The sequence below is a fragment of the Bufo gargarizans genome, chromosome 1 (genome assembly GCF_014858855.1).
Source record: "Bufo gargarizans isolate SCDJY-AF-19 chromosome 1, ASM1485885v1, whole genome shotgun sequence".
Taxonomy (NCBI): domain Eukaryota; kingdom Metazoa; phylum Chordata; class Amphibia; order Anura; family Bufonidae; genus Bufo; species Bufo gargarizans.
The window spans coordinates 408572369-408828065 of NC_058080.1; the positions used below are offsets into that span (position 1 = coordinate 408572369).

The 255697-nt window shown below is 42.8% G+C and overlaps 1 protein-coding gene across 1 annotated transcript; it reads left to right on the forward strand.

Moving 5' to 3' along the window:
- Positions 1–84187: 84187 nt before the first annotated feature.
- Positions 84188–239592, forward strand: LOC122927531 (glutamate receptor ionotropic, NMDA 3A-like). The gene is made up of 2 exons (XM_044279451.1): positions 84188–85258; positions 238978–239592. The coding sequence occupies exons 1-2, from the start codon at positions 84569–84571 to the stop codon at positions 239590–239592; spliced, it is 1305 nt and encodes a 434-aa protein (XP_044135386.1). The 5' UTR covers positions 84188–84568.
- The last annotated feature ends 16105 nt before the right edge of the window (positions 239593–255697 follow it).

A 255697-nucleotide genomic window follows, 5' to 3' on the forward strand; every position in this document is an offset into this window, starting at 1 on the left:
TGCAAAAATAAATAAATATGTAAATATATAAAAAAAAAATATATTCCTCCACCTCCTGTTCCATGATGCAAAATTTGAAGTGGGCAAAAATTACAATTCTGTCAGTGTTCTTTTGTTTTTTTTATCTTTTATGGACTCCACTGGGAGATATAAATAAGATAATTATATTCTGCAGGTTGATGCATTTTTTTATGCCAAATTTATATATATTTTTTTAATGTTTTACTACTTTTGCATCATAAAATTATTCGTATTTTGCATCACGATACACTAACTTCCATAACATTTTTAAGACAGCTGTGTGGAGTATTACTTTTTGTGGGATGCACTTTAGTTTTTATTGGTACCATATTGAGGTACATATGACCTTTTGATCACTTTTTATCTCATTTATTGGGAGATGAGGTAGACAAAAATAGTACTTCTGTTACAGTTTTTAATTTTTATTTTTTTATGGGGTTCACCATACGGTATATATGATATAACTTTATTCTGCGTGTTGATATAATCGCTTCTTTATTAAATATATATATATACTTTTTTTGCATTGCTATATTGAAGACCCATAATTTTTATTTATTTTTATGTTGACTTCGCTGTGTGAGGGCTTGTTTTTTTGTGGTATGAGCTGTAGTTTTTATAGGTACTATTTTGGGGTACATTTGACTTTATCTCTTTTATGCCATTTTATAGGAGGTGCAAAAGAAATAAAATATATTTTGTTGTACATCTGACTTTTTTATCTCTTTTACACCATTTTATGGGAGGTGATATGACAAAAACAGATATTCTATTGCTCTATTATTGTTTTATTTTTTATAGTGTTCAATGTATAGAATAAGTAATGCGATTGCTTTATAGTTCAGGTTGTTATGGATAAAATATTAATTGAGTAGGTAAGGGAAACAGTTTTTTTTTTAAATTATTTTCTTTTTTTTTACTTTTTTTTTAAAATCCTACTACTAGGGGTCATACAATGGTTTACTAGCTGATATCATACACTGCAATAGATATCTAATGCAGTGTATTGTACATGTCAGTTAAACACTGACATTTGGCCTATCAGACCATGCCTCTCACTGCTGCTCTCTCCCTTTCACAGCTAAGGGGTTGTGCACTTTCTGTTGCAGTTCTCTCCCTATCACAGCATATGGGGTGTATCCTTTCTTCTTTAACTCTATCCCTGTAATTTTCAGAGAAGATCTGGCTCGTGATGTCTGAAAAATGGAACTGAGCATGTGTGTCCTCCTCGGCAAGGGAGAATACATAAAGAACAAACAGCTATTGGTGCTATACAGATACATTTTATTGAAAAACTCAGTGGTTATAATACATTTTTAAGTATATGCAAATACACAGCGTTTTCTTTAAGCAAGTTCAAAATTGTTTCACTCCATGTGACTTTTGGCAGGCAAATGAGGATGCATTGCAGACATACTGTATAACCTGGTAACTTTTCTTGTGAGACATAAAGTCTTCATAAGATTTATTTCCTTTATTTGATGAATATTTTATGTACGGTAACTGACTTAGGAGCATTGTTGCTTTTCATATTTTAATTTCAAACACAGATAACATCTACATGTGAGTTTATTTTTCCTGTGTCTACGTGTGCGTCCTCTGGATGCTGGTTTTCTACCATTATTTTTAAAACATTACAGATTGACAAGTCAATATTTCAGACAAGAGAACTCACATAATCTAGGAGGAGATACATAGGAAGATACATGAGGCATAAGTATATTATATTGTACAATGATCCAGAAATATTTTATATTGCATAGGGAGGTTCAGATAAGGCTGCATGAGCCAAGGTCAGTTAATACAAATATTAAGTGTATTGAAGTGTAAGACATATCAGAGGCATGTTTGGATGAGGGGTACGGGTTCTAGGCAGTGTTGAGCGAAGCGCGCTTTGGATCCATGATTCAAAGTCGCTTCAATCAAAACTTTGTTTGAATGCTGTACAGAGCCCATTTTTAAACAGCAATCCAAAGTAGGCTTCTGTACCAACTGATATCTCGGTACCGAAGCTGACTTCAGGTTGCTGTTTTAAAATGGTTTTAATGTTGTATAATCGAAGCCCAAAGCTCTTCACCGAAGTCTTGTGAGACTTTGGACTTAACCAAATTCACGTCGGTGCAGCCTATACATTTGAATGCTGTATGGAGGGGGAATATTGTGGGCCTCCCTAAAGAGATATGTTTTAGGGCATCAATCTGATTGTCTGAGGTAGTGCAATCCAGAGAACTTGTGAAGCACGAGTAAAGTCTTGTAGACTGGAGTAGGAAATTCTGATTATGGAGGATGTCTGAGATCATTGATGGAGAAAATAACACGGGAAGCATGGTAGATAGAGATGAGCAAGGGGATATAGGGTGGTGCAGCACTGTGGAGAGCTTTGTGGGTGAGAGTGAACAGTTAAAATTGTATTGTATAATGAATGGGCAACCAGTGCAGTAACTGGCACAGGGTGAAGCATTGGTGCAGTGGTTTAATGACAGATGATTCTGGCTGCAGCATTCAGTATGGACTGGAGAGGGGAGAATTTAGTGAAGGGGGGATCAATCAGTGCAATAATATAGATGATAATAAATCAGGGTAAAAATGAGAGTTTTGGCTGTCTCCAAAATGACAGATTCTAGAGATGTTATAAAGGTGCAGATGGCTGGAGCGTGCAAGGCACTGAATATGAGGGGGGGGGGGTGAAGGTCATACACAACCCCAAGACAGAGAGCATACTGCCTGGGAATTATGGTCATGCCACCCACCGAGATAGAAGTATAACATTTAGGAGGTAAGTTAGTATGTGGAGGAAAAAACTAAAATTCAGTTTTAGAAATATTTAGTTTCAAAAATACATAGTACAAAGAAAACAGAAGATAACCCTTAGGAACTACAATGGCATGAGGAAGGGGAGAAGAAGTCGAGCTGGCAAATGAAACAGCCAGAGAGGTTTAAAAAATAAAATAAAAAAAAAGAGAGAGTGATGTCCTTGATGCCAATACTGTGGAGCATACTGTATTGGCGTTGTATTGAACATGCTAATGTTAAGTAAAAGTTCACAATACAAACAACATACATTAGTAAATAGATGTTTAAGACCTGATGAGACTGAAAATCCACAACACATTGGCTGCAAAATCCTATTTGAAAGTTTTTCTGCCTGAGATGCTAGAGATAGTCTAAGCGATGCATTTAATAATGTATGCAGTGTGTATTGAGAAATCTGGTGACACCTCCTGTGTTCATTTATTGTGTACCTATTATACTTTTGACCACCTGGTTACAAGGCAATACACAGCTATGTAGAAGAGATGTCAAACCACTAGCTATTTGTTGGTTGTTTTCTCTTCTTTTCTTTCATGTTGCTACTATAAAGATGAGATTTTAAACTGTATCATGAACAAATTACTTGTTTTGACCCCAGGTTGGAAGTTGTTATACCTATGCTGTCAATTTTTAGAGATAAGAACCATAACAATACAACATCTTTCCCTCTGCATGATTTGGATATTTGTAGTACACAGGCAGAATGTGATCCATACTCGTATGTCTAGTATCTACTGCAGTGAGGGGCATGACCAGCTATTGTTATGAGCATTAGCCGCCACAGTACATTAGGGACTTTGAAATAGCTTCTGAAATATTGCACTCCATAAGAAAACAGTTCAGCCATTGCCAGAAGGAATGTAACTATCACTATACACTTATTCTCTCAATACGACACATTATAAAATTTGACATCCATCCTTTTGACAGATGTATTTGGTGGCCTTATGCATCATTTACCTTGTTTACAAACCAACTGATATTGTAATATATGATAGATGTTTGTATGTATCTAACCGTTAAATTGATACAAAAGAACATTATATGTATATTGTGTAATATCACTGCATCATGGAGGAATTAGAGAGATTCCTACTGATAGCAATAATGTGGTTTCAACAATGTAATTCTGTCTTAAAGGGGTTGTCCCATCAAGACAACTTTACCCCCTACCTCTGCATAGGGGATAAGTTTCTGACCGGCGGGGGTGCTGCCAGTCTCGAGATCAAGGGCCTGTGCTTCCCAGTTTGAATGGAGTGGTGGCACTTCTGGAAATAACACTATCTCCGCCACTACCATTGCTGTGGCAGCGTCCGGATTGATCATAACAGAGGGAGGGTGCTCCCTCCTTCCCCCCTCCCATCGGGCTGCTGCTCTGCTGTGGCAGTGTCCTGATGGTTACCATGGCAACTGGACACTTGACACAGGCTTGCCATGGTATGTAAGCCTGACAGGGTCCTGCCAGAGGCAGAAACCTGATCAGGCTTACTGTGAATGAAAATACACTGCAGTTCACTAAACAGTGTATTTCAGTGTATTGTAGAGCCACCAGACCCACTGGATCTTCAAGAACCAAGTGGGTCTGAGTCACAAAAGTGTAAAACAAAAGTGTAAAAAAAATTGAAAAAAGTAAAAATAAAATCTAACATTTTCCCATATACGCACATTTATAATTGGGTAAAAAATAAATAAAATAGACCCTACCTAAGATAATTGGCCAAAAAATAAAAAAGCTATGGCTCTCAGACTATGGAGACACTAAAATAATATTTTTTTGTTTAAAAAATGCTATTATTGAGTAATACTTAAATAAATAAAAAAGCATCCATATTAGGTATTGACGCATCCGTAACAACCTGCTCTATAAAAATATCACATGACCTAACCCTTCAGATAAACACCGTAAAAATAAAAATAAAAACTGTGCCAAAAAAAGAATTTTTTTGTCACCTACCATCACAAAAAGTGCAACACCAAGCGAATAAAAAGGCCCCTCAAAATAGTACTAATAAAACCGTCACCTTATCCCTCAAAAAATGAGACCCTATGTTATAAGGGAAAATAATACAGTAAATTGACTTTTATCAATTTACTAACATCATCTCCTAGCAACCATGCGTGAAAATCTCATTGCATTGCTTGCGGATGCTATGCGATTTTCACACATCCCCATTCATTTCTATGCGGCCTGTGTTGCGTGAAAAACGCAGACTATAGAACATGCTGCAATTTTCATGCAACGCACAAGTGATGCGTGATAATCACAGCTCAGATGAACAGCCCCATTGAAGTGAATGGGTCCGGATTCAGTGTGGGTGCAATGCGTTCACCACACGCATTGCACCCGCATGGAATTCTCGCCCGTGTGAAAGGCCTAAAACATAATTTTTTTGTTTCAAAAATGCTATTGTGTAAATCTTAAATAAATAAGAAAAGTATACATATTAGGTATTTCCTCGTCCGTAACAACCTGCTCTATAAAAATATCACATGAAATAACCACTCAGATGAACGCCGTACAAAAAAAAAATTTGCCAAAATTACACATTTTTTGGTCACCTTGCACCAAAAAGTGTAATAATGAATGATCAAAAAAATCATATGTACCCAAAAAATGGTACCAATAAAAACGTAATCTCTTCCTGCAAAAAACGAGCTCCTGCACAAGACGATCAGCAGAAAAAAAAAAATGGCATTTAGAATATGCTTTATTATATAAAACTGAAATAAACAAACAAAGAAAGTAGACATATTTGATATCATCGCATCCGTAACAACCTGTTCTATAAAAATAGCACATGATCTAGCCTGTCAGATGAACATTGTAAAAAACTAAAAATACAAACAGTGCCAAAACATCCATTCTTTGGTTACCTTGCCTCACAAAAAACATAATATAGAGTGATTCAAAATCATATGTACCTCAAAATAGTACCAATAAAACTGTCACCTTTTCCCGTAGTTTCATAATCGGGGTCACTTTTTGATTGCGTCTACTGTAAGGGTGCATCTGGGGGGCTTCAAATGGGACATGGCATCCTAAAACCAGTTCAGCAAAATCCGCCTTCCAAAAACCATACGCCGCTCCTTTCCTTCTGCGCGCTGCCGTGTGCCCGTACAGCAGTTTACAACCACATGTGGGGTGTTTTTGTAAATCGCAGAATCATGGTAGTAAATATTGAGTTTTGCTTGGCTGTTAACCCTCGATGTGTTAAAGAAAAAAATTGATTAAAATGGAAAATCTGCCCAAAAAGTTAAATTTCATCTCCATTTTTACTTTAATTCTAGTGGAATACCTAAAGGGTTAACAAAGTTTGTAAAATCAGTTTAGAGTAACTTAAGGGGTGTCGTTTCCAAAATGGGATCATTTAACCGCTTGCCGCACACCTAACGCCGAAAGGCGTCATTGCTGCGGCGCTCTAAGGCTACACTAACGCCGATTGGTGTCATCTCGCGTGAGCCGAGATTTCCTGTGAACGCGCGCACACAGGCGCGCGCGTTTACAGGATCGGAAGGTAAGCGAGTGGATCTGCAGCCTGCCAGCGGCGATCGTTCGCTGGCAGGCTGTAGATGTTGTTTTGATAACAGCGTCTAATATACCTGCTACCTGGTCCTCTGGTGGTCCCTTTTGCTTGGATCGACCACCAGAGGACACAGGCAGCTCAGTAATAAGTAGCACCAAACACCACTACACTACACCCCCCCGTCACTTATTAACCCCTTATTAACCCCTGATCACCCCATATAGACTCCCTGATCACCCCCCTGTCATTGATCACCCCCCTGTAAGGCTCCATTCAGACGGCCATATGTTTTTTACGTATCCACAGATACATGGATCGGATCCGCAAAACACATACGGACGTCTAAATGGAGCCTTACAGGGGGGTGATCACCCCATATAGACTCCCTGATCACCCCCCTGTCATTGATCACCCCCCTGTAAGGCTCCATTCAGACATCCATATGTTTTTTACGGATCCACGGATACATGGATCGGATCCGCAAAACACATACGGACGTCTGAATGGAGCCTTACAGGGGGGTGATCACCCCATATAGACTCCCTGATAACCCCCCTGTCATTGATCACCCCCGTGTGTCACTACCAGAGCTTTGAGATATTCTCACAGCTCTGTTTCTCCACCCCTGTGATGATGTCACTACTAGAGCTTGGAGGAATTCCCTCTGCCCTGTTTCTCCGCCCCTGTGATGAGGTCTTTACTTTCGGTTTCCTTCCTCCCAGCTGTCTCTCCTGTGTTTGATTTCGCTGCCTTTAAATCACCCCTCCTCCTTTGTAGAGGTGCGGATTATACTTTTCATTTGAGCTGTATCTCTCGCTTGAGTAGCTTCACTTGTGTGATATCTTTTCACTGGATCTGTGTTCTGCTGAAGCAAGTACTTCAGATATTGTCTGCTGACTTTGGATCTGTTTTCACTGCAGCCACAGCTCCTTCAGTTAAGTGTTCAGACATTGTGTGTTTCTGTTTCTTTGCTGACTGGATCCGAGGCGACCCCGGTTCCGTCCATATACTGAGCAGGGCACCGGTGGCCGTGCCCCTTCCACTATTGTAGGGGTTTCAGTGGTCATCAGCCTGAGGTACGCGGGCATGTCTCGATCCACCATATGGATCTGGACATGTGCATAGCAGCTTAGGGAGAGCTTTTAGGGTCTGACAGGGGTCACCCTTTATCCTCCCTAGTTTGGGTCCGGTCAGTAGCTATTTACTGTGTGTTGCTCACTTACAGCCATGACATTGTGTCATTGATCACCCCCCTGTAAGGCTCCATTCAGACGGCCATATGTTTTTTACGTATCCACGGATACATGGATCGGATCCGCAAAACACATACGGACGTCTAAATGGAGCCTTACAGGGGGGTGATCAATGACAGGGGGGTGATCACCCCATTTAGACTCCCTGATCACCCCCCTGTAAGGCTCCATTCAGACGTCCGTATGTGTTTTGCGGATCCGATCCATGTATCCGTGGATCCGTAAAAAACATATGGACGTCTGAATGGAGCCTTTCAGGGGGGGTGATCAATGACAGGGGGGTGATCACCCCATATACACTCCCTGATCACCCCCCTGTCATTGATCACCCCCCTGTAAGGATCCATTCAGACATTTTTTTGGCCCAAGTTAGCGGGAATTTTTTTTTTTATTTATTTTTTTTTCTTACAAAGTCTCATATTCCACTAACTTGTGTCAAAAAATAAAATCTCACATGAACTCCCCATACCCCTCACGGAATCCAAATGTGTAAAATTTTTTAGACATTTATATTCCAGACTTCTTCTTACGCTTTAGGGCCCCTAAAATGCCAGGGCAGTATAAATACCCCACATGTGACCCCATTTCGGAAAGAAGACACCCCAAGATATTCGCTGAGGGGCATATTGAGTCCATGAAAGATTGAAATTTTTGTCCCAAGTTAGCGGAAAGGGAGACTTTGTGAGAAAAAAAAATAAAAATCTATTTCCGCTAACTTGTGCCCAAAAAAAAAAATTCTATGAACTCGCCATGCCCCTCATTGAATACCTTGGGGTGTCTTCTTTCCAAAATGGGGTCACATGTTGGGTATTTATACTGCCCTGGAATTTTAAGGGCCCTAAAGCGTGAGAAGAAGTCTGGGATCCAAATGTCTAAAAATGCCCTCCTAAAAGGAATTTGGGCCCCTTTGCGCATCTAGGCTGCAAAAAAGTGTCACACATCTGGTATCACCGTACTCAGGAGAAGTTGGGCAATGTGTTTTGGGGTGTCATTTTACATATATCCATGCTGGGTGAGATAAATATCTTGGTCAAATGCCAACTTTGTATAAAAAAATGGGAAAAGTTGTCTTTTGCCGAGATATTTATCTCACCCAGCATGGGTATATGTAAAATGACACCCCAAAACACATTGCCCAACTTCTCCTGAGTACGGCGATACTAGATGTGTGACACTTTTTTGCAGCCTAGGTGGGCAAAGGGGCCCACATTCCAAAGAGCACCTTTAGGATTTCACAGGTCATTTTTTACACATTTTTATTTCAAACTACTTCCCACACATTAGGGCCCCTAAATTGTCAGGGCAGTATAAATACCCCACAAGTGACCCCATTTTGGAAAGAAGACACCCCAAGATATTTCGTGATGGGCATAGTGAGTTCATGGAAGTTTTTATTTTTTGTCACAAGTTAGTGGAATATGAGACTTTGTAAGGGAAAAAAAAAAATCATCATTTTCCGCTAACTTGTGACAAAAAATAAAAAGTTCTATGAACTCACTATTCCCATCAGCGAATACCTTGGGGTGTCTACTTTCCGAAATGGGGTCATTTGTGGGTTTTTTCTACTGTCTGGGCATTGTAGAACCTCAGGAATCATGACAGGTGTTCAGAAAGTCAGAGCTGCTTCAAAAAGCGGAAATTCAAATTTTTGTACCATAGTTTGTAAACGCTATAGCTTTTACCCAAACCATTAGTTTTTTTTACCCAAACTTTTTTTTTTATCAAAGACATGTAGAACAGTAAATTTAGAGTGAAATTTATATATGGATGTCGTTTTTTTGAAAAATTTTACAACTGAAAGTGAAAAATTCCATTTTTTTGCAAAAATTTCGTAAAATTTTGATTAATAACAAAAAAAGTAAAAATGTCAGCAGCAATGCAATACCACCAAATGAAAGCTCTATTAGTGAGAAGAAAAGGAGGTAAAATTCATTTGGGTGGTAAGTTGCATGACCGAGCAATAAACCGCTAAAGTTGTGGAGTGCCGATTTGTAAAAAGGGGCCTGGTCACTAGGGGGGTATAAACCTGTGGTCCTTAAGTGCTTAAGGGTGGTTTCTACTATGTAAAGCCCCAAAAATTGACTTCAGACCTGAACTGTTCTTTAAACATTTTTTTTTTTAATTTTTTTTTAGGAATTGCTTCTAAAATTCTAAACCTTCTAACGTCCCAAAAAAAAAAAAAATGACATTTACAAAATCATGCCAACATAAAGTGGACATATGGGGAATGTTAAAGGGAGTCTGTCACCTACATAACTTTAAACTGATGATATAGCTCTGTGTGAGGCAGATCCATAACACTGATGGTACCCATGTTTAGCTTTTCAGAGCCTCCAAAGTACCTAAAATAAAGTTTTAAAAATATGCAAATTACCTATCGCAAGTGCCCAGGGGCGGAGAGTGTGCTTCAAGTGCCCAGTGCTCCCCGCCTTACTTGCTCCTGACTCCTCTTCTCTGTATCGTCCGGCCAGCCCTGTATCCTTGCTGGGTCATTTTCGTCTCCATTCATAATCCAGAGCCTGTGAGCTTTACCGCCGGTGTACGTAACTGGCGCATGCGCACGGCATATCAGTATGCCTCTGCCCATAGTGGGCAATGTACTGCGCATGCCTGGACCTGGCGGTGAAGCTAACAGGCACTAGATTATGAAGGGAGATAAAAATGACGCCGCAAGGATACAGGGCTGGCTGGACGATACAGAGGGGAGGAGTCAGGAGCAAGTACGGCGGGGAGCACTGGGCACTTGCATCACACTCCCCGCCCCTGGGCACTTGCGATAGGCAATTTGCATATTTTTAAAACTTAATTTTAGGTACTTTGGAGGCTCTGAAAAACTAAACATGGGTACCATCAGTGTTATGGATCTGCCTCACACAGAGCTATATCATCAGTTTAAAACTTGTTATGTAGGTGAGACTCCCTTTAAGTAATAAATATTTTGAGGTATCACTTTCTGTTTTAAAAGCAGAGAAATAGAAATTTAGAAAATTGCTAATTTTTCACAATTTTTGGTAAAAAATGTTTTTTCATAAATAATGGTGAAATATATTGACTCAAATTTATGACTGTCATGAAGTACAATGTGTCACGAGAAAACAATCTTAGAATGGCTTGGATAAGGGTACTTTCACACAAGCGTTTTTCTTTTCCAGTATAGAGTTCCGTCACAAGGGCTCTATACCGGAAAAGAACTGATCAGGCATATCACCATGCATTCTGAATGGAGAGCATTCCGTTCAGGATGCATCAGGATGTATTCAGTTCAGTCGTTTTAACTGATCAGGCAAAAGATAAAACCGTAGCATGTTACGGTTTTATCTCCGGCGAAAAAAACTGAAGACATGCCTGAATGCCGGATCCGGCATTTTTTCCCATAGGAATGTATTAGTGCCAGATCTGGCATTCAAAATACCGGAATGCCGGATCCGTCCTTCCGGCCTGCGCATGCGCAGACTGGTAAAAATGTGAAAAAAGATACAAGACGGATCCGTCTATCCGCATGACAAGCGGAGAGACGGATCCGTCCTTGCAATGCATTTGTGAGATGGATCCGCATCTGGATCCGTCTCACAAATGCTTTTAGTCAGTGGCAGAACGGCAGATCCGCGGGCAGTTCCGACGACTGAACTGCCCGCCGGATCACACTGCCGCAAGTGTGAAAGTAGCCTAAGTAAAAGAGTTCCAAATTTATTATCACATAAAGTGATACATGTCAGATTTTCAAAAATAAGCCTAGTCATGAAGGTGCAAAATGGCCTGGTCTTTAAAGGGAGTCTGTCATCAAAGTTTCACTTTTTTAACCCTTCCCATAGCTTTCTAGCTGCCTTACAGTTAATAAAAACTTTACCTTTATGAGCAATCCTGGACTTATAAAACCGTCAAAACACAACTTAGTAGCATATGCAAATGAGGGCTCGCAAGTGCCCAGGGGCTGCGTTACCCTCGTAGGTGCCCAGCTAGCTCAGCCTTATTGTCGCTTCCCCCCGTCCATTCTTTCCCTCTGCCCGCCCATCCTTTCCCTCTGACCGCCCATCTACTTACTTCTTGTTTCGCCGAAATCACGTGCCTGCGCACTCAGTCCCAATCCTTGTACGGCATCAAAGTAATTAATGCGCATGTTCTATCTTTTTGCGGAACGGAAGTACGGAACGAAACCCTACGGAAACACTCCGTAGTGCATCAGTAGGGTTTCGTTCCGTGCTTTTGTTATGCACCATTCCACAGCTCTGAATTTGCAGACCCACTGAAGTGAATGGGTCCGCATCCGTGATGTAAGGTGAACAGAAAAGTGTATGGTAAAGTCCTGGAAGGGGTGTATATCCCACCCAGCTTCCTCAACTGGTTGAGGTAGATAAAATCCAGAAGGTTAAAATGGTCTCAGCTGTCACAACCAGACAGCTGAGAAGCTCTGACAGAAGCCTTTCAGAACCTCCTCCTTGAGTTTTCCTTGTTGTGGTGTTCAGTTCCTCATCTCGTTAGCCTCTCTCAGCTGTCATGTAGTTGGACTGATTGCAGCCCTTTAAATTCCGCCCCATAATGCATTACTGGGCGGCTTATACTACTTCCTGGAGTGTGTGTGCATGCTGATCCTGTTTCCCAGTCTGCTACAAAGTTAAGTGCTGTACATTTATCTGTTATTTTCTGTTTGCTGGATCCCAGGTGACCCTGACTTCCTCCGTGTCTGGTGTAGGGAGCCGGTGGTCGTGTCCCTTCACTATTGCAGGGTGTTCAGGGGTTATATAGTCGAGGTACGTGGATATGCAACCATCCACCTTTGGGATCTTTGCATAGGCTGAGCAGCCAGGGAAAGTGCCAGGTTTTGTGCAGGGGTCTCCCTTTTGGTTCCTTAGCTTTGGATCCAGTGAGTCATATATGCATGTTGCATTGTCTTGTTTCCTGTACACCGTCCGTGACATCAGCAATCTGTAGGTTGCTGAGACAGTTTTGTTAAGTTTATGGGCTGGATTTTATTGGACTGGGAGAAGGTAGGCTTGGTAGAGGGACCTCCCCAGTCCACCCCATTCTAGGGCAGGTTTTCCCCTAGCCTGAGGGATTCCCAGCTGAAACCAGCTGGGATCGTTAAGGGGAAATAAAGCACAGTCCAGGCTGTTAGTCTGAGGAGAGTAATGCCTGGAGAAAGTATGGGAAACTGGCTGCCCTGCTGGTGAGCTAGGATCTTAACTGTATTATCCAGAGCCTAGACGGGCAGGTGTTTATTTTGGTTTGGTTTATGTTTTGTGGTGCTGGACCTTCACCTTACCCAGTGAATTATAACTGGGGTTGCCTGTATTGCCGGAGTGTTATAAATAAAGCAACATTTGGACTTTAACCCTTTGGTCTGCAAGATAATCTGTCATTGCCGCCCTGCCTGAGAGTGTAGCCCCTTACAATTGGTGAAGGGTGCGGGCAATAGCAGGTTGCTAAGGGCAACGGTGTGACAGTTGATGATTTAATGTCCTGGGTGAAAGCTGCTGCAGCAATACAAAGTTCGTCGGATACCATGGAGAAAATGATGAAGATGTTTTTGAAGGCCAGTATGGAGGATAGAAAGAGACACGAAGAAGTCTTATGTGTCCAACAACAAGCTAATGCGCAATAAAAACAGGCCATGGCACAGCAACAGAAGAGGCATGAAGAGGCCTTATATGCCCAACAGCAGGCTCAGGTGGAGGACCAGGCTCGGCAACATGAAACAAATCGTTTGCTGATGGAGCATATTGCTGCAATAAAAGAGGTTGCTGTAACTCCAGCCCCACAGAGACTTTGAATGTGAGGAGGGCGGTGCAGCGGGCCTTGCAAAAACTGACACTTGATATCGAGGCCCTAACTGACCATATTTGAGAGGGTGGCGGAAATAGAAAGGCTGCCAATAGCAGAGTGGGCAGAGGTCCTTGCACCTTTTTTATCCGGCGAACCACAAAAGGCCGACTATGACTTCAGGGAGCAGGATGTCCGGGACTATGTCAAATAAAAAATGAAGATCCTGGATCGTTTAGGTGTTACACCAGCAGTTCGTCTCCAGAGGGTCCACACGTGGAGCTACACCATAGAAAAGCCTGAAGAGGCTGGAACCTGAGTCTTCTACGCCGGACCAGATCGTGGAGAACATAGTGGTGGATCACTACTTCAGACCCCTCCCGCTGGAGCTGCAACGGTGGGTCGGACATAGAGACCTTACAACTGCAAATCAGCTCGGAAAACCTGGTGGAAAAGTTCCTGGCGACTGAGGACTACTTCCGTGATATCCCTACCCGACCCGTGTCATCTGTAAGTAAGGGAGTTCTGGCTGTTGGGGGTGTGTGGAAAGGTGCAAGAGGGAATAAGGCTCTAGAGGTTGGGTGTGGGTCTAAGGCTGAGTTCCCTGGGCAGTTCGGACCCAGAGAGGTCTTCTCACCAAGGAGACCTGGAGCGTCCCAGTGCTGGAGGTGCCGTGAGTGGGGACACATTGCTACCTATTGCCCTCTGACCTCAGAGCCCATGGATTGTGCTAGTAGCCGGAGACAGTCGCTGTATGCAGTGCCAGTGTGTGCGGCCTCACCAGGACTAGAGACTGAGCCAAACATGTGTACCCTGGTGGTAAATGACTGCTCCATCAGGGCTCTGTTGGACTCCGGGAGTCTGGTCACTTTAGTACATGCCAGCTTCGTGGCTGGGAATTATGTTGCGGACAAAAGAGTAAATGTGCTGTGCATCGATGGGGGTGCAAAATCATACCCGGTGGCTTGCGTTATGCTGGAGACTCCGGCTGGGACTGTATCCTATAAAGTCGGGGTCGTAAAAAGACTTATGCATGATATGATATTGGGCCGGGACTTCCCCTTCTTCTGTAAGTTGTGGGAGAAGAGAAACACTCCTGCAGAATCTGTGCCTTCTCCTTTAAATAATCATTGCTATGAGTTGCCCATTGAATCCAATAGGAAGAGGCCATTGAAAACAATGGTGCCAATAAGGTAAAAAATGAAGATGTCATGTTAACTGAAATGTCTGATGAAAATGTGGGGTTATGTGACGTACCTGATAATGGCACTTTTCCATTGCAGGTGTTAGCTGGCGAAGATGAAGCTTCCCCAACTGGGGAAAATGTGTTGGGTTTAGGGGTGTCTCGAGGTAACTTTGGTACAGAGCAATTGAGAGACCCCACTCTCATGAGTGCTCACGGTAATGTTACTGTGATAGATGGTGTACCACAGGTACCAGATGCTGACCAGAAATGTCCACATTTTGCCATGAATCAAAACCTGCTGCATCGAGTTAATAAATGCAACAATGAAATTCTGGAGCAGCTTCTTGTGCCAAAACCCTATAGACGTATGGGACTAGATCTCGCACATAACCGCGTAATTGGGGGTCATTTGGGTGTTAGCAAAACACAGGAGAGGGTACTACAAAGTTTTTTCTGGCCTGGAGTATACAAGGAAGTGCCCCACCTGACAGATAAGTGCCACAACCTCACATTTCCAGAGTCCCTTGGTGCCTCTTCCCATCATTGAGGTACCTTTTGAAAGAATTGCCATGGACTTAATGGGTCCCATTGTTAAGTCAGCTAGGGGACACCAGTATATCTTGGTTGTGTTGGACTATGCCACACGATACCCGGAAGCGGTACCCTTACGAAACATGGCGTGCAAAAATATTGTCCTGGAATTATTTTTCATGTTCTCCCGCACGGGGATACCTAAAGAAATTCTCACGAATCAGGGTACCCCCTTTATGTCGAAGGTCATGAAAGAGTTGTGCAAGTTGTTCAAAATCACCCAGATACGTACCTCGGTGTACCACCCACAAACAGATGGGTTGGTCGAGAGGTTTAACAAGACGCTGAAACAGATGTTAAAAAAAGTGGTAGAAAAGGATGGTCCGGACTGGGGTTGCCTCTTACCATACCTTATGTTCTCTATTAGGCTTCTACAGGGTTCTCACCATTTGAGCTACCATATGGCCATCACCCGAGGGGTTTACTCGATGTAGCTAAATAAATCTGGGAGGCTGAGGCTACTTTCTATAAGAGCGTCATCGAACATGTGGCTGACATGCAAGACAGGATAGCAACCATGATGCCCATTGTTAAAGAGCATCTGCAAAGAGCTCAGAAGGCTCAAATCCCAATCTATAACAGGTCTGCCAAGGTAATGGACTTTAATCTTGGGGACAGGGTCCTGATTCTAGTTCCCACGGTAGAAAGTACGTTTCTGGCAAAGTGGCAGGGTCCCTACGAGGTTGTGGAAAAAGTGGGCGAGGTGAACTATAAGGTGCACCAACCAGGAAAGAGAAGTCTCTACCAGATTTACCACGTAAATCTGATCAAGCCATGGAAAGATCAGGAGTCATTGGTGGACGCACAGACCATGATTAAGGAGGTAAAAATTCCTCAGGTAAAAATTAGTGAGGCACTGTCAGTACCCCAGAAACAAGAAGTAAAGGAGTTTCTACAGAAAAATAGAGGAAAGTTTTCTGACCTACCAGGCCGTACCCACCTGATAAAACATTCTGTGAGAACTGAGCCCCACAGTAAGGTGAATCTAAAGCCCTACAGAATACCAGAAGCACGCAGAAAAGCAGTATCCTCTGAGGTCAGGCACATGCTTGAGTTAGGGGTCATTGAGGAATCTACCAGTGAGTGGTCAAGCCCTATTGTCTAAATACCGAAGCCCAATGGGACTTGGAGATATTGTAATGATTTCCGGAATACCGTTACAGGGTGTCATTCAATCAAATACCTTGCAGATAAAAAAAATTATATTTAACATTTTTCTGTGATATAATCACATTTGCAAGCCCGTGTGTGTCAGGCCCACACAGACTGTATTGTGGCCACTGGCTAGTGGCTAGGCCTCCACTCATACCGCTACAGGGTGTCACTCAAATACCTTGCAGATAAAAAAAAATGTATTTAATATTTTTCAGAGACTGTACTGTGCCCACTGCCCACCACTTATATAGGGTGGCACAGTAACTTGCACGCATAGAACCACTTCACATAAAAAAAAAATGACAGGCAGAGGCAGGCCACCCCACAGGGACCGTCGTGGTCATGGTGCTGTGATTTCCACTGGCCCTGGAATAATGCCCAGTGTTCAGAGGCCACCTACCCTGAACCCCAAAAATTCGGAGAAAATTGTTGACTGGCTTACACAGGACACCCAATCTTCAACAGCTTCCGCTAAGAACCTTGACAGACCATCCTCCTCCAGCTCAGCTTTGGTCACCTGCTCTCAAGTTACCACTCTCCTGCCCGCCGCCACCTCCACCACTATCACCACAGCCACCACAGCCGCTTCACTTGATCCCTCAGAGGAGTTATTTACACATCAGTTGGATGAAATTAGTGATGCGCAACCATTATTGCCAGAGCATGTAGATAACAGGGATATGCCTCAGTCAGGCAGCATTACACACATGAACGTACAGTGTGATGATGATGATGATGTTGTACCCGCTGCTGCTTCCTTTGCTGAGGTGTCAGATACAAGTGAAGCAGTTGATGATGACGATGTGTCCATGTATGCCACGTGGGTGCCTGCTCGAAGAGAAGAAGAAGAGGGGGAAAGTTCAGAAGGGGAGACACAGAGAAGGAGGAGACGAGTTGGAAGCAGGGGGAGGTCGTCGCAAGGAGCTAGTGGCACAGTCAGACAGCATGTATCGGCACCCGGGGTCAGCCAGACAGTACGCCAATCAACGCATGCTGTTGCCACCCCCGGAATGCCGTCATTGCAAAGCTCAGCAATGTGTGTGGCATTTTTTTGGTGTGTCTGCCTCTGATAACAGCGATGCCATTTGCAACCTGTGCCAAAAGAAACCCACCTCAGTACAACTGCTTTGCGAAGGCACATGATCTCACATCACAAACGCCAATGGGATCAACACATGAGTACAAGCAGCACACAAACTCAAAGCCACCATCCTCCTCCTGGTCCAGCATCTTCAGCCACGTCAACCACTGCTGTCCTTCTTGCCCCCCCTCAACCACCCGCCACTCCGCCTCTCACCTTCAGCAGTTCCATCTCATCTGCCCACAGTCAGGTGTCTGTCAAGGACATGTTTGAGCGTAAGAAGCCAATGTCACCCCCTTGCCCGGCATCTGACAGCTGGCTTGACGGAACTCTTAGCCCACCAGCTTTTACCACACCAGCTGTTGGAGTCTGAGGCCTTCAAAAAATTTGTCGCTATTGGGACAAAAAGGCAATCCCAAAGGCAATCCCAAACCTCTACTCAGTGATTGAAAAGGAAGTCATGGCATCTCTGGCATACAGTGTTGGGGCAAGGGTCCATCTGACCACTGATACCTGGTCTGCAAAAGCACGGTCAGGGCAGGTATATCACCTACACTGCGCATTGGGTCAACCTGCTGACGGCTGCCAAGCATGGAATGCGTGGCTCTGCAGCGGAGTTGGTGACACCGCCACGACTTGCAGGCAGGCCTACCTCCTCTACTCCTCCTACTCCATCCTCTTCCATAACCTCCTCGGCTGAGTCTTCTTCTGCAGCGGCGTCTGGCTGCACATCAACTGAATTCCCCCAGCTCCCCAGGGGCTATTCCACATCCCGGATACGACAGTGTCACGCTGTCTTGGGGTTGACTTGCCTTAAAGCAGAGAGCCACACCGGACCAGCACTCCTGTCCGCCCTGAACGCACAGGTGGATCAGTGGCTGACCCCGCACCAACTGGAGATCAGCAAAGTGGTGTGAGACAATGGAAGCAATTTGTTGGCGGCATTGAATTTGGGAAAGTTGTCACATGTGCCGTGCATGGCACGTGTTGAATCTCATCGTACAACGCTTTGTGTATAAGCACCCAGGCTTACAGGACGTCCTCAAGCAGGCCAGGAAGGTGTGTGGCCATTTCAGGCGTTCCTACATGGCCATGGCGCACTTTTCAGACATTCAGCACCAAAACAATATGCCAGTGAGGCGCTTGATTTGCGACAGCCCGACACGTTGGAATTCAACACTCCTAATGTTCGACCGCCTGCTCCAACAAGAAAAAGCCGTCAACCAGTATTTGTATGACCGGGGTGCTAGGACAGCCTCTGCGGAGCTGGGAATTTTTTTGCCATGTTACTGGTAGCTCATGCGCAATGCCTGTAGGCTCATGCGCCCTTTTGAGGAGGTGACAAACCTAGTCAGTCGCACCGAAGGCACCATCAGCGACCTCATCCCATTTGTTTTCTTCCTGGAGCGTGCCCTGCGAAGAGTGTTGGATCAGGCTGTAGATGAGCGTGAAGAGGAAGAGTTGTGGTCACCATCACCACCAGAAACAGCCTTGTCATCATCGCTTGCCGGACCTGCGGCAACGCTGGAAGAGGAGTATGAGGAGTCAGAGAAGGAATGTGGCTTTGAGGAGGAGGAAGACCAACCACAGCAGGCATCCCAGGGTGCTTGTTGTTGTCACCTATCTGGGACCTGTGGTGTTGTACGTGGCTGGGGGGAAGAACAGACCGTCAGTGACATCAGTGAGGAAGAGGAACGGGAAATGAGTAGCTCGGCATCCAACCTTGTGCAAATGGGGTCTTTCATGCTGTCATGTCTGTTGAGGGACCCTTGTATAAAAAGGATGAAGGAGAACGACCTGTACTGGGTGGCCACGCTACTAGACCCCCGGTATAAGCAGAAAGTGGCGGAAATGTTAACAAATTACCGAAAGTCAGAAAGGATGCAGCAGTTCAAAACCAAATTGAAAAATATGCTTTACACAGCTTATAAGGGGAATGTCACAGTACAACGGGAATCTAACAGGGGAAGAGGTGAAAGTAATCCTCCTCCTACCACGACCACGGCGGCAAGGACAGGACGCTTTACAAATGTGTTGTTGATGGAGGACATGCAGAGCTTTTTCAGTCCTACACATCGCCAAAGCCCTTCGGGATCCAGCCTTAGAGAACGACTCGACCGACAGGTAGCAGACTACCTCGCCTTAACTGCAGATATCGACACTCTGAGGAGCGATGAACCCCTTGACTACTGGGTGTGCAGGCTTGACCTGTGGCCTGAACTATCCCAGTTTGCGATAGAACTTCTGGCCTGCCCCGCTTCAAGTGTCCTGTCAGAAAGGACCTTCAGTGCAGCAGGAGGCATTGTCACTGTCAAAAGAAGTCGCCTCGGTCAAAAAAGTGTTGATTACCTCACCTTCATTAAGATGAATGAGGCATGGATCCCGAAGGGACTGACAGTGGGGGATACGTTTGACTAACAAAAGGCCTGATGACATGCCTTGGCCTCAAAATGGTCCCCACGCTGCTGTATTTAATGTCTGCATACTGAATGACTTTCGTGAATTCTCCACCACCAACTAGGGTTCAAGCCGCAATGTTTTAGTCACCTTTCTGCCTGGAAAACATCAATCTTTCTGGCCGCTGCTAGTAGCAGCGGCTGCAACAATACCTAATTTTTCAGGCATGTGTACATGCCTAATTTTTCTGGCCTCTAGTGCTGCACTGTGGCTGCAAAAACAAAACAAAAAAAAGGCACATACATGTGTCAATTCCCCTTCGTGATCGGTACCTTGTTGTGGTGAAGGGGCTTGCATATCACAATGAAGCAAGCGATTATCACCTCTATGAGTGTGTTGGCAATGTTGCCACACCCCAGATAAGGCCGTTGCTTCATTATGATCAGACTAAAAGCGATCGGCTGGATAATTTTTCATAGAAAAAACATTATTTTTTTTTATTTATTTTTTGTTGTATGGGTTTTTAATACATAAAATAAAAAAATCATAATAAAGTCTCTTAATAGTTTATTAGAAATAATGCAGACAATTTTAAAAATCCCCATCAATTCCAATACAAAGCAAGTACAGAGCTCAGAACAAAATTATTTCATGATGTCGTTAATTCGACAATGATTAATCAATTTGACACACGTCCCCGGATAGGGGACGTAACAGGGATTAAACTGATAGGAATAGTACTAGTTAAGACACCACTCATATAGGGTGTCACAGCACATTGCTCCGTGCACACGCAGTGCCCCAACTTCGGAGTAAGAGGACCGACCAAGCTGCTTTTTCCATCTCCCGGTTCCTAAAATCAATTCAGTTTGGTGTATCAGAGTTTGGTCTGTCACTGTGAAGGCAGTCGAAGGTACCCGGCCTAATTTTCTTTTCACAAAAGGCAATCCCTGATATGGGACGTAACAGGGATTAAACTGATGAGAAGAGAACTACAGAAAATACCACTCATATCGGGTGTGACAGTAAATTGCACCGCGCAGACGCAGTGACTGTGGCGTGGATTCAAACAAAGGGAAGGGAGACAGCGTTTTTTTTAACCATCTCCCCGTTCGAAAAATCAATTTAATAAATGGAGCCCAGATTGTGGACGTCACGTAACAGGGATTAAACTGATGAGAATAGTACTACAGAAAATAACACTCATATCGGGTGTGACAGTAAATTGCACGGCGCAGACGCAGTGACCGTGGCATGGATTCAAACAAAGGGGAGGGAGCAAGCGATTTTTTTAACCATCTCCCCGTTCGAAAATCAATTCAATTCACCTTTCGGGGACCCTTGGTGTTGTACGTGGCTGGGTGGAGGAAGAAACATTCAATGACATCAATGGGACATGGCTAGCTTGGTATCCAACCTTGTGCAAATGGGAAGTTTGCGGTTGGGCAAATGGACTGTTTGCGGTGCATTAAAAGGGGAGTTTGGTCTGTCAATGTCTGTGAAGCGGGCGTAACCCTTACACTACTTGATCGATACAACATCATACCTGATCGTATACACACACTGGATGTTTTAAACCACGTTGTTCAAAAAAAATTAGGATTGTTAGGTGATTTATGCCAACTCTGCGTCAACTATGTAATTTTCCATGGGAGTTTTGCCATGGATCCCCCTCCTGCATGCCACAGTCCAGGTGTTAGTCCCATTGAAACAAATTTTCCATCACTACTGTGGCTAGAAAGAGTCCCTGTGGGTTTTAAAATTCGCCTGCCTATTGAAGTCAATAGCGGTTCGCCCGTTCGCGAATATTTGCAGAAATTCACGTTCGCCGTTTGCGAACGGAAAATTTTATGTTCGCGACATCTCTAATCATGACTGTGCTGCCGCTTACCTTGATGACGTGGTCATTTTATCATCTGATTGGAGAAGTCACCTCTGGAAAGTACAGGCCGTTATAGACTTCATTAGAGATGCTGGCCTAACCATAAACCCTGAGAAATATGCAGTGGGTCCAGAGAAAGCAAAATACCTGGGCTACATTATTAGTAAAGGGCTGGTTAAACCCCAGATCAATAAAGTAGAGGCGACACAAGACTGGCCTAGCCCCTTACAAAAAAAAACAAGTCAGGGCCTTCCTTGGAAAAACAGGGTACTACCGCCATTTCGTACCGAATTTTGCCTCAATGGCAGCATTGTTGACTGACTTAACGAAAGGCCCTAAGTCAGTAATGGTGAAGTGGACCCTAGACTCTGTCAACAGCCAATGCTCATTTTCCTAGATTTCGGGAAAGAGTTTCTGGTTCAGACTAATGCATCTGAGACAGGCTTGGGAGCGGTCCTGTCACAAGTGATAAATGGGGAGGAGCACCCAGTGATCTACCTAAGTAGGAAATTGACCCCGGCAGAGAAAAATTATGCCATAGTGGAACGAGAGTGTTTAGGTTGCTGAGACAGTTTTGTTAAGTTTATGGGCTGGATTTTATTGGATTGGGAGAAGGTAGGCTTGGTAGAGGGACCTCCCCAGTCCACCCCAATCCGGGGAAGGTTTTCCCCTAACCTGAGGGATCCCCAGCACATTCCAGGCTGTTAGTCTGAGGAGAGTAATGCCTGGAGAAAGTCTGGGAAACTGGCTGCCCTGCTGGGTAGAGAAGCCAAATTCTCTGTGTGACCTATGTTCAATAGGAGAGCTAGGATCTTCACTGTATTAGCCAGAGCCCAGACAGGCAGGTGTTTATTTTGGTTTGGTTTATGTTCTGTGGTGCTGGACCTTCACCTTACCCAGTGAATTATAACTGGGGTTGCCTGTATTGCCGGAGTCCAACGTTTGGACTTTAACCCTGTGGTCTGCAAGAGAATCTGTCATCGCCGCCCTCCCTGAGAGTGTAACCCCTTACAATATATATATATATATATATATATATACATATATATAGAAAAGGAAAAATGATGGCGGCACCGGAAAAAAACGCAAGGAGGGTGCTAGGTCCAGGGATGTAGCAGCTTACCCCGTCAAATAGAGATGAAAAACGGACAGCACTCCAGATAAAAGATAGTGGTGTTTATTCACCCATGTGGATGGCAACGTTTCAGCTCATACAAGAGTGGCTTGAAAAAGGCTCTTGTATGAGCTGAAACGTTGCCATCCACATGGGTGAATAAACACCACTATCTTTTATCTGGAGTGCTGTCCGTTTTTCATCATCTATATACATATATATATACAGTACAGACCAAAAGTTTGGACACACCTTCTCATTCCAAGAGTTTTCTTTATTTTCATGACTTTGAAAATTGTAGATTCACACTGAAGGCATCAAAACTATGAATTAACACATGTGGAATTATATACATAACAAAAAAGTCTGAAACAACTGAAAATATGTAATATTCTAGGTTCTTCAAAGTAGCCACCTTTTGCTTTGATTACTGCTTTGCACATGCTTGGCATTCTGTTGATGAGCTTCAAGAGGTAGTCACCTGAAATGGTCTTCCAACAGTCTTGAAGGAGTTCCCAGAGATGCTTAGCACTTGTTGGCCCTTTTGCCTTCACTCTGCGGTCCAGCTCACCCCAAACCATCTTGATTGGGTTCAGGTCCGGTGACTGTGGAGGCCAGGTCATCTGGCGCAGCACCCCATCACTCTCCTTCATGGTCAAATAGCCCTTACACAGCGTGGAGGTGTGTTTGGGGTCTTTGTACTGTTGAAAAATAAATGATGGTCCAACTAAACGCAAACCGGATGGAATAGCATGCCGCTGCAAGATGCTGTGGTAGCCATGCTGGTTCAGTATGCCTTCAATTTTGAATAAATACCCAACAGTGTCACCAGCAAAGCACCCCCACACCATCACACCTCCTCCTCCATGCTTCACGGTGGGAACCAGGCATGTAGAGTCCATCCGTTCACCTTTTCTGCGTCGCAAAAAGACACGGTGGTTGGAACCAAAGATCTCAAATTTGGACTCATCAGACCAAAGCACAGATTTCCACTGGTCTAATGTCCATTCCTTGTGTTCTTTAGCCCAAGCAAGTCTCTTCTGCTTGTTGCCTGTCCTTAGCAGTGGTTTCCTAGCAAATATTCTACCATGAAGGCCTGATTAACACAGTCTTGGTCTTCCTTTCCTGGGGCGGTCCGCATGTGAACCAGTTTCTTTGTAGCGCTTGGTTTTTGTGACTGCACTTGGGGACACTTTCAAAGTTTTCCCAATTTTTCGGACTGACTGACCTTCATTTTTTAAAGTAATGATGGCCACTAATTTTTCTTTACTTAGCTGCTTTTTTCTTGCCATAATACAAATTATAACAGTTTATTCAGTAGGACTATCAGCTGTGTATCCACCTGACTTCTCCACAACGCAACTGATGGTCCCAACCCCATTTATAAGGCAGAAAATCCCACTTATTAAACCTGACAGGGCACACCTGTGAAGTGAAAACCATTTCAGGTGACTACCTCTTGAAGCTCATCAAGAGAATGCCAAGAGTGTGCAAAGCAGTAATCAAAGCAAAAGGTGGCTACTTTGAAGAGCTAGAACAGTGATGGCGAACCTATGGCCCTCTCTGTGAGCTCCCGCACCTTGGAAAAAGTCTATGGCATACCAATATGCTTTAGACTTTTCCAGCCATTCATCAGCACAGGACGCACTGTGAACAGCACAGGCAGCACACTGAATGTAGTATATTAAGCTATTATAGCTAAATGATAAAGTACATGGAAGATATACTATATTGGTATTCAGGTTAAATTGCAGTGTTGGCACTTTGCGATAAATAAGTGGGTATTTGGTTGCAGTTTGGGCACTCGGTCTCTAAAAGGTTCACCATCACTGACCTAGAATATGACATATTTTCAGTTGTTTCACACTTTTTTATGTATGTATGTATATAATTCCACATGTTTTAATTCATAGTTTTGACGCCTTCAGTGTGAATCTACAATTTTCATAGTCATGAAAATAAAGAAAACTCTTTGAATGAGAAGGTGTGTCCAAACTTTTGGTCTGTACTGTATATATATATATATTTTTTTTTTTTTTATTCTAGCTCACTTTTTTCTGGTAATCATGTAGTGCATCCCTAAAATAGACTTCATAATTGTGCTGCCATCATCTAGCCTTAATTTTGAAACAGAACAAATGTTATACATTAATTTGATTTATGCTATAGTTTTAAAAGAAATATTATAATGATATTGTACCTTTATTGCCTAAGTATCTAGGACCTTTTGTTCTGGCCGGTTTTAGGCTACAACATGGCATTAAAGCTCTTTATTACATAAGGGTTTTTATTTCAATTAATGAAATGAAGAAATGATGTAGCTCATAAATTGTACAGGAAAATATTTACTTCCTTTTGGGAATCAAAACAAAATAATCGTAAATCTTATTTGCTATTTTAAGGAGAAGGCTGATAATGGCAATGAAACTGAAGTACAATACTCTGATTGCTAATTAAGCTTTCATTTTTATCATGTATAAATGACACATAATATTGATATGGAGCACAAAGCTCTTGTGGAATAATGAATGCATAAATCAAGACTTTACTGTTTGTGTTGTGTATTTATAGTATTGGTCTCATCTATTAAAACTAGAAAAAATACTTAGCTTTATCAACCAATTAGAATTCAAATCTAATATTTAAACTGCTCTGAAAAAAATAAGATGTGCTGTAATTGGTTGCTATGAGCAACATGAACAGTGTTTGTTTTTTTTTTTTGTTTTTTTAATATATGGCTATAGATAAAATATGAGAAAATGCTTAGAGAAGGCTCACCTCCTAGGCAAAAAATGGAGTGGGTGCACCTGCAGGAAGATTACACCCAATCTTCAAGGGGATTTAGTGAATAAAAAGTGTAGCAGGGCACACCTGCTGGGTAGAGAAGCCAAATTCTCTGTGTGACCTATGTTCAATAGGAGAGCTAGGATCTTCACTGTATTAGCCAGAGCCCAGACGGGCAGGTGTTTATTTGGGTTTGGTTTATGTTCTGTGGTGCTGGACCTTCACCTTACACAGGGAGAGCTATCTGTTGCATTGTCAACTCACAGTAAAAGAAACTGGAGTGATCGGCACCCTGACTGTATTGAATTCAATCTGTGAACTTCGGTATTATAAACCTGAATATACCAAGTGTACTAGACACTATCAGTAGTAAGGAACTTGACCATCAGGATATCCTTCCTATAGGATCACACATGTGTTTTTATATTTTTAGCGATACCCATTTTAAAGGAATATAAGTCTATATAGCATATTGTTTAATAATGTTATAGTTATTCTCTGTATTTTTTGTAATATACTTGGTACAAATAAAATATATTACTGTCTACTATACTCTCCTGTGTGACCCCAGGTATAGATAAAATATGTTTACAATTGCACACATTCCTGAAATAATTTAACACGCATGCACATTCACAGTGCTTGTTCTGAGCTCAAAATTTCCACAGAAGCAATTTGTCCAATCAGCAGAGCTCTTAGAATCAATTTGTCCAATCCGCAGCGCTTCTTCATTTGCATAAGCCCTACTGATTTGACAAAATAATTCTAACAGTCCTGCTGATTGGACAAATTGATTCTGTAGAATCTTTTAACTCACCTCTAGTTCCTGAACTTTAATCCAGAGTGCCATACAATGTAAAGGTTGAGTCCCTGGCTGTTAGTAGTAGCTATGCCACTTCCTCTATGGGAGCCAGCAATCATGTGATCGCTGGGAGTCTCATGGGCAGAGGAGAGCTGCAGGGTTTTAGCACACCATGATCAGCTCTGCCTTGTACAAACTTTACATGACCCAGCTACAGTGGAAAAGTGCAAAATAAAAAAAAGAAATGCCTGTGTCCCCCAGAGGTATTTTAATGACATCTTGAAAGACATATCATGTGCTAAAAATGTAAAATAAATAAGTAAAAAAAATAAAAATAAAAGGAACAAAAAACACCTACACAAAACAAAACCAGATTAGCAGATTTATGGTTCAAAAGTTGCAACAACAATCGGGCGCATTCCCTGTGATGCACAGCTATTTGATGTGTTCAGTGTGTTCAGTCCTTGGTGCTGAACAAAACTTTGAAGTTTTGAACCTTCTGTGTTGATAACTTTTGAACGACAAGAGATATTGAAAATCTGATTATGGCAATCAATTTGTGAGAACAGTTTGGTCTTCCATAATATGCTACATGACTCCCTTCCCATTGGAAAAATTTGCTCTTGATCCAAGAAGGTGGCTTTCAAGATGGCAGCCATGTTTCATACATAGCTTAAAAGATAGGTCACCTTGCCCATTACTTGATGGGGTATTCAGATATTTCATTTTCTTTTTTGTTTCTGAAATAAAAGAGTGTCCTGAGACTTTTGACTCATCCTGTTTTATAAAAATCAATGTCTGTCTGTTCTTCTGTCCCCTATAGCCATCCAGACACCTGAACAGATGGACACCAAATTTGGCACATAGGCACATCTAGTGTCCGGGAAGGTTTTCTGAAAGGTCTCAGCTCTCTAGCATGTACCATCCTTGAGATATAAAAAAAAAATGTATTAGCCAATAGGAGGTCACAGGTTCTTCACTCATATTGTAACTGACATACACACAGACACACAACTCTTATTAGCCAATATAAGTTTGCAGTTTTACACTTGGTTTCCAATAACATTTTCTTCATTGTTAAAAGTCATTGTTAAGGGGACAGGGTTTTGTGGAGGTCACTGTTAATGGGAAGGGTCACTGTGGAGGTCCCTGTTAAGGGGCCAGGGAACTTTGGAGGTGATTTTAAGGGGTTGGGGTGCTGCGGAGGTAAGTGTTAAGGGGCAGGGCACTGTTAAAGTCACTGTTAAGGGGGCAGAGTGCTGTGGGGGAGGTCACTGTTAGGTGGATGTGGTGCTGTGGAGGTTATTGTTGAGGGGCAGGCACTATGGAGGTTACTGTTAAGGGGCAGGTACTGTGAACATCACGGTTAAGAGGATGGGGTGCTGTTGAGGTGACTGTTAAGGGCAGGGCACTGTTGATGTCACTGTTGCTGGGGTGCTGTGGACATCACTGATAAATTGGGAGGTCACAATTAAGGGGGGGTGCTGTGTGGAGGTGACTCTTAAAGGGGGAGGTCACAGTTAAGGGGGAGGGGTGCTGAGCAGGTCACTGTTAACCACCTCCCGACCGCCTAACGCGCCGATGCGTCCGGGAGGTGGTTGATTTACTGCGCATCGCGGGCCGGCATTTCGTCGCCAAGTATTTCGTCAGCAACCTGCCGGCCAATGATCGTGGCTGGCAGGTTGCTGATTTTTAAAAAAAACAATCAGAAGCCAGATAACCCATCATATTAGTAAATATGATGGGGTTATATGGCTGCTGTGCTCCTCTGCTGGTTCTTTTGGTCGGGTGGTTCCAGCAGAGGAGCACACATCACTGTGAGTACCCACCAACACCACACTTAGCCCCCAGATCACCTCCCAGCACCCAATTAACCCTTTGATCACCCCTTCTTGCCCCTGTCAATCACTAGTGAAAAGGAAAAAAGTGATCAGTGCAAACTGTCACTTTTTTTTTTCACTGGTATTGACCGTTAGGTTTTAGGTATAGTTTAGGCCCCTTGGTTAGGTAGTTTAGGGATCAGTTAGCGCCCAGCCCACCGTACCGCAGTCCGTTATTCGCTGATTAGCATATCGCTAATCAGCATTTGTACTTTTATAGTATCTGGAAGTGATCAAAACTGATCACGGTCAGATCTATAATTGTATTAGTGTCACTTTAGTTCTCCCTCCACCCAAAACGCAGTGTTTGCCCGATCAGGCCTGATCGATCGCCCACACGTGCGTTCGCCCACACCCGCCCCACCGCAGTGACAAAAAAAATTTTTTTTTGATCGCTGCACATTCACTTTACACGCATTGCGGCGATAAAAAAATCAGTTTTGATATTTTTTATCAACCGCAGCGGCCTCCGGTACTTCGCTAGCCTCCCATTTGTAAGACAGGCTTGCTTTTTTATTCTTGGGTAGTCTCAGGGAATACCCCTAAATTTAGTTGCCCACATGTCAAACAGGGGGTATTCTTCTGAAGAGGCCTACAGGCTTCTGACCCAGTCGGATGAGGAATGGGAACCCTCATCTGATGAATCTAGCGGTGGCTCTCTGACCCAAAAGCAGTGGCTCTCTGACCCAAAGTTCGGACGAGGAGGCTGAGGTCCCTGATAGCACCAGGCGTACCCGGCCCCCGTGTCGCTAGACCGCAGGTTGTGCAGGATCCGCTTCAAGAGCAGCAGAGTGGGGCTGGTGCTGTCGGATTACGTGGTGAGGCATACACCAGCAGCCCAGCCCTTCCTGGACCTAGTACCAGCACTGCCGTAGAACATGGTGAAGTAGCGAGCACCAGAAGGGCAGTTGAAGCTGGTACGGTGGCACGTGCAGTAGTGACCCCGTCGCAGCCACCGCAAAGACGTGCCCGTAGAGCCCCTAGAATCCCTGAGGTGCTGGCAAACCCTGATTGGCAGTCCCCAACTTCAGCCGCACCTGTAGTTCCCCTTTCACCGCCCAGTCTGGAGTTCGGGTTGAGACAGCTCAGATCGTTTCGGCCCTGGGATTTTTTGAGCTGTTCTTGACTGCGGAGCTCTTAGACTTAGTTGTGGCAGAGACAAACCGGTATGCCACACAATTTATAACCGCTAACCCGGGAAGCTTTTATGCCCAGCCTTTCCGGTGGAAACCAGTCCAAGTTTCCGAAATTAAAACTTTTTTGGGCCTCCTCCTCAACATGGGTCTAACTAAAAAGCATGAATTGCGGTCATATTGGTCCACGAACCCAATTCATCACATGCCCATGTTCTCTGCTGCTATGTCCAGGACACGATTTGAGACCATCCTGCGTTTCCTGCACTTTAGTGATAACAGCACCTCCCGTCCCAGAGGCCACCCTGCTTTTGACCGGCTCCACAAAATTCGGCCCCTCATAGACCATTTCAACCTGAAATTTGCAGATATGTATACCCCAGAGAAAAACATCTGCGTAGACGAGTCCCTTATACATTTTACCGGGCGCCTTGGCTTCAAACAATACATCCCAAGCAAGCGCGCCCGGTATGGGGTCAAATTGTATAAGCTCTGTGAAAGGGCCACAGGCTATACGCACAAATTTCGTGTCTATGAGGGAAAAGATCAGACCCTGGAGCCGGTCGGTTGCCCTGACTACCTGGGGAGCAGTGGGAAGATAGTCTGGGACTTGGTGTCACCCTTATTCGGCAAGGGGTACCATCTTTATGTGGACAATTTTTACACAAGTGTGGCCCTCTTTAGGCATTTGTTTCTAGAATGGATTGGCGCCTGTGGTACCGCGCGAAATAGTCGCGCGGGCTTCCCCCAACGGCTCGTTAGCACCCGTCTTGCAAGGGGGCAGAGGGCCGCACTGTGCAACGAAGAACTGCTCGCGGTGAAATGGAGAGACAAGCGTGACGTTTACATGCTCTCCTCCATTCACGCAGACACGACAATACAAATTGAGCGAGCAACCCGTGTCATTGAAAAGCCCCTTTCAGTCCACGACTATAACCTTCACATGGGAGGGGTGGACTTCAATGACCAGATGTTGTCTCCGTATTTAGTTTCCCGCAGAACCAGACGCTGGTATAAGAAGGTGTCTGTATATTTAATTCAATTGGCTCTGTATAATAGTTTTGTTCTCTACAGTAAGGCTGGGAGAACTGGATCCTTCCTCAAATTTCAGGAAGAGATCATCGAGAACCTCCTGTATCCAGGAGGTTCCGTGGCCCCATCCACCAGTGTAGTTAGCCATCTACACGAGCGACATTTCCCCAATGTCGTTGCTGGTACCTCAACCCACCCGTCACCCCGAAAAAGATGTTGTGTCTGTAGCAGGAGTGGAATAAGGTGTGACACCTGCTATTTCTGTCCTGACTGTCCTGACCACCCTGCCCTATGCTTAGGGGAGTGTTTCCGGAAGTACCACACACAGGGCACACACATCATCTCACCAGGACAGGCACACAGGGCTATTAGGGCCCATTCACTCACACAGCTGCTGCAAACGTCTCCTTTCACCTGGGACAAAGTGCATAACGCACTTCGCCACATCTTTGGGCGATTTGCGCTTTGCACATTGACCCATGGGGAAGGAGAGGTTTGTTCAATAAAAGTAAAAAAACAAAAAAAAAAAAAAAACACCAGTAAGCAAACACGTTAATGTTTAGTTCAAAAAGTTAAAGTTTGCATGTTCTGTTCCAAAGTTAATAAAATTATTGCGTTGCGGCCTGGTTTTTTTCTTTTTTTTTTCTTTCTTTTTTACCTTCCAGGTGGACCAACCGATCGACTAGCTGCAGCACTGATGTGCATTCTGACAGAAGCATTGCGCTGCTGTCAGACTACACGCAAGTCGGTGTATGCAGCGCTGCAAGACGAGATTTTCTCCTCTGCAGTAACAGATACGTTTGCCGAGGCATACGAGCTGAGGAGGAGGCGGCGTTCCTATGCTTTGGCAAACACTTTGTATGTAAAAAAAAAAATCCCGGCAATTATTTATTCATCCACATCGATTGATGTGAATGGAGAAATCTGGTTTGCCAGGGCATACGAGCTAAGTGGGTATGGATGTTGGGCGGAGCTCCTATGTCCTGGCAGACGCCTTTCCCCTCCTTTTTTTTTTTGGCAGAGATTTTTTCATCCACATTGATCGATGCGAATGAAGAAATCTGTGCCGTTCATTTTTTTCTTTCAGCCCAGAGGCTGAACGGAAAAAAAAAATCTCATTACCTGTATGCTCAATATAAGGAGAATAGCAGAAACTCCTAATGCTGGCCATACATGTAATGATTGCGGAGACCCTCAAATGCCAGGGCAGTACAAACACCCCACAACTGACCCCATTTTGGAAAGAAGACACCCCAAGGTATTCACTGAGGGGCATATTGAGTCCATAAAAGATTTAAATTTTTGTCCTAAGTTAGCGGAAAGTGAGACTTTGTGAGAAAAAAAAAAAAAATCAATTTCCGCTAACTTATGCCAAAAAAATACATTTCTATGAACTCGCCATGCCCCTCATTGAATACCTTGGGGTGTCTTCTTTCCAAAGTGGGGTCACATGTGGGGTATTTATACTGCCCTGGCTTTTTAGGGGCCCTAAAGCGTGAGAAGAAGTCTGGGGTCCAAATGTCTAAAAATGCCCTCCTAAAAGGAATTTGGGCACTTTTGCAGCCTATATGCGCAAAAGTGTCACACATCTGGTATCGCCGTACTCAGGAGAAGCTGGGGAATGTGTTTTGGGGTGTCATTTTACATATACCCATGCTGGGTGAGATAAATATCTTGGTCAAATGCCAACTTTGTATAAAAAAAATGGAAAAGTTGTCTTTGCCAAGATATTTCTCTCACCCAGCATGGTTATATGTGAAATGACACCCCAAAACACATTGCCCAACTTCTCCTGAGTACGGCGATACCAGATGTGTGACACTTTTTTGCAGCCAAGGTGGGCAAAGGGGCACATATTCCAAAGTGCACCTTTCGGATTTCGCTGGTCATTTTTACACATTTTGATTGCAAAGTACTTCTCACACATTTGGGCCCCTAAATTGCCAGGGCAGTATAACTACGCCACAAGTGACCCCATTTTGGAAAGAAGACACCCCAAGGTATTCCGTGAGGGGCACGGCGAGTTCCTAGAATTTTTTATTTTTTGTCGCAAGTTAGTGGAATATGAGACATTGTAAGGAAAAATAAATAAATAAAAAATCATCATTTTCCGCTAACTTGTGACAAAAAAAAAAAAATTCTAGGAACTCGCCATGCCCTTCACGGAATACCTTTGGGTGTCTTCTTTCCAAAATGGGGTCACTTGTGGCGTAGTTATACTGCCCTGGCAATTTAGGGGCCCAAATGTGTGAGAAGTAGTTTGCAATCAAAATGTGTAAAAAATGGCCTGCGAAATCCGAAAGGTGCACTTTGGAATATGTGCCCCTTTGCCCACCTTGGCTGCAAAAAAGTGTCACACATCTGGTATCGCCGTACTCAGGAGAAGTTGGGGAATGTGTTTTGGGGTGTCATTTTACATATACCCATGCTGGGTGAGAAAAATATCTTGGTCAAATGCCAACTATGTATAAAAAAAATTGAAAAGTTGTCTTTTGCCAAGATATTTCTCTCACCCAGCATGGTTATATGTAAAATGACACCCCAAAACACATTGCCCAACTTCTCCTGAGTACGACGATACCAGATGTGTGACACTTTATTGCAGCCTAGGTGGGCAAAGGGACCCACATTCCAAAGTGCACCTTTCAGATTTCACCGGTCATTTTTTACAGATTTCGATTGCAAACTACTTCTCACACATATGGGCCCCTAAATTGCCAGGGCAGTATAACTACCCCACAAGTGACCCCATGTTGGAAAGAAGACACCCCAAGGTATTCCGTGAGGGGCATGCCGAGTTCCTAGAATTTTTTATTTTTTGTCGCAAGTTAGTGGAATATGAGACATTGTAAGGAAAAAAAAATAAAAAATAATCATCATTTTCCGCTAACTTGTGACAAAAAATAAAAAGTTCTATGAACTCACTATGCCCATCAGCGAATACCTTAGGGTGTCTACTTTCCGAAATGGGGTCATTTGTGGGTTTTTTCTACTATTTGGGCATTGTAGAACCTCAGGAATCATGACAGGTGCTCAGAAAGTCAGAGCTGTTTCAAAAAGCGGAAATTCACATTTTTGTACCATAGTGTGTAAACGCTATTACTTTTACCCAAACCTTTTTTTTTGGCCCAAACATTTTTTTTTTATCAAAGACATGTAGAACAATAAATTTGGCGAAAAATTTATATATGGATGTCGTTTTTTTTGCAAAATTTTACAGCTGAAAGTGAAAAATGTCATTTTTTTGCAAAAAAAATCGTTAAATTTTGATTAATAACAAAAAAAGTAAAAATGTCAGCAGCAATAAAATAACACCAAATGAAAGCTCTATTAGTGAGAAGAAAAGGAGGTAAAATTCATTTGGGTGGTAGGTTGCATGACCGAGCGATAAACGGTGAAAGTAGTGTAGTGCCGAAGTGGAAAAAGTGCTCTGGTCATGAAGGGGGTTTCAGCTAGCGGGGTTGAAGTGGTTAAAGAGGACCTGTCACCATTCCTGACATGCTTGTTTTGATAGCTTCCCCTGCCCCCCCCCCCCCCCTCGTTTAATAACAATTCTGGTAAATCTATTCTTGTGGCTCTTTGTTTGCTATTCCTTTATTATTTCAACTAGAAGTTATGAATGAATTGTTCGTAGTCTGCAGTACCGGTACAGAGGAGTGGTAACTAGTTGGGGGGTGAACCTGCACAGACTCACTATATCCAGTCAGTGCTGCCATTTTCAGACTGTGCAGGTACACAACGCCAATCTGTTTCCCAGTGATCCGATCAGAGACTGGAGGAGTGTTCTGCATTCAGCCCTGAAGTCCTAATGAAGCCTGCTGTTAGGGCAAAGGAGTATGCTAATACATCATATTTGTGAACTAAAGTCATAATATGGTAATGGTATGGTTAAATAAGGGCTTGTATTTCATCATTCATTGTCTCAGAAGCATGAAAGACAGCCGTGTAATAAGACGTATGTCCGTCAATCAAACATTGGCAAAGAAAAAGAGAAAATCCAGACATTTCTAACTAGCACTGCACAGTTTATTTTGCATGCAAAATAAGGTCAATCTAAAGATGACAGTTTGGGAAGAATATAAGCTAATCCTATCCATTACATAGTCAAAAATATTTTGCCATTTTCCTTGATTTGATTAACTTACCTAAAAATAAGTTACCATAGATTTATTAAAGTTAACACTATTTTTTATGAAACTGTTTTTGGCAACATGTTGTTTCTTTCAGTATAGGAAATCTTCAAGGGGATGTCCAAGATATGTCTCTAGATATTGATAGCCTATCCTTAGGATAGGTCATCAATATCAGATCAGAGGGCATCCGACACCCAGCACCACCATCTATCAGCTGTTCTTAGCAGCCTCCGGTGTTGGAAATGACACTGTGGATGGAGGCAGAAGCATACAGTTCTGTCCACTGTGTTACATTTCACATCATGTATTCTATCAAAGTCAAAGATCTTGTATGATACGTAAGATGACATTTCACTGAGACTGAGGTGATTCCCGCTTGCTCTGCTATTATGTACATAATAAAGAATTATCTTAAATCCTTCACGACAAGATAAAATCTAATAGTCTTATTGGTAATAAAAAATCTACAGACAGAGTCCCAGATAGCAAAAGTTTAAAAGCAATCAGAGTAGCAGACTAATACTTAGTATTTGCCCCATGTATCAAAACACAGGGACTGATTTGATACAAAGTATGAACAGTGTAGTAAACACTGCAGCTAAAGCATCCTTCCATATATCAATTGACCTTGCAGTTTTTTAGATGAATGAGGAAGGATTGCTGCTAATGTACTGAATAATGTTCCTAGCATTGGCCCTGCTTTGCTATCTTATAATGAGTAAATTGCCTAACTAAACTAAACTCATTCTATGCATTTTTCCAGCCAGACTATTTAGCAATGTCTATAAAGATATGGGTATTTTTCACAGTGATTGTTTATATAGCGCCATGCCGGAGTTAGTGATAGCCATGCATACCGCCACTAGAGTTAAAGGCTATGCACACCTTTGTGGGCAGGTTTTTGTTTAATTGTTGCATTATACTCATTTTGAACTAAAAATCTTTTTTTAAATTGGTCTTTATTAAATAAAATATTGGAACCATTTTCTCTGCACAGCTTTGCGATTCTCTAGTAGCCTGCTGTCTGTTTTCACTCTGTTCTGTCAGGCAGCTCAGCTGATGGCTCCTTATTTCTGACCTTATAAACACTTATTATACCTCAATTCTTATCTTACTCATAAGAATGCAAAAGTGTTTATTAACCTTTTAGTAATTTAAAGATAAGGGTTATTAGATGAGCGGCACAAAGTGAAAGTTAACACTTTGTGACAGTACAGCTGAATATTTTCAATAAACCCAAATAAAAAAATATTTTTAGCCCAAAATGAGTAAAATGCAATCATACAAAATATTTCCTCTGAAGATGTATATTGATTTCAAATAGGGAGAAATACAAAGTATCTTTGGGGTCATTTATCAAACTGGTGTAAAGTAGAACTGGATTAGTTGCCCACAGCAACCAATCTGATTTCACCTTTCATTTTTGACAGCTCTTTGGAAAATAAAAGGTGGAATCTGGTTGCTACGGGCAACTTCTGTTTTTGGGGACTCTATCCAGATATAGTTAATGTACTGTCACGACTGTGACTGATCCAGACAGGTCTCGGAGGAGAAGGTCGCAGCGACTTGCTACTCGCGATAGCTTGTGAGTTTGCTCTGTGGTTCAGGGTATGTCATCAGGGTTTTGCCTTGTGAACCTTTTTGTCCTGACTGGGAGTTTGTAGGCATCCTTCTCAGGTGAGTCCTGTCTGCCACTCCCAGCTACTATATTAGTTTCAGTTTCACTTGCAGTCATTGCCAGATATAGTCCTTACTTCCAGTGTTATTCTGACCTTTGAAGGAGATCGTTTGATGGTATTGCTGTGGAGCTCTTGTCTGGCGTGGACTGTCGTTATTGGGATCACCTTCTCTGCTCGTGACTGGATAAGTCTATTCTCTGTTATTGATTGTTTGTTTGTTGCTGTCTTCCCCTGTTGTTCTCCTAGACATGAGTGATGGTGACTAGTGCTCCCATCTGCCTTTCCCCAGTCTAGTCTTGCTAGGGTGACTGAGGGTTTAGGCATCCTGCTCGCCGCACGGGTTCACACCCCGTCTAGGGTATCAGGGCAGACAGGTGCCAGCCTGCAGTAACATAAGCCCGGGAAAAACTTTTTATAGCACAAACCTTAAACGTAACTTTGAGATTAGAAATTTCATCTCATGCAGAACTGTTGGGGTGATATATAAAATCACTTGTGTCTGCCACATGGAGTATATTGGGAAAACAAAGCGCGAGTTGCGTAGACGCATTGGTGAGCATCTCCTAGATATCGATAAGCGTCGCGATACCCCAGTGGCACGACACGTCTGTGAATTACACCAAGGCAATCCCAAGGTCATTAAGGCTATGGGCATAGAGACTGTCAGCCCCCCCCAAAAGAGGCGGCGATTGGGATAGGATCCTCCTACAGCGTGAGACAAGGTGGATATTTCTCTTAAAAACTGTCACACCTAACGGTCTCAATGAACAGTTGAATTACAGCTGTTTTTTGTAGACTGACAGCTTTTGAGGATCTATACCACCGTTACCACGCCTCTTTGACAATAGCCCTAATGTATTAGTGATTACCCATATATTCCTGCCGTTTTCCGTTATCTTAAAAACACCTGACACAGATACTTTCTAACACATATGTGTGGTCTGAATACCCATTTGATAATAACTAATGGCACCATAATGTTGCAACATCAGGTTATAGGTCATTTACTTATATTGACCAAGAGCCTACATGAGATAATATCTTATCTCCTGTGACCATCTTCTCTAATTTGTCGCTGTGTTTTTTCACTATCCGTCAGCTGTTCCGACCCCATATGGGAAGAATAGCCCCAAATATCTAAAAATCAGAGCCGATTGTGGCTTAATATGCCTAGCTGTACCTATAATTGTCCGATTGTAGGTACACCATATGCAGACTGTGAAGCATCAAATACCTGAGTCGCCTCCAACTTCTCTTGTTGTCGGCATTAGCTTCCGCGATCTCGCGACACCTGATGCGAGTTCGCGCATGCGCAGAAGTGCGTTTCGTATCAGGCACTTGTCCTGCGCACCAAGCCTCGTTTCAATTCTGTGTTGTGCGCATGCGCGACGCTTACGTGCGGGCGAGCGCTGCGCCACCTGACGTGTTTTACTGACGTCATCAGCAGCGGGAACTGGGCTATTTAAACTAGGAACGAACGCCAGGTTAGTTGGCGTCCCATATGCAGCTACACACATCGGTTTACTGCATTACTCCTAAACCCCTCCATCTATGGGGTAGCCCACATAGGAGCCGATTATCCTCGTGCACCTACTGACCACTTTGACTGACTGTGTCATCTCTGGTCATCAGGTTTTTTCCACTCTATCTGCGATTGACCTGTTTCACTATTATATCATCTCTCCTGATGAACTGCCTAATGTCCTGGCAGTGAAACATGCGTGTAGGGACTATGCTCATGCATAAATTAGGGACATATAGTTTATAGAATCAGGGAAAGGTTCCGGACAGGGTCGTCCTTTCAAGGACGAGTGCCCTGTGGTCAGGTTGCTATCACATTTCTAGTTTCTAGGGTATTGGCTAGACAGCCATAGGATTTCCTTAGGGACCCTACACACATGTGGTAAACTGTCAGCCGGTTGCTATCTCCCTATTGGTTCATCCGACCATCTATACAGGAAGAACGTTTACTGGATCATCGTGTGTTGAAGCAACTGACAACCTATCCTGGGTACCGGTAGGACACACTGGTTTACCCTCTAAGTGCCGCCGTGCACTTTAATTTAATTTATCAATATACTGAGATGACCATGGGCCATAGCCATTGAGGGCCCTGCACCGTGTTCATCTCACTATATTTAATTTTCTTTTTCGCACATTGTATCAAGGATTTTAGAAATTTAGACATTAAATGTTATGTTTTAAGATTATTCCTCCTGAGTGACAATTGTATTCTGGATAATCAAGAAGGCAGATACAGCTTGATCTGACCTCCTCAAGTACTTATGAATTTTGATCAGACAGGTGCCAGCTTAGGGTTAGTCAGGGGTGGCCGTTCTATCTCCCATCCATAGATAAGGGTCCCCCTTCCCCTCCGTCTGGTACGACACGACTGCTGCTGGGATAGCGGTCGTGACATGTACACAAATAAAAGTATTCAATTTTATCCCATTCTGTTAGTTTTGAGCTCACATGATCAATATAAGATTGCAAATGTCATTCTCATCTACTCCTATCCTTTTTTGCAAATCTGACCAGTGTCACTTTAAGTGCTGATAACTTTAACCGCCTCCGGACCGCCTAACGCAGATGTGCGGTCCGGAGGCGGCGGCCCTGCGCAGAGTCACGCATATATGCGTCATCTCGCGAGGGCCGGGATTTCCTGTGAACGCGCGCACACTGGCGCGCGCGCTCACAGGAACGGAAGGTAAGCGAGTGGATCTCCAGCCTGCCAGCGGCGATCGCTCGCTGGCAGGCTGGAGATCTGATTTTTTTTTAACCCCTAACAGGTATATTAGACGCTGTTTTGATAACCGCGTCTAATATACCTGCTACTTGGTCCTCTGGTGGTCCCTTTTGTTAGGATCGACCACCAGAGGACACAGGTAGGTCAATAAAGTCGCACCAAACACCACACTACACTACACCCCCCCCCGTCACTTATTAACCCCTGATCACCCATGATCACCCCATATAAACTCCCTGATCATCCCCCTGTCATTGATCACACCCCTGTCAGGCTCCGTTCAGATGTCCGTATGATTTTTACGGATCGACGGATACATGGATCAGATCCGCAAAACACATGCGGACGTCTGAATGGAGCCTTACAGGGGGGTGATCAATGACAGGCGGGTGATCACCCCATATAAACTCCCTGATCACCCCCCTGTCATTGATCACCCCCCTGTCAGGCTCCGTTCAGACGTCCGTATGATTTTTACAGATCGACGGATACATGGATCAGATCCGCAAAACACATGCGGACGTCTGAATGGAGCTTTACAGGGGGGGTGATCAATGACAGGGGGGTGATCACCCTGATCACCCCCTGTCATTGATCACCCCCCTGTAAGGCTCCATTCAGACGTCCGCATGTGTTTTGCGGATCCGATCCATGTATCCATGGATCCGTAAAAATCATACGGACGTCTGAATGGAGCCTTACAGGGGGGGTGATCAATGACAGGGGGGTGATCACCCTGATCACCCCCTGTCATTGATCACCCCCTGTCATTGATCACCCCCTGTAAGGCTCCATTCAGACGTCCGCATGTGTTTTGCGGATCCGATCCATGTATCCATAGATCCATAAAAATCATACGGATGTCTGAATGGAGCCTTACAGGGGGGGTGATCAATGACAGGGGGGTGATCACCCTGATCACCCCCTGTCATTGATCACCCCCCTGTAAGGCTCCATTCAGACGTCCGCATGTGTTTTGCGGATCCGATCCATGTATCCATGGATCCGTAAAAATCATACGGACGTCTGAATGGAGCCTCACAGGGGGGGTGATCAATGATAGGGGGGTGATCACCCTGATCACCCCCTGTCATTGATAACCCCCCTGTAAGGCTCCATTCAGACGTCTGCATGTGTTTTGCGGATCCGATCCATGTATCCATGGATCCGTAAAAATCATACGGATGTCTGAATGGAGCCTTACAGGGGGGGTGATCAATGACAGGGGGGTGATCACCCTGATCACCCCCTGTCATTGATCACCCCCCTGTAAGGCTCCATTCAGACGTCCGCATGTGTTTTGCGGATCCGATCCATGTATCCATGGATCCGTAAAAATCATACGGACGTCTGAATGGAGCCTTACAGGGGGGGTGATCAATGACAGGGGGGTGATCACCCTGATCACCCCCTGTCATTGATCACCCCCCTGTAAGGCTCCATTCAGACGTCCGCATGTGTTTTGCGGATCCGATCCATGTATCCATGGATCCGTAAAAATCATACGGACGTCTGAATGGAGCCTTACAGGGGGGGTGATCAATGACAGGGGGGTGATTACCCTGATCACCCCCTGTCATTGATCACCCCCCTGTAAGGCTCCATTCAGACGTCCGCATGTGTTTTGCGGATCCGATCCATGGATCCGTAAAAATTATACGGACGTCTGAATGGAGCCTTACCAGGGGGGTGATCAATGACAGGGGGGTGATCAGGGAGTCTATATGGGTGATCACCCCCCTGTCATTGATCACCCCCCTGTTATTGATCACCCCCGTGTCATTGATCACCCCGCTGTAAGGCTCCATTCAGACATTTTTTTGGCCCAAGTTAGCGGAAATATATATATTTTTTTGTTTGTTTTTTCTTACAAAGTCTCATATTCCACTAACTTGTGTCAAAAAATAAAATCTCACATGAACTCACCATACCCCTCATGGAATCCAAATGCGTAAACATTTTTAGACATTTATATTCCAGACTTCTTCTCACGCTTTAGGGCCCCTAAAAAGCCAGGGCAGTATAAATACCCCACATGTGACCCCATTTCGGAAAGAAGACACCCCAAGGTATTCTGTGAGGGGCATATTGAGTCCATGAAAGATTGAAATTTTTGTCCTAAGATAGTGGAAAATGAGACTTTGTGAGAAAAAAACAAAAAAAAACAATTTCCGCTAACTTATGCAAAAAAAAAAAAATTCTATGAACTCGACATGCCCCTCATTGAATACCTTGGGGTGTCTTCTTTCCGAAATGGGGTCACATGTGGGGTATTTATACTGCCCTGGCTTTTTAGGGGCCCTAAAGCGTGAGAAGAAGTCTGGGATCCAAATGTCTAAAAATGCCCTCCTAAAAGGAATTTGGGCCGCTTTGCGCATCTAGGCTGCAAAAAAGTGTCACACATCTGGTATCGCCGTACTCAGGAGAAGTTGGGCAATGTGTTTTTGGGTGTCATTTTACATATACCCATGCTGGGTGAGATAAATATCTTGGTCAAATGCCAACTTTGTATAAAAAAATTGAAAAAGTTATCTTTTGCCAAGATATTTCTCTCACCCAGCATGGTTATATGTAAAATGACACCACAAAACACATTACCCAACTTCTCCTGAGTACGGCGATACCAGATGTGTGACACTTTTTTGCAGCCAAGGTGGGCAAAGGGGCACATATTCCAAAGAGCACCTTTTGGATTTCACAGGCCATTTTTTACAGATTTTGATTGCAAGGTACTTCTCACACATTTGGGCCCCTAAATTGCCAGGGCAGTATAACTACGCCACAAGTGACCCCATTTTGGAAAGAAGACACCCCAAGGTATTCCGTGAGGGGCATGGCGAGTTCCTAGAATTTTTTATTTTTTGTCACAAGTTAGCGGAAAATGATGATTTATCTATTTTTTTTTCTTTTTTCCTTACAAAGTCTCATATTCCACTAACTTGCGACAAAAAATAAAAAATTCTAGGAACTCGCCATGCCCCTCACGGAATACCTTGGGGTGACTTCTTTCCAAAATGGGGTCACTTGTGGCGTAGTTATACTGCCCTGGCAATTTAGGGGCCCAAATGTGTGAGAAGAACTTTGCAATCAAAATGTGTAAAAAATGGCCTGCGAAATCCGAATGGTGCACTTTGGAATATGTGCCCCTTTGCCCACCTTGGCTGCAAAAAAGTGTCACATATCTGGTATCGCCGTACTCAGGAGAAGTTGGGGAATGTGTTTTAGGGTGTCATTTTACATATACCCATGCTGGGTGAGAAAAATATCTTGGTCAAATGCCAACTTTGTATAAAAAAAATGGGAAAAGTTGTCTTTTGCCAAGATATTTTTCTCACCCAGCATGGGTATATGTAAAATGACACCCCAAAACACATTCCCCAACTTCTCCTGAGTACGGCGATACCAGATGTGTGACACTTTTTTGCAGCCAAGGTGGGCAAAGGGGCACATATTCCAAAGTGCACCATTCGGATTTCGCAGGCCATTTTTTACACATTTTGATTGCAAAGTTCTTCTCACACATTTGGGCCCCTAAATTGCCAGGGCAGTATAACTACGCCACAAGTGACCCCATTTTGGAAAGAAGACACCCCAAGGTATTCCGTGAGGGGCATGGCGAGTTCCTAGAATTTTTTTATTTTTTATCGCAAGTTAGTGGAATATGAGACTTTGTAAGAAAAAAAAAAATTCAAATAAAATCATCATTTTCCGCTAACTTGTGACAAAAAATAAAAAGTTCTATGAACTCACTATGCCCATCAGCGAATACCTTAGGGTGTCTACTTTCCGAAATGGGGTCATTTGTGGGGTTTTTCTACTGTCTGGGCATTGTAGAACCTCAGGAAACATGACAGGTGCTCAGAAAGTCAGAGCTGCTTCAAAAAGCGGAAATTCACATTTTTGTACCATAGTTTGTAAACGCTATAACTTTTACCCAAACCATTTTTTTTTTTTGCCCAAACATTTTTTTTTTTTATCAAAGACATGTAGAACAATAAATTTAGCGAAAAATTTCTATATGGATGTTGTTTTTTTTCCAAAATTTTACAGCTGAAAGTGAAAAATGTCATTTTTTTGCAAAAAAATCGTTAAATTTCGATTAATAACAAAAAAAGTAAAAATGTCAGCAGCAATAAAATACCACCAAATGAAAGCTCTATTAGTGAGAAGAAAAGGAGGTAAAATTCATTTGGGTGGTAAGTTGCATGACCGAGCGATAAACGGTGAAAGTAGTGTAGTGCAGAAGTGTAAAAAGTGGCCTGGTCATTAAGGGGGTTTTAGCTAGCGGGGCTGAAGTGGTTAAAATGCTTTGAATTATCCAGCCCATTCTGATATAGTTTTTTTTTGTCACATATTGTACTTCATGACACTGGTAAAATTAAGTAAAAAAAAATATTTTTTTGCATAAAAAAATACCTAAGTTACAAAAAAAATTGAAAACATTTGCAAATTTCCAAGTTTCAATTTCTCTACTTCTGTAATACATAGTAATACCCCCCAAAATTGTGATGACTTTACATTCCCCATATGTCTACTTCATGTTTGAATTATTTTGGGAATGATATTTTATTTTTGGGGGATGTTACAAGGCTTAGAAGTTTAGAAGCAAATCTTAAAACTTTTCAGAAATTTTAAAAAAAACAATTTTTAGGGACCACTACAGGTCTGAAGTCACTTTGCGAGGCTTACATAATACAAACCACCCAAAAATTACCCCATCTAAGAAACTACACCCCTCAAGGTATTCAAAACTGATTTTACATACGTTGTTAACCCTTTAGGTGTTGCACAAGAGTTATTGGCAAATGGGGATGAAATTTGAGAATTTCATCTTTTTGTCTAATTTTCCATTTTAACCATTTTTTTCCACTAAGAAAGCAAGGGTTAACAGCCAAACAAGACTGTATCTTTATTGCCCTGACTCTGCCGTTTACAGAAACACCCCATATGTGGCCGTAAACTACTGTACGGCCACACAGCGGGGCGTAGAGTGAAAGGTGTGCCGTTTGGTATTTCGAAGGCAGATTTTGCAGGACTGGTTTATTTACACCATGTCCCATTTGAAGCCCCCCTGATGCACCCCTAGAGTAGAAACTCCAAAAAAGTGACCCCATCTAAGAAACTACACCCCTCAAGGTATTCAAAACTGATTTTACATACGTCGTTAACCCTTTAGGTTTTGCACAAGAGTTATTGGCAAATGGGGATGAAATTTGATTCTTTTTTGCCTAATTTTCCATTTTAACCCATTTTTTCCACTAACAAAGCAAGGGTTAACAGCCAAACAAAATTAGAACAAAGGATGGTAGGGCACACCAATACTCAGTACCACACAGATAATTATATAAATGTTTTATTAGTGACATACACTGCTAAGTAAACTTACATAAAATATAAAATGTAACTCTCCTAAAATATTTAAAGTAAAATACATATGTTTACTAAAAGACATTCATTACCTAAAATACCATTGAGTACATTCAAATCCAATAAAATTAAATAAATTAAATAATTATTGGATAGTTGTATGGTAAAAATAGTGTCCTTCCAGATGGATACTTGTCACTTAATCAATGCCCCAGAGGTGAAATTGGGGCTATACCTGTTTCTAGAGTCCTTTTGTTTGAGGGCTTTTTCAATAGTCACTGCAACTGTAGCGACTCAGTGGTCGTTATACATCGATACACTCTTGCTGTTCAATAGTACAAAAAAGAGCCGAAACAGTTATACTCACAATCGTGGCGTAGTATTGTCGGCTTTAGTCAGTCACAGGTGGCGTCCCACGTGTGATAGATGCTACTTGTACAAATTGCAGCAAAGTAAGAGTGATGCGGTTTTGGGATCCTTGATGTTATTCATATAGCCGTGCTGTGCTTGGAGATCAGTCGGTGATGTATAGCTTCTAGCTTTAAATGCTTCACGAAGGTGGACTTTGCCACGAGGCCGACTCTCCAGACAGACAGATATGCGGCTTGCCTTGACTTTTTTCAAGTTAAGAAATCAGCGATCCTTTTTTTCTTTAGCGCTTTAAGGTCCTCCGGTGTAGTGCTTTATTCCATGGGGAAGTTACCAAACATGTTTCGGAGTTAACAACGACTCCTTCATCAGTGGCTGAACTGCCCATGGGAATGACTGGCTTTTAAATACCTTGATCAGGTGTCGATTAAATTAATTAGTTCTGGATCGGAAGTGACGTACACTTGTCTTCTCAAATCAATGGTGCAGATAAATCGCTTATATATATATTATAAAATTAGATTAAATATATAGCTACGTATATCACATTCATGCTATCAATTACATTAATGTATATTCAGGTAATTCACTTGTATATACATACGTGCATATGCGCACGCATGTGTAAGTCACCGCAACATTTTCCTAAAGTCTATTACTTCACATAGACAGTACTTTACACCATCTTTTCCACCAAAAGAGGTAGTGTAGTAAGTGAATGAATAGATAATGTGAAAATGTATATAATATTTGTGCTATTAAGTGGAACGATTTTATATATGTTGCGGTTTCAGTGCGTTTTTATGTTTCCTTTGACATTGTATCCACATCAGTCCCACATCGATAATTACATTTGGTGCTTCAATGCAGAATCAACATACAAAATGAATTCAGGAAATACATAAAAATATATGAATATATAAGAAATTATATTAAGATATAAAAATATATATATAAAAATATAAAAATATATATATATAAAATATATAAAATGCATATATTATCAGTAGATATCACTAAAATTAGATGGAACAGATAGGTAATTCCCGTTAATTCTATTCCATATTCTATGTTTGCAAGCAGGGGAACTTCATAAATTTCAATGTTTGTAGATGATAATACAAACATTGAAACATATTATCATCTACAAACATTGAAATTTATGAAGTTCCCCTGCTTGCAAACATAGAATATGGAATAGAATTAACGGGAATTACCTATCTGTTCCATCTAATTTTAGTGATATCTACTGATAATATATGCATTTTATATATTTTATATATATATATTTTTATATTTTTATATATATATTTTTATATCTTAATATAACTTCTTATATATTCATATATTTTTATGTGTTTCCTGAATTCATTTTGTATGTTGATTCTGCATTGAAGCACCAAATGTAATTATCGATGTGGGACTGATGTGGATACAATGTCAAAGGAAACATAAAAACGCACTGAAACCGCAACATATATAAAATCGTTCCACTTAATAGCACAAATATTATATACATTTTCACATTATCTATTCATTCACTTACTACACTACCTCTTTTGGTGGAAAAGATGGTGTAAAGTACTGTCTATGTGAAGTAATAGACTTTAGGAAAATGTTGCGGTGACTTACACATGCGTGCGCATATGCACGTATGTATATACAAGTGAATTACCTGAATATACATTAATGTAATTGATAGCATGAATGTGATATACGTAGCTATATATTTAATCTAATTTTATAATATATATATAAGCGATTTATCTGCACCATTGATTTGAGAAGACAAGTGTACGTCACTTCCGATCCAGAACTAATTAATTTAATCGACACCTGATCAAGGTATTTAAAAGCCAGTCATTCCCATGGGCAGTTCAGCCACTGATGAAGGAGTCGTTGTTAACTCCGAAACATGTTTGGTAACTTCCCCATGGAATAAAGCACTACACCGGAGGACCTTAAAGCGCTAAAGAAAAAAAGGATCGCTGATTTCTTAACTTGAAAAAAGTCAAGGCAAGCCGCATATCTGTCTGTCTGGAGAGTCGGCCTCGTGGCAAAGTCCACCTTCGTGAAGCATTTAAAGCTAGAAGCTATACATCACCGACTGATCTCCAAGCACAGCACGGCTATATGAATAACATCAAGGATCCCAAAACCGCATCACTCTTACTTTGCTGCAATTTGTACAAGTAGCATCTACCACACGTGGGACGCCACCTGTGACTGACTAAAGCCGACAATACTACGCCACGATTGTGAGTATAACTGTTCCGGCTCTTTTTTGTACTATTGAACAGCAAGAGTGTATCGATGTATAACGACCACTGAGTCGCTACAGTTGCAGTGACTATTGAAAAAGCCCTCAAACAAAAGGACTCTAGAAACAGGTATAGCCCCAATTTCACCTCTGGGGCATTGATTAAGTGACAAGTATCCATCTGGAAGGACACTATTTTTACCATACAACTATCCAATAATTATTTAATTTATTTAATTTTATTGGATTTGAATGTACTCAATGGTATTTTAGGTAATGAATGTCTTTTAGTAAACATATGTATTTTACTTTAAATATTTTAGGAGAGTTACATTTTATATTTTATGTAAGTTTACTTAGCAGTGTATGTCACTAATAAAACATTTATATAATTATCTGTGTGGTACTGAGTATTGGTGTGCCCTACCATCCTTTGTTCTAATTTTATTACTGTTTTTGAGGATTGGGTGAATCTTTTTTGGTAGGTGCACCCATCTCCATTCTTGAACTTGTAGGTGAGCCCTCTCTAATTACTTGTATACTAACAGCCAAACAAGACTGTATCTTTATTGCCCTGACTCTGCCATTTACAGAAGCACCCAATATGTGTCTGTAAACTACTGTACAGCCACACAGCGGGGCGTAGAGGGAAAGGTGCGCTGTTTGGTTTTTGGAGGGCAGATTTTTATGGACCGGTTTATTTACACCGTGTCCTGTTTCAACCCCCCCTGATGCACCCCTGGAGTAGAAACTCCCTAAAAGTGACCCCATTTTGGAAACAGCGGGATAAGGTGGCATTTTTTTTGGGACTATGTTTAGGGTACATATGATTTTTGGTTGCTCTATATTACATTTTTGTGAGGCAAGATTACCAAAAATTGAAATTCTGAAATTTCATCTCCATTTGCCATTAACTGTTGAGGAACACCTAAAGGGTTAATAAAGTTTGCATAATCAGTTTTGAATACCTTGAGGGGTGTAGTTTCTTAGATGGGGTCACTTTGGGGGAGTTTTTACTCTAGGGGGCATCAGCGGGGCTTCAAAAGGGACATGGTGTCAATAAAAAAGGCCATCAAAATCGGCCTTCCAGAAACCATGTCGGTCCTTTCCTTTCGCAGCCTCCCTTTTACTGATGCAGCAGTTTACGACCACAAATGTGGCATTTCTGTAAACTGCAGTATCAGGGTAATAAATATAAACTTGTGTTTGGTTGTTAACCCTTATTTTGTTACCGGAAAAAATGGATTGAAATGGAAAAGTGCCAAAAATAGCGGTTTTGGCACCTTTTTTTATATTTTTTTGACCGTGTTATCTGGGGGGTTAGGTCATGGTATATTTTTATAGAGGAGATTCTTACAGACGTGTCGATACCTAATGAGTCTACTTTTTTTTTTTACAATTATTTAGGTTTTTGACTATATTTTCCTTTTTGATCCAATTTTTTTTTTGTATCTCTAAAGTCTAAGTGTAATTTTTATTTTTTTATCCGATTATCTTATGTGGGGGCTCATTTTTTGCGGGATGAGCGGACAGTTTTATTGGCACCATTTTGGGGGCTATATGACTTTTTGATCACTTGCTATTAAACTTTTTGTTATGTAAGGTGACTCAAGTCTGAGAACCAGTTTTTTTTATCCAATGTCAGTACTAAATTGGGATATAAATTTAGTACTCCATGGAAGTGTGATACTCCCTGAAGCAACCGTCAATGCAGAGGCCTGGATGATCGGGGCACGTGTCGCACTGAGTAGTGGTGTCCGTCCGTATCCCCCTCCTGTGACACACTCTGCACTTTTTTGGGGGTTTGGCCCTTCTTTCCAGTATGGGGGACCACACCTGGAAAGTGTTGGCCAGGGACGATCCGGGCGCCTACAGTTCCCGAGGTACTCTGGCCTGCTCTTTCCCGGTCTGAAAAGATCAGGGCCTTGAGGTCTGCCTCATAGAACTGGAGGAATGTCTCTGTGTTGCCAGCGCCCTGGGACAGCACAAAAGAGTTGTACATGGCAACCTGTACCAAGTAGACCACAACTTTTTTGTACCATGCCCGGGTTTTGCGCATGGCGTTATATGGCTTGAGGACTTGATCAGAGAGATCAACTCCTCCCATATACCGATTGTAGTCAACGATACAATCGGTCTTGAGGACAGTTGCCGCGGTACCTCGCACAGGGACAGGGGTGATGATGTTACCATGAATTGTGGACAGCATAAGGACATCCCTCTTGTCCTTATACCTGACCAGCAACAGGTTTCCAGTGGTAAGGGCACGGGTCTCACCCCTGGGGATAGGTACCTGGAGGGGCTGGGTAGGGAGGCCGCGTTGATTTTTCCGCACGGTCCCACAAGCGGACGTGGATCTGGTGGCAAGGGACTGGAACAAGGGTATATTGGTATAAAAGTTATCCACGTACAGGTGGTAACCCTTATCCCAGCAGTGGGTACATAAGGTCCCACACAAGTTTCCCAGAGTGGGGGGACATTCTGGGGGTTGAATCTGGGAATCTCGCCCCTCGTATACACGAAATTTGTAAGTGTACCCTGAGGTACTCTCACAAATTTTGTATAGCTTCACGCCATACCTCGCCCGCTTGGAGGGCACATACTGGCGGAAAATTAGTCTCCCCTTGAACGCAATGAGAGACTCATCAACCTCGACCTCCCTTCCAGTTACATAGGCCTCCATGAATTTTGCCCCAAAGTGATCGATGACCGGCCGAATCTTATACAGACGGTCATGGGCAGGATCACCTCGGGAGGGGACATGCTGCATTTCCGGATGGCCTCAAACCGGGAGCGTGTCATGGCCGTACTGTAAAGTGGGGTCTGGTATAGAACGTCCCCGCTCCAGTACAGCCTGACACTGGGTTTCTTGACCAGGCCCATATGCAGCACAAGGCCCCAAAATGTCCTCATTTTGGCTGCACTGACCGGCGTCTAGCCACCGGGCCTGGCCAAAAAGGAGCCCGGGTGTTGAGCGATGAACTGTTGGACGTACAGGTTTACCAGTGGGTCACTGAAAAAATGACAAAAAAAGTCATATTCAGTGTAGCCCACTGTGGAAATCTGGATTCCTGATTGGCCTACAAAATCAGGAATCGCGGGCTCGTATCGCTCTGGGCTACACCAGACTAGTTCACCGGCAGGGTGCTCCGGTGGATTTAACTGGTGGGCCGGAAAACCAGTACAAGCCCCAGAGCTGTTTGTACTAGGCTGGGCCACAGGGTCCCTAACATGGCGGTCCCCTTGCTCCGCCTGGCAGCGTCTCCGCCGCCTTGGGGGCTCATCATCATCGCTAGATGATGAGGAGGACGCAGATGAAAACAGGAATGTGGGGTCATCCTCGTCCTCACTGGGACTCTCGGAGTCAGAGGCAAGCTGGGCGTATGCCTCCTCGGCCGAGAACGTCCGGCGGGCCATAGGGCAGCACCTCTGGGGGGTCTAGGGTCACACAGCTGTGCTGTGGACTCCAGACACCCTAACTTAGGGTGATGCAATCAAAGTTTACCAAACTAACTTACCCTTTATTTTCCCTGCCTAACCCAAACTTTTCCTATGCTTTCCCTATGTACCTGATGGGGGTGCTGGGGCACAGATTTTTCGTGCCGTCCCGCCCCCACCAACCAATCAGAGGCGATCCTGAGAGGTGATGTCACCATCACCTCTCAGGATCGCTGGATGGTGATTGGTGGGGTGAAATCACACCACCATCACCATCCTGTTCCGGGTTATCGGGTCTTCAGAGACCCGAATAACCCGGAAACGCAGAAAACCGCAGTTCTGAATTGACCTGCGGTTTTCTGCGATCGCATACATGGGGGGATCACAGGACCCCCCGGCGCATTTGCCCCAGGTGCCTGCTCAATGATTTGAGCAGGCACAGGGGTTCTGATCACCGCCCGCCGCGTGGCGGTGATTGAAAATACACAGGGGGGCGTACAGGTACGCCCTGTGTCCTTAAGTACCAGGACATAAGGGCGTGCCTGTACGCCCTATGTCCGGAAGAGGTTAACCACAAGGAATATGTACATTGTCACACAAAAGATTTGAAGAAAAGCTGTCACCCATTTTATGCTGCCATAACTGCCAACTCTGAACAGCTCCAGCACATAGGGTTCTCCGGGATTGGTTTAAAACGGCCACCAGCAACCTGTCCTAAAATGTGAATAGGACTGGTTGCCTCCACTTACAGAGCTGGTGAGGAGACGTCACTACACACTATGCTCTGGCACTAGTATATACTTCATATTGGTGAGTGTTCCTGCCAGGCTGCTCAGCCATGATGCTTTATTGTAAGCAGGATCACATCATTACCATCTATTGTAGAGCAGTGTAGTGTTTAGTGAGGCCCCGTCCCCTCACCCCCTGCTCACATTCTAGGACAGATTGTTGGTGGCCAATTTAAATAATTCCCAAAAAACGCCTTTAGTATTTCTGAGAACCCAGCTCTTCCTGTCCCCCACTCTCTGTTTTTCCTAACTGAAATCAACATCAGGTGGGTGAGGAGAGCCAGGAGCTCATGAATAGCAGGACTCATCAGCATGCACTGGAAATGTTTAGTACATCATTTTAGCAAAACAGCTGTGGCCAGTGAAGAAAGTGACCAAACATTTTACTAAGAGAGTCTGGCACTAGCATATGCTGCCTTAGTGAACGTAAAATTAGTAATATTTTCTTTTAAGTTTGTAAAACTATTAATCTCAAGTACTCACAATGTAGTTGTTCACTGTTGATTGCATAGTGTACTTTATGTATCTTTTTCTCAAGACCTATTATATTTGTGTGAATTTATTTGTGGCGAATCGCATTAAAAAAACAAGTAAAAACAGCTATTTCCTGGCTTCAGAGAGCCTGTATAGTGGTGTAGAACACTGTGCCTTGCAGTAGCAGTCAGCTGTGGTAGAGAAACAATATTGTGAGTCAGTATGACAGGCATTGCTCTTAGAATCACTGTACACTTCACTTATTTGGGCAGTTACGGGGCCAAACTGACCAAATAACTGAAGTGTAAACTCAGCCTTACAGTTCGATGCATCAAGAATAAGCACACTCCTTTTACACCATCGTTAGCTGATTCCGCATAGATGCCTACAGAACCTGTTCTGTTAAACGCTTATACAAGTAGAGCGCCTCTGACAGAGTGAAGAGGGTGTCAAAAGTAAGTTTGTGTTGATGTCACTGATTATTTTGCCCTTCCTCTGATCCATCAGAACAATTACCCCCCAAAAAACGGATCCTGTCTGTTGAGCATCCGCCTTCAGCATTTGGTCAGTAATCCATCAGTATTGCTAAAGCAAAAAAAAACAGGAGTGGATCCAAAACAGATATCACACGTAAATGGAATATTTGCATGTCTTCTGTGTTTTGTACCCAATCATAAGCCAATTCTGATGGGACTATGTTATACTGGCCTTACAGCTGCTATACAGACAGGATCCATTGTGTGTCTCATTTTTCCTTCCTTCTGACAGATCAGAAGAATGGTCAAATAAATTATGATGTCAAGCAGGCCAAAAAGGCAAAATAGTGGCCCAGTCAAGAAGTGTTGAGGGTGGTAACAGCATGAGAAGTCCACAAAGTGGCCCAATGACATAGCGGTGAGGTGGAAGCAGCATGAGGAGACCACAGAGTGTCCCTGTGACATAGTGTTAAGGTGGAAGCAGCATGAGGAGACCACAGAGTAGTGATGTGGCAGCAGCATGAGGCTGAGGACACGGTGGAGGAGAGGAGGCAGAGGAAGACATTGTCGCAGGACCAACGGCGTGAGAACGTGGAGGCGGAAGTGGCTTCACCTGGCCAAGTTGCTGGTGTGGCTAGGAAGGAACCACATTTACCCAGTGGGCCATAAAGGACATATATTGTCCTTGACCGTAGTTACAGCTCCACTTTGGCAGACACAGACAGGCTCAAGGACTGGCCCACCTTCTGTTCTATATATGTGTGCAGGGCTGCTACTGCCTTTTTGGCAAAGAAATGACGGCTTGGGACTCTACACCTCGGCTTGGCACAAGCCATCAGTTCTCTGAAAGGTGCAGAGTCCACCACTTGGAAAGGGAGGGACTGCAGCACCAGCAATTTGGCCAGGAGTACATTCAGCTTCTGCACTGTTGAATGTGTGAACACATACTTTTTTCTGTTGGCAATTGCTTTAGTGAACGATTGCTGATGGAATCACTGACATGGAGTAGGAGGAGCATCAGGACCAGTGGATGATGGGAAGGACAGACAGCTACCTTCGGCTGAGGTGGTGGAGCCTTGACTGCCTAAAATCAGGTGCGTGCCACTGGGTGATGCAGCGGTTGCCTCTGTAGGCTGGATAGCCACATCGGAGCCACGGTTCTCCCAGGCCACTGCACCTTCTGCCCACAAATTCGGCAAATGGCCATGTTCACCTCCTTCGGCTGCCTAACAAAAAATTGCCACACCACCGAGTATGGCATTTTTCCCCCAACACTCCGTATTGACTGCCTCCATGAACCCCTGCACCGCTACTTCCCGGGCAGCTAGTCTCCCGCGAAGGGGGCGGTCTACCCTGGGCATGTTTGGCTCCCGACCTCTCACTGCTGCTACCCTGCTGACTCCTGCTCATGCTACCCTCTTGCTGGCTCAGTTGCTGCCTCACACGCAAGCTACCACCCTTTTCTCCTGATGGTGATGAAGCCCCTTCTTCACCCAGCTCCCAAGTGCGATCAGCTTGATCATCATTCACTACTGCCTGCACTTCACCGAGGTCCCCCTCAACATCCGATTAGTGATGAGCGGCAGGTGCCATATTCAATTTCGACGAAATTCGCGAATATTCGATAGAATATTCGTTTTATATTCGTCGAAATCGAATATTCGTTATTATTCTAGTTATTGCGAATAATATGCGATTTAAATAATCGCACATGCGATTTTTAACTTAAAGGCTACTCTCCTATTGAAATAGCAATGCGATTAATTCAAGTTATATTAATCGCATTTGCGATTTCAACGTAATTCTCAAATCCGACAGTACATTCTAGTATATGGAGACGTTCCCATGGTGATGGGGACGCTCCATGAGCATGGAATATAGCAGTGCTAACTAAGTTGGCACTGCTAAGTTGAAATCGCCATGCGATTATTTCGTGTTATATTAATCGCATTTGCGATTATCATTTTTTTTTTTTTTTTTTTTTTTACTATGGTTGGCTTCAATGGTAGAATTAGCGAATATGACGAATATATTCGTTATATTCCACAAAACGAATATACGAATGTATTCGTCATATTCCACAAAACGAAGATAACGAAGTATTCTGCATCTTCGTTTTATCTACCTATTCATCAACTTCGCTAATTCTAGCAATCATATAGGAAAGTTTACTATAGAGACAGCTAAGTATAATTCGCTATGCGATTATATTACTTTGCTTTTTTTTATAAATAGATTATAATAATTATCAGGTATTATAATTATTCTATTTATATAAAAAAAGCAGTCATATAATCGCATAGCGAATTAAACTTATCTGTCTCTATAGTAAACTTTCCTATATGATTGCTAGAATTAGCGAAGTTGATGAATAGGTAGATAAAACGAAGATGCAGAATACTTCGTTATCTTCGTTTTGTGGAATATAACGAATATATTCGTATATTCGTTTTGTGGAATATAACGAATATATTCGTCATATTCGCTAATTCTACCATTGAAGCCAACCATAGTAAAAAAAATAAAAAATAAATAGATAATCGCAAATGCGATTACTATAACACGAAATAATCGCATGGCGATTTCAACTTAGTGCCAACTTAGTTAGCACTGCTATATTCCATGATCATGGAGCGTCCCCATCACCATGGGAACGTCTCCATATACTAGAATGTACTGTCGGATTTGAGAATTACGTTGAAATCGCAAATGCGATTAATATAACTTGAAATAATCGCATTTGCGATTTCAACGTAATTCTCAAATCCGACAGTACATTCTAGTATATGGAGACGTTCCCATGGAGATGGGGACGCTCCATGAGCATGGAATATAGCATTACTAAATAAGTTGAAATCGCCATGCGATTATTTCGTGTTATATTAATCGCATTTGCGATTATCTATTTTTTTTACTATGGTTGGCTTCAATGGTAGAATTAGCGAATATGACGAATATATTCGTTATATTCCACAAAACGAATATACGAATATATTCGTTATATTCCACAAAACGAAGATAACAAAGTATTCTGCATCTTCGTTTTATCTACCTATTCATCAACTTCGCTAATTCTAGCAATCATATAGGACAGCTTACTATAGAGACAGATAAGTTTAATTCGCTATGCGATTATATGACTGCTTTTTTTATATAAATAGAATAATTATAATACCTGATAATTATTATAATCTATTTATAAAAAAAAGCAACGTAATATAATCGCATAGCGAATTATACTTAGCTGTCTCTATAGTAAACTTTCCTATATGATTGCTAGAATTAGCGAAGTTGATGAATAGGTAGATAAAACGAAGATGCAGAATACTTTGTTATCTTCGTTTTGTGGAATATGACGAATACATTCGTATATTCGTTTTGTGGAATATAACGAATATATTCGTCATATTCGCTAATTCTACCATTGAAGCCAACCATAGTAAAAATAAATTAAAAAAAATAAATAGATAATCGCAAATGCGATTAATATAACACGAAATAATCGCATGGCGATTTCAACTTAGTAATGCTATATTCCATGCTCATGGGAACGTCTCCATATACTAGAATGTACTGTCGGATTTGAGAATTACGTTGAAATCGCAAATGCGATTATTTCAAGTTATATTAATCGCATTTGCGATTTCAACGTAATTCTCAAATCAGACAGTACATTCTAGTATATGGAGACGTTCCCATGGAGATGGGGATGCTCCATGAGCACGGAAGGCGGCAGAAGCGGCAACGGGCACTGACTGGAGCAGCCAGGAAGCCAGGAATCCAAAGGACAGGTAAGAACAACTTTAGGGAAGTGGGAAAGGAAAAAATATAACAATTAAAAAATAAATAAATAAATAAATATTCGAAATATCGAATTTATAGCACTATATTCGAAATATTCGCGAATTAGCGAAGTGCCGATATTCGTGAAAAAAATTCGCTATTCGAATATTCGCGCTCAACACTACATCCGATGTCCCCCTCAACATCTGCTCCCACGCGACTCTCATCATCACTACTTGCTCGCCTACCGGAGGAAGTGGCAGATCTCTTCTCTAGATCTTGGCTGGGCAGTAGCTGCTGACTGTCCTCTACTAGCTTGTCCTCGCTGAAAAGTGGAGCAGAGCCTATGGCATATAATACTTCTCTAGCATAGGGGACAGAAAATAGTAGAATGGTTAACATGATGTATGTATAATACCTATAAATACACCCTGCAAGACAGCACTTGCACCCCAATAACAAACAAGGTTTGCTGGAATTACAGAGGTATTATCTAGTGCAAACTTAATAGCAGCAGTATAATAGCAATTTGGATCAACAATAAGTGCAGCAAGGTGTAATTGAATCGCTCCTATTACCCAGGCTGTACACCCTGATCTCCTTTTATAGCATGGATGATGCCTCCCTATGCTTTCCCTACACCTTTAATAATCTTTCCCTGTACTTGTAAATCGTTTTTTTTCACCACAATAAAGTATTTTCTATCACTGTCCCAAGCACCTGCTGATGTCTCTCTCTGCACTAAGTACACTGGAAAATGGCAGAATCCAAAAAAGCTGATGGTCTTTTTAGGGCTGTGACCTCACAGGGGCTGGCTGCTGATTGGCTGCATGCATGGCATTGTGGGTGATCCCTCGTTTCCAGAGTTCTTTGCTCCATGTCCTAACATGTGCAGCAGCCATTTTAGGAAAAAATGTGATTCGTTACTATGAAGCGCGAGGAAATGCGGATTCGGTGCCTAATAGAATTTTTCAAGAAATTCGGATCGAATTCCACTTTGTTAACTTCGATTTGCTCATTTGTAATGAGTAGTAATAAGTGAAATTTTTCCTGAAGACGTTTCGCTAGTCATCCAACTGGCTTTCTCTATTAGAATCAAATTGAGATAGCCAGCAACTAGTTAAACATCTTCAGGAAAAAATACAAGTCCATTCACTTTCATTTATAACTACCAATATATTTGTTATATTTTTTCATATTTCTGAATATTGGCCCCCTTTCATAAAGTTCATTGGGTTTGATAAGGAGAGAAAGGGACCTGAAAAGAAGACGAGACTATAAAAAGTCTGTGGAAGGAGTAGGGAGCCAATCTCAGAGACAGAAAAGGCAAAGGGGTTGATCATGAGTATTTAGAATGAGGGAGTGTTTATCATAAGGATTTAGAAGGAAATAAAAGGGTTTTCCCATCTCATAAAGATATGCCATCACTTTCTGATTTGAGGAGGTGGCAAACTCTAGAAGTGGATCTCTACCAATCCTGAAAATAAAGGTCTTTCTTTAGGCTGAGTCCCCTTTTAGGCATAGTGGTGCACCAGGTCCTCTCAAAGAGGTTTGCTTTATGTTTAGTTTTAGTATTCAATTAGATGACACTTCTGTAATATACTGTAGGCTTGTTTGAGCAAACAACCTACTTTCTAGTGAAATGCATGCTGAAACTTGTAGCATGTTATTACATTTATTCTGAGTGGCGCGATGTAGTAAAATGTAAACTCACCTGGGGCTAGGTTTCATACTTGATGCGTGCATTAAATAAATGAATAATCTACTCTTTGTACACCCAAGGCAATTTTCTTTGTTCTACCAGAACCAAGAAGAAATGGTTTATTGTGCAGAAATCCAGGTCATGAACGAAGTGATCTCAAATAAATGCATTCATATTATTGATCTTGAGAATGATTTCGAACCTGTTCGTTACAGCAGATTTCAACTTTTCCATAAGGTAAATTATTCCCCGAGGTGATATATCCAAGATTTGCTTTTCATCCAGCAAACAATTACAAACTGCTAAATGTTATGAGTAAATGTTTTTGTGTTTTTTTTGCAAGGAAATTTTTACTTTGATTGTATAGAGACAAAAATGCAATTTGTTTTGACTAAACTGGAATACAAATGTGTTAACTGTACCTGCACTTCAAGGGGTACACTAGTTATATCAGGCTTTCCCCTCTCCACAGGACAGAGGATAACTATTAGATCAGTGGGGACTTCCCTGCTAGGACCCTCACTGATCAAGAGAATGGTGGCTCCATGCACCACAGGGCCATGAAAAAGGAATGGAGTTACGGGTAGAGCATGCAAACTGCCTCCTCTTTAACTGTATGAGACTGTGAGAAACTGTAGATTGGTGAACTATTTCCTACAATGACATAGAGAATGAATGCAGAAGCACAATACATGCTCAACCAAATGGGTATGGGGTCCTTATCTATTACTGTGTTCAGTGGGGGTCCTAGCTGTCAGGCCCTAACAATCTGATAATTATGCCTAACCTGTAGATAGGGGCTAACTTAATATAACTGGAATACCCCTTTAAAGGGAACCTGTCACGTTAAACACGGTAATGGGCTGCTGGCACCATGTTATAGAGCAGGAGGAGCTGAGCAGATTTATATAGAGTTTTATGAGAAAAGATTCAGTATAACTTGTATTTCATTCATTAAAATTCCTTCTCATTTGGACTTTGAAGTCAAGGAGACGGTCCTATCAGTGATTGACAGCCTTCCCTCTATGACTGTGTATACAGAGATAGCTGTCAGTCACTGACTAAAGACAAGGAGGAGGTCCTATCAGTGACTGACAGCCTTCCCTCTGTGACTGTGTATACAGAGATAGCTGTCAGTCACTGACTGAAGACAAGGAGACGGTCCTATCAGTGATTGACAGCCTTCCCTCTATGACTGTGTATACAGAGATAGCTGTCAGTCACTGACTGAAGACAAGGAGACGGTCCTATCAGTGACTGACAGCCTTCCCTCTATTACTGTGTATACAGAGATAGCTGTCAGTCACTGACTGAAGACAAGGAGACGGTCCTATCAGTGACTGACAGCCTTCCCTCTATGACTGTGTATGCAGAGATAGCTGTCAGTCACTGACTGAAGACAAGGAGACGGTCCTATCAGTGACTGACAGCCTTCCCTCTATGACTGTGTATGCAGAGATAGCTGTCAGTCACTGACTGAAGACAAGGAGACGGTCCTATCAGTGATTGACAGCCTTCCCTCTATGTCATGGAACCATGAACCAGACGTACAACAGAGATGAGTGGAAATAAGAAGGCTTTATTGGAAATCAAGCCGTAGCAAAAGTCCAAACGGGCTAAACCGAAGCAGGGTCTTGCGTAGACAGAGGTCAGGAACCAGGAGGGTGGTCAGACGAAGCCAGGATCAGGAACCAACGGGGTAGTCAGACGAAGCCAGGATCAGGAACCAACGGGGTAGTCAGACGAAGCCAGGATCAGGAACCAACGGGGTAGTCAGACGAGGCCAGGATCAGGAACCAGAAGCAGCAGCAGTCTTAGAAGCATGTGAACACAGGAGGACCAAGCAAGGAACTGAAGCCAGAGACCTTCTATATATATGAGCTAGGCATCCAGCTCCTCCCAGTGGGAAGGAGGAGCCGCAGGGTGGGAGGCTACAAGAAACCCAGAAACCAAGATGGCCGCCAGCACATGTCAAACGAAGGAGAACAGTGAGAAGGTAAGACCATGACAGTACCTCCCCCTCAAGGGCCCCTCCTCCGCGGAGTAAGGAACGGTTTCAGAGGGAAGCGTGCGTGGAAGGCTCGGAGCAACGCAGGAGCATGGACATCTGCGGAGGGAACCCAGGAACGCTCCTCTGGACCATAACCACGCCAATGGACCAAAAACTGCAACCGACCGCGGACCAGGCGTGAGTCCAGGATATTGCTCACCTCATATTCCTCACGATTGCCCACTTGGACCGGACGGGGCCGAGGAACCGAGGAAGTGAAACGATTACACACCAATGGCTTCAACAGGGAGACATGAAACACGTTGGAGATCCGCATGCCAGGAGGAAGCGCAAGGGCATAGGCTACCGGGTTTACCCTGTGAAGCACTCGGAAGGGACCAACAAAGCGAGGCGCCAGCTTGGGAGTGGGCACTCGAAGGTTGAGGTTGCGGGTGGACAACCATACACGGTCTCCGACCTGGTAGGAAGGAGCGGGCGCTCGTCTGCGATTAGCCTGGAGTCTCTGGCGTTGCGCAGAGACCTCAAGGGACCTCTGGATCTGTACCCAAGAAGTACGTAGGACGGAAAGGTGATCCTCCACAGCCGGAGTATCCTGGGGAGAGAATACCTCCGGTAACACGGCAGGTTGGAACCCATAATTGGCCATGAAGGGAGACGTCCCAGAGGAAGAGTTCACCGCCGTGTTCCTGGCAAACTCAGCCCAAGGCAGGAGGTCAACCCAATTGTCTTGGTGATCGGAGACATAGCAACGAAGGAATTGCTCCAAGGCCTGATTGGATCGTTCTGCGGCCCCATTGGACTGAGGGTGGTAGGCCGAGGAGAAAGAGAGATGAATCCCCAACTGGGAGCAAAAGGCGCGCCAGAACCTGGACACAAACTGACTCCCCCGATCCGACACAATCTCCTTGGGCAAACCGTGCAACCGGAAGACCTCCCTGGCAAAAATCGAGGCCAACTCTTGTGCAGAGGGTAACTTCTTGAGAGGAACACAGTGGCACATTTTGGAAAACCGATCCACAATCATGAGAATGACCGTATGGCCTCGGGATGCAGGGAGGTCCACAATGAAATCCATCCCCAGGTGTGACCATGGACGCTCCCCGGTGGCTATGGGTTGCAAAAGGCCCAACGGAAGGTGCCGAGGGGACTTACTCTGGGCACAAACGGAGCATGCCGCTACATATGCGGCGATGTCGGAACGTAGAGAAGGCCACCAGAACAGACGTGAAACCGCCCAGGACAGCTGATTCTTTCCAGGGTGCCCCGCGGCCTTGGAGTTATGGTAGGTTCGCAACAACCGAGTGCGCAACTCCTCAGGCACAAAACATCTGCCGTTGGGTCTCCCAGAGGGAGCACCAGATTGAGCCGCCAAAATCTGCTCACCCAGAGGAGAGGTCAGGCTGGTGCGAATAGCGGCCAGGATCTGATTCGGGGGTATGACCGTAGTCGGAATCGACTCCTCCCCGGACAGCTCGGAGTACTGCCGTGATAAGGCATCCGCTCTGATGTTCTTGGAGCCGGGTAGGTAGGAGACCACGTAATTAAAACGTGACAAGAACAGAGCCCATCTGGCCTGACGTGGTGTCAATCTCTTGGCCTCAGAGAGGTAGGTCAGATTCTTGTGGTCCGTCAGGATGAGAACCGGAACCACCGAGCCCTCGAGCAAGTGCCTCCATTCTTTAAGGGCCTGCACGATGGCCAATAACTCCCTGTCACCAATCTGATAGTTGCACTCCGCGGAAGACAGTTTCCGGGAGTAAAACCCACAAGGAAGCAGAGGACCCTCTGGTGTTCTACGCTGAGACAGGAGGGCGCCTACTCCCGTCTCAGACGCGTCCACCTCGAGGACAAAAGGCAACCCAGGGTTGGGATGCGACAGAATCGGAGCCGACACAAAGGCGGACTTTAGAGCCTCAAAAGCTCGGATGGCCTCGAGCGGCCAGACCTGAGGATTACTGCCCTTCCTGGTCAGATCCGTGAGAGGCTTGGCTAGCATGGAAAAGTCCCTGATGAACTTCCGATAATAATTGGCGAAGCCCAAAAAGCGCTGCAGGGCACGAAGCCCACTGGGCTGGGGCCACTGTAAGACAGCCGAAACCTTCTCAGGATCCATGGAGAACCCCTCAGCGGAAATGATGTAACCTAAGAAGGTTACCTGGGATCGGTGAAATTCGCATTTCTCAAGCTTACCGAACAGCTTGTTCTCTCGTAAGCGTTGCAACACTCGTCTGACATCCAGAATGTGGGCCTCCATGGATGCAGAATATACCAAGATGTCATCCAAATAGACCACCACACACTGCTGCAACAGGTCACGGAAAACATCGTTGATGAATTCCTGGAAGACTGCGGGCGCATTGCACAACCCAAAGGGCATAACCAAGGATTCATAATGACCGGTCCTGGTGTTAAACGCGGTCTTCCACTCATCGCCCGCCTTGATCCTTACCAGGTTATATGCCGCCCTCAGGTCGAGTTTGGTAAAGACCGTGGCCCCTTTGAGGCGATCGAACAGCTCGGAAATCAAGGGTATCGGGTAAGCGTTCTTGATCGTGATGCGATTGAGACCCCTGTAATCGATGCAAGGCCTCAACTCGCCGCCCTTCTTTTTCACAAAGAAAAATCCAGCCCCTGCCGGGGACGAGGATTTGCGAATGTGTCCGCGTGAAAGCGCCTCCCTCACGTACTCCTCCATGGCCTCATTCTCCGCTACCGACAGTGGATAGACTTTGCCACGAGGAGGAACGGCACCGGATTGTAACTCTATGGCACAATCGTATGGGCGGTGCGGAGGTAGGGCAACCGCGCGCACCTTATCGAATACATCCCGGTACTCTTCGTATTCAGGAGGCAACAGAGAGTCCGAGGAAGTACACAGCAACTTGACAGGCCCATGGATGCAACTAGCCCCACACTGCGGTGACCACGAGAGGATCTCGACCGATCTCCAATCGAAAGTCGGATTATGCTTCTGGAGCCAGGGGTACCCCAAGACCACCGAGTAGTGTGGAGACGAAATAACCTGGAGACAGACCGACTCTCTGTGAACGGCACCAATGGCTATCCCCACTGGAAGGGTCTCATGAGTCACGTGTGGCGGCAGAAGGGGTCTGCCGTCTATCGCCTCAAGAGCCAGTGGGGAACCTCGAGGCTGCAGAGGAATGGAATTGGCGGCAACGAACACTCTATCAATGAACAAACCACCAGCACCAGAGTCCACCAACGCCTGGGTCGTCACCGAGCCCCCGACCCAGGAGAGGACAACCGTGATCAGTGGTTTGTCAACACGGGAAACCGGGGACGAGGAGACTCCACCCAAGATCTGCCCCCGACAGGACCTCAGGTGCGAGCGTTCTCCCGGACGGTTCGGACATGCCAACCGAAAATGCCCACCGAGACCACAGTACATGCATCGGCCCTCGCGTCTCCGGAGTACCCTCTCCCCCTCAGACAGGCGAGCAAACCCCCGCTGCATGGGTTCACCCCCAGACAAGTCATCCCCAGGAGGCGTGGGAGGAGAGGGAGGCACGGGTGGGACAGCAAACGTAGGCGCCAATCTGTTAGGAGACCTCCGCAGGCTCTCCTTAAAGGAAGGTCTCTCCCTGAGTCTGGTGTCAATCAAAATCAGGAAAGAAATAAGAGACTCGAGCTCCACTGGTAGGTCCTTAGCTGCAACCTCATCCTTCAAGGCATCCGAGAGACCATGAGAGAAAGCAGCGACCAGAGCCTCATTATTCCAGCCCACCTCTGCTGCCAGGGTACGAAACTCAATGGCGTATTCAGCTACGGATCGTGAACCCTGTCTGATGGACATAAGGAGCTTCGCAGCAGAGGCAGCACGAGCCGGCACATCGAATACCTTCCGAAGAGAAGCAACAAAACCGGAAAACTCGGCAACCACCGGATTGTTGTTCTCCCATAAAGGGCTGGCCCAGGCCAAGGCCTTGTCCGAGAGCAGCGAGATCAAGAAGCCCACCTTTGATCTCTCAGTAGGAAAGGCATGTGGCAGCAACTCGAAATAAATGCCCACCTGGTTAAGGAAACCTCGGCACTGAGTTGGCTCTCCCCCAAAGCGCTGTGGAAGGGGGGCAGAACCGGTCATACCCCGAGACACCGCAGGCGCAGCAACAGGTGTCGGGGTAGACTCTGGCGCAACAACCGGAGCGGCAGTAGGAGCGGGCCCAGGAGCGACAACCGACCCATCGGCAACGGAAGCGAAATGAGCCGTGCGTTCAAGCAGGGTTTGCAACGCCACAGCGAACCGACCCAACAGGTGATCCTGCTGATCAAGTCTGGCAACCAGCGTAGGTAGCGAGGATGGCCCTGTACCGTCAGAATTCATGGCTTGGTCCTAATGTCATGGAACCATGAACCAGACGTACAACAGAGATGAGTGGAAATAAGAAGGCTTTATTGGAAATCAAGCCGTAGCAAAAGTCCAAACGGATGGCTAAACCGAAGCAGGGTCTTGCGTAGACAGAGGTCAGGAACCAGGAGGGTGGTCAGACGAAGCCAGGATCAGGAACCAACGGGGTAGTCAGACGAAGCCAGGATCAGGAACCAACGGGGTAGTCAGACGAAGCCAGGATCAGGAACCAACGGGGTAGTCAGACGAGGCCAGGATCAGGAACCAGAAGCAGCAGCAGTCTTAGAAGCATGTGAACACAGGAGGACCAAGCAAGGAACTGAAGCCAGAGACCTTCTATATATATGAGCTAGGCATCCAGCTCCTCCCAGTGGGAAGGAGGAGCCGCAGGGTGGGAGGCTACAAGAAACCCAGAAACCAAGATGGCCGCCAGCACATGTCAAACGAAGGAGAACAGTGAGAAGGTAAGACCATGACACTCTATGACTGTGTATACAGAGATAGCTGTCAGTCACTGACTGAAGACAAGGAGACAGTCCTATCAGTGACTGACAGCCTTCCCTCTATGACTGTGTATACAGAGATATCGGTCAGTCACTGACTGAAGTCAAGGAGACGGTCCTATCAGTAACTCACAGCCTTCCCTCTATGACTGTGTATACAGAGATAGCTGTCAGTCACTGACTGAAGACATGGAGACAGTCCTATCAGTGACTGACAACCTTCCCTCTATGACTGTGTATACAGAGATAGCTGTCAGTCACTGACTAAAGACAAGGAGGTGGTCCTATCAGTGACTGACAGCCTTCCCTCTATGACTGTGTATACAGAGATAGCTGTCAGTCACTGACTGAAGACAAGGAGACGGTCCTATCAGTGACTGACAGCCTTCCCTCTATGACTGTGTATACAGAGATAGCTGTCAGTCACTGACTGAAGACAAGGAGACGGTCCTATCAGTGACTGACAGCCTTCCCTCTATGACTGTGTATACAGAGATAGCTGTCAGTCACTGACTGAAGACAAGGAGACGGTCCTATCAGTGACTGACAGCCTTCCCTCTATGACTGTGTATACAGAGATAGCTGTCAGTCACTGACTGAAGACAAGCAGGCGGTCCTATCAGTGACTGACAGCCTTCCCTCTATGACTGTGTATACAGAGATAGCTGTCAGTCACTGACTGAAGACAAGCAGGCGGTCCTATCAGTGACTGACAGCCTTCCCTCTATGACTGTGTATACAGAGGTAGCTGTCAGTCACTGACTGAAGACAAGGAGACGGTCCTATCAGTGATGACAGCCTTCCCTCTATGACTGTGTATACAGAGATAGCTGTCAGTCACTGACTGAAGACAAGCAGACGGTCCTATCAGTAACTCACAGCCTTCCCTCTATGACTGTGTATACAGAGATAGCTGTCAGTCACTGACTGAAGACAAGGAGACGGTCCTATCAGTGACTGACAACCTTCCCTCTATGACTGTGTATACAGAGATAGCTGTCAGTCACTGACTAAAGACAAGGAGACGGTCCTATCAGTGACTGACAGCCTTCCCTCTATGACTGTGTATACAGAGATAGCTGTCAGTCACTGACTAAAGACAAGGAGGTGGTCCTATCAGTGACTGAAAGCCTTCCCTCTATGACTGTGTATACAGAGATAGCTGTCAGTCACTGACTGAAGACAAGGAGACAGTCCTATCAGTGACTGACAGACTTCCGTCTATGACTGCGTATACAGAGATAGCTGTCAATCACTGACTGAAGACAAGGAGACGGTCCTATCAGTGACTGACAGCCTTCCCTCTATGACTGTGTATACAGAGGTAGCTGTCAGTCACTGACTGAAGACAAGGAGACGGTCCTATCAGTGATGACAGCCTTCCCTCTATGACTGTGTATACAGAGATAGCTGTCAGTCACTGACTGAAGACAAGGAGACGGTCCTATCAGTGACTGACAGCCTTCCCTCTATGACTGTGTATACAGAGGTAGCTGTCAGTCACTGACTGAAGACAAGCAGACGGTCCTATCAGTAACTCACAGCCTTCCCTCTATGACTGTGTATACAGAGATAGCTGTCAGTCACTGACTGAAGACAAGGAGACGGTCCTATCAGTGACTGACAACCTTCCCTCTATGACTGTGTAAACAGAGATAGCTGTCAGTCACTGACTAAAGACAAGGAGACGGTCCTATCAGTGACTGACAGCCTTCCCTCTATGACTGTGTATACAGAGATAGCTGTCAGTCACTGACTAAAGACAAGGAGGTGGTCCTATCAGTGACTGAAAGCCTTCCCTCTATGACTGTGTATACAGAGATAGCTGTCAGTCACTGACTGAAGACAAGGAGACAGTCCTATCAGTGACTGACAGCCTTCCCTCTATGACTGCGTATACAGAGATAGCTCTCAATCACTGACTGAAGACAAGGAGACGGTCCTATCAGTGACTGACAGCCTTCCCTCTATGACTGTGTATACAGAGATAGCTGTCAGTCACTGACTAAAGACAAGGAGACGGTCCTATCAGTGACTGACAGCCTTCCCTCTATGACTGTGAATACAGAGATAGCTGTCAGTCACTGACTAAAGACAAGGAGGTGGTCCTATCAGTGACTGAAAGCCTTCCCTCTATGACTGTGTATACAGAGATAGCTGTCAGTCACTGACTGAAGACAAGGAGACAGTCCTATCAGTGACTGACAGCCTTCCCTTTATGACTGTGTATACAGAGATAGCTGTCAGTCACTGACTGAAGACAAGGAGGTGGTCCTATCAGTGACTGAAAGCCTTCCCTCTATGACTGTGTATACAGAGATAGCTGTCAGTCACTGACTGAAGACAAGGAGACGGTCCTATCAGTGACTGACAGCCTTCCCCCTATGACTGCGTATACAGAGATAGCTGTCAATCACTGATAGGGCCACCTCCTTGATTTCAAAGCTCAGAATAAACTGGAACATAAATGAATTTAGTACAAGTTATACTGAATCTTTTCCCATAACATTACACATCAATCTGCTCAGCTCCTGTAGCTTACATTACATTTTCATGGTGACAAGTTCCCTTTAAGAGCGAACCAGGTAATTGTAAAGACCTTGACCTGACACTATAGATATTTACCCCACTTTTAGGATCATTTACACATTGTGTTGTCCTGGCATATATTTTATGACACCATCGTTTTTTTTTTCTCCTGTTGGCCATGAAAATTGTGTTTCTTGAGAATTTGTTTTCTTCTGCTTGGATTTTGAAGGAGTAACTGTACTTTGATTCAATCCCCAATGGTGAGCTGTATTTTAACCTTAATGATGTAGTGATGTTTTTTGTTTGTTTTTTATTGTTGCATTGAACAAGGTATAACGTCCATTGGGTTTGACTTCTACATTTTACATTTTGTTAGTTTTTTATAGTTTTAGAACTTGTGTTGGATAAAAACATAATTTTGTTTTTGATTTTGTGTCACCATATCCTGAGAGCCAAAACTTTTTTCTTTTCCTGAAGGACATTTGAGGGCTTTTTTGTGGGACACAAAGAATTTTCTGATCTTTTTTTTATTCTACTGTAGTGGAGGCAAGGAGACCAAAAGAAAGCACTTCTAGTACAGTATTTTTAGCTTTTATTTTTATGTATTTGACATGTGGGATAAATAATGTATTAGTTTTATAATATGGATCATTATGGGTATGACAATTTTGAGTCCTTTTTAATAATTTTATTTTAATGTAATTGAAAATTTATTTGTATTTTTGCCCTTTCTTATTTTTTTTTAAATACTTTTAAATACTTTATAGAGTTTTTAAATGTTTTTAGTAAAATAGCTGAAAGGTCATTTAGCACCTAAACACCGTGCCCAGTGAAGGGTTGAAATTATTTTCTAATTTAGAAAACCTATTTTCATATACCGGATTAGGAAACACTAAGGGGGAGATTTATCAAAACGGGTGTAAAAGCAACAAATCAGTTTCCACTTTTCATTTTTTTAGAGCTCCTTTGGATCCTTTGATTGATTGCTATGGGCAACTAAGCTAGTTTTCCTTTTCACCAGCTTTGATAAATCTCCTCCTAAGTTAAAAGAATAGAGATCAGAATCCCCATCTTTTAACCAGAGCAGAGAGTGACTACTAAAATCATCTCTTGCTCTGAAGGACCTGCCCTGGTTTGTAGTATACAGATAATCAACGGAATAATGGTTTCATATCATATGTAATTTCTCCTGTGGCAGCACAGTAGGCAAACTGAACACTTACTGCATGATTCCCCACTGATTACAGCTGATTACTGGGACTGCCAGTAGCAGGATTGTATGTGATCAGTTTTGTTATAAAAAGACCTTTCTAACAAGTCTAAAGCAGACAACCCCATTACAAGTTCTAGTCTATAACATCACAGTAACTTTAAGTATCCAACTTGCAAGAAGAGAACAAGGCACCACAAAGACCTGTTTCACACTGGCATTAATAGTTCAGGCAGGGGAACAGACTGCCAGATCCGCAACTAGTAGTTACTAACTACCTTGTGCGGCGGTTTTTGTCCGCCCGCCTCTCAGCATGCTGGATCTTCACCACCCCCCATTATAGTGAATGGGGCCGGATGGACTTCTAGAAGCGCATGACTGCTCACAGTAGTTAGGGATCCTCTGCTGGAACAGCCTGCCGGAACCATTAACACCAGTGTGAAACAGGCCTAAATTTAGTATATGCTACTTTATTTGGAGCACAAAAGGCCAAAATAGCAAAGAAGAGAACAAGCCACCACTAAATGAAGCATAAGCTGCTTTATTTGGAACACATAAGGCCAGGATAGCAAAACCTTTCTAAAGCTGGAAACTTTGGAGATACACCTTGAGAAAAACCTGCAGGCTGAAACTTACAAATCAGACATTACTGTATCACTTTAACAGATTTAGCTTGGGGCTATTTTTAAGGGTGTAAGTAGCCCCCCTAGTCTTCACTTGTCAACCACTATACAGAGATCTGAACTCCACTGCAGAGGAACCACTAGGCCCCTACCTCTTGGAGTAGTGTCTGTTCACGTTACTCCTTACCCAAGGGTGTAAAAAGATACTGGTGTGGAGTGACAATGCATTAGGCAAAACAGTAGTAAGGGACAGACGAGGTTAAGACAGAGTTCATGCAATCAGATAAACAGTCTGAGGTCGGGGCAGGCAGCCCAGGATCAGAAGGAACATCAGGCAAAGTTCAGATCAGGCAGTGAAGAGTCAAATCTAGGAAACAGGCAGAAGCTAGAGCATGCCACCCCTTTAAAGAGGTAGGTCACAGGCAGTGAGAGGCATTGCCAGCAAGAAGCAGTCTGCAGCCTACATGGAATGAACAGCAGACTACACTGGCAGGGGGAGGTTGGCGGGTCTAAGCCAGGAGCAGGTGAGGTGTGCTAGTTTAAATAAATCTATCAGAACAATTGGAGCAATGAATAGGGAGATCTCTGGTTCTATGTAAGGTACAGAGCTGGTTCTAGCTTTGTTAGAAAGAGATTGTCATGTCATGACTATTGTCATGTATCCAAAGTCAACTTCGATTTGAATTTCAGGGAAAATTTGATTCTCCGAAGCCGAATTTTCATGACGTCATCAGACACCACACAAGATTTTGTGTGGGATCTTCAATCAAGATGGCTGTCGCGACCTCTTCGCGCTCAAATGGATAAGGTGAGTTTTTTTAGGTTTTTTTTACGCCTGAAAGCCCTTATTTTTTAGCTCAGATGGCGCAATCAACAATGAACACAGCATCTGAGAAGTTCAATGACAGGGAGTGGTGCAATTGCCATTCCCAATCATTGCACCCGCTATTTACAAAGAAATGAGCTTTGCGACAAAGTAATTCATCACAAAGTGATTTTCTTTGTGAAATTCGGCGAAGCAACCAAATTGAATTTCTGTAATCTTCGCTCATTACTATTACTGATACAAGAGCAGGTCCAAATACCATTTCCCAGTAGCATGCAGACAAGCCACAATGTCATTTCGGGTGGAATACACAGATAAAACATACTAATAAAAAGCCTCTTACACCTATTATTTGCATGGAGTGGCTGCTTAGCATTATAACTGCACACAAATAACACTCCCACAAGGTGTATGTAGAACACCATGCTGGATATCAGCCCATTGCTTCTACCCATACTGTTAGATTATGTGGACGGCCCATCAGGGGCATACACAGAAATCTTTGGGCCCCAATCCAATAAACAGAATTGGGCCCCCATGCCCTATCCACAGCCCCTCCCACTATCCATTCCTAGCCCGTCCCCTTGCTCCCTGAACTGTGATTGCTGCGTGTTATACAGTGTACTATCAGGGCCAGACTGGAACACAAACCCCTCCAGCCCACATATGATATTGCATAAAAATAATGGTGCGCAATGCACACTGCAGAGGTGAATTTAGCTTTACTTGATCATGGCCCTATGTAAACCATCTTAATAAATGACCCCCATAGCATAAACAGCACAATACTGATATATGAGGTATGAGGTATAATAGATGCAGTGTATACGGGTCATTAATATATACTGCAGTGTACTGATATGTGAAGTACAAGGTATAAAATATGAAGTGGGTACAGATATATATTTTATACAGCAGAGTACTGATATGTGAGGTACAAGGTATAATAGATGCAGTGGGTACAGATAGATGTGGACATTTATAGATTATGGTCACTGTGTGAGGTACATCAGGTATTGGGGGGTTCTAGCTGTCTGCAGTACTATATATGATTGAGATATGAGGTACTTCTCAGTTATATTGTGGCTCTTCTGAAGTATGAAAATCCATGAGACATGAGGTACTAATTCTGAGTAAAAAAATAAATAAAGGAAAGGGAAGCAGATGGAGAGAAAAAGGGAGGACCTTTTAGTCAGTCCATTCAAGACTCAATAGAAAGCATCTCTTGCAGATGTTCTCCATGCTATCAGGGGTTGAAGCACCTGTGGTGATAGTTCCTGGCAGCTGCACATTTCTAATCTGGGAACTACACCATTCTCTGTGAAGTTCCTTTACTAGATAGTGCAGGACATGTGATGATGGCATGACAGGTCCTTTAGCTTTCTGGGCTGATAAGCCTCCAAAGTGCCTGCACATACTTGATAAGGGACATTTTAAGCCCAAAAAGCTGCTGCTACACTTTTGCCCTTTAAAGTTTGGCTGTAATGATTAAATAAAGAATATTTACTTCACTGCAAATAGTGTGTTGTCTGAAACTTGAGAATACTGACCCCCAGGTGGAGACAGGTCTAAAAAGGGACGTGGACACAACGGAAGCCAGATCTTTTTGGATATGTGCTGTGGCCACCATTGAATAACTAGTAGTAATAGTAGTAGTTGTAGTAGTATGTAGAGGTGGTACATATGCAATAATAATAGTTGTAGTAGAATGTAGTAATAGTAGTGGTGGTACATATGTAGTAGTAATAGTAGTAGTTGTAGTAGTATGTAGTAATAGTAGTGGTGGTACACATGTAGTAATAGTAGTAGTTGTAGTAGTATGTAGTAATAGTAGTGGTGGTACATATGTAGTAGTAATAGTAGTTGTAGTAGTAGTAGTATGTAGTAATAGTAGTGGTGGTACACATGTAGTAGTAATAGTAGTAGTTGTAATAGTATGTAGTAATAGTAGTGGTGGTACATATGTAGTAGTAATAGTAGTAGTTGTAGTAGTATGTAGTAATAGTAGTGGTGGTACACATGTAGTAGTAATAGTAGTAGTTGTAGTAGTATGTAGTAATAGTAGTGGTGGTACACATGTAGTAGTAATAGTAGTAGTTGTAGTAGTATGTAGTAATAGTAGTGGTGGTACACATGTAGTAGTAATAGTAGTTGTAGTAGTATGTAGTAATAGTAGTGGTGGTACATGTGTAGTAGTAATAGTAGTAGTTGTAATAGTATGTAGTAATAGTAGTGGTGGTATATATGTAGTAGTAATAGTAGTTGTAGTAGTAGTATGTAGTAATAGTAGTGGTGGTACACATGTAGTAGTAATAGTAGTTGTAGTAGTAGTAGTAGTATGTAGTAATAGTAGTGGTGGTACACATGTAGTAGTAATAGTAGTTGTAGTAGTAGTAGTAGTAGTATGTAGTAATAGTAGTGGTGGTACATGTGTAGTAGTAATAGTAGTAGTTGTAATAGTATGTAGTAATAGTAGTGGTGGTATATATGTAGTAGTAATAGTAGTTGTAGTAGTAGTATGTAGTAATAGTAGTGGTGGTACACATGTAGTAGTAATAGTAGTAGTTGAAGCACTGGATATGAGATGTCAGTTAGGTTGTGTTTGCAGATCACTCCTGTTTCCCTGCGCTCAGGGGAAGCTATCACGTTAAATGCGCTCAGCGGCTATTTTCCAATTTACATATGTAAATAACAAAAATGATTGTATGAAATTTTAATGTGGGTGAATTCTGACTTACGTTGTATGAAAACGGCAGTAAAGCTATAACCATGTTTTTTTCCTTATAAAGACTGACAACATATTTTTGAATTGATAAACTGATTTGAAAGAAAGTTTTTCACATGAAAGGAAACACTAAATGTAAGGGTCCATTCACACGTCCGTTGTTTCTTTCCTGATCTGTTCCGTTTTTTGCGGAACAGATCAGGACCAGATCTGGACCCATTCATTTTCAATGGGTACTGGAAAAAATCGGACAACACAATGTGTGCTGTCCGTTTCCGTTGTTCCGTTCCGCATGTCCGATTAAATATAAAACTTGTCCTATTCTTTTCCGCAAAAATCGGATCCTGGTACAATACAAAGTCAATGGTTCCGCAAAAAAAACGGATGACATTCGTATGTCATTACGTATGTCATCCGTTTTATGCGGAATCCGTTCCTGGAAATTAAATCCTGCCCACAGAAATCACTTATTCACTTTTTTTTTTTTTTTTTCAATTTTTTTTCAAAGAAATCCAAACAACTTTATTTGCTTTGTGAAATTTATACATGTTTCCGTTATTTGTGGATCCGCAAAAAACGGATGACATACGGAAACATTTTCAGGAACAACGGATCCGCAAAAAATTGACCGAAATTCGGGATATAGAAAAATACTGACGTGTGAATGTAGCCTTAGGCCTCTTTCACACTTGCGTTGTCCGGATCCGGCGTGTACTCCACTTGCCGGAATTACACGCCGGATCCGGAAAAACGCAAGTGTACTGAAAGAATTTGAAGACGGATTCGTCTTCAAAATGCTTTCAGTGTTACTATGGCACCCAGGACTCTATTAAAGTCCTGGGTGCCATAGTAGGAGCGGGGGAGCGGTATACTTACCGTCCGTGCGGCTCCCGGGGCGCTCCAGAGTGACGTTAGAGCGCCCCATGCGCATGGATGACGTGCCATGTGATCACGTCATCCATGCGCGTGGGGCGCCCTGACGTCACTCTGGAGCGCCCCGGGAGCCGCACGGATGGTAATTATGCTGCTCCCCCGCTCCCCGCTACACTTTACCATGGCTGCCAGGACTTTAGCGTCCCGGCAGCCATGGTAACCATTCAGAAAAAGCTAAACATTGGATCCGGCAATGCGCCGAAACGACGTTTAGCTTAAGGCCGGATCCGGGTCAATGCCTTTCAATGGGCATTAATTCCGGATCCGGCCTTGCGGTAAGTCTTCAGGATTTTTGGCTGGAGCAAAAAGCGCAGCATGCTGCGGTATTTTCTCCGGCCAAAAAACGTTCCATTCCGGAACTGAAGACATCCTGATGCATCCTGAACGGATTTCTCTCCATTCAGAATGCATTAGGATTCACCATGGTAAAAGATCATGTGATGACCGGAGTGACGTCATCGAAGGTCCTTAAGCTCTATTTAATGGAGCAGCTCATCCCAGGTCCTGTTCATCAGCAGCGGAGACACAAGGAGATGCCGGCTTCGCGAACAAGTGGACTAAGGTGAGTTAAATTTTTTTTTTTTTTTTTTAACCCCTCTAGCGCTGGTTTACTATGCATTCTGTATTCAGAATGCTATTATTTTCCCTTATAACCATGTTATAAGGGAAAATAATAATGATCGGGTCTCCATCCCGATGGTCTCCTAGCAACCATGCGTGCAAATCGCATGGCATCCGTACTTGCTTGCGGATGCCATCCGATTTTCACACACCCCATTCACTTCTATGGGGCCTGCGTCACGTCAAAATCGGACATTATAGAGCATGCTGCGATTTGCACTGAACGTACAAGTGATGCGTTAAAAACAACGCTCATGTGCACAGCCCCATAGAAATGAATGGGTCAGGATTCAGTGCGGGTGCCATACGTTCGCCGCACGGATCGCACCCGCACGGAAAAGTCGCCCGTGTGAAAGGGGCCTTACACTGCAAAACAAAAATCTATAAAAATAGTTTAGGAGAGCTGCATCATCTGTCAGCGCCGTGTCCTCTAAATTCCCACCATCAGTTTGTGCTGTACTGTCTGCAAATTGTCCTCTGAAGTTTACTCTGGTATATATAAACTTTAACTCTTTCCCCACACCATATATGCACGGCACAATCATGAAATTATTCTCACATGTAGCAGTACACATGCCGAGGGCTGTGCCCGCCCTACCATCAGTAGGTGTTGCATCCCTTAGATGCTGCAATCAATGGTGACCATAGCAACTAAATGATTTTACATACTGAGGGGCTTCCGCTGTCACATCATCGACGCCCCAGTGACGCGACCACAGTGTGCAGATTGGTTGTCATGGCCACTGAGAACACAACAAACGCTCCCTAGGCCTGTGGTAACTAATAATGCAATGTGTTATTCAGGTGATGAAAGGACCAAAAGTGCAAATTTTGTTCTAATGAGAAAAAAAAAGTTAGAGATTATTAAAAAGACTTTAAGCAAATAAAAAAAATCATAATAAAAATTCTATAATGTAACTTATATAATAAAAATTCATAATAAAAATTTAATAATAAAAATTATATAATGGAAAATGAGTAAACCTAACAAACTTTTTTTGTTTTGTTTTTTTGGGGGGAGGGGGCATCCTCCTTTAAAAAAAAAAATTCAATTATCCTTACCTGCAGGCTTTCTGTAAACTCAGAAAGAGTAAAACAATAAATACTACACATGCTGAGGTACTACGAGAGGGAGAGGGAGGAGGGGCCGTCATGTTACAGCCCTGTAATCAGCAGGTTTGAGGAAAGATGAACATTTACAGAGAGAGGGTAAAAGTTACAAATCTCCATGTTACACACATCATTTCTGCCTACTTCACAGCAAATGCCCCCAGCAGCTTGTAGTGGAGGGTTGTACTTCTGCCTTTACAGCTCAATGAATAAACAGGAGCTTTGCTATGGTTCTCTTTCTTTGAGAAATTCATCTTTGGATATTATTTTCCCATGTTGCTTTGCCAATAAGGCTCGATGCCATGGAGCACTTCCAGTAAGTCTCCATACAGGACTGGTCTCCTTAACCCCTTCCCGACTGCCCCGTGTATATACGTCCTATCTGCACATGCCCTGTGCAGATAGCACGTATATACATGTGCAGGCAGCGCTGATCAGTGCTGGGATTAAAGCTGATGCTTCTGCAATCTAGCAGGAGCAGGTGGGGTCCTGGCTGACAGACACAGGTGGGATCGGTTTATTACCGCTTCTGCCTTCTCCTGTGCTGGCAGGAGAGCTCTGAATTGGATCATGGTGGAGGGAGCAGGAAGCGGCAGGGCCGATTCCTCTGTTAGTCCTGGCGGTCACGTGACCCCCGGGGGTAGCTGGAGCAGAGCAGCAGGGGCTAAGGAGACCCTGATCAGCTCTGCCTGTGTGTAATGCCCCCACAGGGGGCTGTTTTCCCCTGTAACTGGGGATCCTGCGGATGCCCCAGTTACATTGGAAACAGTGAAAAAAAAAGTTACAAAAAAAAAAGTCAGTGTCCCCCAGAGGTCTCTTAATGATCTCCTGGGGGACATATTATGTGCCATAAATAAATTAAAATATAAGTAAAAAATAAGAATAAAAAATAAAAATAATTGCAAAAATATAATGTAAAATACAGTTGCTAACAGAAAACCATCACATAGTCACCCCCTTCTCTCAAACCTATACATGTTATATATGAATACGATCGTCACAAACTAGGTAACTTATTGCAATCATTATTTTTTGTGTCCGTTTTAATATTTAAGAAATAAAAATATATAATTTAAAAAAATAACTTTATAGTAATAATTTGCGGTTTCCCTCCAAATTAAACCTAAAAAAAGAAAAAAAAAACTCTAAAAAACATCCTAATAAAAAGTGTCAAGTAAAAAAAAAAAAATTATTTTGCTAGTCAAACAAATAAAAAGGCTACGGTCATTAAACCACCACATGCACAAAATCACTAAAAGTTACCTGGACATTCAGGCCTTTTTTGGGACCGGTTTTGAAAGGGTTAAGGAGAGCGAGTACCCTGTTTGCATCCAAGGCATTGCACCTAGCCCTCCAGAATCCTACTCTGTAATATTGAGGGGCATGTAACCTGAAACAGATGTCTACGGATTTTCGCTTGTCATATTCCAATGCTTGTTAAAAGGTTGCATTTTGACTCATAGGAACTTCCACAAGATGGCACATACAAGATATTTCCTTTACAGATATCTATTTTCCCATTGAGCATTACTACAGGGCTGTTCTCTCTAAAGAGAGCCTGTACTCTGCGTGCCATATTTTTCACCCCATAAGATGCACTTTTTTCCCCCCAAATGCTGTCATTTTACATTGCAGACTGCGATGTATCAGCTGGAGGGGGAGGGAGGAGGGGCCGGTGTCATGCAAATGCAGCGGGGCCGGTGCGGTCACTGTACTCCGGCCCCACCGCTCACTCACTGCTTTATTGCCTAAACCTTTTATAATAATAACTTTAATTGAAGTTCCGATCCCCAGCCCCATCTGTAACATAAACATACATAGTACATAAGGCCGAAAAAAGACATTTGTCCATCCAGTTCGGCCTGTTATCCCGCAAGTAGATCCAGAGGAAGACCCCTCTCTAGTAGCTATAGCCTGTAATATTATTAAGCTCCAGAAATACGTCCAGGGCCCTCTTGAATTCCTTTATTGTACTCACCATCACCACCTCCTCAGGCAGAGAGTTCCATAGTCTCACTGCTCTTACCGTAAAGAATCCTCTTCTATGTTTGTGTACAAACCTTCTTTCCTCCAGACGCAGAGGATGTCCCCTCGTCACAGTCCTGGGGATAAATAGATGATGGGATAGATCTCTGTACTGACCCCTGATATATTTATACATATTAATAAGATCTCCCCTCAGTCGTCTTTTTTCTAAAGTGAATAACTCTAATTTTGATAATCTTTCAGGGTACTGTAGTTGCCCCATTCCAGTTATTACTTTAGTTGCCCTCCTCTGGACCCTCTCCAGCTCTGCTATGTCTGCCTTGTTTACAGGAGCCCAGAACTGTACACAGTACTCCATGTGTGGTCTGACTAGCGATTTGTAAAGTGGTAGGACTATGTTCTTATCACGGGAATCTATGCCCCTTCTGATGCAACCCATTATCTTGTTGGCCTTGGCAGCAGCTGCCTGACACTGGTTTTTGCAGCTTAGTTTGCTGTTTATTAAAATTCCTAGATCCTTTTCCATGTCAGTGTTACCGAGTGTTTTACCATTTAGTATGTACGGTTGACTTGCATTTTTCCTTCCCATGTGCATAACTTTACATTTATCAGTGTTAAACCCCATCTGCCACTTATCTGCCCAAGCCTGCAATCTATCCAGATCCCTCTGTAGTAGTATACTGTCCTCTTCAGTGTTAATTACTTTACACAGTTTAGTGTCATCTGCGAAAATTGATACTTTACTATGCAAGCCTTCTACAAGATCATTAATAAATATATTGAAGAGAATAGGGCCCAATACTGACCCCTGAGGTACTCACTAGTGACAGTGACCCAATCTGAGAATGTACCGTTAAAAACCACCCTCTGTTTTCTATCACTGAGCCAGTTACTTACCCACATACAGATGTTTTCTCCCAGTCCGAGCATTCTCATTTTATATACTAACCTTTTATGTGGTACAGTGTCAAATGCTTTGGAGAAGTCCAGATATACGACATCCATTGATTCGCTGCTGTCAAGTCTAGAACTTACCTCCTCATAGAAACTGATTAAATTAGTCTGACATGACCGATCCCTCACGAAGCCATGCTGATATGGCGTTATTTGCTTATTTCCGTTAAGATGCTCTAACATAGCGTCCCTCAGAAAACCTTCAAACAGTTTACCCACAACAGATGTTAAACTTACCGGCCTATAGTTTCCAGGCTCTGTTTTTGGACCCTTTTTGAATATTGGCACCACATTTGCCATGCGCCAATCCTGTGGGACATTCCCTGTCAGTATAGAGTCTGCAAATATCAGAAATAAGGGTCTGGCTATGACATTACTTAATTCCCTTTGGATACGGAGGTGTATACCATCCGGTCCTGGCGATTTGTCTATTTTAATCGTTTTAAGTCGCTGATGTACTTCTTCCTGGGTCAGACAGGACACTTTTAATGGGGAATTTATTTTTGCATTCTGCATGTCATCTGACAATTTATTTTCCTCAGTGAATACATTGGAGAAAAAAATATTTAACAGCTTTGCTTTCTCCTCATCGCTCTCTGCGACTCCCCCCTCATTACTCTTTAAAGGGCTACTTACTAAATGTCCTGTAGCAGGCAGAGCAGGGCGGGCGGCTGGCCATAACTCACTGATGTCACGTGCCTGTGCCTCCTACTTTATGAATGAAGTAGGCAGCGCATGCACGTGACATCTGTGAGTTACGGCCGGCCGCCCGCCCTGCTCTGCCTGCTACAGGACATTTAGCAAGTAGTACAGATGGGGCTGGGGATCGGAACTTCAATTAAAGTTATTATTATAAAAGGTTTAGGCATTAAGGAAGTGAGTGAGCGGTGGGGCCGGAGTACAGTGACCACACTGTATGCATGCCACCGCCCCTCCTCCCTCCCCCCTCCCACAGGTTTAGCTCCAGTATATTAGGGCATCTGTGGATGCCACTATTATGGGGTGGGGGATATGTGGATGGCACTGTTATGGGGTGGGGATCTGTGGGTGATACATATATAGCAGTGCCATCCACAGATCCACCCCCCATAACAGTGCCATCCACAGATTACCCCCCCATAACAGTGCCATCCACAGATCACTCCCCCATAACAGTGCCATCCACAGATCCCCCTTAACAGTGCCATCCACTGATAGCAGGGCGGGCGTGCCATCCACATGATAGCCTAACCACAGACCACCCGCCCTGATAAGAGCGACCCCGTCCGCAACCTTACCCTATGTAAAAATGGCCCTAGTAAGCCCCTAGGTCTCTGACTACCAGGTAATCACTATATAGATCTATGTGTTTTTGACTCAGTATAAAAGTATATTATAAGTATATCGCACCCCTCTGTGTATCACACCTATTGATAGCACACCTATACCAGTCCTTAAAAGGACTTTTGTGGCCCTATTAGCTAGCGTTTGGTGTCCCTAACAGCCTGTCCCTGCTCCACACAGCAACCTCTCCCTACACTAGCAAAACACTGAATGTAAAATGGCGGCCAGATCAGGTTTATTTATAAGGTAGGGGGTATGTCCATGTGCGGAAATGTCTCAGTTGGCTGTCCTGTACCACCTGATGGATGTGTCATGGGTCAAAGTTCTTCACAATGTGAAAGAATATGGCGGGCGCGAGTTTCTCCATATGTTCGCATGTTCGGCGAATCGCGAATACGCAAAGTTCGCCGCGAAAAACGACCCGACTGGGCGAACTGCAAGGCCATCTCTATATAAAATGGCAGTGTAATGACGAATGCAACATGTATTAATGATAGTGTTATGAGGAACAGGGATCTCTTTCCTGTTCTCATTGTGTTTGATAGAATTGCTATGCAACTGCTTCATATCTGAACCTAGCTCTGCAGTCAGCTTGCTTAGGGGTCACGCACACGGCCGCAGCCATTTTTGCCATCTGCAAATTGTGGATCTGCAAAAAAACGGATACCAGCCATGTGTGTTCTGCATTTTTCGGAACATCCTGCTCATAAAAGAACAGTTCTATCCTTGTCCGTAATGCGGAAAAGAATAGGACATGTTCAATTTTTGTTTTTTTGCAAGACCACGGGAGAGACAGATATGGATGCGGACAACATACGGTGTGGTGTCCGCATCTTTTGTGGCCACATTGAAGTGAATGGGTCCGCATCCGACTGCAAAAAATATGGATCAGATACAGACCAAAAATACGTTTGTATGCATGAGCCCTTAGTCTGGCCTTTGCTGTGGGGGGGCTTTTTGATTGAAATACCTCTGGTGTCTGTGCCTCTTTGCCGGGCATAGTGAATACTATGTGCAGTTGTTTCCGGAGACCTAAATCTTAGTCTATTGGCTTTGCTTGAGCACATCCTGACATTTGTGGTTCCCCTGTCCTATTCTTGTCTTTATTGTAGTTGTGTTTATTGCGCGTTCAGGGTTCACTTTTCAGGTTGGTTTTTTTATTGTCTACTGTTTAACTACATATTGTTCAGGGTCAGTTTCTGCTAATTGCTCTCCTCCTGTATGGATTTTCAGATGCTGTCTATTCCATGGCTGGAATCCATCTTCCTCATTCATTGCTATCCTTAGTCTAGTATTTAGTTCATGTTCAGGCTGACACGTTTCAAATATCTTTTCTTGAAACTTTCCAGTTGTTGCATTATTCTGCTACTCAAGTCCTGATGGTGTCTGACTACCACGAGCCATTAATTAGGACTTGTCAAAAGCAACTTCTATGGGTGGAGACAGGTTCTGCAATCTTGCGTTGTTACAGAACGATGACACTGTCAGGGACAGCCAGCTACATATTTTTGTTGTTGACTAAAGAACTTATTAAGGATTTGGAAACGTAAGGATCTGCTTTTTTTTCCCCTAGAAACAGTGCAGTTCTTGTACGTGGGCTTTGCCTGGTGCCTCAGTTTGGCCTCATTAACTTGAATGGAAGCTAATGGAGGCTACTCAGAACATTTACCCAATTCACAAAGAAAAAGAAAAAAGAAGAGCATAGAACAATAAAGCCAACTATGCCAAACTGGAAATGTGTCCATGCTACGGAATACATGAATGTAAGGAATTCATAAAAGTAAAACGAATCACTTTAAAACTCATAAGAACAAAACCCTAAGTGACAAGTCCAGCATTAGGCATTCGTACCCTACCCAATGTGCATTGCTCGAATGTTGGCTTTATCAGAGATCACCTTGTTTTATGCCTTTCTTTTCTCATTTGCTTTGTGGGCTGCAATACAGGATTCAGACTATGGAAAAGATGTGCTGTCATTTCTAAGATCCTTTTTTGTAGTCCTGGAGAACCCCTTTAAAAATGTGATAGGTTAAAGGCTATGTACACCTTTGGGGCAGTTTTTTTTTATTATTGCATTGTACTTATTTTGAGCTAAAAATAATTTTTTCGATTGGTCTTTATAAAAAAAAAATAAGGCAACCTTTTTTCAGTACAGTGCTGACATGCTCTAGCACAGGGGTAGGCAACCTCTGGCACTCCAGTTGTTGTGAAACTACAACTCCCAGCATGCATACTTGTTCTGCTCTTCTAAGAACTCTCATGGAAATGAATGGAGCATGCTGGGAATTGTAGTTTAACAACAGCTGGAGTGCTGAAGGTTGCTGATCCCTGCTCTAGCAGCACCCTTTGGATTTTTTGTCTTTTCCGTCAGAACAGGAGCTGACGGACTCCTTATCTCTGACATTATAAACACTCATTATAGCTCAGTTCTTATCTTACTGATAAGAATGTGGCTTAAATAAGTGTTTATGACCTCTTAGTAGATTAGACATAAGGTTTATTAGATGACGGCACAAAGTGAAATTACCCATCACACAGCTAGAAAAACAGTTAACCCTTTGTGACAGAATGGCTCAATATTTTTTAATAAAGGCCAGTTGAAAATATGATATTAAGCCAAAAATTTGTAAAATGCAATCATAAAAATTGCCTCTGAAGGTTTACATAGCCTTTAAGCTGTAATGCAACATCCTAACTTATAAGTTGTGGGATGGAAGCCCTGACTGTATTACCCGGCATGCCCCCCAAAATGTTTTAAATGCTCTTTTATGCAAACTTTTATGGAACTCTGCGTTCCCTCATCGTTATTTGCTGAGAGCACACTGGGTTCAGCTTTCATTACTTAACTCATATGAAAAAAGGGCTGTGATGAGCAACAGGTTCTGCCAAGCCAATATTTCAGTTTTGATAACTGAGGCCAGAGCTGCATACAGTTGGGGAGATTTATATAGCAAACACATTTTAAGAGGGGGGCAGTTTCACCAAGGGCACATGCTTCTCCTTGGTCTGTTTTAGGAGAATTATGTCTGCACGTGTCCGAATGTGTGCTGGAAAAAGTGGCCCAGGCGGTTCCATAAACATGACCACTGATGGGAACGCCATTATTTTTAATGTATTTATGCCAGAAAACGTCTACTTTATTCTCTACACAGGCAATCAGGCAGACTGCTGACATAAAGACATTGAGAGGCAGGGTGATCAGGTAGAATTCCTGAGGAAGCACGTTTCCGAAACGCGTTGGCTGAGTGGGGGACAACAGTGTGGATAGATGCTGCATGATAAAGCCATTCTTTATAGTTTGGAATCTGCAATAGCTTTTGGGGGATTGGCTTCTACAGGTGAATTTCACTGTGGGACCATGTTTATGTGTCCTATGATGAGAAGTGGATTACTTGATAGGTTACTCTCCAGCGCACTACGTGTAGCAGTAAGGACTGTGTCCTGCACTGACTCTCCAGCTCAGTACCTGTAGCAGTAAGAACTGTGTTCTGCACTGACTCTCCAACACAGTACGTGTAGCAGTAAGGACTGTGTCCTGCACTGACTCTCCAGCGCACTACGTGTAGCAGTTAGGACTGTGTCCTGCACTGACACTCCAGCGCACTACGTGTAGCAGTAAGGACTGTGTCCTGCACTGACTCTCCAGCGCACTACGTGTAGCAGTAAGGACTGTGTCCTGCACTGACTCTCCAGCGCACTACGTGTAGCAGTAAGGACTGTGTCCTGCACTGACTCTCCAGCACAGTACGTGTAGCAGTAAGGACTGTGTCCTGCACTGACTCTCCAGCACAGTACGTGTAGCAGTAAGGACTGTGTCCTGCACTGACACTCCAGCGCAGTACGTGTAGCAGTAAGGACGGTGTCCTGCACTGACTCTCCAGCACAGTACGTGTAGCAGTAAGGACTGTGTCCTGCACTGACTCTCCAGCGCACTACGTATAGCAGTAAGGACTGTGTCCTGCACTGACTCTCCAGCGCACTACGTGTAGCAGTAAGGACTGTCTGTGTCATGCACTGACTCTCCAGCGCACTACGTGTAGCAGTAAGGACTGTGTCCTGCACTGACTCTCCAGCACAGTACGTGTAGCAGTAAGGACTGTGTCCTGCACTGACTCTCCAGCACAGTACGTGTAGCAGTAAGGACTGTGTCCTGCACTGACACTCCAGCGCAGTACGTGTAGCAGTAAGGACTGTGTCCGGCACTGACACTCCAGCGCAGTACGTGTAGCAGTAAGGACTGTGTCCTGCACTGACTCTCCAGCGCACTACGTATAGCAGTAAGGACTGTGTCCTGCACTGACTCTCCAGCGCACTACGTGTAGCAGTATGGACTGTGTCCTGCACTGACACTCCAGCACACTACGTGTAGCAGTAAGGACTGTGTCTTGCACTGACTCTCCAGCGCACTACGTGTAGCAGTAAGGACTGTGTCCTGCACTGACACTCCAGCACACTACGTGTAGCAGTAAGGACTGTGTCTTGCACTGACTCTCCAGCACAGTACGTGTAGCAGTAAGGACTGTGTCCTGCACTGACTCTCCAGCACAGTACGTGTAGCAGTAAGGACTGTCTGTGTCCTGCACTGACACTCCAGCGCAGCCTCAGCTATTTGAAAACTCAGCTCATTACTGCAGCAGGATGAAGGGCGGGGAGAGTGGCGAGCGGCATTGTGGGAAAGCCAGTCCACTCGGCGCTCGGGCAGCCTGCTGGCGGCTGTGCGCGGACTACATTTCCCAGAGGTCTGCGCGCTGTGTACACGGCGGAGCAGTGCGGCTCTCAGGCGCTTTGGTGGTATGTTAGCGCAGCCAAGCGACGGTTCGGCATAGCTCCGAAACCTCCAGGCGTCGTGGAAGTTTTCCTGCGTGAGGGAGGCTCGGCTGTCTGCACGAGATCCGAGAGGAGCACTTTCTGGAGGAGGGTCGTGCTTGTGCTGGGGGAACAGTTGCGTGTGAACATGGCTTTGAAGAAGGAGAGTTTCTTGCACAAGTGATCCTTGTGTATGTGTCTCGTCTGCTGCGACTTTTCTGGTGGGAAGAAGTTTCCAGTGCTGGAGATGTGCTCCCCGCGATGTGATGGACCATGGAGAGTCTCCTCCAGGCACTGGGCTCTGCTCTGCAGCTGAGAACTTTCCAGTAGGATGGGGCTGGATTCCTGGGCGCTCTGCTGATCACACACCCGCCTGCCACTGCTCCTCCACAGCTGCCACTTCTCCCCTTCTTGGCTGCCAGTTATGAGGAGGTTGAGTTGGTGGTGCCTGGTGCTGGGCATCCCCTGTGCCCTGGTTCTAGCCAGGGTGCCAGTCTCTTCCTCACACCCTCAGCCCTGCCAGATCCTCAAGAGAATTGGGCACACAGTTCGGATCGGGGCTGTCCAGCTCCAGCCCTGGAGAACCCGGGGCATTACAGCTCAATACACCCGCCCTTGGCCTGAGAATGAAAGCGGGCTCCAGAAGATGGGTGCGGGTCGTGACCAAGATGCGGATGAGGCTGAAGGCATGGAGCGGCTGAGGGAACTGGGTGCCCCCTCTTTAGAAAGAAAGTCCAGCCATGGTCCAAGGAGTTCTATGGGCCACAGAGGTGGAGAGGAGCTGCTCTTTCCCAGGGAGGCGCTACTCCTGGCAGTAGAGAACCTCAACAGGGTGCCAGGCCTGCTACCATACAACCTGTCCTTGGAAGTGGTGATGGCCATAGAAGCTGGCCTGGGGGACCTGCCCATGCTGCCATCCTCCAGCTCATCCTGGAGTAGTGACCCGGTGTCCTTCCTTCAGAGTGTGTGCCACACGGTGGTGGTCCAGGGAGTCACTTCCATTATCGCCTTCCCTCAGAATAAAGGAGAGATTTTGGAATTGGAGTTTATATCCTCAATATTACAGATCCCAGTGGTCAGTATTGTGAAAAGTGAGTTCACAAGGAAAACTGAGGTAAGACAAGTGGGTTCCTACGCTAGAAGATAGCCTTCAGTCCTGGGTAGTAGACGACTTGTCCTAACTCTGCCAAGTGGAGAGCTCTTCAGCACCAGGGACAGCTCCCTTGGGTGGCAGCACTCTTAAAGGACCAGGTCCACAGGTTAGACAGGACAGCTCAGGAACTGAAGATATGTGAAGGTCTTTTTGTTAGGTTTAGAGTGTATTATTATTATTCTGTACTTTGCTAGTCTTTGTGCTAGCAGTACAGCCATCTTCATGCATACCTACAGCTTTGTACATACCTGTGCAGTGTTTACTGAGCCAGGCAGACATTACTGGACCTTACCGTCACCTATAGTCCTTACAGATATTGGTAAGGTGTCCAATATTGCTTCTCTCTATAGACACCACATCTTTCTGAGCAATGTTCTGGAGCCACATACAGCTCCATGGATAGCTCCATGCATTTTACATGCTGTGTCTTCTCTACCAGGACATGATGCCAGATGTAACACTATCCGTCTTCAGTTTTGCATCTGGCATCATGTCCTATGCTTATTACTGTGGCTTGTGGACCCTTTATTGCTATATCTAGATATCTTTTTTACATTTTTATTTTCTTCTTTCAAGCTATGTCATTTATGTATTGGTGACATTATTGTCCATAATGATCTAAAGTTTACTTAAAATAAATAAATAATATGTGAATATATATATATATATATATATATATATAGGCTCTTCCTCACACAGTATATATATAATATATACACACACACACACACACACACAGTGTATATATATATATATATATATATATATATATATATACACACACAGTGTGTGTATGTATATATATATATATATATATATATATATAATATATACACACACAGTATATATATATAGCTCTCTGTAGCAAGTATTAGAGGATTTCTCTGTAGACCTTTCCCAACACATTCCCATAGGTTTGGTGGATGAAATTAGTCCTGCCGTTAAATGGTTAACGATATCAAATCATCTGATGTCATTTGCTTGCTTAGTGAGGTTTTATAGAGAAAAGTTTATGAAGAGTCCCTGATAAATCAGCTTATTTCCCAGCACTTGTCCAGAAGGGTTTTATACGATGCTGGAGGAATTGATTTCATCTGGCTGGTGATGGCTAATTAAGTTTTATCTACAGCGTGCGCTTCCATTCTTCTCCACAAACCAGATGCATGATGCTTAAGGAAAGTGGTTGGGAAAACAGGTGCCAATAGTGTAACGTAGGAGATGCATTGTGCTTTCCATCATCCCAGCATAATCGTCTCTTAGAAAACCCACGAGTGGAAGCAGACCCCTGTCATTGGAGTCATCATGCAGTATTAATGACAGCCATTGTATTAATTTTACATAGCTCAAAAAAATCAAGTGTTGCTTGTATGGCAGATGCTAAAGTTGTTCCAATCTTTGCGGAGCTTCAGGGTCAGTTATGGCTAAGACGGACCCCTTTAAATAATGATATTGTATTGATGAGATGTGTGAAGTGGTGATCTGGAGAATGGGGCATAAATAGTAAATATATTTACAGTACGTGTGGCTTCTCCCTGAGCTCTTAGAAGTATGAGGTGTTGACGGCCAACTCCTGCCCTTTCCACTCATTTGATAGTCTGCATGGTATCACAGGCACCTTTCATATGCTTATCTGAGAGGGCCAGCCAGTTGGTTGTGGGTATACAGCAAATTTTTGTAAAGCACCAATATCAACTCATTTGCAACATCCAAACTACTCAGATTTTGTAAAGTTTAATTTCATTTTTTACGGAGGTAGGTCCCTATAAGTTAATTTTAACCTATGTGTAGGAAACATGACTATATGCAAGTTGCTAATATATTCTTATTAAAAGTTCTGCACAGATGTCTTGCTGCCACCATCTCAGGTAAAACATTCTCAAGTCGCACAGAATCATCCATCAGCCACTGAAGAACACTGGGAAACTAGGGTCACATGACCCTCCTTCAGCGGCCATTTCGAGATGAGAGGTCCAGGTGGTTAGCGAGAGTGCTTTGCCTGACATGGTAGTGGCTCTTAACAAAGTAAGACATTGGAACAGAAGACTTAAGACTATATGAGTAACTTGTATATAGTCCTGTTTCCTACCCATTAGTTAAAATACATCTAAGGGTACTTTCACACTAGCGTTAAAGTTTTCCGAGTATTGAGTTCCGTCATAGAGGCTCATTACCGGAAAAAAATAAACGCTTCAATTTTGTCCTAATACATTCTGAATGGAAAGCAATCCGCTCAGTATGCATCAGGATGTCTTTAGTTCAGTCACTTTTACGGTATTTGGCCGGAAAAAATACAGCAGCGGTATTTTCTCCGGCCAAAATTCCAGGACACATGCCGGATCTGGCATGAATTTCCTTTGAAATGTATTAATGCCTGATCCGGTACCAAGTGTTCAGGAAATTGCCTCATTGACAGATTTGACGGATTTCTTGTCTGTGCATGTGCCGGACACCGGAGAGACAGATCTGGTATTTCAATGCATTTATCAGACAGATCCAGAAAAACAAATGATCTCCGTTTGCACACGGATTTCCGGATCCGGCAGGCAACGGAACTGCCTGCCGGAATCCAACAACGCTAGTGTGAAAGTAGCCTAAAGCAGTCAATCTCCTTCAGTTTTTTTCCTTGATATTTTGTTTAGTTAAATAAGGAAATAGAACAAACCCTAAAGACTTGGACAATCCTTCAACACCAGCCTCATCACATAGACGTAAGTGCTACAGTTTCTGAAAATAATCGGTGACAATGTTTCCTAATCTCAGACAGCCCCGTTAATAGTTTTTATTCAGAATGTAATTATTTGGAACACAATGTTCTGTTTGGGACATCAGTTTTCTCAAGCTATGTTCACATCTGCGTTGGAGAAAAGTTCTGCATGCAAAGAACGGAAACCGAAATTATGGTCAGTAGGATCTGTTAAGTTCCCATTGTGTCAGTTAAAGGGCTTCTGTCAGCCCACTAAACCCTTTTTTTTCCCCCCGTTAATATTAATCCCTACACTGCAAGCTCCCTGTACATATGCTAAATATTCATTTTCGTTCAGTAGATATTGTTAAAAATCAAGTTTTATAATATGTAAATTACCTTGCTACCAGCAAGTAGGGCGGCTACTTGCTGGTAGCAGCCGCATCCTCCTCTCATCATGACGCCCCCTCCGCCGTTTGATTGACAGGGCCAGGGAACGGGATCGTTCTCTGCTGGCCCTGTTCGAATTCAAAATATCGCGCCTGCGCCGTACCTTTCTTTAATCGGTGCAGGCGCACTGAGAGGCGGCCTCTCTCCCGGCCGCTTCATCCTCAATGCGCCTGCGCCGGGTGTGGATGTGACGTCATCGGCGCAGGCGCACTGAGAGGCGGCCTCTCTCCCGGCCGCTCCATCCTCAATGCCCCTGCGCCGGGTGTAGATGTGACGTCATCGGCGCAGGCGCATTGAGGATGGAGCGGCCGGGAGAGAGGCCGCCTACTTGCTGGTAGCAAGGTAATTTACATATGATAAAACTTGATTTTTAACAATATCTACTGAACGAAAATGAATATTTAGCATATGTACAGGGAGCTTGCAGTGTAGGGATTAATATTAACGGAAAAAAAAAAAAAGGGTTTAGTGGACTGACAGAAGCCCTTTAAGTGCCGAATCCTGTACTTCCATTATTTCCATTTTCTGCTCCTTGATTCCCTTGATCTGTGCAACATAAGACATCTTCTACTTAGGGCCCATATATTAGTGTCCACATCTGTTTAACAATTTTGCAGAACCCACGCAGACCCATTCATTTCAATAGGGCCGCAATAGATTCAGACAGCACACAGCGTGCATTCCGCATCAGTACTTCCGTTCCCTGGCCCCACAAAAAAGATAGAACGTGTCCTAGTCTTGTCCACAATTGTGGACAAGAATAGACATTTTTATCATAGGGCTGGCCGTTCTGTAAGGCTGGGTTCACACCTGAGCATTTTACAGCGCGTTCCTACGCGCTGTAAAACGCTCAACAAGGAGAAACCAATGATTCCCTATGGGAATGGTTCACACTTGGGCGTTTTACAGCGCGTACGATCGCGCTGTAAAACGCCCGACGCTCCAAAAAGTACATGAGCGACTTTTGGGGCGTTTGTGGCCATAGGACACTGTAGTGAATCACACAAATGCGCGTCAAACGCGCGTTTACTATTACAAAAACGCGCATAAAAATGCGCGTCAAAAACGCGCGTAAAACGCGCGTTTGCGCAACGCTCAAGTGTGAACCCAGCCTTAAATGCCGGTATCCGTGTTTTGCGGATCCGCCATTTGTGAACCACAAAAACGGATACGGTCATCTGAATGAGTCCTTGTACTGTTTTCTGGCACTCTTCTATACAGCCACTGATGCGGATGCCCTGCTGTGGTAATGGGCACTCACAATCCAAGTGCTCTTTCATAACCCAATGAGTCTGTGGAACCAGAAAGGTCCCTCATACAAGCTCCTGGCTCACATGCCCATACGGTACAGGGATTTATCTGAGGGCAACTGACAAGGGCAGGGAAAGAGATCTACTAGAGAGGAGCAAATTTGTAAAAATTAGTTTGGGGTCTGATATGGCTGAATGGACCTTGTTATTGGATTCGGGTGCCAATCCATTCCATTATCATTTTTAGAGCAGCTTTAGAAGACTTGTTTCTACAAATCATTTATTGAAATAAATATAAAAACCACATAATAGTTGTAGATTTACATGGGATGATAATAGTGGATTCTTGATCGATACGAACAGAAAAGGGTAAGAATTTCACACAAGAAGAAAAATGATATTGTAAAATTGGACTCAAACTTGATGAGAAATGACAAGCTTGGAGAATGGATGTTAGAAAATGAATAGATCTAATATATCCTTTTCTCCAGACTGCTGCCAAACTCTAAAAATAAGGGCTGATAAAAAAAAATAAAAAACTGAAAAAAAAAACAAAAACAAGTGCATATCACAATTTAAAAAAGAGTACACAAAAAGTTTGAAAACAGGTTACAATTTATGTCACACCAGGGAGAAAATAAGGAGGGAAATGATTTATGCGTCTGCTTTCCTTTCGTTTTTCCATAACCATAAAAAAAAAACTGATTTGCACAGTGTGTTCTCTGGATCTGAACAATATGACCGGGAAATGCCATTATAGCGCACATATAGTGCTCTGCCAGGAAGCTAATCCTGAACTGCCTAAACTATCAAAAACCCACTGCAAGAAAGGAACTAAGTTTATATTTTTTTTTTCGGTTTCATAGTGTTAATCAATTCCATTGAATGACCAACACTTCAGTACTTGTAAAACCTCCCTATATATATAAAACAATATATGGTGGGCATATAAAACAATACATTTTAGCTGGGTGCTTGCTTCTTATTAGTATAGCATGAACAATTACTTTAAGCAGCATGAGTACTGTAGCAATGACCTAATTTATACTTTTTATAGCTTTTCTTTTTTTTTACATGGAGGAGTGATTCTAATAGTAAAAGGAGACTGCGTGGAATTTAAATTCCCTTGACCTCTTGGGCAGCCCGTGAGCGAACATGGGCCGATAGGCCCTATAAGCACGGCAATGTCTTTATGAGTCCACGTTATGGACCTATAGTTATTACATCTGTTGTGACTCTACAAGGTGTATTCTCTCCCACCTCACGTAAATTCCTAAAGGCTCAGTGAAAAATTGAACCCAGACAGATGTACAGTTTGAGCTCCTAGACTGCTAGTATGGATCAAACAACACAGATATCTGGTAGAATTGTGTGCAGAAGGCCACATATGACAGATAGCTGGACTTCTTCACCTGTGGGAAGTTGTCCCCACATGTGTAGAAGCGCCTACCTGCAGCAAGATTGACAGGGCAGTACAGTTAACCTGGCCCTGACAATTCCCTGCCTGCACCGTTGCTCCAATTAGCTGAGTAGCGGCAGAAGCTTCCACTTCCGGGAAGCTACCACTTTAAGGGCAGAAGCTTCTGGGTAGCGGCATCTGCGCAGTCATGCTCTGAAGAAGAGATGCTGCCCTTGCTCTGCTTATTGGCTCAGAGGCACAGGCAGGAAATTGTCAGGACCGGGCTAAATGTCCTATCTCGTCAATCTTGTGATAGGTGGGTGTTTCTTCGCCTTTTTCATGTATAAGTGGAGGCAGGACTTCTTCACCTGTGGGGAGCTGTCCCCACATGTGTAGACACGCTCATCTGCAGCAAGATTGACATAGCCAGACATTTAATACGGCCCTGAAAATGTCCTGCCTGTTGCTGCTCCAATTAACCGAGCAAGGACAGAAGCTTCCACACTATGTGGACAAAAGTCTTGGGACACCTACACATCACACCTTCAGTAGCTTTTATGCCAACCCAAAGGTATTAATATGGAGTTAATCTCTCCTTTGCAGCTAAAGCATCTTCCACTCTTCTGGGCAGGCTTTCTACAAGATTTTGAAGTGTGTTTGGGGAAAATTTTGCCTATTCATCCAGAAGAGAATTTGAGAGTTCAGATGTGGGACAAGAAGGCCTGGAGTGCAATCTCTGTTCTAGTTCATCCCAAAGGCATTCAGTGGGGTTGAGGTCAGTGCTCTGTGCGGGCCAGTCAAATTCTTTCACACCAAACTCACCCAACCATGCCTTTATGGAGCTTGCTTTTTGCTTTGGGCACAGTCATGCTGGAACAGAAAATGGCCTTCCCAAAACTTTTTCCACAAAGTTGGAAGCAATCAATTATATAAAATGTCTTTTATGCTGAGTATTGTTGGGCTCATGTCAGAGGAGGTTTGGAACAATGCAGTTATGGAGTCAACAGAATGTTGTAGACTTTTATACACTATGGGGCACATAAGCCCCTGCACTGGCAGTGGATCGCCGTAGTTATGTAGAGGCGCAGGTCTCTACATGACTTCGACATATCCACCACCGATTCTAAATGTAGACCAGCTCCTTTGCTGTTTTACATTTAGACCATTTTCTATGCCTAAACCAGACGTAGAAAATGATGAATGAGACGGGCTTGCTGGCCCTTCCAGTCCCTCGCCATGCCCTTTTTTTTAGACCTGGCGTGAGCAGGGAAGAAGTCACAGATTCTGCTGCAACATGGTATGCGACAGAATCTGCGACAGATATATGCCACAAAAGTGGCGTATACTGTATATGTTTGTAAATGGCCCTGTATGTTCCTCAGCAATCGTTGACTACACTTTGTAACTTTAGTCTGCCTCTTCGTTGATGAGTTACTGTGGTTCCTAAACACTTTGCAAATATACCACTCACAGTTGATGGTGAAATACTGTATATAGGAGGGAAGAAATTTCACAAACTGATTTGTTACAGTGGTAATATCCTATTGCAGTTCCACACTGGAATTCAGTGAGCTCTTTAGAATGACTGATATGGAGAGCACAAAACAATGACGGTGGTGTAGTAGTAAATCACGTCACCAGACGTTTTAACCACTATCCATTTCAGAGACAAAGAAAGAGGTGGGTGTAAAAATGTAGCGGCACTCCCGGTGTAACTATTAGTCATAAAATTAGATGTCGATTCAGTAATAGTTCTAGTAAGATCTCAATTAAATGAGTAGTAGCCCAAACAATGTGAAATGGTCTATAAAAAGATAAGGTGATTATGAATATATTAATAAAACCAAAATAAAATGAAAGACAAATAAAAGAAGTGGGATCAATCAATGGGATCCACAAATAGTTCCTTTGCTGGGATGGTATATATGGAACAAATGAAGATAGAATAAGATAAGTGTGACGGATCGCCTGCCACCCTGACTGGGTGCCTCCGTCGAACGATGCTCCTAGTACTCGCCAAGGACAATCAGCACCGCACTCGACACCATAACCACCGCAAACCCCACGAACCGCTGCAGCTTGGTTTCGGGTTTCGCCGTACTCAATCCACCCTGGACCCAAGGCCGGGCTCCAGCTTCCGGTGGGTGAACCTCTCCTTAGTCCAGAGAGTGAAACAGGAACAGCTCTTACAAGAGCTAGGGATTATACTCTGGAGAGTATAATGATTATAGCAATCCCCAATGTGTAGTTCTCCAAGCCTGCAAATATGAGCCCAGACTTCATGAAGGGTAGAACAGGAGACTTTATTGGGCTACATGTCAGCCTTTTATGCAGGTCTTCCTGCAAAGGACACTTCCATGGGGACCTTTTGGAAGACTGAGACAGCTTTTACATAAACCACATTGCAGTTACAGGCAGAAAACACACACATGTGATACAATTAACCAACACAAGGGGATAACATAATCAAACATGAACAGCATGCAAACAGACATCCCCTCCCCAGAGTCTTAATGAAAGAATAGGGAGAGAGGAGACACATGCGATGGGATTATCTCTTGAGTGTATCAGAGGGTGATCTACTCCTCTACATCGGAGTCGGCTACTTCTAAAGTCAGCTATCTTAATCCCATCCCAAACAATAGAACAAAGGGACAAATAAACTAACACATTCCTTGGGAGTCTCAGTGCAGAGTTAATAGTTTATTGTAGCCCAGCAAGAGATCTGAGGGGCGGTCTCCATAGTTCTGGGTCCATAGTGTGTAGGAAGGAGGCTAGCCCTCAGGCTTCTCCAGCAGCCCCAGTGATGGTTCAGTCCGTCACAATAAGTATCCACTCACTTTGCTGTGGGGTTGTCAACATGATAAGCTCAAGACACCTGAGACAACGAACCCCCTGGCCAGGTTCGCACGTAGTATGGTAGAAATTCAAGGCAGCACACTCCTTATCAGCTTCTGGTCAATCTCTTTATTCAAGTAATATGTGGCTCAATGTGTTTCGGGGGCTTCTTTAAACAATACACCCCTTCCTCAGAAGCAGATTAATAAAAGCAGTAATCCTTTAGAATTAGCCAATTTTTGGCTAGTGTTTCTAACGGCAGACTGCATGGCTAGGGACTGGATTTTATACACCTGTGGCAATAGGACTGAATGAAACACCTGAATTCTGTGATAAACAGGTGTGTCGTAAAGACAGACCCTTTTTAAAACTGGTCACCATGTGTCTAACTTCTTTAACCATGTCTCCTAAGATATTTGTCCTAAATGGCAGACAGCCCATAGCAAGGACAGCTCTCCGCGAATAGCTTTCCGCTCAGGAATTGTTTCTGGATGGGTACCCCACTATAAAGTCCATAAGTCCTATTAGGACATACAGAAAATGGTCTAGTTTATGGAACTAATTTCCTTTTATAAATATTAGTACGTTGTCAAATCTGCATTTATATTACTGTCATTACTGTGTTCTTTATAATTTTTCTAGAATTTCTTTTCTTTAAGGATTGCCAATATGAAGAACAAATTCACATATACAAAATTAACATTTTAGTAAAGTATAATCAGATGTTAGGACATGACCACTTTAGCACAGATTTCCTTTAGACTGTATTTATCATTTGACTCTTTAAGGGTTGCCTTCTTTTATCTAGGTATTTCAATTATTTTAACTGGTGGCTTTGTCAAACCATTGACTAGCTCATCCCTGGTCTGCTGCCTCAGTATGTCTCTTCATGTTCCCCGTGTGTAACATGCTGAGTGACCTTGTGATTATTGATTCGTATAACACTGTGCCTCTTCTTTAATACATTTAAAAAAAAAATAGTAGAAAGGCTTCAAAGAGTGTGAGAAGAAACTCCTTTCAGATGAACCATAGTATGTGCAGCAAACAACTAGTTAGAATATGAAAGCGGACCTATGTCTCTGATTTCTGTGCACACAAAGGTCTCTGTAGAGGGGAAAACATTTGCTACTTGGTTTTTTCACTTTTTATTCCAGCTACATTTGTGAACATAATAAGAACTCTAGAATTCGATATTTGTTAGAGGGGACTTCCAATGTCTACCTCATCATTTTAGATAAAAGTGGTGTTGGGCTGTGATAATCTGATAATAATTTGTAAGCTATCATTTGAATAATTGGGAGCTGGTGGAAGGATGCTGTGTGATTACAAAATGTAAGATCCATCAATGCACATCAGTGTAGTAATGAATAGGTCACCATCTAACCGCTCCAAGGTAAGGGAGGAAGTCGATATCAAATAATGTTTCAAGCTTAGAAAGATTATATGTGATGAAATATTAATTAAATTCATTGACTGATCACAGAGGAATAGTTATTTTCAAACTAATTATAGTTTTGGCATTTTTTCAAGTAGCTGCTTTTGTCCAGTGTCTGCTTCATGAAATCTAAAATGATGGTATACCAAAAAAAATTATGCCTTATTGGTCCCTTTTCTGGCCCTATGGTTACCATATATTGAAAAAAATGTTTACATACACAGAAATTCACGATCCAGCACAGAATTCAAGTCCATCTGCTGGTATCACTCAAAGGGACCACACAGAATTGAAATTAATTTTGCCAGACGGACCCCATACTGTGCCAGCCGGCTGTTTTTGAGAAAGGCATCCATGAAAAAATAGCTGTTAACAATGGACCGTTTTGACGTTTTTTTTTCATGGGTGTGTAAATTTACCCTAAGGAGAATAGGTGATCCCCAGACCGTGTTGACCCATAATATTATATGTAGCCATTCTCTTCTTTATGGAGACGGCAGACGTTTCTTTTTAAATAGTTGCTGCACTATCCATTCACATCCAGTCTTAAATTCAGCTGTTTCCCAGTCACTGAATGGAAGTCCAACACTGGAGCTCAAATAACAGTTACACAGCTAGAATTAAAACCCCTTGAGGACCCTGAGATTTTCAATTTTTGCGTTTTTGTTTTTCACTCCCCGCCTTCCCATAGTCTTAACTTTTTTATTTTTCCATTCACATAGCCTTATGAGAGCATATTTTTTGCGGGACAAGTTGTACTTTCTTAAGGCACCATTTACGCCATGTAGTAGGAAGCGGAATTTTTTTTCCAAATGAGGTATAATTGGGAAAAAATGCAATTCTGATAAAGTTTTATATTTTTTTTTACACTGTACACTATGTAGTAAAATTTACCTGTTATTTTCATTCTCCAAGTCAGTACGGTTACAACGATACCACACTTGTATAATTTTTCTTGCATTTTAATACAAAAAAAATGTAAACCTTTGAGGGGAAAAAAAATAACATTTTATAACCATATTCTGACCCCTATAACTTTTTTGTAGTTATGTGTACGGGGCTGTGTGAGGGATCATTATTTGCGGTACAATCTGTTCTTTTTAGTGATACCAATTTGAAGTGCGTGAGACTATTTGATCACTTTATTTTTTTTTGCTGTATGCTATTCATATTGTTATATTTTAATTGTATGGGCATTTTCGTGCACGGCGAAGCCCATGATGTTTATTTTTTATTTTTGGTTAAGTATGTTTATTTTAAAGGGATTCTGTCACCTCCTTTTACGATTTTAAGCTGGCACCATCGCTATGTTGACTAAAGTAGCTTATTTCCAGGACTCTTCTTTTTACTTAATTTTGTTTTGTAGTTTTGATGTAAAAGCAATTTTTATGTTATGCTAATTAGGGTCCAAGGTGCCCAGAGGGGCATTTTTCTCACTCTCCGGTGCCCAGTGACGCCCCCTGCAGTGCCCAGTGACGCCTTCTGATCATCAAATAACCTCCCACAGCCCAGCAAACCGTTCCGCCCCCTCCCCACGTCATAGTGTACCTTATAGAAATGCCCCATCCTTCTTCCTGTCTGCGGCCAGAAAACTCGCGCAGGTGCAGTACCGCCTGCGCGATCATTAACGTCCTGAGGGCAACAGCGCTCAGGTCACATCACTGGGCTCGGCGCATGCCCAGTGAGACTTTTGAGGCTGTTGCCCTCAGGAGGTTGATGATCGCGCAGGCCGCAGGCGGTACTGCACCTGCGCGAGTTTTCTGGCTGCAGACAGGAAGAAGGACGGGGCATTTCTATAAGGTACACTATGACGTGGGGAGGGGGCGGAACGGTTTGCTGGGCTGTGGGAGGTTATTTGATGATCAGAAGGCGTCACTGGGCACTGCAGGGGGCGTCACTGGGCACCGGAGAGTGAGAAAAACGCCCCTCTGGGCACCTTGGACCCTAATTAGCATAACATAAAAATCTCTTTTACATCAAAACTACTAAACGAAATTAGATAAAAAGAAGAGTCCTGGAAATAAGCTACTTTAGTCAACATAGCAATGGTGCCAGCTTAAAATCGTAAAAGAAGGTGACAGAATCCCTTTAAAGAAAGGGGGGTTATTTGAACTTTGTTTTTTATATTTGTAAAAACTTTGTTTTACTTTTTTTTTACATATTTAAATCACCTTTGGTGACAATAAGTGGCAATCATTAGACTTCTGCTTCCGGACTGATCTGATGCCGTGGTCACATTTAACCACGGTATCTGAAGGGTAAAATCATGGCTGATCGCATACATGTGTCGCGGGTCTCTGCTATTTAAAATAGCAGAAACCCAGCGGCAATGGTGCTCGCTGCACGTGTAAGCGGGCGCCATGTTTAGGGACCGGACTTCTGACGTACATATACGTCAGAGGTCCTTATGGTGTTAAGCATACCTGTCGTTTTCAGTGAGTTTTCAGCATAAGATGTTGTCTGTAAATGAGCAATAACATTATATCTGGTCATTTAATGGTTTGTTACATAGCTTGAAAAAGACTTGTCTTCATCAAGTTCAACCTTCTTCCGATCAATTATATAACATTGTAAGATTAATTATCATGATTAGATAAGCATCTAGCCCTTTTTTAAATGCTGACTTAGTATCTACCTCTTCGGGTAGAACATTTCAAACTTTGACTACTCTAACTGTAATGGACCCTTTCCAGTTTAGATGTCTAAATTATCTTTCCTTCACACATAATGAAAAACCTTGGTCCTTTGTAAAGTCCTTGAAATGAATAAATCATGTCCCAGTTCTTTGTTTTGACCACACATGTATTTATACTCTACATGTAAATGATAGCACCTCTATGGCTACTTTTACACTAGCGTTTTTTGCTCCTGCAGGCTGCCTTTGTCCGGCCAAATCCCGGCATATTTGCTGGGTGGCAACCAGACTTCCTCGATCCTATTATAGACAATGGGGTCTGCGGGCATTGCAGTAACATCTGGAAATGCTGGATCCAGAGAATGGCAGGCTGTTCTCTATAATGATATCCGGTGGAGATTTTGCCACATGCTGGGATTTGGCCGAACAAAAAATGCTGCGGCTGTTTGTTTTCTGTCCCATAAACAACTCTTTAACCGTGTGCATATGTTATCCCCTGGTCCCTGCATTTGTAGATTCAACACACAGCTCTTGTGTGATACAGTATCAAATGCTTTGTCAAAATCCAGATATATCACATATTCCACATGACCAACATGCAGATTTGCACCTCCTCATAGAAACCCAGGAATTTGGTTAGGCGTGGGTGGGTGGGTATCAGTTATTTATTCACCACTATAAACTTTAACAGCTTTTCTTTTATAATACCTTCAAATATTGTAAACACCTTTCTATCTGTCTTAAATCAGCTGTCCTTTAGTCCTGTGGCACTGACCTTCTTACAAGAGAGTCTAAGAAGATAAGATGCAATGGTCTATCAATTACTAATCTCAGTTCCCTCAGTACCTGTGGATGAATACCATCTGGGCCAGGGGCTTTATTAGTATTTAATGTGCTCAGATGCAGCTGTATTTCTTATGTTAAGATCGTTAATTTGTTTTTCTGTGACCAATTTGACCAACTTTATTTCATTGTTACGTTTCCTATTGAGATAAGTCTGAACCAATGGCCTTCAATGTTTTAAGTGCATTTTGTTTTTGTTAGATTATGTTCAGTATATCCCTTTTAAACCATTTTGGTTTGCTTTTATTCCTGAGAATTAAGTTATACATTTAGGTATATACTTACTGCAGGATTCATGTGATATGTCTTTAAAAACTGCTCATTTAGCTTCAGTATCCATATTCTATCCCTACTTCTATTCTCAATCTTTCCTAAGTTTTTCCTTCTCCAGGGTCTGTCTCTAATCGCTAGTTGTCTCTGGGCCACTGAGCATAGACTGGCTGCTAATATGTCTCCCATCCACAGCACGTATAAAGAAGAGCAGATCCTGATCCCTTACCTATTTGTAGCACACCTGCAGAGGTATCAGCAGCATGGAGTGCATTATACAGCAGTAATAAGCAGTGTAGCTGTGAATCCATGGCTGGAGTGAGACAGAAGGCTTACTACAACTAGCAGCAGCATCTCTTTATGTGTCACTCTGTCTCTTTCACTCTGCAGCTGCTCTCTCCCTCCCACACCTTGTTAGGTGACAACATGCCCTGTAACCTAATCCCTCAATAAACTGCTAATCTGTCTAATATCTCAAAATGGATTTTAGTAGTGAATTGAGGTAAGCAATCCAGTCAGGAGGCAGGGTGAAGAGAATAAGCTATAAGTGCATAATGAGGTAATTTTCTGTAATAAGATGTATTACAGAGTTTCTTTTATACTACACTTTTGGCGCTGCCTAATATTTTCATACCTATACTATGACAATGACATATACAGTATTTATTCAGATCAGTGTTCATACTCACATATTCATAATTGTTTTTTTTTTCCCAGTTCTGAAACTTGCCAGATCATTACTCCCATCTTTCCTGTAAATGATTTTGTAGAGAGGATTAGTAAATATTGTTTCCCATTTGTTCCTTGATAAAAATTGACATGCGAACAGCTTGTGGAAAGCTGAAGCCATTCTTACCTAGAGCGTGTGTTTCAATCTCAGTATTTAATACATTTACATTTCCTAGGACTACGAATGTTGTTAATTTAGTCAATGTTTTATTTAAGGTTTTATTGACTTTGAAATAAGGAGACACTAAAAAGGATTACAGAAAGACAACTACACATACAAACTAATAGCGGAGCCTTCAAAAAAGAATTGCCTGCATTTCGTGATTTAAAACATTATAAAAGTGGTGAAATAAAAATGCTGGGAATGGCAACAAGCTTAAATAAAAAGCAGAGACAAAAATATAAAATGTGACAAGTATTTTAAATGATATATGAAGAAAAAGCAAATCATTGGAATGGTTGATTTAAAAAGAATTAAATGTTTGGAAAATGCTCTTTTATTAATGCACATAAACTTCTCCTATAATTTGAAGTTGTTGCAGCCTATACTTAAATCCCAACAAACTGTGTATTCATATGCCATATTCATCAACTTGTGAGTATGATTTATTATCAATGCTTTACAGCGAATGCAAACCGTTAACTTGCTGTTTATTGCTAGAAATAATGGGCCTACAAAAACAATAGTTGTCTCTCTAGCTTTGTAACCAGGTGTTCAAAAATTGCCCTTGTTTCTTTTGAGAAGGGTACTGACCCATGTTGCTTAGATACATACAGTAGGAATTTGCACTAGTATGTGATTGTCACAGTTTTCACACGATCACGATTTTGTACAGTAGGTAATCTTGAAGTTTACCAGTAAAACAGGATATCTGTTAACATGGTCAAGGTTACTGGGGTTAAAGGGAGTTTGTCACCACCTCTTTCCATTTTAAACCTTTCCTGGTGTCCTGTAGGTCACATATGCCCTATCCTAGACATACTTTTGTGTCCTTTTCTCAATTTCTAAAATATTTTCATAATAATATGCAAATTATAAAAGAAAAAGAGCCAAAGGGGCAGTACCCATCAGCAACGGAGCCCAGCCGCAGCCATTTGAATGGAGCCCCGCTCCTCTTCACTTTGCTTTCTTTCCACCTCCCTCCACTGCAGACATCATCAAGCCAAATTTCCAACAAGGGGAATATCCTATTTGTTGTTTGCTGGCATATAGGGTGGTGCAGAAGATTTCAAGCACTTGCTTGATGACATCAGGAGCAGAGGGAACCAGCAAAGATCGTGGTGATGTGCACAGATGTTGTGTTCAATTGAGACGATGGCCTCCGAGCAGGTATTTACCTGATGGGACGCTCCTGATGACAGAACAGCCCCCCGCTACAAGATTGCGGGAGCTGTTGGGTTGCTATGGCAGCCTGGGGTCTTCAGAGAGCTCCAAGCCGTAGTAAAGTTCTTAATAGGAATGCAGACCCCCACCGATCAAAGCGTTTGATGTGGCTCTATGACGTATCAAACGTTCTTTGAAAAGTTAATGACACTGTATTATATGAAATTAAATATATGCTTATTTAATTATGTATCATTTTTACTTTTTATAGTTTTATTATATTTTTATATGTTTTTATTATATTTTTTATATGTTTTTATTATATTTTTTATAATTTTTGTAGCAAAAATCACAAATTTGAAATATACTAACATTTAGAAAATATAGTGAATAGTCCTTAATATTATTTTGCTGCTTAAGTGTTTCAAGTTCACTTTTAGGTTAGATGTATGACATAAATCAGTCCCTAGAGGTTAGGGAGAGTAGAAAACGTTCACCTTCACTGTTTTTTGCCTACTATTTAATTATGCATTTTAATGCAGCAGTTCCTATTTTTATTTAATTATTATTTTTTTTTACTGTAAAGGTGTAACATTTAGCAGAATGTACTTTATTACCAAGCTAGACACAGATATAGAAGAATATTTAGTCAATTCATGCTGGCAAAATGAATATTGATTAAACATTGATTTAATTACAATAAGCACTTTACTTTTTGAAGTAGTACCTTAGTATAATTAAATTACAAGATTAGTTGTTCTTAAGAACTTTTACCATTCGCTGTACGCACAAATCAAGCTGGTGGAGGATCTTTATTTGTTATCTTTAATTGGAAATTATATTATATTCTCTAGTACTACTGGTGAGTTAGCAGTCATTGCTCAATAATGTGTATGAAATGCTATTTTACTTCATATGAGCTGGAGAATATGACTGCAATTATTATGTGATAGGCATTATAAAAACTTTAATTAACCTTATTACATCAACTAGGAAAATGCTGAGCATCATAGCGTCAGTGAAGGATATTTTTATGAAGGATATATTTTTGTGAAGGAGATTATTTATCTCATATCTATCATCTATCTATCTATCTATCTCTGTCTATCTTCATATATATCCCCCCAAAAACTGTTAGAACTGGATCTTGAAAAAAAAAATTTTGCACGGAAATATATGCAAACATTGTATATATGCATTATTCTATGCTGTAATTCTGCTACTTACTGTACATAGAAATGTGAGGTTGTTTGCGCACCATTTGATCACAACTGCCAACCACAAGGCGACCTCTTCATAACCATCCATCTAATTTATATCTGTAACTTTCTGTTGTTCAGAAGACTGATATGACCCGGCAAGACAGTCAAGACAAATCAAAGCCAAACAGAAAACCGAATCCACAACAAACACAACTACTATGCCGGCAGCAGTAGAACCATAGATCCCATGATACTTTGATACAATACCAATAGACTAGACTGTAATACAAAACATCTGGAAGCAAATATACAGAGCTTCTGATATGCCTGGCAAAGAGGCACAGAAACCAAATCAAAAACTCCTCCCTAAATGAACCAGGCTTCCTTTTGAGTTATGAAATATCTAATATCTTCATATGCGTCTATGACTGGAATCACACATGCAGCAACTTTTTTAAGTTAAATAAATGTATATATGCTTCCGGCATAGCTCCTTTTCATTTGGATTTACTCCAGGCTTTGTAAATTAACTAGTCAATCACTCAATCTATATATTGCCAAGTATTTGTATTATTCCCGTAACTGTGAGTAATTTCTTTAAGCGTCTCTGGCAATTAACTAAATGTTGAGGATGACTTGATTAATTATAGTGCTAAATATTGACCATGTAATTGTGACCAAAGGATGATCTAAATCTTTCCTAGAACTGGATGGTTAACCTGCAGACCCGAGACAGCTCTCATGTGTAGCTAAACAAATTAGTGTCAACAGTAGCTAAATCTCAGCATTTTAGCACTACAGGGAAGTCAGCCATCATTCTTATATTTTATTTACTGCGACTGAGATGTCTAGTCCAAACCGAGTACAATAAACTCTTCTGGTTGTTTTTTTATTTTATTTTTTTATATTTACACCTATTTAACTGGATTCCCTTAAACTGGCAGTTCAGCTAAGCAATGTATTCATATCATTCAGTATAAGGCAGGCATGCTCAACCTGCGTCCGTCCAGCTGTTGTAAAATTACAACTCCCACAATGCCCTGCTGTAAGCTGATAGCTGTAGACTGTTCGGGCATGCTGGGAGTTGTAGTTTTGCAACAGCTGGAGGGCCGCAGGTTGAGCATGCCTGGTATAAGGAATCAAGGTATAAGGGTCTACCCAAGGAACCCACAGATTATGTTTTAGATTATTATATACATTTCTCATAAAGCAAAGTCCTAATATAGTTTTCAATAAGGTGTTTTAAATGTAAGATTGCCAGCGGAGCACTAAAAACAAAGATTAAGTGGCGTGTGGTCGCTGTTTTCTCAAATATCCCAAAGTGAAATTTTCAGAGGTGTGATCCAGACCGCGCAGGCATTTGTGGCAATACTTAAAGGGAACCTTTCACCAGGATTTTGTGCATAGAGCTGAGGACACGGGTTGCTAGATGGCCGCTAGCACATCCGCAATACCCAGTCCCCGTAGCTCTGTGTGCTTTTATTGTGTAAATAAACCGATTTGATACATATGCAAATTAACCTGAGATGAGTCCTGTATGTGAGATGAGTCAGGGACAGGACTCATCTCAGGTTAATTTGCATATGTATCAAATCGGTTTATTTACACAATAAAAGCACAGAGAGCTATGGGGACTGGATATTGCAGATGTGCTAGCGGCCATCTAGCAGCCCATGTCCTCAGCTCTTTGCACAAAATCCCGGTGACAGGTTCCCTTTAAAGAGATTTTTCGAGATTTATTTTTACTGATGACCTATCCTCAGGATAGGTTATCAGTATCTGATTGGTGAGGTTCCGACAGCCAGCACTCTGGCCGATCAGCTGTTTGAGAAGGCAGTGACACTCCTGCTTTTCCTAGGCCAGTGATGTCATGTTCATCGTTCACGTGGCCTAGGAGCAGCTCAGCCCCATTTAACTAAATTGGGCTGAGCTGCGATACCAAGCACAGCTGATATACAATGCACAGTGCTGTGCTTGGTAAGCAGCAAGAAGGCCGTGGCACTCAAAGTAACTGATTGGTGGGGGTCTTAGGTGTCGGACCCCCACCGATCAGATACCAATAACCTATCCAGAGACTAGGTGATTAGTAAGAAAAAATTCAGAAATCCCTAAGATGGATCTTAGAATTTGACAGCCCAGATGGCTTTCGGCTTACTAAAAACTGTGTTATAGTGAGTCTAATGATGGTGGAACTTGCAGTAAGTGGGATACAGAGGTGACTCATTTACCACATAGGCTGGTATTGCGTAGAAACTTGTTTTGAGCAAAGCGAGCTTTGGATTATAGATCCGAAGTCACCTCAGTCAAAACGTCATTTGAATGCTGTACGGAGATCCGTCTCTGTACAACATTCAAATGTATGGGCTCCGCCGAGGTGAAATTCGTTATCTCCAAAGTCGCGCGAGACTTCGTTGAAGAACTTTGTACATCTATTATTCCACTTGAGAGGAATTTTAAAACTGTGACCCGAAGTCGGCTTCGGATGCCAGTTTTAAACTTGTTTTCAAATTGAAAAATCGAAGTCCGAAGTTTTTCACCGAAGTCTCGTGAGACTTTGGAGATAATGAATTTCACCTCGGCGGAGCCCATACATTTGAATGCTGTATGGAAACTGATTACCATACAGCATTCAAAGTTTTGACTGAAGCAACTTTGGATCTATAATCCAAAACTCGCTTCGCTCAACACTAGTAGAAGCCACTAAATGATTGATGACCTGCATTTGTATCCACATTCCACTTAGACAGAAATTATTGATGGCCACCTTAACCATGCATATGGTTTGTTAAACACTTTTATTTCCTTTTGATACATATGAAAGACCCTGACTTAGAGGCAACTAAGCTTTAATTTAAAGTGAACATACACGTATGACTCGGGGTGCTATGTGCTGTGGTTATCCAGATATTTATTAGTCCAGTGCAGAGATGATTATTATTATTTTTTTGTTTTAGCTTTGTAAGACATTCATCTCAGCTGCTCAATCTGTCATTTCTATACTGTACTAGCTTATGCAATTAACGTATGGCTATAGACACCCATGCTTTTTTTTATAGTAATGCAATTAGACTGTGAACAGGAAGAGCTCACTGTCACGGTAGGTAAGATAAGGGAAGGAAACAGAACACGGCAAAGCAAAGAAAACAACTGACTAGGCCCCAAATACTAGGGAACAAAGGGGTCACCTCCTAGCAATCCCTAAAACACTTTCCCTAAGCTGCTATGCCCATGTGCATATCTCAATGGTAGATATGCACATGCCCACGTACCTAAGGCTATAACACACTGAACCAAACCCTCAGATGTAGGGAAGAGGGAAAGAGGCACCCAGCTCCTTCAACAACCGAAGGGGCAAGCGTCACCCTAGAGACCTAGTAAAAACAGACTCAGAAGGGAAAAGGTCTTATCTAGAGATGTGTTGGAGAAGACGATCCACCAAACTTCCAGAGCTCACACAAGGTAGAACTATAACCCGCAAAGACTATAGGGAGAGTGAGGAATAAATAGCCTCACCAATTACCTAAAGAACAACACCTGGGAGGAAGTGTGATTCTGTTCAAACCCACAACAAAACAAACTGTCAGATCGAGTCACGTGCAGCAACTCTGACAGATCTCCTCAGAACACCCACAGGGCAGGGCGTGACACTCACATTCTATGCTTTTGTATGTGCCTGAAAAATAATTATATCATGCGACTTAGGGTACTTTCACACTAGCGTTTTTCTTTTCCGGCGCTGAGTTCCGTCCTAGGGGCTCAAATCCGGAAAAGAACTGATCAGTTTTATCCTAATGCATTCTGAATGGAGAGTCAGTCCTTCAGGATGCATCAGGATGTCTTCTGTTCAGTCTTTTTGACTGATCAGGCTTTTCAGAAAAACGTAGCATGCAGTATTTTTACCTCCGGCCAAAAAGCCTGAACACTTTGACTGAACGCCTGATCAGGCTTTTTTCCCATTGACTTGCATTAACGCCGGATCCGGCGCCGTGTGTTCAGTCAAAACGGATCCGGCTTTTGCATGTTAAACCCTAAAAATGTGAAAAAAAAGTTAAAGTCCATAAATGGCGGATCCGTTTTTTCCAATGCATTTTTCCATTGTGATCGAAAGCCTGATCAGGATTCAAATGTAATCCGTTTTCACACGTTTTTCCGGATCCGGCGGGCAGTTCCAGTGTCGGAATTGAACGCCGGATTAAAACAACGCTAGTGTGAAAGTAGCCTTACATTTTCTTCCATTCATTGTATTGTTGTGGTTGCAGGATTGAGATATATAATTAGAAATAACAATTATTACTAATGACATGGAATACAATAATTAACAATTATTAAAAGAGATTCAACATAAATATTAGTTTGCCACTGATAAGGTTGGCACTGTGTTTTTTTTAATTTATTGCTTTACCCTAGTTACATGGAATACGTTACTTGCCATTCCTATAATTAAACTTGTTTTCTTTAAAGTCTGTTTAATATTTCAACTTTTTTTCCCATCATTGACACTAGAGATATTGTATAATTATATGATCAGGAAGTAAAGCAAAAAAACAAAATGTAGAAATTACCCAAAACCAACTCGGTTTTTCCAATTAATCACTGAATCTGGCTCATTAAACCGTCCAATGGCAAGTAATTAATCAAATACAGCTGTAAAGTAATAATTGCATGCAACTGTAAGAGGATTTTTATTAATATAGCATGCAGAGAAATAAAAATGGTAAAAATGTGCTGTTTTGGGCAGATTTTCAGTATCTTTTAACTAAAAGAGATCAAGTCTTGATATGAAGTATACAGTATAGTATATACAGGTGAATGTTCCTTCTTTGGCCACTTATGATACTGTAACCAATGACACAGGCTGATCACATATATACAGGTCATAGAACTCTAAGATGGTTCTCAAAAAATGTGTTTGGTACATTACTCCTTATAATACACACATTAGCTGCTGCAGAAGCTCTTTTCAATTTCAAATGGTCAATTTTGTGCTTACCATTGATTGTAATTTTACTGTGGCTTTGAATTTGATGCAGCACTAACATTAAGTGGTTGTGTCTTCCATCATTGCCATGTTAAAAACTGACAGATTTGTAGATTACAAAATACCAATTCATGTAATATCTACATCAGTGGAAATCCTGACTAATTCTAAATGTATGGCCTTGGAGTATCATTGGCATGTAATTATATATTACAAGATTTGCAAGTCTGCATAAGAACTGAGGATGATTTCATATTGGTCCTCCTCAATACAAGTAGATAGGTCACCGAGGATTAAGCATATGTTAAATTCATTTAGAAATCCCATTAATTTACCCAGTACTTTAGTGTGGGAGCGTTCTCTAAAATTATTAACAGAGTCTTGTTAAGAAAGACCAGGGAAATTAATTTTGTACTTTAGAAGAAGAGCATCACTTGTTGGATTTAAATGAGAAACACAATGACATTCCAAAAGTAATTGAATGTGTTGTATTACTCAGCATTATTATACTTGTTTACATCATTTATTGTACAAGATTATTAATATTTGTGTACACTTAGATAGTGAGTCTACAAAAATTACCCCAGTGAAGACGTTGAACATTATGCCTTCTTGATACATCTATAGCATCTCTTTAGACTTTGTTCACAATAACATCTTGCCTTTCGTTTACAATGGAGTCCTCACAGCTATTCAGGATCTACAGTATTTTCACGGATACCAAATTCTCACATTATGGTACATTTGAAGGTAAGGATTACACAGTTCTTGCCAGCAGAAATACTGGTAAGTCTGATGGGATTCCATAGGCACTCTATTAAAACTAATGTTAAAGGGGTTGTCTCATCTCAGACAATGGTGGCATATCGCTAGGATATGCCCCCATTGTCTCATAGGTGTGGGTTCCACAGCTGCGACCCGCACCTATATCGAGAATGGAGCCCTGAAAGTGGTGGAGTGTGCACTTCGCATGCGCAGCCACCCTCCATTCATTTTCTATCGGGCTGCCAGAAATACTATTACTCGGCTATTTCTGTCAGGCCATAGTAGTGAATGGAACTGGTGGCTGGTCATGCGCAGTGCGCTACCATTCACTTCTATAGGGAGAGCGTTTGGTGGTGGCTGGACCGGAGTCTTCCAGCCACCACTTTGCGGTTCTCCGTTCCTGATATAGGTGCAGTGGAATCTGCACCTATAAGACAATGGGGGCATATCCTTGCGATATTCCCCCCACTGTCTCAGATAGGAATACCCCTTTACTGTGGTTGTCTAGTTTATCAAAAAAGACAGAGAATGGTGTAAAATAATAAAATATGTCCCGACACTTTCCCATGATGGCCTCTATTTCCTGGTGTCTTTCAACACACAGGAAATAACCACTCATCCAATGACTGGCTACACATAGTTATTCACCTCAGCTAGTGAGTGGTCATATCCTGTATCTCAAAAGGGACTAGGAATTAGAGATCATGTAGGGTAAGGCCCTGACAATCTTCTACCTGTGCCTCTACTCCATATATAGCAGCGCAAGTGCAGAGGTTCTGATTCTGCTACTGGAGCAGTGACATCTTGGTAGAGGCGCATAAACTGTCGCTATTCCGGGAGCAGAAACAGAGCCTCTGCACTTGCACCACTACTCAGAGCAGCGGCAAAGGTGCAAGATTGTCAGGGCGAGCCAAAATATCCAGACCTGTCAATCAAATGCCACGGGGAGCGTCCACAGCCATGGGGACACACCATGGCAGGTGTAGAACTCTGCTTTATGGGACAACTAATTGATGCTTATGAATCAATTCACGCATCTTTGCCAAGCAGGTTTGAAAAGTTTCAAGAAAAACGGGATTTGCTATATTGATGTATGTTGATGTTAATGTGTGCCCGCTTTGGTGGTGTACGAAATTTATCACCTGGACAATTCTGATAAATCTGGTAAAATTTGTACCACTTTTAATGACTTGTACGTTCATGCATCCTAGAACACTACTTCCAAATGTCTGTCTTTGTATTAAACATTTTTGATCCCTATGGCTGTTTGTGAGTGATAATTCAGATGGCATTTTCTGAACTTGACTTGGGAGCATCTTTTTTTTTTTTTTTAAAGAAATGTTAATCCCTACTTGGAATAATTTAAATAGATGTCATTCATAACATAATATTTATTTGATTTAAAATTAGGCCAGCCATTTATAATGTGACATGAAAATCTTTTTATCCCTAAATTACATTTTCTTAGTACTCATATTATGAAAATTTCTCATTCCATATTTGAGCAAAGATTGCAGTCCTTATCTTTTATGATGTGATATGTTTAAGTTCAAAGCATTGCGGATTTTGCTACAGCGAGTCAATCAGTGCACAATTGGGATTCTTTCCACGGACTCTGTCTTTTACGTATGCTGTTTCTGACCAGCCTGCACAAATTTATGTTGATGGCAGACTGCTGTCAGTAAAATTTGGCTGATAATGGAGGCCATGCCCTTCAGCACATGGCCCCTGCTACAAATTCAGCTGTTAGTAATAAGATATAGGTCAAGCATACAGTATATATTTACTTGAAAACTCATCAAAGACTGATTTTTTACACAAAAAAGGAATTATATTGTAGATGGAAATCATCTTAATTTAACATTGCAATGTAGTAGTTTTCTTACTTGAACTCTCTAGTGATGAGTATGGGGAGAGGGAGAAATTATGAAATAACTATTTAATATGTGAAAGATTCATGTAAAAATATCTCACAGGTGAAGTCTGTGGATCTGTCACCAAAAATTCTATGCAGGCAGTATGTTATACAGCAAGGAGAGCTGAGCAGATTGATATATAGTTTAGTGGGAAACGAATCGGCAAAACTTTTATTTATTTAAAGCTTAATATTGTAAAAAAGTTTTATATTATATAATAGTTTCATATTTTACATTATTCATTTAAATCTCTGCTCATTCTAAGTTCAAATGTACACAAGGAAATTAGTTATCAATGACTGACAGCTATTTATGTATTCAAACTCACAGAAAATGATATCAGTCACTGATAACACCTCCCCCGTGTACATCTATCAGTGACTGACAGATATCTATGTATACACACTTACACAGAGAATACTATCAATCACTGATAACACCTCCCCTGTGTACATCTATCAGTGACTGACAGCTATCTATGTATACACACTTACACAGAGAAGGCTATCAATCACTGATAACACCTCCCCACATACAACTATCAGTGACTGACAGCTATCTATGTATACACACTTACACAGAGAATGCTATCAATCACTGATAATACCTCCCCGTGTACATCTATCAGTGACTGACAGCTATCTATGTATACACACTTACACAGAGAATACTATCAATCACTGATAACACCTCCCCTGTGTACATCTATCAGTGACTGACAGCTATCTATGTATACACACTTACACAGAGAAGGCTATCAATCACTGATAACACCTCCCTGTGTACAGCTATCAGTGACTGACAGCTATCTATGTATACACACTTACACAGAGAATGCTATCAATCACTGATAACACCTCCCCTGTGTACAACTATCAGTGACTGACAGCTATCTATGTATACAGACTTACACAGAGAATACTATCAATCACTAATAACACCTCCCCTTGTACAACTATCAGTGACTGACAGCTATCTATGTATACAGACTTACACAGAGAATACTATCAATCACTGATAACACCTCCCCTGTGTACAACTATCAGTGACTGACAGCTATTTATGTAGTATACACACTTATACAGAGAATGCTATCAATCACTGATAACACCTCCCTGTGTACAACTATCAGTGACTGACAGCTATCTATGTATATACACTTACACAGAGAATACTATCAATCACTGATAACACATCCCCCATATACACCTACCAGTGACTGACAGTTACCTTTATGTATATATATATATATATATATATATATATTTACACAGAGAATGCTATGAATCACTGATAACACCTCCCCCATATACACATACCAGTGACTGACAGTTACCTAGATATATACACACTTACACAGAGAATGCTATCAATCACTGATAACACCTCCCCTGTGTACAACTATCAGTGACTGACAGCTATCTATATATACACACTTACACAGATAATACTATCAATCACTGATAACACATCCCCATATACACCTACCAGTGACTAACAGTTACCTATATATATTTATACATTTACACAGAGAATGCTATGAATCACTGATAACACCTCCCCGTGTACAGCTGAAGTCAGAAAGAGGAGAAATGTAAACAAATAAATTACAAGTTTTACTGAATTGTCTTCCACAAAACTATACTTCAATCTGCTCAACTCCTCCTGCTCTATAACATGCTGCCTGTAGATTGCACTGTATTTTGTGGTAACTGCTTCTCTTTAAGTTAAGGGGCAATTTAAACAATTTGTCAGTTTACTTTGTGCTGAAGCTCTGTTAAGCTCTTTTAGTCTGTGCGCCGCACAGACCTTTCACTTACCAGTAGGAGGAGCTCCCGGCCGGACACAGACATCGCAGCTCTTCAGGTAAGTATAATGCTTGTATTTATTGCCAAGTAACCATGGCAGCCAAGACTGCAATAGCGTCTTGGCTGCCATGGTAACCAATCGGAGCCCCAGCGATTTAAACTGGGACTCCGATCGGTACTTTCCGCTGCCACCAATGGTGGGGGGGGGGGGTGTGATTTTAATTAGGGGGGGGGGGGAGAGGGGAGGCCGCACTGGTCATAATACTTGGAATCCGCACTGGCCACCAATAAATATAGAGGGAGGGGGAGGCCGCACTGGTCATATTTAATACTGGGAATCCGCACTGGCCACCGATGAATATAGAGGGAGGGGGGCCGCACTGGTTACAATTAATACTGGGGAGGGAGGGAGGGCCGCACTGGCCACCAATAAGTTAACTACAGGAGGGGGGGAGGGTCTGCCCCCTGCTGCCTGGCAGCATCTGCCAGGCAGCAGGGGGCAGTCATGTACACAGTTCTCAGTATATTCTAACTTGAAGTGTCCCCATCACCATGGGAACGCTTCTGTGTTTAGAATATACTGTCGGATCTGAGTTTTCCGAAGTGAAAAATCAGATCTGAAATAAACAGTTATGCAGACGGATCCGTTCTGAACGGATGCAAGCGTTTGCATTATAGGAGCGGATCCGTCTGTGCAGACACCAGACGGATCCGCTCCTAACGCAAGTGTGAAAGTAGCCTAAGAAGTCACAGACACTTATTTAAGCCACATTCTTATCAGTAAGATAAGAACTGAGCTATAATAAGTGTTTATAATGTCAGAGAGCAGAGATAAGGACTGGTGCCTGCCAGCTCCCCATATAATGAAAAAGAGAGACAATCCACTGGCTGCTAGTAGAGCATCTCAGCTATGTACAGAAAAAGGACTCCATATTTTTAATAAAGATCAATTGAAAAAATTATTTTAGCTCATAATGCAATAAAAAAAAATTGCCTCAAAGGTGTCCATAACCTTTAAAGTAGTCTGTTGCCTAAATAGTGTATGTAACATAAAATGAATGCTTTATTTTTAAATCGGCTGCCCTCCCCCATCATTATCTACCAATTTCTTCCAGCAGCGGCTTCTCCTGCTTGCTCCGAATGTGCTGTCTCCGCCCACCGACCGACGTCTCACGTCGGAATCAGGTGACGCCCCCAGGCTGAGTTGAGCAGCGCAGTACAGCAGCGACTGCTGAGTCGGCTCTCAAGTGAACCGAAGGTCAGGAGGGATTTGCTCCTGGCAAACACAGCTCTTCTGCAGTGAATGGAGTGGAGCAGACTGTGATGTAATTACACTGTATAGTTATTGCAGGGACTCAGGTAATTGTCTGAGAGTTTATTAGTTAAAAGAATCGTGTCACCGAGTCCCTACCAGACTTCCTGCTCTGCTACATGCTACACTGCTGCATGCACCCTGTACACACAGACCTCCGCTACATGCTATACTAATGGGCCCCCCCACCCCGGACGAACTTGTCAGGAGACAGGGAGACACAGAGCAGGAAGCCTGGCAGGGACTCGGTGACACGTCTCTGACTCATTCCATTCTTTTAACTAATAAACTCTCAGACGAATCTCTGAGTCCCTGCACGACTCCCCTTGTGCTGCGAGTCAGTGCTGGTTGCCTCTGATTGGTTGGAGGGCGGGGCTAGCTTCCACTGTAGGCTCCTATTACACTGCCTGCTGCTGTTCCACTCGGATCAGCTCAGTCAGAGGAATCGACTCTTCCGGTTCAGTGAGCTGAATCCATTCAAAAGAACGATTCGCTCATGATCCGGACATCACTAGCAGCGAGTGGCGGGAAAGTCAGTCAGAGAATAACTCAGAAGAACCCACACTCCGTCCGATTCCGACCGACCCCCACCCCCTGCGGAGAGAAGAGACCCTATATATCACAGCTGCCGGACGGGCATCTATTAAAAGGTGTAATGTCACTCCACTAATCTTTATCAGATTATAATTGCCCCAGTTATATGTCTTGGCCCACTCAGTCCTTCATGCCTGTCACTAGCTGCATGCTCCACAGTGAGCCATCATGAGTCCCTCCAGTACCTCCCCCATGACATGATGAACAAGAAGGAATTATGGTGGTGGCACCCTGGCAGGCAGGTGACAAGTCAGTCACACAGGTGTCCATAAGACATGGGGGGCGGGGGCAGCTGCTGCCCCCCACAAGCCCCATACTGTATGTAATGTCTCCTTTTGTGGCTGCTGCCAGCTGCCCCCATACTGTAATGTCTCCTTTTGTAGCTGCTGCCAGCTGCCCCCATACTGTAATGTCTCCTTACGGCTGTGCTGCTGCCCCCAATACTGTAATGTCTCCTTGTGGCCCCCATACAGTATAACATCTCCTTGTGGCCCCCCATACAGTATAACGTCTCCTTGTGGCCCCCCATACAGTATAACATATCCTTGTGGCCCCCCATACAGTATAATGTCTCCTTGTGGCCCCCCATACAGTATAACGTCTCCTTGTGGCCCCCCATACATTATAACATCTCCTTGTGGCCCCCCATACTGTATAACATCTCCTTGTGGCCCCCATACAGTATATCTCCTTGTGGCCCCCATACAGTATATCTCCTTGTGACTGCCCCATACAGTGTAACGTCTCCTTGTGGCTACCCCATACAGTGTAACGTCACCTTGTGGCTGCCCCATACAGTGTAACGTCTCCTTGTGGCCCCCCCATACAGTGTAAAGTCTCCTTGTGGCTGCCCCCATACAGTGTAACGTCTCCTTGTGGCTGCCCCATACAGTTTAACGTCTCCTTGTGGCTGCCCCCATACAGTGTAACGTCTCCTTGTGGCTACCCCATACAGTGTAATGTCTCCTTGTGGCTACCCCATACAGTGTAACGTCTCCTTGTGGCTACCCCATACAGTGTAACGTCTCCTTGTGGCTGCCCCATACAGTGTAACGTCTCCTTGTGGCTGCCCCCATACAGTGTAACGTCTCCTTGTGGCTGCCCCCATACAGTGTAACGTCTCCTTCTGGCTACCCCATACAGTGTAACGTCTCCTTGTGGCTACCCCATACAGTGTAACGTCTCCTTGTGGCTGCCCCCATACAGTGTAATGTCTCCTTGTGGCCCCTATACAGTATAACGTCTCCTTGTGGCTGCCCCATACAGTGTAACGTCTCCTTGTGGCTGCCCCATACAGTGTAACGTCTCCTTGTGGCTGCCCCCATACAGTGTAATGTCTCCTTGTGGCCCCTATACAGTATAACGTCTCCTTGTGGCTGCCCCCATACAGTGTAACGTCTCCTTGTGGCTGCCCCCATACAGTGTAAAGTCTCCTTGTGGCTGCCCCCATACAGTGTAAAGTCTCCTTGTGGCTGCCCCCATGCAGTATAATGTCCCCTTGTGGCTGTCCCCATACAGTATAATGTCTCCTTGTGGCTGTCCCCATACAGTGTAACGTCTCCTTGTGGCTGCCCCCATACAGTGTAAAGTCTCCTTGTGGCTGTCCCCATACAGTGTAACGTCTCCTTGTGGCTGTCCCCATACAGTGTAAAGTCTCCTTGTGGCTGTCCCCATACAGTGTAACGTCTCCTTGTGGCTGCCCCCGTGCAGTATAATGTCTCCTTGTGGCTGCCCCCATACAGTGTAACGTCTCCTTGTGGCTGCCCCATACAGTATAATGTCTCCTTGTGGCTGCCCCCATACAGTGTAACGTCTCCTTGTGGCTGCCCCCGTGCAGTATAATGTCTCCTTGTGGCTGTCCCCATACAGTATAATGTCTCCTTGTGGCTGCCCCATACAGTGTAACGTCTCCTTGTGGCTGCCCCCATACAGTGTAAAGTCTCCTTGTGGCTGCCCCCATGCAGTATAATGTCTCCTTGTGGCTGCCCCCATGCAGTATAATGTCTCCTTGTGGCTGTCCCCATACAGTATAATGTCTCCTTGTGGCTGTCCCATACAGTGTAACGTCTCCTTGTGGCTGCCCCCGTGCAGTATAATGTCTCCTTGTGGCTGCCCCATACAGTATAATGTCTCCTTGTGGCTGCCCCCATACAGTGTAAAGTCTCCTTGTGGCTGTCCCCATACAGTGTAACGTCTCCTTGTGGCTGCCCCCATACAGTGTAACGTCTCCTTGTGGCTTCCCCCATACAGTGTAAAGTGTCCTTGTGGCTGCCCCCATACAGTGTAACGTCTCCTTGTGGCTGCCCCCGTGCAGTATAATTTCTCCTTGTGGCTGCCCCATGCAGTATAATGTCTCCTTGTGGCTGTCCCCATACAGTATAATGTCTCCTTGTGGCTGCCCCCATACAGTGTAACGTCTCCTTGTGTTTTTTCTTTAAAACGGGTATTTATTGCAATATATATCGTTATCGCAATACATTTTTTAATATCGTTATCATCTGAATATTTTTGATATCGTCCAACCCTAGCCCCTCCTCCCTCCCGGCTGATACATCGCTGCGCTGTGAAGCATTGCAGCCAGCGATGTATCAGGGACTTAACTTGCAGCCCTACAGCAAATAAATTAAGAGAAGGCTGGCGCTGGGATCCAGGATTCGGGGCGCGGCAGCACAGGGGGGAGTGAGGGACTACTTCCTTCTCCCCTGTGCTGCCTTATAGTCAGCGCATAAGATGACCCCCGACTTTTGAAATTAATTTTTTAGTGTTAGAAAGTCGTCTCATACGCCAGAAAATACGGTAAATAAAATATTTCTTGTCTCAGGTGGAATAAAACAAATTGTCTAAAATTCCTTGGTATATGCATCATTAGAACAAATTCCTGTATAGCCTGTAAAAATAGGAAACTTTTTTTCCAATGTCCATAAACAAATTGATAAATCAATGATTTTTTTTGGAGCTTTTGCAGGTTATTGTATCCAATTATTGTCATTTTTTAGATCACAGTACATAGTGCTAAAGTGTTCTTGCAAGTATCGCACAGATATCACACACATTGCAAGCTGTTCTGTTCCATTAAGCACAAGTTTGTCAAACAAGCTATCACTGCTTTCCTAAGCGCTTATTTTGATAAGAATTCAACTGAAATGAGCATCTATGAGTACTCAGTCGATTAGAGAGAGGGGCTACAGAGTGACTCATCAGACAGCTCATCTGACGGATTCAGCACTGAATGGAACAGAGCGGCCCACAGTGTATATGAAACCTTTAAACTGCAGAGTAAAAATTATAATTAAAAAAAAGACAGATTTAAAAGTGTTTTTTTTTTTTAGCACCAATATCAGTGTAATTCAATTAAAAACGCCCCCTCAAAAGTGTCCATAGACTTGACTTGTCCGCTTATGAGTTATTGATTGAGGCTGTAATCTGGGAATGCTATGGTAATTCGATGATGATGTTATGTTGACTTCTATTGATCCAGGTGGAAATGTTTTGCTTAGCTTTTCAGATCCCTTTAATGCACAAGGAGTTTTGTACTGGTGGAATGACAGAAGTGAAAAGCTGTGCTAATCCTGATAACTAGTTAATGTCAGATCTTGCAAGGTCTTGCTAAAATTGGCAGACCACCAGGAAATGTGCGTGTCCCTAGTATTGACTCTTCAGAGTTTTTGGTTTTAACTTGCTCTAATTTACAATGAGTTTTCAAAGAATTAAGAAACCAGAAATGATACCGCAGTGGTGTGCCATTCTCTGTTACATGTTCCATGTTTGCTGTGTAAAGTTACATATTCTGTTTACCGATGCTTACAACCTTGATTATATTTTATTCATGTTAATGGGATTTTTCTTCATAACTATTTTAAATTTTTTGATATAATATGAATCGCTTAGAGGACATATCACAATATGTTTGTTATGAGCGGCAGGCAGTTGGCGCATCTTGATGAGCATACCCCTCTAGAAGTACATAGCTGCAGCCCCCCTTTATGGTACAGATAGTGGCGTACAAAGGGAGAGATTGCTGGAAACCCGCAGGGAGCTTCAACGATGAGATCAGAGACCTTACCTTGTAAGGACAGGTATCCTCAAGTCTATTGAAAATAGTTCCCAGTTGTTCTTTTTTGGACATCAGCTTATTTTATGTTTTCCTTCCATGAATACCATTCTTGTTCAGCATTTTTCGAATCGTGGACACATGAAGAGAGGTTTTGCAGTTTTTAGAGTCTTCTATCTGTCTTTTACTGTTACTTGCGTTCTTTCTCGCCTTTTTCAGGATTGCCCCTTGTGATCTTGGAGTGATCTTAATAGGATACTGTCTCCTTGGTACAAAGAGTCTGGATTTTTTTCCATTTGTAGATAATTTGGTTCACCTAACTAATCTTTCTTGACAAGAATAGATTTGTCAGCAACCAGGTGCTATGTGCCTTCATTTAATGGGCCAAATACCTGATTCACACACTTCTAATCTAATCTCTTTAATTAAAACACCTTTTGCCAATTTCTGGAGAAGCTATTTGCCAAGCTTTTGGCAAAATCATTAAAACAAAGGTATACTTACTTTTTCTCCCTGCTCTGTGAATGTTTACTCAATGTGCTCAAAAAAATACATGAACAGCACAATTATTTGTGTGTTGTTAGTTTGATTGTGTTTGTCTATAATTTTTATTCAGATTGCAATCAGATTACATGCTATTAGTAAGAACTAAAAGTAAGGGTTCACTTACTTTTTCATGCAAATGTGTATGATTAGCTGACAACTGCCCCATATCAACTCATGGGAGATAATATCAATCATATGTAACATAATACACAATATAATTACTTGATTGATGGACAAGAAAATCACAATATCTTTAATTTAAACATTAAAAAGGTTTTCTGGGCGTATAATATTAATGACCTATGCTCAGGATAGATCATCAATATCAGATCTGTGGGGGTTCAATATCCGGCACCCCCACGATCAACTGTCACATTCAATGGACAGCTCTGTGTTTGGCATGCTGCCAGGAGGCCTCTTGAAACAGATGATCAGCGGTAGTACCAGGATTGACGGCCTATATTGAGGATAAGTCATCAATATTGTACTCTTAGAACGCTCCTTAACTTCCATAACATTCAGTGTTTTTTACTTAAGTGTAGATGTTAAGTGGTTGTCTAGGTATACCTAACTTTTAACTAATGCCCGCAGCCTTAGGCTACTTTCACACTTGCGCTTGATCGGATCCGTTCTGAACGGATCCGATCATATTAATGCAGACGGAGGCTCCGTTCAGTACGGATCCGTCTGCATTAATATTTCGCAAGTGCGCAAGTAGCCTGAGCGGATCCGTTCAGACTTTCAATGTAAAGTCAATGGGGGACGGATCCGCTTGAAGATTGAGCCATATGGTGTCATCTTCAAGCGGATCCGTTCCCATTGACTTACATTGTAAGTCTGGACGGATCCGCACGCCTCCGCACGGCCAGGTGGACAGCTGAACGCTGCAAGCAGCGTTCAGCTGTCCGCCTGGCCGTGCGGAGGCGAGCAGAGCGGAGGCTGAACGCCGCCAGACTGATGCAGTCTGAGCGGATCCGCATCCATTCAGACTGCATCAGGGCTGGACGGAAGCGTTCTGCTCCGCTCGTGAGCTCCTTCAAACGGAGCTCACGAGCGGACAGCAGAACGCTAGTGTGAAAGTAGCCTTATGTCTACAATTGAAAGATTCATACTTAAGCTAGTTTCAAATCTGTGGCAGAAATTCCTGCATGCTGTTCCAGCAGAGAATAGTCTGCCGGAGTTCTCCCAATCGGGCACTGCCTAATGCCACCGTAATGCTCTCTAGCCCCATTAACTATAATGGGGTCTGGCAGAGATCCAGTAGCAATCCATCAAAAATGCAAAAAATTGGCTGGATAGAAACCTCTGCATGCTGCTGTTTGTGTTCGGTCGATTCTCGGCATTCTCTGCTAGAACTTGCGTCCAAATTACCCTACCGTAGATAGTAGCCTTTAAAAAATAAACGTACTTGCTCCTCCATGCTCTGGTCCTGCGTGCTGGTTCTCATGTGTCCATCTTACGGTCTATGGCTTGTTTATTTTCTAGTGAATTTCCCATTGGGCCCATGAAGAAGTGGTCCTCCATTTTTCAAATGAAGAATGTGCAGCACATGGGATTAAAATTGCTTTTGCAACTGCCACAGTCATAATTTAGTATTTATACCACAAGGTGCGTGGCTTAAAAAAGTGATTTATTTTACTGTTTTTTAGCCAAAAAACATCACCCCATATGGCTACATCTATAGGAAAATATAAAAAAAAGTTATGCTGTGATGAAAAGAACTGAAAAATGGACTAAAAAGCTAAAAATTACGTTTTAATGTTTATAACTGTAATATATTCCCAAAATCAATTCTACTGTTGGGCCCTAGGTACCCAAGTCCAACACCGCAATAGATTAAAGCTGAATTCTGGGGGTAATACAACTAGATATCATGTGAACAGCTTAGCATCCAGGACCCTTGCAACTGAAAGGGATTATCCATAGAAGACTTTTAAGGTCCCCTTAGACCAGTGATGGCTAACCTTGGCACTCCAGCTGTGGTGAAACTACGACTCCCAGCATGCTCCATTTATTTCTACAGAGTTCTGAGAGCAGCCAAGCAAGGGGGGCATCTTGGGAGTTGTAGTTCTACCACAGCTGGAGTGCCAAGGTTAGCCATCACTGCCTTAGACTTTAGATCAGAGGTGGTCAGACTTTGTAGTAGACTTAGATTTTCGAACAGGTAATACATTTTGGGTGAGGGGTGTTCCCCATCATGGAGCAAACCACAATGCCTGCTCACCAAGAACCCCATAAGAAAGCCAACTACTGTATAAGCCCTTCATAAGTCAAAGAACACAGCTAGCTGCAATGCCCTAAAGTGCATCTTAACAGAACAAGCCATAGTGCTCCCACAGTGCCAGGAGCAGAAATGTCTTGCCTACAATCCCAGGTAAAAAGAGGCATCTAGCTTACCTTCTCGTTGTTCTCCTCTTGTAGGCTGCACTTTGTTTGTAGATAGGCAGAATATCACCTGAAATAACACAATATGCAAACGTATTTACTCAGCAAGGCTGATATAGAAGCCGCAGCTATTAAATGAGAATCTATAACTTAATGATACATTTTTGCATTTAGTTCTTTTCTTCTTCAGCATACCCCCTTTCTGCTTGGACACATTGCTGCATCCTTATATTCCACTGCTCAAAACATTGATGTAGGCAGTCGTTTTCTTCTTTACCTCTGTAAGTGATGCAATATGCAGCCTTTTGAGCACAGTTTTGACTTTATGGAAATGAACAAAGTCATATGAAGGTAGATCTGGTGAGTTGGAAGTGTTTTCTATCACAACATTCCCTTTCTCATCTAAAAAGTGCCTCCTGGAAAGTGCTGACTGAGGTAATCATTGAATACAGAATGAATTCATATGACCAATGGTGGCCTCTTTCATATCAACTTTCCAAGGGCTTGTTTGCATTATTTCTGATCCATTTTGTCATCTTCTGTGAATCTATTCTTCCAAAGTTCTTGACAAAAGAAATCTACTTTCAATTTGGACATTGATGTACTTCATTCAACCTTGGAGTTCTTGGGGTTTTCCAAAGCATTGACTGATGTTTGGTCTCAGGATCTTACTGAAAGATTCAGATTTCATCCTAGGTGATCACTTCTAAAAAAAATTGGATCTGCTTTGATTTGCTCCAAAATGTCTGCACAAATTCACTTATGATTTCATTTCTGGTCAGGAGTAGGAAGTCTTGAAAAAACCTTAGCACAAATCTTCCTGTTTAGATTATTGTGCCAAATTTCTAAAACAACTTCCTTTCCAAACTAACTGTGGAAAGGGAAAGCAACCGGTACTAGTGGTATGATTAGCGAACACTAGCTAATACAGTAAAACCGCTTTGAGGTAGTCACCAAAACTTGTAGAAAAAAACCTTTAAGATAACCACCACAATGAAAAAGTCAGTAAGCATGCACAGATAACACATATGAAACTCCCCAAAAATATTTAATAAATGGCACAGTTTGGATATACAGTTGCAGACATATCTACTGTATAGGGTGGTGTTTGCCATTAATTCCCATCATCTGGAAACTGTTGTCCTGCTCTGTACATCTTCTGAATTTCAGATATTTGGCAGATACCTCATATTTTTGAAATTCGGTGTGTAAAGTGAATGTCAAATTATGTTAGATATATATGAGATACTGTAGATGGACAGACAGATAGATATGAGGTAGATATATTACAAACCTGATTCCAAAAAAGTTGGGACACTATACAAATCGTGAATAAAAACGGAATGCAATGATGTGGAGGTGCCAACTTCTAATATTTTATTCAGAATAGAACATAAATCACGGAACAAAAGTTTAAACTGAGAAAATGTACCATTTTAAGGGAAAAATATGTTGAATCAGAATTTCATGGTGTCATTAAATCCCCAAAAAGTTGGGACAAGGCCATTTTCACCACTGTGTGGCATCTCCCCTTCTTCTTACAACACTCAACAGACATCTGGGGACCGAGGAGACCAGTTTCTCAAGTTTAGAAATAGGAATGCTCTCCCATTCTTGTCTAATACAGGCCTCTAACTGTTCAATCGTCTTGGGCCTTCTTTGTTGCACCTTCCTCTTTATGATGCGCCAAATGTTCTCTATAGATGAAAGATCTGGACTGCAGACTGGCCATTTCAGTACCCGGATCCTTCTCCTACGCAGCCATGATGTTGTGATTGATGCAGAATGTGGTCTGGCATTATCTTGTTGAAAAATGCAGGGTCTTCCCTGAAAGAGATGACGTCTGGATGGGAGCATATGTTGTTCTAGAACCTGAATATATTTTTCTGCATTGGTGCCTTTCCAGACATGCAAGCTGCCCATGCCACACGCACTCATGCAACCCCATACCATCAGAGATGCAGGCTTCTGAACTGAGCGTTGATGACAACTTGGGTTGTCCTTGTCCTCTTTGGTCCGGATGACATGGCGTCCCAGATTTCCAAAAAGAACTTCGAATCGTGACTCGTCTGACCACAGAACAGTCTTCCATTTTGCCACACTCCATTATAAATGATCCCTGGCCCAGTGAAAATGCCTGAGCTTGTGGATCTTGCTTAGAAATGGCTTCTTCTGGGCACTGTAGAGTTTCAGCTGGCAACAGCGGATGGCAGGGTGGATTGTGTTCACAGACAATGGTTTCTGGAAGTATTCCTGAGCCCATTCTGTGATTTCCTTTACAGTAGCATTCCTGTTTGTGGTGCAGTGTCGTTTAAGGGCCCGGAGATCACGGGCATCCAGTATGGTTTTACGGCCTTGGCCCTTACGCACAGTGATTGTTCCAGATTCTCTGAATCTTCGGATGATGTTATGCACAGTTGATGATGATAGATGCAAAGTCTTTGCAATTTTTCGCTGGGTAACACCTTTCTGATATTGCTCCACTATCTTTCTGCACAACATTGTGGGAATTGGTGATCCTCTACCCATCTTGGCTTCTGAGAGACACTGCCACTCTGAGAAGCTCTTTTTATACCCAATCATGTTGCCAATTGACCTAATTAGTGTTAATTGGTCTTCCAGCTCTTTGTTATGCTCAAATTTACTTTTTCCAGTCTCTTATTGCTACGTGTCCCACCTTTTTTGGGATTTGTTGACACCGTGAAAATTTGAATCAACGTATTTTTCCTTTAAAATGATACATTTACTCGGATTAAACGTTTGATCTGTCATCTACGTTCTATTACAAATAAAATATTGACATTTGCCATCTCCACATCATTGCATTCAGTTTGTATTCACAATTTGTTTAGTGTCCCAACTTTTTTGGAATCTGGTTTGTAGATTAGATAGATAATTGATAGATATTAGATAGATACAAATGTAGCTGAACCAAACCTAATGTTAGTTGGCTTTTTCAATGGATTTCAATGACTTTTGTCATGAGATAACCCTGTGACATATGTTATCAGAGTCAATTTTAGCTCTTCTTCATCTGTACCTAGATATGAGATAGATAGATAGATAGATAGATCATATGAGATGAATTATATCTGCAGCTATAACTACCTTACCTAGTTTATGACAGCATAGTAAATATTATGAAGCCAGATTTTCTCTTATGTGCTGAAATCATTGCTTCTTCACGTTGTGAACGCCAAGGGAATTCATGATAATCTCTTTCTTGGAAGAAGGGCTTTTTGGTTAAGTGCCAACATAAAAATGAAATTTGTCCTGAAAACAGTAGTTGTAATAATAACTGCAGGTGATATATTACTTTATTTATACATACGGAGTATCAGTGAATTAAAATGGCTTTATAACAGTATTACTCTTAGTACTTTAAAATTAAAAAGAGAAACAAATAGATTTTACATAAATCAGGATAGAAAAGAGAATAAAACGTCCTCTCTGTATTGCCTACAGTTAATTGTTGATACTTTTCAACTCATAATGCTTATATTTTAGCTTGTAACTATTGAAAGATTCTACTTATTACTTTAAGCATTAGTTTTTCAACAACAAAGCTATGCTCAGATCTGTGTCGGAGCCTCAGTTGCAGATTCTGTCATTTTTGACAGGAAGAATAGTGCTGCACACAGTACTATTTTTACTGTCAAAATGATGGACACCACAGACCCTATTATCAGTAATGTAAACAGAGCCTAATGTGATCATTTCTGTCATGTACGAATAGAGTAGATACTTAGCCAGAAATTATAGACATTACAATTTCAGACCTTATAGACCTTTATGTTAATATTTTTAAAGGGTATTTAAAGGGTGATCTAAATAAACAATATTCACACAATATCAGCACGGGTTTATGAGGAGACAATCTTGAAAAAACTATCTTACAATCTATTGACGTAAATTCTAATCTAGAACTTAAATGGTCACTTGCAAACTTTTGACACAACTTTGTATAAATCAATAGTAAAAGCGACCATAGGAAACTTTGTAATATAGCTATAAAAAACTGTCTAGTTCTAGCTCTGTTATCAGATGCCCCCTGCCACTTGCTATACACTTACTGCTCTTTTTTTCCTGAATTTTTCTGAAGACGGAGCAGCTCACAGAAGGATCATATGACAGATGTCAATACTAGTCAGTGGAGATAGGAGATGGGGAGGTGTTAGCAGAGACAGGAAAGACAAAGAGACTGCATCAACTAAATAGACAGTTTCTATCTCAGCCCACATGTTTTTTTTTCAAACCAGTACAGGTCATTACTTCTCTGTAATGTTCTCTATGATTCTGGGGCTGATTTTTTATAAGTGTCACAAAGTTTGAAAACAGTTTCTTCTTTCTTGTACAGTGACTAGCTCTGAGAGAAATGCAAACCAAAGATACAGTATATAGATTAAGGTTACAATGTAATATGCAAAGTCCCTTTTAGAGACCCTCGGGATATTAATATATATTTCTACTACAATGGTCAAGAAGACCTAGAATCCCTTTGGGGGTCTCTAACTAATGTTAAAATGAATATTTTTATTGGTATGTATTAAAAGAAGGTTTACACCTCACACAAAATGGAAGAAAGATTGTATAAAAATATCAGTATATGGTGACAAGTGAGCTGATTCCTCTTGTGGTAACTACCACAGTCACTATATTTATTTATCGGTTTACATGGACAGCATAGGGTTAGGTGTGTCAATAGGAGTGGTGTTGGTGTTTCACATACATTTCGCATGGATCCGGGTGAGCAGTACGGGTCTCATCCACCCGTCTGTCACAACCATACAGAGGAGATCCCGGTAGGCAGAACGGGTCTGGTCCACCCGTCTGTCCTGAGGGAGGTATACACACACTTGGTTAATATTTTGTGGCGTTCTCTGGACAGAGTCACGCCACCTGCTTCATGCGTGCACAACTGTCAGGGCCTCCAGTCTCTGTTCCCTATCAAAGGTAACCGTGCTGCAACTGTGTTGCCGTGTCTTACTGCTCGCTACAATTGGTTTAGCCCTCAGCTGCACTCTCGCTATAAGCCTTCCTCTATTACTGTTGCTAGAGGTCTATGCAGTAGTGTGTAGCCTAATCCCTCAATCTGTAACGCTCCTAGCACACTTGCTGTCCCTCGACCTAACTATAAGCTGATCCTCACTGCCACTCAACTGTCTAAAAAAAGGTCACACTATACCACCCCTCCCGACATGTTTCGCCACGTCCAGTGGCTTCGTCAGGGGATGTGGGGTATATGGGGATCATATATTTAAGAAACTCCCCAGTTTATTATTATAGACACGTTCATGTGGCTGAGATAGCTTATAGGATCAGAGGCAGGACAGCCAGTATCCTCCTTTCTCAGAGACCTGCTGTCTCAAAGTTGCTACAGGGACCCCATAATCAATCATCTTGCAGCAACTTGCTGCTATCTGCTGCGGTGTGAGCAGGTAATATTTGAATGTATCCATATGGTGGGGTTCTCACCCCCAAGCAAGCTGAGTACATAGTCTGTGACTGTCCTGTTTTACCTATACTGCATTTGTTACCTAAAATTCCTAAGCCGATCTTTCCACCTTCACTCCGCCCCATAGTTTCCAGAATCGGATCTCTCAATCTCTCAATGTCAGATAGCCTCCTACAGCCTCTCATGTCCTGGGTGTATTAAATAATATCTCATGCACAGAAAGCTATATTTGGTTGTCAGCTGACGTGGTTTTATTATACTCTGTTACACCGCATGAGTCTGCTATTATTGCTTTGCAGTGGTCCCTATCCATGTACAGTGACTATAGTTCTGATGTGAAGGATTTTTTGTGTTTTGCTATCTGGTATCTCCTGAAACACAATTATTTTATGTTTAATAAGGAGTTTTTTTTCTGCAGATTTCAGGAGCATCCATGGGCGCTAAAGTGTTGCCATCTTTAGCGAATATTTTTATAAGTTATTTTGAAAGTAAATATTTGGCGACACTAACCTCTTTGCTCAGTGGCTACTCTGTGCTCCAGTGCTAAACATTGACTCTGGCTTCTCCGAAGTCATCAAAGGTGGCGCTCAATGTATTTAAAAACAAGCTAAATCTCTATCACAGATACTGTCCCCCAGTCTGTTGGTGGCTCTGCTCAGCCCACCTGGTTACAGTATAATGGCGCCTTCAGATGTGGACACACCCAATACACCTGCTGTAGTGTGATTAAAACATCGAAAAATTTAGTTTCTTCAGCCAATGGTACCAAACGTAACATTAAACAGTATATTAACTGTAATACTAATAATGTACTATACCTTATCACATGCAGAACCTGCAGCCTGCAGTATGTGGGCTGCACAGCGGGACCACTGAAAATCAGAATCCGCAGACACTTATCAGATGGTACCAATGTGGAAAATAAGTAAAAAACATTAAAACATATATCTGCTGTCTCCTATCATATTCTGCATGTGCATGAAGGTAACAGTTCACACTTGGAGGTGCAACGTCTGGGTTCGGGTCCGGGTACCCGAACTCGCAAAGTTCGGGTTTGCTCAACTCTAGTCAAAATCAATAATGTAGTATAAAATGTTGTTTACGGTTTAGTCCATTAGGTACACAGGTATCCAATTTGAATATCCATCTGGCCTCGGCATTTAACAGTCTGTGGTGTGCATCTCTGACTGGGGTAAGTTGGTAAAAATGGGGTAATTCTAAATGGGGTAAGTTGGTAAAAATGCTATTCCACCATTGATTTATAGGTTTTCTTTCTGCAGCACTCACTATGTAGTAAAAATGCCATATTTATTTTATTCTGTTGATTTGAATGATTACAGTGATACCAAAATTATATAGTTATAAGGGCTACAATTTTACCTTGTTTACCGTTGCAGTCCGTGACAAAATTGCTGTGTCCTTATTAAGTCCTACCATAGGCAGGACTTAATAGGAAACTTAACTATGGCATGCCCGAAAGCCTTTAGAAGCCCTCATGCTGCCCTAGCAACCCAACGTCTTGTGCAGTCTTGTTTTGGGTGAGCATTTGATTACCGGGACCATCCCAGTCATGGTAAAGGGCCACAGTTGACCATGGCATCTGATGGATTAAAATGTTCACAGTTGTCTCTAATCACCGACTTTGTCGTCATCCCCTATAACTTTTTTTTTCATCTACAGGGCTGTGTGAGGGCTAATTTTTGGAGTTTGTATGACTTTTTGATCACTTTTTATTCAATTTGTTTGGGGAAGTGAATTGACCAAAAAAACAGCTTTTGAGTTTTTTCTGTTACAGCGTTCATCACACAGGATAAATACTTAGTTGATTTGTATTTTAATATATAATTTTTAGATATATTTTAAAAGCTTTTTTAACTTCTTTTTTTAAAGCATCCCTATGGTCTTGAATATGCAATTGTTATATTGCTTCTCCCATACATTACAATGTATTAGCATTGCATTGTATGGCAGATTCACTATTTTGCTATGCAGCCCTGCCACCTGCCAGTCTCTATAAGAACAACATCTGTAATGGTCCTGGATTCTTCAGAGAGACAGCCGAAAAGCCTGCCGGATCAGCAGACAAAAGTGTGAAACAAGCCTATTACAGAGAAGGAACATTTTTCCCGATCTCAGCATGTGGAAGATGTTCAGGCCCCGGAAGAACAGTTGACTACAGCATCTGAGGGTTAAATGTCTATGATCAGCATTGAGTGTACACATTAGTCCTGAGTGTCTGCTGTGAGAAACCATTTTTAAGGAGACCACATGCACCGTACATGTATGGTGCATGTGGTCAAGGGGTTAGGGACCCGACTGCCACCGTGCATGTATGGCGGATGTTGAGATGGGGTTAAATAATCTTCCTTGTTCAACCCTTTGAATGATATAATGCAAACATTTGCAAAAGCTTTCACACAAATATTCTTCCAGCTTGCTAAGGCCATGTAGGTGGTGAATATTTTTTTTTTTTTTTTTTTTTTTACTGAAATGCTTCTCTTTCTAGTAGATTCAGAGTTTATTTAAATGTTTTCTAAGTTCTATAGTTGACAAGAAAAGAGTATAATTAATGTCAGCTTTATAGGGTTGGTGTTTGGCTTCCTGCCGACTAATAGACTGAACTTGATGCATTTTTACAGTCTCACAGTTTTACAGTATTTACAGTCTTACTGTGTGACTACACCACGATACAAATTCATGGCACTATGATAACGGTGCATATATCATTAATGCAAACAGTGCCAGATCTTAAAAGATTACTGGGTCAATTACAGTGTTACCACGCTGTATATGCGTACATGGAATCAAGTGCATACTACCATTCGATGCATCTTTTATGTACCAGACGAGCTAAGAATGGGTTAAACAATTTCCTGAAAGCTACAGATACTGTAAAATAAGGGTAGTTGGATTACAGATTTGCTTCCATATAAACGCAGAGGTCTGCAGAATTGAATCGAAAACCATAAATGAAAGTCAGTGTTCACCTAGTATCTCTCTGTGCGTCCCAAAACCTGTGATTTCATCAAGAACTGAGAAGATATAAAAGAAGATAGGCATGCTGCTACATCTGCAGAATGACAGATGCGCTGCTTTGTGGTACTCAAATATACAGCTTGTTTTTGTGGAATTAGATTGTTCATCGTAAGCAGAGGATCACTTGGACTGCACGCTGCAGTATACAGCATGGCAAAAAGAGGTTTGTTTTTCCACTATTATAGAGACGAGTAATGTCTAGTTGTTCTCATTTATGCATTTATTCAAGTATCAGTGCAAACAAATATTTGTGTGAATGAAATGAATGCTATTTAGAGCTTCATACAGATTTGCCGCTGTCTTCCACCACTTTATCACATCAATAAATTGACATTTTAATGGGGACTATGCAAGAAAATGTCTGGCTGCGCTATTTTGCATTGCCAGGGTCAAGCTAGTTTATGGCAGGGTGAAGCATGTCAAAGGGGTTATCCCATGACTAATGTAAAAAATTTAAATCAGACATCATATCATACATGACAATCTCTTCCTAACAAAGCTAGAACCAGCCCTGTACCTCACATGGATCCAGAGATCTCCCCTATCATTGCTCTGCTACATTTATATTAAGCTGGCAGCTCAAGGGGAGTGTCTATTCTGCTGCAGCTCAGGGGGCGTGTCCATGTTCTCCCTATCACGGGTCAGGGGCCAGCTGAGGGATGAAACTGAGCATGTGCGGCCTTTTCAGTGAGCAGGACAAAGGAATAATTAAATAAACAAACAGCAGGTGGCGCTATACAGATACATTTTATTGAATACATCTGTGGCTATGCTAAATGCAATTACAAAAGTATTCAGATCCAGGTGCTGGTTTGAGAACTGTAGAATATATTTAGTGGGGCAACCCCTTTAATCTTCCTTCCATGTCCCTTGTTTTAGAGGTCTAAATTGTTTGCCCCAATGAATCGGTCTTAGTCGACAGCAACAGATGCTAACATTTTGTATCACAATTCAGATTGTTGAAAGGCATGACGTTTTGGAGAGGCTATAAGGGCCAAGGGTTACTGCTGGTCTAAGGGGCATAGCTGTAGGTATTGCAGAGGGACCAATGGCACCAGGGTTAGTAAGTCGCAGTTTTGTAGCTAGAAGTGACAGCGCTACAGCCAGGGAAAAGGAACGCCCATTGAGAAAAAGGGCAGTCTCCTCCTCCCTGCTCCGATAGTAGTAATTATCATACAGCACAGGAGACGGTAAGGGGGGCCACAGCGGGCGAACGGAGCGGTGCCCAGATATAATAGTAAGTGCAAGGAGATCCCTGGATGGCCGCTCTACATGTCCTGCTACTTAGTTAACAAGGTCTGGACCCATGAAAGGTCCTCTTTAAATAATCTGACTGACACGCTGACGGGCCCCTTGTCAGCCCGGGCCCGGAAGCAGCCACTTCCCCTGCTTCCCCGGTAGTAACACCACTGGTAAGACACCAGTATTCTGACAATTGTAGTGGCTCTGTTACAGATTTAAAATTGTTGCAGAAATTTTTAAGGGATTTTTCATCTCCTGGGGTGCAGGCAGGTCACCACTGTGGCCACTCATTGGCTTTAGTGGTGTCAAACCAGACGTTGACACAGGGGGACTCAAGCGCGGCAGCGGCAACGGGGAACAAAGGAGCTGGAACCCATGGGATAGGTAAGTATGCTTTCCTTTGCAGATCCAGCCATAAGGGCGGTCTGAAGGATTTCCAGAAAATGAACAACCCCTTTAATATACATCTATAACTGATCTAGTTGGGCAGCAGTTGGCACAGGTATATTTTTGCTGCTATCCATTTTATTTTTCTACCATTCAAATGAATGGTAAAAGTTTTGTATTGCATTTCCATGAAATCTGTGTCACAATGTCACCGTGTCTAAATATCGGACAGGATTAGTAAATCCATTTTTTTCCTCCTATAAGTCCTTCTACTTTTAAGCATTTTATGATCACATCTGTTATATCCTTATATTTCCTTCTTGTTTTTTTGCAACAGTTTATGTGGAAATAGTCTTTAATAAAAAGTGTAAGATTTTTAGTGTGAAGGTGAGATGCTGCTTACTGGTGTGTTTGATCTTTTCTTCCTTTGAAGTGGATAGAAATAAAACATTAACCAGTAAAACCTCCAAACTATCCACAATAGAATAAGAATTAGAAGGAAAACGTCAAGTCATATTCAATAGCTATGTGTTCATGTATTACCTCGTTTTAGACGCCAGTCTTAATAAACCCCCATACCTAGCGGTGGATCCGCCGAAGTTATGAAGAGGTGGTGGCCTCTTCATAACTTTGTCACATCCAGCGCTAGTTATAAATGTAAGCTGGCTTCCGAGCTGTCTAATTTAAGTGTATTTCAGATTAGTAAATGACCCCCTTGTCTGTATAACTTTAGAAGTTTATGTTCCCTGTGTTCTGGTTCAGTACCATTCAAATTGTGACTAATGCTTTACTAAACTGGCAAATGTGTGTCCTATCCGACTTCAAGCCAAATGATATTTTTCCCTTTCTCTATAAATTTTGTTTTGACAAATGCACATATTTATGCAGAAGCTAAGCTCCACCAACATTAGGAATTATTTGAAGTGGACCAGTCATTACTTATATTTGTCTGTTTTTGTGAAAACATGCATTTCCCATTGAATAATAATTCTGATAGTATGTTCTGCTATTCCTCTATTATTTCTACTACAAGAGTATAAATGAATGTACAACTGGGTCAGTGTACTTGCTGCCAGTGGCAGACTGTGCAAAGACGCACACCCAACCGTTGACACCTAATTGTACATTCATTCAGCGATTCACAATACAGTAGGTGATGTGTAAAGCTCACCCTTCCCCATCACTGCATGATGACCTCATCACAGGTCACTGACAAGCACAGATTATAATATAGGCATGGGTTCTGGATTGTTCAGAATAAAAAAAAAAATTATTTTGTAGGCTCAAATACAAGCTTTAAAATCATTTAAAAAGTAAGAAAAAAACTGTTAAAAATATATTAAAAATGTTAAAGTTTTAAATCACCCCCCCTTTTTTAAATAAAAATAAATAAATACACAAATAACAAAAAATATAAAAATCAAGGGCATCACCACGTCCAAAAATGCCTGTACTATTAAAATATTTTCCGATACATCGAATAGCGGGACGAAAAGAAGTGTCAAAATGGCCAATTTTCCATTTGTTCATTGCTTCTCTTACTCAAAAAAATGTAATACAATGTGATCAAAAGGTCACATACACTCCACAATGGCACTGATAAAATTTACAGATTGTCCTGCATAAAATGAGCCCCCACACAGCTCAGTAGATATAAGTATAAAAGTTATGGTGATGTTAAAGTTACATTATTTTTTTTTACACTATTTAATATGTAATTGTACTGACCCAGAGAATAAAAGGGAACAGGTCATTTTTGCCGCAAACTGAACGCCGTGGGAACAAAACCCGTAAAGCGTTTTAGGAATTGCTTTTGTCTTCCAATTCCACCCCATTTGGGATTTTTTTCCCCCGCTTCCCACTACATTGTATGCCATATTAAATGGTGGCATTAGAAAGTACAACTTGTCCCACTAAAAATAATCCCTCATACAGCTATGTGAACGGAAAAATAAAAAAATGTTATGGCTCAAGGAAGATAGGGAATAAAAATGAAAACATAAAAATGAAAAAACCTCCAGTATCCTAAGGGTTAATATACCAGTGTTTCCCAGTCTATAATTTGGATAGGTATTTGTTTATTTGTGCATACATAGGGGTTGTGACGGTCCCTACTCTCAGGTCACGTCGCGGGGTGAATTACACTACCAAGCTCTGCGGCACGTGACATGCTGCGACTGCGCACAAAAATTGTACTTGGATGGGTTTTTGTGACTGTCATGTCGAAGACACAGCATGTTGCAGTGTGACACCATAGACTAGCATTTTAAAATTATTTTGCGTAACATGATTGCGACAAATGTCGCCGTGTAGCCCGAGCCTTAGTCACAATAAAACAGGCTATCTTAATGGGACCTAAAATACCCTGAATCAATACAGTTAACATTTTTTTTTCCCTTTGGAAGAGTAAGTTCTGCAAGAATACAAGAAAGAGACTTATCAATATTTCAAATTTAATACATAACAGTGCAGTGCGATACAAAAAGTAATTGTCAGATAAAAAGATGAAAAATATACATACAGTTACAATGCATTAAACAGTTTAATGAAAATAAAAGGGATAAAAGAATAACAGAAACAGAAGAAAAGCTTACTGATGTACAGCAGTGATATCCTGGCTTTGGGGACATCTGAAAATATGAGCAGTCACTCCAATCAATATATGGATCCCCAATGGCTAACACTGACTCCCTCTTTTGCTGGCAATATAAACCCATTCTCTCCCCCCCCCCCCCCCCTCTCGTCTTCTGGCCGGTGATGTCATGGAGAGGAGGTTGTTTTTATGATAATGAAATGTATGGTGCCTCTACCCTTAACCAGATATATGTTTATATGTCCTTGCAAGAATATCCTAGAAATATAATATTACCTGCTATGACCTGGGCATAGATTTACGAACCAGGGCATACCTGTCACAGATGTACCGAGACATACGTGACAAAACCAAACACAGCTGTAATAAAACCATGTTTTTAGTCAATAGCGAATTCCGTGTAGTTCCTCTTGGTTCATGGCTGTGAATTCTACATATATAACTACCTAGGTAGGTCACCCCAAATATCAATTATGATGGGGTTTGCTTTGATGAATGATATTTCCTTTAAAGCTCAGCCATTGCCATGTTTTTCCCAGGCTCCCATGGCAGACACACTACAGACACTTTTTGCATAACTTTCATCCCTGGTCAGGATGTGTGGGTAATTACCTCCAAGCCCAAGTTGGAATGTTATCTGATGCCAAATACAGACCCTAGTGATAAAACCTTTAAGCCTACTTCACACGTCAGTTTTTTGGTCAGTGATTTCTATCAGTTATTTTGAGCTAAAACCAGGACTAGAGCCTCCACAGACATGAGGAATAAGGGAAAGATCTGCTCCTGTTCTGTGTTTTGGCTCAAAATCACTGATTGAAATCACTGATTGTGTGAATGAGGCCTTAATCAATACTTCTGGCACCTTTGTCAATTTAGGGCCAATTACATCTTTGTCATAGAGTGTGCATTCTGTGATGCTAACAGACATGCATGCATTCCTTAAGAAAAACAGATAGAGTTATGAACAGACACTATTGATCGTTTTACCAATAACACTGCAGGGATGGAGTAGTTATTTGGGTGCCCCCTTTTCTGTGATAGAGGGTGATAAATATTTGTGTGTGTCACAAAAATATATCAACATTATCAACTGTAACAGTGATATCTACAGTACCCCGTCCCTTTAACAGTGACTCCCACAGCAGCCTGCCCCCTTAACAGTAACATCTACAACACCCCACCCTCCACAGTGGCCGTCCCTTTATTAGTGACCTCCACAGTACCCCGTCTTGTTAACAGTGATTTCCACAATAATCTGCCCCCTTAACAGTAACCTCCACAGAGCTCTGTTCCCTTAAAATGTGACCTCCACAACACCCTGCCCCCTTAACAGTAACCTCTACAGCACCCCACCCCTTAACACTGACCTCCATAGCGGACCGTTCCCTTAACTGTGACCTTCACTGTTTCCTGCCCTCTTAACAGTGACCTGCACAGCAGCTCGCCCATTTAAAAGTGACCTCCACAGCATCCTGCCCCCTTAACAGTGACCTCCACAGTAGCCCATCTCCTTAACAGTGATTTCCACTGCACACCATCCCATTAACAGTGGCCTCTACAGCAATCTGCCTCTTAACACTGATCTCCATAGCGGACCGTCCCCTTAACTGTGACCTCCACAGCAGCCTGACCCTAGGGTAAAAAATGTCCAGAATTTGTTGATCGCGCTGCCTTCTGAGTGCAAAGTTCCAATCCCAGACCCTTCTTTCCAATGCTCAGGTTGTTCCACCTTGTAGCCAAACAATCGGTTACCAGAGGCTGGCGCACTCACGTACACCTGCACCCTAGAGGGAAGTATTAGTACAATTAGTGAAGTTCCACCAGGTAATATCGCATTCAGCAGGTTTTATTCTACTTACAACAGATCTAAAATTTCAGTAATAAAAAAGAGTATTTTTTCATCACAGATCCACCCGACCCGGGTTTCGCCAGTCCAGCTTCGTCAGGGGCGATGATGTTCTGCCTCACAGGTGCAGTACTTATTGAGCCATAGTCCCTCCCACGGACCGCCCACTAGTATACATATATCTTAATAAGCATCCAAGGCCAGCGGAAATACACCACCCGGCAATACACCATGGCGATGGGGGTAAAATGCGCCCCAAGTTTCACCAATTTGTACACGGCTGCTTGGGAAAAAATAGCAATAGACCCCATCCTCAAAATAGCCCAGGAAGGGGGCACGTTAATATTGTGGAAGCGCTTTATCGGCGATTGCTTGATTAGGTGGAAAGGGGAACGTTGCGGTTTAGAGACATTTCTGAATAGCTTGAATCAAAATGTACATAACCTTAGATTTACATGCGAAATTAGCCCTAGCAGCATTAACTTTCTAGATATTAGCATTTTTTTTAGAAGGAGGTCAGCTCTTGACAAAGACTTACTTCAAACCAACAGACGTGAATGGGTATATTGATATGCAGAGCTGTCACTATGCCCCTTGGAAACAGAACATTCCCAATTTATACATGTCCACCAAAACTGCACTAAGATCGAGGACTATAGGGAGCAGAGCGGGTTAATTCAGAAGAGGTTTGAGGAGATGGGTTACGACCCCGAGGCATTAAATAAGATCAGGAAAGAAGTGAAAGAATGGGATGGGGGGACTAAGAACTCCAAAGAAAAAAAGGGAATAGATAGAGATAACAAAAAGTTGGACTTCAAATTCTCCTTCTTCACCCAATATAATGCACAGGTAGGACCACTGAAGATCTCCCTGCAGAAAAACTGGTTCATCTTAAAAAATGACCCAGTGTTGGGGCAGGTCATCCCCGAGCGTCCCCAAGTACTGTACAAAAGAGCACCAAACCTGCGAGATACATTGGTTCACAGCTGTATAGTGAAAAGTAAAAAAAACAAGTAAGGACCAATTCACATGGTGCGGTTTCTGCAGTGTCTGCAGGAACCGCACCAAGGACGACAAAAAGAAAAGGAACCAGCAGGAGATTCAGTCGAGAGGAGGGCAGACACATAAGATTAAAGGAGAAATGTCATGCGAGACCATGGGGGTTGTCTACATGCTGGAGTGCCCTTGTGGGCTCCAGTATGTGGGCAGAACCCTTTGCAAATTAAAGACCCGACTGCAGGAGCACATAGGAAATATTAGGAAAGGTAAGGAGGATCATAGTGTTCCACTGCACTTCAAGCTTGTGCATGGAAAGAATCCGGTGGGTTTGAGGTTCAGTGGTTTGGAAAAGGTGGAGAGGAATTGGAGGGGAGGGGACCCCGTCGCTAACATCAATTGCAAGGAGGTCGGTTGGATATATAGACTGGGGACCTTAAAACCAGCAGGGCTTAATGTGGAGATCGATTTAAAACCGTGTCTGGTAGAGTAAAGGAGAAGCCAGGGGGTGGATCATTACCGAGGTGGATTTATGCAGGACAGCGGGAGCTATTCTTTGCAGTGTGATGCCATCGGGTGGTGTATTGCCGCTGGCCTTGGATGCTCGACTATCAATGAAGCTATTGTAGTGGGATGTCATTGGCTCGAGGTGAGTCATGTGATTTGAGTGTTTGCCACCTCTTGCTTTATGAATGAGAAAGGAGGGAGGTTGAATTTTTGTATTGTATGCTCTGTTCATTGATGTTGTTTTGTTATTATATATGCAAATGTTTTGAGCCTGAAAGGGCTTTGAGTTTTCAGTTTTTATTGTATTATGTCAACATCCAAAAGGAGAGGGAAAAAAAAAAAAAAGATATATGTATACTAGTGGGCGGTCCGTGGGAGGGACTATGGCTCAATAAGTATTGCACCTGTGAGGCAGAACATCATCGCCCCTGACTGAGCTGGACTGGCGAAACCCGGGTCGGGTGGGTCTGTGATGAAAAAAGACTCTTTTTTTATGACTGAAATTTTAGATCTGTTGTAAGTAGAATAAAACCTGCTGAATGCGATATTACCTGGTGGAACTTCACTATTTGTACTAATACTTCCCTCTAGGGTGCAGGTGTGCGTGAGTGCACCTAGCCTCTGGTAACTGATTGTTTGCTTCAAGGTGGAACAACCTGAGTATTGGAAAGAAGGGTCTGGGATTGGAACTTTGCACTCAGAAGGCAGCGCAATCAACAAATTCTGGACATTTTTTACTGTAAAGCGATCTATACTCACGCCGCTTGGTGGATCTGCAGCGCCGATAAGTACACAAAAATTGGAGACTGTTCTTTTTTTAATTTGACCCTAGGGTAGCCAGAGATCCAGTTTTAGGCCAGACAGTCCAGCTTTCAGACTCCTTGTCCCCCGTCCGGCACATGGCCTGGACAGACGCACGGATGTCCTTTTAAACAGCTCACTCTCAGACTGCAGCACTGTGCTGTCTAAGCGTGAGCTGCAGGGAGAACGTCACCCTCCCTCCCACCCCTGCAGCTGACAGAAGTTGATTTTTCCCTTCATTTTTTCAATTCCTGTACGTTGATGAGTGGGAGGGGTCATTGCCTAACCAGGTCGGAGGCATGGATTAGTGGGATCTGTCTGTCTTTTGAGGGTGGCCTGAATGGCCACCCTACCTGCCCCCCTAACTGTGACATCTACAGCACTCCGCTCCCTTAACAGTGTTAACAACAGCGCCCTGCCCCTTTAAAGCTGACCTACAGCAGTGAATAAAAATGGCTGGGTTGTTATGGAAACCTGGTTTAAAACTGTATTTGGAACTAAGGGCCTGCAAGTTTCTATTGGCTAATAAGGGTGAACAGGCTTCTCTTGGCTAATGCATTTTTGGGGAATATCTCAGGAACGGTACATGCTAGAGAGCTGAGACCCGTCTAAAACATTCCTGGACACCTGATGTACCTGTGGGCCAAATTTCGTGATTGTAAATGCGACATATATACAAAAATACACTCAGCTTTTTATATCAGATATATACACAAACATATAGATCATTTAAAAACTTTAGACAGCCCAATGCCCATATTAGTCTTAATCCCAGGGGTGGACCCGTAGCTTAAAGTGGAAATAAAACCTAAATGAGGCCCCATCTTGTAGGCAGGTCCATATTGACAGAAGGCAGGCAACGCAAGTAGGCAGCGATAACAGAAGTAGGCAGAGCCAGCAATTCCATAGTGCAGGGCAAAATACCACCCCAGCAGAGCCAAATACCTCATTGCAGTACAAAATACTGCCACCCCTACTACAATTTTCCACTTTATCTCCATACTAAGGATAAAATTCGGAGAGCATTAGATCATTATGTATCCAACCAGCAGCCTTGAGGAGGACTCTATTGGCCCCCTGGGCATTGACTCACCAAGAAATTCCCTGTAGGTTCTATTACTAGTCCACCCCTGGTGACCGAACATGTCTTCCATAGAAGTCAGTGAGTCCCCTCCCCATTCTGTTGGGTGTACTGTATGTCCCATGTGGCTGCTAGAAAACATATCTCTAGTTGCTGTTAACAATAGTTCAGGGAAAATACCTGTCTGCATAATATTGCATAGAAAATAGAATAAAAAAACTCTACGTTCAAGGTAAACTGATAAGAAAAAAACCGATATATAAAAATATAGTTTTGCATTTTAGATGTATTAAAGCAGTAATATTGATTACAAAGATGTAAATACCCTTTGGGTGAGATTTAGCAAGACCGGCTTTTTCTACCCCAATCTTTATATGCTCTGCACAACTGGAGGATGTGCTTAGTTTATAATGAGGCTTATGTCTTGTCATAAATAAAATTCATCCTCTGGCAGTCCATGCACCTAGTATGAAAGCTGGCATAGATTTTCAGTCAGCATGTATGCCAGAAAACTGCCATAAACGATAATGGATCCTCTAGGGTCAGCGGCCCTGCCCACACCACAGCGGCCCTGCCCACAAAATTAAAAAGTTATTCTCATGCATTGCAGGCTGCTCAGTCCTGTTCAGTGTGAACCCATCAGACAGGCTCTCTGATGGCTCAGTTTGTAGCCTCTCTCTCTCTGCTGTTTTGTTTGGTTGTAAAGTTGTCAGCTTAGATTTGCATTCAGGAGAGCAGAGCGAGGGCTACACACCAAACTCATAGTATGGATTTCATACTGAACAGGGCTGAACAAACTGCAATGCAGGCTGCGCAATACAAACAGAGCAAAATATTTCATAAAACATTTGCAAATATGTGTTTTGTTGTAATACAGCTAAAGATACAGTTTTCCCAAAAGTTCCAATGGTCTTTAACAAAATATACATTTTTACCCATTTAAAACAAATCAGACATTTATATACTTTCTGCAATAACTTTCTACATTCACAGCTAATTTAACAATGAATAAAGCTATAAGACAGAGTGCAACTTTAGTGCACAATACAAATATTTACAATGTTACTGAATTTGTTGTTATATCTATATGGTACAATATTTTGTAAAATGGTTAATTAAATTGGTGAAATAAGACTGTGTTCACATTTCTGATGAAGGCTCAAATTGAAGCATCTGACAGCAATTCCCCTAGGACTTCAGTATCCATCGTATTATGGGTCTAGTAGTGTTTGTAATTTCTATTTCTTATAGTTGCCAGCTGTCAGTATAAATATAGGTGTTGAACAGGTTCCAGTTGTGTTGTAATATTTCAGTACTTATTGTTAGCTGCTTCACAATACTGTAAGGATGTATACTGTATGGCAATAAAAAATCTAAAGAGGGAAATAAAGAGGAAATAACAAGGTTATGGATATTCCTACATATGTATAGAAGTCTCACCACAGAAATAGTTAACAGATCAGAGATTGTTTGAAGGTTATGTTTGAGAGATTTGGAAAAGAACAGACAAGTGGAGCCTAGGTCATTGCATTAGTAGAAGAAATAGAGAATAAGTGACTTGAGTTTTAAGTAGCAGCTACCTGTTTAGTGTAAAAAAGATGGTATAGATGGCAATACAGCATACATGCAGGAAACCTACTGTTTATCATATTGGTGAAATCTCAACCAAAGGACGTGGAGCCACATTTCTAGAATAGAGGAATTATTAAGCTGGAAGTTGAGGATGTGCAATAAATTTGTGAAAATTTGGTAATCATGGGTTGATGATGTGGCAGCAGTCTCACCACCTCCTCTTTGGTTAGGAAACCACCTGTATTTTTGTAAATAGTAACAGACAATTATTCTGTTTGGCTCGAGAAGATCATTTATGCTATGCAGTCCATGCTAAACACCCACTGTCCTAATCTCCATTATTCCTACTTGGTTTGTTAAGGTTTTATCTGGAAGTATTAGTTTTGTAACTTGTAATAATTAGATTTTCTTTTATACTTTATTTTTTTTATGCCGCTATCCAAGCCAAAGTACACCCTCTTTGAATACTATGTATTTTATGTATCAGGAGTCAAGTCATATTGAAAAATCATCTGCTCCTTTGGAGGTCTCAAAAGTAAGTAAATACAATAGCAGGAGCACATGACAAATTAAATGGTGTTAGGCCTCATCCACGGGACCGTATTTTGGGTCCACATATGATCCTCTTTTTTTTTTGTGAATTGCACACAGACCCATTCAGTTCTGTGGGTCCACAAAAAAATATGGACAGCACACGGATGTAATCCATGTGCTGTCCACATCCGTGTGGCTGTTCCGTGGATAAGAATAGTCAGTTCTAGTGAAGAGAGTGAGAAAACTGCAACATGTACATGGATGCTATCCGTATTTTTCAGGTTTGTGCACTGCAGAACAGATATACAGTCATGTGAAAAAATTAGGACACCCTTTGAAAGCATGTGGTTTTTTGTAACATTTTTAATAAAAGGTTATTTCATCTCCGTTTCAACAATACAGAGAGATTAAAGTAATCCAACTAAACAAAGAAAACTGAAGAAAAGTCTTTTCAAGATCTTCTGTAAATGTCATTCTACAAAAATGCCTATTCTAACTGAGGAAAAAGATAGGACACCCTCACATGTATTCCCTCTTAAATTGGCTCAGATCTCACACAGGTATATCACACCAGGTGCACATAATTAGTAGATCGTTACTCTGCATGTTGAATGAGGCTTGCCCTATTTAAACCTCAGACATTTAGTTTGGTGTGCTCCTGACTGTTGAAGTGAGAGTGAGCACCATGGTGAGAGCAAAAGAGCTGTCAGAGGACTTCAGAAAAAAGATTGTAGCAGCCTATGAGTCTGGGAAGGGATTTAAAAAGATCTCAAAAGATTTTGAAATCAGCCATTCCACTGTCCGGAAGATAGTCTACAAGTGGAGGGCTTTCAAAACAACTGCCAACATGCCCAGGACTGGTCGCCCCAGCAAGTTCACCCCAAGAGCAGACCGCAAGATGCTAAAAGAGGTCTCCAAAAACCCTAAAGTGTCATCTGGAGAACTACAGCAGGCTCTGGCTACTGTTGATGTAGAAGTACATGCCTCTACAATCAGAAAGAGACTGTACAAGTTTAACTTGCATGGGAGGTGTGCAAGGAGGAAACCTTTGCTTTCCAAGAGAAACATCGAGGCCAGACTGACATTTGCCAGAGATAAAGTTGACAAAGACCAGGACTTCTGGAATAATGTTCTTTGGACAGATGAGTCCAAAATTGAATTATTTGGACACAACAGCAGAGGACATGTTTGGCGTAAACCAAACACAGCATTCCAAGAAAAGAACCTCATACCAACTGTGAAGCATGGAGGTGGAAGTGTCATGGTTTGGGGCTGCTTTGCTGCAGCAGGACCTGGTCAGCTCACCATCATAGAATCCACGATGAATTCTACTGTGTATCAGAAGGTGCTTGAAGAACATGTGAGACCATCAGTTAGAAAATTAAAGCTGAAGCGGAACTGGACCATGCAACATGACAATGACCCAAAACATACTAGTAAATCAACCAAAGATTGGCTGAAAAAGAAGAAATGGAGAGTCCTGGAATGGCCAAGTCAAAGTCCAGATTTGAATCCCATTGAGATGCTGTGGGGTGACTTGAAAAGGGCTGTACGTGCAAGAAACCCCTCAAACATCTCACAGCTGAAAAAGTTCTGCATTGAGGAGTGGTGTAAAATTTCCTCAGACCGATGTCGAAGACTGGTAGATGGCTACAAGAACCGTCTCACTGCAGTTATTTCAGCCAAAGGAGGTAACACTCGCTATTAGGGGCAAGGGTGTCCTATCTTTTTCCTCAGTTAGAATAGGCATTTTTGTAGAATGACATTTACAGAAGATCTTGAAAAGACTTTTCTTCAGTTTTCTTTGTTTAGTTGGATTACTTTAATCTCTCTGTATTGTTGAAACGGAGATGAAATAACCTTTTATTAAAAATGTTACAAAAAACCACATGCTTTCAAAGGGTGTCCTAATTTTTTCACATGACTGTAGTTCTGTGCATGAGCCTTATTATATATATGACAATAAGAATAATAATCTTTATATTGCACCACCAGATTCTGTAAAGCTTTACAATTCACAGGGTGAATGTAGAAATCAAACTGTTTAATATACCACTAAAACACTGGGAGTGAAGGCCCTGCTCGCAAGAGCTTACAATTTATGAGGAAATGGGGATGAAACAAAAGGTAAAAGTGAATGGTTTATAAAGTGGTCCAGTCATCTTTGTACTAAATGGAATAGTGCAGACAGAGCTTCATGAGCTTGTACATTGAGTTTGGGGATTGCCGTTGAATGAAAGTGATGGGAACACTGAGTAAAAAGGCACATTTCAAGCTAAGGAAGTTGGAAATGAACCTGATTTTCTGGGGCAGTGCAATCCAGAGAGCTGGTGCAGCCTGAGAAAAGTCTTGAAGTCAGGAATGAGAGGTTCAAATAAGGGAGGATGTTCATTTTAGGTCATTGGCAGAACAGAGAGTGCGAGTATGGACAGAAATGAGGAAGAATATGTAGGGAGGTACTTAGGACCCCTGGATTGCATGGCACCAGTGCTAACAACTGACCCATCATGCTGCCCATTTAGGACAGACTGAAGGGGGAGAGTTTAGTGAGAGGATGACATTAGTACTGAGTTACAGCATTCAAGAATGAGAATAAATCTATACAACAACCTGAGTTTTGGCAGTTTTTACCTTAAGAAAAGGGTAGATTCTGGAGATGTTCTTGAGATGCAGACAATATGAGCACACCAGTGATTGAATATCAGAAGAAAAGGAAAGATCTGAGTCAAACAAAAACCCCTGGGTATTCTGACCAGGAGTTGTGATAGTACTACAGACTGATAATGAATTATCAGATTTATGTAAGTTAGTAGATAGAGGAAATACAAAATGTTCACTGTTTGAGAGATTCAGTTTCCGATAGAGAAAGGACATGATGTTCGAGACAGCTGCCAAACAATCACTGGTGACAAAACAAGGCCAAAATGCAGAAACTGTGTATACAAAAGAAAATATACCCTTACTGTTTCCATAGAAATAAAGAGAGTAAGTAGCAGCTATGTGCTGCTAATTAATTGCCCTTGAATAATTGATCATCAGCAAGTGTGGCCACCTCTATAAAAGCAGAGGTTTTGGCAGTAGCAGGTCTAGAGCCATCAGGAGTGTGTTAACAAAATGGCAAAGATGAAAAGCATCAGCAGTGATCTTAGAGAAGCAATAGTTGCTGTCCATCAATCTGGAAACGGTTATAAGGTCATTTCCAAACAATTTGAAGTCCATTATTCTACAGTGAGAAAGATTATTCACAAGCGGAAAACTTCCAAGACAGTTCACCGTCTTCCCAGGAGTGGACATCCCAGGAAATTCACCCAAAGGTCAGACTGTGCAATGTTCAGAAAAATAGAGCTGAATCTAAGACTTTACAGACCTTAGTTACTAAGTTAAAATTTCGTGACAGTACAAGTAGAAACAAGTATGGCTTGTTCGTAAGGGTTGCCAAAAAAGCCTCTTCTATAAAAAACAAAATAATAAAAAACATAAAAGCATGACTTAACCACTTCAGCCCCGCTAGGTGAAACCCCCTTCATGACCAGAGCACTTTTTACACTTCGGCACTACACTCCTTTCACCGTTTATCGCTCGGTCATGCAACTTACCACCCAAATGAATTTTACCTCCTTTTCTTCTCACTAATGGAGCTTTCATTTGGTGGTATTTCATTGCTACTGACATTTTTACTTTTTTTGTTATTAATCAAAATGTAACGATTTTTTTGCAAAAAAATGACATTTTTCACTTTCAGCTGTAAAATTTTGCAAAAAAAACGACATCCATATATAAATTTTTCGCCAAATTTATTGTTCTACATGTCTTTGATAAAAAAAAAATGTTTGGGCAAAAAAAAAAATGGTTTGGGTAAAAGTTATAGCATTTACAAACTATGGTACAAAAATGTGAATTTCCGCTTTTTGAAACAGCTCTGACTTTCTGAGCACCTGTCATGATTCCTGAGGTTCTACAATGCCCAAACAGTAGAAAACCCCCACAAATGACCCCATTTCGGAAAGTAGACACCCTAAGGTATTCGCTGATGGGCATAGTGAGTTCATAGAACTTTTTATTTTTTGTCACAAGTTAGCGGAAAATGATGATGATTTTATTTTATTTATTTTTTCTTACAAAGTCTCATATTCCACTAACTTGCGACAAAAAATAAAAAATTCTAGGAACTCGCCATGCCCCTTACGGAATACCTTGGGGTGTCTTCTTTCCAAAATGGGGTCACTTGTGGCGTAGTTATACTGCCCTGGCAATTTAGGGGCCCAAATGTGTGAGAAGAACTTTGCAATCAAAATGTGTAAAAAATGACCGGTGAAATCCAAAAGGTGCACTTTGGAATATGTGCCCCTTTGCCCACCTTGGCAGCAAAAAAGTGTCACACATCTGGTATCGCCGTACTCAGGAGAAGTTGGGGAATGTGTTTTGGGGTGTCATTTTACATATACCCATGCTGGGTGAGAAAAATATCTTGGTCAAATGCCAACTTTGTATAAAAAAATGGGAAAAGTTGTCTTTTGCCAAGATATTTCTCTCATCCAGCATGGGTATATGTAAAATGACACCCCAAAACACATTCCCCAACTTCTCCTGAGTACGGCGATACCAGATGTGTCACACTTTTTTGCTGCCAAGGTGGGCAAAGGGGCACATATTCCAAAGTGCACCTTTCAGATTTTGCAGGCCATTTTTTACACATTTTGATTGCAAGGTACTTCTCACACATTTGGGCCCCTAAATTGCCAGGGCAGTATAACTACGCCACAAGTGACCCCATTTTGGAAAGAAGACACCCCAAGGTATTCCGTGAGGGGCATGGCGAGTTCCTAGAATTTTTTATTTTTTGTCACAAGTTAGCGGAAAATGATGATTTTTTTTTTTTCTCTTTTTTCCTTACAAAGTCTCATATTCCACTAACTTGCGACAAAAAATAAAAAATTCTAGGAACTCGCCATGCCCCTCACGGAATACCTTGGGGTGTCTTCTTTCCAAAATGGGGTCACTTGTGGCGTAGTTATACTGCCCTGGCAATTTAGGGGCCCAAATGTGTGAGAAGTACCTTGCAATCAAAATGTGTAAAAAATGGCCTGCAAAATCTGAAAGGTGCACTTTGGAATATGTGCCCCTTTGCCCACCTTGGCAGCAAAAAAGTGTGACACATCTGGTATCGCCGTACTCAGGAGAAGTTGGGGAATGTGTTTTGGGGTGCCATTTTACATATAACCATGCTGGGTGAGAGAAATATCTTGGCAAAAGACAACTTTTCCTATTTTTTTATACAAAGTTGGCATTTGACCAAGATATTTTTCTCACCCAGCATGGGTATATGTAAAATGACACCCCAAAACACATTCCCCAACTTCTCCTGAGTACGGCGATACCAGATGTGTGACACTTTTTTGCAGCCTAGATGCGCAAAGGGGCCCAAATTCCTTTTAGGAGGGCATTTTTAGACATTTGGATCCCAGACTTCTTCTCACACTTTCGGGCCCCTAAAAAGCCAGGGCAGTATAAATACCCCACATGTGACCCCACTTTGGAAAGAAGACACCCCAAGGTATTCAATGAGGGGCCTGGCGAGTTCCTAGAAATTTTTTATTTTTTGCATAAGTTAGCGGAAATTGATTTTTTTGGTTTTTTTCTCACAAAGTCTCACTTTCCGCTAACTTAGGACAAAAATTTCAATCTTTCATGGACTCAATATGCCCCTCAGCGAATACCTTGGGGTGTCTTCTTTCCGAAATGGGGTCACATGTGGGGTATTTATACTGCCCTGGCTTTTTAGGGGCCCTAAAGCGTGAGAAGAAGTCTGGAATATAAATGTCTAAAAATGTTTACGCATTTGGATTCCGTGAGGGGTATGGTGCGTCCATGTGAGATTTTATTTTTTGACACAAGTTAGTAGAATATGAGACTTAGTAAGAAAAAACAAAAACAAAAACAAACAAAAAATTTCCGCTAACTTGTGCCAAAAAAAATGTCTGAATGGAGCCTTACAGGGGGGGGGGGGGGGGGTGATCAATGACAGGGGGGTGATCAATGACAGGGGGGTGATCAATGACAGGGGGGTAATCACCCATATAGACTCCCGGATCACCCCCCTGTCACTGATCACCCCCCCTGTAAGGCTCCATTCAGACATCCGCATGATTTTTTACGGATCCATGGATACATGGATCGGATCCACAAAACACATGCGGACGTCTGAATGGAGCCTTACAGGGGGGTTATCAATGACAGGGGGTGATCAGGGTGATCACCCCCCTGTCACTGATCACCCCCCCTGTAAGGCTCCATTCAGACATCCGCATGATTTTTTACGGATCCATGGATACATGGATCGGATCCACAAAACACATGCGGACGTCTGAATGGAGCCTTACAGGGGGGTTATCAATGACAGGGGGTGATCAGGGTGATCACCCCCCTGTCACTGATCACCCCCCCTGTAAGGATCCATTCAGACATCCGCATGATTTTTTACGGATCCATGGATACATGGATCGGATCCACAAAACACATGCGGACGTCTGAATGGAGCCTTACAGGGGGGTTATCAATGACAGGGGGTGATCAGGGTGATCACCCCCCTGTCACTGATCACCCCCCCTGTAAGGCTCCATTCAGACATCCGCATGATTTTTTACGGATCCATGGATACATGGATCGGATCCACAAAACACATGCGGACGTCTGAATGGAGCCTTACAGGGGGGTTATCAATGACAGGGGGTGATCAGGGTGATCACCCCCCTGTCACTGATCACCCCCCCTGTAAGGATCCATTCAGACATCCGCATGATTTTTTACGGATCCATGGATACATGGATCGGATCCACAAAACACATGCGGACGTCTGAATGGAGCCTTACAGGGGGGTTATCAATGACAGGGGGTGATCAGGGTGATCAGGGTGATCACCCCCCTGTCACTGATCACCCCCCCTGTAAGGATCCATTCAGACATCCGCATGATTTTTTACGGATCCATGGATACATGGATCGGATCCACAAAACACATGCGGACGTCTGAATGGAGCCTTACAGGGGGGTTATCAATGACAGGGGGTGATCAATGACAGGGGGTGATCAGGGAGTGTATATGGGTGATCACCCGCCTGTCATTGATCACCCCCCTGTAAGGCTCCATTTAGACGTCCGTATGCGTTTTGCGGATCCGATCCATGTATCCGTGGATCCGTAAAAATCATACGGACGTCTGAACGGAGCCTGACAGGGGGGTGATCAATGACAGGGCGGTGATCAATGACAGGGGGGTGATCAGGGAGTTTATATGGGGTGATCATGGGTGATCAGGGGTTTATAAGGGGTTAATAAGTGACGGGGGGGGTGTAGTGTAGTGTAGTGTGGTGTTTGGTGCGACTGTACTGACCTACCTGAGTCCTCTGGTGGTCGATCCTAACAAAAGGGACCACCAGAGGACCAGGTAGGAGGTATATTAGACGCTGTTATGAAAACAGCGTCTAATATACCTGTTAGGGGTTAAAAAATTCGGATCTCCAGCCTGCCAGCGAGCGATCGCCGCTGGCAGGCTGGAGATCCACTCGCTTACCTTCCGTTCCTGTGAGCGCGCGCGCCTGTGTGCGCGCGTTCACAGGAAATCTCGCGTCTCGCGAGATGACGCATATATGCGTGACTGTGCGCAGGGCTGCCACCTCCGGACCGCACATCTGCGTTAGTGATCAAAAAAAAATTTTTTTTTGTCACTGCGGTGGGGCGGGTGTGGGCGAACACACGTGTGGGCGACCGATCAGGCCTGATCGGGCAAACACTGCGTTTTGGGTGGAGGGCGAACTAAAGTGACACTAGTACTATTATAGATCTGACCGTGATCAGTTTTGATCACTTCCAGATACTATAAAAGTACAAATGCTGATTAGCGATACGCTAATCAGCGAATAACGGACTGCGGTGCGGTGGGCTGGGCGCTAACTGATCGCTAACTACCTAACCAAGGGACCTAAACTATACCTAAAACCTAACGGTCAATAACAGTGAAAAAAAAAAGTGACAGTTTGCACTGATCACTTTTTTCTTTTCACTTGTGATTGACAGGGGTGATCAAAGGGGTGATCAAAGGGTTAATTGGGGTTCAGGGGGGTGATCAGGGGCTATAGTGTAGTGTTTGGTGTACTCACTGTGAAGCCTGCTCCTCTGCTGGATCCAACCGACGAAAAGAACCAGCAGAGGAGCAGGCAGCCATATAACAGATCATATTTACTAATATGATCTGCTATCTGGCAATGTGATTGGATTTTTTAAAAATCAGCAACCTGCCAGCCGCGATCATTGGCTGGCAGGTTGCTGACGAAATACCTCTGTGCGAAATGCCGGCGCGAACTGCGCATGCGCGCGCGCATAGTCGCGTCATCTCGCGTCTCGCGAGATGACGCGTATATGCGTGACTGTGCGCAGCGCTGCCACCTCCGGAACGCACATGTGCGTTAGGCGGTCCGGAGGTGGTTAAGTTTGCAAAGTTGCCTGCCGGATCTGTCAAAACGCATGCAAACTGGTGGCATTTGTCAGACGGATCAGGATCCTGATCAGTATGACAAATGCATTGAAATGCTGCATCCGTCTCTCCGGTGTCATCCGGAAAAACGGATCCGGCATTTATTTTTTTCAAATTCGCAATGCCAGATCCGTTTGGCCGATACACTGAGGGCCAGATTCGGCATTAATGCATGTCAATGGGAAAAAATGACGGATCCGGCATTTCGGCAAGTGTTCGGGAATTGTGGACGGAGATAAAACCGCAGCATGCTGCTGTATTATCTCCATCCTGAAAAGTAGAAAAGACTGAACTGAAGACATCCTGATGCATTCTGAATGGATTGCTCTCCATTCAGAATGCATGGGGATTAAACTGATCAGTTATTTTCTGGTATTGAGCCCCTAGGACGGAACTCAGTGCTGGAAAAGAATAACGCTAGTGTGAAAGTACCCTAAGCAATCCACAAGACTTCTGGAACAGTGTTCTTTGGACAGTGTGTAGATGTTTGGCCATAATGCACAGAGTCATGTTTGGCAAAAACCAGACACAGCATATTAGCACAAACACTTCATGCCAACTGTTTAACACAATCAACAATCCTCAATTAAATGAAGCAAAATTGTAAAGAATAATGGGCCAAAGTTCCTCCAGAACCATAGCTGCTTGAAAACCACCTAATTTAGGCTATAGTTGTTGCAGAATCTACCAATACAGACCACAGTTGTTTGAAAAATACTCAATACAGGCTATGGCTGTTGCAAAACGTTTAACAAAAGAGATGATATTAATGCATTTCAACAGAGGAAGCTAGAAACACATGAAGATGTCCCTTACAGTGACTATAAGGCATAGTTTCACACTTTTAGGATTTTTTATGCCGTTTTTGAAGCCAAAGTCAGGAGTAGATTCACTAAGAGGATAAGACTCGGCCTTTCCTTTATATGTGCCCTAATTTTTCGATCCATTCCTGGCTTTGACCTAAAAAACACTAAACGTGGAAATCCAGCGTAACATGTAGATCTTTAGAAACATGATTTAGCTACGACAAGCAATTAGGGTACACACTTTCTTCTTGTAGTGAGATTTTCCAACTTTAACTATTAATTGACAGTTGTAGTCCACAGGAGTCCACTAAATAGCATGAAAATCAATATGTTCATGTGAACAGCAGCTGTAGCAGTTAAAATTGGAAAACTTTGCAACAAAAAGGTCAATGTATAGCCTCAGCCTTAAGGTGCCTGTTCACAATGTGGCCAAGTCATGGAAATGTCATGTAGATTACCACTGCTTGGGCCACACTTTGTACGTAAACCCTTAGGGTACGAACACTCGGTACAGTCATGTTGTGTCGCAGCAGCACTGTGGTTGAGAACTGACTCTTGTTAACTAATGAAGACCACACTGTTTAGTCAGTCTGCATTGCAAATGGCCGCATTCTTCAATACTGTACAATCATTAACATTCCAGACCAATTCAACAGTGCGGTCTTTATTAGTTAACAAGAGCCAGCTGTGGCCTGTACGGCCGTGCTGGACTTGACCGCAGTATGGCCACGTCACAACCGTGCAGTGTGGTTGTACCCTTAGACAGCACATAACAATGGACTGTTACTTGATGATACAGGAAGCAATGATAAAATGCTGAAGAGCCTGACCCCAACCACAGATAGAATAGATACTAAAACTTTTTGAGAAGATTACAAGTTCTTGTAGGTCTCCTTGCACTACCCAGTCAAGCAATTTCAAGGTTACATAGATAAAGCAGGTTAAGGCAATGCCTGTACAACACAACAGTTGTTTCAATATATTACTTCTCCCTTGTGTTATCATTATATTTGAATACATTTGACAATCACATACATACATACAAAAATACTTCCATTTACTCTTGAAGCCATAATCTATTTTAGCTGGAGTTCAATGCACAGAGATTTTTTGGGACATAAATATAAAATGCTTTAAGTCATTCTGAAGTTTTATGCTTTCATTAAAATGCTAAAACCAAGGTTACTCGATTTTTACATTTCATCTTTGTATCTAGAAAATGAATACGTCATGAATATACTCTTTAATGATTCTTTTATTAGATCTTGCATAGACCTATTCTATATTAAATTAATATATTTGCCTCTACTTGTAAAAAAGGGGTGCACAGTCATATTATTAATTAAATGACCACAATTTGTTCATATTCCTTATGGATAGAATTCCCCGACGAGGTTTTAAAATTCTGAAATTAATTAATTAGTGGCTGGGAAGTGTGTGTTTTTTTTCTATGCACTCTACCTCCTAAATTATTGAAGATAGATTCGAACCAGTAGGTAGTGCCAAGCTCTGAAAACATTGTAAAATATAAGATGGTTCTTTTCATTTAAATCAAACACCTTACTTTTGGAAGCAATCAGAGAGAGCTGGCAGTATGTGAGCTAGGAGAACCTCAGAAGCTAGGAAAGCTTTGCTATGCTTTCAATTGCTTCGAGAGATTTATGCAGAGAAACCAGCAGTTTTACTGAACAGAATATTCAGTGTCAGCATTTAATTAATTGTTCTCCATCAATTGCAATGAGCAATGCCAGTAAAAATAGTATGATGTTTTAAAGCGTTAGAATAAATCAATTCCATAGAGAGTCCTTCAGCCCACATCTAACTGTCTGAATTGTAGAATATGTATGGTATATGTTTTTTATTTCATCTTCTATGCATACACTTTTTCCCTCTGATATCATTGTCCCTGCATGAAACATTCTAGAACTCTAAGATCAAGTTTTTCCAGTGCCGATGAATAAGTAGATGTAAAAGAGAAAAAGCAAGCTTAAGAACAAGAGAAAGGAAGAACAAGTTGTAAATCTGGGACATTGATTATATATATCGCTAGGATATGCCATCAGTTTCAAAAAGATGTTGGTCCCATCTCTGTTACCTGTTCTTACCACTCCTATCTAAGGAACGGGGACCCCTAGAGTGAAGGAAAGCACACCGGGCATTCAGAGTGTGCTCTCAATTCATCGCTATGAGAGTTCAGAAAATAGCCAAGCTAGCACGCTCGGTTGTGTCCAGAAGTCCTATAGCGGTGGATGGAGAGTATGGCCACCACTCTATTCTCTAGTATATGACTTCTGAAAGCAATTGAGCCAGTGTTTAGCTATTTTCTAAACTCCCATAGCTGTGTATGAAGGGTGGCTACGCACACACGATGGAACCCACATCTATCTGAGATTGTTAGCATATTGTAGCAGTTTGTCATTAACGCACCAGATTGGCCAACCCCTGGAGGATACATGGAAAATCTTCTGGAAATCCACTGCAGCAAAATCCAAACTAAATGTTGCAGAATTTATATCATAAATGCTGTAGGTTTTCTGCAGATTTCACCCTCTGTATTGCAAAAGGCGAAATCCATAGTGGAAGTTCGCAAAAGGCCTCATGCACACGGACGTATTTATTTTTTTGCGGTCCGCAAAAACAGGTTCCGTAGTTCCGTGATCTGTGTCCGTTTTTTCTTCCGTGGGTCTTCCTTGATTTTTGGAGGATCCACGGACATGAAGGAAAAAGTCGTTTTGGTGTCCGCCTGGCCGTGCAGAGCCAAACGGATCCGTCCTGACAATTCAATGGGGAGTCAATGGGGACAATTGTGCGGATCACAGCCCCCTGTAAGAGATCGGGTGCTGCCAGGCAGCAGGGGGCAGTCATGTACACAGTTCATAGTATATTCTAACACAGAAGCGTCCCCATCACTATGAAGTGAAAACTCAGCTCTGAAAAAGATTTTATGCAGACAGATCTTCGGATCCGTCTGTATGAAAGTAGCCTACGGCCACGGATCACGGACGCGGATGTCAATCTTGTGTGCATCCATGTTTTTTCACGGACCCTTTGACTTGAATGGGTCCGTGAACCGTTGTCCGTCCAAAAAATAGGACAGGTCATATTTTTTTGACGGACAGGAAACACGGATCACGGACGCGGGTGAACATCGGTGCATTTTCCGAGTTTTCAACGGACCCATTGAAAGTCAATGGGTCTGCAGAAAATCACGGAAAACGGCACAACGGACACGGATGCACACAACGATCGTGTGCATGAGGCCAAATAAACTAACATGCTGTGTATTATAAGGCCAAGTTCCTGGTGCAGAAAATTTTATCAGACCGTTGATGTGGTTTTTAAAATTTGATTCACTTTGCTGCTACCCTGTTACACAATAGATTTTCCCCTGTCTTCAGTGTATCCACCTGATGTGGCTGCACTCTAAAACTTTTTAGTGACTATTACAACAATTTAAAAGGGGCTTTTCCAGGTACCATATGTACATCAATTGCCAATCCTTATGATAGACCATCAGTGGACGTTCGACCTTCACTGGTCAACTGACCTGGGGTTGAGTCAAAGTGCCAGGTACAGTTATTCACGTGGAAAATCCATTGTACCTGGAGAAACAATGAAGACACTGCACACACTAGAGAGAGTCACCACTCTTTGGTCTGCTGATCTATGGGAGTCCTTAGGGTCAGACTCATGGGCCATCAAGGTGTTTTTCCCTAAAAACTATCATTAAAATTACATACTTTAAGGCAGACATCCTCAAACTGCGGCCCTCCAGCTGTTGTAAAACTACAACTCCCACAATGCCCTGCTGTAGGCTGATACCTGTAGGCTGTTCAGGCATGCTGGGAGTTGTAGTTTTGCAACAGCTGGAGGGCCGCAGTTTGAGGATGCCTGCTTTGAGGTAATGGTTGTCAAATTTAGCACATTTTTGTGAAATCTATGAAAACCTTATATTGGATAGATTTATCAACAAATATCTATGATCAGGTTTACCTGTCTCTAAAAAGAGTCTCTCACGAACTTGGTCTCTTTTTGTAATTACCAGCATTTTAGTCCAATATGTTAATGTACTTTCCCAAGTATAGTTTGACTTAGGGTGATAAAGGAGCTCGTCCATGACGCAAGTGCTGAATGAGCTTGCAATGTGGATAGCAGAAGTAAATGCCCATCTGGGAAATTATTTAGAATGTTTCTCAGTAACTTTAGTGAAAACAGAAGGTAAAATGTTAATTAAAGGGAACCTGTCATCAACTTTATTCTGACCTCACTGAGGGCAGCAGAATTTAGTGATAAAAGTGCTGATTTAAGTGGTGTGTCACTCATGAGCTAAAAGTCAGTGGTTGCTGAGAACCAGCATCATAATCATTGCAGCCCAGGCCTGTAAAAGAGTCAAATCTACCTGAGAAGAGTCCTGGTTATTCCTAATCTCCTGCACTCTCACCCATCTGCTGATGATTGGCAGTTCTCTCCTAAACAGAGAGGGAGAAAACTCGGTAGAAGCCTGTCAATCATCAGCAGATGGGCAGGAGAGCAGGGATTTATGAATAACCAGGACTTTTCTCAGGTGGCCATGACTATTTTCCAGGCCCAGTCTGCAATGATTGTGATGTTGGTTCTCGGCAACCACTTACTTGTAACTTATAAATGACAGACCGCTGAAATCAACTCACCTGTCTCTACTTTATTCTGCTGTTAGTATGGGCAGCATAAAGTTGATGACAGGTGCCCTTTAAGACAAATTACACCACATGCTATGGTGCATATAACTTAAACAGTACATTATATTTAATTTTATGTAGTATGGACAGGATACTGATGTCCAGAGATCCATTGGTAAGTAATCATGAGACAAGCTTCTAATAGTTTATTAGCAAATACATATTACTGAATAATGTTGGCCTTTTCAGTCTGTTTTGATGGCAAGCTTATTGTACCATTTACATATCAAAAATTCTTGGTGAAGTTTCTTTTAATAATATTCACAGTGTTATGTATTATTATTGATCAGCTGTGTATTTAGTATTATGTAATCTATAATATGTGCACATCTAGGAGTTCAGATTCAGTTTAAAAGGGTTGCTTCATCAAGACAAACCCTTCTCTAAAAACAGCCATACTAACTAGAGATTACCTCTACAGTGTCCTCTGCAGAGAGGATATTGGGGAAGATTTATCATCTCCATATGTCTTCATGTTAGTGGCTTTTTAAATACCACTTGCTACTAATTTTGTCTCAAGTGGCGGTTTTACACCACCCTTGCCACTTTCCTAAAAAGGGGCATGTAGGTGGTGGGTCCAGTGGGTCCAAATGGCATAAACCACATTACACTCATGCCACATATACTATTAAGGTGCACCAGTTTCTAATTAGATATATGATATATCATATGTTTACCGACACATTCTAATACATGCTGTGTATTGACACATCTTATTCAGAAGGGGAAATGGTAGCACCCAGTTTTCATTGTATTCATATATACAGTGGGAGAAATAACAGAGAAAAAGCACAATGAAGACTTCTAAGACAAGATGCTCCAAAAATTATTTCATGCAGAATAACTAAAACACTTAAAGAGTTTCTGATTCGAACAATTGATTATTACTACGCCTCTAAGAAATTTCAGAAATCTTTTCCCTGGATTTACCATTAGTTAAGGCAGACACGTATACAGACAGCCTGGAAATGTGGCTAAATTATCACAGTGGCTCAGGATGCAGGATAATTCTTATGCAATGATAGACTGCTTGTGACACTTTTCACATTTTTAAGGTAGACATTTTAGTGCAAAAAGTGAAATTGTAGGTTACACCCCTTTCCCACAAAGCTGCTAGATGCAAAAATTTTTACAAAATTGAATCAAAATTTAGGCAAAGTTGAAATGCAAAGTCAATATTGAATATGGATCTTAATCTCTCATGATTAAGAGCATTCATATTTCAATGAGAGGGACTCTTCTGTCAGAAAGAGGTATTTAAAAAAATAAAAATAAACTTTATATACATAGAAAAAAAATTGTAAGCATTTTTGGCTGTTTTTATTTATTCATATATTTTTTCATTTCGTCAGTACTATGCCATTGAAAATTAAACACTAAATATTACCCTTCTGTAACAGTCAGGATAGAGGGTAAAACTTCTATATAGATAGAGATCCCATTGTCATTTTACTGCTACTGTGAAGGAAAGATGTTATCCGTTAGTAAAATAGTAGATTAGTAGAATTAGGATAAGAGTATGACAGCTCTATTGTTCTGATATTCCTAGATAAAGATGTCCACAGAAGAGCATTACACTTATCAGTGTAATGTGTGATACTCTAACTGAGTCTGACCACAGTGATGGTCTGACTGAGAAAGGCAAGCGAGACTGTCTGCAATGTTAAACTTCCAAACAAAGTAGAATGTTAAAGAACCAGGACAGGAAGTATAACACATAGAGTGCCTTCAGTATATAATACAATTGATGCTAGCGTCCCTTTTGTAACAGAATCCCATTTTGTGAGATCAGTAAAACTTGTTTTGGAAAAGGCTTTCCTGATCTCCTACAACAGGATCCTATTCTATCCTAAACATACAGCTCATCCACTGAGACTTAGATTACCCTTATTAATATCCTATGGATATTTAGTCACATTCAGATATTCCACCTTAGAGTAATTTAAATTTGAATAGCTGTGGATAGAACACATTCATATTCTAGAAAGTCAAAGAAATAAAAGGCTCAAGGTTTCATTAACTAGACAAAATACCACTTAGCACAATGTACTTGTTAATCCTTTGTCTCAAGAAAGACAATTGAATGTATCTAACAGATAAAGAAAACATCTCTTCTACAGGTTTTAGAATATCTGTCTTCCACTGGGGAACAATAGACATGAAACCATAATGTGTGACGATAGTAGATGATCTCTCTGGACAAAAAAAAACAAAGCAAATCACACACTTAATCTAGCCCTTTTATAATCCTGAGTTTTACATCCTTGGAAGCCCAAGTTTAGCATTTACCAAGAGATTTGGTTCATCTTCTAACAAAGGGTAACTGAATATTTTCCTATTCCTCCAGGAGCAGGAAGAATTTTGTGACTATATGCATTTTTAAACATGTATTATCACTAATGTGATAATCAAACTACAGGGACAGCTTTTATATTGCAAAATTTTCTCTCCTTTTACTGTATGTTTAGTGGTTGTAAATGGAAATGATATACAGAACACTATAATGATGTTTAGTACAACTGTGGATGTAGCTTGTATCAAGTAGTCAAAGGATGCCACCTAATGACAACAGTTAGCATGGCAGCCAATAAGAGAGTTGTTCTATGTTTCACAAAAGAAAAACAGGCTATATATATATATATCTATATTATAACATATAATATATATCATAACATAGCTTAAATAGAACCATATGCAAATTGAATTACATATATATATATACAAACCGGATTCCAAAAAAGTTGGGACACTATACAAATCGTGAATAAAAACTGAATGCAATGATGTGGAGGTGCCAACTTCTAATATTTTATTCAGAATAGAACATAAATCACGGAACAAAAGTTTAAACTGAGAAAATGTACCATTTTAAGGGAAAAATATGTTGAATCAGAATTTCATGGTGTCAACAAATCCCCAAAAAGTTGGGACAAGGCCATTTTCACCACTGTGTGGCATCTCCCCTTCTTCTTACAACACTCAACAGACGTCTGGGGACCGAGGAGACCAGTTTCTCAAGTTTAGAAATAGGAATGCTCTCCCATTCTTGTCTAATACAGGCCTCTAACTGTTCAATCGTCTTGGGCCTTCTTTGTTGCACCTTCCTCTTTATGATGCGCCAAATGTTCTCTATAGGTGAAAGATCTGGACTGCAGACTGGCCATTTCAGTACCCGGATCCTTCTCCTACGCAGCCATGATGTTGTGATTGATGCAGAATGTGGTCTGGCATTATCTTGTTGAAAAATTCAGGGTCTTCCCTGAAAGAGATGACGTCTGGATGGAAGCATATGTTGTTCTAGAACCTGAATATATTTTTCTGCATTGATGGTGCCTTTCCAGACATGCAAGCTGCCCATTCCACACGCACTCATGCAACCCCATACCATCAGAGATGCAGGCTTCTGAACTGAGCGTTGATAACAAATTGGGTTGTCCTTGTCCTCTTTGGTCCAGGTGACATGGCGTCCCAGATTTCCAAAAAGAACTTCGAATCGTGACTCGTCTGACCACAGAACAGTCTTCCATTTTGCACACTCCATTTTAAATGATCCCTGGCCCAGTGAAAACGCCTGAGCTTGTGGATCTTGCTTAGAAATGGCTTCTTCTTTGCACTGTAGAGTTTCAGCTGGCAACGGCGGATGGCACGGTGGATTGTGTTCACTGACAATGGTTTCTGGAAGTATTCCTGAGCCCATTCTGTGATTTCCTTTACATTAGCATTCCTGTTTGTGGTGCAATGTCGTTTAAGGGCCCGGAGATCACGGGCATCCAGTATGGTTTTACGGCCTTGACCCTTACGCACAGAGATTGTTCCAGATTCTGAGAATCTTCGGATGATGTTATGCACAGTTGATGATGATAGATGTAAAGTCTTTGCAATTTTTCGCTGGGTAACACCTTTCTGATATTGCTCCACTATCTTTCTGCGCAACATTGTAGGAATTGGTGATCCTCTACCCATCTTGGCTTCTGAGAGACACTGCCACTCTGAGAAGCTCTTTTTATACCCAATCATGTTGCCAATTGACCTAATTAGTGTTAATTGGTCTTCCAGCTCTTCGTTATGCTCAAATTTACTTTTCCCAGCCTCTTATTGCTACTTGTCCCAACTTTTTTGGAATTTGTTGACACCGTGAAAATTTGAATCAACGTATTTTTCCTTTAAAATGATACTTTTACTCGGATTAAATGTTTGATCTGTCATCTACGTTCTATTACAAATAAAATATTGACATTTGCCATCTCCACATCATTGCATTCAGTTTTTATTCACAATTTGTTTAGTGTCCCAACTTTTATGGAATCCGGTTTGTATATAATAATACAATTTTTTTTTTTCAAGAATCCAGATGTCTGATATTTTTGTTGGCAGCAACTTAAAGGGAAAACACAACAATTACCTATAGTAATGCTTTGTTAGGGAATCTGTTGCTTAGTAAATGAGGCAGTCATTTGCTAACACTGTTAACATTCACCTGTGAAGATCTGAACATGTCACTCACAGTCACTGCAAGTACTTCCAGCAGGAGATACCACTAGATGGTCGCTTATCCTGTACACTGGAAGATATGTAGGTAAGGAGTCCTAGGAGGAGGCCAGAAGGTGATCCAGCAGGAGACCATATGTCCTTGACAGTTTTCTACTAGAAGTCAGGCTAGAATATATTTTAACAGTAATTTTTTATGAATGTCACTGCAGTCCTATGGGACAGTATACCCTGAAAACAAAACAATTGTTTAAAGAGGGAATGTAATGTAATATTTTGTTGTATTTTTTGTACATACAGTTGAAGCTAATACACATCTCATGACATGTTAATATATGTGTCAATAGCAAAAATATGCCAAAAATTAACAGGGCTTGCTGTATTGATGACATGAATAGGGTTCTTTAGCTCTTGCTGCACACTTAATTTCTCCTGCATAGGCCCAGAATTTCCTTGGCAATAACAGCTGATCAGTGTATGTAAGTGGAACCAGACTCCTAGAGATCAACCAGCATCTATTTAAAAAGTGGTTGTCTTTGTGAAGGTACCATTACACGGGCCAACTCAGCAGGCCATTTTCGGGAGTGATTACTTCATTCCCGATCATTGCCTGCTCAATAAATGGAGGTGAGAGTTGCATTTAGATGTATCATCTCCTGTATATGGGAATGAGTGGTCACTCCTGCGATCACTTGTCTCTATAGAGAATCATTGACAATCTGTTGCCCAGAAACAATGATTTGGTTATTGAGACAATCCTGTGATAAGCTATAATAGATGTTGCTCAAAGAGGGGTATGTGAGGTAGTTAAAGAGGCATTCCTGCAATTGACAGGCTGGGACCCACTCTGCAAAGACACACACACAAATTACCAGAATAGGTTTCTTGAACTTTTAAACTGTCTGAAGGTGGCCATACTTATTAGACGATCAGTTTGCAGACACAGCCATACACATTTTAGTCCATATTGGCCATACATGTTCAATACAAATAGGTGATTGACAAAAAGTCTTCCTGGGAACCTTCTTTTTGAAAAAGATATTTTGTCCCTGAATAATCTTTCTTTGAATGAAAGATCTTTCGTCTGAGCGGATGAAAATTTCAAACACAGCCGTCTTATTTTCAGATGAGTCAGATGGTCTGTCATGGTTCGTTGTTAAATTCCCCCTCACGAACAGTTATATTGATTGAAATAATTCATTTTGATCAACTATAGACTAATGTGTATGGGTATCTGGCTACCTCAGTGGTGAAGACCCCAACAATTAGACATTTATAAATGTCAGATGCGGGAAAGCTCCTTTAAGGATTGATTTTAATCTGGAACAGGAATCAGCCCAGTGTTTCAAGACATGTTCCTCCTAAATGTTTTCTCTTTAATTAAGAACACATAGATAACTTCTTAAAATGTTATTTCAGCTTTAACTATAATCATCTATGTAACATTGGAAAGCCACACTAACAAAATTTGTGAATTCAAGAAGAATATATGGTAGGTCAGTATAACAAGAAAGCTTTGAATATCTTCATGACTTTTAGTCATTCAATGTATCAGTTCTCCAGAACCTTTATCACTAGCACAAATGTTATCATGTTTTAAAGATAAAGCATTTAGGAAGAACATGTCTTGAAATACTCTGCTGGTTCCTGTTTCAGATTAAAATCAATCCTTAAAGGAGCTTTCTCGCATCTGACATTTATCAAATATACACAAGATAGGTGATAAACATACATCAGTCAATGGCAAAATGGATGAAAATAGATTCAAATGAAGACAACTACTGTAATCTACCTTATCATTTTTGTCATCCATGAAGATAAATGTACCGTATTACTTAATACAGCTAAAAGCAAAACCCATGTGCTTCTCGAACAGGTCATTGATTGCCTATCTCTGTCATGTTTGACATCTTGGAGATGTTGGGGAAAATGTGGATTGGGCATGATGGATTCCAAAATGACCAGTCCATTGTTTTGCCAGGAGAACAGCTGCAGACAGAAGTTTCTGGCAGCAACAGGTCTCCTCTTAAAATTTGCATTTTGAATGGTCAGCTTTGGAGATAACACAACCAGCTCTCTAAAGCTGCTCACATAAGGTAATGGATAACTGGCAATTATCATTTCAGATCAGTACATGTCATTCAAATTTATATGTTAATTTACATGCATGAAGACACTTTTATGATATGATATGATACACTTTATTGATCCCAGGGGAAATTTCAGTATCACAGCAGCACAACATAGACATGGATCACAGTAGACAATTAACACTATAATCTTATACGTTACTATTCATGACAGGCCAGTACAATACACCATTGGTACAACAATAATGCAACAGTCACTTGAAGGATTTCACATTTGGGTAGTTGTTATACATTCCCATAGCAGTTGACACAAACGATTTACTATATCTTTCTTTTTTTACACCTTAGTAGGATTAGACGGTTGCTGAACGTGCTCCTCTGCCTCATACACAGCTCATATAATGGGTGTGCATTATTCTTCATAATCGCCCTACACGTCTTCTGAATTCAAAAGTTTCTAGATGGCAACCATCAACCGAGCTTGCCTTCCTAAAAAGCTTGTTAAAGGAAACCTGTCATCACTTTCTAAGCCTATTTATCCACTCACTTTTCTAAAAAATACTTTTTAATGCATTAATAATGAATTAAAATACAAAGTGAACGAACAAAGGAGAAATGTGCTGTAAATCAAATCAATATTTGGTGTGACCACCCTTTGCCTTCAAAACAGCATCAATTCTTCTAGGTACACTTGCACACAGTTTTGGAAGGAACTCAGCAGGGAGGTATCTCCAAACATCCTGGAGAAATAGCCATAGATCTTCTGTGGATGTAGACTGACTCAAATCCTTCTGTTTCCTAATGTAATTTCAAACATACTCACTGATGTTGAGATCATGGCTCTTTACACTTAAGATAGTTCTTAATAACATTGACTGTATGTTTGAGGTATCCTGCTGAAGAATACATTTGAAACCAGATGCCTCCCTGATGGTATTGAATGAAAGATAAGTATATGGCATCAAGGACACCATTAATCCTGACCTAATTGCCAACTCCATTTGTTGAAATGCAGCCCCAAACTTGTAAGGAAGTTCCACCATGATTTACTGTTGCCTGCAGGCACTCATTATTATAATGTACTGCTCTCCAGCCATTTGGTAACAAACTGTCTTCTGTTACAGCCAAATATATCAGATTTTGACTCCTCAGTCTAGGGCGCATGATGGCATTTTTCTGCAGCTCAGTTCTTATGTTTTCGCGCATAGTTGAGTTGCTTTTCCTTGTTTCTACATTGAAGGTATAGCTTTTTGGCAGCAGTTCTTTCATGAAGGCCACTTTGAAGTAGATAGGTGTACAGCTGGGTCCCACTGCTTTCTGTCAGTTCTGATCTGATGGCACTGCAGGACATTTTTGGATTTTGAAGGGAAGTGAGCATGATTTGTCTTTCATCAGCTGTACTAAGTTTCCATGGCCAAATGCTACCTCTACAGTTCTCAACGTGGTAAGGATTAATGGTGTTTTCAATGCTGAGAAATAAAGGCAGATACGTATCCATCATGTAATACCATCAGAAAGGCATCTGTTTGTCTTCAAATTTATTCAGCAGGATAATGACCCCAAACATTTGAGCAAGCTACATCCACAGAACATCTGTGGTTAGCTATCTAAGATCTTTGGAAGAACCTTCCTGCTGAGGTCCTTTCAAAATTATGTGCAAGTGTACCTATAAGAATTGATGCTGTTTTGAAGGCAAAGGGTGATCTCACCAAATTGTGATTAGATTTTGATTCTCTTTTGTTCATTCACTTTGCATTTTTTTTATTATAAAAAATAAACTAGTAACACTTCTATTTTTTAAAAGCATTGACTTTCCAGCCTTTTTTACACACATGCTTAAAACTTTTGCACAGTACTGTCTATATAGTACTTTGTTTTACACGTTAACTTTAACATTATAGGCTTTGGATTCATGGCTGGTATATGTGGCAGATACAAGAATCCTAAACAAAAATGCAAAACAGCATAATAGAGCTGTTACTATATGCAATTACTGGGTAATAGGATGTCAGCGCTGAGAAATAGAAAGTGAACACAATTATCGAGTTCTGTTTAAGGAGGTTATAAGCATGGTTTGCATCTTATTATTAACCTATGACTAGGAACATAAGAGGTTAATGTTTGGTCTTTGCTTTATTCATTTTTAGAGAAAAGTCAAAGAGAATAGATCAATCTATATATGGTTATTTTTTTTAACAAAGTTGCATTTCTTTGATGTAAGCAAAATTATAGTTGACTCCATACATTTCTGTAGAATGTTAATCCCTAACGATCATCATCTATTCATCTGTATGCACCCCATGACACTAAACATCACACATAAGACTGCACTGATTAGTGATTTGTTGCAATCAGAAGCCTTTTATTATTTATGAAACAAAATTATATATAGACTATGGATAAGTGTCTTTCTTAATCTTTGATGTCAGCAACATATCACTTTTGATTTAAAGACCATTACTTACAATGGCAAACAGCGGAAAAATATGATTACTTTAATGTAAAACAAGCATTCCAGATTACTCTGTATGCGGTATGCTGGATAAGAACATTCAACTTGACTTGACAGTCTTCTACGAAAAGATGCAATGTCAAGTGCTACGGCATTTCTCTGCAGAACAGTTTCTTTTTCAGCAAGGACAATGTAAAACAAGAAAGAAAAGGCTATGGAAAATTAGAACAATAAAGGAGGATATTTCAGTACTCTATGGGTCAATTAGTCATTAGGCCCTCTTCTGACTCCAGGACATAGGTGTTATAGGGTTATCCTCAGTAACATAACCTAAATAACCTACTCTAACATGAATATCTTTACCAATGCAACAGCTGCAGAGAAAACAAGGACACAAAACTCTTTGTATATATTTTAATCAAAATGAATAGGCCCATTCACCAGATTGTGCTGTCCTAATTTGAGTGGGTTCCTACACAAATTTGTTGCAATGCCACATGTGTTCTGCAACAACACATAACCTGCAGGCGGTGAGACCCAGCAGCCCAACAGCACCCTTGCTTTCAGGCTTACTCTCCTTGGAACGGTGCCACACCAGTGATCAGGCATAGCATCACATAAAAAACAGATGCCATATAGCACCACACCACAGATTTCCGATGCTCATCTTATGATCTCAGAAAACTCACTAAGACCAAGTAGTTGTTACCCATATGCAAACTTCAATTTTTTTTCTACCGTTTGGTATTGTTACCAATTTATAACATCACTCATTGAATCTAGTAATATTCTGCAGCAACAAGGAAGATATACATAATTGTCATCAGTTATGAGGTCAAACACAATGCAAAATCAAAAGAAAGTATCACATAGAAAATATGAAGAGTTGATATGAGGTGTAACCAGAGTTCAGATTAGTAATTAGGGTTCCATACATATCCATGTTCTTCAACTGTTTTCCATAACCTAACAAGGTTGGTATCCAAGATCTCTCTTATTAGGTAAACTTATTCCAGAGTATGAAAATGTAAAGAAATCCTGACCTTGTAAGGTTTCAGTTCCTTATTTATGATGACCCTCAATTAGCATAGGCAGAGGAGGAGACAGAGAAATGGATTGATTACTGCTATAATTCTAGTTTTGCTTGTTGGTTAACAGCCAGCCTTTATCACCCACTTAAATTGTATTATCTGGTCTAAGTCTTTTGTAAGTGGCCATTTTATGAATAAAAACCCAACAGACAAATTGATCTGGACCTCAGACTAAATCTTTTATGCATTTGAGATTTTGCGCATACACACCAAAGAATATGGACGGCATAATCAAATTGAATCATAAAGAGTTAAACTTGCTCCAGGCACTTTTTAGTCACTCTTGCTGTCCCTTGGTATAAGGATTGTAAGCAAATAATTAAGATCCCGTCTTAGTGCAAAATGTCCTCCAATATTTTGAAAAATACCATGGTACAAGTTGAGTAAATAAACTTTCCAATTTCTTTTAAACTAGGTTATTGTAGGAGGCAATCAGATGACATGTTTTACTCAACCTGAAAATAAGCACTCACACTACTATCTACTAACTCCAGAAGATAAAATAATGAAATCAATAACTTAATACATCTATGGTTTGTAGAATTAGGTAAGGATTGTAACTACTCTGGTTCTAGCATAGTTCTCACATGCATTTACATAAGCTGTTATTCCTCTTAGATAAGAAACAACTAATGATGCAGGGCCAAGAGCTTGGCATTTTGTTACACTTGGGCGATCTTTCAATAGCAAATCATGTAAACCCTGCAAAACATTCAAATTCTACTGTGGTTGCATATATAAAAGATTTTCTGGAGTATTGGATAGATTACATTGAGCCTTGAGACAGTTTTGACAGTTCTCTATGCAGTGATTTGGAACAAAAAAATAAAATAAAAATTTCCCAATCTCAGTAGTGTCTGCTACCAATATCACAAATACTAGTGCAGGAATGAAAGCTTGTTCCACCAGAATCCCAGCCACATTTGCAGTTGATTTTTTTTGTTTGTTGTGGTAAATAACAAATATAGAGTCACTTGAAAAGCCTTTTGAATCTCCAATAATTAATTGCAAAAGCCAATGGGTAACAATGTTTTGAACTTTTGACTTTCAGGCTCCCATCATTTTATAGACAATCATCTTGACTATCTCATACATAAACTGGACTTCAACTATTTAGCATATGATTAGTTATGCAGATTTTTGTCATGTAACTGCATTGTTACTGTTTTGCTCCTATAATTCTAAATTTTAATTTTTATTATTTTGTAAGTATTTTGTAAATCCACTTTGGCTTTCAAAACTGCTTGAATCCTTCTGGGCATGCTCTCAGATTCAAGCATGTCTCTGTTCCCAGGTCTCTTCTACACATTCCCAATGTTGTTGCATACTCTGGTCGACTCGCTTGTGTACAATTACAGCATTTTCTTCAACTCTACCCACAAGTGTTTGGGTTGAGGTCTGGGGAAAACCTCTACTTCATTGTCATTGAACCATTTCTTCGCCAACTTCGGAGTAATAACTAGTCTTGTAGCATACTCACTTATAGCTCAGCATTGAGACCACCATCGATCCTGGTCAAGTATGCAACGCCTTTGGCTGTGAAACAACCCCATATCATCAGGCTTCCTTCATCGAACTTGATAGTTCCTTCACATTCTAAATCCATTAGCCCCACTTTTCCTTGTTTCTTCCAGACCCATTTCCACCCATCCAGTCCAGTCTACTGACTTTCATCTCAACGCTTCAAACCATCCGTTTCCAATATTCTACTGTCCACTGTTCATACTTTTTTTCAAACTTGAGCCAATGCTTCTTATGACGATGTTGAAGTCGAGCATTCTTTTTTCAGGCCAGCATTCTAGACTTGAGTAATGCACATTGCACAGTGCTAGTATGGACATCTGTGATCTCACTATTTTGAAGCCACCTCCATTGCCGTGTTTGTCGCGCCAGAACTTATAGACCTTGTGATGAGCTTGTTGATTCCGATACTTTGCCTCAATGTCCACCTCTTGGCTTTGGAATGGATGGATGGACTTAATTTTGTATTCTTATAACTATCATGGCACTCACATTATGCAGTTTAGCAATTTTCTTGTCCGAGATACCGCTATCGATGAGCTGGATGATGCTGTTTCTCTTTTCTCGGGAAATCTTAATGGCTGCTCCTTGATTCATACCAGTTACCTTTCGCTTGGGAATCAACCTAATAACACACTAAGCTATTAGGGAATATGGTTATAATTTGTATAATACAAGAAGAAAAAGATTGTTCTACCACCAGTAGCAAAACACTAACATGCAGTTACATGACAAAAATCTGCATAACTAATTATATGCTTAATAGTTGCAAGTCGAATTTATGTATGAGATAGCCAAGATGATTGTCTATAAAATGATGTTAGTCTCACGTTCGAAGCTGTATTTGACTGTGAGATATGGAGCCTGAAAGTCAAAAGTTGAAAACATTGTTATCCTTTTGTTCGTTAATATATATATATATATATATATATATATATACAGGTCCTTCTCAAAAAATTAGCATATTGTGATAAAGTTCATTATTTTCTGTAATGTACTGATAAACATTAGACTTTCATATATTTTAGATTCATTACACACAACTGAAGTAGTTCAAGCCTTTTATTGTTTTAATATTGATGATTTTGGCATACAGCTCATGAAAACCCAAAATTCCTATCTCAAAAAATTAGCATATCATGAAAAGGTTCTCTAAACGAGCTATTAACCTAATCATCTGAATAAACTAATTAACTCTAAACACCTGCAAAAGATTCCTGAGGCTTTTAAAAACTCCCAGCCTGGTTCATTACTCAAAACCGCAATCATGGGTAAGACTGCCGACCTGACTGCTGTCCAGAAGGCCATCACTGACACCCTCAAGCAAGAGGGTAAGACACAGAAAGACATTTCTGAACGAATAGGCTGTTCCCAGAGTGCTGTATCAAGGCACCTCAGTGGGAAGTCTGTGGGAAGGAAAAAGTGTGGCAGAAAACGGTGCACAACGAGAAGAGGTGACCGGACCCTGAGGAAGATTGTGGAGAAGGACCGATTCCAGACCTTGGGGGACCTGCGGAAGCAGTGGACTGAGTCTGGAGTAGAAACATCCAGAGCCACCGTGTACAGGCGTGTGCAGGAAATGGGCTACAGGTGCCGCATTCCCCAGAAACAGCGGCAGAAGCGCCTAACCTGGGCTACAGAGAAGCAGCACTGGACTGTTGCTCAGTGGTCCAAAGTACTTTTTTCGGATGAAAGCAAATTTTGCATGTCATTCGGAAATCAAGGTGCCAGAGTCTGGAGGAAGACTGGGGAGAGGGAAATGCCAAAATGCCTGAAGTCCAGTGTCAAGTCCCCGCAGTCAGTGATGGTCTGGGGTGCCATGTCAGCTGCTGGTGTTGGTCCACTGTGTTTTATCAAGGGCAGGGTCAATGCAGCTAGCTATCAGGAGATTTTGGAGCACTTCATGCTTCCATCTGCTGAAAAGCTTTATGGAGATGAAGATGTCATTTTTCAGCACGACCTGGCACCTGCTCACAGTGCCAAAACCACTAGTAAATGGTTTACTGACCATGGTATCACTGTGCTCAATTGGCCTGCCAATTCTCCTGACCTGAACCCCATAGAGAATCTGTGGGATATTGGGAAGAGAAAGTTGAGAGACACAAGACCCAACACTCTGGATGAGCTTAAGGCCGCTATGGAAGCATCCTGGGCCTCCATAACACCTCAGCAGGGCCACAGGCTGATTGCCTCCATGCCACGCGGCATTGAAGCAGTCATTTCTGCAAAAGGATTCCCGACCAAGTATTGAGTGCAGAACTGAACATAATTATTTGAAGGTTGACTTTTTTTGTATTAAAAACACTTTTCTTTTATTGGTCAGATGAAATATGCTAATTTTTTTAGATAGGAAATTTGGGTTTTCATGAGCTGTATGCCAAAATCATCAATATTAAAACAATAAAAGGCTTGAACTACTTCAGTTGGTGTGTAATGAATCTAAAATATATGAAAGTCTAATGTTTATCAGTACATTACAGAAAATAATGAACTTTATCACAATATGCTAATTATTTGAGAAGGACCTGTATATATATATATATTTTTTTTTTAGGGGAATACATATTAAGAGTTATAAAGGCTTCCTATGTTTGTTGTTCTTTATGAGTCTATCAAATAAATTATACTAAGCAAAATATAAATGTAGGAGAATGAAAAGAAGGTGAATATGCTTAGGTCTAAAAAAAATATGATAGATTCCTATCTTATCTTCCACTTACAATTTTGTTATCTTGGCAGGTCATTGTAAAATAACTGACAGGTTGTGATTGCATCATTCAGCGCTAATGATAGCACCATGGAACTTGATATAATAAATGGAGGTTACTCAATAGCTTTTTCACATTACATAAAATGAATCAGTTACAAAGTTTTCATTGATATCTTTAGATAACTTCATGTCTTAAATATTGTACTTCATGTTTTACACTTTATCCCAAACAAAATCCCCATGCTAATTCCATGAAGAACATAGCCGTTTTACTGTCATGTCATTGTGTCGGCAGACAATTTTTATATCTTGAATTTTATTAAGCAGCTTTTCTTAATTCAGTGTAGACTAAGTCTTTGTAGAGCAAATAGCATCTACATAAACACAATGCATCTTTTTACAGAAAAGTTAATCCCTGTTGAGGTATTTGCATTTAATTAGAATTGCATAGTGTGAAAATTAAAATTTGCTATCAAACATAATGAGAAGAAATAAAGTATCTTTAGTATTTTTGCCATATGGTGTAATGATGACGTATGCATTTCTGAAGCATAAGATTATTAAATTGCATATGTGGACTTCATGGAGTTTATACTTCAATAAGGCTTCTTTTTTGTATTTGTTAGCTTATCTCCTATGTGTAATATAAAGATATATACACGTGTTCTAGCTATTAGAATTGTTAGATAAAGTGGTATATTAAAAATATCAAAGTGTAAACCAATTTAAGGCCTCTTGAACGCGACCGTGTGTTCCCCGTGGCCGTATTGCGGCCCGGGACACCGGCCGTGTGCATTCCACATCACGGATGCAGACCCATTCACTTGAATGGGTCTGCAAATCCGGAGATGCGTTGTAGAACGGAAGCACTACAGAGTGCTTTCGTGGGGTTCCATTCCGGGGATCCGTTCCGCAAAGAGATAGAACTTGTCCTCTGTTTTTGCGGAATTGACGGATCGCGGACCCCATTCAAGTGAGTGGGGTCGCGGTCCACATGCGGCTGTGAGTGAGTTAAACTAGGTTTGTGTAAATGTACTGTTCTGGACCGAACCATTCCTAAGGGTCGTGGTGAAATTTAGAGGTATTCCCATCTGGGATAGTTTTAGTATATCAGCAGTATATGCCCTAAATATCTGACAGGTGGGAGACTCAGAAATGTATGAAAAGATTGGTGGCCACTTACTCTCTTGTTCTGCACCCCAGAAAAGAGGCAATGACATGGCTGCAACTATTTATAGTTTCACAGCTTCCATAAACTATGATGAAGAGAGCCACACACATGGATGACCATGTTGTCTTCTCTCTGACATGGTGAACATGTTACAAGTTTATAATATATACTGTTGACATGCAATACATATTATTATTTTTTTACATAAGAATACGGGCGGATTGACCATAGACCCTACAGGGAAATTTTCCGGTGATGCCCAGGGAGGCTGCCCGTGTCCTTCTCATGGCTTCTGGCCAGGTACATAGTGATCTGATGCTCTCAGCATTAATGTAGAAGGATCGGGGACTTATGCACCTGGCCAGCAGCTGTATGTGCCCTCCTGTATTGCCGTCCTTAAAATGGTGATAGGGTAGTATTTTGTGCTGCACTATGGAGTTTGGTTTTACAGGGGCGGTATTTGGTGCTGCACTACGGGATTGCTGGCACTGCCTACTTCTGTTGTCCTTTCTAGCTGTGCCTTGTGTTGCCCCCCCCTATTTGTGTTGCACCGCCTTCTGTCAATATGGACTCACCTACAACTTTTAGCTTTTTTCCAGGGCCACTTTAAGTTCCCAGACCACTCTTGCATAGGAATGTCCATTTCAAGGATCAATCTGGGTACCACAAATGTACTGTATTTTACCAGACCTGAGGGGGTGCTGTATGACATGGATAAAAAAGGTATTCAGAGCGCATAACTCCAGTAATAGTCCCAAACAGACATAACCAGTAACAGTTATGTGCTTTAAAGGGGTTATCCCATGATTAATGTAAAAAATGAAAATCAGACATCATATACTACATACAAATCTCTTTCTAACAAAGCTAGAACCAGCCCTGTACCTCACGTGGACCAAGAGATCTCCACATTCATTGCTCTGCTAGATTTATATCAAGCTGAAATATCAATAGGCGTGTCTCGTTTCTTCTGCATCTAAGGGGGCGTGTCCATGCTCTCCCTATCACAGCTCAGGAGGCAGTTGAAAGATAAAACTGAGCATGTGCGGCCATCTCAGTGAACAGGACAAAGAAATAAGAAAAAAACAAATAGCAGGTGGCGCTATACAGATACATTTTATTGAATAACTGGCTATACTAAATGTTTAATTATATGAAATTACAAAAGTATTCATATCCAGGTGCTAGTTTAAAAACTGTAGAATATTTTTTGTGGGACAACCCCTTTAAGTTGCTTAAAATTGAACGCTAAACTCCCCTTATACCAATACCAGCCAAACATTGCCTACCCCCACAGTGGTGCTAGGTTAGGGGGTCTCACAAAATGGCATTGCGGGCCCCTTACAGCCTCAGGCTACAGGTGAGGTACCCTTGGTCTAATGTTTCTATAGAGTTTTGTTAGCTTAAGATATGGCACAGAAGTGTGTTCTGCTTATTTGTTTGGCCGGGAGACCTTTGATTTAACTGCATTGAAAAGAATAGCTGGCTATACTTTACAATGCAACTGTAATAAGAAAAACAACTTGGCCAATTTTGTTCCCAAAAGTGTAATCTAAGAACTGTTGTCTTGTGAGAGCAGGGAATTTTAATATAGCAGTTCAGAGGAGAACTTTAGGTAAGAAGTAGTAATCACTAATGTTATGTTTGAAGTGCTAGAATGAAAAGAAAAGTAGAGGCATGAGAGGAGTTCAAAAGGGACTGAAAGTGGTTACATTCATGTGTGAGCTTTCTAAACGGTTAACCTGTGATCGCCCACATGTTTTTATGGCAGTTAATAATAGGCTTTAAAATTGCACAATCACCTTTTTAAGGTGGTACCGGTCTCAATCCCACAAACCTACAATCCTACAATAATGAGGACAATAACTATGATGATATGTAAGTGGTTTCAAAGGTATTGGGCTCCCACTGTCGCCCTTTAGCACCCCACAAATGCAATTGCAGGGTGTGAATGCCTTTAGCAACTACTTTACTGACTGGTGATTTGTAAAGTGGTAGGACTATGTTCTCATCACGGCATCTATGCCCCTTTTGATGCAACCCATTATCTTATTGGCCTTGGCAGCAGCTGCCTGACACTGGTTTCTACAGCTTAGTTTGCTGTTCTCCAAAAAGTCCTTTTCCATGTCAGTGTTACCGAGTGTTTTACCATTTAGTATGTACGGGTGACTTGCATTATTCCTTCCCATGTGCATAACCTTACATTTGTCAGTGTTAAAGGGAACCTGTCACCTGGATTTTGGGTATAGAGCTGAGGACATGGGTTGCTAGATGGCCGCTAGCACATCCGCAATACTCTCAGAAAACTGCAGGTCACAATTCAGCTGTAAATATCACACTTGATCACAGTAAGTTGTCAGGCGAGCAATTCCACCTCAAAACCATTGACATTGAGTGCTGTAAACCACCTACCTGACAATTCACTGCTTTTGTGAAACTAACAGGACATATCGGAGAGGCACGAAAATCACTGCTGGAATCCCAGAACATGCTGCTGTAAAAGTAGTAAAAGTATGCAGCTTGTTGGGGGTTTCTGATTGTGCAATCTATCTTCTTTAAAGGGGTTGTTTCCAGGACCACTGCTCTGTCCTCCCCACTGTACTTGGTTTTTCAGACTGCAGCAGTGACATGCCCATATACCACACTGCAGTCAAAAACATGACATCATGGCTGCAGTGGCAGGGTGGATCGGAGCAGTGGTGCTGGAATTGAAGGAGTTCGGGAATCGTTTTTTTAAATTATTCTAGTAGTTTCCCTACCCTTTTCAAAAATATTTTTTACTCAAGAGCCCCCGTTTAAAAAAAACTTGGCCGTGTGTGAGACATGACCCCGTTGTGGTAAGGCATCAGTGGTATTTATTGAATTGGGATTTTATTTTCACAAACACAAGAAAATATTCCAACAAACATTTCTCCTTATGATCTGTTACAGATGAGGGAAAAATCATACACTTTTTGGTCTGATTTCTCATGAAAACACATGAAACTGCAGTTGTAAATGGGATTCGCTCACATTGTACATCTGTCCACTACAATAAATGATTGCAGTAGATAAAAATGCAACAAACTCTTCCTATGTGAAATGAGCTTTGGTGGGAGGGAAAAGAATGAGTTGGAAATTACTATTTATTAAAAAATCAAGTTTAAAGCCAGTATTCACTAATATTTTTCTTTCAGTGAGAGTCATTTGCTTGAAATGTGGCAGTCAATGATTGCTATCTTATTACCAGTCTAGTTATATACTGTATTTATCTATGTGTGGGTAGTAACAAATAGTTATTGTCATTACAAAGAGAATAATTGCAGATCTGAGATTAGGGAAAATTAAATCTCTTTCATTGTACTATACAAGTTATGGAAAGCAGCAATTCGGCAGAAAATCAATCACAGCTTTAGCTGTTTTCTATTGTGCTTCCTTCTGAAGCAATTTTTACTCCAATTTCCTACTTGTGATATGAAGCCGAAAATGAAATAATGCTTTAGTGGTTAGAAATAAACTCGCCAGCTGCTTAGGTCTTTTGCTGCGACATTTTTTCCAGCTTGATGCAGGGCAAGTTCACTTTGACGTGTGTGGGGTGTAATGGAGGATTAGATGATGGCATGCCAGTGTCGGTGTCCAAAACAATTAAACAAATTATCACAGATATTCAGTCATTTTAGAAAAATGATTTGGTCTTAGAACACCGGGCATAGTACAAGGTGACTGTTAGCTATGTTTTCAAGAAGGATTTTCAGTGCTCTACATATCTTGATTTGCACAATAATCCTTTTGTACCACTAGGTTAGAATAAATTCTGTAAATGTGGAGATTGATAGCTCTATGCTATGTGTATGGACATTAAGGGCACCATGGGCTGTTTGAGAAGTTTGGTCACCTCAGTGTGCGTACAATTTGATAGGTTTACAGTACATATCTACATACACAAACTACATTACACATAGCAATGCACACATAAAAACAGCAAATATACTACATAAATACATAAGGTCCTTTTAGATGGGACAATACAGCAGGCGATTCTTGGGAGGGAAACATTCCTTCCTGGAAATTGCCTGCTCGTCAGTGTTCTCCTCCACAGCATGGGTAGGAACGATCCCGAATGCCATCACTCTTCACCATACTGACTCGTTGTTTGCCGGCAGTAGACGCTGTTTAGACAGCCTGAATGATCCATTACCCGATGATTGAGCATTTCGCTTGTTTATCGGTGGCACCTTTACACCACCAAATAATCGCTAATGAGCATTCTTATGAACGCTCGTTAACGATTATCTGTCTGATTCTCTGCCCCTGTAAAGGGCCCTTTACATACAGCAGTGCATCCAGAATCCTTATCTAGTAGTGACTAAAAAATAATTGGGAGAAGGGAAGGTTATTTCAAACACATCTGCAATTTTTTTAACCCCTACAGGACACAATAAACTCTAAATATACCATTAGCAATAGCAATATATATGCCATATACCTCATCACATGTTAGGCTATGATATACCCAGTGCCTATGGCTATAAACATATGAAAATAACCTTCAAAGAAATTCCAGATCGCATACAGAAAACAAATCACATGACATAATCTTTATTATATCACATGATTAAAAACAGTTAAAAGAGAGGAATTACAGACAGATGCAACATCATTTGAAAGGAGGAGACGCATCCATAGGAATGGCAGTTATAGATGTATACATGTATATTAGAGATAAGCAAATCACAATTTTTCTGAAAATGGCGGCTACACATGTGAGGACATGGGGCAAGAAACTCTGGTAAGGAGGGGTGACCCATAATGCCATGCACGCAGCCAATCAGCAGCCAGCCCTGTGATATCACAGCCCTATAAATACAGCGGCCATCTTGGATACAGACATTTTCCAGCGTTCAAAGTGCAGAGACAGAAATGAGAAGGTGCTAGGGACAGCAATAGGAAAAACCTCATTGTGGAAAAAAAAAAAAAAAAAAAGATTTTATAAGTGCAGAGAAAGGATAGGGAGGAATCATTTCACAGCATCTTAGTGCAGGAAGAGATGTCTGAAGGTGCTAGAGACAGTGCTAGAAAAGCTATTTACAAGTGCGGAGAAAGATTTTTGGGGGATACAAATAGCCATTATACAGCTCTGTCATTGCAGCAATTTTGTTTTGGGGTGCAAGTGCTATGTTGATATGTGGTAAAAGCGTTTAGTGGCGTATTTCAGTACAAAAATAAAAATATATACTCATTTCATTGTTGCAGTTATATGTGTTGAAAGCGTATTCAGTACAAAAATAAAAATATATTCTCAGTTCACCTCTGCAGTTATATGTTTTGAAATTGTTTAGTGGCCTATCTCAGTACAAAAAGTAAAATATATACGCACTTCACTGTTGCAGTTATTTGTGGTGAAAGCATTTATTGGCCCATTTCAGTACAAAAATAAAAATATATTCTCAGTCAACTTCTGCAGTTTTATGTGTTGAAAGCGTTTAGTTGCCTCTTTCAGTACAAAAAGAAAAATATATTCTCAGTTCACTTCTGCAGCTACATGTGTTGAAAGTGTTTAGTCGCCTATTTCAGTACAAAAATAAAAATATATACGCACTTCACTGTTGCAGTTATTTGTTGTGAAAGCATTTATTGGCCTATTTCAGTACACAAATAATAATATTTTCTCAATTCACTTCTGCAGTTATATGTGTTGAAAGCATTTAGTGGCCTATTTCAGTGCAAAAAGAAAAAATACACGCACTTCACTGTTGCAGTTATTTGTAATCAAAGCGTTTAGTGGCCTATTTAAGTACAAAAATAAAAATATATACGCAGTTCACTTCTGCAGTTATATGTGATGAAAGCGTTTAGTGACGTATTTCAGTACAAAAAGAAAAATATATATGCAGTTCACTGTTGCAGTTTTATGTGTTGAAAGCGTTTAGTGGCCTATTTCAGTTCAAAAAGAAAAATATATTCTCAGTTCACTTCTGTAGTTTTATGTGTTGAAAGCGTTAAGTGGCATATTTCAGTACAAAAATAAAAATATATTCTCAGTTCACTTCTGCAGTGTTATGTGTTGAAAGCATTTGGTGGCTTTTTTCAGTACAAAAAGAAAAATATATTCTCAGTTCACTTCTGCAGTTATATGTGTTAAAAGCGTTTAGTGGCCTATTTCAGTACAAAAAGAAAAATATATATGCACTTCACTGTTGCAGTTATTTGTGGTGAAAGCATTTATTGGCCTATTTCAGTAGAAAAATAATATTTTCTCAGTTCACTTCTGCAGTTATATGTGTTGAAAGCATTTAGTGGCTTATTTCAGTACAAAAAGAAAAAAATACACGCACTTCATTGTTGCAGTTATTTGTAATGAAAGCGTTTAGTGGCCTATTTAAGTACAAAAATAAAAATATATACGCAGTTCACTTCTGCAGTTATATGTGGTGAAAGCGTTTAGTGACGTATTTCAGTACAAAAAGAAAAATATATACACAGTTCACTGTTGCGGTAGAAGTGTTTAGTGATGTATTTCAGTACAAAAAGTAAAAGATATACGCAGTTCACTGTTGCAGTTATTTGCGGCAAAAGCATTTAGTGGCCTATTTCAGTACAACAATAAAAATATATACACAGTTCACTTCTGCAGTTATATATGGTGAGAGTGTTTAGTGACATATTTCTGTACAAAAAGAAAAATATATCTGCATTTCACTGTTGCAGTTATTTGTGGTGAAAGCGTTTAGTGGCCTATTTCAAAAAGATAAATATATTCTCAGTTCACCTCTGCAGTTTTATGTGTTGAAACCATTTAGTGGCTTAATTCAGTACAAAAATAAAAATATATTCTCAGTTCACTTCTGCAGTTATATGTGTTGAAAGCATTTAGTGGCCTATTTCAGTACAAAAATAAAAATATATACGCAGTTCACTTCTGCAGTCATATGTGGTGAAAGCATTTAGTGATGTAATTCAGTACTAAAAGAAAAATATATACGCAGTTCACTGTTGCAGTTATTTGCAGTAAAAGTGTTTAGTTGCCTATTTCAGTACAAAAATAAAAATATATACGCACTTGACTGTTGCAGTTATTTGTGGTGAAAGCGTTTAGTGGCCTATTTCAGTATAAAAATAAAAATATATTCTCAGTTCACTTCTGCAGTTATATGTGTTAAAAACGTTTAGTGGCCTATTTCAGTACAAAAAGAAAAATATATACGCACATCACTGTTGCAGTTATTTTTGGTGAAAGCATTTAGTGCCCTATTTCAGTACAAAAAGAAAAATATATACGCACTTCACTGTTGCAGTTATTTGTGGTGAAAGCATTTATTTGTCGCTTTTAGGGGTGTTTTAATTTGCTTTTAATTTATTTAATTCAGCTAAAAGTATGTCAGACAGAGAAGTGAGAAGTGCGCAGGCAGAGGTCACAGCAGAGTAAGGGGGCGTGGCAGCAGGAGTCGCAGCGAGAGGCCTGAGCTCCCATTGTCATCTACTGGTCGTGTGTTTACCAGCAACCCAGCGGTTCTTGATTGGTTCATTTGGTCATTCAATTCATCCCAAGTGATATCAGACACCCCCAGCCAACAGTTGGTGCAGTTCGTCAGACACACCCCTTAGTTGGCATTGCCTGGGTGTGTCTGACGACCGTGAGAAGTATTATATGCCGTAGGCTCAGCTTCACTTTTCAGCGAGGAAGAGCTACTAGAGGGCGGTCAGCAGCTACTGCCCATACAAGATCTGTAGGAGACATCCACCGCTTCCTCCGCTAGGTGGCCAAGTAGTGATGAGGAGAGTGGCGTGGGAGGTGGTGTTGCGAGTGGTCAGGCTCCTGACCCAGTGACTGTTGAGGAGGACATCAGTGACATGCAGACACTACTTGATGATGAAGCCGATCGCACTTGGGAGTCGGGTGCAGAAGGGGCTTCATCATCATCATCAGGAGAAGACTGTGGCAGCTTGCCTGTGAGGGAGCAGCTGAGCCAGCAAGGTGGTAGCATTGCTGGGAGTCAGCAGGGTGGCAGCAGTGGGAGGTCGGGAGCCAAACGTGCCCGAGGTAGACCGCCTACTTCACAGCAGCCTACCTGCCCGGGAAGTAGTGGTGCAGTAGTGGAGCAGGGGTTCAGAGAAGAAGCAGCAGTAGCAGTCAGGAAAATCACCTGCTCAGCGGTGTGGCAGTTTTTTGTTAAGCCGCCGCAGGAGATTAATATGGCCATATGTAGAATATGTGGGCAGAAGGTGAAACGTGGCCAGGGTGCCAATGTTGGCACTACGGCCCTGCGTCAACATATGCAGCGTCACCATAAAGTGGCCTAGGAGAACCGTGGCTCCGATGTGGTCCAGACTGCCGCAGCAGCCACTGCATCAACCAGTGACATGCACCCATTTTCAGCCAGTCAAGGCTCCACCACCTCAGCTGAAGGGAGCTGTCTGTTATTCCCATCTTCTGCTGGTCCAGATGTTCCTGCTCCTCCTCCTCCTGCTCCTCGTCAGTCACTCCATCAGCAATCGATCTCCGAATGGATTGCAAAGAGACAGCAGTATTTGTGCACTCATCAAACGGCGCAGAAGCTAAATGTGCTCCTGGCCAAGTTTCTGGTGCTGCAGTCCCTCCCTTTCCAAGTGGTAGACTTTGCACCTTTCAAAGAACTGATGGCTTGTGCCAAGCCGAGGTGGAGAATTCTAAGCCATCATTTCTTTGTGAGAAAGGCAGTAACAGCCCTGCACAAATATGTAGAACAGAAGGTGGGCCAGTCCTTGAGCCTGTCGGTGTCTGCCAAAGTGCACAGCAGCGCCGATGTGTGGAGCTGTAACAAAAGTCATGGACAATACATGTCCTTTACAGCCCACTGGGTGAATGTGGTTCCTGCACAGCCACACCAGCAACTTAGTCAGGTCACGCTGCTTATGCCTCCATGTTGTCCCGCCGTTGGTCCTCCGACAGTGTCTACCTCTGCCTCCTCATCCTCCACCATGTCCTCAGCCTCCACTGCAGGGACAAGTCACAGTGCCCCTCCAGCATACCACATGTGCAGGGTATGGCGGTGTCATGCTGTTCTGCACCTCGTTTCCTTAGGTGAATGGAGTCACACGGTAGGAACTGCTCCGTGTCCTTGGTCAAGAAATCGAATCCTGGCTTTCTCCCCGACAAATCAAAATCGGAACGATGGTGACCGACAATGGGAAGAACATTGTGTTGCCAGTGCGTCAAGGAGGGCTGAGCCATGCTCCCTGCATGGCACACGTGTTCAATCTGGTTGTCAACCGGTTACTGAAGTCTTCCATCCATCTGCAAGACATCCTAAAAATGGCCAGGAAACTTTGCATCCACTTCAGCCACTAATAAACCGCAAAGCACATTCTCGTTTAACTGCAGCAGCCGAACGTCATTCTCCAACATATGCTTATATGCAACGTTTCCACCAGTTGGAATTACACGCTGCATATTTTGGACCGGCTATATGAACAGAGAAAGGCTATCCACGATTTCTTAATGATTCAAGCGGATAGGAGTATTCCCTTGTGTAACTTTGATGTCAGCCAGTGGGAGCTCATGCGTGACACCTGCAGTTTGCTCAGGTCCTTTGAGAACGCCATGTTATTTGTTAGTCTCCAGGATTACGGGATGAACAGTGTCATTCCACTGCTTCATGTCCTGGAACATATGGTGGTAACAATGGCTGGCCAGGAGACGTGGCGCCTAGATCTCACGGCCACATGAGCCCTTTGCGGGCTGAACTGGAAGAGGGGAAGGAGGACATTGGAGCACAGGCAATGTGTAGCAAAGTGGGTGGTTTTTCTACTTGGCTGACAGGAGAGGAGGGGCAGGAGCAGCCAGAGGAGCTACAGGGCGATGAGGAAGATGAGACAGAGGACCCAGACACACCGTGGCAGTATGCAGTGGTGATGGAGGCAGGGAGTCGTCCGAGTCACTTGCACAAATGTCCTGATGCATGCTCACTTGCTTGCGTAGTGACAGCCGAATTGTTATCATTCGGCAGAGGGATGACTGCTGGCTGTCCACCTTGTTGGACCCTCGTTACCGGTCCAAAATGGGGGCCTTTATAACACCCACTGAGAGGGAGGACAAACTGAAATACTACAGAGACATCCTATGTAGTCATTGTCCATCCTCTCGCAGGTCTGACCGGGGGGGGGGGGGGGCCCTCTGTGCTCACGTTCCACTGCCATGGCTGCTGGGGAGGGGTGGGGCGGCAGGAGCAGTTCCAGCTCGATCAGCAGCAGCCTGAGTCTACAGTCGCTGATGAGTAGCTTTCTTCACCTGCATAGTGAAGAAACTACTCACCAGCAGTAGCAGGTAGACCTGGAGCAGAACCTGAACCAGCAGGTGGTGGCATACTTGGACAGCACCCTGCCAACCCAGATTGAAGATCCGCTGGACTACTGGACAGCCAAACTGGATTTTTGGCCGCAACTAGCAGAGTTTGCCCTGGAAAAGCTGTCCTGCCTGGCCAGTAGTGTGGCATCAGATTGGATGTTTAGTGTGGCGGGGGCCATAGTTACCTCAAGGAGAACTCGCCTGTCCACCCAAAATGTGGAGACTTAGTCAAAATGAATCAGGTGTGGATCATCCAGGATTTCCATCCACCAAAGACTGATGCATCTGATTGGATCATCTATGCTGCCTCATCAAATCATGAAGAAAGAGACCGGTTTCTTCTGGCTACCTACCTCAGCTACTACTCTGATGCTGCCACACATCTGATGCCAAGTGCTTCTTCTTTCACCCACCTTTGTTAGCGGGTACTGGTATTGCCACCCACCGCCCCACTGTAACCGAGTCACTTTGTGGTCTCCTGATGCTGCTGCTGCCATCTCCACACTATTTCACCTTTGCACTGTGTGGTTTCCTGATGCTGCTCCTGCCATCTCCACTCTGTCACCTTGCCACTTTGTGGTATCCTGATGCTGCTGCTGCCATATCCACACTATGTCACCATGCCACTCTGTGGTATCCTGATGCTGCTGCCATCTACACATTATGTCACCTTGCCACTCTGTGGCCTTCTCCTGATGCTGCTGCTGCCGCCACCTCTGGACTCGGTCTTTGTGCTACTCAGTGGCCACCTCATACTGCTGCCACCTCCAGACTCTGTCATTGTGTCACTCGGTGGGCTTCTCCTGATTCTGCTAACTCCAGACTCTGTCATTGTGCCACTTGGTGGCCTCCTCATACTGCTGCCACCTCCAGACTGTCATTGTGCCACTCATTGGCCTCCTCATACTGCTGCCACCTCCAGACTCTGTCATTGTGCCACTCGGTGGCCTTCTCTTTATGCTGCTGCTGCCGCCACCTCCAGACTCTGTCATTGTGCCACTCGATGGCCTCCTCATACTGCCGCCACCTCAAGACTCTGTCATTATGCCACTCGTTGGCCTCCTTACACTGCTGCCACCTCCAGACCCTGTCTCTGGGCCACTCTGTGGTCTCCTCATGATGCCGCCACCTCCAGACTCGGTCATTGTGCCACTCGGTGGCCTCCTCATACTGCTTCCACCTCCAGACTCTTTCATTGTGCCACTCAGTGGCCTTCTCCTGATGCTGCTGCTGCCGCCACCTCCATACTCTGTCATTGTTCCACTCAGTGGCCTCCTCATACTACTGCCACCTCAAGACTCTGTCATTGTTCCACTCGATGGCCTCCTCATACTGCTGCCAACTACAGACTCTGTCATTGTGCCACTCGGTGGCCTTCTATTGATGCTGACAACTCCAGACTATGTCATTGTGCCATTCGGTGGCCTCCTCATACTGATTCCACCTCACCACTATGTCATAGGTCCACTCTGTGGACTTCTCATGCTGTTTCCACCCTCGCCACTTCATGAATGGTCCTCTATTGTGGCTTTCGGCCTGACTGACATCATGATTTATTTGACCTTACTTCTAATCTGTCAGAAGGAAGGAAAAATTAGGCGCACAACAGATCCTGTCTATGTAGCAGCTGTAAGGCATCTATGGTTCCATGAGAATTGGCTTATGATTTGGTAGCCAAAAGCAGGTGTGGGTACAAAACACAGAAGTCATGCAAATATTCCATTCACGTATCATCTCTGTTTAAGATCCACTCCTGTGTTTTTTTTTGTTTTTTTTTTTGCATTAGCAATACTAATGGATATAATTGAGCAAATGCTGACCGAGTAAAGGCGGATGCTCCAGAGACAGGATCCGTTTCTTGTGGGTTATTGTTATGACAGATCAGAGGAAGGGCAAATTAATCAGTGACATCTACACAAACTTACTGCTGACACCCTCTCCACTCTGTCAGGGGGGCTTTACAGGTTCTGTAGACATCTATGTGGAATCAGCTGACAATGTTAAAAAAGGAGTGTGCTTCTTCTTGGCGCCAACATCGACCTGTAAAGCTGAGTTCATACTTAAGTTATTTGGTCAGTTTTGGCCCCATGACTGCCCAAATAAGTGAAGTGTGCAAAGATTATAAGAGTGATGCCTGTCATCTGCATGTGATACTGACTCACAGTATTATTTCACTACCACCTGGTGTCATATGTTCCCTGAATCACTCAGGTGTAATGTCTTCCCTAAAATCGCTCAGGTGTAATGTCTTCCCTAAAATCGCTCAGGTGTAATGTCTTCCCTGAATCGCTCAGGTGTAATGTCGTCCCTGAATCGCTCAGGTATAATGTCTTCCCTGAATCGCTCAGGTATAATGTCTTCCCTGAATCGCTCAGGTGTAATGTCTTCCCTGAATCGCTCAGGTGTAATATCATCCCTGAATCGTTCAGGTATAATGTCTTTCCTGAATCGCTCAGGTGTAATGTCTTCCCTGAATCGCTCAGGGGTAATGTCTTCCCTGAATCGCTCAGGTGTAATGTCTCCCCTGAATCGCTCAGGTGTAATGTCGTCCCTGAATCGCTCAGGTATTATGTCTCCCCGGATCGCTCATGTGTTATGTCTCCCCTGAATCACTCAAGTGTTATGTCTCCCCTGAATCGCTCAGGTGTTATGTCTTCCCTGAATCACTCAGGTATTATGTCTCCCCGGATTCATTTTGGTGTCATGTGTTCACTGAGTCGCTCGGGTGTCATGTGTTCCCTGAGTCGCTTGAGTGTCATGTGTTCCTTGTTCATTCAGGGGTTATGTGTTCCCTGTTCATTCAGGGGTCATATGTTCCCTGTTCGTTCAGGGGTCATGTGTGCCCTGTGTTGGCCAGGTGTCATGTGTTCCCTGTTTCGCTCAGGTGTCATGGGTTCTCTGTAGCGCTCGAGTGTTGTGTGTTCCCTGAATCGCTCAGGCATGGTGTATTCCCTGATTCACTCAGGTGCGGTTTTCTGATTCACTATGGTACTTCGGCTTTAGACCCACGCAGGGGCCCCTCCCCCCCTTTTTTGTTTTTTTCATATTCCCCAAGTTAGCATGGGCAGGGTCGCGCAGCCCCCCCCCCCCCTCTTTCGCTGCATGAGGGACCGGCTGTTCGCATCCATCGCCGGGTATCGGTCCAACACAGCTTATTTCTTCACGTAAACAGGGCCTCAAGCCACCAGAGCTGCAAGCAAGCCACTGTCATAGCGCCAGGTTCCTCCTTCTTTAGGTAAGATCCAGCCACGAGGCTGCTGTTGCATCCTGTCCCTGCGTTAAGTATACTTCTTCACGAGCTTCCATTCATAGGTCTTCAGCTCACCGCAGAAGTTAGTAGCGTTGTTCGTTTCATTCCAGGTAAGTAGCGATCCTAACTCTTCAGTCAAACCAGTCCTCTTGCAGCTCCCGTTCGGTTGTCTGGGGGAGGGGAAAAATTTCATCTGTTGCTTTCATACCTCCTCCATACAGCGTAAAGATGTCGCAGGCCCCGGAATCGGACGATAGCCTGTCTTTACCCGGGACCTCCGTGTCGGGGCGCGCCAGTAACCCCTCTCTGCAAAGCTGGACAATCCCGAAGCTCGTTGCAGAGCTCAACAGTAGAGGAATTCGTCATCCCGCCTCCGCGAGAAAGGCGGAGCTGTACCGTCTCCTAATGACAGAGCTGACGGGCTCCAGCGACCAGCCCTCTCTCTCGTCAATCCAGCTGTCCCTGCTGCAGTTGCAGGCCACCATCGGCAGTTTGGCAGGTTCGGTAGCGGATATCCAAACCAGGATGGGGGAATTGGAGTCCCGGCCTCCGGCGGCACCACCTTCCCCAGCCCCTCCGGCCTTACCTTCTACTTCCCAAGATGCGGCACCAGGTACGGTCCGTGCCAGCCCCCAGATTGCCCCCTCGCACTTCATCCCAGAAAATCTGAAAAGAGACATTCTGGCAGGGAGGGACGTCAACCTGGCGTCCATTCTCATTGCGTCAGTAGCCACCCTGTTGCAGGACGAGGTTCGGAAGGGATTCCTGCTGGGCCCGTTCAAATCCATCCCCTTCGCTACTTGGAAGATAAACCCCATTGGTTTGGTCTCCAAGCAGGCCTCCAATAAAAAACTTTTAATTTATGACTTGTCGGCTCCACACATGTCGCATGTGGCAATATTATGGGTTGCATTGGGCAGACGGGTACTATTTTGCCAACCGGCTCACCTTTGGGTCGAAAAGCAGCCTGTGGATGTTCGACAGGTTCGCCTGTGCGCTGCATTGAATCCTTGTCCATCACGGGGGTCTGGACATGGTCATCCATTATCTGGATGACTTCCTGATCGTCGAGAGGCCCCAAGGCCCCCCTCGGGGATGGCGAGCTTGCTCCAGCTGTTCGCCAGTCTCGAGGTCCCCGTGGCATCCGCCAAGACAGAGGGTCCAGGCACCGGGGTTACCTTCTTGGGCATCACCCTGGATTCGGTCCGCATGGAGGCTAGCCTCCCCGTGGCCAAGCTGGCTAAGATCAAGGCCACCGTTTCCTCCGCAGCCTCTTCCGGAGTCCTGTCCAAGCGGGAGCTCCAGTCCCGGCTAGGGTCCCTCAACTGTGCATTCAAAATCATGCCACAGGGCAGGTCCTTCACCTCCCGACTCCTCAATCTCCTCCCGGCAGCCCCGGATCAGGACTCCACCGTCCGGCTGGACAGTCACGCCATGGCGGATCTTCAGATGTGGCAGGCTTTCCTGGCCGGGTGGAATGGCATCTCCTTGTTTGTGCCATCCCCGGATGCAGCATCCCCCACGGTTTTCACCGACGCCGCGGCCTCCCGCAGGTGTGCGGCCATCTTCTATCCACAGTGGTTGGTCGGCAGTTGGCCGGTGGAACTCCTATCCGAGGCTGAGGCTATGAGATCCTCTCTGCTGTTGGAGCTATACCCAATAGTGGCGGCTGTCCACGTTTGGGGTCCACTCTGGGCGAACAAATCGGTCATCTTCAGGACAGACAGTCAGGTCCTGGTAGAGGTAATCTCCAAGGGGAGGGCCAAGTCTCTCAGGATCATGTCCCTGCTGCGTAGGCTTGTCTAGCTGTCCTTAACGTTCAACTTCCATATCTTCGTTTTCCATATCCAGGGAGCGCAGAACGTGGTGGCCGACGCCCTGTCCCGTTTTAATCTCGATGTTTTCTTTCAGGAACTCCCAGAGGCAGACCCCAGAGGCATTCCAGCTCCACCATACAGCTCCCTCCTGCTGGACTAGAGCCCCTGATAGCAACCACACGGTTGTTAGTCCAGTGGTCGCTAGCCGCCAACACCGCCAGGAACTATGACGCCGGGTTCAGAATGTTCAAGCAGTTCATTGACACCCATCCTCAAGGGGAGGTGGACGAGGTCACATTTATCATGGCCTTCATAGCCCATTGCCACGCCCACCGCCACCTCTCTTTTAACACCATCAAGCTGTATTTGGCCAGCATCCAGCACCATCGGATGCTCAACGACCCCTCTGCCAAATCCATCTTTTCGAAGCAGGCCATAAAAGCCACCCTCAGGGGCATTCAGAAAGTTAGCGCGGCAGTCCAGGTGCGCAGGCAACCGGTGTCAGGTGAGCTTTTCCGCAGGTTATCCATAGCCCTAGACGGTCTCCCTTTTGGGCACTCAGCGAGCATCATTACCAAAGCAGCCATGTACCTCGGGTTCTATGGGTTTCTCAGACCCGGGGAGTTCACCTGCAGCGCCATCTCCCGAACAACCCTGCTCAGGCGACATCTCGCCTGGCACTCCGACCACTCCATCCTGTCCATTCCATCCTCCAAGACCAATCAAGCTGGTCCTCCCACCGAGGTGGAATTCTTCCCTACGGCCAACTGTTGGTGTCCCATCAAGGTGCTCCAGGAGTTCCTGGCCTCCCTCAAGTCTCCCGCGTTAGACGACCCGTTGCTCCCGATTAACGGTAAGCCCCTTTCTTCGGCCCTGTTCGTCTCCAATATCCGCACCCTGGCGGCAGGGTTGGGGTACAACCCTAGCACGATATCCGGGCACTCCTTTCGTATAGGGGCTGCTTCCGCAGCATCCAGTCACCAGGTACCGGCGCACATCATCCGCAAGATGGGTCGTTGGCGGTCGTCCTGCTACGCAAGGTACATTCCGAATCCGCGGGTTGAGATCTCCAGAGCCTTTCGTTCTTTGGCATTGTAGGTCCCATAATGCTCCAATAAATGCATTACACCTTACTCCGTGCCAGTTCTCTTTTTGCCCACTTATTCAGGCCTTACCTCGTCACTGGCTCCGGGCACACTCCAGCCAGTTAGGTCAGGACAGTACGTAGGCATGCCTATTCTGTTCCTCTCTCAGCTCCTACCACAAATATATCTATATATATAAATATATATATATATATATGTTACTGCACCATAATAAATTAGGTGCATCTCATTTCAGGGCACAGGGATCAAAACGTGCCCTCATTATAATCCAACCATCTGTATAGAAAAGCATTGCCATATTAGAGCTAGCCAGTCTGCCTTGCCGGGTCTCATATTGTCTGTTTCCCTGTAATAACTTTTATTCTTATAAATATCGAATGATGAATTACTGTGAAAGAAGAATGAATATAATCAATTTGCAGTTTCTGTAGGGCTTCTCAGTAAATTTGCGGTAGATGTTTTGCAGATCAAGATTTGCTTTCACCACAAAACAATAGGCCCAGCAATGAGGAAAAAGAAAATTAGAAATTATAGTGACGCTTTCATGAAAAGTGAGTAACCTTATTAGGGAAAAGCCATTTTTCACCTTTAGGACCTCATAAAAATTTGTAATTTAGATTTATTATTGCATTGTATCAAACCTTTTGCATCTGCGGACAAGTTGTCCTTCCTACACACACCACTATGGGATATGTATAAGGTAGCACAAGCACACACCAAAAAAAACACAAAATAATGTAACGTGAAATAAGGTAAAATTTATAGTTTCTTTTGTCACAATAATGGGTATTTCTAGGTGTCGATTTATCAAAACTGGTGTAACAGAAAGCTTGCTTAGTTACCCATAGATTCCACCTTTTATTTCTCAAAGGAGCTTTGAAAAATGAAAGATGGAATCTGATTTGTTTGATGAATGCCGCCCTAGTGTCTTTTTTTAATCCTGCTTATTACAGCTATGTTTTTGGGTTCAGTGGCAGAAAACAATGCAATTCCCTTTCAAAAATATGTCAGACTAGTGAGAGTGAGAAAATAGACAGCCTTATTCGAGATAAGGAGACAGGTTTAAAGGGAATCTGTCACCATTTTTATGACATATACCCTTAGCAAAATATTGGATCACTTACTTGAATCGAACCAACCATTTTGCTAAAATCTCTACTGAATAGCTCCAGCTCAAACCACATGAGCATGTATGGTATTATTTTTTTTTTATCAATTTTCCCTCAACAGCCTCTATCTGTAATTCTCATTTGTCCATAACAGCCTGTCATAGTCTCACAAAATGGGATTAGAAGAAAATGCAAAGGGAATGTTATCTTAGAAAGCAGAGTGTGGGGGCCCAAAAGAGCTGATAAGTGAAGAAAGGGACATTTTTCCTCTCATAAAATATATTACATATTTTCATATATTCTCCTATCCTATTCAATAGTGCAAATTTGTGTGAAAAGTTAGTGACAATTTTCAGTACAATAGTGCACATTGTTCCATACACTAGTTTTAGTAAAAATGCTGCCATATAGAGTCTTGGGTACATAACAGTATACAGATAGGGTCAAATCTACTTACTCCAACTCAGCTATTTTAAAGGGAATGTGTTAAAAGAAAATTGCTTTTTTCGTTAAACATTTTTTTTTTTTTTTTATTTGTGGTAGTTGATATCACAGCGTATCTTCTCCCTCCTGACCTCTGCACAGGTCACAGAACATGCCTAGAAAAATCTCCCATAGAAGTCAGTAAGTCCATTCCAGACTGTTGTGCCTGGAGACCATGTGTCTGCACTCAAAGAACAAGAAGTCTTGACATATTTTAGGCCTAGTAGTGACCAGTGCAAAAACTGAGTAATATTGGGATTTTTTTCAATATAGTGACATGGCCAATTAAAAAATCACCAAACATTCTTACAAAATATGTTTAAAGGGAATCTGTCACCTCTTCTGAGCTTTTTTAAAAGCAGTACTTCATGAATAGTACTGCTTTCCCTGAGTCAGAATCACTAGGTTATATTTCCATTCTCACCCCAATTACGCTGCTTTGCACCTGCAAGCCGACACTGGAATAAATTGTGAGGACTCATGATCATGTGCACATAATGGAGAGAACTCTGAGGCTGGGTTCACACCTGAGCGTTTTACAGCGCGTTCCTACGTGCTGTAAAACGCTCAACAAGGAGAAACTGATGATTCCCTATGGGAATGGTTCTCACCTGGGCGTTTTACAGCGCGTACGATCGTGCTGTAAAACGCCCGACGCCCCAAGAAGTACATGAGCTTTTTTGGGGCGTCTTGTCGCGCGTTCCCGTACATAGACTTTCGGGAATGCGCGACAATGGGCGTTCGCTTGTCTCTGTATGCGCGATTGCAAAATCCGGTACAATCGCGCATACAGAGCGTTCCTTTCAGAACGCTAAGGTGTGAACCCAGCGTCAGTGTATTCCAATGCCGGTATGCAGGAACACCGGGAACAAGGGTAAGCATGGACATACTGATCAATAGTTATGAGTAGCAGCACTATTCAGGTAATACTGCACTTAGTAGGGTTTGGGGTAAGTGAAGGTTCCCATTAACATAAATACTTGACTTAAGCAATAGGTAATTTTCTGATGACACATTCCATTTAAGGTCACCACCCAAGCCTGGATTTTGATCATTATTAAAGATATTTTACTGATAGGTATTATTATCACATACATGCGGACAGGGCTCGGTTTCCTGTCCCAGAATAGGGTCACTGAAGGGGTTAATTGTTGTAATGTTAAATTAAGTGAAATGTTTTGATTGACTGGATTTGTATACCCAACAACATTGTATGGATAAGGGTTAACACCTTGCTCGGAGATAGACCTGAGTATGCCCCCTAGACAGTGAGTTGAGAGCCCGTGCTTAGCTCAGGAAGAGAGGACCTACCGTATGTTATATGAGCATTGATTGTAGTGGATGGCACTCCTGGGTATGATGTTCGGTGCTCAGTGGGAGGGGTCAATCACAATATATATAGAGAAACCATGGCACTCGATAAGTCGTTTTTCAAAATTCAATTAATTTATTTGTTGTCCATCCCAAAAGGATCTTTTTTATATTGCAATCGGCCAATTGCAATATAAAAAAGATCCTTTTGGGATGGACAACAAATAAATGAATTGAATTTTGAAAAACGACTTATCGAGTGCCGTGGTTTCTCTATATATACTATGTTATATGAGCTTCTCAGAGCTAGCCCTGAGTTTCATAGAACCATCATCTCTAAAACTAGAGCTAGCCAAGCAAGCTACTCTACAAAAAAATTGCTCCAGAGAGAAAATAAACTAGAAGGTCCAGAATCTACAAGGCTTTGCATTGGAGTCAGTCATCTAGGTATTGTGCTTGTTTATGGCAGAAAGAGACTTTGCTGCTGTGAGACAGTTTGGTCAGCCATATCTGAATTCTGTAGCGCTCAGCCCTGGAATTGCAGAACATATACCCAGAACCTCAATTGCAAGCCCAAGGTTCTGTACAGAGATTTTAGAAAGACAGAGAGAAGGTATACCGCAACCCCCTTCATCGCTGATATCCATAAATTGCTATTAGTGAGGAATTGCACATTGATCTGCTTGGAACTATGTCTTGATACTGTTTGATGTACTATTACTCGTATCCTGCACTTTGAAAGAGACTTATTTACTTATGTCTACTGGCCTGGTTACTGACTCCTCCATCATCTGCCGGCCACTTAATCCACTCCCCTGCCTTGCACCCTGCCAAAACTCTTAATATCAAGGGCACCACAATCACCACTAAGTAGGAGCCCCAAGTCCAGGATGTGCTGTCAGGGAAGAAAGGGTGCGCTCTCCTGACACTGTGTGGCCCCAGTGAGAGCCAGAAAGGGGTATTTACCCCTGTGAGAACTACCACCTTCAAGGCTAAAACTACCACTTCCATCCTCCTCTCCTGTATGGTCTGCCACATACATACCTCTACAGGGCTGGACTGGCCCACCATAATGCCACCCAATTCTCTCTGGAGCCAAGGTTCTGATGTGGTAATGGACTGCAAAGATCTGGCAGCAAACAACCTAATTAAAAGAAGCATGCCAGTTGTTTTTTTATTTTATTTAACATATAATGCTAACTCACCACCAGTATTCTAGCAATGCAGTTTGTTACACCCAAACTCAGTTGCATCCATATATTTTGAACCTCTTCATTATGGGCATCTGGTCATGTGACCTCAAGTCTGATCAGTCTTTCAGAGCTTTCTCTAATGTGTGATCAGTAACTCGATCTTTCCTGTGTGGCTGACTTCCTGTGAACTACAAGATGACATCACCAAGGAAATCCGTCCTAGCAGCTCCCAGGCCCCTCCCCTCTCCACACTCCATGTTCCTCTGTATATTTATGTATTCTGTTAGCGATATAATGTCTTCCCTATCTGAAGGACCAGGAGTGTGATACAGTTGGTAAGTGTATACAGTGATTAGCTGAAGTTGTATATAGTAAATCTCCTGTCTCACAGCGCCCGTCTGTACTATCTGTCTGTGCTGGCTCTGTGTAGTTCTATGGCATGTAGCTCCACACTGGTCTCCCTGCCTCCTGCATATAACAACTGACAGGGGAGAGGGACCGTGCTATGTGAGGGGGCAGCAGTTCTATGTCACTGATCTGTCATGGTTTTATTTTCCCATTCATATAGATGTTTGAGGACTTGTTTTTTTTACTGGACAAATTGTACTTTCTATCTAATGGCACCATTTAATATTGTATACAACGTAGTGGGAAGCTGAAAGAAATTCCATATGGGGTAGAATTTCATTTCTACAGCTTTCCTTTCCAGGTAAAACTAACCTGTTACCTTCATTCTGTAGGTCAGTACGATCACAGGGATACATTTTTTTTTTTTAAAGTTTTTCTTGTAGTTTAATACTTTAAAAAATATATAACGTTTTTTTATTTTTTTTTATTCATTTTTCTTTCCATCGCTATATTCTGACCCCCACAATTTGTTTTATATAAGTTGCTATAAAGGCTCATTTTTGCAGGGTGATCTGTAATTGTTATTGATAGCATAGGATGTTTATGACTTTTTGATTCCTTTGTATTCAACTTCTTTGGGAGGTGAAGGAACTAAAAAATGGTGATACAGCCATTTAGATTTTTTTTTTTTCTGTTACAGTGTTCACCGTACAGGATAAATACTTGGGATGTGGCAATACTAATTTTGGTTTATTTTATTTTTAAAATGGGGATATTTTTTGAATATTTTTTAAATGTTTTTAACTTGGGGTACTTTCACACTTGCGACAGAGGATTCTGGCAGGCAGTTCCATCGCCGGAACTGCCTGCCAGATCTGTCAAAACGCATGCAAACTGATGGCATTTGTCAGACAGATCGGGATCCTGATCTGTATGACAAATGCATTGAAATGCCGGTTCCATCTCTCTGGTGTCATCCGAAAAAAAACTCATCTGGCATTTAATTTTTTTTCAAATTTTTTGCGTTCTAAGCATGCGCAGACCGCAATGCCAAATCCGTTTTGCCGGAACACTCAGGGCCAGATCCAGCATTAATGCATTTCCGGCATTCCGGAAAGTGTTCCGGGATTTTGGATGGAGATAAAACCACAGCATGCTGCGGTTTTATCTCTGTCCTGAAAAGTCAAAAATACTGAACTGAAGACATCCTGATGCATCCTGAATGGATTACTCTCCATTCAGAATGCATGGGGATAAAACTGATCAGTTCTTTTCCGGTATTGAGCCCCAAGGAAGGAACTCTATGCCGGAAAAAAATAGCTCTACTGTGAAAGTACCCTAACTTTTTCACTTATTTTTAGTCCTGATAAGCAACTTAACATGTGATTGTTTCTCTCATAGACTGCAATGATTTACCATTGCAGTCTCTGGGAAAATTAGCTGATTTTCCCAGTCAGGCAGGGCTTTATAAGGACTTAGCTATGACAAGTTTCTGAACTTTAAGAAGACTCGATGCTGCCATAGCAACCAAATGCATTGAGGAGAGAGGCAGTCCTTTGGTCCCCAGGAGTGCAAAAGCTCAGATGCCGTGGTCACGATTGATCACATTTGAGGAGTTAAAGTCTGTGATTGGCATTATCACCAATCATGGACTCTGCCATAAGCGTCTGCTGTGTAAAACAGTAGGCACCCGGTGGCTGTAACACCTGCTCAGCTTCTGAGCAGATACCATCTTTAAAGATCCGTCATTGGCATATATGCACACCCGATGTTGGGAAATGGTTAAACTTCATTTTAGAAAACAATTCAAACTCTTTAGTTTTAACTTATGTTTAAAAGACAACATCATTTTGATTTGCTGAAATGTAATGTATTTTGTCCAATTTGTTATAGAAAGCAATTAACAGCGGATATTTCATTCACGATGACAGGAATTGTGCTGCTGGGTTATCTATCATGAAATGATGTCCCATTGTTTGTTTTCCAAATGTTGTCTATCTTGACTCCTGGCTGGAGTCCTTTTTTTTTAAACCTCAAAATATATAATTTTGTTTGGCAGAAATGTTGAACTGAACCATTGAACTCATTATTATTTTTTTTTTTTCTGGCCTTACCATTCCTTTATCTTCAGCTACTCTGGGACTGTCTGCTGTTTATTGGCTCAGTCTCGGATGGAGATGAGGACTGAGTCTGAGCTGGCAAAAGCTGAAAGCTGCTGCTGTCTCTCAGACATTTGCGTCCTCCAAGGCTTAACGTTATAGTCTTTTTTTTCAGGTTTGTGTCCTGGGCTGTAGGAGTGTTAGCATTACATAAGGTGCATATGGAGATTCTGACAAAGAATCAAACTACTGTTCTATTGGTTTATCAGTATGGCAATATTTATATTAATTCATATATTTAGTATTTATTAAATATGACATTATCATACCCTTGCTGACTGCCCACTGGCTATATACATCATATCTGCACATACAGTTTCATAGCAGGAGCAGGTCGGGCCCAGCTGTGAGACACAGCGGGGACCCTGAGGAGAAGACAAGAGCGGTTTATTACCGCTTCTGCCTTCTCCTATGCCAGGAGGACAGCGCTACATGAGCACATGGCTGAGAGCAGGAACAGGCAGAGCTGCTTCCTCTGTTAGTCCAGAAGGTAACGTGACCGCCAAGGGTGTCTAGGGCAGGGTCAGGAGCAGATCTGCAGGAGAAAAGTAAAAAAAAATAGTAATAAGTCAGTGTCCTTCAGAGGTCTTTTTATGACCTCCTGGAGGACATATTATGTGCAAAAAATAAATTAAAATATAAGTAAAAATTATAAAAATAATAATAAAGAATACAAATAAAAAAAATGCTGTATTTTTAATAAAAAAAATAAAAAATGCAGTCGCTAACAGAAACCATTAACATAGTTGTCCCTTTCAGTCAAATAAAAAAGCTAGGGTCATTAAACCACCACGTGCACAAAATCACAAAATGTTGCCTGGACATTCAGACCTTTTTTGGGCCCGGTCATGAAAGGGTTAATATGTAAATTCCTAAAGCAGCCCAAAAGCTCAAGCATTATGATTTTAACCATTGGTGATCCTCTATCATCTGTTTTAATAGTAATCCTGTAACCATATGTAAAGATACATGAAGCCCTGTAGTGTTATAGATCTTTCTGTAATGATCACGTGTCATAAATGGTCTACAGAGCACAAATATATTTTAACATGTTGAGATTTAAAGTATAACTTCAACTATGATAATTAGGAACTGATAATGAGTTTTATGGTCTGATACTGAACTAATGTACTGATAATGAGTTTTAGAATATATCTTTATGGGGGTCATTGAACCATTTTTTTAATTACAGAGCTACAAATGTCTTTCTTTCCTTCACACATATATAAAGTTAAGTGTAAAAATGATTGGGGTTGTTTATCAAACTGGTGTAAAGTAGAACTGGTTTAGTTGCCCATAGCAACCAATCAGATTCCACCTTTTATTTCCCAAAGGAGCTGTCAAAAATGAAAGGTGGAATCTAATTGGTTGCTATGGGCAACTAAGCCATATATATACAGATTTACAGAAATGAATGAATTGATTTTCATAAATCACATTTGTTTAAAATCAGCCTCCTGAGGCTGGCCCTACTGCTCAAGACTCCCCCCACCCCCTTGATTGACAGGGGCATACATTTTACCTGGCCCTGTCAACCTTGTGCTTGTACCATTGCTCCTAGTGTCTGCGCAAACGCATAGGATACATAACATACGGTAAAACATGAAAAATAATCTGTACATCATTTTGGACATGAAAACTACAGTAAGTCATTCTCTAAGTTGGATGTATGCTTCAACATGCATGCAAGCTACTATTTTCTCTAGCAATAAGCATTTTCAACTGTTAGAATAATTGCAGTAATCAGGATAAGATTGGAAAAATGAATAGTATAAAAAGACAGACAGATCCTATAGAAGACCCTTTTAAATCCAAGTACATCAGAAAATTATCTAAAGTTATGTCCAATTAATGTTTTATTCAAGTTAGTGCACACAGGATAAATGGGTATCTGTATGAAGGACAAATCGGTGCATTGGTTGAAGGTTTTTATTGTAAATCCGAGAGGTAAAAAAGGAACAATTCAATCTGGAATTTAATAAACTGATATTTTATTACTAGTGATGAAAATTGTTAGAATTAACATATCCTATAAAAGAGGTTGAGCGAGGAAATGAAGGCTTCTGACCTCACGAGTTCCCCTGTGTGGGATGATGGTGACAGGCATCCAATTTGTTTTCTTTTTCTTTCTCTGCGCCAAACTTCTTGACGTAAGGAGTGTTGAACTTCACTGACATTGCATTATTTTCCAATTTAGTTAAACTAAAAGGGAAGTTTTTTTATAATAAATGATTCTTTAATTGTGTTGTTTGCTTGTCAAATTTCGCCGAATGATAATAGAAGACATGATATAAAGACTCAAATACAAAGGCCATATCGGCGCGTTCTCTTGTAAACACTGATCTCTATAAGTTACATAGGGTAGAAGGGCTAAAGACTCATATGGATGTCTAATACATCTGGTCCCGACTTCCAGAGAAAGAGATTTTTAACAGTACTAAATGTTGGATCATTTATTATGACGTTTTTTGTGCCATATTTTTTCACAACAATGTAAGGCATATTCACATCATGTGAAAGCTTTAAACGCGTTATCCCATAATGTAAAAAATATAAATCATACATAATCTAGTACCTGACAACCTCTTTCTACAAAGCTAGAACCAGCCCTGCACCTCACATGGATCCAAAAATCTCCTCATTCATTTTTCCAGTAGTTCTGCTAGATTTATTTCAAGTTGGCAGCTTAGGGGATGTCTCAGGGGCACGTCATTCCTACTGCAGCTGGTGGCCGTCCAATGATAGAACTGATCATGTGTTTCCATCTCAGAGAGCAGGACAGAGAAATTAGAAAAAGAGCAAACAGCAGGTGGCGCTATGCAGAGAGATTCCATTAAATAACTCAGTAGCTATAAATTTAAATTGCATGCAATTACAAATGTATACAGATCCAGGTGCTGGTTTGAAAACTTTAGAATATTTTTAACATTTATTGCATATGCTGGGGAAAATCTGGGGCTATTAGCCAAGACATATGCCAGTGTATAACCTACATCATAGATGGCCCTCCGAATATACTTTTTTTTTTTTTTTTTGCTGCAATGGTCAGCCTTTGGGAAAACTATGATTATGCTTTTTTTCATAAAAAAAAAAATTGTACTAATGTATTCCTGGCCAGTGGATGCCAGAAAGAAAGTTTTGTCCTCAGTTTTGTCTATAGGGATTTATGGACTCTTTCAATGAAAGTAATGTGAACACAGACTGGGAAAGTGAATATATTTTTGTAATTTTTTTTTTACTATTATAACTAAAATTGGGGCAAACAGGTCCTGGGGCCAGGTATTGTTAACTCTCTCTCATGATATAAGCCATAATAATGAGAAACTCTCCTACATGTTTCAAACTAAAAAGCTACATCTGTATTTTAACCAAATATTTTATTGATTTATTCTATTAATGTTCATTTAGAATACTAAACGTATAATATAAGTTAAAATGTATAAACCTGTTCTGTATGGAAATTTCTGTAACATACTATAATGATTTTATAATGTGACCAATGTGGTTCATTTATCAAAGTAATGTGAAAGCATGTGAAGGAATATAATATATTATCACTGGGTCCATTAAAGGGTATTAGAGAAAATTAGGGAATGGAATGGCGCAGCTCTGGTCTTTTATCATCTTATATGGCAGCATATGTGAAATGTCAGTTCAGAATAAGGAAATTGATTAATTAAATGCTACTACTGTAACCTTACTAAAACAGCTTTATATTGCATTTAATATTCATCAATCTGCTTCAATATGTTTTCCATACTGTTAGTAACATAGTAACATAGTTTATAAGGCCAAAAAAATAATTTTTTCCCATCCAGTTCGGCCTGTTTTCCTGCAAGTTTATCCAAAGGAAGGCAAAAAAACCTGTGAAGTAGAAGCCAATTTTCCCCACTTAGGGCTGTTTCACACGAGCGGATGCTGTGCGTGACATCCGCTCCATGAAAGAGTGCCAAGACCCGATGCAGACTGCAGAGGCACGGAGCATTAACATGACTGATAATGCTCCATGCCTCTCTGTGACCTCTTTACTACGAAATCACAGTGACTACTTTATCTCACTGTGATTTCATAGTAAAGAGGTCACAGAGAGGCACGGAGCATTATCAATCATGTTAATGCTCCGTGCCTCTGCCGTCTGCATCGGGTCTTGGCTGTCATTCACGGAGCGGATGTCACGCACGGCATCCGCTCGTGTGAAACAGCCCTTAAGGGGAAAGAAATTTATTTCCAACTCCAATCAGGCAATCAGAATAACTCCCTGGATCAACGACCCCTCTCTAGTAGCTATAGCCTGTAATATTATTACACTCCAGAAATACATCCAGGTCCCTCTTGAATTCCTTTATTGTACTCATCATCACCACCTCCTCAGGCAGAGAGTTCCATGGTCTCACTGCTCTTACCGTAAAGAATCCTCTTCTATGTTTGTGTACAAACCTTCTTTCCTCCAGACGCAGAGGATGTCCCCTCGTCACAGTCCTGGGGATAAATAGCTGATGGGATAGATCTCTGTACTGACCCCTGATATATTTATACATAGTAATTAGATTTCCTCTCAGTCGTCTTTTTTCTAAAGTGAATAACTCCAATTTTGATAATCTTTCAGGGTACTGTAGTCCATTCTTTCCAGTTATTACTTTAGTTGCCCTCCTCTGAACCCTCTCCAGCTCTGCTATGTCTGCCTTGTTCACAGGAGCCGTACACAGTACTTATTGTGTGGTCTGACTAGTGATTTGTAAAGTGGTAGGATTATGTTCTCATCACGGACATCTATGCACCTTTTGATGCAACCAATTATCTTATTGGCCTTGGCAGCAGCTGCCTGACACTGTTTTCTGCTGCTTAGTTTGCGGTTCACCAAAATTCCTAGGTCGTTTTCCATGTCAGTGTTACCCAGGGTTTTACCATTTAGTATGTACATGTGACTTGCATTATTCCTTCCCATGTGCATAACCTTATATTTGTCAGTGTTAAACCTCATCTTCCACTTCTCTGCCCAAGACCAATCTATCCAGATCCATCTGTAGCAGTATAGTGTCCTCTTCTGTGTTAATTACTTTACATAGTACACTATGTGTGGTCTGACCAGTGATTTGTAAAGTGGTAGGACTATGTTCTCATCACGGGTAACTATGCACCTTTTGAAGCAACCCATTATCTTATTGGCCTTTGCAGCAGCTGCCTGACACTGGTTTCTGCAGCTTAGTTTGCAGTTCACCAAAATTCCTAGGTCGTTTCCCATGTCAGTGTTACCCATTGTTTTACCATTTAGTACGTACGGGGGACTTGCATTATTCCTTCCCATGTGCATAACCTTAGAGTTGTCCGTGTTAAACCTCATCTTCCACTTTTCTGCCCAAGACCAATCTATCGAGATCCATTTGTAACAGTATAGTGTCCTCTTCGGTGTTAATTACTTTACACAGTTTAGTGTCATCTGCAAAAATTTAGACTTTAATGTGCAAGCCTTCTACAAGATCATTAATAAATATATTGAAGAGAATAGGGCCAAATACTGACCCCTGAGGTACTCCACTAGTGACAGTGACCCAATCTGAATGTGTACCGTTAATAACCACCCTCTGTTTTCTATCACTGAGCCAGTTACTTACCCACATACAGACATTTTCTCCCATTCCAAGCATTCTCATTTTATATACTAACCTTTTATGTGGTACAGTGTCAAATGCTTTGGAGAAGTCCAGATATACAACATCTATTGATTCGCCGCTGTCAAGTCTAGAACTTAACTCCTCATAGAAACTGATTAAATTAGTTTGACATGACCGATCCCTCATGAAGCCATGCTGATATGGCGTTATTTGCTTATTTTCATTGAGGTACTCCAAGATAGCATCTCTTAGAAAACCTTCAAACAGTTTACCCACAACAGATGTTAAACCAGCCTATAGTTTTCAGGCTCTGTTTTTGGACCCTTTTTGAATAGCTCTGTTTTTGGACCCTTATTGAATAATGGCACCACATTTGCAATGCGTCAATCCTGTGGAACACTCCCTGTCAGTATAGAGTCCTTAAATATCAGAAATAAGGGTCTGACTATGGCATTACTTAATTATCTTAAGATACGGGGGTGTAGGCCATCCGGTCCTTGAGATTTGTCTATTTTAATCTTTTTAAGACGCCGCTGTACTTCTTCTTGGGTCAGACAGGGCACTTTTAATGGGGAATTTTCCTTAGTGAATACAGTGGAGATTTTTTTTTTTCTTTATAGCTTTGCATTTTCCTCATCGCTCTCTGCAACTCCCCCCTCATTAATCTGTAAAGTGCCGACACCTTCAGAGTTTATAGTTTTTACCATTTATATAATTAAATATTTTTTTGTGATTTAAATGCTTTCTTTTTGTCATTTATTGCTTTCTTTACATTTCTATTTATCCACATATTTTTTTTCTTGTTCCTTAACCTTTTGATCCCATAAGGTATGTACGTCTCACAATTAGATTTTTGGATGCTTTTAAAAATATCCCATTTTGTGGCTGTATTTTTTTTTGTGAGGACGTTGTCCAAGTTAGTTAGGCCTATGGCCTCTCTTAGTTGGCTAAATTTAGCTTTTTTGAAGTTTGATATTTTTGTTTCTCCCTGAAGAAACACTCTTTTGAATGACAATTGGAAGGTTCTTACTTTATGGTCACTATTTCCCAGGTGTCCCCCATCCTGCACATCTGTTGTTCTAAAAGATGATGATCGCGCTGCCTATGAGTGTAGGATTCCACTCCCAGATTCTTTTCCCAAATGCGCAGTTGTTTCACCTTGTAGCCAAACAATCGGATTCCAGAGGCTGGCGCACCCACGTACACCCGCACCCTAGAGAGAAGTTTTTACACAATAGTGAAGTTCCACTAGGTAATTCCACTAAATGCAATTTATTCTACTTACAAATTAGACATAAAAATTTAGCCTTCTAACATTAGAATGTCCTTATCTCAGGAGTCTGGGTGGACTCTTGAGATAAGGACATTCTGATTTTAGAAGGCTGCATTTTTATATCTATTTTGTAAGTAGAATAAATTGCTTTTAGCGGAATTACCTCATTATGATCTGTCTCGTCTATCTCATTTAGTAATATATTTTCTGTGGACTCTGGTATATTAGGTGGTTTATAATCAACTCCTATTAGTATTTCATTATTGTTTTTGCCTCCATGTATTTCTACCCACAGTGACTCCACATGTTCATGTCCCTCACTTATATCTTCTCGTACTGTGGGCTTTAGACATGACTTTACATAAAGGCAGACCCCTCCCCCTCTCTGGTTTTGGTGATCCTTTCTAAACAGACTGTAACCCTGTACATTAACTGCGCAGTCATAGATATCATCCAGCCATGTCTGTTATCCCACTATGTCCTAGTCCTCCTCACACATCACTAATTCCAGTTCCCCAGTTTTTTTAGTCAGGCTTCTGGCATTAGAATACATACAATTAAGAGGTTTATGTATATTTTTTTACCCTACACCTTTCCTTATGAACTGTTCTAGTCCCTCCTTCCATTCCTCCCCCAGCTCCATTACCTCGCCCCTGGTTTGTATATGCACTATCTTCCCATCCTGTAACGTAATTACCCCCCAGTCCCTAGTTTAAACACTCCTCCAACCTTCTTGCCATCTTCTCCCCCAACACAGATGCCCCTTCCCCATTGAGGTGCAGCCCATCCCTACGATAGAGCCTGTAGCCAACAGAGAAGTTGGCCCAGTTCTCCAGAAACCCAAACCCCTCCTTCCTACACCAGTTCTTGAGCCACTTGTTAACCTCCCTAATCTCCCACTGCCTTTCTTGTGTAGGTCATGGTAAAGGTAGTATTTAAAAAAATACTACCTTTGAGGTCCTTGCCCTAAGCTTTTGACCTAAACCCCTAAAATCATTTTTAAGGACGCGCCACCTACCTCTAACTTTGTCATTGGTTCCGATATGGACCATGACCGCTGGATCTTCTCCAGCCCCTCCCAGTAATCTGTCAACCCGATCCGCGATGTGTCGAACTCGAGCGCCAGGAAGACAACACACTGTACGGCGATGGCGGTCTTTGTGACAGTTTGCCCTATTTGTACCCCTAAGGATAGAGTCGCTCATCTTACTGGAGCTTACATTCCCCTGACTGGCAGAGGAAGTGTCCGGCTGCAGCAGTGCTCTCCCTGAACTGATATCCCCCTCATCTGCCAACCTTGCATACTTGTTGGAGTGTGTCAGATCAGGGCTAGCCTCCCTGGCACTCTTTCTTCTACCCCGCTTTTTAACTCTTACCCAGCTAGCTACCTCACTTTCCTGAGCCTCCTCGCTACCACCCTCCCCCACATCTACCCCAAAGAGTGCTTTCTCAGTGAGCAGAAAACTCTTTTCTAAATTGTCAACACTTCTCAGTGTTGAAACTCGCCTGGTTAGATACTCGATGTGCGATTCCAAATGGGCAATTTGCTTACATTTTGAACAAAGATATGCACCCTCAAAAGGCTGTTCCAGGACTGCATACATCAGACAAGATGTGCACTGGACTGCGCTGTCAATAATGGAACACATACTAAATGGGGATTACGCAAGAAAAGAGAAAAAATTCAATACAGTGCAGTGATAAGAATGTAACTTACTGTAGTCCCCTCCTAAAGTTCCTGAATCTTAAGTGACGTAATCTAAAGTCACACACTTAATACAAACACACACTGGAAATCAAACACGCGAATGCTCACAAACTCGCGTTGTCTGGCTGCTTGTATAAGTGCAGCTCTCAAACCAGTCTGCTTTTTTTTTCCTCTGGATTTAAAGGGACAATGTGAAAATGTGATAATAATTTTCAATATACTTAAAAAAAAATCATATTTCTGTAATACCATAGGGTTAATGGCTCTATTGTAGGATATGTCTGGAGATTTGAATTCACTTTATTATTTGGTGGATTTCTATATAGAGTATATGTAGATGGAAAAATATTTTTTATTTTATCCGTTCATTTTATTTTATCCATATTATTTATGTGTATCAAATGTATACTGTCCACAGTATGTAAGATTTTACCAGTTTATGTATCCCCATACTAGTTAAAAGGCCACTTGCTTCTATTAAACATACCGCTCCTGATTATAAGGACCGGTCAGGAATTTATGATAAAAAAGCATGTATTCCACACAGATTTTTTAAGCGTGTTTTTTTTTTAAATCAGCCGTGTTAACTGGCCCTTAATCCATAGACATTAATCTAGAGTCTTATCCCTGCTCTGGCCTCTTATTTACAGATATACACAAACTCTGCCTGCCCGCATCCGTACCTATCTCCTGACTATAAGTATTATCTGCTCCTTTGGTGCTTTAAATCTGTGTCTCTAACCCCAACCACACTCAGGACTATTCCAGGAGGCATCAGCCTGGTTTGTTTTCCAGCAGTGAAGTCCAGATCCCTGTATAGGGGTTTAAGGGTGAATACCAGGGACAATCCCTTTAGGTTTAGCCCACAGCCAAACCGGCTAGTTGGTACAGTGGGCCTTTGCCCACTGCCTATTATATTGTCATTCCACAGAACACAGAATCCAGTGGCAGCGTGCTTTAAACATCTCCCTCCAGCACTTGGCATTGTGCTTGGTGATGTAAAGCTTGCATGCAGATGCTCAGCCATGGAAACCTATGCCATGAAGCTCCTGGTGCACAGTGTTTGTGCAGATGTTACTGCCATAGGAGGTTTGACACTCTGCAGTTATTGAGTCAGCAGAGCGTTGGTGATATGTACTATGGTCTTCGGCAACCCCGCTTTACCTGGTCTGATACTTGATGGCTAACTTACTGTAGTTCTTTCACTTTACAATAATACCACTCACAGTTAATGGTGGAAGATCTTGAAGAGAAGAAATTTCACGAACTGACTTGTAATGGTGGCAACCTATTACTGGACCACATAAGGCTACTTTCACACCTGCGTTAGGTGCGGATCCGTCTGGTATCTGCACAGACGGATCCGCACCTATAATGCAAAAGCTTAGATCCGTTCAAAATTATTATTTTTTTTTTTGTTCATGATAATGCAAACGGATCCGTTTTGACTTCACATTTAAAGTCAATGGGGGACAGATCCGTTTGAAAATTGAGCCATAGTGTGTCATCTTCAAACGGATCCGTCCCAATTGACTTACATTGTAAGTCTGGACGGATCCGTTTGCCTCCGCACGGCCACACGGACACCCGAACGCAGCGGAGCGGAGGCTGAACGCTGCCAGACTGATGCATTCTGAGCGGATCCGCATCCACTCAGAATGCATTAGGGCTGGACAGAAGCGTTCGGGGCCGCTTGTGTGAGCCTTCAAACGGAGCTCACAAGTGGACAGCCGAACGCTAGTGTGAAAGTAGCCTAAGACTGCTCTTTGGAATGACCTGTTCTTTCAGAAATGGTTGTAAATGCAGATCGCATGGCTAGGGGCTGGATTTTATATGGGACTAAATATTCTCATTATAGAGTATACACATAAAGGGAACATGCTCTGCTTTCTGCGCAATTTTATACATTTATTAACTTATCAATTATATTTTGTATACAGGGCTCCCATTGAAACCCAGTTTTAAGGTGAGGGCAGCGTATTCTAAACAGTCACCTTAGCTACAAGGACAATATAGCATATTCATTAATTCTGATTAATATTTAGACAACTTGTTAACTGAGACCAGGCAGTCTAAATATACATCAGATTTTTCACAGCGACCATCCATCCAGCATCAGCCAGACACTTTGGGCTAACTAAGCACTACCTATTGGTTGGGTTACTTTGCACCATAATGTTGGTGCACTTTTGAAATATGTTGGTCCATTTCAAGCCTTGCTCCTTACCAGTAATCCATGCCATGTTCCCTCTAAGACATGCCCCTTTCTATTGAGGCCCAAAAGGAGTCTAAAATACATAATACATGTAGTGCAATACATGTACACCAGTTGTTTGGTGAAAATCTAGTCAGTATTCCTAGCCATTTAGTATGGTGAATCGTTCCCTATGTGTTTTCAACTATTGGGATGTAAATCTGTAATGTAGTATTAACAGCAGGGTTTCCTGTATCCACAAGACAAGGTTAAATGGTGGAAGAAATGGAGGAGCATGCTGCAGTCCCTTTATTAATTAATTAAAATAGACATCTAAAAACAAAAGTTTAAAATCTGTAAATGAGTAAAAATGTTCCTTGCTCAAATGTGAAGTAAAAAATATAAAATGTGAAATAAAATTGACTAAAAAAACACCAGTCCTCCATCCAGACAGTCATCCTGTGTCATAGATAGATTTTAGATGGAAGTCATAGATCTCATGATATAATGCATCTTCACTAACTGCTATGTAAGCAACCACAAATCCACAAAATGTTTTCTTATGCCCAGTCTTGTTTCCCTGCTCCAGTTTTGCCTGTGCAGTGATTTGGATCCATCTGCAAATCAGATACGAGCTAAGGGAATGAGACATGCATGGGCCGCTGTTTTTCAGGCAAAATAGCTACCTGAGATAATGAAAAATGTTGACATGTTTGGTATCTGTATACCTAGGAGAAATAGTGGGAATATTTCTGGGATTAAGCTTTGTTGGTTGAACTGATTACATGGCTACAAATGTCCTAAATAGAAAATCAAATATATCGGTGCTAGCTTTAGCTGTCTTCCTTCAAAAACACAGGAAAGATGTATTAAGGTAGACTAACATAAAAAAAGAGAAAAATGTCTAAAAGCGAGAATGTCAAGAATGTCATGTATATAGATGTCCATTTCTTCTGTGCTTTCTACATCTGTAGACAGATAAAGTGTTTTTGTTCCAGGTTACAAAATATCGAAGAGGCGTTTTGTATCCAAGTGAAAATAACATTATTGCTAGCTCTTATTACTCATGGAAAAAAAAAATATCTTGCGAAATAGAAGCTGCCTTTGAGAAGTGGTCGACTTTTCTGTTGCCGCCGGTTCAATACAAATCCAATTAACTTGGTGTATATAAAAAGGGGGGAATATATTGTCACAAATGGGCATCTTGCTCTTTCTATAAGCCTGTCTGTTATGTATACAGAATCTGGTTAACTTTTGTTTGTGCAGTCAGGTCAGATCATGTCAGCGGCCCCTGATACGCATATGCCTGTAGATGGTTTTCACACTCAAGCTGACTGTAAAGATTCTGTAGATACAGTACACTAGCTGTGTAAAACAAGAAATATGTACGAACAATTCTCAGAAACGTGCGGCACCTCACCAATTTCATGCATTTGATCAATCGAAGAAAAATTTCTGTGAATGTTTGTTGACCTTTTTGGACTTTTGAAAGGAAAAACCTTTATAGTCTTCTGGAATTTTACATATATTTACATACTGTGGGGATCCGCTCTGGTAGGCAGTGGTAGCGAGTGCAGTATAGAGGCAACACAGAATGGTCTTGGTGTAAAACACGATGCTTTGTTTATTCACACGGTGCATACAAGTGAAAGACGGTGCAGTTTATAGGGAGGGTGGTCACACACAACAGCAAAATAATAGTTCAAACACAGCAAGTCCCTGCTGCCGGCTACTTGAGGCCTGTTTCAGTCACATAAAGCAAAGTCTATTTAAAGCCAGGAGTAATGTCACCTTTTTCGTGAAGTAAGTCCATGGGTCCTGCTTCTAGCCACAGGACACGGATCCCTCCTGGTTTCAGCTGCAGGATCCTGCACAGTCCTCCACAGGCCTCAGCACACAGCCCAGCCCAGCTCACCTCCACTTCTCACTCTCACAGCCAGAGAACACAGAACCTTCACATTGCACACCACACCCTTGTTGCTGGTCAGGTTTTAACCCTTCCCTGCAAAACCTGGCCTGGACCGTGGGGAAACAGGCACCCGCCCGCATATCTGCCTGCTCCCAATAAGAGCCGGCCCGGATCCGCTGTGTTAACAGCATAACCGCTGCAATATGCACTTTTCTGGCTCTTACTCCACCGGTGCCAGGACCCCCGGTGGCACGTACCTGCCGTCTATTACCACCCCAGGTACTCTCCTACATATCCCCCCCCCTTTGTTCAACCCTGAAGGGTTGCACACCCTGTTCAATCCTGAGGGGTTGGACACATGTACAACAGTGTACCCGGGAAAGGGCATCGGCATTCCCCTGTAAGCGGCCTGCCCTGTGTTCGACACTGAACTTAAAATTCTGGAGGGACAAGAACCATCTGGTGACCCGGGCACTCCCCTCCTTGGCCCGGCTCATCCACTGGAGAGGGGAATGGTCGGTCACCAGACGGAACCTTCTCCCTAACAGATAGTACCTAAGGGACTCGAGGGCCCACTTAATGGCCAGGCATTCTCTCTCTACCACACTGTACCTGGTTTCCGCTGGGGTGAGTTTGCGACTCAGGAAGACAACAGGGTGTTCCTCCCCACTGATTTCCTGAGAGAGTACTGCCCCTAGGCCCACTCCAGAGGCGTCCGTCTGAACGACAAATTCCCGTGTGAAGTCGGGTGTCACCAAAACCGGGGACCCACACAGAGCCGACTTCAAACGGGAGAATGCCTCCTCCGCCTGCTCATCCCAGCGGACCATCACCGTCTTCCTCCCCTTTAAAAGTCTTGTCAATGGGGCCGCTACTGTGGCAAAGTTGGGGATAAAGCGCATGTAATATCCTATCATCCCTAGAAACGAACGTACTTGCTTGGTGGTAAGAGGTCTGGGCCAGCTCTTGATCGCCTCAACCTTGTCTACCTGGGGTTTGACAACTCCCCGCCCAATCACGTATCCCAGGTACCGGACCTCCTCGAACCCGAGCGAACACTTTTTTGGGTTGGCCGTCAGTCCAGCTTTTCTAAGTGAATCGACTACGGCCTGTACCTTGGGCAGGTGACTCTCCCAGTCCTGGCTAAACACGATGATGTCGTCCAGATATGCCGAAGCATATGGACGATGGGGCCGTAGGATGACGTCCATCAATCGCTGGAAGGTGGCTGGAGCGCCATGTAGGCCAAAGGGCAAAACTTGGTACTGAAATAACCCCTCGGGGGTGACAAAGGCAGTCTTCTCCTTTGCCGCCTCCGTGAGAGGCACCTGCCAATATCCTTTTGTGAGGTCGAGGACCGAGAAATAGCGAGCTTTCCCTAGCCGTTCTATGAGCTCGTCTACCCGGGGCATGGGGTAGGCATCGAATTTCGACACTTCGTTGAGCTTTCTAAAGTCATTGCAGAAGCGCAGAGTACCGTCAGGTTTTGGGATGAGGACTATGGGGCTGGCCCACTCGCTCCTTGACTCCTCAATCACCCCTAACCTCAACATGGACCTTACTTCTTCTGAAATGGCCTGTCGCCGGGCCTCCGGTACACGATACGGCTTTAACCGTACCCTGACGTGGGGCTCGGTGACGATGTCATGTCGGACTACCGAAGTTCGACCAGGAAGCTCAAAGAATACGTCCCTATTTCGACTCACCAACTCTTTGGCTTCCTGAGCTTGTTTAGTCGACAGACCACCCGCTATCTTTACCGCGGAGGTGCCCTCCCAGACCTCGGGTGGAGCTGGGATCTTCCCCGCAGACAAGACAGTGCTTGGGCTGTCCCCAATGAGACACTCCCTATCTCTCCACGATTTCAGTAAATTTACATGATATACCTGTTCTGGCTTCCGCCGGCCTGGCTGGGATATCTTGTAATTCACTGACCCCACCTTCTCTTTCACCTCGTAGGGACCTTGCCACCGTGCCAAAAACTTACTGTCAATGGTGGGGACTAGCACCAGTACCCGGTCACCCGGGTTAAATGTCCGGACCTGGGCACTCCGGTTGTATACCCGGCTCTGTGCCAGTTGGGCGGCTTCCATGTGTTCTCGGACGATTGGTAGGACTGTCTCTATACGGTCCTGCATCTTTTCTATATGCTCTATAATACTCTTGTGGGGGGTGGGCTGTTGCTCCCACGCCTCTTTTGCGATGTCCAGCAACCCTCTTGGCCGTCGACCGTATAATAGCTCGAAGGGCGAGAATCCCGTAGATGCCTGGGGCACTTCTCGCACTGCGAACAATACGTACGGCAGCAATAGGTCCCAATCCTTTCCGTCTTTGGCTACGGTTCTTTTAAGCATAGTTTTTAGGGTTTTGTTAAAGCGTTCCACTAGTCCGTCGGTCTGAGGATGGTATACGGACGTGTGCAACCGTTTAACCCCTAAAAGCTTGCAGAGCTCCCTCGTCACCTTAGACATGAAGGGCGTCCCCTGGTCGGTCAGGATCTCTTTTGGAATCCCCACCCTTGCGAACATACCCATGAGTTCTTTAGCTATGAGCTTAGCAGAAGTATGACGTAGTGGGATCGCTTCAGGATATCTGGTGGCATAGTCTAAGACCACCAAGATATGCTGGTGCCCTCTGGCCGACTTGTTTATGGGGCCTACCAGATCCATCCCTATTCTTTCGGAGGGGACCTCGATGATGGGCATGGGTACTAGGGGACTGCGATAGTGGGGCTGGGGGCTCGTCATCTGACACACTGGACAGGATTGGCAAAACCTTTTGACCTCCTCATAAACCCCGGGCCAATAGAACCTTTGCAGAATCCGCTCTTGGGTTTTTTTTACGCCCAAGTGTCCTCCCAGCACGTGGGAGTAGGCCAAGTCCAGTACCACACGGCGGTATGGCTGGGGTACCACCAGCTGCTCCACTACCTCGTGCTGCACTTTGTCCACCCTATACAGCAGGTCCTGGTTAAAAGCCAGATGGGGAAACACCGAGTCGGCCCCTGGGTGCTGAGCCACCCCATTTACCACTGTCACCCCTTCCCTCGCCCGTAATAATGTCGGATCCTGGAGCTGGGCGGTCCCGAACGTGTCACGGGATACCTCCAGGTCCGGGATGGACGGGGTTTCCACGGATTCGCCTGCCAACACCTCTAGGGGAAACCTATCGGGATGACACTCTACGGGTGATGTGGTGACCCCTACAGCTGGTATCCCTGCATCGGGATCCTCGGGCACTGGGCCCGATTGTCGTCTGTCCCTAAGGGAAGGCATATTGCTCTTCCACAGAGTCCAGAACAAAGGAAAATCCCTTCCCAGTATGGCGGCATAAGGGATTTGGCGTCCCACTCCGACGACATGCTGCACCTCTTTGCCCAACACGGACATGGTAACCCTGGCAGTGGGGTACTCCCGGCGGTCCCCATAGATACAGACAATGGACAGGGTTTGCTTCTCTGGGAGTGTCTCAGACACTAAGGACTCATGCACTAGGGTCACCAGGCTCCCCGAGTCCAGCAAAGCATTAATCAGATGCCCATCGACCAAGACTTGGCACAGAGGTGGCATATCGGTGGTCGGCCTGGCATCTGCGGTACATACAGGCCGGGCAAAGAAAGAGGACCGGCGAGCGGTTCAGGTGTTTGAGGACAGTTCGCTGCCCTATGTCCCAGGCCGTGGCAGTGCCAACATTGAATCCCCGTGGTCCCTCCCCAGTCTCTCTTCCCTGGAGTAGGACTAACCTTCCCCCCCCTTTGTGGTTGGGTCCCTTTTTCCGGATCCCTAGCCTGAGAGGGAGCCCGACGGGATTCCTGCGCCTGCGTTGAGTCCCGCACCAAGTCCTGGGTTGCCACATACCTCTCGACAAGGCTTACTAACTGATCCAGGTTGCCGGGGTCTCCCTGACCAACCCAGCGCTGTATGGCCCTTGGCAGTGTGCGCACCAAACGATCAACCACCACCCGTTCCACCATCTGCGAGGGGCTCAATGTCTCAGGCTGCAGCCATTTTCTTACCAGGTGTAACAGGTCATAGGCCTGGGACCGAGCAGGCCGGGACTCGGAGAAGGCCCACCGGTAGACTCGATGTGCACGCACATAGGTATTAACCCCAAGACGAGCCTCCCCCTTCAGCCTCTTATAGCTTTTGGCTTCCTCCTGACTGAGGTCGAAGTAGGCCTTTTGTGCGTCTCCCACTAAAAATGGCGCCACTACTTCGGCCCACTGTTCTGCCGGTAACCTTTCCTGTTCCGCAGTGCGTTCGAAGACCATCAGGAACGCCACGATATCCTCTTCGGGGCCCATCTTTCTTAACGCTGAGCGCACCTTATCCCGGGCAGCAGGTAGGATTGCGGTCCCCCCCGGGACGGCTTGTTGTTGTAACACCCGCATGGACTCCTGCATAGTCGCCAGTTGCTGGGCCAGTAGACTATTCAACTGCCGCTGGTCTCTCAGGGCTTCCTCATGTCTCCGAGTAGCCTCCTCATTACTTTGCACCAAGTGTCTAATAGCCTCCTCCATCTTGTCTGGAGCCACAAAACTTGCTGGCTTAATATATGACATACAGTCCAAACAGCACAATTTTCAGCCTCACTGCCGTTTGCCCGCTGAAGCCACCAATTGTGGGGATCCGCTCTGGTAGGCAGTGGTAGCGAGTGCAGTATAGAGGCAACAAAGAATGGTCTTGGTGTAAAACACGATGCTTTGTTTATTCACACGGTGCATACAAGTGAAAGACAGTGCAGTTTATAGGGAGGGTGGTCACACACAACAGCAAAATAATAGTTCAAACACAGCAAGTCCCTGCTGCAGGCTACTTGAGGCCTGTTTCAGTCACATAAAGCAAAGTCTATTTAAAGCCAGGAGTAATGTCACCTTTTTCGTGAAGTAAGTCCATGGGTCCTGCTTCTAGCCACAGGACACGGATCCCTCCTGGTTTCAGCTGCAGGATCCTGCACAGTCCTCCACAGGCCTCAGCACACAGCCCAGCCCAGCTCACCTCCACTTCTCACTCTCACAGCCAGAGAACACAGAACCTTCACATTGCACACCACACCCTTGTTGCTGGTCAGGTTTTAACCCTTCCCTGCAAAACCTGGCCTGGACCGTGGGGAGACAGGCACCCGCCCGCATATCTGCCTGCTCCCAATAAGAGCCGGCCCGGATCCGCTGTGTTAACAGCATAACCGCTGCAATATGCACTTTTCTGGCTCTTACTCCACCGGTGCCAGGACCCCCGGTGGCACGTACCTGCCGTCTATTACCACCCCAGGTACTCTCCTACAATACATACATACATACATAATTATAGTACTATAGAAATGGAGATTTATATTTTATTTAAAGGGAATCTGTAATGTTGAACATGGGAAAAGATCAATCTGCAGGCATTATGTTATAGAGCGGGAGGAGCTGAGCAGATTGATCTAGTTTTATGGGAAAAGATTTAGAATAACTTGTCATTCATACATTTTAATTCCTGCTCCCTCTGGGCTTTAAAATAAAGGAGACGATCCTATCAGTGACTGACAGCCTTCCCTCTATGACTGTGTATGCAGAGATAGCTATCAGTCACTGACTGAAGACAAGCAGATGGTCCTATCAGTGACTGACAGCCTTCCCTCTATGACTGTGTATACAGAGATAGCTGTCAGTCACTGACTGAAGACAAGGAGGAGGTCCTATCAGTAACTCACAGCCTTCCCTCTATAACTGTGTATGCAGAGATAGCTGTCAGTCACTGACTGAAGACAAGAAGGAGGTCCTATCAGTGATGACAGCCTACCCTCTATGACTGTGTATACAGAGATAGCTGTCAGTCACTGACTGAAGACAAGAAGGAGGTCCTATCAGTGATGACAGCCTTCCCTCTATGACTGTGTATACAGAGATAGCTGTCAGTCACTGACTGAAGACAAGGAGGAGGTCCTATCAGTGACTGACAGCCTTCCCTCTATGAATGTGTATACAGAGATAGCTGTCAGTCACTGACTGAAGACAAGGAGACGATCCTATCAGTGACTGACAGCCTTCCCTCTATGACTGTGTATGCAGAGATAGCTGTCAGTCACTGACTGAAGACAGGGAGACGGTCCTATCAGTGATTGACAGCCTTCCCTCTATTACTGTGTATACAGAGATAGCTGTCAGTCACTGACTGAAGACAAGGAGGAGGTCCTATCAGTGATTGACAGCCTTCCCTCTATAACTGTGTATACAGAGATAGCTGTCAGTCACTGACTGAAGACAAGCAGATGGTCCTATCAGTGACTGACAGCCTTCCCTCTATGACTGTGTATGCATAGATAGCTGTCAGTCACTGACTAAAGACAAGGAGACGGTCCTATCAGTGACTGACAGCCTTCCCTCTATGACTGTGTATGCAGAGATAGCTGTCAGTCACTGACTGAAGACAAGGAGGCGGTCCTATTAGTGACTGACAGCCTTCCCTCTATTACTGTGTATACAGAGATAGCTGTCAGTCACTGACTGAAGACAAGTAGACGGTCCTATCAGTGACTGACAGCATTCCCTCTATGACTGTGTATGCAGAGATAGCTGTCAGTCACTGACTGAAGACAAGGAGGCGGTCCTATCAGTGACTGACAGCCTTCCCTCTATTACTGTGTATACAGAGATAGCTGTCAGTCACTGACTGAAGGCAAGGAGACGGTCTTATCAGTGACTGAAAGCCTTCCCTCTATGACTGTGTATACAGAGATAGCTGTCAGTCACTGACTGAAGACAAGGAGACAGTCCTATCAGTGACTGACAGCCTTCCCTCTATGACTGTGTATACAGAGATAACTGTCAGTCACTGACTGAAGACAAGGAGACAGTCCTATCAGTGATGACAGCCTTCCCTCTATGACTGTGTATGCAGAGATAACTGTCAGTAACTGACTGAAGACAAGGAGACGGTCCTATCAGTGACTGACAGCCTTCCCCCTATGACTGTGTATACAGAGATAGCTGTCAGTCACTGACTGAAGACAAGAAGGAGGTCCTATCAGTGATGACAGCCTTCCCTCTATGACTGTGTATACAGAGAGAGCTGTCAGTCACTGACTGAAGACAAGAATGAGGTCCTATCAGTGACTGACAGCCTTCCCTCTATGACTGTGTATACAGAGATAGCTGTCAGTCACTGACTGAAGACAAGGAGGAGGTCCTATCAGTGACTGACAGCCTTCCCTCTATGACTGTGTATGCAGAGATAGCTGTCATTCACTGACTTAAGACAAGAAGGAGGTCCTATCAGTGACTGACAGCCTTCCCTCTATGACTGTGTATACAGAGATAGCTGTCAGTCACTGACTGAAGACAAGGAGGAGGTCCTATCAGTGGCTGACAGCCTTCCCTCTATGACTGTGTATACAGAGATAGCTTTCAGTCACTGACTGAAGACAAGGACACAGTCCTATCAGTGACTGACAGCCTTCCCTCTATGACTGTGTATACAGAGATAGCTGTCAGTCACTGACTGAAGACAAGAAGGAGGTCCTATCAGTGACTGACAGCCTTCCCTCTATGACTGTGTATACAGAGATAGCTGTCAGTCACTGACTGAAGACAAGGAGGAGGTCCTATCAGTGACTGACAGCCTCCCCTCTATGACTGTGTATGCAGAGATAGCTGTCAGTTACTGACTGAAGACAAGGAGGCGGTCCTATTAGTGATGACAGCCTTCCCTCTATGACTGTGTATACAGAGATAGCTGTCAGTCACTGACTGAAGTCCAGGAGGAGGTCCTATCAGTGACTGACAGCCTTCACTCTATGACTGTGTATACAGAGATAGCTGTCAGTCACTGACTGAAGACAAGGAGACAGTCCTATCAGTGACTGAAAGCCTTCCCTCTATGACTGTGTATACAGAGATAGCTGTCAGTCACTGACTGAAGACAAGGAGACGGTCCTATCAGTTACTGACAGCCTTCCCTCTATGACTGTGTATGCATAGATAGCTGTCAGTCACTGACTGAAGACAAGGAGACGGTCCTATCAGTTACTGACAGCCTTCCCTCTATGACTGTGTATGCAGAGATAGCTGTCAGTCACTGACTGAAGACAAGGAGGCGGTCCTATTAGTGACTGACAGCCTTCCCTCTATTACTGTGTATACAGAGATAGCTGTCAGTCACTGACTGAAGACAAGGAGACGGTCCTATCAGTGACTGACAGCATTCCCTCTATGACTGTGTATGCAGAGATAGCTGTCAGTCACTGACTGAAGACAAGGAGGCGGTCCTATCAGTGACTGACAGCCTTCCCTCTATTACTGTGTATACAGAGATAGCTGTCAGTCACTGACTGAAGGCAAGGAGACGGTCTTATCAGTGACTGACAGCCTTCCCTCTATGACTGTGTATACAGAGATAGCTGTCAGTCACTGACTGAAGACAAGGAGACAGTCCTATCAGTGACTGACAGCCTTCCCTCTATGACTGTGTATACAGAGATAACTGTCAGTCACTGACTGAAGACAAGGAGACAGTCCTATCAGTGATGACAGCCTTCCCTCTATGACTGTGTATGCAGAGATAACTGTCAGTAACTGACTGAAGACAAGGAGACGGTCCTATCAGTGACTGACAGCCTTCCCCCTATGACTGTGTATACAGAGATAGCTGTCAGTCACTGACTGAAGACAAGAAGGAGGTCCTATCAGTGATGACAGCCTTCCCTCTATGACTGTGTATACAGAGAGAGCTGTCAGTCACTGACTGAAGACAAGAATGAGGTCCTATCAGTGACTGACAGCCTTCCCTCTATGACTGTGTATACAGAGATAGCTGTCAGTCACTGACTGAAGACAAGGAGGAGGTCCTATCAGTGACTGACAGCCTTCCCTCTATGACTGTGTATGCAGAGATAGCTGTCATTCACTGACTTAAGACAAGAAGGAGGTCCTATCAGTGACTGACAGCCTTCCCTCTATGACTGTGTATACAGAGATAGCTGTCAGTCACTGACTGAAGACAAGGAGGAGGTCCTATCAGTGGCTGACAGCCTTCCCTCTATGACTGTGTATACAGAGATAGCTTTCAGTCACTGACTGAAGACAAGGACACAGTCCTATCAGTGACTGACAGCCTTCCCTCTATGACTGTGTATACAGAGATAGCTGTCAGTCACTGACTGAAGACAAGAAGGAGGTCCTATCAGTGACTGACAGCCTTCCCTCTATGACTGTGTATACAGAGATAGCTGTCAGTCACTGACTGAAGACAAGGAGGAGGTCCTATCAGTGACTGACAGCCTCCCCTCTATGACTGTGTATGCAGAGATAGCTGTCAGTTACTGACTGAAGACAAGGAGGCGGTCCTATTAGTGATGACAGCCTTCCCTCTATGACTGTGTATACAGAGATAGCTGTCAGTCACTGACTGAAGACAAGGAGACAGTCCTATCAGTGACTGAAAGCCTTCCCTCTATGACTGTGTATACAGAGATAGCTGTCAGTCACTGACTGAAGACAAGGAGACGGTCCTATCAGTTACTGACAGCCTTCCCTCTATGACTGTGTATACAGAGATAGCTGTCAGTCACTGACTGAAGACAAGGAGATGGTCCTATCAGTGACTGACAGCCTTCCCTCTATGACTGTGTATACAGAGATAACTGTCAGTCACTGACTGAAGACAAGGAGGAGGTCCTATCAGTAACTCACAGCTTCCCTCTATGACTGTGTATGCAGAGATAGCTGTCAGTCACTGACTGAAGACAAGGAGACGGTCCTCTCAGTGATGACAGCCTTCCCTCTATGACTGTGTATACAGAGATAGCTGTCAGTCACTGACTGAAGACAAGGAGACGGTCCTATCAGTTACTGACAGCCTTCCCTCTATGACTGTGTATACAGAGATAGCTGTCAGTCACTGACTGAAGACAAGGAGATGGTCCTATCAGTGACTGACAGCCTTCCCTCTATGACTGTGTATACAGAGATAACTGTCAGTCACTGACTGAAGACAAGGAGGAGGTCCTATCAGTAACTCACAGCTTCCCTCTATGACTGTGTATGCAGAGATAGCTGTCAGTCACTGACTGAAGACAAGGAGACGGTCCTCTCAGTGATGACAGCCTTCCCTCTATGACTGTGTATGCAGAGATAGCTGTCAGTCACTGACTGATGTCAAGGAGGCAGTCTTATCAGTGACTGACAGCCTTCCCTCTATGACTGTGTATACAGAGATAGCTGTCAGTCACTGACTGAAGACAAGCAGACGGTCCTATCAGTGACTGACAGCCTTCCCTCTATGACTGTGTATACAGAGATAGCTGTCAGTCACTGACTGAAGACAAGGAGACAGTCCTATCAGTGATTGACAGCCTTCCCTCTATGACTGTGTATACAGAGATAGCTGTCAGTCACTGACTGAAGACAAGGACACAGTCCTATCAGTGACTGACAGCCTTCCCTCTATGACTGTGTGTACAGAGATAGCTGTCAGTCACTGACTGAAGACAAGGAGACGGTCCTATCAGTGACTGACAGCCTTCCCTCTATGACTGTGTATACAAAGATAGCTGTCAGTCACTGACTGAAGACAAGGAGACGGTCCTATCAGTGACTGACAGCCTTCCATCTATTACTGTGTATACAGAGATAGCTGTCAGTCACTGACTGATGACAAGGAGACGGTCCTATCAGGGATGACAGCCTTCCCTCTATGACTGTGTATACAGAGATAGCTGTCAGTCACTGACTGAAGACAAGGATGCAGTCCTATTAGTGACTGACAGCCTTCCCTCTATGACTGTGTATACAGAGATAGCTGTCAGTCACTGACTGAAGACAAGAAGGAGGTCCTATCAGTGACTGACAGCCTACCCTCTATGACTGTGTATACAGAGATAACTGTCAGTCACTGACTGAAGACAAGGAGGAGGTCCTATCAGTTAACTCACAGCCTTCCCTCTATGACTGTGTATGCAGAGATAACTGTCAGTCACTGACTAAATACAAGGAGACAGTCCTATCAGTGACTGACAGCCTTCCCTCTATGACTGTGTATACAGAGATAGCTGTCAGTCACTGACTGAAGACAAGGAGACGGTCCTATCAGTGACTGACAGCCTTCCCTCTATGGCTGTGTATACAGAGATAGCTGTCAGTCACTGACTGAAGACAAGGAGGAGGTCCTATCAGTGATTGACAGCCTTCCCTCTATGACTGTGTATACAGAGATAGCTCTCAGTCACTGACTGAAGACAAGGAGGAGGTCCTATCAGTGACTGACAGCCTTCCCTCTATGACTGTATGCAGAGATAGCTGTCAGTCACTGACTGAAGACAAGCAGACAGTCCTATCAGTGACTGACAGCCTTCCCTCTATGACTGTGTATACAGAGATAGCTGTCAGTCACTGACTGAAGACAAGGAGACGGTCCTATCAGTGACTGACAGCCTTCCCTCTATGACTGTGTATACAAAGATAGCTGTCAGTCACTGACTGAAGACAAGGAGACGGTCCTATCAGTGACTGACAGCCTTCCCTCTATTACTGTGTATACAGAGATAGCTGTCAGTCACTGACTGATGACAAGGAGACGGTCCTATCAGGGATGACAGCCTTCCCTCTATGACTGTGTATACAGAGATAGCTGTCAGTCACTGACTGAAGACAAGGATGCAGTCCTATTAGTGACTGACAGCCTTCCCTCTATGACTGTGTATGCAGAGATAACTGTCAGTCACTGACTGAAGACAAGGAGACAGTCCTATCAGTGACTGACAGCCTTCCCTCTATGACTGTGTATACAGAGATAGCTGTCAGTCACTGACTGAAGACAAGGAGACGGTCCTATCAGTGACTGACAGCCTTCCCTCTATGAGAATGAAGTATTGAGGCACTCAGGTTGTTTTTGCAATTTAAATGAAATTTATTTCATGAATTAATCTCTGCATCATCCATTCGCCCGTGGTATATATAGGAGCATTAAACAACAGAATATTTCTGACCAAACGTTTCGGTCACGGTGGACCTTCGTCAGTGGTCATATTATCTGGAATAATATTGGATACATCTTCAGGGTTATTCGGATGGCAGAGATAACGTTACATCATCATAGTGAAACAAAAATCAATGTCAATATATACAAGTCAAATTGAACACGGTTGTAGCAGCAAGAGAAATGGTGTCCAATAACGTAATAAATATTCAAATACATATAGACGCAAATACGATGGGTCCGTGGCGTATGGTTTATAAAGGTAAAAAATAGTAAAGTACCAGTGTAATAATAGTGGAAGTGACAGGGTTCAAATTGGTACATGGTATATTGTATACTGTGGTATCACACGTGTATCACCGAGTATTACTGGTATATGCTGAATCGAGGACATATTCTATAGTCGGATATGGGGGAGTCACTGTACGACTATGCCATTGGTATAATAATTTTGTTTGAAAAATGCATAAATCCTCTATGTAGCATATCACAGAGTACTCAGGCCGTGCGGTATTTACATTTGGTATATATCAGGTATCACCTATAACATTACTGTGGTATCACACGTGTATCACCGAGTATTACTGGTATATGCTGAATCGAGGACATATTCTATAGTCGGATATGGGGGAGTCATTGTACGACTATGCCATTGGTATAATAATTTTGTTTGAAAAATGCATAAATCCTCTATGTAGCATATCGCAGAGTACTCAGGCCGTGCGGTATTTACATTTGGTATATATCAGGTATCACCTATAACATTACTGTGGTATCACACGTGTATCACCGAGTATTACTGGTATATGCTGAATCGAGGACATATTCTATAGTCGGATATGGGGGAGTCACTGTACGACTATGCCATTGGTATAATAATTTTGTTTGAAAAATGCGTAAATCCTCTATGTAGCATATCACAGAGTACTCAGGCCGTGCGGTATTTACATTTGGTATATATCATGTATCACCTATAACATTCACATATGCATGGGGGCACAAGCGGCATATTATACATCGTTCGTATGTACCACAGTATTCAAGTGCACAGAATCATAAGTACAAGTATCTCAATTTATAACACTGCACAAAGTTGGTTCAGTGACATGGAAGCATAGAGGGATGAGAGGCTGCAGGAGATTTCCAATGGTGAGCAAGCTGACATAGTGAGAGGGTTTCTGTGGAAAAAAGATTCAAGGTTAGAGCATATTTTCTACCTGAGTGATGTATTCTGGGGCGCTGGATGCAGGTCTGACCCACTTTCTGCCTCGGTTTAAGTAATCCGAGAGGATCGGAGTTCCGGTCATCTGACCGGAAGTGACGTAGTGTGTGGAACGCAAGTTTGCGTTCCAAATACCGGAAGTGCTGCTGATAATGTGGCTGATTAAAAGGAGAGTAGAATGGAGCGCATTTGCAGTGTCCCAGGGGGTCAGTAGTGTATGCTGGGGTTTGTAGTGCAGATTGACCACTAACCTGGGATCCACTGTCGTCTTCAAATCTGGGCGACTGCTGGAACAGGCAGGTATTAAAGTTCGTGACGCCAGTGTCAATTAAACGGTGACACGCCGTGTAAAGTATGGTGGAAGAATGAAGCAAGCACAGGATAGCCAACAAAAACTGGAACTTTTACTGAATATCAGTCAGGATAATACACGGACACTGGTAGTGCACAGTTCCATAAAAGACGGTTGGTTTTAGAAGAATACAGGTGGTTCTTGACATTACAGGAAGGCCGGTCTTAGCGATGAATTATACAGAGTGTTGATTACAGGAGATGCAGTACAGGCGGCTTGCACACTATTCCTGACTGGTCCTGCTACATGTGACTTTCCTCCAAGGTCTAATGCCCTTTATCTGGCGTACCCTTGAAGCTGTCCTTATCTAGTACCTCCTCTGTTATCTTGAGTACCTCTCGCTTTATCTGATCGGCCCCTGTGGTAATCTGTGTCTTGGCTTGTGGCTTGCTTATGCTGCTTCAGCTAAACGGATGGTGACTCAGGAGGGGAACCTTTTCCTTGGATCCGGAACCCGGTTACAGGGCCTTTACTACTCTCTCCTAGCCGGCAGGCTTCAGGCCTGCTGTGCTCTCACAGGCCCATAGCCTGGCCTTCTCTCAGACACAGGATCATTTCTGACCTCTGCTCCCACTGTCTGAACACACTACTACTACTTCCTGACTGGGCCTTATATAACCTAGGGTTCCCTAGCTCCCTCTAGTGACTCAGAGCTGGAATGACACCCTAGCCGGCCTGCATACGCACGTTTCACAGTAACAGGAAAATACATAGCAGTACATTGAAAAGATATTCTATACCAACCTCCCCTTAAATACAGGGGGAACGACAATACCCAAGTGACCCTTCTGTAGTGACGGGGTATTACTCTCCCGTACACTACATACCCCGCTGCTTTAAGCTGAGTACGACCTCGTACTCCATCAGGGCCCGCCCAACTGGAATCATGACCTGAAATAGAGAAAGACACATGCATGCATACATATATGTCCATTACACTCTTATCAGACCCAATTGGAAATGGTGAAGTCTGGTGACAAGGGGCGTCGTTCTCTTTTTCACAGGATAGTGTGTGGAACGGGGGCGCTGACCTGGCACAGCGGATGTTGAAAGAACCAGGATAGTCCATGACAATAAATAAGTCCATAATAAAATTAACCTCTCAGAGGCTTGCACATAGGAAGTCCATCTCTGGGCACATATACTTGAATAAAAAAACCGGTTATTAAATACTGTCAGCAGCACATATATAAAATGACAATACAGGACTCTGACAATACCAGGGCCTTGTTATCCTGGCAAGTCCTGCTTACCCTTTAAAATAGTGCTGACATAAAAATGTCTTTTCAACCTGAAATGGGGGTAAAAAGGGAAAAAACAGTGCAAAATAAGGCACAACTGGGATTGTAGCAGCAAACCGGATGTCCCAAACAAAACAAAGGCAGCTGGAAGCATTGATACACAGTGGCACATTATTTAACTAGGATGCCACCGGCCGTGGGTAACTGGCAGCGAGCTTCACCAGCTCTGCCAAATGGAGGGACAAACGGCCATTAAGGAGATGGACAAGAGGGCAGAAGTACTCACAGACGAGTATCATGTTCTTCCTCAGATGACGAGTCGACATAGGGAACCTGCAGCAGTTGTTCTGGCAAGGCCGGCCACATTTGGAACCCGTCTCCCCTGACAATTTTTAGAGGGGGAGGTTTGTCTTTCACGGCCTCCATTTCAGCCTCCGTCCTCGGGAATGGAAACCACTGCACGCCTCCAGCGCAACCGAGGTCCGCCACCCAATACACCCTCTTTCGTAGGGCCTCTAGTTCTGCTTTGCTACAGGTGGTCGGATCTACCGGAGGTCCAGGGGGTCCGGCCGCTGGGGGAACAATGGCAGCTGTTGCTTGGCGCCGGGCCTCAGCACTTTCCTCGGCTCTCCGGCAGCTGTCCTGCCGCTCCTTCTCTTCCTCCCGTCTCACTGCATCCGGAGGGGGATATCGCTCCTCCAGCCCCTGCAGCACGATAGGCTCCCAGAAGACGTCTGGACTGAGGTAGGCCTGACTTTGAAGATGGGTGGTTTGGCCCTTTTCCACGTGCGCTCTAGCTGTTTCAACCGGTTCTGACCTCTCTTTTCCAGAGTCCCAGTTCTCAGCCGGCGCCGTCGGGCGAGTCACTGCGGTGGCGTAGGGGCCCCTTAGACTTTCGGCTGGGGTGTATTCTACGATCTCCCCTATGGTCAGATTGTGGAGATGCTCCGGGAGGTAGTGCCGCTTTACCGATCGCCGGTTGACATAGAAGTCCCGGCCAGTCCCCAACTCCTGGATAAACCCATAGCCTTTGTCCTTATCAAAGGACACCACGATCCCGCGGCGCCTTTCTAGCTGGGGCTTACCCGGAAAGGAGTCTCCCTGTATGGACTTAGCCATCTCCTCGAACCGCTTCTTCCGGCAGGTATTCTTTTTCGCCACCGCGGCTCTCAACTCCTCCATAATAGCCGGCCATTCTGCATGCCGGCGACGGATCGGTGGGGACTCAGGTCGGGTGATGCTTAGGTCCATGGCCTGGGCCCAGGGGGTGGCCGTCCAGGCTAGAGGGTCCCACGGCCCCAACTCCGGAAAGTCCGGTGGAGTGGCGCCCCACTCGCACGTGGTCTCATCCTCGCTCTCTGCAGCGCACGCCATCTCTTCTCTTCCTGGTTGCTGCATCGACTCTGACTCCTCCCACGCACTGGGCCAGTCTATCTCCATCGGAGCCCCGCCTCCCAGGCGTAACTCTTCAAAGTAGTTAGCCGCTTCGCCACTCCTCAAGGTGGGCGGCGCTCCAGGGCAGTCGTCTCCTCCTTCCTCTTGGAAGGTTTCGGCGCCAAATATTCGCGCCTCTGCACATCCTGATGGCGCAGTAAAAAGCCTCATGGCGTCGGCGGCCATTTTAAGTGTCCGGATGCCACAATTCAATGACAGCAAGCAGGATAATGAAAAGTCCAATAAATCACAGTCCACAAATACGATTTTCTCTCTGGGGGTAGCGCAACACAGTACAGCGTCTCTGATTCCTCCCAGGCACAATTGTAATCCACAGGTTTAGAAATAAAGGGTGCAGACTTTGTAATACGGTGGTGGAATGGTTAAAGCACACAGTTCACACTTCTCTGCACTGTAGAAGTATGCAGATCCTGTTCGTGACGCCAAAAAGAGCGATGCAGTGTCCCAGGGGGTCAGTAGTGTATGCTGGGGTTTGTAGTGCAGATTGACCACTAACCTGGGATCCACTGTCGTCTTCAAATCTGGGCGACTGCTGGAACAGGCAGGTATTAAAGTTCGTGACGCCAGTGTCAATTAAACGGTGACACGCCGTGTAAAGTATGGTGGAAGAATGAAGCAAGCACAGGATAGCCAACAAAAACTGGAACTTTTACTGAATATCAGTCAGGATAATACACGGACACTGGTAGTGCACAGTTCCATAAAAGACGGTTGGTTTTAGAAGAATACAGGTGGTTCTTGACATTACAGGAAGGCCGGTCTTAGCGATGAATTATACAGAGTGTTGATTACAGGAGATGCAGTACAGGCGGCTTGCACACTATTCCTGACTGGTCCTGCTACATGTGACTTTCCTCCAAGGTCTAATGCCCTTTATCTGGCGTACCCTTGAAGCTGTCCTTATCTAGTACCTCCTCTGTTATCTTGAGTACCTCTCGCTTTATCTGATCGGCCCCTGTGGTAATCTGTGTCTTGGCTTGTGGCTTGCTTATGCTGCTTCAGCTAAACGGATGGTGACTCAGGAGGGGAACCTTTTCCTTGGATCCGGAACCCGGTTACAGGGCCTTTACTACCCTCTCCTAGCCGGCAGGCTTCAGGCCTGCTGTGCTCTCACAGGCCCATAGCCTGGCCTTCTCTCAGACACAGGATCATTTCTGACCTCTGCTCCCACTGTCTGAACACACTACTACTACTTCCTGACTGGGCCTTATATAACCTAGGGTTCCCTAGCTCCCTCTAGTGACTCAGAGCTGGAATGACACCCTAGCCGGCCTGCATACGCACGTTTCACAGTAACAGGAAAATACATAGCAGTACATTGACAAGATATTCTATACCAACCTCCCCTTAAATACAGGGGGAACGACAATACCCAAGTGACCCTTCTGTAGTGACGGGGTATTACTCTCCCGTACACTACACATTTTTGCGCATTTATGCATTCCATATGGCGGAAGTATTAGTGTGGAGCATGGCTAGTGGGTAGATGGAGCGCAAGTATGCGTTCCAAGTAGCAACATGTGGTATAGGTGTCACCTGGGTACAGAGTATGTATATCTCTGTGTCAAATATAAACTCTCCTTATACTTCTGTATTGGATCCATATTTATTGGGAAATTCAATGATAAAAGGGAATGGGAAGATGGGTATATGGAGGACTATGTATATAGGTAATATTATGATAAGGATAAACCTGTCAGGGCAGTATGGAGAAGTTGTTAAGTAGAAAGTTAGTGCTGTTTTTATATGTACATATGTATATATGTAAATATTATGTATGTAATGGCGATATCGTGTCATTGCAGATATCTGATGTTGTAATGATGTTGTGAGTTAGTGGTGTGTCTCCGCCTGGTTGTAGGGATTATATGGGATCCCATGGATGTATATAGGGAAGAGCAATGGCCTATTTAAGTATATATGGAAATAGATGAGGCTGTTAAATCATATAAGTACATCATGGGATATATCCAATAATTTGGACATACTCATTCGGTCAGGCGGATGGAGGGGGAGGGAGTAGAAAGGGGAAGGGGGGGGAAAGGGGGGGTGGAAAGGGGAGGGGGGGAAAGGGAAGGGGGGGAGGGGGGTGGGGTGGATGGGGGTAAAGAGGGGGGGGGGTTTGGGAGGGAGGGGGAGACTAATACCTCACCCTCGTCAGCTTGTAGACAATTCAGTGAGTCTGCAGAGGAGAGAAGAAATACATATCAATATACATCAAAATATCACAGGTTTATGAAGAAGTCACATTCTCGGTTCAATCCGTGTGGTGCCAGTGTCCCCAATTTGTGGATCCAGAAAGCCTCTCTCTGTTTAAGGAGAAGTGTCCTGTTGCCACCTCTCCTTGGTTGGTCAGTTTGTTCCAGGATTTGAAAGCGGAGCTGGGAAATTTGATGTTTTTTCTCAGCAAAATGTTTGGGTATTGGTAAGAAAGTATGTCCTAGTCTGATTGTGGACTTGTGCTTGCTTATCCGGTCCCTGATGTGCTGTGTTGTCTCGCCGACGTACCCGAGGCCACATGGGCACTTTAATAGATAGACGACAAAGCTCGAGTCGCAAGTGTAGAAACCTTTTATCGCAATGGTTTTTCCGGTACGTGGGTGTGTGGCATATTCTCCCTTGATTACGCTAGAGCAATGTGCGCAATGTAAGCATGGGTATGTTCCTTGTCTCCTACTACGTAAAAAGGTTTGTTTCGGAAGTCTGGTAAAGCTGCCTATATCGGCTTTGATTAGTTTGTCCCTTATATTCGGTGGTCTTTTGTAGCAGGTTAATGGTTGTTGTTCGAATTCTTTGATTTCCGGATGCGCTTTTGTGAGTAGTGACCAGTTTTTTTTGAGAGCTTGTTGTATTTTGGGCATAAGGGGGTGATAAGTAGTTACGCACGCTATTCTATTGGAGTTATCCTGTTTGGTTTGGGGTGGTGTAGATGGATTCTTTAGATCATGAAGGGCTTTTTTTAGAATAGCCTTTGGGTAGCCTCTTTGTGTGAATCTGTCAGTCATGCTATCAAATCTTGTGTTTTTCATGGTGATATCGGTAACAATACGGTCAACGCGTGTGTATTGGGAACGTGGTAACGATTTTTTTGTGGCTCTAGGGTGGCAGCTGTTGAAAAGGAGGAGACTGTTCCGGTCCGTGGGTTTATGGTATAGATCTATGTCTATAGATCCTGCTTGGTCAATCCTGACCAGGGTATCTAGAAAACTAATTTCCTTTTTGCTGATGTGTGAGGTAAACCCCAATTCGCTATAAGTATTGTTGAGATCTGTGATGAAATCGTCTATGGTGGATATCGGACCCTTCCAGATGCAAAAAATGTCATCAATAAAGCGAAGCCATATATGGGCATGTTGTTGAAACAGGGGGTGGGTATAGACATAATCTTCCTCAAATTTTATCATGAACGCGTTAGCATAAGGCGGGGCCACGTTGGATCCCATAGCGGTACCTATCTTTTGGCCATAATAGGTATCCCCGAATAAGAAATTTTTTTTTGTAAGTATGATCTCTAATAGTTTTAGGCAGCATTCTTGTTGTAAATTACTAAGGTTGGATTGTTCATTGAGGAGTTTTGCAGTGGCTTGTATACCCTTCTCATGTGTAATGGAAGTGTATAGACTGTTGACATCTAGTGTCAATAGGTTACAGTCTATCAATTTGTCCATGTCTTGTATTTTTTTTAGAAAATGGGAGGTGTCAAGTATAAAGGACCTGGATGTTTTAATCAGGGGGGTCATAATTTTTTATAGGTAAATGGCCAGAGGGGAAAAGATGGACTCAGTAGAAGCAACAATAGGGCGTCCTGGAGGTTTTGTCAAATTTTTATGGATTTTGGGTAGGATGTAAAATACTGGGGTGATAGGATCTCTTTTCGTAAGAAAGATGACGGTTTTGGGATCTATGACGCCTAGTGTTGAATATGAATTGATAGTGTGAGAAATCAACTCTTGTATGCGTGAAGTAGGATCTCTGGGTAATATTTCATATGTTTCTGTGTCGGAAAGTTGCCTATTGATTTCCGCCAGATAGTCTCCCTTGTCCATGACGACAAGGGCTCCACCTTTGTCCGCCGGTTTAATGATTATGTCTTTATTCAATTGTAATGAGTTAAGAGCTATTTTCTCTTCTTGAGATAAATTGTTGGTATGTTTAACCCAAAGGCTATTCTAAAAAAAGCCCTTCATGATCTAAAGAATCCATCTACACCACCCCAAACCAAACAGGATAACTCCAATAGAATAGCGTGCGTAACTACTTATCACCCCCTTATGCCCAAAATACAACAAGCTCTCAAAAAAAAACTGGTCACTACTCACAAAAGCGCATCCGGAAATCAAAGAATTCGAACAACAACCATTAACCTGCTACAAAAGACCACCGAATATAAGGGACAAACTAATCAAAGCCGATATAGGCAGCTTTACCAGACTTCCGAAACAAACCTTTTTACGTAGTAGGAGACAAGGAACATACCCATGCTTACATTGCGCACATTGCTCTAGCGTAATCAAGGGAGAATATGCCACACACCCACGTACCGGAAAAAACCATTGCGATAAAAGGTTTCTACACTTGCGACTCGAGCTTTGTCGTCTATCTATTAAAGTGCCCATGTGGCCTCGGGTACGTCGGCGAGACAACACAGCACATCAGGGACCGGATAAGCAAGCACAAGTCCACAATCAGACTAGGACATACTTTCTTACCAATACCCAAACATTTTGCTGAGAAAAAACATCAAATTTCCCAGCTCCGCTTTCAAATCCTGGAACAAACTGACCAACCAAGGAGAGGTGGCAACAGGACACTTCTCCTTAAACAGAGAGAGGCTTTCTGGATCCACAAATTGGGGACACTGGCACCACACGGATTGAACCGAGAATGTGACTTCTTCATAAACCTGTGATATTTTGATGTATATTGATATGTATTTCTTCTCTCCTCTGCAGACTCACTGAATTGTCTACAAGCTGACGAGGGTGAGGTATTAGTCTCCCCCTCCTTCCCAAACCCCCCCCCCTCTTTACCCCCATCCGCCCCACCCCCCTCCCCCCCTTCCCTTTCCCCCCCCTCCCCTTTCCACCCCCCCTTTCCCCCCCCCTTCCCCTTTCTACTCCCTCCCCCTCCATCCGCCTGACCGAATGAGTATGTCCAAATTATTGGATATATCCCATGATGTACTTATATGATTTAACAGCCTCATCTATTTCCATATATACTTAAATAGGCCATTGCTCTTCCCTATATACATCCATGGGATCCCATATAATCCCTACAACCAGGCGGAGACACACCACTAACTCACAACATCATTACAACATCAGATATCTGCAATGACACGATATCGCCATTACATACATAATATTTACATATATACATATGTACATATAAAAACAGCACTAACTATCTACTTAACAACTTCTCCATACTGCCCTGACAGGTTTATCCTTATCATAATATTACCTATATACATAGTCCTCCATATACCCATCTTCCCATTCCCTTTTATCATTGAATTTCCCAATAAATATGGATCCAATACAGAAGTATAAGGAGAGTTTATATTTGACACAGAGATATACATACTCTGTACCCAGGTGACACCTATACCACATGTTGCTACTTGGAACGCATACTTGCGCTCCATCTACCCACTAGCCATGCTCCACACTAATACTTCCGCCATATAGAATGCATAAATGCGCAAAAATGCGCTCCATTCTACTCTCCTTTTAATCAGCCACATTATCAGCAGCACTTCCGGTATTTGGAACGCAAACTTGCGTTCCACACACTACGTCACTTCCGGTCAGATGACCGGAACTCCGATCCTCTCGAATTACTTAAACCGAGGCAGAAAGTGGGTCAGACCTGCATCCAGCGCCCCAGAATACATCACTCAGGTAGAAAATATGCTCTAACCTTGAATCTTTTTTCCACAGAAACCCTCTCACTATGTCAGCTTGCTCACCATTGGAAATCTCCTGCAGCCTCTCATCCCTCTATGCTTCCATGTCACTGAACCAACTTTGTGCAGTGTTATAAATTGAGATACTTGTACTTATGATTCTGTGCACTTGAATACTGTGGTACATACGAACGATGTATAATATGCCGCTTGTGCCCCCATGCATATGTGAATGTTATAGGTGATACCTGATATATACCAAATGTAAATACCGCACGGCCTGAGTACTCTGTGATATGCTACATAGAGGATTTACGCATTTTTCAAACAAAATTATTATACCAATGGCATAGTCGTACAGTGACTCCCCCATATCCGACTATAGAATATGTCCTCGATAAAGCATATACCAGTAATACTCGGTGATACACGTGTGATACCACAGTAATGTTATAGGTGATACCTGATATATACCAAATGTAAATACCGCACGGCCTGAGTACTCTGCGATATGCTACATAGAGGATTTATGCATTTTTCAAACAAAATTATTATACCAATGGCATAGTCGTACAATGACTCCCCCATATCCGACTATAGAATATGTCCTCGATTCAGCATATACCAGTAATACTCGGTGATACACGTGTGATACCACAGTATACAATATACCATGTACCAATTTGAACCCTGTCACTTCCACTATTATTACACTGGTACTTTACTATTTTTTACCTTTATAAACCATACGCCACGGACCCATCGTATTTGCGTCTATATGTATTTGAATATTTATTACGTTATTGGACACCATTTCTCTTGCTGCTACAACCGTGTTCAATTTGACTTGTATATATTGACATTGATTTTTGTTTCACTATGATGATGTAACGTTATCTCTGCCATCCGAATAACCCTGAACATGTATCCAATATTATTCCAGATAATATGACCACTGACAAAGGTCCACCGTGACCGAAACGTTTGGTCAGAAATATTCTGTTGTTTAATGCTCCTATATATACCACGGGCGAATGGATGATGCAGAGATTAATTCATGAAATAAATTTCATTTAAATTGCAAAAAGAACCTGAGTGCCTCAATACTTCATTCTCATGATAAATGGCTTAATAAGCCCTTGATTGGCACCGGTGACACACTTGAATAGAGTGCGGTTCCTCACTGTATTATAAGCCTTCCCTCTATGGCTGTGTATACAGAGATAGCTGTCAGTCACTGACTGAAGACAAGGAGACGGTCCTATCAGTGACTGACAGCCTTCCCTCTATTACTGTGTATACAGAGATAGCTGTCAGTCACTGACTGAAGACAGGGAGACGGTCCTATCAGTGATGACAGCCTTCCCTCTATGACTGTGTATACAGAGATAGCTGTCAGTCACTGACTGAAGACAAGGAGACGGTCCTATCAGTGACTGACAGCCTTCCCTCTATGACTGTGTATACAGAGATAGCTGTCAGTCACTGACTGAAGACAAGGAGGAGGTCCTATCAGTGACTGACAGCCTTCCCTCTATGACTGTGTATACAGAGATAGCTGTCAGTCACTGACTGAAGACAAGGAGATTGTTCTATCAGTGATTGACAGCCTTCCCTCTATGACTGTGTATACAGAGATAGCTGTCAGTCACTGACTGAAGACAAGCAGACAGTCCTATCAGTGACTGACAGCCTTCCCTCTATGACTGTGTATACAGAGATAGCTGTCAGTCACTGACTGAAGACAAGGAGGAGGTCCTATCAGTGACTGACAGCCTTCCCTCTATGACTGTGTATACAGAGATAGCTGTCAGTCACTGACTGAAGATAAGGATTTGGTCCTATCAGTGACTGACAGCCTTCCCTCTATTACTGTGTATACAGAGATAGCTATCAGTCACTGACTGAAGACAAGGAGACGGTCCTATCAGTGACTGACAGCCTTCCCTCTATGACTGTGTATACAGAGATAGCTGTCAGTCACTGACTGAAGACAAGGAGACGGTCCTATCAGTGACTGACAGCATTCCCTCTATGACTGTGTATACAGAGATAGCTGTCAGTCACTGACTAAAGACAAGGAGGAGGTCCTATCAGTGACTGACAGCCTTCCCCCTATTACTGTGTATACAGAGATAGCTGTCAGTCACTGACTGAAGACAAGCAGGCGGTCCTATTAGTGACTGACAGCCTTCCCTCTATGACTGTGTATACAGAGATAGCTGTCAGTCACTGACTGAAGACAAGGAGGAGGTCCTATCAGTGACTGACAGCCTTCCCCCTATTACTGTGTATACAGAGATAGCTGTCAGTCACTGACTGAAGACAAGGAGATGGTCCTATCAGTAACTCACAGCCTTCCCTCTATGACTGTGTATACAGAGATAGCTGTCAGTCACTGACTGAAGACAAGGAGGAGGTCCTATCAGGGATGACAGCCTTCCCTCTATGACTGTGTATACAGAGATAGCTGGCAGTCACTTACTGAAGACAAGGAGATGGTCCTATCAGTGACTGACAGCCTTCCCTCTATGACTGTGTATACAGAGATAGCTGTCAGTCACTGACTGAAGACAAGCAGGCAGTCCTATCAGTGACTGACAGCCTTCCCTCTATGACTGTGTATACAGAGATAACTGTCAGTCACTGAATGAAGACAAGGAGGTGGTCCTTTCAGTGACTGACAGCCTTCCCTCTATGACTGTGTATACAGAGGTAGCTGTCAATCACTGATAGAACCGCCTCCTTTACTACAAAGTCCAGAATGATCAGGAATATAAATGAATGACATACACGTTATACAGAATCTTTTCCCATAAAACTATAAATCAGTCTGCTCAACTATATTTATACTCTGCTTAGAAGTCCTGGGCAGATGGGCAGGGAGTGTTCAATCTTAAAGAAGGCAGCTACTCTCCAAACACACTGCAAGAAAATATAGACTAGCACTTCCAAAGTCACAGGTGCACATCCATAAAGCTACATACAAACAGCAACTCAGGAGCACACTGTTAGACATGCAAACAATAGAACTAAGGATTAGGGATTAATCTGGATTACATTATTACTATACCTACTATACATGAAAAAATGGAAGCTCTTTGTGCACATTTTTGATCAAAGGTGTGTCGGGCCATTCTACTAACAGAACTGCCTCTCTTGGACCTAATTTAAGCCTACAATATTCAAGGTGGTTTAGGAAACAACTATATTTATACTCTTTTGTACTAGGCTTAAATTAGGTCCAGGAGAGGCACTTCTGTTGGTGTTGGTACCCATCTTCAGAAGCCACCTTGACATTGGTAGATGGGCTTGAGACATGTTTGATCAAAAATGTGCACAAAGAGCTTCCATTTTTCATGTGTAGTAGGTATAGTACCATTGTAATCCAAAATAATCCCTAATCCCTAGTTCTATTGTATAACAGTGTGCTGTCGTATTTTATTTGATGTTTAGATATGAGATAGATAGATAATAGGTAGTAGATGGATAGATAGTGAAAAAAGTACATTCTTGTAATATGTCGCCAAAAAGAAACTGACTTAAAAGACAGAGCCAGTACCAAGCACAGCGCCATCCAGTTGGTAGCACCAAGTAGAGGTGCAGCCCGGCAATTACCTGAATGGAAAGCCTTTGCAGGATAGTATTTTCCTTAGTTCTTAACAGTGATGAGCGGCAAGGGCAATATTCAAATTTGCAATATTTCGTGAATATTTGAGCGAATATACGTCATATATTCCAGAATTCATGATCTCCAGTCATTATTTTCTTGATTGCAATAATCAGCAATTGGAAAATTTGCGATATAAATTCGCAATGCGATAATTCGCGATCAACACTACTCCTAAAGTTGAAGATACTACAGCCTTCTAATTGGCACACAAGCACTAAACAATGAAGGATCATGGATGCTGATGAAAAAAATCTAGAATATTCGAGATTAGGAAGATATAGCACTATATTCTAGATATTCACGAATTCTTGAAGTGGCAATATTTGCGCGAAAAATTTGTGATTAGAATATTTGCGATCAACACTAGTTCTTAAACATTTATGTCATAGCTCTTTATCACAAAAAAACTAAATATGATTTGCATAGCTTCATGCGTATTTGGCAACTGATTATAAATGAGCACTTTTAATTTAACAATATTATTGGTTATAAATGTTTCATATGAAAGGGGCTACTTTATTAAACCTGTTTGTCAGATCCAGTACTAGAGTTTTTTGAGCAGAGATAAGATCCTCATTCATGACCCTCATTTATTCGCTAGAATAGAGAAAGGCTTCAGATAGCATCTTTGTCTCTTAAAGACCCAGCATGTCCATGGATTGCAAGGATATTAAATAACAATAAATACGAGGGGCACACTAAAATAGAAAGGGAGTGCACTGACGGTTCAAATACAGCACCAAAATTACCCAAAGAAGGCCACAAGGCCCAAGAGAACCACAATAATGTACACATCCACAAATTGTAAACTAGAGACATTTTATTGGACTACAAAGACACACAAATATGATTTAAAAATTGTATACAATACATCAGAGCTCGACAAATCCCAGACGCCAGGTCGCCATGGCGACCAGGAATTTAGTCCTGGCGCTTGGGTATTTGTCAGCCCGTTTTCAAAGGTGCCCGGGCGATGGGTGCAGAGCGCCGTTCTGTCCGGAGGCAGCACCGTGTGAAACAGCTCTGTCACAGCACACAATAGCAGAGCCGCTGGCAGCAGGGAGGGGAGGGACTCGGGAGGAGTGTAATCTGATCCTTGAGTGGAAGCTGCTTCTGCCAGCCCCTCCCCTCCCCGCCCACCAACCAATCAGAGCTGAGGCAAGGCAAGCACTAGCAGCTCTAAGTCACTGACACAAGTACAGGGAGTCTAAGAAAGAATCGAATGAGTCACAGGTTAAAAGACTAAAGATCCGATTTAGTGACTCATTCGATTCTTTGAGTTAAAAGAACTGTGAGTCAGACTCTAGAACAGTTTACACTGAGGCTGTCGGCTGATGCTTTTGCAGAAGTGATAAGATTAAGGCTTCATTCACACGTCCGCAAAATGGTTCCACGTCCGTTCCGCAATTTTGCGGAACGGGTGCGGACCCATTCATTCTCTATGGGGACGGAATTGCGGACCGCAGCTTCGGGTCCGCAGCTCCGCTAAAGATAGAACATGTCCTATTCTTGTCCGCAGCTTGCGGACAAGGATAGGCATTTTTATGGGGGTGCCGGGCTGGTGTGTTGCGGACCGGCAATTTGCGGGTCCGCAACACATCACGGACGTGTGAATGGAGCCTAAGGGACATGAGCAGAGAGATAAGAGAAGTGACAGGACAGAGTTTAGATTAGTTTGAATTAACCCTTTAGGATCAAATTGGCTTCTCAAGGAGATATATATGTTAAATGCATCCCTTCTTCTGTCTCATTCAGTAGCTATATAACTAAGGGTACTTTCACACTTGCGGCAGGACGGATCCGGTAGGCTGTTCACCCTGTCGGATCCGTCCTTCCACCGTTTCGCCGGACCACCGCTCCGTCCCCATTGACTATGATAGGGACGGGGGCGGAGCTCCGGCGCAGCACAGCAGTGCATGGCGAAAGGCCGTCGGGCTAAAAGTACTGCCTGTCCAACCTTTTCGTCCGGCGGCCTCTTACCGCGAACTGCCGTGCTGCGCCGGAGCTCCACCCCGTCCCCATTATAGTCAATAGGGTCTGGGAACGGAGCGGCGGTATATGTAACATGGTATACAGCATTATTGGGGGGGCTCTATGGAGAAGTGGGGGGGAGCACTATGGGGGCATCTACTGGGGGCTTTTATGACGCGGCTCCGCCTGGCTCCTAACTTTTTTAACTGGCTCCTAGATTCCAAGGAAATTTGTCAAGCCCTGCAATACATCATGTGCTGGTGAAAGTTAAATCAAGCACAGACCCAGTGTCCACCAAAGTCCACAAATAGGGACACAGTGTATGTTCACAATAGATAGATGATAATGTGGCATAAAAAAGTAGCATAAAATAATACCTGAAAGGAATAAAAAAAAGTGGGGCTTAGACTATAAGGGTGGATATGGGTCACGGAGATCGTGCCACACGCGTATCGCTGGTGCCGTCTGGCTTCCTCAGGGGTAAATGTCTGTGTTCATTTTTTTCTTTTTCTCTTTTTCTCCTCTTCTTTCTTCAATTCATGTAAAATAAGTAATAGCAGCCAGGGACCAGAAAGCTTCAGTGGATCCAGTATATAATGGAGAAAGCCAGTAGTAAGAATAGAATGATATATATTATTATGCAAATCATTTGCCTCCAAGTAAGTATACAATAAGCATTCAGTAGGTAAGAGGTTCCAGAGGATCCATTATAAGAGTGAAATAATGTCCAATAATAGTGCCAATCATGTGCCTGTGAATACAAAAAAAGAAAAAAAAAATGTGCAGTCTCAAAATTTTTTCTTATGCATTCCTTTACGTAGACGATACGGATAGAAACTGTTATAATGCAAAAGACTATTAGTGGCTGTTTCCTTACAGTACGACAAAGTCTGAACCTCCGTACCATCCAAATGAATCTGTAAATACAAACCGGATTCCCAAAAAGTTGGGACACTAAACAAATTGTGAATAAAAACTGAATGCAATGATGTGGAGATGGCAAATGTCAATATTTTATTTGTAATAGAACGTAGATGACAGATCAAACGTTTAAACCGAGTAAATGTATAATTTTAAAGGAAAAATACGTTGATTCAAATTTTCACGGTGTCAACAAATCCCCAAAAAGTTGGGACAAGTAGCAATAAGAGGCTGGGAAAAGTAAATTTGAGCATAACGAAGAGCTGGAAGACCAATTAACACTAATTAGGTCAATTGGCAACATGACTGGGTATAAAAAGAGCTTCTCAGAGTGGCAGTGTCTCTCAGAAGCCAAGATGGGTAGAGGATCACCAATTCCCACAATGTTGCGCAGAAGGATAGTGGAGCAATATCAGAAAGGTGTTACCCAGCGAAAAATTGCAAAGACTTTGCATCTATCATCATCAACTGTGCATAACATCATCCGAAGATTCTGAGAATCTGGAACAATCTCTGTGCGTAAGGGTCAAGGCCATAAAACCATACTGGATGCCCGTGATCTCCGGGCCCTTAAACGACACTGCACCACAAACAGGAATGCTACTGTAAAGGAAATCACAGAATGGGCTCAGGAATACTTCCAGAAACCATTGTCAGTGAACACAATCCACCGTGCCATCCGCCGTTGCCAGCTGAAACTCTACAGTGCAAAGAAGAAGCCATTTGTAAGCAAGATCCACAAGCTCAGGCGTTTTCACTGGGCCAGGGATCATTTAAAATGGAGTGTGGCAAAATGGAAGACTGTTCTATGGTCAGACGAGTCACGATTCGAAGTTCTTTTTGGAAATCTGGGACGCCATGTCATCCGGACCAAAGAGGACAAGGACAACCCAAGTTGTTATCAACGCTCAATTCAGAAACCTGCATCTCTGATGGTATGGGGTTGCATGAGTGCGTGTGGCATGGGCAGCTTGCATGTCTGGAAAGGCACCATCAATGCAGAAAAATATATTCAGGTTCTAGAACAACATATGCTCCCATCCAGACGTCATCTCTTTCAGGGAAGACCCTGCATCTTTCAACAAGATAATGCCAGACCACATTCTGCATCAATCACAACATCATGGCTGCGTAGGAGAAGGATCCGGGTACTGAAATGGCCAGTCTGCAATCCAGATCTTTCACCTATAGAGAAATTTTTTCGCATCATAAAGAGGAAGGTGCAACAAAGAAGGCCCAAGACGATTGAACAGTTAGAGGCCTGTATTAGACAAGAATGGGAGAGCATTCCTATTTCTAAACTTGAGAAACTGGTCTCCTCGGTCCCCATACATCTGTTGAGTGTTGTAAGAAGAAGGGGAGATGCCACACAGTGGTGAAAATGGCCTTGTCCCAACTTTTTGGGGATTTGTTGACACCATGAAATTCTGATTCAACATATTTTTCCCCTAAAATGGTAAATTTTCTCAGTTTAAACTTTTGTTCCGTGATTTATGTTCTATTCTGAATAAAATATTAGAAGTTGGCACCTCCACATCATTGCATTCAGTTTTTATTCACGATTTGTATAGTGTCCCAACTTTTTTGGAATCCGGTTTGTACAAAACATCAATCGATGTCTCAGAAATCCTGTGGGTTAGTGTGATGTTGAAAGAATTATTGTTGAGGGTAGTCACAAAATCATCGCACTCTTCACGTGTACCCTGCCCAAAAATTTGAACGTCATCAATAAAACGATACCATAGCATGTAAAACAAACGCCAAAAGACTTACCAGAAAAGTATGGTGTACAGAGTCCCCCTGTGTGGATTTTGTAAGGAAGTATTGAACTGCGGCAACCCCATCAACATGTGCTATGTTGGAATAAAGCCTATTACTTTTGCTTATTACTTTCACTCACTAGTGTAGTAAGGACTGTATTTTTATTTTTAATTTTAGTTGTTTTGGTTTGTAGGATTAACTAATAAAGATAAGCAACATATTTACTCATCTATAACATTCAGGTTTTAATACATATAGTAATAAAAGTATTAAATTAACCTGGGTCAAGATAGGTCTTATTGCCTAGATAGGCATCAGTTAATACATGTTGGAATAAAGTGATTCAAGACCACAAGTAAGAATCAGAGTGTTCAGAGGAAGTTTGATATCTTGAAGATTTTCTATCAAATGCAAAAAAATCTCTCAGATAAGAATTGCAACCTAAAAAAATTGGTTGCAGAAAAAAATCCAAATAAATACAGGCTTGTTCACATAAACCACCTATACGAGCCACTATAGGGTGTCCTTGAGGGTTATTCAAATTTTTATGTACTTTAGTAAGCATATAAAATGTAGTTACCATCGGACTTTTCACTTTCAAGAAAGTCAACTCTTTCTTGGTGATTATATTTATTTGGAATGCAGACTGAAGAAGCCTATCTAACTTAGTCTTGAAAACTGACGTTGGATCTGTCGGTTAAGGAGTATAAAAGTGACGGTTTTCCAATTGTCTTTTGGCTTCCATCATATAAAAGGTTAATATTCCAAAGAACCACATTACCTCCTTTGTCAGCCTCCTTGATCATGAATGTAGACTTCTGTTGTAATTTCTTAATGGCCATCAGTTCCAAATTAGTCAGGTTTTTGTTTCTTACAGGATTTGTTTGTAATCTCCTGATTTCCCACAACATAGCCTGAAAAAAATAATGAATGTTAGAAAAAAGGCAAAGGGTGGGAGTAATTATTGAAGGTTTACGCAATGTAAACTGTCATCTACCTATGCCAGACTCATTTTCTTTGAGGAGATCCATAAGATCTCATCATCAGGGAGCTGATGTACAATGGTGGGTTGATCAAAAAGAGATTTAAAGCAAAGTTGTCTGCAAAAAAAATAAACATCTCTGTGACCCATATCCACCCTTATGGTCCAAGCCTCACATTTTTTATTCCTTTCAGATATTATTTAATGTTATTTTTTGATGCCACATTATCATCTATCTATTGTGAACCGGTTTGTTTGGGTTTAACATTGTATGTCATTCTGTCTCGGACTATATACACTGTGTCCCTATTTGTGGACTTTGGTGGACACTGGGTCTGTGCTTGGTTTTCCTTTCACCAGCACATGATGTATTGTATACAATTTTTAAATCATTTTTCTGTGTCTTTGTAGTCAATAAAATTGCTCTATTTTAAAATTTGTGGATGTGCACAATATTGCCGTTCTCTTGGGCCTTGTGGCCTTCTTTAGGTAAATCATGGATTGCAAGGATAGCCTATTGAGTTTAACTTAATGCTTCATGTCTCCGGTGGTGGCACTGCAGGATAATTGAACATTTGCTACAATATTCTCCTGTTGATTATAATGAGCAGATATCCTGGGCCCTCCAGAGTGAGAGTTGTAAATTGAAGCCACTGTTACCAATAGATTATCAATGGGGGTGTAAACTCAGAAATTGAAATCTTAGAGGGAGAGTTATCAAACTGGTGTAAATTAGAACTGCCTTAGTTGTCCAAAGCAACCAACCAGATTCCAACTTTCATTTTTTTAAGCTCCTTTGGAAAATGATTTGTTATGGGCAAATAAGCCAGTTCTACACCAGTTTGATAAATCTCCCCCTTAACTTTTTTGTATGGGAAAATCCCTTTAATATTCCATTTTAATCCATTTGTCCAAAGGTTTATTTAAGTAACTTATAGCGGAAAACATATTAAATTGTTTTACAGTTATAAATTCCAAAAATGTTACAGCACACTCTGTGAAATGCAAGATGAAATAACAATGTATTAGGACATCTGCAAATGATGTGGAAAGATTTGTACAAATGAGACGGTCCATGAAATCTAAAACTAGGATTGAAGTACAATTTGTGCTGTAGTCAGTTTTTAGCCTTTGAATCCCGGCCAGAGCCTTGACTGATGCTTAAAAGCAAAGAATGGATACTTTGATAGATAGACTCCTCAGTGCTTAGCACTCCCTTGTTTGATGTAAGTTAAAAGTGGCTTCCAACAATTTAATGGCAACAAAACTATCCTCTGATCTTAAGAAAGTTGACTGATAGAGGCATTCAATTCAAACTGTGCCATGTATTTTAATGAGGAGTTAAAATGTAGTAACGCAATAATACAGCAGTGCAATTCCGAAATAAAAAAAAAATAATGCGTGTTTTTTATTTGTAATGCAGAATCCTCTTCACCTGCAGCTCAGCATTGAAAATTCCCTAACTTCCAATGCCGATGTCACTCTCTCCATACTTACGATGAACAACTGGTACAACTATAGCATACTCCTATGCCAAGAAGACTGGAATATAACAGATTTCCTCACGCTAGCACAAAATAATTCCAGATTTCACCTTGGATCAATTCTAAATATCACAGTAAAGCTCACCCTGACTAATGACGTTGTGAGCTACCTACAGTTCAACTTAGAAAGTATAAAGGACACCACATCTACTATCGTTATGTTTGGTTGTGATATGGAAGACACAAGACGAATTTTTGAAACAACTGCTCAGTATGGAATAATATTACCCGAATTTTATTGGATTTTTGGAGACTCCCAAAATGTTGATGAATTGAAGACTGAAGGATTACCTTTGGGTCTGATTGCTCATGGGACAACTGCTGCTTCCTATTTTGAACACTATGTGCAAGATGCAATGGAACTAATAGCCAGAGCAGTTGCCACAGCTACAATGGATCAACCAGAGTTGGCGCTTATTCCCAGCACAATGAACTGCATGAGCAGAGACAGCTTGAATCTTACATCTGGCCAATACTTATCCAGGTATGACTAAATAATGTGTTACAGTAATCCCTATAGGACAATAAATCACTCAACAGATATAAGAATTCATCAGGTATAAAATATGGAACAGAACTTACGAAGGATGACATAACTTAAATTGCTGGCTGGCATTTAGGAGAAGTAAAGTAAAACGAAGCCATGTTTGATTTCATTCAAACACATATATGATATTAAAATGGTCACTAGTCACAAAATTTAGCATTTATCAAATGTGTAGGTGAATATGAGAAACGTTGTAACATAGCCTATGACAGAAATTGCCCTTTTTCTCCACACAAATATTCTCTGTCTACAAAGATCAAAACAGACTATCAAGTTAGTACTTTTCATCTCCCACTTCTTAAAGGACTTTTACATTCAGCTGTACATTCGGCGGCAATTTGTTCCTTCTTGGGACATGTTCTTTCAGTAAATTATTACTCTGGGTGAAGGATAGCCTAGCTTTCAATATAATAATATTAATCAAATTATTCCTATTAATTATAGAAGTGTTTTAAAATACATGGTGGTCAGGATAATCTGTGAATTATTTCATCAAATTCAGTTAACCCCTTAAGAACCAGCGCCGTACATCTACGGCACAGCTGGACTTGACTTAAGGACCAGCGACATACATGTACGGCGCAAGGTCTGCCGGGTGCTGGGGCAGGATCGAGGGGAAATCGGGACACCATGGCTGCTCTTACTGGCAGGCATCCATGCCAGGTAAGGGCATGATGGTGTCTTTCCGCCCCCCTGCAGCTCCAAGCCCTGCAATTGGCAGGTCAATGAAGACCAGCACATCGCATCGCTGGAAGCAGAAGTAAGCTGCGGGGCGGGGCGGGTGGGAGTCATGGGGAGGTAACTAGTCAGCACCGGTCTTCGCTGAGGTCAGTCAGGGGACTCCAGCTCAGCAATTGGCTAGAACAATGCTCCAGCCAATGGCAGCGCTATAGCAGCACAGGAAAGGGCTACACCTAGCTGGTGACTGCTTGCAGAGAGGTTCTGTGCTTTTCTGTGCTGCTTGTTGGCTTGCTGGGACTTGTGGTGCACCACCACTGCTTACTGGAAGAAAAGAAGAAGAACATCTGGAACATCTGCTGCAGTGATTTTTTATTTTATTTTTGCAGCAGAATTTCCATATCCCTAATCCACCCCCCCTTCCCAAGCCCTTACCCCTCCCCCTTACCCCTCCCCCCTTCCGATTTTGCCTACTGCAAACAAATTGTGACTTTTTTTGTCATATTTATCTGGCTTTTTTTTTCTTTTTCCTGCTCTGCACCACTTTTTTTGTGTGCGAGATGTGAACACCAAGCGCTGATCAGTCCATAATCCACTGTTCACCACCTGGGATGTTTTTGGTGCAGATATATATTTTTTTTATCTGTGCTTTTTTTTAACGTAATTGTTAGAATCTTTTATATATATATATATATATATATATATATATATGTTGATTTTTAGATAGTGTTCTTTTTTTTTTGTATCTGCAGTAAATCTTTATACTGCAGTGTCTGCACGGACGCACCAGACCTCAGCTTGCATGCGTTCTGTACCCTGAGCACCATTTTTTTATTGGTCAGTTTTGTGCTCAGTTTTCTTTCTGTTGCTGTAAAAAATACATTAGGTAGTGTTAGTGTAGATTTTTGCACGCACATAATATATGTGTGCGTGCATGTGTTCTGCACCTGCTGAGCGCTGACCAGAAACATCAATTTTTCTGACCGGTCTGCACAGTTTAATAGTAGTGTGATATATATATATATATATATATATATATGATATATGTGGTATATATATATATATATATATATATATATATATTATTTATTTTTTCTTCTCTCCAGATTTTGTAAATGTAATGGTGACCCAAACCAATTGATCACAACCCTACATCACCATACGCTAGACCTCTAGGTTGGAACCCAGTAAGTGAAGCAGAGATTATGAAGTTTTTGGGACTCGTGCTTCATATGGGGATTGTAAAGAAGCCAAACATTAGACAATATTGGAGTTCGGAAATTTTCTACCAGACTCCAATTTACAGTAAGACCATGAAGCGATTTGAGTCAATTCAGAAATTCCTACGCTACAACGACAATTCACAGTGCCCACACCAAAACAACCCAACATTTGACCGTGTGTTCAAGGTAAGGCCTGTCATTGACCACTTTAACACCAAGTTTGCTGAGGTGTACAACTCTGATAGAAATGTCTGTGTAGATGAGTCCCTATTGCTCTTCAAAGGGAGGATTAGATTCTGCCTGTACCTGCCTAACAAACGGGCAAGGTATGGCATAAAAATATACAAACTCTGTGAGAGTAGCTCTGGGTACACCAGCATTTACGAAGAGAAAGATTCCCGGCTAGAACCCCCAGAATTCCCCCACATCCTAGGAGTTAGCAGGAAGATCGTGTGGGACTTACTGCACCCACTGCTGGATAAGGGTTACCACCTTTATGTGGATTACTATTATACCAGCATACCCCTATTCATGTCCCTAACTGCCAGAGGTACTGTGGCTTGTGGCACGGTGCACAAAAATCAGAGAGGCCTCCCTAGATACCTTGTAGAGCAACCACTAAGAATGGGTGAAAGTAGGGTTCTCCTCCATGAGAACATGCTGGTGGTTAAGTACAAAGAAAAGAGGGACGCCCTTGTACTGACACAATTCACACTAACACCAGCTCCCCTAATCCTATACAAGGTGCCACAACCACTACACCCAATCCAGTTTGTATCCTGGACTACAACAGGCACATGGGAGGGGTGGATCTTTCAGATTAACTTCTGAAGCCCTACAGTGCCACACAAAAAACAAAAGTGTGGTACAAAAAGCTGGCCATACACATTGTACAGACGGCAATGTGCAATGTGTATGAGCTATTTCAATCTGCAGGCCACACAGGAACTTTCCTTCAGTTCCAAGAGGTGGTTATCAAGGCCCTCATTTTTCAAAGCCAGGCCGGGGAGGGTCCTAGTACTTCAGGAAGTCATAGTGCCCGTGTTGTACCAGGGCAATATTTTAAAGGTCAAGTTCCCCAGACAGCAAGGAAGGGAAGGACCCAAAAAAGATGCAGGGTGTGTTCCAAACGGGGGATATGGAAAGATACCATTTACCACTGTGAAACCTGCCCTGAAAAACATGGCCTGTGCATGCAGGAGTGTTTAAAATCTACAGTACCACTCATCCATGGAGTATTAATTAAATTTCATCTATGATGTACCCTGTAGTTTCACCACCTTAAATCTCTGATTTAGTCCAGTAGCTTACAGATCCACTTTTCACCAACCACTACATATTCAATTCTGTCAAACACCTATTAGGTCAAAAGTGCCCTTTCCACCCTTTAAAATGTTCATACGGAGGTGCACTTTCCAAAATGGACCTCAGGATTGTTTTAAATTCGACATGGCACCTGAATTCCATGTCTGCCAATTCAGGCCTGTCAGCAAAATCCATATTTTGCCTTTTGCCTGCTGTGTGCCCATACAGCAGGCTACAAACACATATGGGGTGTTTCCTGAATGGGGAGAAAATGGGGAACACATACTGGGATGCGTTTTCTTCTTTAACCCCTTGTGAAAGTGAAAAATTGGGGTCTGCTAGTAATTTTTCATTTTCACAAATGTGTGCTTTGAAATCCTTCTGTGATACACCTGTTTGCTGAAACATTCAAAATGTTTGTACGGGGGTGATCTTTCCAAAATGGGTTAACTTCTTGGGGTTTTTAATTTCTGGGGACCTCAGGATTTTTTTTTAATGTGATATGGCACCTAAAATCAGTGTCTGACAATTCAGGTCAGCAAAATCCATATTTTGGATGGGGTGTTGTCGTATTCGAGGGGAAATAGGGAACAAAATGTTGGGTGCATTTTGTCCTGTTACCCTCTGTGAAAGTGAAAAATGTGGGTATAATTCTAGGAAACACCTTTGAGGTCAATGTGCTCACTACATTAGGCTCCTCTGTATTTGATGAGCAGGGATGGGAAAACCTGCTCTGTATTAAATCACTTATGTTGGCCAGGGTAATAATTGTTAGGAATTGGGGTGCAAGGACCCCTTTGCAGGTATCTGAATGGTACCATCTGGTAGATAAAGTGAGGAGATAAGAAAAACTGGCTATTCACAACAAGGGTCAAAAAGCCAGATGGGATAGAACTTAGCAGATTTGGTCATAAGGTCTAACTCTTGTTGTAGATGTGCACCCCAGACAACGACAAAGAGGGCGGGGGGAAGAGGGGGGGAATGGGGAATAAATATGTTTTTACTTGGTATTCATGATAGAAGAATCCAGCCAAGCTATGTTTATTGTCTAATGTATTTCCGGTATATCATGATGTTAAATGTGTTATTGTTTTTCGATGGAAAAATAAAATAAAATAATTAATAAAAAAAAAAAAATGTGCTCACTACACACCTTGAAAGATACCCTGAGGGGTGTAGTTTCCAAAATGGGGTCACTTTTTGGGGGTTTCCAGTATAGGGTCACCTCAGGGTGTCTACATATGTGACATAGCTCCCAATTACCATTCCAGCTAAATCCACTGTCCAAAAGCCATATGGTGCTCCTTCCACTCTGAAGCCTGCTGTGCCCCCATACATCAGTTTTTGAGCACATATGGGGTGTTGCCGTATTTGGAGGGAATTGGGAACAAAATGTGAAGTGCATTTTGTCCTGTTTCCTTTTGGGAAAGTGAAAAATGTGGGTGTAAAGCTACTTTTTTCTAGAAAGGAATGCAATTTTTCATTTTCACTGCCAAGTTTTTCCTAATTCTAGGAAACACTTTTGAGGTCAAAATGCTCAATACACACCTTGAAAGATTCCTTTAGGGGTGTAGTTTCCAAAAATAGGGTCACTTTTTGCGGGTTTCCACTGTAGAGCCACCTCAGGGTGTCTTCATATGCAACATAGCTCCCAATTACCATTTCAGCTAAATCCACTCTCCAAAAGCCATATAGTGCTCCTTGCACTCTGAAGCATGCTGTGCGCCCATACATCAGTTTTTGAACACATCTGGGGTGTTTCTGTAAAATCCAGAATCAGGGTAATAGATTTTGAGTTTTGTTTCGCTGGTAACCCTTGATGTGTTGCAGAAAAAAGAGATTAAAATTTAAAATCTTCAAAAAAAATGTGACATTTTGAAATTTAATTTCTCGTGGGACAACTAAAGGATTAACAAAGTTTGTATAAATCAGTTTTGAATAGCTTTAGGGGTGTAGTTTCTAAAATGGGGTGATTTATTGGTCGTTTCTAATATGTAAGCCCCACAAAGTGACTTCATAACTGATCTGGTCCTTAAAAAATTGGGTTTTGGAAATTTTCTTAAAAATTTTAAGATTTGCTTCTAAACTTCTAAGCCTTCTAACATCCCAAAAAAATAAAATGTTGTTTTAAAAATGATCTAAACATGAAGTACACATATGGAGAATGTAAAGTAATAACTATTTACTATAATAATATTACTATCTATTTTAAAAGTAAATTTTGTATTTTTTTTTAAAATAAAAATTAAATATTTTTACTCAAATTTACCACTGTCATGAAGTACAATATGTGACGAGAAAACAAGTAAAAGTGTTTTAAAGTTATCACCACATAAAGTGACACATGTCAGGTTTTGCTAAAAATGACCTGGTCCTTAAGGTGAAAATGGCAGGGTCCTAAAGGAGTTAAAAGATGGTTATAGTTAACAAAGAAACTCATAGTTTGAGTGTGTGCAAACACATCAAACTCATCATGGAAACTGAATTGATAAATACTGTATACAGTAAATCTAATGTGCTCTAACAGTAGTTCTTATTCAGTCATATAATATCTTAGAAAATTGTGTTCCCCCATTCTGTAACTTGTGCTGGTGGGCAGGGCTTGACTCAGTGGTCGCACAATCATGTGTTATCCCATGTGAACACTTTGCCAGTAGTGTCCACTTGCTTTTGCACACACAAGAATATACCAGCCATCGCATGTATGCCATTTGACAGCAGCATATAGTAGTTATGCCTGGCAGCACATACAACTCTGTGTCCACCTCTCTGTTAAACCACTGCTAAATGATAATTAGATAACTACTAATAGCAATCTACAATGTGCAAGTAAAAATAAAGTTGCTGACACACAGATCATGTGTCCCCTGTACTTCCTAGTGGGGATTACCTGGCCACTGATTTAGATGTTATGAAAGACAAGGTGTAAGAGTAGACCCCTTTATCAACACACATTTTCTAACTTTACAAAAAACAAAACATTGAACCCATCACACCTGGGTGCTGATTATTCTAATAATCCTTAAAGACTATAGTCACCTATGGAGACATTTATTATTACATTGTACTAATTTTGAGCTAAAATTAATTTTTTAAATTGTCATTATTTAAAAAATGTAAACCACTTTCTCTGTACATCCTTTAGATTCTTTAGTAACATGCTCTGTGAGCTCAGCTGATGGCGCCTTATCTCGAATCTCTGACCTTATAAATAGAGTTGAGCGGACACCTGGATGTTCGGGTTCGAGAAGTTCGGCCGAACTTCCCGGAAATGTTCGGGTTCGGGATCCGAACCCGAACTGAACTTCGTCCCGAACCCGAACCCCATTGAAGTCAATGGGGACCCGAACTTTTCGGCACTAAAAAGGCTGTAAAACAGCCCAGGAAAGGGCTAGAGGGCTGCAAAAGGCAGCAACATGTAGGTAAATCCCCTGCAAACAAATGTGGATAGGGAAATGAATAAAAATAAAAATAAAATAAATAAAAATTAACCAATATCAATTGGAGAGAGGTCCCATAGCAGAGAATCTGGCTTCACGTCACCCACCACTGGAACAGTCCATTCTCAGATATTTAGGCCCCGGCACCCAGGCAGAGGAGAGAGGTCCCGTAACGGAGAATCTGTCTTCATGTCAGCAGAGAATCAGTCTGCATGTCATAGCAGAGAATCAGGCTTCACGTCAGCCACCACTGCAACAGTCCATTGTCATATATTTAGGCCCATCACCCAGGCAGAGGAGAGAGGTCCCGTAACAGAGAATCTGGCTTCGTGTCAGCAGAGAATCAGTCTGCATGTCATAGCAGAGAATCAGGCTTCACGTCAGCCACCACTGCAACAGTCCATTGTCATATATTTAGGCCCAGCACCCAGGCAGAGGAGAGAGGTCCCGTAACAGAGAATCTGTCTTCATGTCAGCAGAGAATCAGTCTGCATGTCATAGCAGAGAATCAGGCTTCTCGTCACCCAACATTGGAACAGTCCATTGGCATATATTTAGGCCCAGGCACCCAGGCAGAGGAGAGAGGTCCCGTAACAGAGAATCTGTCTTCATGTCAGCAGAGAATCAGTCTGCATGTCATAGCAGAGAATCAGGCTTCACGTCAGCCACCACTGCAACAGTCCATTGTCATATATTTAGGCCCAGCACCCAGGCAGAGGAGAGAGGTCCCGTAACAGAGAATCTGGCTTCATGTCAGCAGAGAATCAGTCTGCATGTCATAGCAGAGAATCAGGCTTCACGTCAGCCACCACTGCAACATTCCATTGTCATATATTTAGGCCCAGCACCCAGGCAGAGGAGAGAGGCCCCGTAACAGAGAATCTGGTTTCATGTCAGCAGAGAATCAGTCTGCATGTCATAGCAGAGAATCAGGCTTCACGTCACCCAACATAGGAACAGTCCATTGGCATATATTTAGGCCCCAGCACCCAGACAGAGGAGATGTTCATTCAACTTTGGGTTGCCCCGCAATATAATGGTAAAATGAAAATAAAAAGAGGATTGAATGAGGAAGTGCCCTGGAGTACAATAATATATGGTTAAGGGGAGGTAGTTAATGTCTAATCTGGACAAGGGACGGACAGGTCCTGTGGGATCCATGCCTGGTTCATTTTTATGAACGTCAGCTTGTTCACATTGGCTGTAGACAGGCGGCTGCGTATGTCTGTAATGACGCCTCCTGCCGTGCTGAATACACGTTCAGACAAAACGATGGCCGCCGGGCAGGCCAGCACCTCCAAGGCATAAAAGGCTAGCTCTGGCCACGTAGACAATTTAGAGACCCAGAAGTTGAATGGGGCCGAACCATCAGTCAGTACGTGGAGGGGTGTGCACACGTACTGTTCCACCATGTTAGTGAAATGTTGCCTCCTGCTAACACGTTGCGTATCAGGTGGTGGTGCAGTTAGCTGTGGCGTGTTGACAAAACTTTTCCACATCTCTGCCATGCTAACCCTGCCCTCAGAGGAGCTGGCTGTGACACAGCTGCCTTGGCGACCTCTTGCTCCTCCTCTGCCTTGCCCTTGGGCTTCCACTTGTTCCCCTGTGACATTTGGGAATGCTCTCAGTAGCGCATCTACCAACATACGCTTGTACTCACGCATCTTCCTATCACGCTCCAGTGAAGGAAGTAAGGTGGGCACATTGTCTTTGTACCGTGGATCCAGCAGGGTGGCAACCCAGTAGTCCGCACACGTTAAAATGTGGGCAACTCTGCTGTCGTTGTGCAAGGCACTGCAGCATGTAGTTGCTCATGTGTGCCAGGCTGCCCAGAGGTAAGGACAAGCTGTCCTCTGTGGGAGGCGTATCGTCATCGTCCTGCCTTTCCCCCCAGCCACGCACCAGTGATGGGCCCGAGCTGCGTTAGGTGCCACCCCGCTGTGACCATGCTTCATCCTCCTCCTCCTCCACCTCCTCCTCATCCTCGTCCTCCTCGTCCTCCAGTAGTGGGCCCTGGCTGGCCACATTTGTACCTGGCCTCTGCTGTTGCAAAAAACCTCCCTCTGAGTCACTTCGAAGAGACTGGCCTGAAAGTGCTAAAAATGACCCCTCTTCCTCCTCCTCCTCCTCCTGGGCCACCTCCTCTTCCATCATCGCCCTAAGTGTTTTCTCAAGGAGACATAGAAGTGGTATTGTAACGCTGATAACGGCGTCATCGCCACTGGCCATGTTGGTGGAGTACTCGAAACAGCGCAACAGGGCACACAGGTCTCGCATGGAGGCCCAGTCATTGGTGGTGAAGTGGTGCTGTTCCGTAGTGCGACTGACCCGTGCGTGCTGCAGCTGAAACTCCACTGTGGCCTGCTGCTGCTCGCACAGTCTGTCCAGCATGTGCAAGGTGGAGTTCCACCTGGTGGGCACGTCGCATATGAGAAATAAAAGAAAGTGACCCCAGAAGTCCCCCAGCACATATAGCGAGGACAATGCCCGTATAATGAATAAATATAGGGGGACACCCGAAAGTAAATAACTCGGTACAAGCTCCGAGCATGACGGCGGAAAACAGAAGAAAAGAGCTTAGAGTACCATTAATTTAGAAAAATATATACGTTTTTATTAAATACATGATAAAAAACACACATATAATATATGCCAAGGACAGGGTAAGGGAGCAGAGGAAAAGAAAACGAGCGCCATCCTGGATGGACACACTGGTCACAAGATATAATATTCTATCAGAGAGGTTACTGTAAATATGGGAAAAAGAACAAATAGTAGTGTGTGGTACAATGACCAACCCATAAATGCAGACCTGAAAAATAATAATGAATAGTGAACGGTGAGTGGAGATCAGAGAATGGTCACTCGGCCATGGCTATGGTGCATAATAGATGGTACAAAAGACATGAATCATGCAGAATATAAGCAATGTACCAAAAGATCAACAATAGTGGACCAAGCGAAAATGACTGGGCATTGGCAACACATAGCCATGGCTGGGAACCTATGATCAAACACTCACCGATAAGGGACCAATTGTGAACAGAAAACCAGGATGGCGCTACCCCAACGCGCGTTTCGGCGTGCCTTCGTCAGGGGGTAGCGCCATCACTGCGGACCAGATATTTTATGTCTCCCTCAGCCAATGAAAAAAGCAGCACTCACTCGTCTCCAGGTGTGTTAGAGAGGTGGCACGCGCAGTCCGCACACAAACACTTCCGGCGGTCCCACGGCCGGCGTCCCGCCGACACGCCCACATCACCTGACAAGGTCACATGATCGGGCGGCATGACGTACGGACGCGCGGGCGTGAGACGCCGCAGGCGGCGACGGACGGCGCGCGCACATAACACAGAAGGGGAGGAGGAACGGGACATCAGTGCCTTAATAGAAAATATGATGCATAGAATTTAGAAGCAAACCGTGTGCTGGCATATCAAATTATTCAATTTTATGAATAGCCCTACATTCGCTCATCGTAGGTATACACATATAAAGATAACAACATACGTTTTAGCAAGTAATGTAACATAATGTAAATCTCATGATTACATATAAATAGATTTTTAATACTGTAAATACTGGATATAATCATAATAGACGCATGCATGTACACTTTCATCAAATATGACAATTTCATCAGATGTGACGTAGCATAGATATATAAATATATGAATATATAGTTCATTAGCATGATAGACGAAATTGGGATATAGGCAACAAGGGACACATCCCAGTTAGAATGATGCCAACAATAATTAAATAAAAGAAATAGAAAATTCATACATCGACTAAAGAGTGGATTCCGGCAAAAACATGCATGAAGAATAAACATGATTAAACATAGAGAAGACAACCATATTGATACCCATGATAATGGAATGCATAATAGTGAAAATTGTAGATAAATAGATATTAAAATGCAATAAAAATCTATATACAAAAATAAGACAAAATACAAGGTCATATGGACCAATCAAAAAGATGAAGAAGGTGCCAGAACAGTTTATATGCCATTTGAAAATTATATTAAGTAATGGCCTTAAAAGTGAAGGTGCATGTGAAGTGCTAGTGCGTGAGTGTGAAGAGGTGAAAAATGGTGAAGAGAATAATGGAAAAAGTGAGAGGAAGAAATGGGTGAAAATAAAGTACTGAAGAACATAGGTTGTCAGATAAATAGATGATTCGAGATCCATAAACACATGAAAGTACTTAATTGACATCCATAATTAAATCATGATATCAAATGGGTTGATCGACAATGGCGTAGATGAGCTTCTAAAAAGAGGTGGGCAGCCACACCAACAAAATCCAATATTAATTCAAATAGAAAAATAATAATGAGGCAGACGTCCCTGCAAAGCGATGTAAAAGTGCTGTAGAGGAAGACAAAACAATAAGAAGAATAAGAAAGTTAAATAAAATTTGTAAATGAATAACACACATACTGTTAAAAGAAAATTGGGGGCCCAGCGGTTACAAAAAAGCAGAGAAACCCAGATTTTCATTTAGACCCCCGGGACGTAATGTCCCGAGGGTCCAAATCCAGCGGCTTTCACACTGAGCTAGCCTTTTGGATACACATGGCCGAGTGACCATTCTCTGATCTCCACTCACCGTTCACTATTCATTATTATTTTTCAGGTCTGCATTTATGGGTTGGTCATTGTACCACACACTACTATTTGTTCTTTTTCCCATATTTACAGTAACCTCTCTGATAGAATATTATATCTTGTGACCAGTGTGTCCATCCAGGATGGCGCTCGTTTTCTTTTCCTCTGCTCCCTTACCCTGTCCTTGGCATATATTATATGTGTGTTTTTTATCATGTATTTAATAAAAACGTATATATTTTTCTAAATTAATGGTACTCTAAGCTCTTTTCTTCTGTTTTCCGACGTCGCATATGAGGCGGTGAGCGGGAAGGCCGAAGTTACGCTGTAGCGCAGACAGGCGAGCAGCGGCAGGATGTGAACGCCGGAAGCGCGATCAGACGGCTCGCACTTTATGCAGCAGCTCTGACATGTCGGGGTAGTTGTGAATGAACTTCTGCACCACCAAATTCAGCACATGCGCCAAGCAAGGGATGTGCGTCAAACTGGCTAGTCCCAGAGCTGCAACGATATTTCGCCCATTATCGCACACCACCAGGCCGGGCTTGAGGCTCAACGGCAGCAACCACTCGTCGGTCTGTTGTTCTATACCCCGCCACAACTCCTGTGCGGTGTGGGGCCTGTCCCCCAAACATATGAGTTTCAGAATGGCCTGCTGACGTTTACCCCGGGCTGTGCTGAAGTTGGTGTTGAAGGTGTGTGGCTGACTGGATGAGCAGGTGGAAGAAGAGGAGGAGGAAGCCGAGAAGGAGGAGGTGGCAACAGGAGGCAAAGAATGTTGCCCTGCGATCCTTGGCGGCGGAAGGACGTGCGCCAAACAGCTCTCCGCCTGGGGCCCAGCTGCCACTACATTTACCCAGTGTGCAGTTAGGGAGATATAGCGTCCCTGGCTGTGCTTACTGGTCCACGTATCTGTGGTTAGGTGGACCTTGCCACAGATGGCATTGCGCAGTGCACACTTGATTTTATCGGATACTTGGTTGTGCAGGGAAGGCACGGCTCTCTTGGAGAAGTAGTGCCGGCTAGGAACAACATACTGTGGGACAGCAAGCGACATGAGCTGTTTGAAGCTGTCTGTGTCCACCAGCCTAAATGACAGCATTTCATAGGCCAGTAGTTTAGAAATGCTGGCATTCAGGGCCAGGGATCGAGGGTGGCTAGGTGGGAATTTACGCTTTATCTCAAATGTTTGTGAAATGGAGAGCTGAACACTGGCGTGTGAAATGGTTGAGATGCTTGGTGACGGAGGTGGTGGTGGTGTTGGTGATACATCCCCTGTTTGCTGGGCGGCAGGTGCCAACGTTCCTCCAGAGGCGGAGGCGGCAGCAGCAGAAGAGGCCGAGGCGGCAGCAGCAGAAGAGGTAGCAGGGGCAGCCTGAGTGACTTCCTTGTTTTTAAGGTGTTTACTCCACTGCAGTTCATGCTTTGCATGCAGGTGCCTGGTCATGCAGGTTGTGCTAAGGTTCAGAACGTTAATGCCTCGCTTCAGGCTCTGATGGCACAGCGTGCAAACCACTCGGGTCTTGTCGTCAGCACATTGTTTGAAGAAGTGCCATGCCAGGGAACTCCTTGAAGCTGCCTTTGGGGTGCTCGGTCCTAGATGGCGGCGGTCAGTAGCAGGCGGAGTCTCTTGGCGGCGGGTGTTCTGCTTTTGCCCACTGCTCCCTCTTTTGCTACGCTGTTGGCTCGGTCTCACCACTGCCTCTTCCTCCGAACTGTGAAAGTCAGTGGCACGACCTTCATTCCATGTGGGGTCTAGGACCTCATCGTCCCCTGCATCGTCTTCCACCCAGTCTTGATCCCTGACCTCCTGTTCAGTCTGCACACTGCAGAAAGACGCAGCAGTTGGCACCTGTGTTTCGTCATCATCAGAGACATGCTGAGGTGGTATTCCCATGTCCTCATCATCAGGAAAAATAAGTGGTTGTGCGTCAGTGCATTCTATGTCTTCCACCGCTGGGGAAGTGCTAGGTGGATGCCCTTGGGAAACCCTGCCAGCGGAGTCTTCAAACAGCATAAGAGACTGCTGCATAACTTGAGGCTCAGACAGTTTCCCTGGTATGCATGGGGGTGATGTGACAGACTGATGGGCTTGGTTCTCAGGCGCCATCTGTGCGCTTTCTGCAGAAGACTGGGTGGGAGATAATGTGAACGTGCTGGATCCACTGTCGGCCACCCAATTGACTAATGCCTCTACCTGCTCAGGCCTTGCCATCCTTAGAACGGCATTGGGCCCCACCAAATATCGCTGTAAATTATGGCGGCTACTGGGACCTGAGGTAGTTGGTACACTAGGACGTGTGGCTGTGGCAGAACGGCCACGTCCTCTCCCAGCACCAGAGGGTCCACTAACACCACCACGACCATGTCCGCGTCCGCGTCCTTTACTAGATGTTTTCCTCATTGTTATCGTTCACCACAACAACAAAAATATTATTTGACCCAATGTATTGAATTCAAATTCAGGCCTTTTTTTTAAAGACATCTAACACTATATGGCTATCTATTTAGGTACCGTATTACACTAATACAGGCACAGCAGTAACCACAGATTTAGCTGACTATAAATTTGAGGTATACGTTTACTGACAGAATTAGACTGGGATATGCACAGTATCGTGTGTGTGAAGTTATTCAGAATGACCCTATCTGCACCTTGAATCTAATATACCCTTTTAGAGATAAATTTAAAGTTGGCCTGATACAGCAGAAACCACTAAATTAGGAAATTGCTAAATTGGGAATTGTATTTCAACCCAGAACGAAAAATGTGCTTTGACAGACACTAAATAACTTGACCAGCCACAGCAGTAACGACAGATTTAGCAGGATATACATTTGAGGCCTAGTATTTAGGCGCTGGGTGACAGGTATACGTTTACTGACAGAATTAGACTGGGACATGCACAGTAGCGTGTGTGTGAAGTTATTCAGAATGACCCTATCTGCACCTTGAATCTAATATACCCTTTTAGGGATACATTTAAAGTAGGCCTGATACAGCAGAAACCACTAAATTAGGAAATTGCTAAATTGGGAATTGTATTTCAACCCAGAACAAAAAATGTGCTTTGACGGACACTAAATAACTTGACTAGCCACAGCAGTAACGACAGATTTAGCTGGATATAAATTTGAGGCCTAGTATTTAGGCGCTGGGTGACAGGTATACGTTTACTGACAGAATTAGACTGGGATATGCACAGTAGCGTGTGTGTGAAGTTATTCAGAATGACCCTATCTGCACCTTGAATCTAATATACCCTTTTAGGGATAAATTTAAAGTAGGCCTGATACAGCAGAAACCACTAAATTAGGAAATTGCTAAATTGGGAATTGTATTTCAACCCAGAACAAAAAATGTGCTTTGACGGACACTAAATAACTTGACCAGCCACAGCAGTAACGACAGATTTAGCTGGATATAAATTTGAGGCCTAGTATTTAGGCGCTGGGTGACCGGTATGGATTTAGTGACAGAATTAGACTTGGAAATGCACAGTAGCGTGTGTGTGAAGTTATTCTGAATGACCCTATGTGCACCTTGAATCTTATATACCCTTTTAGGGATAGATTTAAAATAGCTCTGATACAGCAGAAACCACTAAATTAGGAAATTGCTAAATTGGGAATTGTATTTCAACCCAGAACAAAAAATGTGCTTTGACGGACACTAAATAACTTGACCAGCCACAACAGTACAGCAGTAACGACAGATTTAGCTGGATATAAATTTGAGGCCTAGTATTTAGGCGCTGGGTGACAGGTATACGTTTACTGACAGAACTAGACTTGGAAATGCACAGTAGCGTGTGTGTGAAGTTATTCAGAATGACCCTATGTGCACCTTGAATCTTATATACCCTTTTAGGGATAGATTTAAAATAGCTCTGATACAGCAGAAACCACTAAATTAGGAAATTGCTAAATTGGGAATTGTATTTCAACCCAGAACAAAAAATGTGCTTTGACGGACACTAAATAACTTGACCAGCCACAACAGTACAGCAGTAACGACAGATTTAGCTGGATATAAATTTGAGGCCTAGTATTTGTCATGGTCTTACCTTCTTGCTGTTCTCCTTCGTTTGACATGTGCTGGCGGCCATCTTGGTTTCTGGGTTTCTTGTAGCCTCCCACCCTGCGGCTTCTCCTTCCCACTGGGAGGAGCTGGATGCCTAGCTCATATATATAGGAGGTCTGTGGCTTCAGTTCCTTGCTTGGTCCTCCTGTGTTCACATGCTTCTAAGACTGCTGCTGCTTCTGGTTCCTGATCCTGGCTTCGTCTGACTACCCTGCTGGTTCCTGATCCAGGCTTCGTCTGACTACCCTGCTGGTTCCTGATCCAGGCTTCGTCTGACTACCCTGCTGGTTCCTGATCCAGGCTTCGTCTGACTACCCTTCTGGTTCCTGACCTCTGGCTTCGCAAGACCCTGCTTCGGTTTAGCCATCCGTTTGGACTTTTGCCTTACAGCTTGATTTTCAATAAAGCCTTCTTATTTCCACTTATCTCTTGTTGTACGTCTGGTTCATGGTTCCATGACATTAGGACCAAGCCATGAATTCTGACGGTACAGGGCCATCCTCGTTACCTACGCTGGTTGCCAGACTTGATCAGCAGGATCACCTGTTGGGTCGGTTCGCTGTGGCGTTGCAAACCCTGCTTGAACGCACGGCTCATTTAGCTTCCGTTGCCGATGGGTCGGTTGTCGCTCCTGGGCCCGCTCCTACTGCCGCTCCGGTTGTTGCGCCAGAGTCTACCCCGACACCTGTTGCTGCGCCTGCGGTGT

Excerpts from the sequence above, each read along its gene's own strand:
- LOC122927531 (XM_044279451.1), top strand. The coding sequence starts at position 84,569 with ATGAGGAGGTTGAGTTGGTGGTGCCTGGTGCTGGGCATCCCCTGTGCC. Across the intron at positions 85,259-238,977 it reads AGTTCACAAGGAAAACTGAG|AATCCTCTTCACCTGCAGCT; the intron begins GTAAGACAAGTG and ends TTTGTAATGCAG.